This window comes from Apodemus sylvaticus, chromosome 1 (assembly GCF_947179515.1).
Source record: "Apodemus sylvaticus chromosome 1, mApoSyl1.1, whole genome shotgun sequence".
In the NCBI taxonomy this organism is placed as follows: Eukaryota; Metazoa; Chordata; class Mammalia; order Rodentia; family Muridae; genus Apodemus; species Apodemus sylvaticus.
Genome location: NC_067472.1, coordinates 91,055,754 through 91,344,111, shown reverse-complemented (window position 1 = coordinate 91,344,111; position 288,358 = coordinate 91,055,754). Strand labels below are relative to the sequence as shown.

General features: G+C 42.8%; 2 protein-coding genes, 1 non-coding gene and 2 pseudogenes across 3 annotated transcripts; 3 read left to right on the top strand and 2 right to left on the bottom strand.

Moving 5' to 3' along the window:
• The first annotated feature begins 13,838 nt into the window (after nt 1-13,838).
• LOC127680780 (26S proteasome non-ATPase regulatory subunit 12-like) lies at nt 13,839-15,195 on the top strand (annotated as a pseudogene).
• Nucleotides 15,196-39,902: 24,707 nt separating this feature from the next.
• On the bottom strand, nt 39,903-40,967 carry LOC127680706 (ATP-binding cassette sub-family F member 2-like; annotated as a pseudogene).
• Nucleotides 40,968-64,007: 23,040 nt separating this feature from the next.
• On the top strand, nt 64,008-68,172 carry Calcb (calcitonin related polypeptide beta). Its single transcript, XM_052200854.1, has 5 exons — nt 64,008-64,113; nt 65,138-65,233; nt 65,477-65,611; nt 66,820-67,004; nt 67,713-68,172. Exons 2-4 carry the CDS (start codon nt 65,145-65,147, stop codon nt 66,980-66,982), a joined length of 387 nt encoding a protein of 128 aa, XP_052056814.1. The 5' UTR covers nt 64,008-64,113; nt 65,138-65,144; the 3' UTR covers nt 66,983-67,004; nt 67,713-68,172.
• A 26,065-nt stretch (nt 68,173-94,237) lies between these two features.
• Insc (INSC spindle orientation adaptor protein) lies at nt 94,238-203,942 on the top strand. The gene is made up of 12 exons (XM_052200843.1): nt 94,238-94,329; nt 126,018-126,118; nt 146,764-147,109; nt 148,023-148,075; nt 149,718-149,841; nt 165,929-166,054; nt 182,646-182,817; nt 188,288-188,466; nt 195,722-195,788; nt 198,473-198,628; nt 199,870-199,946; nt 203,441-203,942. The coding sequence occupies exons 2-12, from the start codon at nt 126,063-126,065 to the stop codon at nt 203,567-203,569; spliced, it is 1,485 nt and encodes a 494-aa protein (XP_052056803.1). The 5' UTR covers nt 94,238-94,329; nt 126,018-126,062; the 3' UTR covers nt 203,570-203,942.
• Nucleotides 185,882-186,011, bottom strand: LOC127676559 (small nucleolar RNA SNORA17). Its single transcript, XR_007976028.1, has one exon. It is a non-coding gene; the product is annotated as a small nucleolar RNA SNORA17 (small nucleolar RNA).
• Nucleotides 203,943-288,358: the final 84,416 nt, after the last annotated feature.

Sequence of the window (288,358 nt, the reverse complement as noted above, 5' to 3'; positions counted from 1 at the left end):
ATGTACTTGTAAAGCATACTTAGTATGTTTGACATGTAGGGTTTTTTGTTGTTTTTTAGAAATATTTGAGTTTACATTTTTCATAACATCACTCATATCTTCTTTGCTCTGATTTCTTTGTTCATGAGAAATTAATGAGAAAAAAAAGTTGAAAATTTCAACTATAGTTTTGACTCTATTTTTACCTCTCAATATTGGATAATTTTAATTTGTATGTTTTATTTAAGTTTTATTTTATGTCTTTGACTGTTTTGCTTTTATTAATGTCTGTGTATTACAGGCATGCCTGGTGCCCTAGAGGCTAGAAAAAGGTGTCCAGGTACCTTGGAACTGGAGTTATAGGTGGTTGTGAGCCACCATGTGGGTGCTGGGATTGAACCCTGTCATCTGGGAGAGCAGCCAGTGCTATTAACTGTTAAACTGCCTCTCTACCCCACTTCTTTGTTTTTTAAGCTGTTATGTTAGCCTTTCATATTTTTTCCTTTTCCCCCTCTTTCTAAAACCTCAGTTGAAACTGCTTGAAACTGTCTCAGAGAGACTTAATGCTTTCAGGTTAATTTTTATTTTTTCCTCTGTATGTTCTAGTTTTATTTATTTATTTATTTATTTATTTATTTATTTGGTTTTTCAAGGCAGGGTTTCTCTGTGTAGTCCAGGCTGTCCTGGAACTCACTTTGTAGATCAGGCTAGCCTCGAACTGAGAGATCCACCTGCCTCTGCCTCCCAAGTGCTGGTATTAAAGGCATGCACCACCACTGCCTGGCTGTTATTTTTTTTATTTTTTATTTTTTCTATTCGATATATTCTTTATTTAAATTTCAAGTGATTTTCCCTTTCATGGATCCCCCCAACCCCGAAAGTCCCATAAGCCCTCTTCCCTCTCCCTGTTCCCCCATCCACCCCTTCCCTGGCATTCCCTTACACTGCTAAACTGAGCATTTCCAGGACCAGGGACCACTCCTTCCTTCTTCTTGGGCATCATTTGATATGTGAATTGTGTCTTGGGTATTCCAAGCTTCAAGGCTAATATCCATTTACCAGTGAGTACATACCATGAGTTCTCTTTTGAGACTGGGTTACCTCACTTAGGATGATGTTCTTCAGTTCCATTCATTTGTCTAAGAATTTCATGAATTCATTGTTTCTAATGGCTGAATAGTACTACATTGTGTGTATATACCACATTTTCTTTTTTTTTCTTTTTTTTTAATTTTTTTTATTCGATATAATTTATTTACATTTCAAATGATTTCCCCTTTTCTAGCCCCCCCACTCCCCGAAAGTCCCGTAAGCCCCCTTCTCTTCCCTGTCCTCCCTCCCACCCCTTCCCACTTCCCCGTTCTGGTTTTGCCGAATACTGTTTCACTGAGTCTTTCCAGAACCAGGGGCCACTCCTCCTTTCTTCTTGTATCTCATTTGATGTGTGGATTATGTTTTGGGTATTCCAGTTTTCTAGGTTAATAACCACTTATTAGTGAGTGCATACCATGATTCACCTTTTGAGTCTGGGTTACCTCACTTAGTATGATGTTCTCTAGCTCCATCCATTTGCCTAAGAATTTCATGAATTCATTGTTTCTAATGGCTGAATAGTACTCCATTGTGTAGATATACCACATTTTTTGCATCCACTCTTCTGTTGAGGGATACCTGGGTTCTTTCCAGCATCTGGCAATTATAAATAGGGCTGCTATGAACATAGTAGAGCATGTATCCTTATTACATGGTATATACCACATTTTCTGTATCTATTCCTCCGTTGAGGGACATCTGGGTTCTTTCTAGCTTCTGGCTATTATAAATAGGGCTGCTATGAACATAGTGCAGCGTGTATCCTTATTACATGCTGGGGAATCCTCTGGGTATATGCCCAGGAGTGGTATAGCGAGGTCCTCTGGGAGTATCATTCCCAGTTTTCTGAGGAATGTCCAGACTGATTTCCAGAGTGGTAGTACCAGCATGCAACCCCTCCAGCAGTGGAGGAGTGTTCCTCTTTCTCCACATCCTCGCCAGCACCTGTTTTCTCCTGAGTTTTTGATCTTAGCCATTCTGACTGGTGTGAGGTGAAATGTCAGGGTTGTTTTGATTTGCATTTCCCTGATGACTAATATCTGTTGAACATGTCTTTAGGTGTATCTCAGCCATTCAATATTCCTCAGGTGAAAATTCTTTGTTTAGCTCTGTACCCCATTTTTAAGGGGTACAGAGGATCTCTGGAGTTTACCTTCTTGAGTTATTTGTATATCTTGGATATAAGTCCTCTGTCAGATGTAGTGTTGGTAAAGATCTTTTCCCAATTTGTTGGTTTTCGTTTTGTCCTTTTGACAATTTCCTTTGCCTTACAGAAACTTTGTAGTTTTATGAGGTTCTATTTGTCAATTCTTGAACTTAAAGCATAAGCTATTGGTGTTCTGTTGAGGAAATTTTCCACTGCGCCCATGTCCTCAAGGGTCTTCCCTAGTTTCTTTTCTATTAGTTTCAGTGTGTCTGGTTTTATGTGAAGGGTCTTGATTGACTTGGACTTGAGCTTAGTACAAGGAGATAAGAATGGATCAATTTGCATTCTTTTGCATACTGACCTCCAGTTGAACCAGCACCATTTGTTGAAAAGGCTATCTTTTTTCCACTGGATGGTTGTAGCTCCTTTATCAAAGATCAAGTTACCATAATTCTGTGGGTGCATTTCTGGGTCTTCAATTCTATTCCATTGATCAACTTGCCTGTCACTGTACCAATACCGTGCATTTTTTTTAACACAATTGCTCTGTAGTACTGCTTGAGGTCCAGGATACTGATTCCCCAGAAGTTCTTTTACTGTTAAGAATAATGTTATCTATCCTGGGTTTTTTGTTATTCCTGATGAATTTGATAATTGCTCTTTTTAACTATGATGAATTGAGTTGGCATTTTGATGGGGATTGCATTGAATCTGTAGATTGCTTTTGGCAAAGATGGCCATTTTTACTATATTAATCCTGCCAATCCAAGAGCATGGAAGATTTTCCCATTTTCTGAGGTCTTCTTCAGATTCTTTCTACAAAGACTTGAAGTTCCTGTCATACAGATCTTTCACTTGTTTAGTTAGAGTCATACCAAGATACTTTATATTGGTTGTGACTATTGTGAAGGGTGTCATTTCCTAATTTCTTTCTCAGCCTGTTTATTCTTTGAATATAGGAAGTCTACTTTTTTTTGCTTGAGTTAATTTTATATCCAGCCACTTTGCTGAAGTTGTTTATCAGCTATAGGAGTTCTCTGATGGAGTTTTTTGGGTCGCTTAAGTATACTATCATATCATCTGCAAATAGTGATAGTTTGACTTCTTCCTTTCCAATTTGTATCCCTTTGACCTCCTTTTGTTATCTAATTGCTCTAGTTAGAACTTCAATTACTATAATGAATAAATATGAAGAGAGGTCAGCCTTGTCTAGTCCCTGATTTTAGTGGGATTGCTTCAAGTTTTTCTCCATTTAGTTTGATGTTGGCTACTGGTTTGCTGTTTATTGCTTTCATTATGTTTAGGTATGGGCCTTGAATTCCTGTTCTTTCCAAGACCTTTAACATAAAAAAGGATGCTGAATTTTATCAAATGCTTTCCCAACATCTAATGAAATGACCATGTGGTTTTTTTTTCTTTGACTTTGTTTATTTAATAGATTACATTGATGGATTTCCATATATTGAACTATCCCTGCATCCCTGGGATGAAGCCTACTAGGTCATGGTGAATGATTGTTTTGATGTGTTCTTGGATTCGGTTGGCAAGCATTTTTTGAGTATTTTTGCATTGATATTCATAAGGGAAATTCTTCTAAGGTTCTCCTTTTTTGTTGGATCTTTGTGTGGCTTTGGTATCAGCGAAATTGTGGCTTCATAGAATGAGCTGGGTAATGTTCCTTCGGTTTCTATTTTGTGGAATAGTTTGAAGAGTATTGGCATTAGGTCTCCTTTGAATGTTTGATAGAATTCTGCATTAAACCCATCTGGTCCTGTGCTTTTTTTGGTTGGGAGACTATCAATGACCACTTTTATTTCTTTAGGGGTTATGGGACCATTTAGGTGGTCTATCTGATCCTGATTAAATTTTGATAGTTGGTAACTGTCTAGGAAATTGTCCATTTCATCCAGATTTTCAGTTTTGTTGAGTATAGGCTTTTGTAGTAGGATATGATAATTTTTTTATTTCCTCAATTTCTGTTGTTATTTTACCCTTTTCATTTCTGATTTTGTTAATTTGGGTATTATCTCTGTGCCCTCTGGTTAGTCTGGCTAAAGGTTTATCTATCTTGTTGATTTTCTCAAAGAACCAGCTCCTACTTTTGTTGATTATTTGTATAGTTCTTTTTGTTTCAACTTGGTTGATTTCAGCCCTGAGTTTGATGATTTTCTGCCTTCTACTCCTCCTGGGTGTACCAGCTTCTTTTTGTTCTGAAGCTTTCAGGTGTTCCGTTAAACTGCTAGTGTATGCTCTCTCCAGCTTCTTTTTGTAGGCACACAGAATTATGAGTTTTCCTTTTAGCACTGCTTTCATTGTGTCCCATAAATTTGCATATGTTGTGCCTTCATTTTCATTAAATTCTAAAAAGTCTTTGATTTCTTTCCTTATTTCTTCCTTGACCAAGGCATCATTGAGTAGAGAATTGTTCAGCTTCCATGTGTATGTGGGCTTTTTGTTGCTATTGAAGGCCACCCTTATTTCATAGTGGTCTGATAGGATGTATGGAATTAGTTCGATTGTCTTATATCTGTTGGGGTCTGTTTTGTGACCAATTATATGGTCAATTTTGGAGAAAGTACCATGAGGTGCTGAGAAGGAGCTATATTCTTTTGATTTAGGATGGAATGATCTATAGATATCTATTAAGTCCATTTGGTCCAAAGCTTCTCTTAGTTTCACTGTGACTCACTGTGACTCACTCTTCTATAATTTTGTTGAAGACATTCACTGTGCCAGTAAATGTCTTCAACAAAATTATAGAAGAAAACTTCCCTAACCTAAAGAAAGAGATGCCCGTGAACATACAAGAAGCCTACAGAACTCCAAATAGATTTGACCAGAAAAGAAATTCATCCCGTCACATAATAATTAAAACACCAAATGTACTAAACAATGAAAGAATATTAAAAGCAGTAAGGGAAAAAAGTCAAGTAACATATAAAGGTAGACCCATCAGAATTACACAGGATTTCTCACCAGAGACTATGAAAGCCAGAAGAGCCTGGGCAGACATCATGCAGACCCTAAGGGAACACAAATGCCAACCCAAATTGCTCTGCCCAGCAAATCTTTCAATTACCATAAATGAAGAAACCAAGGTTTTTCATGACAAAAACAAATTTACACAGTATCTTTCCACAAATTCAGCCCTTCAAAGGATAATGAATGGAAAACACCAACAAAGGGAGGGAAACTACATATAAGAAAAAGCAAGAAATTAATCTCCTCAAAAAAAATAACCACACAAACATAAAAATTATATCAAAAACAGCAGGAAGCAACAATCACTATTCCTTAATATCTCTTACCATCAATGGTTTTTTTTTTTATTGTCTCCAAGTTCATTGACTTCAAAAATTTTGTATCTAATCTGATGTTAAATATACCTGGTCTAATTTTCACTTCTGATATTTTATTTCTCTTCCATAACAGCTCCATTTGATTTTATTTTAAAATATTCTATTTGTATCTTTTTATTGTACATTTTTCTTTCAATTCTTATGAACACTAAGCATATTTACAAAAGTGACCTATCCTTGTTACTAATTTCCTCAACTGTATCACTTCTGCAACCTTTTCTATGATATTATTTTTTGTTGGGTCCCTTTATTTTTATCTTTTCACATAAAGCAATTTTGTTTCAGTGTGAGACTCTGTGAACATTTTATGTTTAAGTGCTTGGATTCCTTACCAATCTTCGTGCCTGCACACTTGTTTGTGTGTGTGAATGCATATGTGTATACATGTGGCGCTCATAAAACAATTTCTTTGTTGGTTCTTTACTTCTACCTTGTTTGAGACAAGGCTTCTTTGTTATTTTTTTATCTTATAAGCCAGGCTAGGTGGCCTTGAGCTTCTGGGGACTCTCCTTTCTCTGCCCCACCCCCTGCACCTCCTCACCTGTAGATACATGCAGATTACAGACACTTGAGCTCACACACCTGCCTTTTTATGTGAGTTCTGGGGATTCACATTCAGGTCCCCGCGATCACGTGGCAAGTGGTCTCACCCTCTAAACCATCTTCCCAGCCCTGTATGTTTTTAAATGGTGTTAATTTTGTGCTAGCAAACAAATTACTTGATTCAGTCTGGTCTTTTCCAGGCATGTTTAGTGCTTGGAGCTTCTGGGGATGCGTACTAGTCAAAGATGCTCTTGAAGTGATAGCTTAGCTATTAGGTCTCTAATAAATTCCACGTGTCTTTAACAATATTCTTTTGTTCTGTTTGGGAGCAGCTTGAATAATCATTGCCCTGTTAAAGCCATGAATGTCTGGCTACTTCATTTATTCCTTTAGTGCTTTGGTTTTATTTTGAAGTAAGTGTTCTGGTTATTATAGTTGAATTTCTTTTCATTTTACTTGTTGTGGTTTAAAATTCTGAGCAAGCTTTTGGTTGGCTGACTTTATAGATTTAAAGTTCTTTTTTTGTTGAGGGGTTCTTGGATGTCATGTTTCAAAGTTCTTCATATTTCAACATATCTGCCATCTTTTTCACCTGAAAGGTAGACTAACACTAACACTCCTGGATCTCCTATTTTCTTTTTACATTTTATGGCCATTTTTCCTTTGTTTTCTGAACTTAATGCTACTTTTAGAACCTAGGGTGTCTAACTCAAATTGTATAATGATTTTATTTATAACTCACAGGCCTTATGGTGCATACATCTCAATTTCTAAGAATAGATGTATACATGCTCAATATTTATCTATGAGTGTTGTGAGAATTACTCTCTTGGGGGAATGAAAACAACATTTACCCACTCTTTATAAGTCTTCAACAACAAACCAAAATAAGATCTTACCAAAGTCAGCCTGGAGAATCAATGAGTTTATGGGGGAAAGATTATGAGGAACTCCTTATAGGAGTATGGAAAACTCCAAAGTAGACACACCAGAAAGTTTTCACTAAGCATGAACTCTGGCTTCCCACAGTCAGAGTTTCCAGTCCCTCCAGTTAACTTTCCAAGACTATATAGTCTAGCACTTCTTGGGACCATGAACCATATGCAATTAGGTCAGAATTGCAAGCAAATGGCTGAGAGGAATAGGAGGAAAAGCCAGAATCATAGTTGCTGGTCTAGCAACTCCCCCAACCCCAGCTTCTATGAAAATTGTCAACAGTCTACAGGCTCAATCCTAGTGGGACTCCTAACAGTGGACATGGGGTGTCTTTCTGATCCTTTTGCCTGCTCTTGGGACTCATTTTCTCCTGGGTTGCCTCATTCAGCCTTGATATGAAGGTTTGTGCCTAGCCTTGTTGTAACTTTTTATGCCATGTTCAACTGATATCCCTGGGAGGCCTGCTTTTATTTTTAAAGAGGATAATGGAGGAAAAGTGGATCTGGGGGAACAAGGAGCTTGACAGGGGACTGGGAGGAAGGGAGCTAGGGGAAACTGCAGTCAGAGTGTGATGTGTGTAGAGAAGAAGAAAAAAAGAAAGAAAACGGATTTTTTTCCTCACTTACTCTATACTGATTATAGTTTCCCTTCCTCCACTCCTGAGTTCCTTCCAGCTGCCTTCCTATCCTGATCAAATCCTTAATGTTGCTCACTATAAAACAAACAGGCTTCTAAGAGATCATAAATAAAAACATGTATAATAAGGTAAAACAAAGCTAACACATTGGAATTGAACGACAGCAAAAACAAAAAAGAGCCCAAGAGAAGGCATAAGAAACATATTTTTCAAGACCCTCTTACTAGAAGGCATAATCTGTGTACCGAGGGCCTGGTGTAGATCTGTGCAGGTCCTGTGCATATTGCTTGGATCTCTGAGTTCATATGCGCCTGCAGACTTAGGCTGGTCTTGTTTTCTTGGTGTTGTCCATCCCCTCTGGCTTTTATACTTTCCGTGATTCTCCTTTCCTGGAGTTTCCTGAGCCCCGAGGGGAGGGATTTGATGAAGACATCTGACTAGCACTGACTGTCTCAAGGTCTCCAACCCCCTGCACAACTGTCTCTGCATTTGATTTCATCTGTTTCCTGAAGATGTTGTGGTGATCTCCAACCATAAAATTATTTTCATTGCTACTGTTATGAATTATAATGTAAATAAAAGTCTGTGCTTCCCAATGGCTTCAGGTGCCTCTGTGAGTGGGTTGTTCCTCCTTCGGGATGAAGAGTCCCCAGTGATTATCTATGAGCATAGCACAATGTTATTCGGAAAGTTTTCCTACTTTTTAAAAATTTTATTGCTACTTTTTTTTTAATCTGAGGTTCCAGTGTTGGGTATAGGTTCCATCTTGTGGAGTGTGGAATGGGCCTTAGGTAAAATCAGATACTGGTTGGTTACTGAATGAACAAAGAAATAAAACAGGAAAGGACATGATTGAGCCTAGGTATGGTGAGGAGAAGAAAGTTTACTGTAGATTAAAGGGAGAGCATAGCCAGAGGCAGGGATATCTGAGAAAGATAGCCAGTTGGGGCTCTGTCTCCCTACTAGTTGGAAATTTCAGTTAGATCACCTTCAAATATTGTGTAAAACTCATTCATAACTTCACCCATCCATCCCTCACTATCTGTTCTATTAGCCTTTTCTAATTTCTCCCCTCTGGTCCCCTACTCTATGTCAGTGGATTCCAATGTGTGGGTTGAGATCCCCTTGGGAGGTCAAATAATCCTTTCACAGGGGTCACCTAAGACCATTGAAGAACACAGATATTTATTATTATGATTCATAACAGTAGCAAAATTACAGTTATTACAAAGTAGAAATGAAATTAATTTTATGGTTGGGGTCATGAACTGAATTAAAGGGTTGCAGCACTAGGAAGTTTAAGAACTGCTGCTCTATACTCTGTGGTTCTACTGACTGTAACTTGGTTGCCATTGACTTAAGAGCTAACATCTCTCTCTATGTATATAAATGAAAATGTACCAGATTTGCTTTCTGGGTCTATGATACCTCGCTCAGGATGACTGATTCCATTTCACTTTTTCTAATGGCTGAGTAATACTCCATCATGTAAATGTACCACATTAAAAACAAACAGACTATCCTTCTGTTGAGGGACATTGACGTTATTTTCAATTTCTGGCTATTGTGACTATAACAGCAATGAATGTGCTTGAGCAAGTGTCTCTGTGGCAGGATGAAGCATTCGGGAATATGTCCAAGGGTGTGAGAGCTGAATCTTGAGGTAGATTGAGTCCCATTTTCCTGAAGAATAACCACACTGATTTCCACAGTGATTCTATAAGTTTGTACTCTCACCAGAAATAGAAGAGTGTTCTTCCTGCACCACATCATTACCTTTCAGGGCCAGCCTCGACACAGGATCGGAGTCCTCAACTGGAAGCTCTCTCTCTCCGTCTCCCTCTCCCACCCATCTCTTGCAGCTTGAGGCTGCATCAACTGCATTCCCGTGTGCATTTTTCTTTTCTCAAACTCCCACAATCCTACGCTCCTCTGCGCATCCCCCTTTAACTCACACACGCCTCTCACACACCCCACACACAACACATGCACTCTCCTTTCATTCACACACACATTCTCCTCATACTCTCTTTCACACACTCCACAGTCTCTTCTCACATTCTCTCTTCACTCACTCTCCCCTTTAACTTGCCCCAGTCTTTTATTGATACTCCAAAAGCAGGTAGAAAAAATACATTGTACAATTATTGACAAGTGAAATTCAAAAGAATAACCACATCCTACAAAGAATCAAGAATTGCGATTGTTCCCCAAAGGTTCAAGCTCCCCTATTCCCAGACCTGTGGCCAAAATAATAATAATTGCAAATTTATCATTATTTAAACTTTAACTTTTAAATTATTATACTTCAGAACTCAGAGCCCCGAGGTAAGCTACTTGCATTTTCTTGTGAAGCTCTAATAATAAACAACATGGGCAACGGTGCCAGGCAGTGGCCAGAAAGAATCATGTCAACCCTTAACTTAGTAGTTTTCTGCTTCTGCACATTGCACACAATGACTCTTCTAAGAGTCCCAGTGTTTTGACTTAATTTTCCTAATACATAATTTTATTCATTCTGTACTTTTTTATCCATATATATCCAAAGAAGACCAGAAACTACTCTAAAATATTGTGTAAAACTCATTCATAACTTCAATAGTTTTTTTCCTCTCTGAATTAAAGTATCCTGTGTTTGCATTCCATCAATCCATTGTTCCTTAATCCCATGTTATGTCTCTCATACTGATGCTTTTTCCTGATTCCAGTAAATTCCTTCATTTTCTGGTAATGGATCCTGTATGACTCTAGCTGTACATGGCTCTGTTTCATTTTCTAATATTTCTAAACATAATTTCCTCAAACTTTCTTTGCAAGTCAACATTAATCTGCAACTACCATTGTGCAGTTATTACATTGTTTCCAAGATGAGCGTGCACAGCATGCACCTGGGCCATAGGGCTGTGCTGTGCTGTGCCCCTGTGCCTCAATTTTTAATTGTTTAAGAATCATTATATCAGGGAACATCTAGTTTCACAGAATTCACCAGAGCAGGAGAAAGAAATAGGAAAGACAGATTTAATAGAATAATTATGCACACCAAGGCCAACTAAAAAGTAGTCATACACAAATGAAATCTATACAGTCGTTGTACAGGGTTAAAGTTAGGAGAAATGGGAACAACTTTTTTTTTTTTTTACAAAGAGCTGCTGTGGGCTACTGAGATGTCTCCATCCTGGCCTACTGAGGGCAGTCCCTTATTTCTGATAGCCGGTCCCCCAGACAGTTGTATCTCCTACTTGCTTCTCAGGGTCCCAGACAACATCTTTTTTTATAAAACCGTTATCTTTAGGCATATGGATTTATATCTAGGCCTTTGATTCAATTTCATTGATCAACATGTCTATTTTTGAACCAATACCATGCTATTTTTATTACTATAGTCTTTAATACAAATTAAAATTCAGGATGGTGATACATCCTGCCATAATTTTATTATTCAGGATTGTTTTATCTACCCTGGATTTTTTATGAAGTTGAAAATTGTCACTTCAAGATTTGAGAAGAATTCTGTTGGGATTTCGATGGGTATTTCTTTGAATCCATAGATTGCTCTTGGTAGGATGGCCACTTTTACTATATTAATCCAACTGATCCAGGAGCATGGGTGGTCTTTCTATCTTCTGATATCTTCAATTTCTTTCTTCAATGTCTTAAAATGTTTATCATAAAAGTCTTTCACTTGCTTGGCTAGAGTTATCCTAAGATATTTCATATTATTGAAGGCTCTTGTGAAAGCTGTTGTTTGCCTGATTTCTTTCTCAGAACATTTGTCATTTGTATATAGGAAGGCTACTGTTACATGTGATTTAATTTTGTATCAGCTGCTTTACTGAAAGTATTTATTAGCTGTAGCATTTTATTCTCTGTAGAAGTTTTGCAGTGGAATTTTTCTGGTCCCTTGTGTATATTATCAAATCATCTGCAAATGAAGATACTTTGTCTTCTTCCTTTCCATTTGTATGCCTTGATTTCTTTTAGTTGGGAAGATTTTACTTGTAGGTCCCTATATTTGATCTTGTCTTTGTTGGTGGGTGTTTTGTTTCTTGCTTTATGTTACCCTTTCTGGCTTTTAGTAGAGTATTGTGGCTGAGTGTTTCCTAGTGGGATATTCTTCTGGGATCCCGATCTGTGTACAGGGTATAATGTGTTTCTAGGTGTCGGGAGCTGACATTTAGGAATGGAGATGAGCTGGGATCAGGGTGAGAGGTCCCATTCCAGAGAAGAGAAGAAGGTAGGGTGTTATATAAGGCTCTGCTTAGTCCCCTGGGATATGGGGGCGAAGTGATGAGAGGCTTCAGCAGGTGACCACCACAGATCTGGATATGAGACTGGGGCATTGGACCTGGAGAGATGGAGGGAAAGAGAGAAGGAGGGAAGGAGGGAGGGAGGGAGGGAGGGAGGGGTGAAGATCTATAGTAGGCCTACCTTAGTTGATGGTCAGAGTGCTCTACAGGTTCTTAGGGAATGGAGGCTGAGATAAAGTAATGAGTTGGGGTAAGGAAGCTTTGGGGAGTGGATCTGTGTGATCTACAGAAAATGGGGGCTGGAGCAGGGAGGGAGGTTGCAATAGGTGGTCCTGCTGTAGAGCTGGAGATGAGACTGGGGGATTAGTTTTGAAGAGCTGAGAGAGAGGTGAAGATCTATAGTTAGCTTGCCTGCTTTTCTGGCAGGAGTGGCCTGCAGGTTCCTGAGCCATGCCTGCTGGAGTTGTGGCCCGAGGTCCAGCAGGGAGCCCCAGGAAGAGTGGTTTGGAGGTAAAGACTGTGTGACCCACTGGAGATGAGGCAGGGAGGGAGGGAAGGCCGAGGCAGGCGTCTGCTGTAGAACTAGGGATGGGTCTGGGGACTGGGTCTGGATGAGCTGAGGAGAGAAGAGCTGCAGTCAGCCTACCTGCTTTCCTGGCCCATCTTCTTTTTAAAGGTGTATTTCTCCCTTGGTCGGAATGTTGGTATGCCATTGTTACCCTCTCTCTGAGAAAAATTTTCATTTTCTTCATAGTACACATCAAATGTGAGCTTCCGATCACAATCCGAAGAAAGAACTCTATCTTTGATCTAATTTTTCTTCTTCTCTCAAAAGTCTGTCACCGTTATCAAAACCTCTTTATTTTTAGTATTGAGAATTTCAGCCTTGTGAACTTGTTTGATGAATAAAAGCCAATTACTGTGCAACTTTCAAAGACTCTTAAGGAAAATGTAACTGCTTTACAAACTATACAGGTGATATGTCTTGCTTGCAGCATGGCTAACTGTATAAAGGTCATTGGGAAAATATTGATTTTCTCAGCTTGTCTGTTTGATCCTTTCTCTGAAAGCCCTCAGCAATTGTTAAATGACCACTGCAAAATCACTTAACTCAGGAGTGTTCTCAGAGATTCACAAACTGATCAAAAGGGCAAAATAGATGGATCAAACAAAAATCTAGAGTTTTTTTGTGGTCTTGTCTAATGACTAATGCTCATTTTATTCAGTCTTCCAAGTCTATCTTATACAAATTTCAAAAACTACTGTCTTCACCTTTTCCAGACACTTCATAGGCACACACACACACACACAATACAATATACACAACCACTCACACAAACACACACATATAATCACACAGACAATATTGCACATATGCACAACTACACACAATCACACACATACATGTAAACACATATTCACACACAATGCACACAATTACACACCCTTAAACACACACATATAATTATACACACACATATACATTCATACATACACGCAACATATCTCTATAGAACTATTCGACTACTTTTCATTTTGTGCACACTATCAATTATACAACATACATGTATAAGGAAAATACCTTTAAATGCTTTTAGAGATGTAATCTAGAGCTGATTGAAAAATGCTAACTTTTATCAGGTAGAAAATCAGTTTATTGGTATATATAAGAGCAGAGGGGAAATTTGCCCTTCATCCTTTCAACATTATCTGGAACAAACTGACAAATACACATAATTAGAAGAAAGGACATGAAGATAAAGTGATGTAAAAAAAAAAAAGTATGGTTTGGGTTCAAGTGACCGAGTCACTGGTGGCTGAACCTGGGGGACATCAGGGGACTCCTAGGCAGGGACGATGGCGGGCAGCGGCTTGGAACAGGCTGATGGGCACTGAAGATGGAGGTGGACTACAGCACCATGGTGGACCAGTACCTGGCTGAGTTCGAGAAGCTGGCCAAGTAAGGACGGCTTCAAGATGTCATCAAAACCCTTCTCTCTCTAGAAAGCAGGCCCAGACTGCCTTGCCATGGTGTCCACATCCTGCATCTCGGTTGCAGTGGTGAAAATGTGCTGTGAGACTAAAGAATGGGACTTACTTAATGAAAATATTATGCTTCTGTCAATGAGTCAGTTAAAACAAGCAGTTGCAAAAATGTTTCAGCAGTGCTGTACTTATGTGGAGGAGACCTGCTAGTCAGGCTGCTATTGACTGATTAATACTTTATGGATAATTACAGAAGGAAAGATTTGTGTTGAAATTGAGCATGCTCGGCTGACTAAGACCTTAGCAACTATAAAAGAGCAAAACAGTGATGTGAAAGAGGCTGCCTCCATCCTTCAAGAGCTATAGGTGGAAACCTATGAGTCCATGGAGAAAAAGGAGCAAGTGGAGTTTATTCTGGAGCAGATGAGCCTCTGCCTAGCTGTGAAGGATTGCATTTGCACACAGATCATCAGCAAAAATAAAATAAAATAAAATAAAATAAAATAAAATAAAATAAAATAAAATAAAATAAAATAATACCAAATTCTACCAAGAAGAAAACACAGAGAAATTAAAGTTGAAGTACTATAACTTAATGATTCAGTTGGGTCAGCATGAGGGGTCCTGTCAATCTGTAAGCATTACAGAGCCATATATGACACGCCCTGCATTCAGGCAGAATGTGACTAGTAGCAGCAGGCTCTGAAGAGAGTTAGTTGTTCTCTATGTGATCCTGGCTCCTTTGACAATGAGCAGTCAGATTTGGTTCACTGGATAAGTAGGGACAGGAAGCTGGAAGAAATTCCCAAATACAAGGATCTGCTGAAGCTTTTTTACCACAGTGGAGCTGGTGCGCTGGTCCACACTTGTTGAGGACTATGGGGTAGAGTGACGAGAGGGCTCCTCTGAGACCGAAGCAACTGACATTTTCAGCTCTAAAGAAGAAGGTGAAAAAAAAGGTAGAAAGACTTGAAGAATAGAGTTGTGGAGCACAACATCAGAATTATGTCCAAGTACTACACTCGGATAACAATGGAAAGGATAGTGCAGCGTCTGAATCTCTCTGTGGATGAGTGAGAGGCTTCCCTCTCGAATCTAGTCATTAACAAGACCATCTTTGCTCAAGTAGACAGGTTGGCTGGAGTTATCAACTTCCAGAGACCCAGGGATCCAAATAATTTATTAAATGGCTGTTCTCAGAAACTGAACTAGCTGATGTCTCTGGTTAGCAAAATGTCATGCCTCATAGCCAAGGAGGATCTACAATGATCTACAATGAGGGTCTGGATGCTTTTAGAAGACAAAAATTGGAGGTCATTAAAGAACAAAGGCTGTTTTCATGGTGTATATGTTGTTTTTATCTTACTCTCTGAACCTTTGTTCTAAAATTTTGAGATAGTAAATGTGTTTAAGCCCCTCTACCTTTTCTACTCCCTGGCTTCATGATAACTTGGCAAAACATTTCTCTAGTCTGAAGCCGGAGAAGTGTGTGTCATGGCTTTCCTTGAGTGGTTCATACTATTTGCTTCTATTCACCTGACAGTCACGTGACAGTCATAAAAAACAGGCCATGTGTCAGCTCCTGAAGTTGCCTCTGCTTAGAGGGGTGGCAATTAACTAGTGTTTATAAATGATTGTGCCATAAAGCCATTGATGACTTACAGAATAAAAAAAATAGACAATGCAAGGGGGAAAAAAAGTATGGTGTGGGGAGAATCGTAGAAGCGCGCTGCCAGTGCTGTTCAGAAGTTTATACGCATCGTTTCTATAAGGTAGAATTGGAAATGTTGACAGCTTTGAAAGGTATAGTAAATAATATCTAGTACACTGTAATTTGGATGGCTTTTAACGAAGTCTGTTTGGTAAGCACAGCATGGCAGAAGGACAAAGATGTGAGACAAAGTTAGTCCGGCTGGGTGGACATATTTTAATCTTCTAATCTGCAGAGTTTAGCTACTGAAAACTCAGAGAGAGGACCTGAGGTAATCATCTCTTCTTTGGCAGATCTAGACTGAAGCCAGATAAGGGACCTTCACAGAAATACTCTGCTCTAGAAGGATAAGAGGTAAAAAAGGACTTTGATTCTGAGGTCAGTTGGAAGGCCTCTCACCATCCCAAAGTACCTGGCTTGGGAGTGCTGTCATTCGAGCCTTAGAAAGTTCAAACTGCATAAAATGTTTGACAATACCACCCACACAGACAACTCATTGGGAAGAGTTTAGCATAGTTTACTCCATACCAGAATTTGTTTTGAAGCAAACCATCCTAAAAGCATGGTAAGTAAAAAGATACTGGATGGTAAGTTTCTTTTTAGGGTATAGGACTTTGGGGTTCCCAAAAGGTCTATTTGGAATTTTGGGTGCTAATACTGATAAAGCAAAGACTGCACTTAAAAATCTTTGGCAAGAGTCTGGAGAGGTAGCTCAGTGGTAAAAAGCACTGGCTATTCATCCAGAGGTTCTGAGTTCAATTCCCAGCACCCACATGGAGGCTCACAACCATGTGTAATGGGATCTGATGTTGTCTTCTGGTGTATAGCCATGCATGCAGACAAAACCCTAAAATATATGAGCAAAGAAATCTTTTAAAAAATTGGCAAAAATCTTTTTTGGCAAGTTAAATGGTTTTCAATAAAATTGAAAAGAAACCTTATCATCTTGTTATCTTATAGATTGCTAACAATTGGTTTTAAAGCCAAATTACTTCCTGGCATTTACTCAGAAGTAGACTAGAAAATCGTGATATTGCTATGACAAGATTTCTTCCATTTCATTCCCATTTTTTTATGTGAATGATGTTGCTTAGCTTTCATATTCATTAAAACAACTGCAAAAATAGCAATGGAACTGAAGCTGAGCATTTTTCATTTAGTAAGAAGTATTGCTCGTGGGCGGATGCTGGAACTGATTAAAAAACATTCAATCCATCATTTTCTTAAGAGATGTGCTTCCAGTAACAATTGACTCCTTATACTTATTTATCAAAATGTGTAACAAATTTATGATGTCTTAATCATTTCTATTAATAACTTTTGTAACAATTCACTTTAGAAAGAATATTTAGGGAGTATTATAGGTACAAGAAATAAAAAAAATACATTTATTTCTTTTTTTCAGAAGACAGTGAAACAAAATGAATAAAGACTCAGTCACAGAAAGAAATCCATTACAGTGAATATCAAGGGGGAAAGACAATGTAAACTTTTTGGCAAAGAAGAACCTTCCCTCTTATTTTTAATGGATTATGTCATTACTAAAGTGCTGTGCAATATAGATTACGGAGGCTGTATTTGAAAGAGTAATGTAGGAGCTTAGGCTATCCTGTGTGTATAATATTCTGTTAGTTCATATTTTATAACTCCTTAGACCTAGGAGAGATATTTGCTATGCCACCTGAAGGGTGAGTAAGCAGACCTGATCCCTGTCTGCCAACTCAGATTAGCCTCACTTAGTCTCTAGTATTAGATAACGAGGCTCACAGAGCACTGTGAGAGTTCAGTGAAGCAACAAAGACAAAGAAAGGTTGCAGCATGAATGTTGTCTTGATTGTCCTACTGCGCCAAGGTGGGATACTCAGCTGAGTTTCTTGGTTTGAGAAAGGTTGGCATGGGAACAGCTTTACCAGCAGTGAGGGGTAGTGGCAGAGGCAGCACTGAGCAGGGGTACAGGGAACAGGCAGAATCCCAAGAGATGACAGAATCTTGGGTGCTTCTTCATCTGGGTGAGTCCTGAGCAGGAAGCCAAGCACACCCTCACTCCTCTACATCTTTGTGCTTTGTATCAAATCAACGACAAACATTATGTAACTTAATTCAATCAACAGATCTGTTTTATTTATTTTTAATGTTTCTGTTTGTTTCAGAAACAAAGCCTATGAGAAGTTAAATACTTTGTCCCCAGGGAGGCAATCTAGTAAGTGAGATAAGAATCAAATCCAGGTATGATTGTCCCTAAACCCAGTGTTATCTGTGCTCAAAACTGTGAGCTTAATCTGACTGTACATGCTCCCTTTCAGGAAGGCTGTGTCAATTAGCTGGGTGGTGGTGGTGTATGCCTTTAATCCCAGCACTTGGAAGGCAGAGTTAGGTGGATTTCTGAGTTTGAGGTCAGCCTGGTGTACAGAGTGAGGTCCAGGACAGCCAGGGCTACATAGAGAAACCCTGTCTCGAAAAACCAAAAAAAAATAAAAAAATAAAAAAAAAATAAAAAAAAGACTGCTGATCTTGTAACCTAGGTTCTAGGAATGGTCCTTTAGGTGGGACTGGAGACTTCAAAAGCCCAGGGGCCAGCAGAACTCGTCCCACCTATTCGATCCCATAAGTGTTGGAATCTGGAGTTGGCTCCTGGGATGATGCCAATGTGCTTGTGCCTCTGCTGTCTGTCAGTTCTCAGGAGGAATGCAGCCTGAAACTTAGATAGGGTTTGGATAGCTGATATCTTGCTCCTTATACCAAAGTAAGTTCAGTATGTAGTCTCTGTGGGCAGGCTAATATGAAAGACAAGACAGTTCTGTTAAGTCAAGGTACTTGACCTATAGTCATTCTTGTAGGAAGACTTTGTTGGGAAAGCATTACAATGCACTGCAGTAGGCCCAGTGCCAAAGGTTAGTATAATAATGGGGAGGTGGTAATGGAAAGAGGCTTTCAACTCCGTACTTATAAGGCCTCCTTGGATAGATAAGAAATAAGAAATGCATCACATTATAAAGGAACACAGAAGTGATATCCCCCTGTCCCATCCCTCAATCTCTACCTGTTATAGGGTATGGCTGCCATACCCTGGCTTCTACCATGAGCTCAGGAGCTGGGCTGCCCTTCCAAAGGCTCTTCCCTATTTGACATAGACATTTTGGTTACCCACCACCCCTTTTTTGAACATCCTGACTCCTGCACCTGGTTCCCCTTTCCACTTCCCTCCATTTCCCTCCCTCTCTCCCTATGTGGCCCACCGAAGCCTGGTCATGACCACTCTGGACTCTCCCAAATGTGTCTACGTCTCACTGTGCTCTCCCACGTATCTGTAATACACTTTCTCCTCCATCATACCTAGGAGCAGCCACGTCTTTCATTTATTTACTTATTTGTTTGTTTATTTATTTAATTATTTTTATTTAAGCTCCATTTTAAGTAGAGGCAATGGGATTGGAAAGGAGGAATGAACATTTTTTTCCGAGCATGAATGCCTTTAGGATAACGAGTAGACACACTGGAAAAGAAGTGCAGCTTTGAAGGGGACTGCAACCCCATAAGATGAACATCAGTATCAACTAACTGGACCCCTCAGAGGTCTGCGCTTCCTGGCCTCAGTGGGAGCCAATGTGCTTGGTCCTGTGGAGGCTGGATGCCCCAAAGAAGGGGGATACTAGAGGGGTGAGGTAGGAGTTGGTGGATGTGGTGGATGGGGGAGCACCCTCTTAGAAGAGAAGGGGATTGGGTAGGGGACTTGTGGGGGTGGGGGACCAGGAAGGGACAACATTTGAAATGTAAATAAATAAAATAATTAATTAAAAAGCAAAGTGCAGCTTCAAAGACCAACCAGAGGGGTCAGTATTGGGAGATAAGGCCAGAAAGAGCCTTTTTTTTTTTTTTTTGAGTCTTGGTTGTCCTTAACAGGATTACAGCTAGAGGGTGACAGGACTAGAACTACAGTAAGTAGCTTTAGCTGTTTTGCGGTTACAAATGAATCAAAATGGATTAGTAGAATCAGCATGGGGCAGCAGGAAGTAGGTGCCCTACTGTAGTACCAGGGGACATGCCAGCCAACAATTCCTTAGCAAACACTACAACTACAAAACGGGGATTCTTCTGCTTTACTGAGAAGATGCCTTCAAAAGCTTGTTTACAAGAATGAGACATGCAGGCAGAGATGGGAAGAAACCAAACCAAAGGCAGATTCAGCTGAAGTGCACCCTGCTCAGCAGTGTGAATAGTAGCTATCCTTTTCTGGTCTTAAGGCAAGGGCACTAGTCTTTACATCCTGTATTGGTCAGTCCATGGCTCAGGGTTGCCAGTGAGAAATAGTTATGTGTGCCAGTGAGGAATTTGGAGACAAGACATCAAAGGTGTGTGCCCCTGAGGATGGGAGATGAAGTGGCTGATGAAGGCCAACCCTCTTCTCCAGGCAAGAAGCTCTCGATGATACATCTCTCTAGAGCACACAATGGGGCTAGACTGAGCCTACTGTCTAGCCGAGACATAATTACTTAGCTTTCTGTTTCTTCTTTCTGTAATGACTGACATGTATTCATTGCACAAAATGGTAGATTTCATATGGCAAGTTCATGTGTGTTCTTTGCTCATATTCACCCACCATTGCTGTCTTTTGGATTTCCAACCCTACCCTGCTGGCCTTCTTTTTCCAAATAGTGCCCCCTTTGCTTTCATGTCCTTCCTTCCTGTCCATCTTTCATCTTAGATTTTGTGAGAGGAGAGACGTTGTTCTCCTTGCTTTGCATTCTTGCCCTGCCCTGCCCTGCCCTGTGTCCTCACACCCATTTGCTTGGGGGAGTAACTTTCCCAATGTCATAGTTTAGGTAGTAAGTGCTTCCCCTGCTGCCCTACTAGGTGTTAAAACCTGGTCTCTGGCCTGTGTGCTGCTGGGTGGGTGGTAGAACCTAGTTAGAGGACTGTCCTTGCAACATCTCTTGAAGGGGAGGGGCCTGAGCTCCTTCCTGTTATGCCTGTATTTTGCTTTTTGGCCACCATGAGGTGAATAGTTCTGCCTCTACATGCTCCCTGCCCAGAAAGTTCTTTCTTACCACAGACTTCAAAACAACAAAACCACTGACCACAGACTGAAGTCCTGAAACTGGGAGTGGATGGTAAGTCTTTCTTCATAACTTAGTCAGTAGTTGGGTATTTTGTGATTGCTGATGTAAAGCTAGCACACCTATAACCCCCTGCCTCAGTTTCCAACTCTAGTACTCCTGACTTAAACCAAGAGAAGGGAGGAGATAATACTGAAGTTTGCCCTTTCTTAAATTGGTTTGGAGGGTAAGAAGATGTCAAGTTCATTTTGTTCTCCATCTTGGGAGAGACATACATTTATTATTTCTAAGACCCATAGGAAACAGAAAGGAAACGGGAGCGATCAGTTACAGATACACAGGCAGTAGACGAGCAGCCTGCCCAGGCTCACTGCTCTTTAACGTCTCAGGGCTACCCAGTCCTAGCTAGGGAGTCTCACAGGTGGGTGAGCAGCTTCTTCACTGGGTCTCCTGTTCCTCTTCTTGGTGTCAGTCCCTACAGCATCTCTTCACCATGGCAGAAGTGATACTGTAAAAATGCAGATCAGAGCACACTGCTTTCTATTTAAAAATTTCGGTCCACTTTGTGTTTGATTTTTCCATAATACTGACAATCTGTGTATCTTCCTTTGCTTCCTCTAGAATTCATGATGGTCAAAATCATGTGTGCCTTGTTTGCTGAAATATATACCCAGTACCTTGGCTCATGTTGGACTTATACTAAATGCTTAGTAAATGCACTGGTTGCAGCACATTTATAAGTAAATATAAGAAATATATAAGTGAATATGTACGTAAATATAAGAAGGGAAAATAACTTGTAGGCAATATTTTTGAACTCGGTAAAAACTTATGGATGGATGCCTCGGTAAAAATATGGGAAAAAATGGTGCTTATAGAACATGTGCAATAGTTGTTGACAAACTGACTTCATTTTGAAAAGCAGTGCTTTTGGGTGCTGGGTGGAAAATCCTGGGCCCAGTGGATATTGATTAGTACTGCTTCACACTCAGGTTCCTATTATTAAGTAAGCTTGAAGAACATTCTTATTGGAAATTAATGATGGTAAGGGTATATAAAGGTTGAAACAATTAAAGGAGAATTTAGTATTAATTTTGTTTGTAGAAAAGCAAACATTTGTGCAGTTATTTTCTTCTTCACTTTAAAAGCCTGCTCTGTACAATATTAGTTTATGGATTTCAAGTCTTCTGATGTGGATCAATTCTTGTCCTTGGCAATATCACGCTAAATGCATTTGCTCTTAGTCCGTGCAATGAAGCTGTAGAGAGGCAGAAGTGAGGAGGGAGTGCAGGGAGGTGACTTCTTGGAGTGCTGAAGCATGGGATTAAAACAGCTTTACCTAGTCTGGGTAGACCTGTTCTTCTCCTCTGCTGAGAAGATGTGCCCTCTAGTGGAAACAGGGAGAAAAGTGCCCTTCTTGCAACTGAGTCTGTGGCTGTGTTCAGCAGGAACCACTTGTGGGCATTTAATTTTCAGTTCCTATGTATTAAGTAGAATGAAAGTTTCTATTCCTCCTTTATCTCAACAACATTTCAGGTGTGCGGTAGCTGCATCTAGCTAGTGCCTAGTGTGTTGGAGAGCATAGTTGTAAAAACTGTTGATAAACAGCGTTCTTAGAAAGCTGTGCCACTGACCGAGTCAACTCACTGGCAGGCCTTATGTATTTCATCATAGTCATCAAAAATTTCAAAATTGCTAATATATATATATAGCATCATTCCTTTTACCAGGAAAATGTTATTAACTTTTGCTATGCTTTTGGCTATGGTTTGAATCTGTCCATGAAGTGTTCAGCTAGGAGTAGTGTGGTCCTCAGAGTTGCAATGTCAGGAGATGGTAGAACTGTTAAGAAATGGGGTGGAAAGAGAAGCAATTGGGTCATTTGAGGCGAGGGCTTCATTCTCTGAAGAGATAATGTTGGTCTCTCAGAGTGAATTGGGTGTCACAAGAAGTTGTTATTAAAACAGCAAGACAAGTCCTCCCTGGTTTTTGGCTTCTTTGTATCATCAACGTTTCATCTTGATGTATTTCTATCTCTGTGATGATATCTATCCTAAGATCCTCTCCAGAGGCTGAGTTGAGGTAACTCCGTCTAGGACTTTCACCCCCCCCCCTTTTTTTGACCATGAGGCAAACTAAATCTTTGTTTATAAAATTCCCAGCCTCCAGTATTTTGTTATGGCAATTGGAAGCAGACCAGTGTAACTCTAATTTTTCTTTTCTTAAAATATGCTTTCTTCCTAAATCGTTGTTGTATATGTAGGTGGTTGCCATAGCAATAAGAAGAGTGACTAATGTAACACCTAAACAAGACCGAACACGTATTTAAAATAGTGCCTTAAAGCAGTGTGTTTGTTTTTAGATATTGTGTCTTTATCTCCTTCTCCAGGGCTTTCAGCTTCCTCAGTGATAGCAAGGAGTAGAAAAAGAACTTAGGCTTCAACCTTATGCTATTTCTGGGAATCTAAGTTGTTCACTAGAGCAATTTGGAGTGTTTTATCATGTCTAATCTGTGTTACTTTTTCTGGACCAAACCTGGGTATCAGACAAGAAAACTAGGAAGGAGTCATTCTTATTTGCCTGATTCACACTGGCCATGATTATACAAGCAGATAAGATGCGGTAGGATCCTAGGCCAAGCCACTGCATCCGCTCAGATCTTTTGTCTATTGTTAAAATCATTCTTTTAAAAATCCCAGTCTCTTTCCTCTCCTGTGCTTCTTTCAATCTTATCTTAAATATACCTGTTTTCTAAACTAGAGAAATATTAATATCTCAGTCTTTTTCTTTGTTTTATAATTTTAATATTGAGTGTTTTGTTGGTGAGGACACATCTTTTGTGTGATTCTTGATTTGAATTATCTCTGCCCCGATATGCTTAAGATCAAGTTTTCTTCAGTACCAGTAAGCTTGGTTTTCTGTTGTATGTTTTGTCTGTAAAGAACTCGAGGTCTGCTAGTTTGAACAACTGGACTAAGCTTAGACCAGGAAAGCAGAGACTATCGTAGATAGTAGTCTCACCCCATGACAAAGCCTGAGCAACTGACTCTTTACCCAAGATAGATTCTCTTCCAACATCTGAAAATAGTTAAGCATAGAAGTCTGTCTTTGGAAGTGTGGGAGAATGGACTTCCTCATTAAGTGCTTGCTAAGGAAAAGATATCCTTTCCCAGATACCTGACTTTTGCTCAACCTTACCTTTGACTATTAAATTCTAAAACACTTATCTATATTGGCAGATAAGTCAGTTCTCCTGAGTGCGAATTGCATTAGTATGTTGCAGAGGTTGATTTAAAAGGTCCTGATTTTAAACACTTGTGTTTAGTTATGTTGAGTAGCTTTCTGTTATAAATACGCTGACTGTCTTAGTTAGGGGAAATAAAAATAACACCAAACTCTCAGTTTTGAAAGTTTTGAAATTCTCAGCTTAACTCAGTTCTGAATCTGCTTCTGGTTTTCATTGTATTGATCACCAGGGATTAGCTTGTACTCTGTCTATGACAAAGTATGTTGGGTCTAATGATATACCTGTAAGTGCCTTTAAATTTTTAGACAATTGGTAATCAGGGCAAGGAGCTGGGTGGATGTGTCAGGAAGTACAGCATTTCAGTGAGCTTCGAAAGAAGATTGAGGACAGAAAATTCTCCATCAACTACAAGCTTCAGAATCACAAAGACAAACACTGCACCTTTTCTCTTAGATACAGAACCCAGATGTAAAATTGTGTGTGTGTGCATGTGATACTTAAAATTATATGTGTAGGTCAAGAACCATGAGAAGGGACGAGATCTTAAGGAGAGGGGAGAGGATGGTAATGGATACAAATGATGAGAGGTTGGAAGGAGGAACTATCTGGGAGAAGGATGAGCCACCCAGTAGGGTCAGGACAAACAAGGGATGGCAGTGGGAGAGAGAAATGACTGCGAACAGAGCATAATGACACATACGTGTGACGGTGCCAAAATAAAATCCATGACTTTTTATGATGACCTAAAAGTTAAAAAAAACAATAATAAAGAATAATAAACTTCAAGAATCTCACTGTATTTCAAGGGAGAAACAAATTAAATTCTGTAGTAGAAAAAATTCATTTCCTGGTATTGGAATTGCTGCCACGTAGCTTTTTAAAATGGATTTTACTTTTAAAAAATGAGAAAGCCTTTTTGTTTGTTTCTAATGATGAAATAGGAAGAGTGGCGACCTGCACATTTGTCTCCGCCTAATAGCATTTACTGAAATACGGCAAAATAATAATGATAAACCAAGAAAAGTGAACTTCATTAATGCCAAAACTAGAGACGCTTTATCTCCAGAGTGCAAGCTCTGAGTGAAGGATGCCAAGGGCAGGCGGGCACCAGCTCTGCTGCTCATGGGCACAGCGGGCTGTGGAGAGTACAGTGGGTAGAGATGGTGCTGAAGAGTCCATTGGAGCTTCTGAAGCAGAGAAGCAAAGGTGCAAACTAAGGGGAGTGAAAGCACCTTTACTTGTGTTGGAATGGATGGAAATAAATTTTGTGACCAAATACTGTATTATGTTTGTCTGACCTAGCTTCCTATGCAGTAGAATCCATGTGAATCATGAGTATTGCAGCTATGGACCAGAAAGAACAGTATATACTCCCACGTGTACTAAGCATTTCAAGAAAAATGTCACTATTTAAAGAAGATTTTATGTTATATGGTAAAATGGCCTGAATAAAGGGATACTTCCATAGTATGGGACATAACAAAAAGTAGATGGTAATGAAAGATTTTCAACACACTTAGAAATAAAATTCCTGTGAGTTCAGTTTCCTAGACTATAGCTGTTTGTAGAACAGCTCCATGTGCTCCAACTCCGCCAAATGTAGAGGCAATGGGAAGAGAGAATATCTACCATAAGATTCACCTTTTGGGCAGTGGTGCTGGTCAGCATATAAATGATGCTTGAGTAAATCAGGAGTAGATTGAGAAGATTCATGAACCCCTTCTAACCTAGAACAAATATTGGATTTACACTAAGATATTAGTATGCAGGAAAATACTATGGGATGAAAGTCATATAAACATTTTGTAGTAGAAAGAATTAGGGACATGTTACTCAAACAATGGATGAAAACAGAGCTTTTATTTTTTGTATTTTTACTCTAGGAAACAAAAAATAATCAACTGTAATCATCTGGATTTTCAAGAAAATTAAATAAGCAGAGATTCAAATAGTGAATAGGGAAAAGCTATGAAGAACCAGAGAGAAAAGAATCATCTGAGACATAAACATTACAAAAATGTTTATTTCCCTGTTAAATATGCTTTTTATGTATGATAATATGCATGCCAATTATACCTATGTATATACCAAGTATAGTAAGACATATGGTTCTGAGACTTTATTAAATGCGATTGGATACAAAAGATCCATTCTTTTAATGCCTTTCAGGGAAAGGGCACCCGGTGAAGTTTTCATTCATTTGAATGAAACCTAGTCCACAAATTCATGAACATTCACGTGGTCTTCTGCTTCTTGCTACAATCTAGTGAAGAGTGGCATGGATTCTCTGCATTCTGGAGGACATTGCACTGGTTTCCTGCATTGCTGATCATGTTATTTTGACGTGATGAACCGGAAGCAAATTCTAGAGTTGAAGGTAAAATTCTACCAACCAACATCCAGGGATCTGCGATATCGGTGATTTTAAAAATCATCCAGTGATTTGGAACATGCTGGTATGTCTCTTCAAGATCAAGGCCAAATAATCGGACCTGGCACTGTATGTTAGTTACAGTTGGATATTTTCCTCAATCACTTCAGTTCAGAAATGCCACCATTATATGATTCTGGAGCCAGGGGAAAAATTAAGAGTGTACCTTTCATTGTCACACTTAGTGCCTCACTTGGAGAATTTGAGTTTCTTGTCCCAGTCACCTTAGGATTAGCAGGTCCTGAGTTGGGACCATTGCTTTCATCTGAAGCAAAGACAGGGTTCTATCTTAGGCCAGAGCTACTGTCTGATAGTTTTGTTACCTCTTGTCAGTATAACAAAGTAACTATGGTGTGGAATAGCTAACCCTGCTCCCACAAGGATGGATGCTGTGTAAGGAAAACAGGAGGAATAAAAATAAAATCACAGAGCACTCATTGCATAGCGCTCCCAACTCAGTCTTAACTTTGAAAAGACAACTGAAAAGACAATTGACACAGTAACCAGAGGCTCAGACCCCCTCAGTGATGACAGTTAGGGACACTATACTAGTAAACAATAATAACAAGCAGGTGTGATGGATGTGGGGGGAGGGGACCTGAAATAATAAGAAATAGGGTAGCCAGTGATAGCCTGGAGACCAACTGTAGCAGCAGAAATGCTGTTGTTTGAATCTGTGTCACTTCAAATTTCTCATATTGGAATTTGGGTTTTTAACATCCCCAAGGTGATAGTATGGCTGATCGCAAGCCCTGTAAGAAAGAAGTCAAGGATAACCCTGAACTTATGCTGCTGCCACTAATTCCTGAGTGCTGGATTTACAGGCGTGCACTGCTGCTACTCACTGTTGTATTTGGTGCTGGGGATTGAAACCAGGACTAAGTGCATGCTAGGAAAGTCCTCTGTCCACTGAGTGCCATTGCCTTGAAGAGGGAGAGCTCTGAGCAAAGAGACTGAGTGAGGGTTAAGGGTTCTAATCTAGTAAATAAGACTGCCTTTGATAAGAGAGGTTTTGGAGAACTTGGTCCTTCCATCTCTATTGCTGGGAGAGGACAGTGTTAGTCCTTTTATGATCTTCTGCCACATAAAGACGCATCAGGACATCTGAAGATTCAACAACAGTGCATTGCTTTGTGGGTAGAGGCCAGTACTCTCCAGACATGAAACCTGCTGGCATACTGATGTTGGACTTTCTATTCTCTAGAGATATGGGAAAGTAAATTATATTCTTTATAAAGTTATTCAGTCTGGGGTATTTGACCAGCTTAAGCAAATTAAAGCCGCCAAATTTATTCTTTTATTGTATAAAAGGACTAGAAAGCACATGCCATTGTCTGGCTTAGATTCAGTTTTGTTGTTATTCTGTAAAAGAATAACACTTGCCGTTGATTAGTGTCCATTCCAGGGAAGGGTAGAGCTCCTTTGAAAGGAAAAGACATGCATCACTATCAAAGAAAATAAGAATCCCATTAAATCATTCTCAGGGCTTCTCATTCTCCACAGTGACCTGTCTCTCTTGAATCTTCAACATCACCCTATAATACTAATCCTTTGATAGTTTTGCCATGTAGTTAACAATGGAGCTGATCATTTCTATTAAGAAAAATGTGGGAGAGTCCCAGAACCTTTATAAAGATAGCCTTTGTGTCCTAGTGACTGAGCAAGGAAACCACCCCCACCTCAGATGACTCTGGCCCTCCATTCTTACACACTGAATCATAAAGGGACATGGCTGGGTATGGATAATGCCAGCACACAAAAGAGACAGTATCATAGCCAGAGAGGGATTCATTAAAGATAAGGTGATTGAGTCTCAAAAGGGGGTGGAAATTGTGAGTCAGTGTCAGAACTATAACTAAGAGTTCCAAGTCTCTTTTTGCTGGCAAATGGGAAAGCCATTAATCTTTTATCAGTGCCTCTTTAACTCTCACACGGGTAGTTCACATTTCACTCTCTTCTAGGCAGAAGCATATACCACAATGATACTTTATCTCCTGCTTCTCACCATCTGCCCTTTTATCTTTCTTGCATTCATAAATTATTTATGATTTTGAATAGTTGCAATACTTGTTCCTGGTATTAGTGAGAATGCCTCTAATGCTTTATAATTAAGCATAACACTTTTATGAGTAGAAATTCTTTATCAACTTAGGAAACTTTTGCTCTTAACTGGCACAGTTCCTTTCCTTTTCTTGCTTGTTTGAGAAAGGATGGTTGATTTTTAAATAGAATATAGTAATTGTACAAACTAATTTCATAATGATGTTTTCATACACATATTAACGTACTTTGATTATATTTGTCCTCATAACGCTTCTCCCTGTCCTATCCCTTCCCTTCACCTGTTACACAGAAGCAATAGCACACCTTTACTTTTATGTCTTTTTCCCTCTAAAGTTTACATGTGAGAATAAGTGTACAATATTTCTCTTTATAGATCTAGCTTATTTTGCTTATCATGATGCACTCTGATTACATTTATTTTCCTACAAATGACAATTCTTCTTTGTGGATGAATAAAACACCACTGTGTGTGTGTCTATCACATGCTCACCCATCGTTGAATACCTAGACCTTCTTAAGACCAGAGCAGTGATAAACATCCATATGCAAATATCTCTTTGGTAAAAGTTGCCTTAGATTCTTTTGGATGCATATGCAGAAAGGCTGCAGGTGGACCATATGGTGTGCTCTTTCCTGGAAAAACTATTCCCCTTGTTCTCAGCATTCCTTAGTTGCCAGGCACTCTGTGTAAGGTTGAGGCCACATGGGCTCCCCATGCTCATACCTCTGTCCATTTTGACGTGTATATTGTTGTCCTTGTTCAACTCATGCCTAGGCAGCCATGTTGGTTGCATAGGTATGGCTTTTGACAGTACTAAGAGATGCAATCTCACAGCAAAATTCCTAAGTCTCTGGCTTTTACAATCTTTCCACCCCTTCTCTTTTGTGGAAACTTTAAAATGTGATGCTATCCAATTTATTTTCTGAGTTTTGGGAATCCTATTCAGAATATTCTTGCTTATGCTTATGTTTTGTATGTTTCCCCTGTCTTAAAGTATTTAGTCCATTCCAAGTTGATTTTTGTACATAGTGAAAGGCTTCAGTCTTCTATCTGTTGATATTGAGTTTTCCCAAAACTGTTTGTTAAAGACACTGTCTTTTATCCCAATGTATGTATTTAGTGTGCTTAGTAAGAATTGGATGGATGTAGATCTTTGGATTTATTGTGAGATCTTCAATTCTATTGTTTGGTGTTGGCTTTTGTGTCAATGCCATACTGTTTGTGTTACTATGTCTCTGTAATATAGTTTGGAACCATGTATTGTGACATCTCTGGCATACTCTTTTTGCTCAATTAATTATTTTGACTATTCAGGATATTTGTATTTTCATATGAGTTTTTGCATAGCTTTTCTACTTTTGTAAAGAATTCCATTAGAATTTTGATAAGTATTGCATTGAATCTATATATAACTTTTAAAGATATGTCCATTTTATTACACTAATTCTGCTGACCCACAAACATGGGAGAGAGGGCCTTTTATCTCTCTATGTCATCTCAAATTTTATGTATAGGTATTCTTTTTTTTTTTTTCCTGGTTTTTGGTTTTTGCGAGACAGGGTTTCTCTGTGTAGCCCTGGCTGTCCTGGAACTCACTCTGTAGACCAGGCTGGCCTCGAACTCAGAAATTCGCCTGCCTCTGCCTTCCAAGTGCTGCGATTAAAGGCATGTGCCACCACTGCCTGGCCTGTATAGATATTCTTTAATGGATTGATTTTAACTTTTTTTTTTTAGTGATTTTGTGGTTGTATAGAAAAGCTACAGATTTTTAAAAATAGTTTCGTATCCGGTTAACATGGATGCAAAATATTTGAAATATTTCAAATGTAGAAATATTTGTATCTAAGCATTTTCTAGTAGATTCTTTAAGTTCTTTTATGTGTAGGATACATCACTTGCAAACAGGATATTGTTACTTTTTAATTGCATTCATATCTTTTTCCTCTTCCACCTTCTTCTCCTCCTCTTCTTTCTTTTCTTCTTCTCTTCTTCTTCTTCTTCTTCTTCTTCTTCTTCTTCTTCTTCTTCTTCTTCTTCTTCTTCTTCTTCTTCTCCTCCTCCTCCTCCTCCTCCTCCTCCTCCTCCTCCTCCTCCTCCTCCTCCTCCTCCTCCTCTTCCTCCTCTTCTTGCTAAGGCAAGATTTCAAGAGCAAGAGTAGTGAGACCATAAACCCTTCTCTTATTCCTACTTTTGGATGAAATGCTTTCAGTTTTTCCCTATTCAGTGAAATATTGGCTATTGGCTTATTAAATATACTTATTATGTTGATTATGTGTTATGTTTTTATTTTTAAAATATTTACTTGTTTTTAAGCATTTGTGTGAAGGCATGTGTGTGAGTGTGAGTGTGTGTCTGTATGCACCACAGGTTCTTGTAAAGACAAGAAAAGGTTATGGATCTCTTGAAGCTGAAGTTAAGAGATGCTTGGGAGCTGCCACTAGTGCTGAAAACTGAACCAGCTCTTCTATAAAAGCAGCAAATTCTCTTAAATCTGCATCATTGCTCCAGCTCCAAGGAATGTTGTTTCTGTTTTTAGTTTCTTTGGTGCTATTCTTGTGAAGCACTACTGGATTTTGTCACAGTTTTTTTCTGGGTTTATTGAAATGATTTTATAGTTTTTGTTTTTAAAGCATTAATTTGCTCCATTAAATTTATTGGTTTGCATATGTTGAATTATCCTTGTATAACTGGTATTAAACCATCTTGTTCTTTGAGTGTGGTATTTTTGAGTGTTGTTGAGTTTTATTTTCAAGTATTTTCTTGAGAATTTTCTATATTGTCCACCAGATATTTGCCTATAGTTTTCTTTTGCTTTGGTATATCCTTATCTGGGTTAGTTATCAGGGTAATACTATCTTTACATAATGAAATAGGAAATCCTTTTTTATTCTGCAGAATAGTTGGAGAACTCTTGGTGCTAGTTCTTTGAGAGGTGTCAGAATTGAACAGTGAGTCCATCTGATCCTTGTGTATGATTTGTAGGGAGGATATTAGTGCTTCATTCTCGTTGGTCATTATATATCTTAGACTGTTATGTACCTTTGGTTCAAATTTTATTCAGTTTTGGTATGTCATGTTTTGAAAAGTTAACAATTTTTTCTAGATTTTAAAATCTATTGGAACGTAAATTTTCAAAATATTCCCTAGTGATCACCTAGGTTCTAATGGTTTCTATGATAATAATCTCTTTTCATCTCTAGTGTTTCCTTTGGGTTGCTTTGACTGAAGGTTTGTAAATGAAGACCTGCTGAGAAATGCTCAAGCAATGGCTATGTTCCTCCTAATTGTCTCTGCCACTCTTAAGAGTGTAGAAGGCAGTCAAATCAGAACAGTCTTTCCTGGATGAGTGGTGTCTGGCGCTGAGTAATTCCAATTCCTCTAGCCCTGTTGGTTCTTCTCTTCAACCACCTTGCTCATATTTACACACAGATAGTCTTTTATTCTTCTTAGATATTAAGTCCATTTCTAGGATGGTAGCTCCTCTGCTTTCTTGTGTAATGCAGCATGAATTTCCTAACCCAGAGATCTACCCAGGTCTGCATTCGGGTCCCAACTTGTTTCTGACCTCATAGAGACTCAGGATGGTTGTTTATTTATCTAACAATGAGGAGAAGTCCTTGAGGCCTGGAGACACTAAAGTGTAGGGGCTTCTTCTTTCCCCCCAGTGAACAAAAGTTCAGCATCCGCTTGCTACCTGGATTACAGATCCCACTTTAAAGTGTATTATTTCAGAGTTCTTGATTGTATATCTATGGAATTTACTGAAGCTTTCTTTCCTCCTCCACTTAGAATACACTGAGGCTGATTCTTCCCTCACCCTACTTTGTTATTACCTGATGTTGGTGTCCTTCATTTTTTACACATATAAAGTTCATACTCTCTTGATAGCACCTGGACTCTTTTCCACTATCTACTGTTTATTGACTGTTGCCTTTCTAGTAATCATATATTTTCTGTTTTGTTTCAGATTTCTGAAGATGAAGGAACATATTTAGCATTTTTAGTTTTTATATTTTATGATTTTTAAAATTAAAATTACTCCAGAGACCAATGGCCTAGATTTCAATTCTTATTCTATGATATATGCCAGTCATGTGGTCCTTGGGCCTTAATAAGTACTATGTAAGTACTTATTTTAGTAAGTACTATGTCCCTGTGGGGAATGCAATCATTGACCCAGTTGTAAGAATTAAATGAGTGGTACATATATAAACTGTGATACATATTATCCTCAGGGAATGTACGGTGTTACTATTGATTCTTATATGGTTACACATGTTTAAACACTGCATGGAATCATCTTTGAATCATCTCGGCTACTGGTTATTATACTTTGGACTATATAGATAGTAACAAAAATAATGTGTAAATTTCTTACCAAGTAATGTCACTTGCTTTTTATTTTTCTGAATAAAGTTAATAAACAAATAATCAAACAATAGCTAGAATAATTATAACCATGTTAAGTGTGTATAAGTTGAATGGAATGCCATCTCAAAATAAAAATATAGTCTTCTAAAATAAATACAAAAATGTTTTGAGGAATTTATTTTTAATTTTTCTTATTCTGCACTGAGTCGGGCAAAGAAGTGAGGGGCAGGTTTCGGAGCTCTGAGGGAGACACGCCTCTTACCTAATATGGAACTTGGTCTTCTCTAACAGCCCTCGTCGTCTTTGATAGAATGCTTCCAGAAGTAGGGTGCGTAATTTCTAAACAATGTGATTAAAATTATTCTTGAAATGAACTTTAAGATCTATAATTTGATTTTTTTATATTTTTTATTTACATTTCAAATGATTTCCCCTTTTCAGGCCCCCCACTCCCCGAAAGTCCCATAAGCCCCCTTCCCTCCCCCTGTTCTCCCATCCACCCCTTCCCACTTTCCTGTTCTGGTTTTACCCTATACTGCTACACTGAGTCTTTCCAGAACCAGGGGCCACTCCTCCGTTCTTCTTGTACCTCATTTGATGTGTGGATTATGTTTTGGGTATTCCAATTTTCTAGGCATAAAATTTCAAATCACAATTGCTTGGCCTGTCATGGGCAAGAAGCACAGTCTTCTAGACTAGACCTACTTCATTGTCTTCTTGTCCTGTACACTGTTTAGTGGCATTTGATTCCAGCATTTACCTGTATGGAATATATTCTAGTTTGTCATGCTTCTTAATTTGTAGACTTTCCTAATTTACAGCAGTGTCTGGGACTATATTGCGCTAGATAGTAAATTTTGATAAGAGTGTGGATGCAACGTGCAGTTATTCACACAGAAAAATAAGCTAGGTAAGGGAGAGCTGTGAGGTAGTTTACCTTATATTGAGATTGGTAGCAATTTAAAGGAGTTAGTGCTCTACAGGCTTTTGGCATGAAGCAGCACTGGCTGGAGTTCATGATTATTGTTTACTAACTATACTATTTGGATACATGCCTTGACCTTTCTGAGTCCCAATAAGATTTAAATAATTCAATTTACAAAAACTTTAGAATGATGACTGGCATGTAGTAAATGCTTAATTAATATTTCATGATGCTATTATTTTTATTATTCATTTTAGAGGACAACATTTTTACTGCAATTATTACTTGGATCTAGTCCGTCAGAAATCTATAATGTCTGGGAGTATTACTTAACTAAGATTATAGAATCATTAAAATGTGACCTGAAAATAACTGAGCTTATGCGGTGCAAAGGGAAACATAGCTGAATTCCAGGCACAGCAGAATAATTTTTATCTTAGTTCTAAGGTCAGGGTTTCAACCTCTTTCTCTGCACTTTCTACTTGCTCCTTGCTACAGAAGAAGGGGGGATTTAGGAGAACATGGCAGTGGCTAGTCTCCTTCCCTAGAATCTGGGTCACTGTGACAGGAAGTATACCTGTCTCCCTTCCTTCCTTAGGCTTCTGGCTAGGAAGGTGCAAGCACAGAGCAAGCATGCTTAACTCTGGTGGGAGGGGCCACCTGCCTTTCTGGGGTTTGGTTCCTTTATCTGCAGTGGGGCATGTCAATTCATCTTCAGTTTAGCCTCTGGTTTAAGTGATTCTATTCAATTATTTAACAAGGATGATTGGCATTTTTATGGTGTTGGAAATCAAACACAGGGCCTTCCATATGCATTCCTGGCAAGTTCTCTGTGCCTGAGCTGCGTCCCTCCCACTGATGATTGACACTTCGACTTATTTCTAGTGTTAATCTATAACCATGGCAACTGTAAAATGAAATTCTGATATTAATTTCCATTTCTTTGGCCATTGATTGAATTATTACTTTATTTATACATTAATATGTATACTTACCTTGGATATTTAATATTCAAATATTTACTGAGCACCTCCTGTGTGCCTTCTTTGGGCAATGAAATGATAACTAGTGCACATGAAATCTAGGGCAGAAATGTCAGACCATAAAATAATAAAAATAAATAAAACATCGATGTGTTTATAAATAGAAACTGTACACAGTGGTGAATGCTGCTGAGGGAAATGGTATAACAGTAGAGGCTGGCTGTATAAAACCTCCACTTTGTGCCAAACGTTGTTCAAAGAAAATATGTTAATTTTTAAAAGATTTTTACTTATTTATTTAAATGTGTGTGTGAGAGAGGGATAAAAAGAGACAGGGGTAAGTAAGCAAGTTGATTCTTTCCTATCACCTTGTGGGATCCAAGGATCGAACTCAGGTCATTGAGCTTGGTGGCAAGCACCTTTATTCCTTGAGTCATCTTGCCAACCCCGTAATTCTTATATCATTACTGGTACTCTACAATGCAGGTTCTTCACAAAAGCATGGGAATGGCTGGAAGGTTGCCAGATAGCTAGCCGTTGGCCAATCTAGCATCAAGCCAGGCAGTCTGACTCCAAAGTTCATAAATATAAAATATCAGATTGTACTACCTCTCAAAACATATTAACCATGGCTGCTTTTCCCCTGGCCTTTTCTTCCTTTTCTTTAAGGCATTACTTTTTAATCTGTTTATAGACCTGCTCAGAGTTCACTGGAGGCTGATATTTATCAGAGTTGTGCTTTTAAGGAACACTATTACCTTCATGCACTTTTCAAAGTATAATTCTGAATTGCTCCAGGAATGACCTATTTTTGTATTTTCTAGGACCTGTTGCTTCCTCTCCCTCTCTGACTGGACAGACTGTCACCTGTATGTGAGCAGCATTCTGGTTTTGCTCTAGTCTCACGGAACTGATTCTGCCCAGCTCCTGGTTGAGTGTCTATGACTGTGGCCACTAGGGGGTGTTCTAGTTATACCATTTCGCATCCACACTCAACACAGGAAATAGTTGAGTGGCAACTCAAACACTATGTATGGCTCCTTTTCCAAACAACAGCACATATAAATGCATTATTTCTAACAGATATGTAAACGATCACTATTTAGTACCTTATTTGATTAAGTATTAAAAATCAAAGTAAATAGTATGTTTTGATAGTCAATAATTTGTAAGCATTTAAAATATGTAGACGTAATCATAATATATGTAAGATAAAAATGATAGCAATGGCTTTAGTATGTTTCTGAAAGTGACAAAACTGTATTTTATAAGGAAAATTTAGTGAAAAATTAAAAGATTTTTCACTAATAACATTTTGCTACCAAATTCTGGAGGGTAACCAGGATCAGTGGCGATAGTTTATAATGTTTTGAAATCTTGATAGAATGTGGAGCTGTCAAGCTGGTAGTCACCTAGAAACAGCATCTCTACTGGCTAGCTTTTACAGTGTTGGAAAATCCTATGCATATGGCCAAAGGAGAAAAGTAAGCATCAGTCATGCTGAGCTGTGAACCCTGGGAGCTCCAATAATGGCTGGGTTGTCAAGACATGCCCGCTGGTGCAACAGTGTCGCAGACAGAGGGGTAGCCAAACTCTTTTCATTGGACACAAGGCCTGTCCTACAAGATAAAACCTATACCTGACACCATTACTGGGATGAGAACCCATTTTCTGGATAGAGCAGGGCAGCTGTGCATGTAAACACACAAGCAATTGTGACAACATGTACAAGACCTGTCAAACATAAATTAAAACAAATTTTAGCATGGAGAGGAGAGTTGGGTGTGAAGTTCTATCACTAGCTGAGGAGCTATTGGCAGTTTTTAGCTGATGGGAAAGGAAGAGTTCTGATAAGTTAATAATATTCCAGTGGGAGTTCATGTGTCCAAGAATATTTGGATATGCACAAAATGGTCCTGATGTGGAAAAGAGACACAAAATTAGGTAGGAAGGGAAGGGGGCATGGATCTTGGAAGAGCCGGGGGAGGGGAGGTAGATATAATCAAAACAATTATGGAATTCTCAATGAACTAACAAATTGAGAGCAAAAATATGTTCTTTCAACTATAAAAATAGGTGATAGGTATATGGATGGATAGATGTATAGATAGATACATGCATTGATGATGGATGGAGAAAGAGAGAGAGAGAGAGAGAGAGAGAGAGAGAGAGAGAGAGAGAGAGAGAGAGAGATGCTTCAAGGGCCAAATCTATCTGCTGCCTTTTCGTTTTTTTTTTTTTTTCTTTTTTTCTAATGCAGAGACACACAGAGAACAACATTTCTAAATTGAAGATCAGGTTTTCCTTCTATTTTTTTATTTTTTCTGCTGCCTTTTCTATATGGCCTGTTAACTAAGAATTCTTTATGTTTTTTTCTTACAACATATATTTTTAAAGATGTATTTATCTATTATATGTATATATACTGTAGCAGTCTTCCAACACACCAGAAGAGGGCGTCAGGTTTCATTACAGATGGTTGTGAGCCACCACCATGTGGTGGCTGGGATTTGGACTCAGGACCTTTGAAAGAGCAGTCAGTGCTCTTAACCACTGAGCCATCTCTCTAACCCTTACAACATATTTTTATCATATTATTTCTCCTTCCCAACTCATCCCAGATACTCTTTACCTCACTACTGACCAAGCCCTCTCAGTCAGTCAATGGGTTTTCCAGTGCAGGATTGAGGATTAAAAGGAAAAAAGACTATTAGACAACATTGCAGCATGACCCCAGTCAACTCTAAGACTGAAGATGGGTTTAATAATTTCCAATCCATTTTTATACCAATTTAATTACATGCAGGTATTAAGATCAATAGTAGCAGAATGAGGAACAAGCAAGACAGTAAATACAAAATTGTCAAGGCAATAAGCAAAGTCCTGTGATAGTTGTTTCCATGGGCTTTTCAGAATGACCAAAATCCCTGAGCCTACTTCCTTGTCCAAGCCTTATCTTGCCTGAAGCCTGCTTCTCTCGTTCCACCCTAAGATTAAAATTCCTGCCTTAACCTACTTCCCTATTATGCCCTAAAGTCAGATTTCTGCTTGAAGCCCTTGTCCTTAGTCAGAGTCAAGTTCTTGCCAGGCATCTCAGCACCCTAATAAGGCTCTCTACACACTACCAAACCAAATTCATTCACCCCCCTCTCTCTGCCCCTGTGGTGGTTTGAATAGATATGGCCCCCAGAGACTCGTGTGTTTGAATGCTTGGTTGGTCCATAGGAGTAACATCTAGCCTTGTTAGAGTAGATGTAGCCTTATTGGAGGAAGTGTGTCACTGTGGGGGACAGGTTTTGAGATCGATTGCCTATGCTCAAGCTACACTCAGTGAGGCACAGTCAGTCTCCTGGTTACCTTGGAATCAAGATGCAGAACTCTCAGCTCCTCCAGCACCATGCCTGCCTGTACTCTGTCATGTTTCCTGCCATGAAGATAAAAGACTAAACCTCTGAAACTATAAGCTATCTCAAATGTTTTCCTTTATAAGACTTGCCATGGTCATGGTGTCTCTTCACATCAATAAAACCGAAACTAAGACAGTCCCCAAAAGAAGAAATGATAATCAAAACAAACAAACAAAACCCCCGAATAAGAAAAAAACAAACAAAACAAAAAAGCTCACACACACATTAATAAAAAACATAAAACATAAAACAAAATCCTGGAGTTTATTTTGCATTGGTCAATTACTCATGGGCATGGGGCCTACCCTGGAGTAAGGCTGATCTACCCAGTGACACTGCATGAAGAAAACTGATTTTCCTTTTGTCAGCAGGTGGTGTAGGTTTCAGCAGGGAGTCAGAAAGGAATGGGAATGGGCTAGAAGCAAAGTGGAAGAGGTAGTGGGCAAGAGCCAGGGTGAACCTGGGTCTACACCAAGAGGCCAAATCCTGAAGTGATAGAGGTGGGCTTGGAGGAGGGGCTCAGGCAGGCTGAAGCAGGACTAATGGTATCATGGGAATGGAGGATGTGAAGGAGGCTAAAGGTTGCCTCCATGAGTCCCAACCCTGTGTGGTGGCTGTGGAACCTGGTAGAGAATGCCTCTCTCTTTTTATATTTTCAATGGCTAGAAAAATTCAGGTAAGAAATTTAGACACAAGGGTTAGGGGAGGACATTCTAGAAAAAAAAAATCAAGCAAGCAAATAAAAAACACAGTAGGACCCATCAACAGAGAAAAACCAAACATAAGAGTACATTTTGAGGCTAGGAGGATAAGGTCAAGTTAATTACATATATAGACACACAAAGAAGAAAAGTTAATAAAAATGACCAAAACTGCCAAGGAGTCTGGGGAATAGTCAAGACGATAAATGCAAGATTCCACGGAGTAAAAGAGAGAGGTGAGATAAAGTCACATTAGATTTATACAACAAACTTAGTAAAACTGTTGTTGTGATTTCCCCAAACCTAGAGAAACAGACATTTAAACACAAGAAGCATTTAGTCCCCAACAGTCATGAGCAGAGGACCTGTCCACAGCATGTCCTAGTCAAGGCGTCTACAACAGTGCAAAGAGACACTGCTGAAATCTGTAAGGGAAAAGCGCCATGGAGGTGGAAACAGCAGCGCGGCAGCACGTCTGTCACCAGCAGCAGAGAGGCATGTTTCAAACTAAAAGTAACTGACAACCAAGTTGTTAAAACTCATGAAGACTGGTTTAAGAAAAGCACAAGTTAAAGTAATTCATGACAACTAACTACAGAAAAGACTTTTTCTTGTCTGTAGCTTCCTCTTTCTTTATTGAACACTTGGTAGATGACACATAGATCTAATCTGTTAAATAATTATTAAAATACTAACCAGGACTAGGCCCTGGCCCATAGCTCCAAACCAGAAGCAATAAGAAACGGGGGTGATGCTCTGGCATATTTTTCCAACATCACTGAAAACCTTGAAATGAGGCTCTTGAATCCTTCCAGGGCCAGACCAGGGCTTGGACCCTTGTGTTAACCCAGGTACCCCTGGCTGCATCTTTTGGGGCAAGGTAAGCAGCAAGAGTCTGGAGGGAACAGCCAGCTGAGTTGAGACAGACAGACCCAAACAGAAGGAGAGTAGGAAACGGACAGGTTCTGTATAGCTGGAGCTATGATGCAGCTAAGGCAGGCTGAGGGGAGAGGCTGGGGGCAGTATTGCAGCAGTGCAGGAGTGCAGCCCCAGGGTCCTGTCCTGAGTGGCTGGTCAGGTGTCATCTGGCCGTCTCCAGGTCCCTCACAACCCTTTCTGTCAGTCCGGATGCCATCATTTTCTGTAGTGTTTTCTCTTTGCTTTGGGCCTGCCAGGCCAGTTTGGCACTGCCATGGCCAAACCTGGTAATATAGTTCTTCATGTGCACTTTCTGGTCCTGCTCCCAGTGAAACCTCATCATCTGGTTCTCCTCCAGCTCCAGCTGTGTCTTCACATACTAATCATGATTTCCCATGTAACACTTCAGTTTCTTGTTGTGCATGTGGATGATATTGGTACAGACTCCATTCAGGAAGTCCTGGGAATGGGACACAAGGACCAGGATGTGCTTGAAAGTCTTAAGTTCCTCTTCCAACCACAAGCAAGCATCCAGGTCCAGGTGGGTGGTAGACTCGTCCAGAAGCAGCATGAAAGGCTGAATAAAGAGGGCTCTAGCAAGAGCAACTCTCATTCACCAGTCACCACTGAAGTCTTTCAGCTTCTTGTCCTGCACGGCAGGTGTGAAACCCAATCCGTGTAAGGACCGTGAGGCCTCATCTTGGCCTTGTCAGCATCCAGCTTTCCCATGAGCTTCTCACACTCCGCATCCTCATGAGCTAACTGCTCAGCCTCTCTCTCCAGCACCGCCTGCTCGGTGTCCACCTTCATCACACACTCCAAGGGTGTTTTTTAGCTAGGAGGCATCTCGTGAGACAGGTGGTAGATGTCAGTGTGCTCAGGTATGGACACTTCACGTTTCCCAATAGCAGAGAGCAGCAAGGACTTCCCAATTCCATTTAAGCCAATGAGGCCATAGCACTGGCCTGAGTTTAATTCTAGTTTGGTGCCACTGAGCAGCTCTTGACCATGAAAGGTGAGGGAGAGGCTGAGAATGTGGGCGTCAGTACTGTTGGGGTGAGAAGCCAGGACTCCAGTGACAGCCACTGGCCTCCTCAATTTTCCCCTCTGTCTCCTGAGGTTCTGTGACAGCATCTCCATTTTCATCATGTCCCTCTCCGGGCCATTGTTGAGCTTTGGAAGCTTCCTTCTTTTTGGCTGCCTTTTTCTTGGCCAGGTTGGAAAGCATAGTGATGAGCCACAGGGGCAGTTACTGTTCTTTCAGGAGTGGGGCCTCACCACTTGTCCTCTGTCACAACTGACCACAGAAAAGACGTAGTGGAATACTATGCACAGAGGAAAAAGGAAGACAAAGGATTGAAAAAAAGCAAAAACAAAAACAAAAAGGCTAACAAGGGTGACAAATCTAGCCAAACTAACCAAAAGAATAACAGAGAATAACCAAATTAATAAAATTAGAGCTAAAATGGAATTGTTATTACAGATTCCCACGAGATATAAATCATAAGAGAGTGCTTTGGAAACCTATTTCAGCAAGTTGAAAATATAAAAGAAATGGATAAACTTCAAACCATGTATAACTACCAAAGTTAAAGCCAGAAAATATAAATAGGTTAAACAGACCCATAACAAGCAATGGCATTGATGCAGTAATTAAAAGCCTCCAGACAAAGAAACACCATAGATTCACGACTGACTTCTACCAAACATTTTTTTTATTCAATATATGTTTTATTTACATTTAAAATGACTTCCCCTTTTCTGGCTTCCCACTCCCCCAAAGTCCCATAAGCCCTCCTCCCTCCCCCTATCCCCCCATCCACCCCTTCCCACTTCCCTGTTCTGGTATTGCCCTATACTGCTACACTGAATTTTTCCATAACCAGGGGCCACTCCTCCGTTCTTCTTGGACATCATTTGATGTATGGATTATGTTTTGGATATTCCAATTTTCTAGGCTAATATCCACTTATTAGTGAGTGCATACCATGATTGATCTTTTGAGACTGGGTTACCTCACTTAGTATGATGTTCTCCAGCTCCATCCATTTGTCTAAGAATCTCATAAATTCATTGTTTCTAATGGCTGAATGGTACTCCATTGTGTATATATACCACATTTTTTGTATCCATTCCTCCATTGAGGTATACCTGGGTTCTTTCCAGCTTCTGGCTATCATAGATAGAGCTGCTATGAACATAGTGGAGCACGTATCCTTATTACATGCTGGGGAATCCTCTGGGTATATGCCCAGGAGTGGTATAGCAGGATCCTCTGGAAGTGATGTGCCCAGTTTTCTGAGGAACCACCAGATTTCCAGAGTGGTTGTACCAATTTGCCACCCACCAGCAGTGGAGGAGTGTTCCTCTTTCTCCACATCCTTGCCAACACCTGCTGTCTCCTGAGTTTTTAATCTTAGCCATTCTGACTGGTGTAAGATGAAATCTTAGGGTTGTTTTGATTTGCATTTCCCTAATGACTAATGATGTTGAACATTTTTTAAAATGTTTCTCAGCCATCTGAAGTTCTTCGGGTGAAAATTCTTTGTTTAGCTCTGTACCCCATTTTAATAGGGTTATTTGGTTCCCTGGGGTCTAACTTCTTGAGTTCTTTGTATATATTGGATATTAGCCCTCTATCGGATATAGGGTTGGGGAAGATCTTTTCCCAATTTGTTGGTTGCTGATAAGGAAGATCTAATCAGAAAGGCAAGAAACATCATCAAACTCATCCTTACAAGCTACCATTACCTTGATACCAAAACCAGTAACCAAAACAATTATAAAGGAGGGAAATTACAGTTCCTCCAGTGAACAGAGATGTAAACATTCTTAGTGAAATACTTGCAAACCACATCGGATAACGTGGCACAGGCCCTTTAACTCTCAAAGGGTAGAGTCAGGTGGGTCTCTCATGACTAGCCTGGTCTATATAATGAGCTCCAGGTCAGCCAGGGATACATAATAAGACCCTGATTAAAAGAAAACGGCAACAAAAAATACTGACAACCAAAGGTAGTAACGTATTAAGATTCTCATGCATGGACACTAGAGAAGTGGCTTAAGGGTTAAGAGCACTTGCTTCTTTCCCAGTTTCTAGTACCCATACTGCCTGGCTCAAAACTGCCTGTAACTTCAGTTCTAGGGACTGTGATACCCTTTTCTGGCCTTTATAGGTACTGAATTATGTATACACACACACACACACACACACACACACACACACACACACACACATTTAATCAATTGGCTTACATGATATGGGTTAGTGAATTCAACAGTGGCTATCTGCACATTAGATAGGGTAAAATCTTGTTAGCTGATCACTCTAAGGCTGGATGCATTAGAAGCCCCAATTGGGTGCCCAAGTCCTGAAGGTTTCCTGGGTTATTGGTGGTCTTTGGTCCATCTGAAAAGGCCAAAGAAGTTGTGTTCTGATGTCAGTGAAGGATGGTGGCAGCTGTGGCATCAGGATAGATGCAGTCATCAGCAAGGAGTGAAACAGTGGGAAGCCAAGCAGGCCAATTTTTCCATTGGACTACTTTAGGCTGCTGCTGAAAAGTGCTTCCTACTCTGAGGGAAGGTCTCTCCTACTCAGTTAATCCTTCCTGGGAATGCCCTCACAAGCCTACCCACAGGTATGTCTCTTAGTTGGTTCCAGATTCAGTCAAGCCATCAGTGTTTACCATCACAAATACCTATTACAGGGGCTTGCTTTGAACAGAAAAGTGAGACTGGTGCTTTGAATATGCTTGGCCCAGGGAGAAGCACTATTAGGAGGTGTAGCCTTGTTGGAGTAGATATGGAGGAAGTGTGTCACTGTGGGTGTGGGCTTTGAGATCCATGACCTAGCTGCCTCGAAGCCAGTCTTTTGGCTGCCTTCTGAACAGACTGGGACACTTGATCAGGAGAGGTGCTTTGATGTACCTGCAGAGTAGTGTGGGTGGGTACCACCTGGTTATAGTCTGCTGCGCTCTGAGATGCAGCTTGTAAGCTATCCAATCTTTCCTGGATCATCTGGCATTCTATGTACAATTGCCTATTATCAATGTTTTCTTTGTAAGTCTTATACTTTTTCCAGTCTATGTACTGATGGGAGTTGGCAGAATAGTGGTTGACAGACACAGGAGGAGAAACCAGAGCTTGAAATCTCATACTTGAAATTCCTTCTGAATGTCCTCTATAATTTCCAGATTTAAGTAAAATTCTAGAAGGTTCCAATGGCCTGGAGCCTGTGGTCTAATGAAGCAAATGAGCAATGGGAACTGTTGACTGTTTTGTGATTCTTGATACTGCTTTTAAGGAGGCCTACTCATTCACACCATACCTTTTTTCTTCAGTTCTATGTGAAGGACCTGAAGGGTTGTTTCTATTGGGTAGCAAGTCTACCACCTTCTCAGAAGGCACAGTGCCGGTCCACACACTTTCATTGCTGTGTTTCACTTTGCAGCATCTGTTGGTGATGGAGACACTTATATTTCCATCCTATAGGTCCTGCCAGGTTGCATCAGGACTGCTGTACTGGTCTGCTATTTGTTCAGTAATGAGTCAGGAGGGGATATTGCAACTGTCTGTGCTGAAGGAGTGGATGGCAACCAGGCATAGCAAAATGATGGCGGTTCAGGTGTGTTATGGGCATTGCCACTGTATGCTTTATTCCTTTTCAGGTAGGCATCTTGAGACTGTGCCCCTTAGTGAATGTCTTCATCCTTTGGCATAACACTGAGCTCCAGTGTGGTGCCACGGTTCTGAATGAGAACAGTTACTTGGGAATAGGTCTTTCCTATGACACGTTCTCCATTGACTTTTATATGTCTCCCACCTGTGCATAACCCAGCCTCAGAGGCTGATCCTCCTTCTTTCGCCTGTTTTACATATTTGGTATCCATCAGCTTCAATAAGTTCCTTTGCTCTCCTTCTCTGTTTCCATTTTCTTCTTCCTTATATGAAAATTGAATTGCAGAGTCTATGGGATTAAGCGATGATATATCTTAATGTAAAACTAAATCCTCTGTGGAGAAAGAGGAACACTCCTCCACTGATAGTGGGATTGCAAGATGGTACAACCACTTTGGAAATCAGTCTGGTGGTTCCTCAGAAAACTGGGCATGACACTTCCTGAGGACCCTGTTATACCACTCCTGGGCATATATCCAGAGCATTCTTCAGCATGCAATAAGGACGCATGCTCCACTATGTTCATAGCAGCCCTATTTGTAGTAGCCAGAAGCTGGAAAGAACCTAGGTGTCCTTCAATGGAGGAATGGATACAAAAAATGTGGTATATTTACACAATGGAGTACTATTCAGCCATTAGAAACAATGAATTCATGAAATTCTTAGACAAATGGATGGAGTTGGAGAACATCATACTAAGTGAGGTAACCCAGTCTCAAAAGATCAATCATGGTATGCACTCACTGATAAGTGGATATTAGCCTAGAAACTTTGAATACCCAAGACATAATCCACAAATTAAATGATGTCCAAAAAGAATGGAGGAGTGGCCCCTGGTTCTGGAAAGACTCAGTGCAAGAGTATAGGGGAATTCCAGAACAGGGAAGTGAGAAGGGGTAGATGGAGGAACAGGGGGAGGGCAGAGGGCTTATGGGACTTGCGGGGAGTGGGGACCCAGAAAAGGGGAAATCATTTGAAATGTAAATAAAAATATATCAATAAAAAAATGAAAAAAACCTAAATCCTCAAGATGTTCTCTTCATTTAGGCTGCTACATTCCTGAATAGTCTTGATCCATGCTAACATATTGTTTTTGTCTTCAAACCTGGAACAAGCACTCATAGTCAGATGTGGTAAGTTGGAACACATTACTCCACATGGTCTTACTATACAGGATGTCTATCAGGCAAGCATTGACACTGATCGGCTGATCTTCCTCTGATGTCATCATTTGTTCTCTTCTGTCTTCATACAAGTAAAGTGAATGACCCCTAAGGACAACATGTATCTGTTTCCATGGCCTAATACTGCTACCAACTCACTTGCCCCTATCAGTGACAAGTGGTTGGAACTGGAACCATCCTTCCTTGGCTGCATCACTGATGAACTTAGAGGAAGAATCCTTTCTGGATTGAGTCTTCTGATGACTTCTGGCTGTCTGCGATTTTGATTCCCTTTGGTTAGACATGTGCTTAAAGGATAATATTGCATCTTTTCTTTACAATCATCTAGTCCTTCATCATAGGATTTTAACCTATGAATTTGAGTTGTGCTGCCTGTCCATTCAGGCTTGGAGGTCCAACAGATTTTTGGTTATGGGAGAGCTGATATTGAATCAAAGGAGCAGAGATTGTGAGACTGGGAGGAATGGTTGCAATGAAGAGGATCTGGGAAGTAGAGGCTGAGATAACAACATAGGAATATATGCAATTTCATGAGCTCTAGGACTGGTGGGTTAATCTATAAAATGGAAGCCAAGGAATCACCAGGAAAATTTGTGCTTGAAGTCTTCCTCTCCTCCATTCTTCTTATATGTATCTCTCTGTGAGCACTGTTTGGAAGCCAGGAGGTGGTACTACTCCAACATCAGAGAAAAAAAAAATCAGCTGTCAGAGATCCTTTCTACCATTATTTCCTCTACCCCTTTCTGAGGCAGTTGCCAGAGTGGGCTTTTGGTACCAACTTCTGTCTTAGTTGGGGTTTTACTGCTGTGAAGAGACACCATGACCATGGCAACTCTTATAAAGGACAACATTTAATTGGGGCCAACTTACAGGTTTAGAGGTTCAGTCTATTATTATCAAGGTGGGAGCATGACAGTGTCCCTGTTCAGAGGCAGCTAGGAGAAGACTGACTTCCAGGCAGTTAGGATGAGGATCTCAAAGGCTACACCCACAGTAACGTACATCCTCCACATCTACTCCAACAAAACCACACCTTCTAATAGTGCCATTCCCTGAGCAGAGCATATTCAAACCACTATAGTGAAGAACATTTCCAAATGCCTGGTATATATTAGGATATGGAAAGAGTAAAACTTGCCACTGGTCTGTGAAAACAATCTCACATGTCAGATCTATCACAGGTACCTACAGACTCATCTAAGGCTGGGTCTTCTTGATGGACTTCTGTAGCACTGGTGATTTATAATGTGAAGCCCCTGAGAGTGGTGAGCTAAAAGAGCTTTCAGGCAATATATCCACCACAGGAATTTTAGTATGCTCTATGTTGTCCCAAACCTATTTAATGAGGGTTAGAGATGCTGTGTCATCAATCTGAATATAAGCATAAGCCTCTTTACAAAAACCCTGGAGACAAATTACAAATCATGACCTGTAGATGAACCTGGGGCATTTATGAGTCCTCTTGGATGAGTTCCAAGATGCCATTATAGAACTTGCATTTACTCATTGGTGGACTTAAGCATAACTGTGCCCCGAATTACTGTGCTGAGGAAAGGTGGTTAAGGATTAATCTGCTTGTTTCATACAGGCCAGCAAAGAACACTAAAATCACTCTGAGAGGGCAGGCATAACAATGAGTGTAATACTACTGCAGATGGTGTTTATCTTAGTCTACTTGGACTGTATAACAAAATATCCTAATAGACAACTTAAATTATAAAAGTTTATTTTTAGTGAATCCTGAAATTGAAACAACTGATTGAGATCCTGGGAGGGTGAGTCCCAGTCTGGGCATCTTCTCCTGACTTGTAGGCATACATCATCTTGCTATGGACTCACATCCACTGTTTGCCTCAGGACCCAGGGAGAGCTCTGATGCGTTTCCTTCTCATAAGGACACATAAATATCTTTATTGTGGATGTTCCCCTCATCAATGCTCCTAAACCTACTTATTTCCAAGAGTTCCATTCTGAAATACCAGCATATTACAGTTTTAATGTACAGATGAGGATGAGGATCCAAATATTCAATTCATAACCCTATTCAGAATATCAGAAGATGCAGGGAAGGGAATGTGGCCACAAATGCAAAAGACACATCAGTTTTTAACTGGATCGTTTATCCCTTTATTAAAAAAATGAGTTGATTTTCTCATGAAACCATCATTCCCTTCTCCAAAACACACCTAATTTAGTGTAAATGCAAGCTGAACATTGGGCTCTGAGAATTATTTCATAATTTATGCTGTTGTTCACACGTCACCTACTCATTACCAAATATTGTGATTTTGAATGAAAAATTGCTCTGCATTTTAGTCAGAGACCATAATTGTGAATCCAGAAATGGTTGCAGAAACCCACATTTGAAAACCCTAAGACTTGATAAATAGGGTTTTGTTTGTTTGTTTTTATCCATTCTCTCTGCATACTAGAAATCCATAGAGTTTAATCACCACCAACTCCTCTGGCTCAGACAGTCATGCTTCGTTCTTCTAGCTATGCCATTTTAAATATTTCTATTCCAAAACTGAATTTTGCTGCAGGTATAGTTTCTGTCTTTGTGGTAGAAGTTTCTCTGAATGAAACACACCAACTTTCCACAGACCTTTGTCCTGGGAACAGCTGTCTCTATGAATATTTCATTAGTGAGTGTTTACTTCTAACGCTCATTTTCCTTGTCTCTTAAACAACTGCATTATCCGCATTCTGAGTTTCTAGGCTTATTGTTTCCTCTTAGCAGATACCACTTTCTATTTCCTCCATGACCATATAGGCTAACATACAGGAGTTGTCTCTAAGTAGAGACAACAACTATGTCCTGCTCATGGGTTATATTTGATGTCACAACAATAGTAGTGATTTAGTAAATACTGAAATAGCAATGTCCATAAAGTACAAAAGCAAAGACCAGAACTCAGGAATATATCCACCCAAAAGACAAAACTTTGTGCCCTCCACATGACCTCAAGTTTCAAGAGGTTGACTTGAGCTCTAAGGCTCAGCTTGTTTTCTCCCTTCCTGGATATGCCAAGCTAAAGTTCTTTCTGAAACCAACCAAGTTGTCTGATGGTAATGACTCTTCTTTAAGGAACTATGGAGTTCTCTGGGTTCTTACAAATGTCTGCTAAATGTGATGTTCAAAGCTATATTCAAATAATTGACCCATGTGCTCATAGAGCCTTATGACATATCCTTTTCCTGCTTGAAGCTAATAACTCACTATCCTTTAGTTGTTTGTAATTTAATGTCCTTCTTACAGGCCAGATGTCTACCTATGGGGAGTGTGGATACAACCTACTGGTAGTATGCTCTCCTATGTGCTCTGAGAATTATTTCATAATTTATGCTGTTGTTCACATGTCGCCTACTCATTATCAAATATGCAAGGCTCTGAACTTGATCCCCAAAACTGCAAACTCAACAACCGAGATATCTACCTTTTGTCTATCAGGATTCTCTGACACCCCATAGCAGAACCTAAAGTTGTAGGAACAATAACCATGAATCCCTTAAGAAGGTCACTGGGAGTGAGAGGTATCAATACTCTGTCACATCTTAGCTGTATTTTTAGTTATCAAGGACATGGCACATGTTAATCTTTGGTGCTCTCCGGGGATTTAAACCATCCTCTCCTTAGGGCAGGCCATTTGGATCTGGGTACGGGTTTGGAGGTTTTTAGTTTGTCACACATTCAAAAATACTCTGTTGCTCTGAACCTATACTTAATAGATACATTTTATATTTAGTTTGTAGGGAAGAATGGGGCTAAGAGAAGATAAGATATGACTCTATGGGACTATATAGCCATTAGCTGACCTTTGGAAATTTGAAAGTAATTGTTTGATCTTTTATTTAAAGCCAGGGGATCCTGTATTATACCACCAGGATATTAAGCTTAGTTAATAACCTTAATACATTAATTTTTCTCAGTATTTTATGTGATTGAGCATCAGTTTATGAGACTCACCTCTTATTAGTAAGAATTAATATAATCACTAAAAACTATCAGTCCACCCTCATTTAGGTATTGTTTATTAACATTATTTGAGAATGTTCTTTTAAAATTTTTTTTCAGAAAATAGCTGCAAAAATGGGACAGTCAGGGCTCTGATATACAGAGAAAGCCTGTCTCAAAAACCAATAATAATAATAATAATAATAATAACAAAGTTCAGTACCTGCTAAGATACTTGGTAAATAAATAAATAAATAAATAGATTAAAAAGAAAATAAAAAAGGGGGGATTCTTCACAGATAAATCAATAAAATAAAATAAAAGATACTTAGTAAACTATGTACTAAATATGTTTATACATGCACTATCACACATGGGTAGTACTTACCTTAGGTGTATCCATAGTTATACAGGCATTCATTTAGCACTGAACTTAGGTAATAAATGGTGCTTTACATTGTTATTGTTATGTCATTAAAATTACTCCATTACAAAGAAGCTCTATTCCCTGGGAAACAGAACACTAAGTTGTAAGCTTCCTGTCCCACATGTTAAATGCATGTTACATTTACAAGCTCAGGGTTAAGGATGCTTTATTGGTAAATAGAAGAGTTGAGATTTGTCATAGAATTAGGAACAAGATTTTATAAAACATAAACAACCTCCTGACTGCATGCATAGTTATCTAAAATTTAGCCGTGAGCCCTCAGTTCTTAGGTTCTTTGGCATTTTGGGTGGGGAACGGGTTAGTTCTTTAATGATTATAAAATCTTCCTGCCTCTGTCTTGAAGTTACTGCTTGCTTTCCTTTAATTGTGAATCCAGAATGGTAGCATTATCTCAACATGCAGCATATTGCTTACTTCCTTCTCTTCTTCCTCCCTTCCCCTCCTCTGTGTCTTTTTTGTGCAGATACTCTATGTTGGACCTAGTGCCTGCCAGGTGAATGCTCTGCTACAGAGTTCCATGCACATCTGGTAGCACTATTTTTTAAAGTCTCATCTATCACCTTCAGGTTTTGAAATTGCCATGGTCATCTGATTACTTGCCAGCTCATCTACCACTGGGCTCTTAGAACTTTTCCTTGCGACCAATGATTGCCAATAATTACAATTGGGAACCAGCAGCACAGAATTTGTATATGACTAAAAACATAGTCCAAAATTTCCATGTTTTTCTTCATTGACTAGCTGCTTTTCTCTCAACTCTATCAAGTCAGAACTTGGTAGAACTTCAGGACTTGGTAGAAGTTGGTCAGAACTCTACCAACTCTATCAAGTCAGAACTCCAAAATTCTACATTTAACTATCCATATTGGGAGTGGAAAACTTATTCCCTCAATATATTGTTTGGATGTTGTAATGAGTTCTGTAATCTGTTACTTGAAATGCTTTAGTTTTAGGTGGATCCTGGCCTGGTGGATTCCTGATCCCTGTGTTTCTAACAGCTGACCATTTGGAGATTCATCATCTGAAGCAGTATCCTCTCTGACATTACAATGGACATCTCAGCTTTCTTTTGCCAACCTCTATATTTAGATTGGTTTCCCAGATCCTTCTGCAGAATTCCCCTATCCCAGAGGTTCCATTGGAAGCCTAACAGGATTATGAAAGAAAATGGGATGGGACAGATGTTTTAGGAGGAAAGGCCATCTATCATGTCTGAGAACATTTTTGCTTATGTCATTGGTCTGCAGAGTTGGCCCTGGCAACTGTTTAGAACAGGGCAATTTATATACAGCAACTTCCCAACTTTCGTTTTCAAAAAGAATTTATTTTTATCCCCAAAATATCCTTCAATTTACTTATCTAAGGAGCTCTGTTTCTCTGGCAGCTCTCCTCTGACTACATTAGTTGGAAACCTCTCTGAACACCTCTCCTTGGCTGCCAATCTGTCCAACTGACAGCATCGAAGAGATGACCTCTCTGGAAATAAGTGGAGGAATCTCTCAGGAATAACCAAAAATCATTTTTGAAATTACAGCCTTTTCCAACAACTTACCACTTTCCTTAGAGTATTCAACAAAGAGAAACAGCTATGTGGAAATCCCTCCTTGTGCTTTCCTTTTCAGAGCCTGCAAACCACCTCTATCTGAGATACATGGGACTTTGGGTAGAACAGTAGCTTAGAGATGTTGCCCTTGCACAGAAAGGTCCTGTCTTTAATATCCAGAGTAGGAAGTCTGTAGAATGTGAGCACAATGTAAAAGGATTTCACATTGCAGTATGAATGATGACAGTGTTTTTAATTGAGAAGAGCATTGCTGTACATGAGCCAAGAGATTCTTTCTGCAGTTGTTGGGAACCATTTCCTCTAAGTTTCATTCGGCAAGTCCATCATCAGGTGAGTGTCTCCTGGGCTGCCTGCCAGTTCTTGGATGGCTGAAACATTTGCCTGGGCTCCGGCTACTCACTGCACAGTGCTCTCTGAACAGAATCAGCCAGAGTGAGTCACACAGAAAACTGTTACCTCATTTTGTCCAATTCCATTGTGTAGGCTGAAGGTTGAGTTTAGCTGGAAGAGAAAAGTAGGGATCAGAGATGAGGTGACTAATTGAGGATCTCAATTATGAAACAATACATTAGAACATTAGAGGTATTTAAAAAGAAGGTAAGGTCAAGGCTGTGCCCTCTGCTGGACTTTGCCACATGGTACCTGTGAGTCACAGGCTAAACTGAGGCAGGTACAATGAGTTCAAGGGGGCTGTGGCAAGGATGTTTGAGTAAACAAACAGTCTGCACTGATAACTCATGTTGCCATCACCCATAGTGTGGTATGAAACTTCTTTATGCTTATTTTTCTACAAAGCTGTATCTCATAGAAGAATAAGAATGACCCTTGTTTTTGCTAAATGGAAAACTGTAACCTTTACAAATTCTTTTGCATATGCAAGCTAGAGCCTACCATTACCTTACAAAGAAGACTCAGCTCATCCCCTTTCTACTTTAGAGTCTGGGATTTTCCTTTTGTGTGTGCTGTCCTTGGTCCTGCCTGTTGCACTCAGATGAAACTCATTTATGTGTTTTCATCTGTCTTCAGACATTATCACCCAGCCTTTGTGCTGGGCACTGTTCTGGGTGACAAGGATACTCAAGAAGGTAGTTTACACATCCTACTGGAGGAACAAACTGCCTGTCAGGGATAACAGTGAAGATGGACAAATCCTGGAAAGGAATATTCTGATCTCATGAAGCTATTGAAGGTAATTTTTTACTGCTTCAGTAAAGGTCTTTTTAAGTGTCTGACAATGATTTCTAAGTTGATAACTAGCCGGGTGGTGGTGGTGCATACCTGTAATCCCAGGACTCTGGGAGGCAGAGGCAGGCAGATTTCTGAGTTCAAGGCCAGCCTGGTCTACAGAGTGAGTTCCAGGACAGCCAGGGCTATACAGAGAAACTCTGTCTTGAAAAAACCAAATCCAAAAAAACTAAAAAAAAAACAAAAAGTTGACAACTGACCTTCATTGACCAGTGATTAATCTCAGACACTAAAAGAGTGCTGGTGGTGTGTGGTGATGCCATGCATGTCATAGAAAAGGAGAATTGCAAACGAGAACAATTTAGGGCCAGGGCAATGATTAAGTGCAAAGGTTCTAGGGACAGAAATGACATGGTGGATGAGTTGAAGTACCCACAAAGCCAGTGTTGGTTTATGCATGAAGAGAGACAGGGATAGGAGGACTCCACAGATGGACAGGAACTGAAGTGTGTAGGTCTTAAAAGCTATGAGAAAGTCTATTTTTATCCTAACTGTGTAGAAAATTGTCAAAATGGAAGTTACTCCAAATAATGTGTACTTTTAATGATCCCTCTGAGATTAGTCAAAGCTAGGATACGAGTTAGGAGCCAAATGTGGTTGCATATGCAGAAGGTGGTGGCGGCTGTGGTGGTTTAAATAAAATTGGCCTCATAGGCTCGAATGTTTGAATGCTTTGTCATCTCATCGGGAAGTGGCACTATTTGAGAAGGATTAGAATGATTAGGAGGTGTGGCCTTGTTGGAGGAAGTAAGTCACTGGGGGATGGGCTTTGAGGTTTAAAAAGTCCATGTCAGGCCCTGTCTTCCTCCCCTCTCCACTGCAGATGAGGATGTAGTGCTCGGCTCCTGGTCCAGCACCTGCCTGCTTGCCGCCATCCTCCCACCATGATGATAATTGGACTAAACCTCCGAAACTGTAAGAAAGCTTCCAATTTCTTTCTTTCATAAGAGTTGCCAAAGTCATGGTGTCACTTCACAGCATTAGAACAGTGACTGAGACAGTGCCTTAGTCTCGGTCCCAAGTGGAGATGAGAGAAAAGTAAGAATTTGGAATGTGTTTGAGGACCGAGAAGAGTAGAGTCATTAGGGTCTCCTGTGTATATAGAGAAGAAAGAAAGGAAAATATCAGTTCTGTTATAAGATAGGAAGATGTTGGGAGCATATTTAGATAGAAAAATTCTTTTTAGTATATGTTTAAGATAATCATTAACCATCCAATGAAGCAATGTGTGGCATGTTCAATACACATCCAAAAGTATCTTATAGGCCTTTTTATGAAGGTTAGAAAAGTAAAAACCTATTTTTCCATGTTTTTTTTTTTTTATTCTGGCTAGAGTCATGGGTGAAAATGCAGGCTCCTAGTCAGAGGCATTCCTGGAGGAGGAGGGGAGCACTTGATGGTGGCAGTTATATCACAGGTTCTGCGTACCCAAAAGTCACTGAGGGCTGAAATTGCTTTAGATGATTCCAGAGAACTTCCGGTTACAGCATTTTCATAAAGAGGTTGGTTTCTCCTGAATGCATTATTCCTGGTTATATACCATCCAGACATGACTCCGGCCAGGAAACTGGCATAGTTTAAATGTGTCTCATACAAGATTCAGGTCTTGTCATTGAAAGGTATTACAAGGAAGAGTTACTAAGAGATAATTAGGTCATGATGTCTTTTTTAAAAAGTAGATTTATATCTTTCGTGTGTGTGTGTGTGTGTGTGTGTGTGTGTGTGTATGTATGTGTATACATGTGTGTGTGTGTGCGCGCCATGGTTTGAGTGTAGTGGTCAGAGGACAACCTACAAGAATTAGATTTTTCTTTCCACCCTATGGGTCCTAGAAGTCTAACTTAGGTTATTAGGCTTGAAGGCCTTTATCTGCTGAGCCATTTTGCTGGTCCAATGAGGGCTCTTTCTTTATTAGCAGGACTATATTTCTTGTAAAAGAGTCTTTCCAAAGTGATCATTTCTCTTGCTGTTCTTTCTCCTGCAGTCTGATGACTCAGTAAGATGGGTCATAAAAGGCCTTGCTTTTATGTTTCCAAGGCTCAGACATATGACCATTTTTGCTTCTTTTTAAATTTCTCATTCTCAGCTATTCTGACAAAATAGTACAACTAGAGCAGAGCACCACCCAATACCTTATACACAATCTTGTCCTATTTGAATTAGCTTAGAAGATTATGCTATATCGAACTAAATATCCAGATTAGTACAATGTTTTATAAATGTGTTGTGAAAGGCATGTATATGTGCCATGATCATCCATTCTTTTAGCAGTAATTGTACAAACCTAATTTTAATTCAAAGGAAAAAACCTTAATTTTACCCCAAAGAAGATAGTCCATTAAAGAAGATGCATATTAAGTAAACCCTTATCATTATCTTTCTTGGCCAAAAGGAAGACTTGTAAAATGGAAGGTTTGAGAAAATAGGGTCTATTCAGTAAGAAATAGTAGATTGATTCGTGAATACTAATAAATTAGGATTGGCATTCTGTCTTATATACTTTTCTATTGTTGTGATAAGATACCATGTCCAAAGCACCTTACAGAAGAGTTTATTTGGAGCTACAGCTAGTATCATGATCTTCATGGTGGGGTAAATGACAGCAGGCTACAGGCATGGCACTGGAGCAGTAGCTTAAGAGCTTGCATCTTAATTCACAAGGCAAAGAGAGCTAACTGGGAGTGGCATGAGTTTTTTGAAACCTCAAAACCCAACCCTAGTGACATACTTCCTCCAAGTAGTCCCACTAAATGGGGACCACATATTCAAATATATGAAGTTATGGGGTCTATTCTTATTTAAAGCATCACAGATACCATCCTGATTAAGTATTTGAACTGTATGTCCTTTCTATTTTTCTTGGCACCAAAGGCCTCTGAATAGACTTGATTTACTGTTGTGGAAGAATAGAAGGCCTTAATGCTTCTATGTATTTGCTTGTTGATCCAAGAGGTACTGAAGGGAACTGGGTCTAGGATTAAGAGGCCATATAAAGACCTTGACACCCAGGAGAAACCCCAGCAGCCTATCACAAGCCTAATGACTCATCTCTCACAATACATTATGGATGGAAACTTAATCCTTCCTATTTGTAGGGTGAGTCAGCCACAGCAAATGCATTGTTTGGTATTGTGAGCTGTGGAAGTCTGTCTTGGTGCTCTGCCAGTGTTTATGATTGCCACCCACAGCATGGCTCACCCTAAAAGCACCTAAACTACCTGTGCGGGGATTTTCTCTGGCCACAGAAGTTTGGTCACGTGGGATGGTTAAATATGTTGGGGCAGGAATTATTAGATGAATAATGTTTTCCATGGGTGAAGCAACTATGAGACATGTTTTTTACTATGGCCCAAGTGATGTACCGGGGATTAAGCACCAATACAGCAGTAATCTGTTCATCACTTCTCTGTGATGCCCTTCCTTCTCTTTCCTCACTTCCTTGTACCCTTATTGGGGCAACTTCCTATGCAAATGGTTTACCTCTAAATTCTTGCCTCAGGCTTTGCTTCTGGAGAAATGCAAAGCAAGACAATGACTAGCATTTATGGGGTACTTGCAGTTTGCCACATACTCTTGTAAGCGCTTTATACCTTACTTGATACCCATGTTAGTCTTATAAAACAGGCAATATTATTAGCCCTGTTTTATAAAGGAAGACCAAAAATTACAAAAAGTTTCAATAATTTGGCTACTTGCTATAATTTGACTACAAGGTAATCTCAACTTGTTATCTGAGTATTTAACTTTATTCAGTAGAAAAAATTACACTGCCCACTAAGCTAGCCACCATCTACATGCCACTACTTACCTTTAGATTCATTAACACCATATAAAATAAAAATATTTAGCCCTTCAATTACACTAGCAATGTGCTAAAGCCCCATGTTACTGTTGCCTACTGGATTGGATACAGAACACTTTCCTAGCTAAAGAAAGTTCTATTGGTGGCAGTTATAAAAGGTGCTATTTATCCCACAATTTGCCTGATACTTTGCTACTATTTAGGGGTCTTGATTGCATTCATTTTCTCTTCCAGTTAAAGAATTTAAAGGCAGGAAGAATCTTGAACTCAACAGGTAGCAGAAGAGCAATCTTAAACACAGAAGACAGAAGCAGATGGAATCATCAGTTAAAGAAAGGCTTTTATGGCGGTGAAGAAACACATATGCAGTAGGCACAGGAAAAAAAGAAGCAGAGGGGGAGATGTGGGCAGTTGAAATTCAGTCTCTTCCACAGGGCTCAGCATTTTTAAATCTTTGAAGTGTCTTCCTCCCCTAATTTAGGAATGGTTAGTTTGAAGAAAGATAGGATGGCTGATCAGGCCACAGTGCTTTGTAGGCTTGTCCTGTCAGGTATTGAACTTGTGTCTATCCATCAGTAGGAGACCTACATGAAGAGGTGGAGGAGGAGGAAGAGGAGGAGGAGGAGGAGGAGGAGGAGGAAAAGGGTGGAAGAGGAGGAGGAGGAAAAGGAGGAGAAGGAGGAGAAGAAGAAGGAGAAGGAGGAGGAGGAGGAGGAGGAGGAGGAGGAGGAGGAGGAGGAGGAGGAGGAGGAGGAGGAGAAGGAGAAGGAGAAGGAGAAGGAGAAGGAGAAGGAGAAGGAGAAGGAGAAGGAGAAGGAAGGAGAAGGAGAAGGAGAAGGAGAAGGAGAAGGAGAAGGAGAAGGAGAAGGAGAAGGAGAAGGAGAAGGAGAAGGAGAAGGAGAAGGAGAAGGAGAAGGAGAAGGAGAAGGAGAAGGAGAAGGAGAAGGAGAAGGAGAAGGAGAAGGAGAAGGAGAAGGAGAAGGAGAAGGAGAAGGAGAAGGAGAAGGAGAAGGAGAAGGAGAAGAAGAAGAAGAAGAAGAAGAAGAAGAAGAAGAAGAAGAAGAAGAAGAAGAAGAAGAAGAAGAAGAAGAAGAAGAAGAAGAAGAACCCACCAGGCCTTTGATTTAGCTGCCAGGCTGTTGTCTGAAGTGGGGAGGGTGAGGAAGAAGCAAGCCACCTTGGAGGTTTATCAAGTCACAGCCCCTCTGTCTGTCTGACTGCCTACTAGAGAGTCTAACTACTAGTCTTTTACATTAGCTTCCCAGAAACACTGAAAGAAGTAGTTGAAGTGCTTACTTCTTTAAAAGTCTCCTTCATATAACTCACAGTAGAGAAGGAGAGGAGATCAGACCATGGCAGTGGAATGGCTTCGCGCTAATAACCTAGAGCACTGAGGAGTCATTGCGAAGACTCTCAAGAGATTCTCTTATCTCTCCTCACGTTTGACTTGTTCTAATCACTTCTACTGAACAGGATTCTACTATTCTCTGGATAACACTGAATTAGTAAGTGAAATGCCAGCTAGACTGGAAATAGGGTTAGAGGCAGATATCCTGACAGTGACTAAAACAAACTGTTAAGATTCAAAAACACCATTTTGAGATTCTGTGAGGAAGGAACTGAATAGCCAGAAGTGATGGAGTGTTCTACGGCAGGGCAGTCAGCGGTGTTGGGATAAACAGGCTTGTTTACCCTGGTCAGGTCATAGCACTCTGTGAGGACCATTCCTTCTGTGGTGCCTGGGAATCATCCAGAGAACATTAAGAAGAAAGTGCCCATCTGCAAGGGCCTTTGCAAAGTGTTCCTCTAAAGTGTGTTTCAGCAACACTGGAAATTTACCTTGACAGAAACAATCAGTATTTGAGGTCATGGACTATTTTACTGTGATTAGCATGTCAAGGAAGTTTAAGGACCTGTATTTCTACCCTCTTTACATTGTGAAACAGTGTGGTCAGTCCAGACCGAGAGAGGGAGAAGTCACTTTGGGTCCTTACGAGTCTGAGCCAAGAAAAAATTTTAATAATCTCAGAGGAACTAACCTGAGTAATTTCTGATGTCACTCACTCGAGACTGTCCACTTCTCAGAATGCCCAGCCTGGGTCTGAGCCACTGTGCTTTGCTCATTCTCTGGCAGACACAGAGAAATCTAAAAATATTCTCCAGAAGGGAGCTCTGTTAGCTTGATGGTGACATCTTTATTTCTCTGGGCATGGGGAGAGGTGTGTGATGACCAGTAGGAATCAGCTGAAGTAGAGTGCACAGGGCTTGGAAGGCTCTGGGAAGAGTGTGCCTCTGCCATTAGGCTAGTTTTGTTACCTGGTTTGGCAAATGAAAGAACAATGTGCCCATTCTTGCTGTAGATCCTGTGCAGTAAGACATGAGGAAGGAAACACCTTAGAGAAACTCGGGCTTGAGGAAGTGTTTTCCTTCACTGGCAGTTACCCAATGAGAATCGCAAGCCCTGGGAATGGGGTGGAGGGGTGGGTAATGGTGCTTAGGGGGCACACACAGACTCTAAGTTTGTCTCATTTCTCCTGGGTTCTGGGTCCTAAAAATGACTGGAGGATCACCATAGCAAATGAGAGACTCCCAACTCTCTATTCTGACCTCCACCCTCCCGCTTCACACAAGAAATCAGAGGACTTCTCTTAAACAGTGATAAAGAATCCCAAATAGAATACTTTCAACAACTGATAGTTTATGGTTTTACCCAGTAACATGTCAAAGTCACCATCTGATAACTCTAAACTTCAGTTTAGAATTACCTCTAAGACGTGGCTTTCCCTCTTCAATTACCCTCATCTAGACAAAGCCCTCACAGGCATTTGTTACATACAAATAACTCTCCTGCTCTCACGGCTTAGGACTTTGTTGCCCCCTTTTACTCAGAGAAGACTCAGCAGAGAAGAAAGACTAGAAATGCAAGAATCACCCCTAAGGAAAGAAAAAGCAACCTATTTTCAATAGTCTCAGAGAGCTAGGGTACTCTGAATCTGTTTGCTTAAACCTATAAAAAGAAACATTAAGAGATAAATTAAGGCTCTTGAAAAATTAAAACTATGATTAAAAGAGTTTAAAAAGCATGCATTCAAACACCAGAAACCCCCCCTCCCCAAATTTGGGAAAGACAGGCAGGCAGGCAGGTAGACAGACAGATAGACACACACACACACACACACACACACACACACACACACACACACAGAGAGAGAGAGAGAGAGAGAGAGAGAGACAGACAGACAGACAGACAGACAGACAGAGACAGAGACAGAGAGAGAGAGACCGAGAGAGAGACCGAGAGAGAGACAGAGAGAAAGGGCAGGGACTTTAGATTGCAAGCATTCCATGAGTATATAGGCATAATGAAATGCATTAGAACACAAGTGAGGAGAGGGGATGGAGGGCTAGGATCATGTAACAATGACAGAAGGCTACCCTGGAAGCAGAGTGGGAATAGAGGATAGTAGAAAATGTTTTTGAAATGTGCAGTGAAAGTGATTTCTGACCTAGAATTTTTTTCAAAGAGCCACAGGTAACCCTTAATAGTGGGTAAGCTCCATCAACATGGAGGAGTGAAGAGATGGGAGGCAGACAGGATCCCAGGAAAGGAATAAACAAGGCAGAGAAAGAACCAGGTAAGTGGAAAGAGCCTGGCCAAGATGGTGCAACCAGACTGCACTGCCTGGCTACGCGAGAGTAGTATTTATATGGTGTCAATAATGCATATCTCAAATACTTATTTGACACAAAAATTATAATGAGAACATGTGGTTAGGGTAGGATGGTTTAGGTTTCAGGAATAGGGTGTGTTCAGAGCCGTGTTAAGTCCATCACTATAGTACAAGGCTGGCAGGACAGGCATTCTTCTTTTTTACTATGAATTCCTGTATCTAAGACAATGCCCTGCACATTGTACGTCCTCAACAAATGTACATTGATTGAAGGAAACCTGATATTCATTCTAGGAAATATTTTTAGAAAGTAGGTAGTTAAGATACTAGTTGTTTTTCCTGTTGCTATGATGAAAAACAGCTTAAGAGAAGAGGTTTGTTATTGCTTACAGTTTAATGGGAGTTCTCCCTCGTTCAAGGTGGGCATGGCTGCAGGAGCTCCAGGCAGCTGGTCACATTGCATACAGTGGAGAGAAAGGAGCATGCCCGTGCTGTGCACACCCACACTGTGCACACCCACGCTGTGCACACCCACACTGTGCACACCCACGCTGTGCTTGCTTTCTGCCCCCTTTGAGGACTGGGGACCATGCCTGAAATGGTGCAACCCACACTTGAGGTGACTTCCCCTCTTCAGTTACCCTAATCTAGAAAAACCCCTCACAGATAGATCAGGCATTTGTGATTTCATGGTGACTCTAAATCCCATCAAACTGACAGCAGAGACTAACCACCGCAGATGCATTTCCAAAACTTCCAAAGCCAGACAGCCCAAACTTATTTCTCTAAAAATTCAAGACAAGTCTTCCCAAAGTTTACAACTAATGGTGTGCAAAATATTTAAGCTGAGCATTAAAATATCGAAGAAAAAATTTAAAAGCCAGATAAGTTCCTAGGAAAGTATTCTTTATGCTAGTTAGGTTGGTGGGAGACAGTTTGAAACTCAGGTCAGTTCCAGGGAAATCAAGATGCAATTTCCTTCATTTAGAAAGCAAATTACTTTATTGACTTCTTTTCTTGTTCATTCACTAATATGATTCTAAGCTGGGTTGAGAGAAAGTGCCTTGTTTTGCTTTTCGAGCTGGTGGACTCTCCTGAGACGAGATGTCTCCTCTGGCACTTGATTCCAGAAAGCTCCACCGGTCAGTACAGCCATTCCTCTGCTTAAGTGAAAAGTGCAGTCTTTGGATCAGCAACGTGCGATTCCACAGAACGGCTCTAAATTGGGTCTACAACAGTCCTTAATTTGGCTGTAAATTCATTGTTGGATTCTAGGCCTCTGGAAGTGTTCGTTGGTTCACTGTTTCACTCTTTCTAGCTTCACCAGTTTGTTCTGTATATAACATGCACCATTCACAGGGTAAGGAAGGAAGGAATTTAAAAAAAAAGATCAACTAATTCTAGGTGCACAGAGAGGTAAAATAGCTGATCCTGTGGGGCCCCTAAGAAGATAACCAACTTGCTGGACTGGCTTGTGGGTCAGGGATGCTGGATGCCTTTACAGAAACGACTGCATATTCTATCCTAGTCAGTCAACACTAGACTGTGTGTTGAGCACATGCATAGCTGGGGTCTGTGCTCCTGGCTGCCCTCTGTCTGTCTTAAGACTTGTGGAAAGTCCCAGTGTTGCAGATCTTGTCTTTGGAGATGACATGGACCTCCCAGTGTGTACTCTCGAGGTTCCCAGACCTTATCACGGTTCCTGATATATCCCTCTGCTTGCTTCCCGTCTCCTCATGCATGTTACTGATGACTGGGTCAGGCTGGAAAGCTGGGCGTGGGGCTGTCTTCATCCCCCCTCTCCCTTTAATGATGGCCGAGTGCCCATGGATGCTGCCTGTAGTTACTGTACCACAGTTTTATCAGACCCCAAAGACAGTGACAGAAGTATGGGGATTGAGATACTCTTCACCTCATAGATTCATCTTTGCAGTCTACACCTACTTTCCAGATCCCAAATCCAGAAGAGGGACACAGATGTCACCCTATTATATTTGGAGAGAAGGCCCTCAAACAAAGGTCATTCCCATGATTCTCCTTCCATCCAGAAATGAACTAACAATCTGGATGGAGAGAGACCTTGCTTTCATGAAGAAAGTCCTTTAGAGAGTGTTTGTAGGGTGGGTGCCCTACCAATTACAAAATAATCATTACAAAGCCATCATATGCCTCTGCTGGGGGGTAACTTTGATCTACATCTAGCTTCCTGGGGAACTGCTTCCTATCCTCCTCACTGCATTGAGGACTGGAGGCCAGCTGGAGTTTCCCAGTTGGGGTTTTTTAATTCGGGGAGGGTGGTGTCATCTGCCCTTATGCCAACAACTTGGACCTGAATCAGAAAAGTGACTCAGAGGACCTGAGCAAACATACTGAGTTCCTTTCTGATTCTCAGAAACTGAAGTCCAGGTGTGGATCTCCACAAGCCAGAGGCATAGTTTTTCCCACACATTGCTAGAAGCCCCAGCAAGCGAGGCAATTGGGTAGTCCTTGTTCTGTAATCAAGCAATGAAGAGGGAAAGCCCGAACCCTTGGGAATGGGTGTCAGTTTACTTTCTAGTAACTCCGAGCAGAGCACAGGTATGTCTTCTCCACACACTTGATAACAGGGAGAATGGGCAATGTGGAAAACAGGAGTTCCTTTCCTTGGGTGTGCATTTATTGATGTCTGTGGTTGGGGTAGAGCAGTGATGTGCTTATTCTAGGGCACATAACTCATGCCTGTTTCTGAGAGCAGAAATGTGAGCTTATTTTTGGCCAGAGCTCAATTGATTTGGGTTAGTGCATGCACAGAGCCTTCTGCTAAAGGCAAGTGAACCACAGTATTCCTCAGTGACAGTGCGTTAACATGCAGCAGGCAACCGCCTTGCTGTCTGATGCTGGCTTCCATAAGCATCCAGCAGCTGAGTGAGTGTGGAAGTTCCCTGCTGGCCCCTGGGTTGCCATGTCTGCTCAGGTGGCATGTGCAGGACTTTGGGTCAGCTCTCAAGCTTGCAGAGTCCGGTGGTGGAGATGCAGGGGAGGGGAAGGGAGCCGCTCCCTGGGCACTAGTAGTGCCAGACTTGATGCTAGTCAAACCTGCCAGGGGTGCAGGGAAGTGCTTTAATCTATACTGCTGCGGCAGTGTGAGGTCTTGGATTTGAATGGGGGGAGGGGATGCAAAAAACCGTAGCGCAGGATTTGGAGGGTCTGGTACCGGGAGGAGAAAGTCCAGTTCCCTGTGCAGTCTGTTAGTCTGCTCCCAGTACTCTCTAGTTTCTACCCTTTTTAGGCGAGTGATGCGAAGCACTCACTGCTAGAATGTCCATTTGGGACAGGCGGGTCAGAAGTACCCTAATGGATCCTAGGACCGCTCCTTCCCTTGACAATCATCTTCCTGGATGTATCTATTGAAATCCTCTTAAACCAGGGAGTGCTGCTCGTCCTGCCTGGGAGTCCAGCCATGAGGCTCAGGCCCCTATTGAAGTGGGCGGAAAAAGGTTCAGGTTAAAGAGGTTGTGATGCCAAACTCCAGTTTGCTCACATTCTGGATGAATTCACCATCTCTGTATCCTTACCCCACCCCCACCCCCTCCCGTTCCTCAGCAATGACCTCAAAGACAGGGAGTGGACTGCTGCCTCCCTCCTGCAGAAGTGTAAGTAGCTGCAGCTATGACGTTATGGAGGCTCTCGGTCAGAGCTCTGATTGGTGGAGAGAGCTACTGCGGACCCCCCACACCCTCAGGATCAGAGAATAAGAGAGGAGGGCTCTGGGGACAAGACACTTACGCCCGCGTGTGCTCTTCTGGGGTGGACACTTCGCTCTTGCTATTCCAACACTCGGGCTGCCAGGTGAGAAACTAACTTCTCAATGCATACAGCTCTCTCTCCTTTAGTTTGTTTCCTTTTAATGTTGCTCTTTTTGATACAGTATTTCACACTGTAGTCCAAACTGGCCTGGCACTCACTATATGGCTCAGGTTGGTATCCTCTCAAACGCTCTAAAATCCTCCTTTCTCAGCATCCTAAGGATGCGGATTATAGGCGCAAGCCACCACATCACGCTCTATTTGGGTCTTTTTGCTGTCCGGGTTTCTTATCATTCCACATCCATTTCCACCTTCCTGCAGCTGGTGCTCTAGCCAGAAAGTACAGTCCTCACGTTTTCTCTTAACTAAAGTAAGTGGGACCCTTAGGACTACTCAGCAGCACTGGAAGCTGGGCGACCCTATCTAGGTGCGTCTGTGGCCCCCTCCTTGAGTACAGGTGGTCTTGCCGCACCCTAACCAGTCTGAGGCTGGGAGCTCCTTGGATCCGGGATTGGGGAGCACCGATCTTTTCTCTCGGGTGTTTCCAGTCTTTAGCCTCCTGGGGTTTTCAGCAAGCATCTGGGTCTCACCGCGGGGAGGAGTCCAGCACCAGCTGCTAAACTGCACGTCTGTGGTCCTGAGACAGCTTAGTTGGGACTTAAAAAAAAAAAAATCTCCCAACTCTGCAGATGGAGAGAGAGGGATTAGTTCCAAGTTACCTTTCCTCCCCAGGGCAACTGCTCAGAAAAGGTGGTTATAATAATTTCAACCGGTTAGAAGTCCTTCACAGCGTGACAGCAGGGAGCAGGGAGCTCTGGGTGGTTCTTGCTTTCTTCACAGATGTGAGCAAAAGGGGCTCGGCAGGTGTGTTCTCCTGCAAACTGGGGGCAAATGAGTGCCTGTAGCTCCTCCCTGTTCTTACACAAAGCAGAAAATGCAAACCACATCTACCCTCCCCCACTCTGCCCTATCAAGCCTGTCTTTGAGATCCTGTAGTGTGGTAGGAGAAGAACTAAAACCTGGGTCCCTTGTCCGGGAGCAATTGGACTATTCTTCTCTTTTTACAGAGACACTATGAACTTCTGGAAGTTCTGTCCTTTTCTGGCTCTCAGCAGCATATGGGTCCTGTGCCTGGCCCCCAGCCTCCAGGCAGCCCCTTTCAGGTAAACTGACCTCAATCGGGAGTGCAGTTTGGCTCCCCTCCTGCTGCCCCTGGGGTGTGTCAACTCTGTGGCTCTGTAGCCCTACTTGGTTATTTGTAATTCAGCGCCCTCATGTGGGCACTGGCCTAATGACCAGACCACTATGCCTCTAGGGAAGAAGCAAGGGCTGAGAAGCTTGGCTTCGGATTTGGGGAGGAGAAAGGCAGGGGATCAGAACCCACACTGGGTTTGCTGCCTCCACAGGTCAGCTTCAGGGAGCAGCCTAGACCTGGCCACCCTCAGCGACCAGGAAAAACACCTCTTTCTTGCTGCACTGATGCAGAACTATGAGCAGAAGGCTGGGAAGCTGGAACGGGAGCAGGAGACTGAGGGCTTCAGGTAAATCTCCTAATCTGGCTCTCACATATTCAGGAGGACCTATTCCAGAGAGGTAGAGAGACACTGGCCAGCAGTTTGAGGAACTAAGCTTGAGCCCCAGCCTTCATGGAAGACAGGTTCCAGTGTCACCAGAGGGGCTCATACTGGTTAGACACATTATATTGCTGTTTCTCCTGAAAACTCTTGGGAAAGGAAACAAGGAGATGCAGGAGGGAGTTGGATTGCACCGATGGGGGGACATGGCTGAACTGTCTGAGGCAGGACTGGGTAAGTGCGATGCCAGAGGATGAACAAGAATTGGAGGAAGCTTTCACAGCTTCCAACATTTGTTGCTCTTTCAACTGGCAAGGAGCCTTTGTTCCACACTTCCAAGGAAAGGCTGTAGGGGACAAGGGGTCTGGGACAGGTAGCACAGCATCTGAGGCAGGTCCTGCCTTCTCTGGTATAGTCTCCAGGCCTGAAACACCACGGCAAGGAAAGAACACAGCGGGTTGCTTGCAGAAGGTCCATTGGTTTGGCTTTGACGTGTCCAAGATGCTACTGGAGCTCTCTGAAGCCTTCCCGGTTCCCTCTCTTGGTCCTATTTTTGAATCTGTTGCATGTGCATTTCTCTGCACGCTGGCCACAGCAGCTTTAGTGTGTCTGAGAATGTCAGTGACTCAGAGTGGAAAGGGCAAGACCCAAAGTCAGAGGCAGTGTAGAAACCTTCTGGAACCTTTATGTAGCTGTTCATCACCTGCTCCTTGATACTGAAGTGAGCGCATCTAGAAGAATCAGAGTTGTAGTGATCACTGCTTTGGTCAACATCTGAGGCTTGTGAGTGGCCAGGGCCTAGGAAATAGCCTTAGTTTCAGGGGAGCTGGGCACAGGGCTTGAAAGGTTATGGGTCAATCTCTGTGATGCAGCTATGGCTTCAAGCATGCTAAGGATCAGCTAAGCCCTTCGGAGCCGATGCTATAAATGCTCTTCTTAGCTTCAGCAAGGGAAGACTTTTTTTTTTTTTCTTCCTATTTGGTGCTGGTTTGGGAAAGAGTTTTTGGCAAAGACTTTTAGGTCATTTCCCTGAACAGCTTCGATAAATGCACTTAGGAGAAATGCTTATGGTTAAGTGGTGTGTCGAAGGGCTACAGTTCTTGTGGAGTTCCCAGAGGGTAGGAACTCCCCAGATCTCACTGACAAGACTTCTCTTCTTCCATTCTGAATATCAGTGTCACTTCCCAGAAGAGATCCTGCAACACTGCCACCTGTGTGACCCATCGGCTGGCAGGCCTGCTGAGCAGATCAGGAGGTGTCGTGAAGGATAACTTTGTGCCCACCAATGTGGGCTCCAAAGCCTTTGGCCGCCGCCGCCGCAGAGACCTTCAGGCCTGAGTGAATCACCTGCAGGAAGAAGGTGATTTTGTACTCTGGATTGGGAGAGGAATGATTTGGGGGCTAAGATCCACATTAGGAAACCCACTGACTGTGGTAGAACCTTGGGGTCCTGTATATTTAATACTAGTTTTCTTCCTGAGGTAGTTGAGTTTCTTCTCAAACTAAGTTTGAAAAGGAAATCAGAAAGGCAGGAGAGGTTGCACAGAAGCAGTGCCTTGTTGCTGAGAAGAGAGAGAAACGCTGCCTAGATTTGGACAGGGAAGGGCTTGCAAACCTTACCCAGTGCCAAGCCCAGATTCGACAGGGCTCTACTTTTGGTTGGTGCTCCCCAGCTCAGACCAGAGGGCTATAAGCAAGTCACTACTGGAATCTTTAGTATCTTTCCTGCTTTTGAGACAGTCTCAAGTAGCCCAGGCTGGCTTCCTTTTCAGTATATAGAGGCCGGCTTTGAATCCAAGTGCTGAGATTGCACTGTGGGGTCTCCAGAACACCTAGCAGCACTTCCAGTGCTAACAGGGAGAGTGCCATAGGCCTCCTCCCACTTGTCTTCAAAAGTCATGGGTTCAGCTTAGTGGAGGAGCCATTTCTAAGGCAGCACTGTTAGGGATGATTGTAGCTACTCACGTATCTGTGTCCTTCCTCTTTCCCTTATTTTCATTCCTTCCCCCTCTTTTTTCTTCTCCTTTTGCCTTTTTTCCTTTCCCCCTTTTGTTTCTCTTTATCTCAGGTTACATAAAGTTGAACCCACCATGCCTATTAATATTTTATTAACAACAGCCTGATGAAAAGCCCCCATGGACGATGTGTATGTTTGCATCCTGATAGATAACGAGGGAAACTACCGTTGTTACTTGAGAGGAATGAAACCAAGTATCAATGAGTTAATTCTGTGTTTGTTTGCATCATTTTTATACTGAGTCTGTGGCCAGTCAAATATGATGGTGTCTCCCACTGGCATCTTTTGCAGGAAACCAAATAGGTTCTCTAAGAGCCATCCAGCTGATGGTATCAGCTCTCTTGAACCTTAGGGAGATGTGAAATCACTGCCTCTTGTAGCCACTGGGGACTCGTGGTAGAGAAGTTGCTGTGCCTTGATGTCTCAGAACATGACTATAAATTTATTTAAGGAAATGTCAAAATTGTACCATTTGTGAACTTCATCAAGATTAAAGCATATTTTGGATACATTTTTTTGAGTCCGTGGTGGTCCATTTCAACTTGTTTTCCTATGTAATAGTAGTGGTGGTAGTAGTAGTAGTAAATACTTTTGAGTGTTTAGTATTCTTTATTGTTCTAAGGAATTGTGATATACCTGTGAATTGCCTTAATCTTCATGACTAAGCCATAAGAAGATACTCACATTTGAGGAGATAAAGGCACAAAGAGGTGAGATTCAAGGTCACGTTAATAAACTGTGATAGATTTGTGATGGTGTTTAAGTACACAGTAGAAGCCACTGTGCCTTATGATTTTAACAATGCTTTTGAAAATTTCCAGATATCTATGAACCAACCTTTGGCTTTCCTGCCTGACACGGTAGACCCTTACATTCTGGAGAAACAAAAATTTAGGCATATAATGTCCTTATATAGTATAATGATGTCTCTTGTACCCCTTATTTGATTTCAAGAACAGTCAGTAATAGTGTTGCTACTCTACAGTCCTTCTCTTCTTCCAGCCAGTGTATTGCTGTATCAGCACATCTATAAAGGTGCATTTTTAAATGGCAAAGATGCTCAACATAACCAAAGATGCCATTTAACAAGGAAAATAAGTACATTCATTATTTATTAACTCTTTACTCTGACATATACAGCAATGGTTTAACCTTCCTTAGATCTTTATATATCCACATATAAGATCTTGGCTGATGCTGATACTGAGCCTTTGTATTGCTTCTGGTTCATACCTTAAGACCCATTTGATGTAGAGGTTCCTTTCCATCTGTTTACCTCTTACATCTAATTCTCAAGAGGGTGTAGATTACTGTGCAAGGATTTCCTCCATTGCTGTGGTGAAGTTGGCATGCAGTTTCTGTGAATTACTGGCAGATCTCAAGGGAATGATGTGGAAGAAGCTGATGAGGCCGGAGATGAAGATGACAGATCATGTAGGGCTCTATAAGGCATCTGAAAGATTTCAGATTTCTATTGGTTCTAGTTGGCAAAAAAAATATATTCGTCATTTTAACTGCAAGTATTTAATTTAGCAGTGGCAAAAATAGGTGTTAGAGTGCTGGAAAGGCCATGAACTACAGAGGTTGCCATCTATGATCTAGAGGAAGGAGAACCTCTGAGAGACTTGGAAGATTCTTAATCCACTGAGAAAGGAAGTTAGCAGACACCAGTCTCTCTTGGTTGGGTACTGGGATGATGCAAGACTGTTCTAAGAATGCAGATACAGATATCCCTTGGATGGGTGGGGGAGGAGGTGCATCCAGAATGTTCTAGGAATTTAGAAAAAACTAAACCAAGCAAGGAATTAGAAACAACCTCAATGCCAGAGTAAGTCAGTACGTGAGTGGTGTTGACAGAAACAGAAATTGAGATTGGAAGGAGCCAGATCCTTCTTGGGTTGGGCTTCTGAAGTTCTTTTAGGAACTCCAATTGAGAGTCTAACAGGGTCTAGCTGGCAAGATAAAATGTGTCTGGCAGAGTCCCAGCCCCAGGATCTCATTTCAGATGTGTAATTTCATATTTGCATATTGAAAAGTTCATTTATTTTGGTGTGTGTTCTGGGAGCAAGTCCTTGAGCCGTGGAGTCAGCACAATGAGGACATAAAACAATTATATCACTGGCCAAATCCTCCAGCTTCTCTTAGCGCCCAGTTGCTCCCTCAACCACCGTCTCTGCTGACCCAGATCCATGGGCTTGACTCCTCCTGAATGTCAAGTCAGTGGAATCAGTGTGAAGTCTTGAGTCTGGCTTCATTTTCTTCACAGAATGCATCTATGTCATAATATTTATCACTGAATTGCCAAGTTTTAAAACAATTGTTGATATGAACCCTAATCCATTTCCTTTCCCATTGAATGACACTTGGGATGCTTCTAGCTTCTGAGATTTGTGAGAAGAGGTATGGTAAACATTCATGAACAAGTTTGAATGTGATGATAAACAATGTGGGCTCAATGAAGATCTTATAAAGACATACCCCATTTTAATTATTAGAACTGATGAAATGCTAATTTTTAAGCAAAATGTATTTGCAGAGGGAGCTAAGGATCCTAAAATAAGTTTATTTTGGATTGTCCCAAAAGCTGTAAGTCCTGTGTATCCTTAGAGGTAAAGAAAACACACAGAGACCATGATGTGAAGGAGGAGACAGAAAGAGGAAAGGTAAGGAAATTAAGGGACCCACTGGGACTAGAAACTGGTATTAATAGAAGTTGTAAGGGTCCAGAAACCATTCACCCCAGTCCCTAGAAGGAGTACAGACCTTCTTATTACCTGCATCTTTAGACCTTTGGTCTCTAAAATGGAAAGAGAACAAATTGCTGTTGTTTTTCTGTTATTGTTCTGATTTTTGTCATTTGCTGGTTTTAGTGACTAGCTTGTGATGCCTTATTATGGAAATCCCAGGAAAACAACACATTAAACAGGTTTATTTTAGGTAAATACATGACAGTAGGATTTCCAGACTGTTTGGCTGGCATGTATTTAACTTAATTACATTAAGTAAATTGAGGAAATCCCAAAGTGTTAAATTGTTCTTCATTCTCACTAGCCACACATGGAAGTCCTGGTATTCTAAAATAGTTTTGTATATGACAATGGGTTTAATCTGAATTCACCAATCACTAAGGGTGTTTCCCCCCTGTGCTTACTTGACATTTGTTTATTATTTTTGTTGGAATTTTAGTTGACTTAGTTTACTGTTGATGAACTTTGAAATACATTAGATAAGTGCAAGATTTTTGTAAGATACACAAATATGCCTCTAATTTTTAAATTCTTTTTTTTCATTTTCTTAGTATATTTCGTAATTCATGAGCTATATTTCTTAGTATATTTTCATGGAAAGTTTTAAAATTTTTATGAAGTCTAACTTACTGATAGTTTTTAAATTTATGAATTTTACTTTGATTTTCCATCTAAGAACTCTTTGCCTAACCCAAGGTCATGATGTCATGATGACTTTGTATTTTTTCATAAAAAAAAATACAATTTTCTGTTTTATATTTAGGCCTATGATACTTTCCAGATTAGTTTTGGTATAGGATGGGAGATGTAGGGCAAAGATCTCTTTGACCCTTGTGCTTGTGAATGTGTGTCTCTGGGTCCCCAGCCTGGGCTACTTGATATCTCGCCACCACCGTGTGGCCATTGCACTTGTCACCCTCATCCTGGCATGAAAGCAGGAGTTCAGGCAGGTTATTCAACACTGATAATACTTTCCAAAATTATTTTGGATATTTTAGATAATTCCTGTTTGCTGATACATTTTGGAGTTAGCTTATAAGTTTCTATAAAACTTGTGAGACTTTGTGAATTCTGTGAGATTAGAAGATCAATGGAGGAAGAATTATCGTATTAGTAAGATTTAAGTTGATTAATTCATGAGCTATTTAGGACTTCAGTTTTTCCCATTAATAATTTTTTATCTTTGGTATGAAGATCTTGCTAGATTTGTAATTACTGTATTTTTGGTACTATGAAAATGGTACTTAGATCTATTTAAGTTTTCAGTTGTTTGTTGCTACTCTAGGACATTCTAAAAAACTGACCCTGAGTTCTATGACCCTGCAAAACTCACACATACATTGCATTAGGTTCTATTGTTGTTGGGTTTTTTTGTTTTTTGTTTTTTTTTTGTTTGTTTGTTTGTTTTTTGTTTTTTTTTTTTTTTTGCTATTTTTCTATACTTGTTCCTAGTAAAAGGTCAAGAAGTGATACACCCTTTGAGGTTCTGTGAGAAGTGACACACTCTGTGAGGTTCTGTGAGAAGTGACACTATGTGGAGTTCTGTGAGAAGTGACACTCTGAGGTTCTGTGAGAAGTGACACCCTGTGAGGTCCTGTGAGAAGTGACACTCTGTGAGGTTCTGTGAGAAGTGACACACTGTGAGGGTCCCTATAAGAAGTGACACTGTGAGGTTCTGTGAGAAATGACTCTGTGAGGTTCGGTGAGGAGTGACACACTCTATAAGGTTCTGTGAGAAGTGACACTTGTGAAGTTCTGTGAGAAGTGACACTCTGAGGTTCTGTAATAAGTGACACAACTGTGAGGGTTCCTATAAGAAGTGATATACTGTGAGGTTCTGTGAGAAGTGATACTCTACGAGGTTTTGTGAGAAGTGACAATCTGAGGTTCTGTGAGAACTGACACACTCTGTAAAGTTCTCTGAAAAGTGTCACTCTGTGAGGTTTTGTGAGGTAGCACACTGTGAGGCTCCCTATGAGAAGTGACATACTGTGAGGTTCTATGAGAAGTCACTCTGTGATGTTTCTGGGCACACACTTTCTGCTAGTTGAGTCACCTATTTTATTTTACTTTTTCTTTTAAGCTGACAGACTTCTTGGGAGGTTTCAAATCCCAGACAAAGCTGAGGTACCTACCTAACATATTAAAGCAGACCTGGTACCCAGTTCTAGAATCCTTCAGTCCCTGCCTGCTACCTTAAATTTCACACTTCAGAGCCTGGGCTGGCCTTCCCTCTGCTCCAGCTGCCCTCTCTCTCTAATCCAGCCTTTACCTTCCTGGCCTCTTGGTCTGCACCCAGCCCCCACCAATCGCCATCATCACATGTCTCAGTCTGGTCATGCGCACTCTGGACTCTCAGACGTCCCCGCCTCTGGCTGTGCTCTCTCCCTTTTAACTAAAATAAAACTTCTTCTCTCCCATACTTAGAAGCAGCAGTAGCCTTTCCTTATTTTCTTTTTCTTTTCCATTCATCTCTCATTTGTTTCTCTGAACCGAATATATTGCCTGGAACCTGTATCATCGTGCTCAATTAGAATGGTGAAAGTTGATATCCCATTCCTTCTTTGCAGTAGTTTAAAACATTTCTCTAAGTTCTTTAATACCATGCTCTTTAAAACATGACACCAAAAGTCCCCCTTCCTCACTCTTCTATTTAGTAAAGTCCTTCTAAGAAGTAAAATGTGGTAGAGGAAGAAAAGATGACGTGTGATATCCTAGTAGATGTAAGTATAGTGGCTTCTTCCTGTCTTTCTTTGATTACTGGCTCAGCTTGTGATGATATTTAAGCATCCTATAAGAGGTCTACATAGCAAGGGACTGAGGTTGCAATGAGGCTGCCAACAGATCCTCTAAAGTCAGGTCTAGATGGCTGCAGCCTCATGGCAGACCCAAAGCAAAGACCACCCAGCCAGGCGTCCCCAATCCCTGACCCACACAGACTGACAAGATTGTTTTCAGATCCAACATGTTGGAGTAATTTGTTACGTAGCAATAAACAATGCAGTCTATTATAATGTTAAAATAGTTACATAATTTTAGCTATTAGTTACATAATATTTAGGTCTATTAGTTGATCTTTTTGTCTATGGTGGGAGGTACAGGTACAAATTCATTCATTTTGCATGTGAATATCCATTTATCTCAGCAGATGCTATTGAAGGGATGCTTCTTTCCTAGACTGAAGTCTAGGAATGTCACTGAAAAATCAATAGAACATGGTTGTTCATCTTTATTTCTGTATTTTCAACTGTATCCTACTGTTAAAATATTTGTTGCTTATCAATAATGCACATATTTAAATATTGTAACTTTGTAACCTTGTTTTAAGCATTTGAATTGGGAAGTATGAGTTCTCCAACTTTCTTTTTTCAAGATATTCTTGGCTCTTCAGAATCCTCTCTGTTGTCATACTAATTGTAGAATCACTTTCCATATTTCTACAAAAGAAGAAGTAAAAATTTTGACAGGGATTCTCTTGCATCTATATGTCAGTTCAAGGATCACTTACATTATAAAGCATCGTATTTCTAATTTGTAAGCACAGTATTATTTTATGGTTTTTATTTATTTATTTTTGATCAGATTTTTTTTATTTACATTTCAAATATTTTTCCCTTTCCAAGTCTCCCCTTCGGAAATCCCCTATTCTGCCTCCCACTGCCTCTATGAGAGTGCTCCCCCACCCACCCACTCCTGTCCTCCCGCCCTGTCATTCCCCTATTCTAGATTTTTTAATTAAGAGTTTGGTTTGGATTTACTTTGTACCCACTGTCCTTGCTGGGTTTTGTGAACTTGACTTGAGTTAGAGTCTTTTAGGTAAAGGAGTCTCACTGAGAAAACGCCTCCTATCAGATTGCCTGTAGGACATATTCTTGGTTAGTGATTGATGTGAGAAGGCTTGTCTCAGTGGGAGGTTTCACTCAGGTTGTCCTGGGTTGTATAAGAACATGTGCTCCCTCCATGGCTTCTGTATCAACTCTTGTGTCCACATTCCTGCCTTGAATTCCTGCCCTGACTTCCTTCATGTTGGACTGTGATTGGAACATGCAAACTGAAATAAACCCTTTTCTTTCCAAACTGCTTTTGGTTAGAATATTATCAATGCAATAAGAAAATGAAGACACCTACAGGTCATGGTTTGGAGATCTGCCCCCTAGGTGGGGGTATCATTGGAACGTTTAAGAAGTGAGATCTGTAGGAAGTCCTTGGGTCATTAAAGTACCTGATTAGATAAAATAAGTATTTTCTCGTGGGAACCTGGTTAGTTTGTGCAAGAGAAAATTGCTATAAAAACCTGAGCAACTTCTGAGTTTCTCTTTTGTTTCCTAAACAGAATGTGATTTCTTGTTTCTGTTTTGCCATGGCTACCCACCATGGTGCTTAATGTTTGCTCTGATTGCTTATTACTTGTTTCTGGAGATACAATTCAACTTGTATAATGAGCGTGTTTTCTGCAGCCTTGATAAATGTGTTCATTTGCTCATTAGGATTTTCTGTATATAAGATAGAAGATAATGATGTCTACAAATGAAAGTAGTTTTAGTTCTCTCTAATTTGTTGGGATGCCTTTTATTTAGTTAGTTTTTCTCATTTCTTTCCTTGGCAAGAGTGTGTAGTAGAACACTGGGTAGAAATCACAGAAGTTAGCCCTCTTGCCTCCTTTCCTTTCTTAAGGAGGAAGCTTTGAATATTTCAGGTTAAGTGCAATATTGATTATACATTTTTCGTAGACACCCTTTGTAGTTTGGGAGGTTCTTTCTGGTTCTTAGTAACTTAGTGTTTTCATCTTGAATGAAAACTTAGTGAAATTCATCTTGGAATTTAGGAATTGTTTTCTGTATTGATTGGATCACGTGCTTTTCCATTTATTTTATTTATTATACTGATTTTAAACCATCACTAATTTGGTCATGATTTACAATACTTTCTACATTTTGCTGGATCCAGTTTATTGCTATTTTTGTTGATGGTTTGTTTCTGTGTTCTCATTTTAAACTGCCTATTGGCTGATTTTATTTAGTTTTATTTTTATCTAACTTTGAAATCTGATCTACCTTGGTCTTCCCCAAATGAATTTAGAGGGAGGTTCGCTGGGAGGTCAAGGAAGTTCTCATTCTCATTCATTCTCATGAATGGGGTTAGTGCCCTTATCAGGAAGACCCAGGCTAGACCCTTTCTCCCCTCCATTACGTAAGAACACAACACAAAGGTACAATTGGGAACAACACCGGCTCTCAGTCTCTGACACACCAGCCTAAAGATCAGTGCTGAGAAGTTGTTGCTTCCACACAGCCAGTTTAAGGTGATTTTGTTACAACCCAAACAGATCAGGTCAAAGGCACGATTGTCTGCTGGGTGAGCTCTCAATCACTGAGACATTTCTCTAGCCTACATGAAGTTTCTTTATAAACTAATGTACAAAATGCAAAATTGTATAGACTAATGGGATTCCGTGTGGTGTTTTAGTATAGCAATATATTGTATAATATTTAAATCTGGCTAAGCATACACTGGGCATTTCTTTACAATGAAAATATTCAGAACCCTTTTTGTTTAGGCTATTGAAATGTGCATTAGAATATTTAAAATGCTAAAACAACAACAGCAGCAGCAACAACAACTAAACACTGTCTTCTCTGAGCTCTCACCATTTAAGCCCCATCCAGGGGTCGGATTGCTCCGTGCTCTATGGTTTACCTTAGCTCTCCTTTGTGTCAGGTGCAGTATTTCTTATCTGGCTCGAGCCTCTACCAGGCAAAGACTGTTTCATTTGCCTCCCTGTCCTCCCATGCTTCGGGCTGTCTGTGGGGCTCTAGTCTATGTGAGCTGGGTTATAAAAACTGGCAGGAGTTTGCAGAAGCTTGCTTCATGACTTCCCAGGAATCCTCACAGCATTGGGCTGTCCAAACCAGTCTGTAGTTCCCTTGCTGGTCCCCACTCCTGCTGTCTCCTTGCCATTGGGTTCCAGATAAGGAAGGGTGTAAACCTCCGTTCAAGGTGTGTCACCTTCTCGTTCCTCAAATATTGGAGCTATGAGCCAAGTGCCTACATTTTTTTCCAAAGACTCATGAAAATGTTTGCATTTACCAAGAGTATTTTAATGGCTTCAAAAAATGGTAAAACAGTTATGCGAATGTTTACACAATCGTTGATTTCATTTAATCCAGATACTATGCGGCTGTGTAGAAATTATATTAAATGTAAGATATAGGTGGATTTTTTTAAAGACACAGGGAGAAGACTTTACAAAAATGGAAGTTTTGGGGTGGGTAGCATTTGAAAATAGCCTTCCTCCCCAATTGCAGTTTCTTTTCCACCAGGGGGCGCACCAGCACGCCTTCAGCTTGCTTTACCAGGATCCCCTCTTCCCTGTGGGGTCCCAGATTCAGCTCTAATTCTTCCTATGTCCCTTCCCAAAGGCAATTATCTCTTAAAGACACACAGAACTCTGAGGGCAGATGGGAATCTTTAGAGAAGGGGGAGGTTGGAAGGTTGCTGTTTTCTGGGAGGCTTTGCCCGAGAGGCCAGGGATAAGTAAAAAGGACAGTGGCACTGAGACTGCTCTGTGCAGTCTTGATTACCCCAAATGACAAAGGCTGGGGCAGGGGTGGAGCAGGGCAGATGTGGGTGCATGGGCCACGGATGGAGGCATACAGGAATGGGGTGCATCAGGAAAATGAACCAGTTCCCTACATTTTGACAGGACTTCTTGCCTCCTAAGTGTATCTTACTAAGGCTTACTATGTTAGAATGCTGTCTAAGTTCAGAGGAGACTTAGTGACCTCCTGGTTGGAGCTGGAGAGTGATTGAAGACAAAAATAGGGACATTTGTGGAAGAGTTAGTCTGGATTGAATGTAGAAGTACCACTGAAGCTTGCTTTTAGTAAAAAAAAATTAAAAATTTAAAAGTTTGGCTTTCTAATATAAAGTGATACATATATTTGATACACAAAATTGGAAAATTATAGGAAAGGAAAAAAGCTTTTGTTCTTTGGTTATCATATCACCTAGAGAAATCCACCATTACCAGTTTGGTATAATTGTTGGGGAAGATGTACATTGGTACAGCCACTACAAAATAGTGCAGGGATTCCTTAAAAAGATAAATACACTATCTCTCAGTAATCCAACTACTGTGTGCATTTCCAAAAGAGATGAAGCCAGTGTGTGGGAAGGATATTTGGCCCCTGCTCACTGCAGCTGCCCCTTTAGCAAAGCTAAGGAACACCTAAGTGTCATCAGTAGAGGAGACAACAAAGAGGTTCATATACACAAGGAATGCGATTCAGCCACAAAAGAGTGAGGTCCTGTTGCCAGCAATAGCATGGGTAAAGCTAGGGCACATGATACAAAATGAACAGACACACATAGACAGACAGGGGTCACATGACCCACTTATATGTGGAGTCTAAACAGCTGATCTCATGAAATCAGGAGCAGAACAGTGGCTGCCATCAAGGAAAAAGCTGGTTGAGGACGCAAAGTTATAGTCACACAGAAGGGTGAATTCTGCTGCCATTACACAGAGCAGGCAGAGTTGGCACTATCACTTTGTGTGTATGAATGAATGCCTTACCATAAAGAAATAATAAAAGCGCAAGCTGATGGATGTGCTGGTTACTATGATTTGGCATTACACATCAGTGAATGTATCAAAACATCAGATTGTTTTGCTAAATGGCATGCATTTGTACAATTATTCTTTTAATTTTACATAAAGAAAAATTTAATGAATTATCCTTGTAGCAGATAAGGGTATACAAGAAGATTTTTTAAAATATCTTATGTCGATATTTAACAAAAACTAGATCATATCAAAGCTACTCCTCTGAAATCTGCCTGTGATGGTGGCTTTCAATTGTCAACTGGACAGAGTCTACAATCACTGGAAAGCAGTGTTCTGGGAATGCCTGTGGGGATTATCTCATAGACGATGGAAAGACCTGCTCACTGTGGGTGGAGCCATTTCCTACCTAGGAGCCTGGATTGTGTTAGTGGAGAAGTGGCGGAGCTGCAGAGGTGTTCATCACTTTTTTCCCGTGACCTGTGGATGTGATGTGACCAGCTGCTGCCACCTCCTGCTGCGATCACATCCCACCCTAATGGATGATGCCCTTGAACTGTGAGCCAAAAGAAACCCTTGGTTGCTTAGTCCATCCAGCAATAGGAAAAGAACTGAAGACACTCCCCTTCCCAGTGTATATTTTTCTGTTCCATTTTGCGTTCTTCTAGTATTTCATTTTTAAAATTTCTTTTGCACTTTCTATTAAATGCATGGGCCAGTGTTAAGTTAATCAGTCCCTTAAACATATGAAAATTGTTTCCAAACATTCATAAAAATGCTGTAATAAATCATATGTGGAGCAAAATTCTTCCAAAATACTCATCTTTATTCCTTTAGGGAATATAATTGGGCACAATCTGGTATCTTCTTAATTTAATTTATATCTCCTGTGATACCAAGTCTTATCTTTCCTGGTAGTGGCACTGCCTTGTCAAATGACTTATAGGTAATGCACCATTTTGCATTCCTACTTGTGCAGTGTAGTTCTTGTCTGCTCCAGCTTCACCATTTAGATATGTGGTCACCTCCTGAATGAGTCTCAGAATGACCAGATCCAGGGAGAGAGAGAGAGAGCAACATAGGTAACACCCATCAGCAGCAGGCTCTCAGGTTTATACATGGGCAGGACAAGACTGGAGGGCAATGCCAGCTCAGCACAGAAGTACTTTCTTTTAGTCACATCTACTTAGGGTAGCACAGGGTCTCAGAAAGTGATAGTCAGCTTGTCCTTGGAAGTGTCCATCTTCAGAATGTGCTAGAAAAGGTTTCAGCATCTGCACCAAGGTCCTTCATGACAGAAGATAAACACACAGTCATATGATTATCTCATTTTAAATTTCTTGAGTCCAAGAGTCTTAATTAGGCCTTCAGTGCTGCCTGGAAATCACATTGTCATATTACATGCCTAAATCATTTGCTTTTCCACTTATGTCCATCTCCTGCTGTCTCCTCATCCCCAACCTCCTCCGTTACCCGTATTGCTTTCTATTTCACTGAGAGAAGAATATCCATCAGAGGAGATTCTCACAGATTTCCCCCAAATGCCCAGGGTTATCTGCATATGTGCTCTTCTTTCTATGAATGACATAGTGAATCTTCTGTGCTCCCAATGGTCTTTGCACCAGATCTTTCTCTATTACTGCCATGTGAGTACCCAAGGTCCAAGACTTTGCCCTAATCACAGTTGTACCGGAAATGATGTTCATAGAGCCAACCCTTTGTTACCTAACTCTTGCTAGGCTGAATGTCATTGAGTCACCGTGTTCTGAAGTCATCAGTTGCTTAGGAATGTTCTTACTCTTGGATGGTCTTAGCATTGTGGATTGAAACTTGTGTCTGTGAGTTTATGATGTATGCCCATGTGTGTATGTACGTATATGTTTGTATGTGCGGGTACAGGTACATATGTACCATGCTGCACATGTGGAAGACAGAGAACAAGATCAGGTGTTGACTCTTGCTTCGACCTTAGCTGAGCTTTGGTCTCTGTAGTGTGTAGCAGGCCAACTGGCCCCTGAGTTTGAGATTCCTCTGTCTCTACCTCCCATTTCACTGTAGGAGCATTAGGATTACAGAATATGCGACTTCACCTGGATCTCTATGAGTTCTGGGGACTTGAACTCAGGTCCTCACACTTGTGCAACAAATGCTGAACCATCTACCCAGGCCACTTCCACATTTTTATGGAGATTAGGTATGAGTAAATTCTGGAGGGTAGACCTTCAAACTATGGATAGTGCTAATTTCATAAAATCTACCCTTAAAAAAACCCTTCCTTTTTTCCTTCATTCTTTCTTTCCTTTTGCACAAACTCCTAGGCTGAATGTATTTTTCCTTTGGGAAAGATCCTCTCTGGTCAATCACCCATCCATTCTTAATAATGAATCATAAGGTTGGCATTATGGCTGTTGAAGTATTCAAATAGTCAGATTTTTCATCTCCCTGTCAAACTTTTCTGGATTCTCCCATTGTAGCTGTTGATATGCGCAGTAGTATAACCAGAGCTTCTGATCCCCTGCAGGACAGGCCCTTACCCATGAGCTATAAATCTGGGCCTCTCAAGACCATTATGGCAATTTTAGAAGCTTTCTGGAAGGTTGTGTGCTTTAGTTGAGTGATTTCAATGGAATGGAGACTGGGGATTTAGAGAGACTGGAGGTTCTGCTTTTTCTCTTGATTCTAGCTGTTAATAATTCGTGCTCTATATCCTCTCCCATAGCTTCCAACTCTAATCTATGTCTGAGGAGCTTGTCATTGGATCACATTAGCTAGACTCCCTTGCTCCTGCTTGGGTTCAGTTAACAGGACTGGAATGATTAGTTTTAATTGTGTCAATTGGATGCAACCTATATAGCCACTTGGGAAGAGAGTCTCACTGAGGGATTGTCTGTCAACATTGGGTTAAATGTCTTAAAAGCATGTCTTAAAAGGATTGTCTTAATTGTCTATGAAGTTCTTGACTGTGTAAGAACAAAGTTGGTTGAGTACTAAACATGCATGCATTCAGTTCTTTGCTCATGATTGGTTTTATTGTTTGTGCGCCTGGGGGAATCTACAGAGATCAGAAGGGTATTGGGAGTTCCTGGAGATGGAGTAAGGCAGTTGTGAGCTGCTTAGCATAGGTGCTAGGAATTAGACAATGAACTCTACTCCTCTGCAAGAACAGCAAACACATGCAACTTCTGGAACATTTTTCCAGCCCTCCTTTTCATTCTTGACTATGGGTATGATGTGAGTAGCTGTCTCAAGCTCGTGCTGCTGTGACTTCCCTGTGGTCTGGAATTGTAAGCTAAAATCAACCCTTTATTCCTTAAGCTACTTTTTGTTCAGATAGTTTATCAATAGTAATAAAAACAAAACTAGAATAGGGCACTAGTGGTATGGACTTACTAGGGGAGTATGTCAATAGAGAGTGAGCTTTGAGGTCTCAAAAGCCAATACCAGGCTTAGTGTCTCTCTCTGCCTGCTGTCTGCTGGATCAGGATGTAAAGCTCCCAGCTACTGCACCAGAGCCAAATCTGTCAGCCTGCTGTGATGATCATGGGCTCACACTCTAAAACTGTAAGCGATTTTCCAATTAAATGCTTTCTTTTGTAAGAGTTGCCCGGTCATGATGTCTCTTCAGAACAATAGGGCAGAAACTCAGAGTGGAACTATTGGGTCTAATGAAGGAAGAGTGCAAATGAACTTCCCAGAAAATGTCCTAAAGAACTGTGTCTTCTGTGTGGGTTTTCTGTGGCTTCCTTTTCTATTTGCATATTGTTCACCGATGATCGTAGCCCTCCTCTGCTCTACCGCATGGGGAAGATCCTTCCTCTGCCATGCTCGAATGATTTCATAGGTGTTTATTGGTTGTCTGTTGTATGTCAGAAGCTCGGGCCTCTGTGTTTGTACGGAAACCTGGGGAGACAGATAAGAATGAAACAAATAAATAAGGGCATCTCAAAGAGTAGTCAGTAGTGTCCGAAGAGTGACAGGTAGTGCTCACTACAGGGTGGGGACACAGTATGACCCGAGATCCTAATAGAGACCGAACTCTAGATTCATGAGTCAGAGAAATGGTTTGCTGTTTCAACACTACAAACAATGAGAAAAGTTGCTAGAGAATTCTGGACTGGGGAAGACAAGAAGAGTTCATTTTCTTTGTTAAAGGCTAACCCAGAACACCGTGGGGCTAATGGGGTTAGAGGTCAGAAGTGGAAGTGAGAAGCCAGACAAAGACCCTAAACAGGAGATTTAAGGTGATAGTGTGGGCCAGAATGGTGGCAACAAAGACCAGAAATAGTGGCAGGATGAGGGAGCCAGGTGAATGGTTGGGATATAGGAAATGGGGTTGTAAGGTAAAGAGGAATCAAAGATGATTAGGTCTTTGGTTTGTCTGTTGGATGCAGGGGGCAGTTTGACTCCAGTTCACTAATGGTGTCAGAGCCTCCCAACAGCCTATGCAGGGAATACTGCTCCCTGCTAGGCTCAGAGCTCCTGTACTGGCTCCTCGATGCCCACACTGATCAAGTGTCAGCAACTCAGGTCTCTGGGCTAGCCTTTGCCTCCTTATTCTGGCTAGCAACTACTGTTCTCACTGCCTTCACTTCAAATGTATGTTTTATAACCCTATCCTGCCCCCTTTTTCATTTTGTTGAAAATAGATTTTTTTCATAGAATAGATACTAAAAGCAGTTTCCCCTCCCTTGACTCCCCTTACCAATTCTTTCCCACCTTTTCCCCCATCAGAATGCAGCCTTTCTCTGTCTTTTGTTAGAAAACAAATAGGTATTTAAGGGATAATTCTAAAATATAATATATAATATGATATAATATAATATGACAAAACAAACTACTCAGATTAGGGCAAAACAAGGAGAAGGAAAAAGGCCAAAGAGAAACACCAGAAACATATGCATACACAGAGACACATACATTCGCACCCACAGGAATCCTGTAAAAACATAAAACAGAAAGCCACAATATATACACAAAGGATTTGTAGGGTTAAAAAAAAATGCCTTGACACAACATTATAAGATGCCATTGAGTTCATTTTCTGTTGACTGTCTATAGCAGGGCACGGGGAGTAGTTTGTTTCCCCAGTCAGACTGACTCCTTGGAGAAAACTAATTTTTTCATTTGCAAGTAGTTACCGATTGGAGCTAGCTTCTGGGTTAGGAACGAGGACATGCTCTGCAGGCCCTGTGTGCAGTGCCACTGTCCCTGTGAGTTCACATGTGTGCCAGCCCTGCTGTGCTTAGAGGGCCTTGTTTCCATGATGTCCTGTATTCCCTCTGGCTCGTACACCCTTCCTACTTCCTCTTCATGGGATTCCCTGAGCCCTGAGGAGAGGGATTGGATGGAGACATCCTCTTTAGGGCTGAGCATTCTGAGGCATTTCATTCTCTGCGTATCTGGCTGTGGGTCTCTGCATTTGTTCCCATCTGCTGCAAAAGGAGGCTTCTTGGATGATGGCTGAGCAAGGCACTGGTCTGTGCATGTAGCAAGCAGAATGTCATTAGGAGTCATTTTATTTCTATGTTCTAGATCCTTGGACTATGTAGTCTCAGGTTCTAGATCACCCAAACAGGACTGGATATAGATAGGTCCATCTTATGGAGCCGTCCTTAAACCAAATCAGATATTAGTTGGTTCCTCCTATAAGCTTTTCCTTTTGCCATTCTTAATTTGATTCTTTTTCTGCATGGGGGGGGGTCTGGTCTCCCCAACCTGACTTCTCAAGCCAGATACCTCCTTCTGCCCCTTTATTTCCCAAGTTCCCCTAGGTCTTCCTCATCAAGGAAATGCAAACTGACCCTACTTTGAAATTCTATTTCTCCCACTCAGGATGGCTGCCATCAAGAGAACAAACATCAAATGTTGGTGAGGCTGTGGGGGAGGGGGTAATGAGAGAATCAGGTAGCGTTAGTATGAGTGTCTAGTCTAGTCACATAGTCTATGGAAATCAGCATGGAGGTTCCTCTAAAAGCTAAAAATGGAACTGTAGCACAAGCAATGTAAGGCTATTTCAATTATCTTACAAATAAATGAGATTCGGTCTGGTTATTTTATTTGGCTTTGACAATTACTGGGGGTCACCCCTAATGTACTTTTCTAACTGCTGGTCTGGCTACCTCCCCAGCAGTGTACCCCAAATACTTGCTACTGCTCCTGGCCATGTGTCCATGGTCCATCTCTTCTCATGGTGGCTTCCCTGTCCTCTCCATTCCTCCCTTTTCCCATGCTCAACCCCTAACTCGACCTCTAATCCCTCCAGTAACTGGCTGTAGCCATTTTTATTTAAACAAGAGTTTTAAATTAAGGAACAAGCTTTGCACAACAAAGGCTGGTAAACTTAACAACTCACTCCTAGACCTTCATGTACAGAATTTAACATTAAAATACATAGCAACAGACCAAACCTTAGGAGGAACTAACACTTGGTCCAGCTGTCCCACTCCTTTTCATATACCCAAAGGAATCCCTGTCAGTACATGATAGAGACACCTACATGCACAACTTTTTTGCTTACTATTCATGATAGCCAGATTATGAAACTAGCCTAGGTGACCATGAAGAAAATATAATGTAAAGCCCAACCATCTCTGTTTTTGAGAAGAAGCTCCATTTTTCTGTGAGACTTGACCAGGGGCTAAATTCCAGTTCCAGAAAGAAAACCACAAAGTCCACTTGAGCAAACATCCTATGGCAACACCTCACCCCACCCCCTATCCCCCACCCCCTCCCCCCTTAGCAAGAGCTAGTCAGGCTACAACAGCAGGATCAAGGAACATACAGATGATTTAAGACATCCTACAGAGAATAGATAACCTAGCCATCTTGTTTGTCAGATGATTTTGCTCCCATGCTTGGTTCCTGCAGATTACCCCAGAAATGCAGTTTTAAAAATATTAACTTGCTGACCTGTATGGAAATTCCCCAAGCTTACTCTAACTACAATAAACAGATATGAGATAGACCTTTAACAAATCTAATTGTGAAAGTATTGCCAGCTCCGCATTAGAGAGAAGGAAGCAGTCTAGAGAACTTAACTTGCCCTTCCAAGATCCCAAAGTCAGTACATGGAAGATCAGTGACTCAGATCCCCATGCCCCTAGACTAGAGACTCTCACTTCTGACCCAATGCAATGGCGAGAGTGACAGTGGCTTGAGAGCTCATGATAAAGACCCTTGTGTGTTTACATTGGCTCCTCACTGGCCTTTGGGGTCCCTGTGACTTGGGCTTAACATGAGATACATATGTGCAATGGAGAATCATTCAGCCTTAAGAAGGAAAAAAAATCATGTCTTACACTGGAAAATCATAGAACTGTAGATCATCACCTTATGGAAAATAAGCCAGGCTTAGAAGTGCAAAACAAGGATTGTTTTCTCTTGTTTTCAAAATTTAGGGGGATAAAACACAGAAACTAAAAGGGAGACTATTGAGGGACAAGTATGGGGAGATAGAATGTGTAAGAAAGAATACCGGGTACAAATATGAACAAAATAAATGGCATTTGTGAATGAAAACGCCACAAAGACCAGTATTTTGCAATTTGTGTGCACCTATAGAAGTGTTAAATAAACAATCCAGACTCCCTCCACTCTTCCTACCTCTTCTTTTTTTTTTTCCATCAGCAAGTACATGTCCTCCCCTCCCTAGCAAACTTGGCATCTGTCCTGAAACATACAGAATCAGGCAGACCTAGATCTGAATCACTGATCTTCCATATACCGACTTTGTGATCTTGGAAGGGCAAGTTAACTTCTCTCAGACTGCTTCCTTCTCTCTAATGTGGAGCTAGTAAATACTTTCATAATTAGATTTTGTAAAGGTCTATCTCATATCTATTTCTATCTATCTATCTATCTATCTATCTATCTATCTATCTATCTATCTACCTACCTACCTACCTACCTATCATCTATCTACATATATACATACATACATACATACATACACATTCAATGAGCTCAAGTACAGAACGTGTATATTACAGATGGGTCTAGTCTACAGGAAAAAGATAGCACATGTCAGGATGTTGAATGTTGAAAGGACAATATAAACCCCATTTGTCTCCATTTAAGTACCAGGCCTAATTTAGAAAAGAAGGTCATAAGACACCAGCTCCAGGAAGAGACCATTAGTCCCAGAAACAAGGCCATAAACTCCCTCCAAAGAACAGCTTGGGGATAACTACAAATGGGGAACTATCCTACCTCAGCGTGGGTCATCGGTGCTGGGCAGCCCTATCTCATCCTATGGTTAAATAGTCATAGCATAGGAATGCAGACCACTGACCACCTATAAGCCCCTAGCATCAACCAATGAAATTTTAGATTACCTAATCCTTCTAGAGAGTTACCCCTGTTCCTTTTAAGAAGGCCTATGTGCCTTTGTCTGGGGTCACCATTTTGGAGAAAGGTTAACCCCCACATTGTTGTTTCTGCAGAATAAACATTCTTTATCTTTGTATACTAATGAGTCTGGGGTCTTCCTCCAGCAATTTTCAGACCCTTAAAGTTGTTATCTTTATTATTTTTCCTATCCCCAAGCAGACCTCATTAGTTCAGTTACATCATCCTACCTTTCCCATAGATAAGGGGAACCAAAGTAACTTCTAGAATCAGGACACCTGAAACTGCAGATCAAACAGAGCAAGTAAAGGACCAGCAAGATATACCTAGTTGTCCTTCACTGAGCATCAAGACAGATAGACGTAGCTCCTCTGCTCCTGGTGGCTAATGTGGTCTTGCTGTTTCCTGACAGGAGCTTTGGATTCGTGGCCACTGCCTGGCCTGTGGAATTTCCATGGGAACATGGGGTGAAAAGTCTAGAAAGGAAGGACTGGGCCTGGCTGTATGTGCTAGCCTTGCACTCCGCAGGGCTTTCTTCTCTGACCTGAACCATCTTTGATCTAGTATTTATGAAGTGGAAGCTACAGCCCCTCCTGCTACAGCAGAGTCCCTCAAAGTTTAGTGGGCATTGGAATTATCTGGAAGGCTCATTAAAGCACACCTTGACCCTCTAATCTGCAGACACAGACCAGTTAGTGAGAAGAAAAATCCAGGATGCCTGCCATTTTCGTTTTCCCTCCACTATGCCCTATCCTCAGACAAGACCAAAAGAGGAATTATCACTCAAGTATGCAACTCTGCGGTGGTGGTTTTCTAAGAGTGGCCTGCATTCCACCAGACAGGCAGATTCTCAGGCTTCCCTCCAGAGCTAAGGAGTCAGACACCCAAGGACCATCATCAGCCTAACCTTCCTGATCACACAAAGGGCCTGCCACAGTGACCTAGGCCAAGACATTTCCTCTCGCCAAGCCTCAGTTTCCCTATCTGTCAAATGGAGAATTTGAGATGGAATGTCTTTGTAGATCCTTGACTCTCAAAGTAAGTCTGCATCAAAATTGTATGGGATACTTAAAAACTGAGACCTGCAGGCCCCTTGTGGAGCCAGTAAGTGGTTAATAACAGGTTTCCTAAAGCATAACCGGGCAGAGTGAGACTTAGCAGTATTTGCCCAGGTCTGTGGTGTAAATAAATACTCCTACTAAGGCCAAGTTCAAGCTAAGAATGTGAAATCCTAGCAGGAGGTTAAGGCATGGGGACAAGGAGGGAAGGAGAAAGAGAAGAAGGGAGAGAGAAAGGGAGGGAAGAAGGGATCCCCAAAGAGAGAGGGGGAAGGACAGGGAGAGGGGAGAATGGGAGGGAGAGAACAGAAAGACTGAAAACCCATTACCACCAAGGCTCTCCATAACAAAGCAGTCTGGGAGAGGTGATTTCCTAGAGAAGGTGGACACTATGTAAATGACCCACTTAAAGGCTACCAAGCTTACAGAGCACCTGTTCTAGCTCCAAGGTCTTTTTTCTTTCTCAGGAGTATCCTTCCTTCCTTTCTTCCTCCTATCTTCCCTCCCTCTGTCCCACCCCCTCCTCCTTCCTTTCTTCCTTTCCCTCTTTTCTCCATAAACTGTCTCTATCTCTATCACTATCCATGGGACCCTATGAACCTGGTCCAGTTCCTTGCCTTGAGACACAAGAACCTAGAAATCTAAGCAGATGCTCTCTGGACTCAGATCTCTGCCTGTAAGAGAACTGCTGTCCTCCTTGGAAAGAGGAGTATGCGTGGGACTCCAGATCACCATCTCCCTGCTGACCCTGAAGTGAGGAGACCTAGGTTTCACATCCAGGATGGAGACTTTGGCAGATTGTCTCCCTCTCCCTTCTAATTAGATCACAGATTCTCACACTAGTGATGGAAGTTGGACAACATCTCCCTCTTGAGGAGGTGCGGAGCCAGGCTGGAGAGGTTGGTGGGCTTCTAGAACAACAAAGGCCCTTTAAAGGAAAACGCCCTCTGGTCAAGAGAGTAGCATCTTGGACCACAGTGCAGGCCAAGCATTCTAATTTGACAAGGTTAGTGACCTGGGTTCATCTCCGGCCATGCTGAGGAGTTGGGGGAATAATTATTCCTTTAATGGGATAGTAGGATAGCCGGCCACCGTCTTCCCTATGGCTGCCAGCTGCTATGCCGCAGTCCTCCTGCTATGTGGCAGTTCTTCATGCTAGCACCTCAAATGGCATAGTTTTTCCCCTCCATATCCATTATCCTCTGAAAAGCTGCTAAGATTTACAGATTGCCCACCCTGTCTTCTTTCTTTTAAACTCTAATAAAATTGTCTGGGGCTTCTGTTGAGTTCATTTTTAAATTCTTTTACTAATGAGAATACAAACCCCCAAATAGGATCTAGATTTCTTGGTGTCAGTGTGTCCATTCTGGCCTGTGTGGGACTGTCCATATGCACTTCTCCCTGTCCTCTGAGTACCTGTCCCTCCATCCTTCTAGATGTTGAGCAGTATCTCTGTGTGTGTTTCTCATGGATACAGGAGAGATCCAGGACTGGAGATGGCAAGTAACAGAATCCTGGTCCACATCTCCTCTCCGTGGGTGGGTAGAGCTGTCAGCTCAGCTGCTGCCACCATAACCTCCTGGTATCTCTGTCTTGAGTCCTGAAAGCCTGTCTGGTCCAAAACTGTCTCTATGCAATTTCCTCACCTTGATAAATTTCTCTCCACTGGTGGAAGACAGAGTAGAATATAGTATCTTTGTCATTGGGAATGTTGAAACATAGAGGGTATTAGAACCCAGAAAAAATCAAGCAGCAGTCAAAAGGGGTCGGGGGAAGAGGGTCACAGAAGCTGGCAAGGTGGTTGGATAAGGGAAAGAACTAACTGTCCTCAAGACTGGATTCTTGGGAGTTAGATTGAAAGTTTAGATTTGAACTGAATTGAGCCCTGACTTTCTCTTGTAATAGAAGGTTCTTAAGTGTAATCTCCAAATGAATTCTTTAAAAATGCAAATTCCTGGGCTGAGTCTTCCCGTCCCTGAGCCTGCTTTACTGTACTTCCTGATCTGATTGAAGGAGGTATTGTGATTTGAATGTGAAAGGTCCCCCACAGCCTCATGTATTTGAAAACTTGGGGTCTTGCTGCTTTGGAAGATTAGAACTCTTTAGAGGTGCAGCCCTCACTGAAAGAAGTAGGTTTCACAGGGTGGGCCTTGAGGTTTTATAACCTGGTCCCCCCTCATGTCAGTTCTCTTGCCAAGATGTGAGGAGGTGAGGAATACCAACTGCTGCCACCCTGGACCAGCTTCTGCCATGCTGTAAGCTCCCACCACAATGAACAGAGTCCTCTACTACACCTTCTGTGATTAGTTATTTCTTTACTGGTGAAATGAGCCAATTTAAGACAGATTAAGGCTCATACATACATACATAGGTAGGTTTATTGTCATGAGGAGGGGGCAAGAGGAAAGGGTGAAGAGAAAGGCAGAGCACACATAAGGACAGAGAGACCAAAATGTCTGGGTTATATAGGGAAGTGCCTGGGGGCGGGGGGGAAGGGCAGCCCAGCCTCTAGGAAGTTCAGGGTTGGGGGCAGGGTATGCCAGATTGGTACTGAGGGATCCTGGGAGGACCTGGCGGCCAGGTCTGTGCTGATATATAAAATAAGAACCTCAGCCCCTTGTCCTGGTGAAGCCAAATATACTGAGTCATAAACTGTGTCCCTTCAAACAGTGAGACAAAGCGGCCCACTCTCCCTTGAAATGCTCTTTAAGATATTTGGTCAGGGGCTGGAGAGATGGCTCAGTAGGTAAGAGCACCGACTGCTCTTCCGAAGGTCATGAGTTCAAATCCCAGCACCCACATGGTGGCTCACAACCATCTGTAAAGAGTTCTGACACCCTCTTCTGGTGTCTGAAGACAGCTACAGTGTACTTACATATAATAAATAAATAAATCTTTAAAAAAAAGATATTTGGTCAGAGTAACTAGACGAATGATATTGAAGGTTACAAATCCCTCAATCTGGGCTACCATGCAAAGTCATCCTCAGGCCTCCCTGGGCTTGATCTTTTGGAGATTGCTTGCGGGGGATGCATGTCTCTTGCCCAGCTTGTCGATGCTGTTAGTGGAGCAGGAAGGCTTCAGGCAGCGCCCACATTCCTGAGCTGGACTGATCTTGGCTTCTGCGCATGTCTTCTCCCAGCAATTCAGGCTTCTAATGGTTTCCCTGAATCACTGCTGAACCCTCTCTCTTCTTCATCATCTCTCTGGAGCATGGCTCTGTTTTGAATGACGCCGCTCCCTCCAGCCTCACCTAAGTCTGGAGAGCAGAACTCACACTGTTGGGCTTGGTAGCTCCGTGAGCAGCCCATGGGCGGTACTAGTACACTTATATTCTCCCAGGGCTCCTTGGCATGTGACTGAATTAGAAGGATGTGTAGGACTGGGCCTCCTCTTACAGAAAAGGCAGAAAACGTGGGGAAAGCTGGACCCAGAGTAAGCCTCGGTATTGGCTGTGGACCTGGCTGAGTAGATGGTAAACCTCAAGTCTTTCATCCATTTGGGAATCCATTCTGTTTGCAGATATAACATGTAAGCTAGTGGATGGAGGAGAGCTGCTTCAGGAGTAGAAAGACCTGGAGTTAGGCTGGAATAGACATCTGTGTGATGCGGTTCTGGACAAGATTCCCAGATCCCTAATTGCTTAGGTGCCATAAGGTATCTGTGATTATACTTAGGGTATGTGAGTCTCCTGTGCATCCTGTGGATTCCCATGAACATCTTTATGCCTTTATTTTAGTTATTTTTCCTTGTCATTGCCACCAAAAAAGAAACTTGGTAAGAAGCAGCTTAAGAGAAGAAATAGTTGGGCTCATGGTTTGAGGGTACCGTTTGCCTTGGTGGGGGGGGGGAGGCACTGAAGAGCAGGCAGAGTGGAGTTTCCTCATCCCTCAACTCTGAACCAGGAAGCAGAGAGCCAGAGTGATCAAACTAGCTAAATGTGGGGCTGGGCCGTAACCCACAGGTCCTGTCCTCAAACAACTTACTTCTCGGACTAGGCCCCACCCCTGACAGCTCCACAGCCTTCCAAAATAGCACCAAGGCTGGAGAACATATGCCTGTCCAAACACATGGCCCAGCGAGAGGTATGTCACATTGCAGCCACCACACCCTTTATATCGCCCGCTGTGAGGCGAGATGTACAATTCGACCACCTGACCCGCAGTGTTCCCTGCCTGTGTAGTGGAAATGACAGATGCAAAGTCACTAAGGTCTCAGAACGCAAAGAACATGTTCCTGTCTGCACAGCTCCTGGTACCGTGTGTAAGGATGGTCACTACATGCCTCACATGAGCAGTAGTCCCCTGCCTCGGTTTCTTTGTGTGTAAAATGGGAATGATACCGAACTTGTTGCTGGTAGGATGTTGAAGCATAGGTCTGGAGTACTATGTGAAATCTTAGTAACAAAAGTCCTGCTTTCCTTCAGTGCGTGGCTGTGTCTGGGGAAGATCTGGCTCTGTGACTGTCCCTGCCCACGTGTATGTGAACATTTGTATGTGCTTATATGGCCAGGCAGGCCCCCTTCTCTTCGGGCGGAGTCTGCTGCTGGCTCATGCCTGGGCTCCCCGAGCCAGCTAAAGCCTGCAAAGAGGATGGAATTTCCATTAAGAATTAAGCAGGGCAGTTCTGGGGAGCCAAGCAGACCGAGGCTAGGGGAGGAGGTACAGAGGAGGATACTCTAACTCTGAGCTCCTGGGGCAGCCTTGAAAGTCTGCTCATTAGCCTTTGCTTTGACTCTCAGGCCTTCTCAGGTCCGTGGCTCAGAAGAATGGGTGGAGAGAATATAGCTGCTCACAGGGGCCTCTGTAAGAATACCTGAATCACTACAGCCAAGGCCGTAACCATGAGGCGGCCCCCAGGGCATGGAGACTCCACCGGAGAAGGCCCAGGCAACTGGGGCTTATGGGGAGTCCAGGAGTCCAGGAGGCTGTGCTGTGTTGTAGGTATCTGGGAAGGGTGTGTGTGTGTATGTGTATGAATTTGTGTGTATACATATATAAGTATGCATTGGTGCATGCATGTGTCTGTATACGTATACACATGTATATATGTGTTATGTGTGTGTACTTATGTGTGCTCCTATGTACATGTGCATGTATGTATGCATGTTATACATAATATACAAATATGTGGGTGTATCTATGCATGCATGTATGTGTTTTGGGGTATGTATATGTACGTTTATATTTATGGGTATACATGTGTGTATACATATGTGCATATGTGTCTGTGTGTATATATGTTTGTGTATGCGTGGGTTATGTGTGTGTGATGTGCATGTGTGTATGTGTGTTGGGTTGAAGTTTCAACTACAAGTTCCTCCAGAGTACATGTAGCAAACCTTACTCTCAAATATAGGTACAAGATTAGACTCAGATTCAGAAATCAAAGCCCTCTGAGGCCTCTTGCTAACAGGGATGCTGCTTAAGATTCAAGCTCACTTCTAACATGCTGCAACCCATCTTAGCCTCCCTGGTTATTTCCCAAGCTTTCACACACCTTATGAGCAGGCAGACATGGTTATATGGGTGGAAAAAGCAAAACTCAGAGTAGTTGAGTGACTTGACTCAGATACAGCTGGAAGTAGGTAGCAGAGGAAGGACAGGAGAAAGGACAGCGTCTAGGTTATTTGAGTACCTCTTCACCAAAATGGAGAGACAATTCTGTGACCTGCCGGCTTGAGGAAGGTGTGATGCAATGTCAGCACCCAGTCAATGCTGGCCTAGAGGCTCCAGCCTTGTTCCAAGGAGGGAGACAGATCCTCAAATACTGGACTGAAGTCCTCTCACATAACTAGAGGCAAAGTCATGATGTTTGGATGGAAGCAGGCTGGAATTGAAACTTGGCTTTTCCTGGGAATGACCAAGCCACCTGCAGCCCCAAGCTCCTAGAAAGCCAAGGTGGATGATTTGCTGTCAAAGCTGTGGTATGCCCAAGGCCAGGCAGCAGCAGTGCCAGGCAGAGCCTGAAGCGAGGAGCAGGGCGGTGGAGCATCAAGAGCTGAGGACGTTGTACCGCGGAGGTGGTACTGAGCCTCCTCTCTCTGAACATGTAATGTAAGCAAACCTCCTGCCAGGGCCCCAGGTGGTGGAGAACTGTCTTTTCTTGGCAATCTACCAAGGTAGAGACTTTTCAGGCTCTGGGGATTCATGGCAGAGTGGAAGGCATTGGATGGAATGAACTAGAAGCTTCCTTTTGGTCTAAAAATGCAGCATTCCAGAACTTTTGGGCCTGGACCAGACTTCTGTGGGCTTAGCCATCTGACATGGAGGCCAGGGGTGAGGGTAAGGTGGCCCGGGTTTCTCGTCAACACCCCCTGTCATTTTTGGCAAGTCTGTGATTTGGAGGGTGACTTAAGTAGGTAACTGAATTTCCAAAGGGAAGCACCTGCAGTGGTCAAACCCCGTCTCATTCCCCGGGCTGTGCAGCGAGGCCGCTCCCCCCGCAGGGATGTAAATTGGGCCCAAATCTCTCCTTGTTTTCTTCCAGCTCCAGAAAACCTATCGTGGCAGCATAGTCCCTTCCCCACTCCAGATGTTGGCATGCAGGACACATGTGGGCGCCCTCGCCTGGCCGGCTCTGGAGCCTCCGGGTGATGGCCCAGCCCAGGGGTGAGCCGGGTCTCTAATTAGACCCGACCACGTTCTCATTCCAGAGCTCCCACAGATGACAGCGCGCGGTCTCCACCGTGGCCAGGGGCTCCGAAATAGCCCTCGCGCCCCGGCGGAGCCTTGCAGGCCACGGTGCCTGGCGCGGGACAAACCTTTGGCTGGGTGCGCGCCGCCAGGGAAGAGCCTGGGATTGGGGGTGGGGGAAGCGGCGGGGGCCGACGGCAGTGCAGTCCCCAGCGCCCCCGCGGCCACTTTGCGCCAAGCTTCTGGAGTTCCTGCTGCTGTGAGCTGTCACCCATCGCTGGACTCTGCACACAGTGTTTTTTGCCTTGTAAGATCAGAGTAAGTAAGCAGAGGGCATGGCTAGCTCCTTAGGCTGGATCCAGGGGCTGGGGCTGGAGCTGCTAGCACGGTGTGACTTCTAGGATAGCAGGTATGATTGTGTCAGTGTAAGTGTTTGTGAGTAGGAGTGGGTGTCAGTGGGAGGGAGTATGTGGAGCATGGGATGTCATCATGTGGAATTTTCTACCACGTGCGTGCCTGTGTGTGTGTGTGTGTGTGTGCGCGCGCGCGCGCATGTGTGTGTGTGTATATCTGTGTTCTGAAGCATGCCCGAAGGCGTGGCACACAGGTGGGTCTAGCGATGAGCGTGGAAATGAAGCCTCTATGTAGGGGAAAGGAAGGTGTCTAAACCTGCAGGATGCAGGTTGAAGTTGAGAGAGCAGTAACAGAGGGTGGGGATAAAGAGCAATAGATATCTGAACTCACACTTTCTGGGGTGACCTGACTTGTCCCCAGCTGTTGTCCTCAACTGGGATGTCTTGCTTGTAGGTCATGCAGATTTGGTTTCTCGGGGCTCTGGGCCACACTGGAGCGCAAACCTCTAATCCAATATCAGTGTGAATGGAATTCTGACTGATATTACTCCACAGGACTGGGGGTGGGACTCCGTTTTCATAACTAGAGAGACAGGGGACAGGGGACATTCAGTTAAATACACACACAGTGCAGCCACACTCCACACAGGTTGTACACCCATGACAAGTGGCATGTATTCAGTATGCACTCGTGTGGCGAGCCCACATAGCCTGGACTTGACCCTGACATGGCCTCTAACCTCACCCCCTTCTGCTTCTTGTATCCTTCATTGGTCATCTCTGAAAAATAGTTTCAGAAAACTGGTCTCAGTAGGGGAATATTTTCCACTGAGGGCTTTGGCTGGGGATTAAGACAGGAAGCCTTTGGTTATCTCATCTTATCTACACAAGGGTTGTCCATGTGGCCCAGCCATAAAGCACTCTTTGGCCTTAAGGTCTGGGTCTGAGACACAGCAGTTGTGCTTTTAGAGGTGAGATGGGCTAAGGGAGGATGTGAGTAAGCCTCAGCTTGCTCCCTTAGCCTCCTCCAGACTCAAGTTCATGGCTTCAGTCCATCCAGCTGCAGAAGAGCAGTGAGGCCGTGGGGCTGGGCTGGCGGTGGGATGCGGTGGGATGCAGAGCGGGACGGGACCCATTCCTTCTGTTCCTGGGCTTCAGTCACCCAGCCTCAGCTGCTGAGGGGCAGACTTTTCAACACCCCCTCACCTTCTGCAGTTATGTGGAGACCACCGAGGACACTAATAACAGTGCTTGGGACACTGAGTGCCCCCCCAAATGTTCAGGCTGGTACCTACATTTATGGTTATTATCCCATTGTGACTTCTAGATCTCTTCTGCCCCAGGCATCCTCCTCTTCATGGGTTTCTGTGATGTGTCCATGTTCATTGTGCTTCTTTGGCTGGGAAGTTAGGGAAGACAGTGTTTGTGAGTTGGCCTACAGACTGCCCTCCTGTCTGTTGAAAAGGGAAATGATCCAGCATCAATTGTAGCACTAGGGTATCTTTCCTTTGTTGCAGTTCTAGATCTAACCCGTAGAGGTGGCAAATAAGGGCTGTGAGGAGCTTAGCAGGCTTGCTGCAGAGACAAGGAAGTGCCTTCCCTTTGAACTCTGGTTTCCTAGTGCTCCATTCTACTACATTAAATCCACACATCAAATGAGATACAAGAAGAAAGCAGGAGTGGTCCCTGGTTCTGGAAAGACTCAGTGAAACAGTATTTGGCAAAACCAGAACGGGGAACTGGGAAGGGGTGGGAGGGAGGACAGGGGAAGAGAAGGGGGCTTACGGGACTTTCGGGGAGTGGGGGGGGGGGGCTAGAAAAGGGGAAATCATTTGAAATGTAAATAAATTATATCAAATAAAAAAAAAAGACAAAAAAAAATGCTGGAAAAGAAAAAAAAAAAAAAAAGAAGAGTCATCACTTGAGTTTGGCTTCTACTTTAATAACTTTATAGACTACATTTCTTTAATTGTAAACTCCCTTTTTCTTTATAGAAGAAATGATAATTAAAAAAAGATAAGCAGCAAGCAAGCATTTTGTTAGTCTCTGAAGATTGAAGCCACATTGTGTGGACTTTCTTTCTTTCTTTCTTTCTTTCTTTCTTTCTTTCTTTCTTTCTTTCTTTCTTTCCTTCCTTCCTTCCTTCCTTCCTTCCTTCCTTCCTTCCTTCCTTTCTTTCTTTCTTTCTTTCTTTCTTTCTTTCTTTCTTTCTTTCTTTCTTTCTTTCTTTCTTTCTTTCTTTCTTTCTTTCTTTCTTTTTTCTTTCCTCCTTTCTTTCTTTCTTTTCTTTTCTTTTCTTTTCTTTTCTTTTTCTTTTCTTTTTTTTTGACACATCCCAAGTTGGAAATATTTCATCTAATTTTTAATTCACATGTCTCAATTGTGACTTCTGTCCCTGAGCTCTGATTGGTAACTATGTCTTGGGCTTTTCTCCTTAGTGCCTGGTGGAGATAATGGTGATCTCTGTGCTGCTTCAGACAATGGAGATTGTCTGGAATGAATTGGGGCATTGATCAGCTCCCCTGCTCTGAGGGCTTCAGCTGTCAGCCCCTCTGTGTCTCAAAAGCCCTAGTGTGTGGGTGCCCTAAGGGATTTGATCCTTGCCCTGAACCTGGCCATGGCCCCATGACTGCCCCTTCCCCATGTGACCCTGCCTTGCCCAGGGCTTTACTAGGAAGACTGTGTCTCTTGGGTCTGAGCCCTGCTTCCCTCTGTGTGATTGAGGCCTTGTGGAGACAGAGCTTGGAATGAAGACTGTGGGAGTTCAGGCTATGCAGGGCACTCAGCTCATGACGGGTTATCTTGACTCCCTCCTCCCCTTGGTCTGAAGGTCACAGGATGATGTTGAGTGCCATCTCTCTCTACTGAAGGATCCCAAGTCTATCAGATAGAAAGACATTTGTTAGCTCTTACTGGTAGAGACCAGGGCAGTGCTGAGACTAGCACAAAGCTGGTGAAAGCCCCAATCTGTACTGAGAGGTTTGTTCTACATGTAGAGGCTGCTGTGTTTGGGAAAGACCCATGGCCAGGGCTAAGCTTGCACAGTTGGAGTGCCTAATGGTGGCCTTTTAAGCCCTGTGTGGGTGACTGCTTCTCCAGGCATGCTAATCCAACCATGTTGATGGCCATTGCTCATATTCAAGGCTAACTGTATGAGGAGAATTTCGCCACAGAAGAAGAAAACAGAAATACCCTGAGCCTGCTACTGGGTAAGGTTTAGTGGCTTTGGTCCTTTCTATACAAATGTAACCTCAAAAAGGACACTGCACCTCTGCTGAGCATTTGTTCTGGTTATGCTCTGTTGACTTCCCGACACTGAAACTTGACCTGGGAAGCAGGCTTCAAAACAGCAAGAGAGCATCGTACAGTATGTCAGAATGTTCAAGTGCAATTTCCCAGTTCTCTGGCTTTGGGTCTTTGAATCTTTTGCTTTGTGAAACCTCTTTGTCATCTTTTAAAATGAGTTCTTGCATTTTAGACACAAGAAAGTGGAAGTATAGCAAGATCAAATAAGCCCAAGGGTAGAGCCAGCTATCATCCCTTGCCAGGCCTGCCACTCTAGAGTCTGTGGTGGATGGCTACTGGCCACCAAGCGGAGCAGAGAACTGCCCCATTTGGAAGCCCTAAAGTAGGAAGAACTACCTCTTCAGGTAAACTAGGGGAGGTGCTAAGGGCTTGTCTCTCTCAGGTACCCGGAAGTTGTGGCTGAGCAGTCTCCCTGGCCTTCCCAAGTGGGGATAGTCACTCCCTGGGACACAGGTGTGCATGGTGAGAGAAGGCCTCAGAAGAGGTGAGGATCTCCCACCCAACATCATGGGGTGGGGCACATTGGGTTTCTGTGGTTTTATTCTTCCCTGGAATAATCTCTGTTCTTGGAATGTAGCCTCCACCAAAGCTCCAAGATCCAGCCAGTTCAAGCTCCCCTCCTCCAGCTCTAGGGACCCCCCCAGTGCCAAGCTCTGGGGTGTCCCAGATCCCCCTGAGGTTGTCTTTGGGCAGACAGGACTCTGCCAGGCGTGATGCAGTGTCTGTCGGCGTCAGCGGTTTGGCTGAGTAATTGTGTATAGTGTTCAGTTTGCATTGGAAAAAATGGAAGGCTAGTCTTACAAACCAAATATCTGGGTTTGGAAAGCCTGTGAAGTGTGGTCTGAGAGTGTGAGCTGCGTTGTGGGCCTGTATGCCCTGTTGGTTTAACAGATGCCATTGTGGGATAGAACATTTCATCCTGGTCATCATCCTAATGGAGTCAGAGGTGGCTAGCATACCCTGGAGCTGTGAGAAGAAAAGCACACAAGCCTTGTAGGCAGAAAGATGCCCAGTCTTAGTTTGCTGACCTGTAAAATGGATGTGTCTTATTACAGCAGGAATACTAGAGACAGGAAAGCTATTTGAAGCCTAGCATAAACATACCCTGAATAAACAAACCCTGAAAGACAATCTCCCTGCTTCCTGTCCCATCCACTTTCGCGAAAGAACATTGGACTGGCAAGAGAGGTGGATGCCAGTTCTCCTCAGCCTCTGAGCTTGCTGTGTTCTTACCGTCCCTGTACTTCCCCTTCCTTCTAGGAAACAAACAAACAAACAAACAAACATACAAAAAAGCAAGCCCTTTTTCCCTCGCCCCTCTGTGTGTTTTGAGGAAAATGAAGAACTCAGAGACAAATCTAGAAGTTTGGTTAATACTGAGTCACTATTTCATATCTGACATATTGAGACCCTTGTTATGCTAGAGTTCAGGTAAAACATGAATGAGATAGAGGGACAAAGGAGCATTGCAGTCACCAAGTCGCCATCTGAGCATGTGACATGACAGGCCCACACACCGAGGCTCATCTGCGGGTATGGTCCATACAGGCTGGGTCCTTTCCAGCTGTGGATATTGGAGTGGCCTTTCCAGAGATGGCACCTGTGCTGTGCACCCTGAAACCTAGTTAGTTTTAGTAAGTGAAGAGGAGGATGTTGTAGCAGAGAGACCAGTATGTGCTAAAGTGCTAGGCTGTGTGTGTGTGTGTGTGTGTCTGTGTCTGTGTGTGCAGGCATCTGTGTGCTTATGGGATGTCTTCCTCAAACTTTCCACATTCTTTGCTGAGTTGCTGAACCCAGTGCTTACCTATGTTGCTAGCCTAGCTAGTAAGATTGCCACAGGGATCCTGTCTCTGCCTCTTGAGCACTGATTACTACTGCGCTGTGGCCCCCATCTGGCTTTTATGTGCTAGAGATCCAAACCCTACACTTCCTGTCTGGATGGCAAGTGGTTAGCCTCTGAACCATCTCCCCAGCCCCACCCCAAGTGTTCCTTAGTGGTAAACTTGGGGGATTTTAGTGACTGTAACTGGGGAGGGTTCGGTAGTGATGGAGATGAGACAACAGACATTGCAGGGAGCTGGGAAAGGGCCTTGATGTTTACAGGCAAGGCACTGAACATTTTCAATGGTTTATATAGAAAGGTTGAAATCCTAGTTAGGAAATCTCTCTTTATTCATGGTTTGCAGCTGATTGCACAATATACCTTTTGTTTTCTTTTACACGGTTTCTCTTTCTTTCCAATAACATGAAAATAAATCCCACTCACTTATATCCTCACTTTTATTGCTTGTATAATGTATATCTCATAAATATGCTATCATAATATATCTTTTATTAAATGTGTAAACACATTTAAAAATTTTCATATTTCTTATTAATCTCAGAGTGAATTAGAGACATAAGGATTCTTCAGTGTATTTAGAGAAAGGTAGGCTCCTCTCTCAGTATAGTCTGTGTTGTGTCAGTCACCTTTCTTATTGCTGTGGCCTTCCCGACAAAAGCAACTTAAGGAACAGGAGAGAATTTTTGGCTTGTGCTTTGAGGGGGTGTTGTTTATTGGTGAAGACATGAGCGTGGTGGCAGAGAAGGTGGAGTGCTTGTTCTCACCTGAACAAGCTTCCTGCTTCCCCTTCATAGTCTGGGTGGTCTCTATTCTTCAGTTAAGCCTTTCTGGAAACATCTACAAAGACATGGCTAATTTCAGTTTCAGCACAGTTGACAATAAAGATCACAGCCTTGACATCACCTCTGTGACTATACCATCTTCCTCCTGGATCTCTAGTCTGTGGACACCACTAGCTGCCATGTCTCTTTAGTTTCCTCTCCTTCCTTTTTCTTGACCTTTTGGTTTTAAATGGTGCAGGTGGTCATTACATTGAATATCCTCTAATTTGGGTGTTTGGTATTCTGCATGGCTGGAGTTAGGCTTTATGTTTTGGGCAGGCAACTGTGTTCTCTAGAGTCTTCATTTCAGCAAGCCACAGAAAGGGACTTCTCTGGCTCCTGGTGACTGAGGCTGTCATTGTTCTCTTCAGGTAATGTTTGTCATTTCTATAGTGAAATTGCTGTTTTCTTCAGTTAATGAGTGACTTGTGGAGAGAGATTTTGAGAATATAGTCATACCATATTTGCCATCAAACTTACATTTATATATCAGTCATAATTTTCAACTTGTTATTTCTTTTATATTTATTTACTGTAATTCTACTATCAGATTACTCATTTTCTCCCTCCCTCAGTTCTTCCTTTTTTTCCATCACTAGGGTCTCCTATATTCTTAATTCATTAGATGATTCAAGTGTGGTATTTATTTTAGATTGATGGTCACATGATATCGGATTCAGTCACTGGGAAACTGTTATAAACTGGCTTTTGTTTCTTTTTAATTTGTCGCCATGATTCTCTGTTTCCTTATTATCTGATGTAGCAAGAGGTTAGAGTTCATTTTGATCTTTCCTTAGTCCAGCCTTGGAATTAGCTATTCATGAAGAGCCCAGGCTTCTTATATTGGGGCATGGCATTTAGAAACCCAATTGGAGGTGACCTGTGCCCTTGTTATTGGTGTATACACTCTCTGGGCAGAGCTAGGACATGCATGTCTATTGTCTTACACAGTGAACCAACACGGCATGCTGCTAAGTGTTTTGTAGAAGCAATAACTCTGTGAGCCTGATGTAACAGAGAGAGGATATGTTAGGGTGGGGGTAGTTCAGCGAGGGCCTCTTCAGGAGATGATAGCTCAAAAGACTTAAATGTGTAGAGAAGTTGGAAGGGGAGAGAATCAGGGGATTGTTTTAGTTGCACAGGGAATAATTACAGGGGTCTGAGCTGAGCCAGGATGGAGTAAAGGCAGAGTCAGCACTGCACAGTAATTGACGAATGTAGAAAGTGGCACAGATGCAGACAAGGGCTCTCCCAGGTTGAAGTCTTCAAGGCCTGCCAAAGACAACATATTCAGAGTGGAATTCCTGTCATGTCCCCCCTGCACTGTCAGTCTTAGGCACATGTGACACTCACCAGGTGTTTCAGATTTCACTGAATGACCTTTTGATGCCTACAGATGCACAAGCCAGAGAGGTGAAGCCAGCATCCTCATCGCCCCATACCTGTTGTGTTAGTGTGCATTGCTCCCCTAGTTCAAGGAACCACTCCAGACACCCGAGTGATTCAATCATGTCCATACTGGCTGTCCTCTACTTCATCCTCACAGAGCAACAAAAGGAGACTTCAGAACAAGTCTGGTCTTGTCATTTCTCTACTTCCAGCTGATTTTGAGATAAGATCAATTCCCATGTAAACCCTACAGGTCTCACCTGTCTGCCCCACCCTCATCTGCAAGGGTTGCTCCTCTGCCTAGAATATTCTTTTTTTTTTTTTTTTTTAATTTTTTTTATTCGATATAATTTATTTACATTTCAAATGATTTCCCCTTTTCTAGCCCCCCCACTCCCCGAAAGTCCCGTAAGCCCCCTTCTCTTCCCCTGTCCTCCCACCCACCCCTTCCCACTTCCCCGTTCTGGTTTTGCTGAATACTGTTTCACTGAGTCTTTCCAGAACCAGGGGCCACTCCTCCTTTCTTCTTGTACCTCATTTGATGTGTGGATTATGTTTTGGGTATTCCAGTTTTCTAGGTTAATATCCACTTATTAGTGAGTGCATACCATGATTCACCTTTTGAGTCTGGGTTATCTCACTGAGTATGATATTCTCTAGCTCCATCCATTTGCCTAAGAATTTCATGAATTCGTTGTTTCTAATGGCTGAATAGTACTCCATTGTGTAGATATACCACATTTTTTGCATCCACTCTTCTGTTGAGGGATACCTGGGTTCTTTCCAACATCTGGCAATTATAAATAGGGCTGCTATGAACATAGTAGAACATGTATCCTTATTACATGGTGGGGAGACTTCTGGGTATATGCCCAGGAGTGGTATAGCAGGATCTTCTGGAAGTGAGGTGCCCAGTTTTCGGAGGAACCGCCAGACTGATTTCCAGAGTGGTTGTACCAATTTGCAACCCCACCAGCAGTGGAGGAGTGTTCCTTTTTCTCCACACCCTCTCCAACACCTGCTGTCTCCTGAATTATTAATCTTAGCCATTCTGACTGGTGTAAGATGAAATCTTAGTGTTGTTTTGATTTGCATTTCCCTAATGACTAATGAAGTTGAGCATTTTTTAAGATGCTTCTCTGCCATCCGAAGTTCTTCAGGTGAGAATTCTTTGTTTAACTCTGTACCCCATTTTTTAATAGGGTTGTTTGGTTTTCTGGAGTCTAACTTCTTGAGTTCTTTATATATATTGGATATTAGCCCTCTATCTGATGTAGGATTGGTGAAGATCTTTTCCCAATTTGTTGGTTGCCGATCTGTCCTCTTGATGGTGTCCTTTGCCTTACAGAAACTCTGTAACCTTATGAGGTCCCATTTGTCAATTCTTGCTCTTAGAGCATATGCTATTGGTGTTCTGTTCAGAAACTTTCTCCCTGTACCGATGTCCTCAAGGGTCTTCCCCAGTTTCTTTTCTATTAGCTTCAGAGTGTCTGGCTTTATGTGGAGGTCCTTGATCCATTTGGAGTTGAGCTTAGTACAAGGAGACAAGGATGGATCAATTCGCATTCTTCTGCATGCTGACCTCCAGTTGAACCAGCACCATTTGTTGAAAAGGCTATCTTTTTTCCATTGGATGTTTTCAGCCTCTTTGTCGAGGATCAAGTGGCCATAGGTGTGTGGGTTCATTTCTGGATCTTCAATCCTGTTCCATTGATCCTCCTGTCTGTCACTGTACCAATACCATGCAGTTTTTAACACTATTGCTCTGTAGTATTGCTTGAGGTCAGGGATACTGATTCCCCCAGATTTTCTTTTGTTGCTGAGAATAGTTTTAGCTATCCGGGGTTTTTTGTTGTTCCAGATGAATTTGATAATTGCTCTTTCTAACTCTGTGAAGAATTGAGTTGGGATTTTGATGGGTATTGCATTGAATCTGTATAGTGCTTTAGGCAAAATGGCCATTTTAACTATATTGATTCTACCGATCCATGAGCATGGGAGGTTTTCCCATTTTTTGAGGTCTTCTTCCATTTCCTTCTTCAGAGTCTTGAAGTTCTTGTCATACAGATCTTTCACATGTTTGGTAAGAGTCACTCCAAGATACTTTATACTGTTTGAGGCTATTGTGAAGGGGGTCATTTCCCTAATTTCTTTCTCAGCCTGCTTATCCTTTGAGTATAGGAAGGCCACTGATTTGCTTGAGTTGATTTTATAACCTGCCACTTTGCTGAAGTTGTTTATCAGCTGTAGGAGCTCTCTAGTGGAGTTCTTTGGGTCACTTAGGTAGACGATCATGTCGTCTGCAAATAATGATAGTTTGACTTCTTCCTTTCCAATTTGTATCCCTTTGACCTCCTTATGTTGTCGAATTGCCCGAGCTAGTACCTCAAGTACAATATTGAAAAGATAAGGAGAAAGGGGGCAGCCTTGTCTGGTCCCTGATTTCAGTGGGATTGCTTCAAGTTTCTTTCCATTTAGTTTGATGCTGGCTACTGGTTTGCTGTATATTGCTTTTACTATGTTTAGGTATGGGCCTTGAATTCCTGTTCTCTCCAAGACTTTAAGCATGAAGGGATGCTGAATTTTGTCAAATGCTTTTTCAGCATCCAATGAAATGACCATGTGGTTTTGTTCTTTGAGTTTGTTTATGTAGTGGATTGTATTGATGGATTTCCGTATATTGAACCAACCCTGCATTCCCGGGATAAAGCCTACTTGATCATGGTGGATGATCGTTTTGATGTGTTCTTGGATTCGGTTGGCAAGAATTTTATTGAGTATTTTTGCATCGATGTTCATAAGGGAAATTGGTCTGAAGTTCTCTTTCTTTGTTGGATCTTTGTGTGGCTTTGGTATCAGCGTAATTGTGGCTTCGTAGAAGGAATTGGGTAGTGTTCCTTCTGTTTCTATTTTGTGGAATAGTTTGAAGAGTATTGGTGTTAACTCTTCTTTGAAGGTCTGGTAGAATTCTGCACTGAAGCCATCTGGTCCTGTGCTTTTTTTGGTTGGAAGACTTTCTATGACTCCTTCTATTTCTTTAGGCATTATGGGACTGTTTAGATGGTCTAGTTGGTCCTGATTTAATTTTGGTATCTGGTATCTGTCAAGGAAATTGTCCATTTCCTCCAGATTCTCCAGTTGTGTTGAGTACAGGCTCTTGTAGTAGGATCTGATGATTTTTTGGATTTCCTCAGTTTCCGTTGTTATATCTCCCTTTTCATTTCTAAGTTTGTTAATTTGGATACTTTCTCTGTGCCCTTTGGTCAGTCTGGCTAAGGGTTTATCTATCTTGTTGATTTTCTCAAAGAACCAGCTCCTGGTTTTGTTGATTTTTTGTATGGTTCTCTTTGTTTCTACTTGATTGATTTCAGCCCTGAGTTTGATGATTTCCTGCCTTCTACTCCTCCTGGACGAAGTAGCTTCTTTTTGTTCTAGGGCTTTCAGGTGTGTCATTAAGCTGGTAATGTATGCTCTCTCCATTTTCTTTTTGGAGGCACTCAGGGCTATGAGTTTTCCTCTTAGCACTGCTTTCATTGTGTCCCATAGATTTGGGTATGTTGTGTTTTCATTTTCATTGTGTTCTAAAAAGTCTTTAATTTCTTTCTTTATTTCTTCCTTGACCAAGGTATCATTGAGTAGAGTATTGTTAAGTTTCCACGTGTATGTGGGTTTTCTGTTGTTTCTGTTGCTATTGAAGACCACTTTTACTCCATAGTGATCAGATAGGAGGCATGGGATTAGTTCTATCTTCTTATATTTGTTGAGGTCTGTCTTGTGACCAATTATATGGTCGATTTTGGAGAAGGTACCATGAGGTGCTGAGAAAAAGGTATATTCTTTTGTTTTAGGATAGAATGTTCTATATATATCTGTTAAATCTAATTGGTCCAAAGCTTCAATTAGTTTCATTGTGTCCCTGTTTAGTTTCTGTTTTCCTGATCGGTCCATTGAGGAAAGTGCAGTGTTGAAGTCACCCACAATTATTGTGTTAGGTGCAATGTGTGCTTTTAGTTTTAATAAAGTTTCTTTTACGAAAGAGGGTGCTCTTGCATTTGGGGCATAGATGTTCAGGATTGACAGTTCTTCTTTTTGTATTTTTCCTTTGACCAGCAAGAAGTGTCCCTCAGGGTCTCTTTTGATGACTTTGGGTTGAAAGTCAATTTTATCTGATATTAAAATGGCTACTCCAGCTTGTTTCCTGAGACCATTTGCTTGTAAAATTGTCTTCCAGCCTTTTACTCTAAGGTAGTGTTTGTCTTTGACCCTGAGGTGTGTTTCCTGTAAGCAGCAAAATGTAGGGTCCTGTTTACGTATCCATTCAGTTAGTCTGTGTCTTTTTATTGGGGCATTAAGTCCATTGATGTTAAGAGATATTAAGGAATAGTGATTGTTACTTCCTATCATTTTTGACGTTATTTTTAAAATTTGTATGCTTAACTTCTTTTGGGTTTGATGAAAGGTTACTATCTTGCTTTTTCCAGGGTGAAGTTTCCCTCCTTGTATTGGTGTTGTCCTCCTATTATCCTTTTTAGGGCCAGGTTTGTGGATAGATATTGGGTAAACTTGGTTTTGTCATGAAATATCTTAGTTTCTCCATCTATGGTGATTGAGAGTTTTGCTGGATATAGTAGTTTTGGTTGGCATTTGTGTTCTCTTAGAGTCTGCATGAGATCTGCCCAGGACCTTCTAGCCTTCATAGTCTCAGGTGAAAAGTCTGCTGTGATTCTGATAGGTCTTCCTTTATATGTTACTTGGCCTTTTTCTCTTACTGCCTTTAGTATTCTTTCTTTGTTTACAACATTTGGTGTTTTGATTATTATGTGACGGGAAGTATTTCTGTTCTGGTCCAGTCTGTTTGCAGTTCTGTAGGCTTCTTGTATATTCATGGGCATCTCTCTCTTTAGGTTAGGGAAGTTTTCTTCCATAATTTTATTGAAGATATTTGCTGGCCCTTTAAGTTGTAAATCTTCACTCTCATCTATGCCTATAATCCTTAGGTTTGGTCTTCTCATTGTGTCCTGGATTTCCTGGATATTTTGGGTTACAAGCTTTTTGCATTTTGCATTTTCTTTAACTGTTGAGTCCATGGTTTCTATGGAATCTTCAGCATCTGAGATTCTTTCTTCTATCTCTTGTATTCTGTTGTTGATATTTGTATCTCTGTCCCCTGATTTCTTCCCAAGGCTTTCTATCTCCAAAGTTGTCTCCCTTTGAGTTTTCTTAGTTGTTTCTACTTCTGATTTTAGATCCTGGATGGTTTTGCTTAGCTCCTTCACTTGCATGTTTGTGTTTTCCTGTAATTCTTTAAGAGATTTTTGTGTTTCCTCTTTCATGAGCTCAGCCTGTTGACCAAAGTTCTCCTGTATTTCTTTAAGAGATTTTTGTGTTTCGTCTTTCATGACCTCAGCCTGTTGATCAAAGTTCTCCTGTATTTCTTTAAGTGTTTTTTGCATTTCCTCCTTGTTGGCTTTTGTATTCTCCTGGATTTCTTTCAATGATTTTTGTGTTTCCCTTGCAAGGGCTTCTAACTTTTGATCCATTTTCTCCTGAATTTCTTTAAGTGTCTCCTTCATGTGTTCCTGTACCAGCATCATGACCAGTGATTTTAAATCCAAATCTTGTTTTACTGGTGTGATGGGATATCCAGGACATGTTGGTAGAGGAGAATTGGGTTCAGATGTTGCCATATTGCCTTGATTTCTGTTAGTGACGTTCCTGCGTTTGCCTTTTGCCATCTAGTTCTCACTGGTGTTAGTTTTTCTTGTCAGTGCTGGACTCACCAGTGCAAGCTGCCCCTTCCCAGTTGGCCTCTGGTGCACAGCTTACCTCCTGCGCTGCTTGTAGACAGGGTGCTGCTGCCCAGGCTGTTCAGATCCCAAAGCAGGCACCCGAAGGCTCCCGCTGGGGCCCGCTGGATTCACTGGAGCACACTGACTTCTCCCAGCTGGCCGCCCGGAAACCCAGCTAGCCACTTGCAGGACTTGGATATGTGGTGCTGCCACCCAGGCTGATCTGGGCAGCAGAACTCCCAACCGGGTTGGTGCACACAAGGCTAGCCTAGCTGCTCAGGCCCTGAGTCTAGGCAAAAGCCTGGCAGGCCAATGTTGGTGCAAAGCTCCCCTCAGCTGTGGGTGTTAATTGGGTGTGTCAGGTGGCTAGGATGGTGGCATGCGCGAGTTCCCTGAGAGTGCTGGGAGAGTCTGCTGGGCTAACAACCTCCTGGCTGGGTCAGCACACAGATGGCCCAACGAGCAGCCCAGGGCCTGGGGGCAGTACAGGGCCTGACCCTCTGAGACCCCTGCTATGTCCTCCTTGGGCTATGCCTGTTAGCTGGTTTGGTTTTGCCTGCTAGGTCTCTCTGGCTTCCCGTAGTCAAAATGGCGGTGGTATGCAAACTGCCCCGGATAAACAACCTCCTGGCCGGGTTGGCACACAGATGGCCCACCGAGCAGCCCAGGGCCTGGGGGCAGTCCAGGGCCTGACCGTCTGAGACCCCTGCTATGTCCGCCTTGGGCTATGCCTGTTAGCCGGTTTGGTTTTGCCTGCTAGGTCTCTCTGGCTTCCCGTAGGCAAAATGGCGGTGGTACGCAAACGGCCCCGATAAACAACCTCCTGGCTGGGTCGGCACACAGATGGCCCACCGAGCAGCCCAGGACCTGGGGGCAGTCCAGGGCCTGACCGTCTGAGACCCCTGCTATGTCCGCCTTGGGCTATGCCTGTTAGCTGGTTTGGTTTTGCCTGCTAGGTCTCTCTGGCTTCCCGTAGGCAAAATGGCGGCGGTGCGCGCCGGCCCTGGCAAACAAGCTCCTGGCTGGGTCGGCACACAGATGGCCCGCCGAGCAGCCCAGGACCTGGGGGCAGTCCGGGGCCTGACCGTCTGAGACCCCTGCTATGTCCGCCTCGAGCTATGCCTGTTAGCCGGTTTGGTTTTGCCTGCTAGGTCTCCCTGGCTTTCCTTAGGCAAAACGGTGGTGGTGCGTGCCTGGGAGGAAAAAAACCTCCTGGCCGGGTTTGCACCCCGGTGGACCTCCGATCAGCCCAGGGCCTGGGTGCAGGCCAACGCCCGTCGGGCTTAGACCCCCGCGATGTTGGTCTCGGGTTATATTTGCGTACCTCAGTCTGATTTCTCTGGCGACCGAGAACCAATATGGAGCCCTGGTAACTGACTGGCGGGAGGCAGAGTTCTGATGTGTCTAGAATATTCTTTTCTTTCATCATCTGACAAATTTCCACTTCTCCCTCAGGTCAGTTCACTTTTCACATCCATGACTAGATCAAATCCTGTTTTATAAGTTTTAAGACACATTATACCTCCTTCAAGGCTTCACCCAGTAGGGATTCCTGTAATAATGAATACTTTTTTTTTTTTTTTAATTTATGGTACTCCATGCTATCTGGGTCATGCCACTTTTGTACGTTACTTTATCCTGGCTGGTAGACATTGCTGACACATGCATGCCACGGGGACATTCTGAGTGGACAGATGGCTGAGTGAGTGGATGAAGTGTCATGGAATGATCAGAAGTCGTTGACACTCTTTAACAGACAGAAAAGTTGAATGAAAATTTTATTTGAAGATGAAACAAAAACATTCATCGTGGACTGTGTACCATCTTTTGGGGCAGTGACTTAGACTATCACTCAGGAGTTTTGTAGAGATGGTGATCTAATTCCTGTATAATCTCGAGCGGCGCCTTGGAGCCAGCAGTCGACCTCCAGTGGTATCCCTGAGCGCTGGATCTCTGTTTTCCCCACCTCTGGTTTGTTGAGCTCATACAACATAGGAGTGGTGTGAAAGGTCGTTACCATGGAAGAATGGCTCCCTGGAGCAGCCTGAGTGAGTCTCCTGAGTGATTGTGAGGATCAGCCGCTGCCAGCATGCAACTCTCTGTAAACCCTAAGGGAATACAGAGAATGGGGCTTACAGACCCAGCCACCCCCACCCCTTACAAAGAAGTCAAGCACTAGAATAGGGCCATGTGGTCCCTCCGGCTCACTCATTCCTGCATTCCTCACTCTCCTGTCATTCATTAATCTGTTTTCTTTTGGTCACTTCCCCACCCACCCATCTGTCACCTACCCAGCCAGCCACAAACAAGAATGGATGTTGGATTTCTATGCAATACTCCAAGCTGAGGATCTCTTCCTCTCTTACACCATTTTAACCCATTGTCCTCTCAGCCCAGAGTCTCAGGTGAGGAGATATCAGGGGTGGGGGCACCATGCTGACTGGAAACTGTTGATTAATGTGGCAGCCTTTTCTCTGTCCTCTCTTTTCCTGCTGACCAGCTCTCTTTCCTCCCGCTCCCGGGTCCCATCTTGCTCTCCACTTTCCTGACCTCCCTTCCATGATAAGCTCAGAGAACAGGGTTCCTCAATGCCACAACTAAGTAGGCATTGCAGGGCTTTGCAGAGGAGGTCAGGGCTCAGGACCCAAAGAGTAAGACAAGCAGCCCCCTTTTGGGGCACCCTATCTTTATTTTCATTTTTTCTTCACTGATTGTTCTTCAGTCCTGTGGAATTTGTAGAGAGTCTAAAGGCATGGGGAGAGCAAACTTTAAAACACAGCATTTTGAAGCCAGGCAGTGGGAACCCTGGCCCGGCTTCTATAGATGCCACCATTTCTGTTTTCTGAGGATTGTCATTTACAAAGCTCTTCAAATGCATGTTGTCCATCTGGTGTCTCAGACCGGGTTGGAACTGAGCAGGAGAGGACAATAGCAGCCCCATCAGATAGCAACATCTTGGAACAATGCCCAGGGTGCCAAGGGTCTAAGTTACAGACTCCTTTACCCACTCAAATCTATTCAAGCATCTACTTAGCATCTGCTATGGGCTGTGCATTGCTCTAGACACTGGAGATAGCGAGAGTAGGCAAAAGCCAGTACCAAGTCCTTACAGGATTTGCTGTTTGGTTTGGGAGGACAGCTAGCAGGTCATGTGCAGGATGCAAACACAGTTCGCAGTGCTATGTAGAAATGTAAGAGAAGGTAAAGGGGATCCAAGAGCGGGAAAGGCTTGGATAAGCAGACACTTAAGCAGAACCAGCACTGTCTCAGCCTTTTGGTTAGGATCAGGCAGAGGCCTGGAGGGGGAAAGGCGTGGGCTATGTGAGCATTTCTAAGAGGAAATGCAAGGGGGAAGGCCCGAGGCATTTGTGAGGGAGGTCAGTAGGGAGAGAGTGAAGTGAGGAAAGAGTCCAAAGGAGGCCAGGCGTGGCAGCCGGATTCGGAAATTTCCTGCATGTTATTCATACAGCAGTCTGAGTGATGGTGATTTTCAGAAGGCTGAAGCAGAGTGCTGCCCTGCTTTGGCTGCTGGGAACAGAATAGATTGTGGAAGGGGGACCTAGGAAAGAGAGAAGATTTAGGAGCCTCTTTTAGAAACGTAAGGGACAGAGGTTGGTCTTCACTGAGCATCCATTCTTTCTATCCCATAGGATCTCTCCACCAGGCCTCATGGGGTCTCTAATTTTAATTCATTTTAATTATGTGTAAATATGTGTGTGCATGTGGGTAGGAGCGCGTGAGTATGGCAGCTGGAAGATGCCAGCCAGGATTCTGTCAAATCCTTTGGAGTGACAGATCCCTTGTGAGCTCCCTGATGTAGGTGCTGGGAACAAAACTGATACCCTTTAGAGGACCAACAAGTGTTCTCAATGACTGAGCCATCTCACCAGCCACAGGCCTGGTGGTTTCTAACACATGGGACACCATGCCAGATACTGGCTGTCGTGGGCATATCTTTGGGGAACTTTGGCCTTAACAGGAAAACAAAGTATGTTATAGGAGGTTACTGGACAGTTAGGAAGCCAGGCATTCTCAGCAAATCTAGCATAAATGGAGACAACACTGCAGTCTTACAGTAGCCCTGCTGTGTGGGTCAGACTGTTTCAAGTCATGGCCATGTTTATACCAGTATTGGCCCATAAAGTGGGCAGTTCAGTCCCCGACGGCAATAGGGCAGTATTCTTGAGGCTGGAACCTAAGGGAGTACCTGATGGTGGCACTAATAGATCTGGGGAGAGCTGGGGCCAGGGTCTGACAGCTGCAAGGAGGACGCAGAACTTAGATCTGCTTGGGGACAAGGGACTGACACAAGTATAGCAGGTTTCTAGGGTGTGAAGATTGTGTTTGAAGAGACTGACTCTGGCATTAGCTCAAGCAGGTTAGACTGGGGCTGGAAGCCAGCAAGACTGTGCCCTTGGGTGAGGACCCCTGGGGCATAGGTAGCAGGAATGCGGTTGGGACGGTCCATAGAGGTACAATAGCTGGGAATGCAGTGATATGGGTGCCCAAGGGGCTAAAAAGGTCAGTAGGAGAAATGAACATCCATCATTGGCATAAACCCTCCATGTCTCCTGTCACTTGAAGCCACCTTAGAACAAAGAACATAAAGTGGCCTGGATTCTGGGTGGAGCAGGACTGCAGTCTAATCTCTGGTCGTGAGTGATTTTCACAAGCGTCTGGTGTAGGAGGGCATTAGACTGCAGAGATATTAGGTCTGCAGTGGGCCCTCATCAGTCTCAACCTCTCTTACATAGGAGAAATTGGAGGCCTGGAGAAAAGGCATACATGGCCCTAAGCCATTAAATCTTGTGAAGGCTGTTAAGACTGGAGTCTGGGCCCTGGCAGCAGTAACAATCTAGACACTATCATCTATCCTCAATAGGCTGCAGTTAAAATAACAAATAACACTGCAAAGCTGAGGAAGACTGGGAAGAGGAAGGAACAAGGAGGGCCAGTGACCTTCCAAAGCCCATCTTCAGGGTTCTGGCCTAAGGTTTACATTTAGATAGAAGGAACCTGGTGGCATAACTAACTAGTCCTGGCCAAAGTGTGACCCTGTCCATTTTCTTTGCCTCAGCTCCAGTCTCTCTTGCGAAGTCAAATAACAAGTTGTCAGAATTGTGTAAGTTCTTCCTGGAGACAGCCTCTCCTGGCCAGCATCAGGCTCCAGTTCCTCCTTCTCAGCTCTTGGGCAAACTCTCACTTCTTGGAGACAGTTGTTCCATAGCCAAAGGGTGCAGCACACACATTTCTTTAGAGTGTGTGCATTCCCAACAGGATGTCTGCATATAGTGACCACACCCATGGCAAGAAAAAGCTAAGCACCTCATCGAACTCATGCTACTGAAATTAGTGTTCTTCACCTAATTATGCATATGCACATCTCTGGCAGTGAAAGAGGGAATCCTATAAAGACGGTAATTTATCCATCTTCATCTTTGGCATAACACTGAGACTTGAAGCAGAGAGGATGCTGTACTGTGTCTCTCTCTTGACCTTGACTAAGAGGGGCCTGAGACTGCTCTCAGAGATGGCTGACTAGAAAGTCCTGCTGTGGGTGGGACCAAGTGCATTCATGCGGTTTTCTTTAAGAACAACTTCTGACAGTTTTCTTTCACAGCCAGTTGCAAAGTCTCACTAGCTTTTGCTGTGAAGTTGTCTGGTATCATGACAAGAGGGGGAACAGCACAGGAAGACCCATGGCCTCCAGCAGGCACTTGGGGTGTGTGTGTGCAGAGGTGGGGCTTAGGTCTTTTGCTTAGCCTAGCCTAAGGCTTGGTCTCTGGGGACTGTACAGACTTGCTGATCTGTTTCCTTGAATTCTCAATGACCCCACAGACACTTCTTTATGAAGAGTCTAGAAGGCTTGCCATGGTCTTGGTGCTGGAGCTGGGCCTTGTTCCTTACCACTGTAGAAGAGGCCCCAGAAGCATACTCTGACTGTTTCTCTGACCCAGGCCAGCTGCACCACTGCTCTGGAGCAAAGGTGTGTTCAGGAGCAGCAATGAGGGCAGGCAGGAGCAACAGGGCAGGCAGGAGCAACAGGACAGCCGTCTGCCGCCCCAGTTCCATGCACTTTCTGCTTGTGGGTCGGGAGATGTATGAGTTTGAATCCATCACCCTGTTTCTTTATCACTGGTATGAATCAAGCTTTAATATTCTTTGGGTAAATCTTGAGACCATTATTCAACTTCCTAAATTCATTCTAGGATCAAAACTCCTTTGCATTTACTAGTTAAAAAAATCTTACCAATAGGAAAAGTCCCCTATTTTCAATATATTTTGGCTATGCATTTCAGATTCACGTTGTCAGAGTCTAAAGAAGAATCCTGTTGGGGATAATCTGGAATTCCTCTGAATCTATACAATAGATTTTTTTAATGGTGGGTTGGCGCTTAGCATTTGCAAGCTATCAGAATGATCTCTTGATTTATTTTGGCATTTCTTTTTCTTTTTCTTTTCTTTCTTTCTTTTTTAAATTTTATTTATTTATTTATTTATTTATTTATTTATTTATTGTTTTTTGAGACAGGGTTTCTCTGTATAGCCCTGGCTGTCCTTGAACTCACTCTGTAGACCAGGAGACTGGCCTTGAACTCAGAAATCTGTCTGTCTGTGCTTCCCAAGTGCTGGGATTAAAGGAGTACACCACCACTGCCCGGCTACCTTGGCATTTCTTAATATCTTTTAGTAGTGTTTCATAATTTTCCCAATTAAGGGCTTGCACAGAAGAGTTATTTTCATTTTCCTTATGTATTTTATTGTTCTTCTTGAAGGTCTTTCCTCCTCTGTGTCTGTGTGTCTGTGTCTGTGTCTGTGTGTCTGTGTCTGTCTGTGTCTGTCTCTCTCTGTCTCTGTCTCTCTCTCTTTCTCTCCTCCCCACCCCCTGACCTCATATACTGGTGATTGGGACTACACCTTTGTTGGCTTTTCGGGTGTCCCAAGGCTCAGGCCATTTGTGGAGGCGGGACTCAGGAGTTTTGACTGCACTTGCCCTACGCTGGCACCCGGTGGGTGTCAGGCTATGCAAAGTCACTGGACATAGCTCTGGGAATGGGATAGCACAGTCTGATGTCCCTGGGTAACTGCAGGAGCTCGTTTGGGGGTCCCTGAGCCTGTATGGAGGCTGGGGCATCTGATTCTCAGGCTCTTGGGCACCCCAGGACTGCTGGATGCTTCAGAGGAGCTGAGAATGGAGAGGAGGACCGCGAGCTGGATCTAGGGTGGGGGAGGGGCGTGAGGAGAATGAGGGGAGAGCTCCAGCCATCCTGCCTGGAGGAGAGTCCTTGACTTGGCTTGGTGGTCTCTGTGGCTGGGAGCACTGAGAGACCTACTGTGGGAAATTAGACAGGGCTCTTTAGGCAAAGGCTAATCCGCTCATCAGGTGGATCATGATGAAATAGGTGTTTATTGTCATGGTAAAGAGTGGGGATGAGTAAAACTATGAGGTTAAAAACCATTTGCAGGGAGAAGTGTCTGGAAGGGGAGTTTATTGGCTAAGTCTCCAGGCCTTGAGATACCTCATTAAAATGAAGATCTGTCTTGAGGCTACCTGACCAGTGGTCATGTCCTCTACTTGTGGAGGGGCTTGGCGCATTGCCCTTACATGACTCATGGCCACGGACCTATGGAAAGCTGTGGCCTTGTGCCAGGAGCCAGGGGTCCAGGAACTTGGTAAAAACACCTACTGTCCCTTGCAGGGCTGTCCCCTTCAGGGTCACTGGGGTTTCAAACCTTAGCTCAACCAGAAACCAGACTGCCCTTCATGATCCTACACACCTGAATTTTGTGTATTTGTCGACAACTTTCTAAGCTCCTTTATAACTTAGGAACAATTTATTTGTACACACTGTTGTGTTTTATACCTGGACAATGAGTAGCAAGCTCATTTTATATTCTCAGAAGAACTAGAAAGTTACCATTAAGATACATGGATTCATTGTCTGACCAGGGAATCAGGTTTACATATGTGTGGTTGTGTGAGTTGGCAAACAAAGCAGAGGTGAGTTTTAACCTCCACATCCTCTGTGGCCCTGTGCTACATAGTGACAATCTTGGTTCTGACATCTCGTGTATGGCTTTCTTTCTATCCCAGATCAGATTTCTAATGTAATAATGAATCTAAGTGGTGAAAGATTGGGCTTCTGTTCTCACAGGACCTGCTTTAATAGGTTAAGCATAGTATTCGTGGTGGTACTGCTTTCCCACAGAGGCACACTGATCTACCGACCAGCCTAAGTAAAGCCCCTTTTAGTCCTAGTTTGATCAAATTTTTCTTTTCTTAAGTTACTATTGAATTTTATCAATGTGATGTGGTATACGTGGTGTGTATGTGTGTGTGTGTGTGTGTGTAGGTACACACGCTTCTATACACACCCATGGATGCTTAACAGTTCTGTTCATTTAGTTTGTTTTTCTCTGGATGTGTTCAGCATGCTAACCATTGTGCAGTGGAATTTGCTTACCTTTGGGTTTTTCCAAAATCCTCTTTGTCTTTAGTGTTCTTTCATCTTTAAAATTTTCTAAGCTGCATGCACCTTTTGTATTTATTTTGCTTGATGCTCATAGTTATTTCTGGATTTGAAAGCGACTCTCTTTGAATGCTGCTTCACACTTGCTCTCTCTTACCTTCTTTGGAACAGTAACAAAATACTCCCTAGACTATGCCACTTTTTGCCCTTAACCTTAGTTTTTCTCATTTTAAAAAGTATGTCCTCTGAGCTGCATTTTGGATAATTCCTTTGTTCTATCATTTGACACACCATTACATCTTTTAATTCTTTGTGTTTCTTTCTTGGAGCTGCATGACTGTAATTTGTAGCCGTTGTTTCTTGAATCTGTTTCCAAGAACTCTATTTTGTTTCTTGGAATGAATTTTTCTAATTGAGCTCTGTCATCAATTCCCTAACAGGCCATGCACAGCCAACCCACAGATTCTATGGGGGTCATGCCACGGTGATTAATTCTCAGCTTTTATGGCTGACATTTTGCAGAGAGGCTTTATTTCACATTTTTCTATGCATTGAGTTTCTTCTCTTCTGGACTTGTATTTGATTCTTCCTCTTGGGGAATCTCTAGTCTTCAGTACCTGCCTCCCTTGCCCCACACAAAAGAAGCACATGCTCAATGGCTGCGACAGCTCACAGATGCTCTCAAAGGAAAACTCCCTTTGAAACCTCATCCTGTTTTGTCCTCTTCAGATTTATTTATTTATTTATTTATTTATTTATTTATTTATTTATGTGCCAGACCAGTGATACAGTTTTAAGGCCATTGTCAACTTCATTGGATTCAGAAGATTCTGGGAGCCACTTGTCTATGATGTATTTCCAAAGTGGTTTAATTGAGGAGTCAAGATTCACCCTGAATGTTGGTAGCAGCATCCTTTGGTCTAGGATCTGGGCCTAAATAAAAGGGGGAAGAAGGAGAAAGGCAGCTGAGTGCTTGCATTGGTTACTCTGCTTCCTGATTGTGCACACGTGAGCCTTGTCCCTGCGCAGCTGGGACCTCCTACCATGATGGCTGCACAGCCATGTGTGAGCCAAGGTCAACCTTTTAATTCCTGAAGTTGCTTTGTCATGGATTTTGTCACAGAAACAAGAGCAGTAACTGCTGCCTATAAATATCTTCATACTTAAAGCAGTTTTTATGGAGAACTATTTATACTATCTAATCTATCATTTTACTGGAATTAAAAACAAAGTGATAGTTTTCTGTGTAAGAAAGGGGTTTTAAAATAAATAGAAAGTAAGCTATTAAAGTAAGCTAGTTCTTTTTTCCTTTCTACCTCTCTGAAGTAGGGATAACAGCAGCACTGATTGTTTTAGATGTTTGGGGGTGTAAATATGCTTAGAAAACTTCTTGGCACATAGTTAAGTGACAAATATAACATTTTGTTGCATTTAAGATAGAATAAAATGAAAGAGACCCCACTGCTTCATAAAAAGTAAAGATGGCTCCAGTTGAACTATGACAAGCTACCATTGGTTAGAGTATGACAAAATGCATCCTGGAATTGCACAGCTGTAGCAATATTGGCTGTTACTGTGCATGGATTAGTGAGAGCAGAGTTGGCCATCTTGGAGACAGATTAAAAGTCTCAGAATGGATAGGACTTTACTTAGGTCCGCCCTCATGCTGATTAAGCTCCTACTCTGCTATAGGCACTGCTCATGTGTTGCTGTGACATGTGGCATGCTAGAAATAGTGATGTCTTGTTAATGCAGCATTCTACAGAGTTCTGATCTTCATGTTTGAGGTCTATGCAATTAACTTGAGTAGGCAGTTGCAGACAGTGTATCTGACAACCCCTTAAAAGGGAATTCTTTTTAAGGGTCCCCTTAAAGGATTCTTTAGCTATGCACATTAGAACAGTGTCAATAGCATGTTGAGAATGGTTGTGCATGTTCATACTCTGGCTTATTCTGTTTATAAACTCAGAATGAGTCAAGCCTCAGAGTTGGTTACGTTTTGTCTATGATTTCTTTTCACTAATGAGCTAGTGAGAACACTTTTACCATTGTGACTGAGCCAAGGTTCTGATTCAGAGTTACTTCTCTGTTGAATGTCCCATAATCCTTTGGTCACAAAGTGTGTGAGCGGGGATGGTAGTTGTTTCTTTAGGGCTAATGCTGCTAATCACAGAAATATCTTAGTGTTTGTGCTCATTCAAAACATGATTTTTGCCCTATGCTACTTTCTCCAAATATGAAGACTGTAATTATAATGTGCAAGAACCCCCCAACTTTGTATCTGGAGAGGTACTTCTTTTCTTCCAAGATGATCCCTGAATGAAGCATCCTCCAGAGGGGAGAAAGGACTGGCCTCATGTGGTAGAAGAAGGGAAGATCAGGATAGCAAACCCATTTTTGTGAACCTTTTATATAATAGTATTCATCCACTTTCGGGGATTTCTCTTTCACTATTATTTAGCTCCCTAGTCTCTACCTCCCAGTGCTAACACATTGGTTATTAGATTTCTATGCATCCTCATAGGAACTTGAATTTTCAAACAGTAGCAATTCCTGTGTACTAATTTTTCTTTATATTCAAATTTCCTTTGCTTCTTTCCAGTACATTTAATATAGTCTGCATTTTAACTGTTTGCAGGAGAGAGCAGATCTTTGACATCTTGGTAAGAAATTGGGCACATGGAGGGATGCCATGAAACTTCTCTTGTAGTATCTCACTTTGGAGTCAGGATAGATTCTTAGATTGTTATTAGTTTCTGAAGTGTCATATAGGCACTATGCTCTTAGGAAAATCTAATGACACAGATTGGCACCAGTCTGATTTTCCAGATGAAAAAAAAAATCCAAAGATCAGAGATGCTGAAGTGGAAGCAGTCATGGATTTCTGTGGCTTCTGTGTTCTGTGCTACCAGGGCCACATAGTAAACTCCAGTACAGAGGGTCTGGACAGGAAGTAGTCAGAGGCCTGACTTGTCCTGGTTGTTGGTGTTGTGTTATCATCCTTTCATGGACTAAGAAGAAAAACTGCATCCATGAAGATGTAAGATGTTGTAAATTCTCCTTCCTATGTCCTCCCTCTCAAGAGTATATAGACCTCTTCAACTTGGGTCTTCAGCATGACTCAGGGAGGAAAATAGCTTGCGCAGTGTGACCTCTGAATGTGATTTATGAAATAAGATGTATTCAGATTTTCATCACATTGGAGCTATTCAATTTTCTCTAATGACCTTTATTTGAGAGTTATGGCTACTCATGGCAGTTACAACCATTAAGTCATTAGCTTAGAACATGGTGACGGTTAATTTTAGCACCCTGGGATCTGGGCCCAGTGGGGAGGGTCTCTCTCTTCTGCAAATCAAAGATAAGCAGAATTTGAGCAGTTGGATATTTATATCAGGGAAAGTTAGAAAGTAAGAAGTAATCATTTAAAGTTTGAAGATGAAAAGACCTTTGAATACTGAGTTGGCAGAATGGCCTCTGGCTTCATTCTGCGTTTATGTCCTTTCTCCAAAAGAGGCATGACACAATCTTTATAGCAAGTATCCACTAATTATATATATACACACATACATGAATATATATGTATATATAATCATATATAATATATACACAATTCTCATTTTATACTACTTATGTATTTCATCTTAGAGAAAAATATAACCTGATGTCCAAGGTCACACACTAGTGAACGTGGAAGTCTAACCCCTTAATGTATATTCTTAGTCCACAGAGTTCTGGTAGGCGAGGCAAGCCACTTTGCAGGGAATATTCCACCTCAGGTCTCAGAGTTTAGGCAGTCAGTCCTCAGTTATAACCTTTGGCAAGAGTCCTTAGCTTAATTAAGTGCCAGGAACAATAGGCTCCTGTGAAGTTTCCAAAGCACAGGGAAGCTGGGTAGTCATTGCCCTGGAACCAGGGATGCTGTATTTCAAGACATACCATGGAGGTAGCCTTGGGTTTCCTGATCCTAAACAAGACATTTGGTGGAGGCCACATGGTGGTTTGCTTGGATGGGTGATGTCATTTAGAGAGTGGGTAGTATATAAACCAGGCATTGGGAAACATGGGTTCCAGTAGGGACATCTTGCCAGCAATGCAATGTTTCTTAGTTAGAATTACTCTTGATGTGATGAAATACCATGACCAAAAATAACTTGGGGAGGAGTCTATTTTACCTACAGTTACATGCAACAGTTCATTATCAAAAGCAGTGAGGGTAGGGATCTGGAAGCAGGAGCTGATGCAGAGGCCGTGGAAGGAGGACATGCTGCTCACTGTCTTGCTCCCTGTGGCTTGCTCGGCCTGATTTTTTAGTAGGCGATAGGACCACTAGCCCAGAGATGGTACCACTCACAACAGGCTGGGCCATCCCCATTGATCTTTAATTAAGAAATTGCCTTGTAGCTGGATCTTACTGAGGCATTTTCTCAATTGTGGCTCCCTCCTCTCTGATGACCAACTTGTGTCAAGTTAACATCAAACTAGCAAGCACATAGTGTTTTTCTCTTTCTGACTCTCTAGGGACTCATACACATCCCTGATCTAACTTATCTGATCTATCTCACTCCAAAGGACAGTATTCAATCAAGACCCTTGCATTTATTTTCCTGACTACTCTGCTTTCCTGTCCTTGATAACCTCAGCAAATAATAAGACAGGCATGGATATATCAGGTTTATAACTGGTCACCAAGGCTCTATTGGTTCTCTCATGCAGACACTAAGGACTCCGTTGGTCTTCCTACAGCTCTCTCATAGGCAAAGCCTTATTGGGATTTTCTAGAAGATAACAAGTAGTTTATGGAACATGTGTGCATGTCTGAAGCATAGCTGTGATCTTTAGCAATCTTGATCTTCTTCCCTATGAATCTGTCTTTCCATATGTGTATCACACAGGGCTATGGAGGCCTAGAGGGGGTAAGACTTGTTTTGTGAGTTCTGAGGTCTGTTCTGCCTCTTTCCTGTTTCTGTCACTTACCTGAAAAACAGAGATGACATAGTGCCTTAACTCAGGGAACTCAGGGACTGAGTGTACAGTGTTTAGAACAGTGTCTTGTAGCCATTAAGTTTTTCTCCCTCTCCTCTCTTCATGGTTATTGCTGTTATTACTGTGTCAAGGGGCTGGTCCCCTGGATTCCCATAAGTTCTAATATCCTAAGAGTATGATTTAAGATCCCTTAGGAAGACTGGATGAATTGTTATTCCTGATCATCACAGTCTCTGTCCTGACTGGTTTAAGATATAGTTTCATTGATAGAGTTTTTGTGGCCTTTTAGGTAAAGTCTTGAAGGTAGATGGATTCAGTTCATCAAGCAAAGGATTGGGACCCTGTGTGTATTTTGCTGAAGCTGTTCTTTGTCACACAGGGCTGAGGAAGCCTAGAGGGGGTAAGAGTTGTTTTGTGAATCCTGAGGTCTGTTCTGCCTGCTTCTTGGCCTCTGGGGCCTGACAGCTGTGAGGAGCCACCACAGCTTTCTCCAGGGAGCCAGAGCTTTCTATATTTCATGAGGCTCAGGCTGTTAGGCAGGGCCAGGTGGCAGCTTGCTTGGTTTCTTGCACCTCCCCTGGGAATGAGAGTCCTTGAAGTATCTGATTGCTGCAGGATGCCCGGCATCCTAGCTAGTGACTCAGGGATAGCTCTAATGACTGTTCCCATTCTTACCCCAGTTCTGAGGCCCCAAGTTCAGATGTCGTAGGAGATTCACTGTTACCTGAAAAGCTTTTCTCTATTCTTTCTTTTTCTTCCATGTTTATAGGACTCTAGTGTTCTCTCTGGAAGCTTCCATCATCTTCTGAATCAGGCCCTTAATGCTGTTCTTCCTTCCTGGAGTCCATCCATAGCTCTGAAGCTCCATTCTAACCATTCCACTTCCTTACCTAAACATCTACAGTGACTGATTGGTATTCTTTATGTATATCGTCTCATGAAAATTCATAATGGTAGGGTTATTTCTCAGATTTAGGAAGAAGGGGCATATGTTAAAGACCAAAGGAATGGTGTTTGTACATGGGTTATCTTAAAACCTTCAATATTACAAGATTCATGTTCTGCAGATGGCAAACAACTATGGAGGCACTAGAAAAGCCCTATTTGGTTCCTGAATGAAGTCATATTCTCTAAGAGACTTTTTAGCTCTAAAGAGCTAGAGACAGAAAGAGTAGATTGTAAAGATGGTTCCATCACTTTTAGCCTGTGCACTCTGAAGTCTTATCAAGATGGCTCCATCACCTGCAGCCCATGCACTCTGAAGTCTTGGAGAAAGAGGGACCAGAGCATAGCTGATAGTCCTCCTCCCCAAGCAGCCTCTTGACACTGCTTCTGGAACTGAGTGTTTTCCACAGTATTTACTGTCTCTTCCATGTGGTCAGTTGTACAGAACTCACCAGTTTAAACAATCCCAGCTGTGCTGTGAGATGTCCCGAGATTGCCCCATTAGACAAGAGCAGAAACACCCTTTGCTGCTGGTTCTAGTGGAACACTTTACTGTAAATAGTCTCAACTTCCTGCAGGAGATCAGTTACTTTAGTCAAGTGGAGATGAGCAAAATCTGCCTCTAATGGGAACTGGGAACAGAACTAAGCCACCTAAATTGATCTATTGAATTTAATTAAGCCAAAGATACTCAAGGCTTCAAGTCCTCATGAACAGACACTGATGGTGTGGGAGATACAGCGCCCAGGAGAACACAGTGACTGAAAGCATAAGACAGAATCCATGCAGCGATGCCGTAGGGGGTGGGCAGAGGAGTCCTCTTCCTGTTTATGTCTCCATGTGCCCTTTCCACCTCATCTACATTTCTCAGTTCCATTTCCTAAGAAAAAGGACACTCCCTCATTCAGCTACCCAAGCACAGTATCAGAGCCTTTTGCCTGTACTTAATCCTCAAAGAGCTTCTGGAGTAAGTATAATTGAGGAAGTCACAGAGGGGTGTTGATTTTCCAAAGTCACGTGACAATTAAGCAAAGTCAAGGTTTGAATTTATCACCCACTTTTAAAAACTCTCTTTCATAATTAGTAAGAAATAGGGTGTCCCTTTGTCTATTCTTGGTTTTCTGATAGACAATGTAGCTTTGGATTAGTCTTAACTCTGTGAACCTTTGCTCAGAGGATGGGCAGGACTTAGGGGAGTAGAATGCTGGAAATATGTAGGCATCAGAAGGAGGTGGAGAAATTGGTGGGGAAATTCTGTGAGAGCTGAATTCTGAGCATTCTCACTTCTAAAGCTAAAGGTGGCAGCCATACTTGATACTTTAGCTGGGGCTTTTAGTGAAGGCCTTTGAAGATGGGCATAACCTCTGGGTAATGGAGTCACACTTCTCATCATCTTCATGGGCTTAGCACCTGTCTTCCAGTCTCAGATGGGAATTTTAATGTGCAGTCTTCACTATACACTCCTCTCCTCTATAACACGATAATAATATACCATGAGTTAATCTTATATGAAACATTTGAAAGAACACCTGAAAAAACAGTTTATGCTCCATGAATATTAGCTATTAAAATTGTTATGGGATCTTCATGAACATCTAGGCTGAATGTCTGGCGTTTACTATCTAGTCTTTCAGATTGTCTTCCTCATGTGTTGTCATCCCCATGAGTGAAAGCTATGGTTCTACAGAGACCTCTGACTATGTGGTGGTCATTGTGTAGGGTCCTGTGTCTACTCCCACCCTGAAAATGAAGTCTTAAAATAGAGCCTCTGACTAGATTAATGATTGATAAGAACTTTAGATGTCCCCAGGGGACATCCCAGCCTGTTGAAAGACACAGGATGCAAGAGAACACCCTAACGAGGGCTTGTGGGCCACACCTGTATTACTGCTAGGGAGCTGTGAATGAAACACCAACTACTCCTGTCTGAAGACACACAGATAACGGATTAGAAATGGCTGCCAGAATATTGCAGTCTCCAAGCCATATTTCTGGAATCTTGCCAGAGAAAACCAAACATTTATCTGCAACTAGGTTTTTGCTCATAACTACTGTCCTTCCTTGGGGTCCCTCAGATTCAATGAAATCGGATCCAGGGCTTCTTCTAGTGTCCTATGGCCTCCTTTTTCTTGGCTTGCAGAACCCTTCAGTTTACACTGTAAAGGACCTTGATGCTTATCAATCATCTTCCTTCTAGTCTTCTAACCTACCATAGGCTTTAATTTCCTGTGGGTATGCATTTTGCCTCACCTCTGGGGTATCAGGCTCCTGGGACAACAACTCATTGCTCAGAGGAAGCCAAGCACATTCTAAGATAGGGGTCCTAACCCATGTTTCTCCAGGTGAGAAATGACAGCTGTGGTTCTCAAACTTCTGGGCACTCAGATGCTGGTAGGAACCACAAGGACTTGAGAATGGGGACTACCATCCTCCTCTGCATCCAGACACTACTGGGGACCTCGAGGATTTGGGAATGGGAGGGTAAGGGTCTGTAATGAGCCTGGGGCTCTGGCTTAGTTCTATACTATGTGACTGGTTGTCATGGTCTTCTTAGTGGGGTGTCAATGATCATGTGTCCAGGACAGGAATCTGATCAGGAGCTACTCTGAACATCTGTTGTTTTCAATTATGAGTTTTATTGGGGTTCTGAACTTTGCTACTGTCTCACCAGTTCTTCTGTCGGATGTCATAGTCCACCGCCCCACAATTCGCTCCTCAATGTGTTTGTTTGTTCTTGCTTCTTTTCTTCATGATAAAGACAGAAGTAAGATAGAAGACTCTCATGTTGTCATCTCATCACAATTGGATTTTACCCAGGGAAACTGGGTCTTTCCTTTGTATTTTCTCTGTGTTCTAGGGTCTTCTAGGGCCTCTTTGATGTAGAACATTATAGGCAAGTGCCAATACTCTTGGCTGCCCACTGGAATGAGATTGTAAAAGCATATCGCTGAAGACACTATCCATTTGGGTTATAAGACATTGAGAAATCAAGTTGGATCTGAACTGGAATTTCCTTCCTGCTGGTTAGCTTTCAAAGCATTGGAAGGTGCAATTCAAGCTGCTAAGGGAGAAGAAAATCATCACTGTTTCTATACAACTGTGCATGCATGAGGACCTGCCTGGTAAGATATATCTACCAGGGTAATAGAAATGCTATTAAAACACTAGTCATCCACTCTCTGCTTGCATTAGAGCCCACCTTACAGAGACAATGAAAAGGGAATATGGAGAAAGTTCACTATGGGGGGATGTCAGAGGAGATCAACAGCTGGGTAGGGAGGAGGACTGACCCTACAACATGTTACTGTGAGGTCCAAGGAAGCCAAGTGCACTCTCAGCTCCAGAACTGGAAGTCTCTAAACCAATCAGTTCTTTCCTCTGATATGCTATTGGCTGAATAGAACAGAGACTTTTATGTCTACTGACTTAGCAAACAAGAATAGATATGATCTTAGATGTAGGAAGTGAAGAGGTTGGCCAGACTGCAGGGAGTCCGTGATCTGGGACCCAGACAACTTTTCTCTGCACATCAGCTCTGTTCAGCAGTTAGCTCCTTTATGATTGTATAATGCTCTTATTGAAGTAGAAGTGAGTGATCTTCTGGGCCTAATAGGAGACTGTCTCTCTCACCTGGTAGTTATGCTTAGAGAAAGAAAGCCTTTATTAAGATCTACTCTGTCATGACTCAATGGCCTGAACTGGTCTTTAGGTCACATCCTGAGCTTTGTGCTTGCTGTTCAAGTGAAATGACGTCATTTAAAGAGGAATGCATTGGCTGCTTTTTAAGTATACACATATGTCCTGTACAATATTTGCTGGGTTGTGTGTCCCAATGTCAGTCATGCGCCAAAAGGGTAAATATTTGATAATAGGACAAAGGGAAAGATCATAGGGGGTTATAGTAAGCCAGGGATTTGGAAAGAAGGTCACATCTGAGTCCTGCCTTACCTGTGTGAGAATACCAGAGTGTGAATCAGCTCAGAAGAGGAGGAGGCTCAGTAGACCTTCTCTCTCACCTACTTTGGCTTCTTATAACCCAGATTTGAGAAGTGAAGACACTGTACCTCCTCTCTTAACAGACTCATCCTGGCCTGTCTTTTCAGGGTCCAGACCGCTGTGGGCAGGCTTTGCTGCAGATTGGAATTAACATGATGGCACTGCCTGGAAGCCGCCACCTGGATTCCATTCCTCTGCAAGAGCAGAGGTAAGTCATGCATCTTAGCCTACCCAGAAGAGAACTGGAGATCTGGTCCTTGGCAGGTACTAGTGGAAGATGTGGTCTCTGGGAAGTACTAGTTCCTTTGAATGGACTGGTGTGGGAAAAGTCAGGGAGGTGGTTAAGCAGTGTATGAAAACAGAAGGTTTGAGTGTGTTTAGACTGGAGGAGAAATATGGGGCCACCAGAAGTGCCTGCACACGCTGGAAAGTTCACACAGAGCTGCATGTTTGACTTGGCAGGCCATGGAGGTCTGAACCAGAGCGGGGGTAGAAGTTCAGGGTGCCAGATCTATGCCTGATGAACTGTTTCTATGACTGCCCCAATTGACTTGAAGACCTCATGTGCCTAGTTATTCTTTAGGCTTAGGCACTGGGACAGTTGGTGACTCTGACATGCATAGGCTTGGGCTCTAGAGGACCGTGTGATATGGTGGTCCAGACTTCTGATAGCTGGTCTAGCCTTGGATCCTTTATATACTCCCTCATCATAGGGACTTTGTCTTTAGCCCCATCAGCCAGAAATAATTAAAATACTGTTTGTTTTCTGATTTTTGAGACATTCTGATAGACTGTTTAAAGAAAGCATAATTCTGTTGAGTCCAGTGTTTTCTATTTTGTCATGTTTTGTTTTGTTTCATTTATATGTCACCTTTCCTGCTTCTGGACCTTTCCACCAGAGCTGCCAGCTGACTGACTTCACATTCATTTTCACACGATTCATTTGATTTTTAAGTAGATGTGTGTGTATGTGTGTGTGTGTGTGTGTGTGTGTACATACATGTGTGTGTGTTGTATACATAGATTTATTAGTAGATGATGGTTGATAGGTGGTACACAGAAAATAATTTGACTCTAAAATAAAAAGAATGAGCCAGGTGGTGGTGATGCACATTTTTCATCCTTTGGGAGGCAGAGGCAGGAGGATCTCTGAGTTCAAGGTCAGCCTAGTCTACAGAGTGAGTTCTAGGACAGCCAAGGCTACACAGGAAATCCTGTCTCAAAAACAAATAAAAGGAATGTATGCTAAACTCTCTAGTGAGGCAGAATCAATCCCTCTCTCTGAAGGCATGGTTGGCTCTCCTAAAGCCATCATTAGAAGAGGTGTAGAGATTTGCCACACAGTTCTTGCATGGTCCCTAGGACACAGAACGCCATTAGAAGTGTAACTTAAAGTTTTCCATACAGCCAGAAGCAGAAGACGAGAGGTCAAATTTTTGTTTGTAGTCTGTATGGTGAAACTCAGTCATGGTAAGACAAGGCTGTCAGGATGGGGCAGCCTTGTCTTGGGGTTGCTGAGAGATGGGGCTGCTTCAGCTTGGGATAGCCTGTGGCAAAGCTTTCCTGAGATGATCAAGAGTGCTCATCTATGGTATGTGGCTACCTGCATAGAGATGGGTCGTACTCCTCATTCACCATGTGGCTGGTGAAAATTCTGGAGCCCCATCTGTTCTCTGGTCCCTTCATGTTTAAGATGGGCATAATGACAGTACATACCAGGGTTGATGTAGGGCTAATCAGATTAATATATGCAAAATATCATAGCTATGTAAGAGGCCACTATTTAACAAATGTCTGCTGATGCCAGGATCACTCTGAGCAGGTGCTGTTATAGAATTCTTCTGGAATCCTCTCTTCTGACCCTCTGCCACGTTAGTGGATGACAGAAATTTAAACCTGAAACAGTTGATAAAGCCTTGGTAGAAAGGGTGCAGTCTGCCTGCTGCTGAGCTGACCATCCCTGCCCTGTGCGACAGGAAACTGGGCTGTGAAACACCAGCCTTTTTGGCAATGGTCTGAGCTGGTCAGACAAAGCCTGTGAGTGAAGAGGAGGCCAGACTGCCCCAGCTTGATTCTGGTCTCTGCCGCAACTGAACTTGGGTTACTTTATCTGTGAACTGTCAACAATTTATACTTATATCAGTGGGGTTTTTATGAGACTATAAATTCTGTGCGTGTATGTATCTATGTATCTCTGTCTCTCTGTGTCTCTCTCTGTATCTCTGTGTCTCCCTGTCTGTGTCTGTCTGTCTGTCTGTCTGTCTGTCTGTCTGTCTCTCTCTCTCTCTCTCACATGTGTGTGTGTGTGTGCGCACACACGCACACACACGTACATGCACACAAGGGATGTAAGGTAAAGCCTGCTCTTCAATTGGCTAGCTTCCTCAGATGAGGACTAGAATAAAGGGTAGGGTCGGATCTTGGTGGTATTTCTGCCTCTTTGGTTACACCCTGACCTTTCTTTTCCTCTCTCCAGCTTCCAATTCCCTGAGAAGTTTTAAGGGGAAGCAGAAGTCAGATTGCATGAACATGGATATAGTAATCTAGCTTGCCTTATCCAGTAGGTGCCTTTGGAACTCCAGGCCTTCCGACTGGGCATAAGATCTGTGACCTGTGCAATTGGTTACAGTGCTTTATTTCTGATGGGGTAATAAGTCAGTCCAAGAGACAGGGAGGCGTGTTTCCTTTTGCATATTCCTACCCTAGCATTGCAAAGCTAATTGAACATACTGGGTGATAACTGGGTGTGGTGACACATTCTTTTAATCACAAACTTGGGAGGCAGAGGCTGGTGGATCTCTGGGTTTGAGGCCAGCCTCATCTACAGAGCAAGTTCCAGGATATCCGGGATTACACAGAGAAACTCTGTCTTGAAATAAAAACACAAAAACTGAAACAGAAAGAAAAGAAATACTGGGAGATTAAACAAAACACTGGGCCTGGAGATCCATCACGTATGTTCTGGGCTCTACCTTGGGGATTTGCTCACAGAGCAAGCTAGTTCATTCTTACAGGATATTAGAAGTGCTTAGGTTGTTCAGTTGGCAGACTGAATACTAAATTGTTGGCAGACAGTAGCAGAGAGCATGGTTACATGCTGCAGAGGCCTCTCTAGTGGTGAACTGCACTATGGTCCTCACAGCTAGATAAAGGGCTGGTCTTAACCACAGCCCCTCACCTCATTGGCTTACATGCACAGCACTTTCTATGGCCTGTTACTGCTCATGGAGCTGTCACTGTGGCCTATGCAATCATTGTTATCTCCATGAAGCAGCCTTTGAGGTGGTGTTCAGAGTCCAGAAGAGATGTTGCGAGGCCCTGTGGAGGTCAATGTTTGTGAGAGGGAGAATGTTTAAGCTGGATTTCGATGTTGGCTCTGTGGTCGCAGTTCACCTCACCTCACAGGGAGCTTTGGAGTCAGAGAGGTTCATAGGTCCAAGAGAACTAGGACTTCAGGTTCTATCTTGCTCCGTCACTGGAGAGTCATACAGAAGCCAGTAGGCTGGGACAGCTCTTCTGCTTCACACCAGACAAAGTGAAGTTCAGGGAAAAGAGTAAAATGAAACTAAGGGTCAGAAGCCACCAGCCACTCTCCAACTAGAGTCTTCCCATTCTGACCAGCCAGAGAGATTTTCTGTCTACCGTGTGTGTTCAGCATGTCAGAACTCACAGCCCTGCTGCCTCAGTACAGCCCTGCGACCTCTTCTGTTTCAGAGTGCTGCCTGGTGAGAGAAGCATGCTTCGCTCACATAACTCTCTTCATCAGTTACTTCCTCATTACTGTGGCAAAATATGCAACTGTTGGTGGTCACCACAACACAAGGAACTGAAGGTTGCAGCACGTGGAAGGTTGAGAACCACTGCTCTAGGCCAGACAGGATGGCAAGCAGTAGCAACCATCCCATTCTATGAAATGCATTTTGTCCACAGTTTCTCTCTGAATAAAGGCAGTTCTAGGAGGGGCTCTGAGGACATGCACAGGTGGCTTCACAGCTGAAGATATCAGAAAGTGATGCCTCCAACAGCTCAGTAACAAGTCTCTCTATAAAGAAGAAGGATGGAAATGCTGATAAGTCTGCATTCCATGGGGAAACTGAGGCTTGAGAGGGGGCCAGAGCTGCTGAGTAATAGGACCAGGATGATCTTAGTGCTGCTCAGACTGAAACCGATCTGCTTTTCCAGTTTTCTTGGAGCAATATGTTACATACTCAACGATGCAAACAGTCCTGTGTTTATTAGCCTCCTGTGAAACTGTTATACACATATTTATTTATGGAATGTAGATCACAGACCATGTATGGTACAGTGTAGCTGAGGACTAGTAATGACCTTGTTGGATACGGTCCCTGCCAGTAAGAGACTCACACTCCATCCAGTGACTTCCCTTTAGTCTGATTGAGTTGGATTTGCAGCTCTTGGGACCTTTCACTGAGCATGTATCTCTTTGTCTTGAGAATTATGTTTAACCAGAAGTCTGAGATGTCCAAGGCTTGGGGTCCTCTGCAGCTGGTCATGAGCAGTCCTCTGGTTGTCCAGCTTACTATGGAGACCCAGTGGAGACCACTGTGGTCAGCCTGCCTCTGAGTCAGTAATGGCTTACAGATGTGCACTCCGCTCAGTGGCTGCTGGTCTGCTGCTGAGGATCATTTTCTGTGATTGTGGTGAAGAGTGAAGACTGTAATTGTCAATGGGATAATTGTACGTTTTTCTGTTGTTTAAGCCAAAAGGCAGACCAATCAAAGGTAGCATTAAGTTCCCTCCCTTCTCCCGTATCCCATGAGAAATCCACAACAACATGGTGTGTGACCTTGAAAAGGCAGACAGGAGTGATTCAGTAGTTATTTTTAAGATGAGGTTGAATATAAATTCCTGTATGCTTCTGGGAACTGGGGCTACAGAGGCATTGACTGTTGTTGCTTCATGTTCCCTCTAAGCTCATCCTTCCAATGCATGCCTGGGAAACTGAGGCTAGGAGCTGGTTCATCTTCAGGTGCCTCCCCCACTTTTGAGGAATCAATTCTTCCCTGGCTTATATATTGTAAGCTCATCTTCCCACCCTGCCTCCAGCAATTGTCTATGGCAGAGATCTGTTATAGAGAAATAATTTCTTTCTTTTTCTTCCTTTACTCAAGTGAGATTAAGAGTTTACTTGACAGGGACATGACACCTTATCCAATCATGAGTGTCTTCAGCACCCAAGACTAAATGGGTATCTATCTCATTTATATTGGTTCTCCTGACTATGATTGCAATGTATACTATTGGAGCTCAGGAAGTGGTTGTTGGATGAATAAGTGTTTACAACTGTTTAGTGGCCTGAGGAGATCCTAAGTGGGTATGAGCTTGTGCTGCAGGCATGAGAACCTTACTTAGAACCTTCATTACCCATATAAAATTCCAGGTATAGCCACATAGTGCCTGTAACCCCAGCATTGTGGTGTGTGTTGGGGGCAGAGGGCAACAGGAAGGTCCTGGGCTCTCCAGCCTATCTGAACAGCAATCTTTAGATCAGGTCATTGTGCTGTCTCAAGGCAATAAGGGGAAGAGTGATAAAGAAAGTCACCAGTTCTTGGTCAGCATCTGCACCCACGTGTGTGGGCACATGCAAGACTCTTGTGTAAATGTCCCCCATCCCAAATCCCCAGAAATGTTTAATGACTGAGCAAGCCATTCTCTAGGGAGCTTCAGGTAAGAGCAATTAAACATGCATAGCTGCTAAATGGGACTTGCTTCTTTTCCCGTGAACTTTTCTTTGGCCTTCAGCATGCTGGTCTTTCTTCTTCCTTCCCTTCCTCCTACCGTCTTTCCCTCTTCTCTTCTCTTCTCTTCTCTTCTTTTCTCCCCCCTCCCCATATTCTTCCCTCTTTCCATCCCTTCTTCCTCTCTTTCTTTTCTTCTTTCAAAAGAGTACTGTTTGGAGGAAAGGATGAGCTGTTGATCCTGAGACCTTGGCGTGGGAGCCAGAAGTTTAATTGTTGAAAGAGTCAGAGTAGAGAGAGATCCCTCCTTTATTTTTCATCTAAAAAAGAATGTTTCAGAAATAATCTTAGCCTTTGCTTTTAAGTCCATTAGAAAAGAGAACATCTATAATTTTCTCATCAAATACCCTGTGGGAAAGCACAGTGCATCAGGGAGCATGAGTTGAGAGCCAGAGGCAAGCCTTCCACCAACTTGCTGTGTGTCTTTGGGCAAACCTCCTCCAAGGTTCAATTGTTTTTATCCAAGAAATGAGAGATAGTGCAAACTCCCCAGAGGCTTTCCTAGATTTAATGTTCTGAGAGTATATAGTGCTGAATTTTGGATGGTTTTGTCTCTATTTGAACAAAATGATCTTTAGTGCCACAAACTGGGAAAGCAGTTCATTGACTAGCAGGAGGCCTGCTCAATTTCTCCTATGAGATGTTTAGTGGGGCTTAGCATCTTCCTTATAGCTGGGATGAAAGTGTAGAGTACACTAGTTTCACAGTCCTTTCAGCCTCTGGGATTGGGCTCTGTTTAGTTGTTTGGAACTCCTGGGTATGACTGGGTGCATGCAAATGAAGAACGTTTTGCCCTGATTTGTTGGAGTATAAAGCTGATAAAGCCACAGGCAAAAGCGTTCCAGTAGGCTTCTGAATTCTACCCAGTCATTTTCAAGCTTACCTCTACCCTCTGGCAATACTTGGCAACTCACCACCTCTGCAGTACATGACTTCATGCCTCTCCTTCCTGGCACATGATACTCCTTCTGTCTGGAGCTATCTTTTTCCAAATCCCACTGACTTGAGAGTGTGCTATACTGATAGGAGCCTTACAGGGATCCCATAGCTCTAGTCAAGCAGCCCTTTTCTTTTCTCCCATAATGCTCTGCTGACTGCCATATGATGTGTGTAGCACACACTTGGGGTGGAAGGAACATATCTGTATAATTAAAGGGTCCACCTTCCTGGAGCTCATACTCTGATATTGTCTTAGTTACTTTTCTGTTACTGTAATAAAACAGTGTGGCCAAGGCAACTTATAAAAGGAAGGGTTTATTTTGGGCTTATGATTCCATCAGAGGGATAGGGCCCATCATACCAGAGACAGCGTGGCAGCATGACGCAGACACGGTGGCTGGAGCTGGAGCTGGAAGCTGAGAGCTGATCCCTCACCCATCTTGAACCTCAAGCAGTGAAAAAAGAGCCTATGGGGGTGGACATTTTCACTTAAACCATCACAGGTATCTCCTCTGCAGAATCATAGAACACCTAGCCCCATGTGCATAGTAAATTCCACACACTGTTTCTTAGTGCTTTTTGTGTAGAAAAGCATTTATTTATAGAGAACCCACTTTGTACAGCAAGTAGGAAAGGGGGTGGGATCCAAATTCTAGACTTGGAAGGCTTTGAATTGAAAATTCCACTTGAAATATGAAGAAATTAAAATAAGCCAAGCAGAAAATAGGTATTAGCATTCCACTAACAATTGGCTCCTGAATTTTGGAGAATATTAACCACAGAACCAGAAGGATAAGCTAGGAATGAGGAACTTGTACCAGGAGCTGGAGGCTGGATACAGGTCTGCCAAGATGGGAATAGCATTCCCTTTGGTATGGAAAGGATAAGCCCTAAGGACTTTTCTCTGGTTCTGGACTTCAAAGATTGAAAGGAGAAATCCAAGATGGGGGCGAGGACAGTGAAGAGGTGGAGAGAGTCAAAGGCTTTCAGAATTCTGATGAAGTAACATTCTCAGTACTACTGTTGATGTAAATCCCTGAATTTCCTGCTCTGCTACAGAATCATCAGAGATATAGTATAATGGGACCAAGCCAGTCCTGAAGTCTAACATACCCCATTGCATCTCAGGAAGAACTAAGTGAAGGATTTGAGAAGTAATTAGCACACCATAGGCTGTAGATGGTCCCAAGGGCATCACTATGCAACATAACAATTTTGTGTAGTAAAAAGTTCTAGGAGTTGAACCATCAGTTGAATTGCTAGACCCTACCCAAGGGTACAGCATAATAAAGGAGATCAAGATTCTAGTATTATAGTTTCTGAGATTTGTTCCCATTTCTCTGTGTGACATGGGCCAAATCAATTTCAGCAATGGTAGTTTCAAAGGCCTGCTTTGAGGGTGGCAGTGGCGGGGGCAGGGGGAGTCTTAGACAAATTACACAATGCCCATAAATCCCCATTTCTATATCTGTAAGGTAGAATGGCCAACTCTGAACCCCAAACTATCTTAAAGGATGATATAATGAAAGGTGCTCTGTAATTGGCAATCGTTCATTTGTTGTGTGGGTAATCTATTCCCTCTGGCCTAGAGAAGTTCTGCAGAAATGTGTTAAGAATGACTTGCTTGGTTCTGGAGTTCCTTAAGATAAGTCCTGTACTTCCTCCAACCCCACCCTGCATACATTCCAGCCTAAGCAGCATCATCTGGACGGGAGTCTGGTGTGTGGAGAAGATTGTGGTTGCATCTGGAGTTGTGTTTGCAGTCTGTGAGACTCCAGAAGATCCAGATTTGGGGGCTTAGTCACTTCATTCTAGATATCTAGGAAAGCTTCTGTCTGAGGCATAGAGGAACAACACTGGGAACAGGATACCTTAGGGGACATGGAAGAACCCCTAGGAGCCCCAAACCCGAGACAACCCTTCACCTGCTCTCAGACACAGGAATGACCTTTATAGCATCAGGTCCAGCTTCCTGGATTTGGCAAAAACTGAATCTCAGTTCAGCTCAGTTCCTCTGGCTCTTCGAGCAGAGACCCCTACAGGCTCCTGACTGGTGATTTTCCACCATGAAGAAAAGTGACTCATTGCCAGGCCCTCTGCCTTGACCTCAATTTTCTTCTCCTCTGTGTGAGTAATAGGATCAGTTGTCTGTACTTGCAAAGGACAGATTTCAGGCATAGAGAGACGGCAGCTTAAAGTTCATGGCCGAGGACAGTTGAACCACGAGCAGTTAGGGTGGGCAAGGGCAGCAGGAGTCCCCACCACATAGACAGACTGCCCTGGTTAACTAGACATTTTATGTTGGGGTCAGTCAGCAAATCCAATAGAGAGGTGGGGCTCAGAGATTCAGAGAGCTAATGACAGAGCGTCAGGCAAGCTCTGCAATTATGGGATGTTTAGTGCTAACATCGTCCAAACCGTAATGAGCCACAGTCCTTAGACTCTGAAATTGAGGAGAGCAGTGCATTCTGTGGCGGCACAGTGACCAAGGCTGGGCATGGATGAGTTGATGCTGGGGCTGCGCTTGGGGGATGGGATGTGCTATCTTGCCTGATCTCTTCCCTGGATGACCCTGAGGACTCTCAGATGTATATCTCTGCAGGGCTTGGTTCTCCCACTCTGCAGTGGCCCATGGCCTCTACTTATGATACCTCCTCGCACTGCAACCAAACAAAATGAAAACTAGCTCTTGCTGAGCATTGTTTCCTGTCCCAAGAAGGGGAGCTTCAGCCACTGGGACCCAACATCCAGGGATCAATTTTGATCTTATGTCCCCCTATTTCCCTCCATGCCCAGACACTGTTGCTCAGGCTGTTTTGTCTCTTCTATCAGCACCATCTCTCAGGCAGCCTTTTGACTGGCATTTAACCCCACTTTTCTCCCCTCTTGACTTATTTCACCACATGTCCCTCCTCTGCCTGAAAACGCCATCAGTGACTCCAAATGTGCCCAGGGCTAAATCAAATTCCTAAACTTACTGCATTCAAGGTCTTTGATCAAGGGCCAGTCTCTGTCTCTTCCGACCCCTTCCTTACCGCGTCACAGGCCTCCTGCGTCAGCCAGCGCAGCTCCTGCTGTGTTTCTAATTTGGTCCTGTTGGCCTTTGAACATCATGTCCCCTCTGCATAGAAATCTTCTGTGTCTTGTCATTTTGGCCAGCTCCTCTCCTCTGAGAACAGGGTAAAAGCTATTTCCTTTGTGTAAATATTCCCAGTCTAGGTCAGGCTCCATCTCCCATGACCATGGGCTACCGGTTCACAGCTTCTTGATGACAGCCAGGCGTTTGAGGAAGCTAAGACTGTGGGCCCTGGAGGCTTGGGTTTGGGTGATGGCTCTGCTGTGTACTAACCATGTGTTTTCTCCTGGCAGAAGTTTCCTCATCTGGAAGTAGTAACAGCCCTTCTCTCACAGTGCTGTGGGCAGGATGAAAGGAGACAATGTAGACAGGGGCTTAGGGTCCCACCCAGTTGGCTTCTCACTGGATCTTAACACGTTGGCTACCTTTAGGGTCATTTCCAGATTTGACTATTGGTGTTGCCTCACCTGTTTGAGGTGTTAATGAGCTTTGTTAGGGTTAAGAGTTTCTCTTGCTCAGCTTTGGAGCCTCTGCTGGTATAAGGCTAGTAGTGTAGAGAAAACATCTGACTAGCTTGGGCTGACACACCCTGGCTAGGGGACTTGGTAGGATGGACAACTTCTCATAGTTGTACCTGGGGACCTGTTGGAAAACAGAGCCAGCTGTGTGACTCAAAGGAATAATTTTCTGCTCTTCAAGTCTTCCCATAACTGGGGGCAGGGAACTTGTGCCAGAGCCTGAGGCTCACATGGTGACTGAAGTGGGGATCCATTGGTTGGGTGGAGGGTAAGAACTGTTAGAAGCCTGGCCAGTGGGACAGTGGCTAAGGCCTCTAGAGACGGTACCTACTTTCTTTCTTGCCTTTCACAGAATGACACAGTGGTCTTAGGATGGCCACTGGCATGCTAGATCTGTGAGGACTCCTATATGGGCCATGCTGGTAAAAAAAAAAAAACCTTCTTTGAGGCAGGTAAGAGAACAGAGTGGGGAAGAGTAGTTCATCCCTGTTTAATGTTCATGTGGAGCTCCACGTGCTGTCCCGAAGGTGGAGCCTACGCACAGGGGAGCTGAACCTGAGCTCCTCTGTGTGTAGACATATTTGTAGTTTTTACTTGAGGACACTGCCCTGTTCTGCAGGGAATAACAGTTGTTCATAAGATCCTTTACTGTAGCATTTACGAACAGGGTTCTAGAATCTGAAGTGTGGGGTTCAGCAACTAACATGCATTGCAGCTTCTGAGCTGTGTGATGGTCTACTCAGCCTCACTAAGCTTCAGTTTCCAAATCTGCAAGAAATCCTTAGAGAAGCCCTTCCAGGGTCATGGCGGGTGGGTGGGGGGCTGATGTGATGATAATGAAGCCTGCTTCAATACATGCTGCGAGATCACTTATGGCCTTTTGTGTCCTACCCCCAGATTCTCAAAACCCTATGAAATATACATGTAGATTGACAGCTATAAGGGTTTGCTATTCTCATTCACAAGGTACTTAAGCTTAGTTCATATATACAGGGAATAGCTTCGGTGTGCTAGGCCCAGCAGCTGGGGTACGCATAAAGGGGTGAGCGCAGACAGGCTGGATCTGCTCAGGGTATAGCAGGATCTCTGAATGCTTATCTGCCATGACCCATTTTACCTGAAGAAATGTTTACTTGACCCCAAGTATATAGGCATATAAACTAGGCATATAAACAATTAAACATTTATTAGTTTATATAATTAGGAATACATTTATCTTAAAGCAACTCTTTTTGTGTACATACAATTTGATCAGGTAGAAAGACATATCTGTATGCGAAGGAGATTAGATATGCTGTTTCTTTTTGCATAAAAATTAAATTTTAGCTGAGTGTCTGACCTTGCAGAACATAGGGCAACTTCTGTTTTTAGAGCTGATTAGTATTTTGACTTTATAATTAAATAATTTTATCATTGTCAATGCTGAGAATACTCAGTACAAAATAACAGACTATGCATGTGCCATTTCAGAAACTTTTAAATAATTCCATCCTAAACCCAAGTCAAAATTAATGATTTTTTTATGAAGCACAAATTAGCAACTGGAGTAGCAATTTTAAAGTCAAGCATTCTAATACAATTCAAGGATATGCTAATTTTGTATTTACATGCAGAGGATGGTGGTAGGAAACTATTAACAGTCTGTGTTTTCTACAGTTGAACCACCAAGTCTTCCCAAGAGCAGAATACCATGTGCACAATCGAGGCACTGCAATTCTCTTACTGTAACAGGAATCTCACATCTGAGCAGAGGTGTCTCGGGCACTGTTCTGCAGTTAGGTGGTGTGATGACACCCACAGTGTAAAGTGTGCCTAGGTGTGTTCAGAACCAACTCTGTGGTAATGTCTCATGGTATAACAGGAGCTACTGCTGTCTGAGTATGTCTGAGGCATACCTCAGAATCACTACACTTTTGGTTTGGAGTTAATATTTGATCATCATGCATTTGGGAACTGTTTTGTGATGTAATCCCTTCTGAGGTGGCGACTCACAATGTAAAGATCTGGGATATAGTGGATAGATAGTTTACAAGGGTTTAAACAGTTGAGACAAGTGAGTGACAGACAGTGGGTTCTGTGGAGCATGCAGGCAGACATGGGCATATGAGACATGAACTCATCGGGAGGCTCCTTCAGAGGAGACAAGTCAGCCTGTGAGGAGAAGGTGTAGGCAAGAGATTGGGACTGAGAGGTTAGAAGGACTTGGGGACAGGAATTGGAAATGGGAAAGAAGGCGAGAGACTGAGGCCCAGAGCAGAAGCATCATGTGACATAGCCGTTAAGATGGGAAGTGCGTGGCTGGCATAGGCCGGGGCCCTTGGTCAGGTCTCCCTCCTGTTGTCTCTCAGACATATACAGCACCAACACACACATACCTTCACAGAGGTTATAAGGTCAGCCATGGGTTGGTTCAGTGGGTAAAGGTGCTTGCTGCCAAGCTTAACGACCAGAGTTTGATCCTTGGGATTCACATGGTAGAAGGAATAAATCACCTGCCGGGAGTTGTCTTGTGTGTTCCACATTTGTACATGTGAGTGCTCACACATGTAACAAACAAACAAACAAACAGCAAAGATAATTCATGAAGGAATTAATGAAAGCCAGGGAGTATCAATAACGTCTTTCAAGCTAAAGGCACCTAGAATGTCAGAGTTAACAAAGGAGGACTCTGAGTCATTAGAGAGGAAACAACTGTCAAAGGTGTATACTAGTTCATTATTCCGAAGCAGGTGCCTGGTTCATGTCCCTTAGCATCTCCAGCAGACTGGTGAGCCTTATGGCCTGGACACAATTTTTAGCTCTGTCACCAGCACGGTGTAGGAGCCTCTCTGAGTGAGGATAAGGGCTTCTATGAGTACAGGTCAGGGATCACATGGGCTGGGTATGCAGAAGGTGTTTGTAATGGCCACATTTCTAATCATTGGGATATAATGCCTGACAAGAGCAACTGAGGGAGGGATGCACTCCATTAGCTCACAGTTTGAGGGTGCCCACTGTAGTCTGGAAGCCATGGCAGCAGAGTTGGAGACAGCTGGTCACGTGACGTCTGCTGCAGTGTGAGGCGGGCATCACACTGTGCCTAGAGTCAGGAAGCAGAAAGAGAATTGCTGATGGTCCGCTCACCTTCACCTTTTTATTGATGCTGGGACTCCAGCTCCTAGAATGGTGCTGCCCTCAGTTAGGGCAACTCTTCTCCCCTCACTTAAGCTATTCTAGAAAATTCCTCAGAAACAAACCCAGATTTTGTTTTCTTATGGGAGTCTATATCTGTCAAGCTTATTAATATTTGTTATGAATTATCATAGTACTCAATAAGTAGTTTCTCTTAGAAACTGTGTTAGGTTCCAAAAGAAAAGGAAAGAAAAGAAAAGAAAAGAAGAGAAGAGAAGAGAAGAGAAGAGAAGAGAAGAGAAGAAAAGAAAAGAAAAGAAAAGAAAAGAAAAGAAAAGAAAAAAAAGTTAGATACCCCTAAAGTCTCCTATTTCTTGCGAGAGTACTGCAGGCTACAGGAGGATTGCCTCCTTGCAGTGTGCTATAAATTGCCCTCAGATCTTTGCACCCAGGTTGCTGGTGGGCACCACTTCCCTTTGCCAGGACTCCTGGAGTTATCCAGAATGTCGGATCCAATCTTTTACCACGTTATGCCAAGTAGTTTAATGAAAAGAAAATGTCATAGGGCATAGAAGGCAAATATTACATGGATAGGATTAATAAAAAACTTGGTAGTTTCTGGTTAATCTCGGGGTAAAAACTTAGCTTGGAGAAGATGGTTAATGTGTGGAGACAGGCGAGAGAAGGGTAGAGGAGACATTTACCAGGGAGTTTGTACAAGTCTTCCGAGGTGAAGAGAAGCTCACTAATGTTTCTAACAGTGTACAGATGCTTTCCTGGAGAGTGGGAAATCATGTTCTCTATTAGCTATTAAGCACTGCAGAGAGGTGAAGGCCTTCAGCTCACCTCTGCACTAGGGATGCTTAGGGATGCAGAATTCAAGTTTTGCCTGCCCAGTTCCTGGAGAGACTTATGCTGGTGCCACACAGCATGGAACTGGCCAGAAGAGCAGAGGCAGAGTGACCAACATGGTGGACTGCATAAGCAACACTAAGCTTGGGCGGCACCAGTGCCTGAAGCAGAAGATTTGGAAGTTAACCCCCCCTGCCACCACACTGTCAATTATTTATAAGTCATTGCATAAATTATTATGCTTAAGTTGGCTGTCTGGTAAACAGTGTATAGTTTTGCATCGTAGAGGTCAGACCATTCTAAATTAATCTAGGACTTGTTTTGATGAGAAAAGAGGGACAAAGGGTGAGGGAGACAGTCAGAAAGACAGAGTGACAGATTGAGAGAGAGAGAGAGAGAGAGAGAGAGAGAGAGAGAGAGAGAGAGAGAGAGAGAGAGAATAAATATGAATGAATGTATTAGAGTTTTCCAGGTTAAACCATTTGTATTATAGAGAGGCACATGGGCTGGGTGGTATGACAGTTCTAGGAGAATCTATTACACAGAACAAACTGCAAAGTGGTCATATAGCCTTAGAAGCCCCTGATCTGCTGGCCAACCCTTTCCTGAGCTCACATTCTACTTATCTTTCCCCGATACACTCCACTCTAGTTACCCTGTCTCCCTATTAGTTCCCTCCCGGGGCCTTTGCCTGGGTCCAGTCCTCTGTGGTGAGCACTCAGTCCCCATATTTTATCATGGCTAATCTCCTTGCCTCCTGAGAGAGTTTGCTCATGACTTCCAGTCTCAGGAAACTGTTCCATGACCACTCATTTAAAAAGGCACTGACCTTGTGCCTCACAAGATTCTTGATGGCCCTGAGTCTGCCTCACCTTTTCAGGAGAAATGGTCAGTTCTCAGAACACCACCCAGTTCTCATTTGTTCCGTTTTTATCATTTACTTCCTGCCTATCACATGCCTTCTCCATAAGGAGACTAATGTCGGTTGTTTTGTTTGCTGGCTTATCCCATTTCCTGGCTCATCACAGGCACTAAGTAAATGATGGTTCAGTCGAAGAATGAATGTGCAGATGGACTCTGTGAGGACACGTGGGACACACATCTGCATGTGTGGAATGAAATTCCATGGAGGGCAGTGAGAGACTGAACATCTTAAAAAACAGGAGCAGAAGGTCTGTTAGATGTCTGCTTCGATCTGAATCCAGCATTGGCTTCCAAGTAGCTTTCGACATGTGTTCTCCTGCTGCAGTCACAGATCAGAGTCTAGCCTTTGACTCTTCTCTCATTCACCACCTTTATTAACCTGTGTCAATGTCTTCATGATTTTATCGTCCTAATACTCTGCTTCACTGCTGAGGCTGGGACGCAGGGCCTCAGGCATGATAGGCAAGTGCCCCGCAGCAGTTATATGTATGAGTGTTTGCCTGACTGCATGTATGTGCACCACATGCATGCACTGTGTCCATGGAGTTCAAAGGGAGGCATCAGATTCCTGGGACTGGAGTTGCAGATGGCTGTGAGCTGCAGTGTACAACCAGGGAATGGCTCCTGGGTCCTCTGGAAGAGAAGCCAATGCTCTTAAGCACTAAGCTATTTCTCTGGCCCTCTTTTCTTAACTACTCTTGAAGGGTTTTCCAAGAACACTTTTCCAATGGGACCCCAGGATTCCTCCTTATCTATTTGAATCTTTATGGCTGAATGTAAAATCTTTGATTAACACCTCATTTCCTTGAGTATTTCATTGTGACTACTTTATATGTTGGTCCAAAAATATCTAATGTTTGCATAAATTTCTCTTCTTTATCAATAACTTGTTTTTTCTAGATGTACAAGGGGACTCTCCACAACCTCCCTTTTTCTTCCCTTCTTCTCAATTAGCTTTGTTAATCCTTACTATTTACTTCTATTTAAACAGTCTTATGAAGTCTCATCTCGCCTGGTACCTAGGTCATGGTGACTATGAATATCTAACTCTGTCACCCAAGTTGGCCTGGAACTCACAATATAGTCTGGGATGTCCTTGAACTTGAAGCAATCCTCCTGTTTCTGCTTCCTAAGTGCTGACATTATCACATAACGGATTGTTTCTTCCTTTTTTAAAAAATGTGGTTATATATGTACATTGACCATATGAAAATGTATCAAGCTCAATCTTGTGCTTTTATATGTACATGTGTTAAATTTCAATAACAATTTCAGCAAAAGGAAAATGAGCAGGAAGCTGTCTGTGCAGTATCTATCCTCACATGCCACTCATCATAGTTGCAAGCCTTGTTAATCTCAGATGAATGACAGTAGGCTACAGACCCAGGAAACTCTGGCTAACTGTCATAGGGTTTTACTGCTGTGAGCAGACACCATTTCCAAGACAACTCTTATAAGAACAACATTTAATTGGGGCTGCTTACAGGTTCAGCGGTTGAGTCCATTATCATCAAGACTGGAACATGGCAGCATCCAGGCAGGCATGGTACAGGAGGAGCTAAGAGTTCTACATCTGCATCTGAAGGCTGCTAGCAGAATACTGGCTTCCAGGCAGCTAGGATGAGGGTCTTAAAGCCCACACCCACAGACAATGATGCACCTACTCCAACAAGGCCACACCTTCTAATAGTGCCACTCCCTGTGCTGAGCATATACAAATCATAAAACTAATGCTTTTTTTTTTAATTATTGAGGAGGGAGACAGGGCATTGGAACCTAATCAGAGGGGCCTTAAGGCGTGGCTTCAGAGGGAGCAGAAGGTATAGAAGCCTCCTGAGATTCAGCTGCAGTAAATTTAAGGGTAAATCAGGAGTCCCCCACTAGACAACAGACCAGTGGGTTTGTCCCACAGCCCAAGCAGTGTCCCCCTTACCTTCTACTCCAAGGTTTTCTGAAGAAGCCCCCACTCCCAGCTCATTAGCCATGTCCCACAGCCTTCCTCCAGAGGGACTCATTACATATGGTGGGATAACCAGCACAGCTCAGGCTTTTGAGTGAGGAAGAAGCAAGGGAATGAACTTCATTCTGGGAGAAACGCCATTGTTTTAAAAACAACATTGCCCATAAGAAGACAGCTTTAGATGTATAGAAAGTTGCAGAGATAGTAGGATGGGCTTCTTCTGGCTTTGTGCCCAGGTTCCCTGATCATCCTAAGTTTTATTTGTCACATTAAGGAACCGTCATAGATTCATTGCTATTTAACTGAACTTCAGATGACATCTAGAGTTCCCCAGTTTGCCCACACATGTCACTGTTCTGTTTCAGGATTTCTCCCAGGACATCATCTTCTACATATTCAGCACCTCTCCTAAGTCTCCTCTGGCCTATGATGTTTGCTCCCATCTTTCTTGTTTCAATGACTTTGACAGTTTTAAGGGGGCAGAGCCATATTGTTTTGTAGTGTGATTCCCATCTTAGCTAGGGTTTCTTTTGCTGTGACAAAATACCACCGCCAAAAGCAACTAGGGGAGAAAATGGTTTCTTTCAGCTCATACTTTAATATTGTGTTATTAAAGGTAGTTAGGGCGGTAACTTGACACAGGAATCAGAAGGCAGGAGCTGAAGCAGAGGTCGTAGAGGAGGGTTGCTTACTGGCTTGTTCCTCATGGCTTGTTCAGATGTTACTTTTGTTTTTGTTTTGTTTTGTTTTTCATGCTCTGGACCACTTATCCTGAAGTGATACCACCCACAAAAGGCTGATCTCTCTCACTTCTGCAATCAAGAAAATGAACCACAGTTTCCCCCAAATTCCTATATGATGGGAGTTTTTTTTTCTCAACTGAGTGTCCCTGTTCTAAAAGCACTTTAGCTGTGTCAAGTTGACATAAAACTAGGCAGCACAAACCCATAATTAGGATTTATCTGATGCTTTTTCACCATGAGATTAAAATTATGTATTTTTAAGAACGAATACTATAGTGCTGATGTGCCCCACTTAACATACCGGATACATGCTATCAACATGATCTACCATTTGTGATGCTGACCTTGATCACCAGGCCATATAGTGTCAGTCTTCACCACAGAGTTACTTGTCTCTTTCCTTTTCTAGTCTTTTCTTTGGAACTGAGTCACTGAGCCCACACTCAAGTTCTGCCACCTTTATTTTTAATCAAGTGTATATGACATGAGACTGGAGACTGATAAAGGCACACACACACACACACACACCTCAGCACTGCGCAGGTTGGGAGATAGACCTACACACAGACACACACAGGAGAGCATCTAGTAATATAAACACCTAGAAGAATTCATAACCACAGACAGACATATATAGGCACCAACACGCACGTGCCAGAGAAATCAATAGTTTTGTCAATCTGTTTTTGCCATGAGACTGAGGAATTGATTGAGACTTTAATTTATACTGCTTCTAAAATCTGTCCTTCTCATCCTTACCATAGACTTTTAAATGGCAAGGACTGAGTGAGCCTTCTGTGTGTGTCGGAGATGAGGAGTTTGACCAGTGCTTGAGCACTGGGAATGGGCTTTCCATGATGGGTGTCAGCTTGGGGCATTCATGGCTCTAGTTCCCTGGCTCCCCCTTGCAGGCTGCATGGCGGTCCCGACACTTGTTATGATTTGGTTCCTAGATGGTCTCCAAAGGTTCCTTTGTTGAACACTTTGCTTCCAGCTGCTGGTGCTGCTGCTGAGAAGAGGAAGGAGAGATAGGGCCTTAGGGAAAGCAAGTGAGATTGCTGGGGGCCTGGGCCTTGAAAGAAGCTTTTATGCCTCACCACAGTCCTCGAGCAACAAAGTAACCATGGGCTGAAAGCTCTGACCCCATCAACAGAGCCAGTTCTTGCCTCCTTATAAATCACCTCCAGCCAGTCACACAGAGATGGCTAACACACCCTGACTGGCCAGGGCAAGTGTGTCTCCACTCAGAAAATCCAGTGCTCTTGCTCATGCTCATTATCAAGGACTATACAGAAAGAGGGCCCTGGCATGTGACTCTAAATGCTGTGATTTACCTCTTTTGTCTCCTCTAGTCTCCAGCCCTCTGTGATGTCCAGTCACCCTTCAACAGTGTGCCAGGGCTTTCAGTGTGAATGTCTGGATCCTACCCTAAAGATGTGGTGTCTGTTCTTTCTGCCTCCTCTCCTTTCCTGCTCTTCCAAATGCACAAATCTAATCTGAGGGACTGACTCATTGTCCCTTTGACTGGTCTGTCTCAAGCATACTTCCTCTGCCTCCTTGTGCAGAGTACCCTGTTCCACAGCCAACTCCTCTGAGAGTGCATTTCCTTATCTTTGTCTGCAAGGTCAGTTCCATCCTGCTCTCAATCCCCAGAGGGCCTTCACTCTCTGGGAGGGTGCTGATTAAAATCTGCTTAGAGACTCTCATGTGTTTCAGATGGAGTTCTGTAGCAAACAGGGATCAGAAATGACGCTTGGACCCTAGTGGTCCTGGAGTCCTCAAGAGCCAAGGTTCCATCCTCAGCATCTTGTGCAGGCAACAACTCTGCTTGCTATGACTCTATGCTTAGTTTGGCAGCACAGAGAGGGCATTGGATTAATACAGCTTAGTGCCAAAGCTTTGTCTTTCTGCCTGGGAGGTGTATTAAGTACATCAAAATAATTTGCTGTGACCAAATACCTGAGAAAAGTAACATATGGAAGAGTTTATCTTGGCTCGTGGTTTGAGAAGATTCAGTTCATTGGGTCGGCCTCGAAGCAGTGGCATGAAGGGGATAGTCACATTTGCATTCACACCAGAGCATGAAGGGGATAGTCACATTTGCATTCACACCAGAGCATGAAGGGGATAGTCACATTTGCATTCACACCAGAGCAGTGAGCAATGAATCCCCGGGCCGGGCTTCTCCATAGCTCACACACTGTGGGTTAAGGTTGTAATCTACTGTCCGGTCATGCTGGAAGATGGTGGTGAGGGCTCCTGCATCTTCTCACTCCTCACACATCTTCTTCAAGATCCCCAGAAGTTCCTTGTAAGTGGAAACCCAGTGTCTGCTTCCGCACAGTACCAGCACATCCATGACACTAAATACATTGCACTCATAATGTGTTCCATGTCTCATTAATGTCTGAAATTACTGAATAAATGGAGTTAATCTGGTTCATTATAAGCTTACATTCTCACTTTAGACAAACTGGAAGTTAGATGGAAGTCAAGAGACAGGAGGGAAAGGCTTTAATTCCAACACCCCCAAAGAACCCTTAGGCTTTCTACCTTTCCTTTGGACATTTTCTCTAGATTATCCTTTGTATGTCATTGTCTTCTTGTTTATGCTCTGCATATTGTTTTCTTGCTTCTTTGGGAAACTGTTTTCACCACTACCAACTTTCTGGAAGGTATTATTTAAAGAAAATGCACTCAATATGCCCATGTAGTTCTGCTACGGCTCACTTTATGCCACTTTTATTTGATACCATCTGTCAGGAGTCATGGCCTGCCATTCATTGGTCTGGTCACCTGCCCTCATCGTGCCCCTATCTTATTAGCTGTTGGGTGGTGATCACGAGAAATAATGGAGAGAATTGGAAAGATACTGCTTAGCTTAAACTGGTGACATTGGTGACCTGGGATGGGAAGTGTCAGGAAAAGGTGGGGTGTTGGCAATCACCCTGCCACTGTTCCCTGGTTGCAGGCTACACTTCATGCAGGTGGACTCAGTTCAGCGCTGGATGGAGGACCTGAAGCTCATGACCGAGTGTGAGTGCATGTGCGTCTTGCAGGCAAAGCCCATCAGCCTGGAGGAAGACACGCAAGGTGACCTTATCCTAGCAGGTGGTCCTGGCCCAGGAGATCCTCTACAGCTGCTCCTGAAGCGGGGCTGGGTCATCAGCACAGAGCTTCGGAGGATCGGGCAGAAGTTGGCCCAGGACCGCTGGGCACGTGTGCACAGCATGAGTGTGCGTCTGACGTGCCATGCACGCTCCATGGTCAGCGAATACAGCACCATCAGCAGGACAGTCTCACAGGAAATGGGCCAGGTCAGCCATGCTGGCATAGAGCTAGTCGGTGCTGGGTGTGGGAATGCCTTCCTGACTTCTGGAGTCTGACCCTTTCTGGCCAGTGGCCTCCCTTGTCTTGTAACAAAGTAGAGAAGGATGGTGAGGACATTTAATGAATATATACTTGTGCAAGGCATTGTGATGGCTGTTACAATTTTAATAAATATCTCATTTAACCCGTATACCCACTGTAAGCAGCCTGACAGTGGTTAAGTGTATTTTTAAAAAAAACCTGAGTTCAGACTGAATGGCTTCACTTGTTAGTCTACACTGTGTGATTTTGGCAAGTTACCTCTATGTCTCAGAGCTTATGGGTGAGTAGAGCAGCATTTATTCTGGGAGGGTGGCTGTGTAATAAATAACATGCAAAACATGTCAAGCAGTTGTCTGAACAGATTAGTGTTACAGTATCATGGCTGAGGAGATAGAGCCTTGACGCTGAGGTATTTGTCCCAAGTTAAGCAGAGAGTGAGGAAAGGAAGGTTTCCTGATTCCAACGTGCAGTAGAATCTCCCAAAGTCAAAAGTGAACCACTCAACTTTACCCTCCTCACTGTGATTTGTTTCTCTCTTTCTTTTTTCATCTTTCATATTAAACTTTTCCTTCCTTCATTGTGCAGGCAGTGTCTAATCATTCTTTAAACGCAGCTTAAATAGCTCTTCCTCCCAGAGGCTTCCCAGATCCCACCGTATAACTAATTGCATGCCAGGTTTTCTTAATCTCTCAGGGCTGTTGACCTTGACACCCTTGGCTACCCATGTGCTCTCATTTCTGTTTCCCCTCCACCTTCACGACCCAGAGTGCCGAGTGCAGCAGCTGGTCCTCAATGGAATCATGCTGATTTTTTATTTTTTTATTTTTTTATTTTTTTATTTTATTTTTTTTACCACAGGCAGAGAAGCTGCTCATGGAGAAATGTTCTGAGCTCTCTGCGGTCACGGAGAGGTAAGCGCACCCTGTGCTCTCTGCTTCACCAGCCAGCCTTCTGGTTCTGGAAGGGACTACTCTCTTCTCTGGGTGTCAGTGGTTGTGCTAGGTGGTGGTAGGCTGGAGTTCCTTTATCTGGGCATTTTCAAAAGCCTCAAAAGTTTATCTTGACATCAGTATAGTGATGCATGTCTGTAATTGCAGCACTTAGAAGGCAGAGGCAGGAGGATTGCTACAAGTCCAGCATGGTTTAATACATAATGAGTCCCAGTCCATCAAGGGCTGCATAATAAAACCAAAAACCGATGAGGTTTTTGTCCCCATGATCAAAGGCTAGGGAGGGCCTTGGGTGTTGGAGGAAAGTTATTTGAGGTAAGCTGATAATGGGGAAAGGTTTCTTTTCAGTTTGGAGAACTCCTTTGGACTAGTCTGAAGGCAAGAGCCAGGCAAGGTGAAATCTGAGCTCACACATCCACACATATGCACAGAGACAGAGCTGTCCACCGACACCCACTGTCTCTCACACAGCCACATAAACACACACTCCTCTGACCCCAGAAATCCACCCACAGCCCCTCCCCACTCTCCCACAGCATAAACATACAGGAGTTCGCACTCAGACGCACACATGCACACTCAGCCTCCTATTGACACGTCTTGAGTGTGAGTTGACAGGGTCCTTTACCCTTCGTGCCTCACGCCTGGAGTCTGGCATCGGTGGGAAGCCAGAGAGTCTGGTTCCTTTCTGAGTTAGAATATTCTCAGGTCATGGGGTGGACTTCAACTAATTCCTTCTGCTTTTCTTGTCTGTGAGAAAAAAAATTGGAAGCAGTTTTTTTATGTTTCATATTGTGGCAGCAATTCTTTGTTTTCCTTGTTATAAAATAAGTTTAATAAAAATAGAACCATATCACTTTTCTCCCTCAATGCCCTCTCATGCCCCCACTGTCAACTAATAGTCTTTTTTCTTTTGATCATTTTATTATGTATATACATACCTGTGTATATATGTATACATATGACACACACACACACACACACACACAACTTTCTGAATCTACTTTTTTCTATTTTGGTGGTGTTTGTATATAGTTTCAAAGCTGACCACTTTGGATTGAACAAACAATAAGAAGCAAGGCTAACTTTTCTTTCATAGTCAGTCATTGCCTGTGGGTCTTTGTCTGATATGCGATTCTCAAACTTTACCTTTTCCATGTTAATGTGTCCATTGGTATTGCTATTGTTTGAGCCTTTGTTATTCAAAGGTAACAATTCTTACATGCTCTATAGAAAGAGCACTACCTTGCTCTAAAGAGGTAACTGCCCGTCTACCCCAGGCACCACTGAGACCAGATTACTTGACCTTATTGATGGCCCACTATCCCAGGGAGAACCCACTGACTTTGCCACTCTCTAGTGATTGCACTTTCCAATAACAGGACAATATGATGAGTCCAGCACTTACTTTTCTATATACCAAAAGGCCAGGGGACAACCAGGCTGGCAGATTCCATCCCTGATTCTCTTGGGACCAGTGTCTTCCCTCTAGTCTGTTCCCACACACACAGCTTGCTTTGAGCAAGCCAGGTTTGCCCTAGCCACAGTTGTGGTCCAACCAAGTACCACTTCTAGTGACCCACTGCCCTGTTCTTCCTCCCAGGTGTCTCCAGGTAGAAAATGAGCATGTTCTGAAGTCAATGAAGGCCTGCGTGAGTGAGACCCTGAGCATGCTGGGCCAGCACTTTGGCCAGCTACTGGAGCTGGCCCTCACACGGGAAGTACAGGTCGGTGTGGGCTTGGGCTGGGAGACAGAGGACACTGTGGGATCAGCTTGGAGGGAGGGGCACCGAGTGATTCAACAAGACTGGGAGAAAATGCGAAGTGGCCTTTCTTGAGAGGACCCCTCTTCAGACCACCATTGTCCTTGCCAGCATCTATGTGGAGATTGTCAAGATTAAGTCAGTTTCCAGAACATCTAACCAACTCTGGAGTTTCCAGATGTGAGAACTGGAGCTCAGAGAGGAGAGAGATTTGGCCAAAGTCCCAGGGCTAGGTGGTGCCAGAGCCTGGGTTGTCTTTCAGCACTGTCTCAGTTTCCCGAATCTTCTCCACTGATCTGTTACTGACAGTGCACTCAGGGGTCCTGCTGATCTTGAAGAACTTGAACTGCTGGCCAAGCAAGGGGATAAGCCAATTTTTTAAGTCCTGGCCGCAGGGAGCCATAGAAAGGTCATCCTCTGCTTCTAGGCAGGCTCATACTTGATTCCAGAAAGAGGGTGTGGTGCAGCCTGTAGTCTGACAACAGATGTACCATAAACTGGTTCACAACAGAATCTGTGTGGAGGCCCTTAACATCTCTCCTCTCTGCTCCCTGTGTGATGCGTGAGGTGAAACTTTCCCAGGAATGAAAGTAAGAAGAAGTAAAGAGCAGGTGGACAGGCTGGGTTAAATTTACGTTATTTCCCTCTCCTGACTTTGTTATTCTTGATACCTCCCAATACAGCAGGCTCCATAAGGTTTTCATTATAAGAGCTATTTACATGTTATTTATAGTTCAGGAATACTGTGTCACATACTTACCATTCTTTCCCACTGCCAAATAAAAGCCTCCCATAAATAATAAAAGTCTGATTTTCTCCAAAATTGGTCTCTCCGATGAGCTCAGAGATTCTCCTCACCCTTTCCTGTGTGTATCCCATCTTGCATAGGGCCTGGTTCTCCCACAAGTCCTCCCTTGGTCCCTGTGCCTACTCCTGTGCCAGTGCAACTGATCCTGTATTCGTACCTTCAGCCACAGGAGGGTCCTCAAAGGCTATCTTCTTGTCCTTAGAATCAAAAACAAATGGAATGAGGGTCTCAAGGTTGCATCTGTGCTTTGGGGCTCTAAGGACATTGGGGCTCTCGGGTGCAGGTACTCTGAGATAGGCACTCTTATTAGTTAATGAATCAGTGTTATCAATGACATGGGGGAGCAAGGGTGTTCACTTTAGGGTTCATGCCGCAATATGAAACATTAAAACACATCTGTCAATGTTGGCAAGAAAATCTAGTGCTTGATGAACAGAAATATTGAAGTCTGAATAAGACTTAAAACCATATTGGTTTGAGAGAGGGAGAGTCCATATGATAAGTTCTCAGTGGCAGGGTGGGGGGAGGTTTCATCCAGTTTGTTTGCAAGCGGTGTATTTACTACTCATTGCTGTCAAAAATTCTGATAGGAGCAATTTGAGGAAAGAAGTTTGTTTTGACTTTACATTTGCAGGTGGGTCCAAGTCGGGGCAGCAGGGATGCGAGTGAGGTCATATCATATCTGCAGTGAGAATGCAGGAAGACAAATGCCAGTGCCCAGCTCAAGTCTCCTTATTTACTCTGGGATCCCAGCCCGCAGAATGGTGCCACTCACAGTTGAGTTTTCTTAGCTCAGTTGACTTACTCTAGAAACCACAAGCATGCCCACAGGTATGTCTCTCCTAGGTGATTCTAGAGCTCGTCTGGTTGAAAACCCAAATTAGCCAGGATAGGCAGTCTGCTTTCCTTCATGGCTACAGTCAAGGCTGTCTCCCCAGTAATGGAGAGAAGCTTTCAGGAAATGGACTGGTACAGGCTCATCCCAAACTTAACCGAAGTGCTCAGAAAGTTAGTACCTCAAACCCAGTGTTACCTCACTACTGCTTTGCACACCAAGAAGATGGAAACAGGTCAGTTCTCAGTCCCGAAGGCACAGACTCCATCATTTTGTCTTTAGATTTCTTCCCTAGGGCTTCCAGAGTACATTACAGCTGAGAAAAAAGAGAATACAGTCTTGCATGTGGCCTGGACAGGATGCCAGCCAGAGTATTTATTTTAGTTGTCTATAGCTACAAGCACATGTGAACATATACCTTTGAGGGAAATTGAGCCACTGAAGATTAATTATGCTACTGTATTTACCATATATGGGAGAAAAATGTCCCTGTGCTCACAGAAGGATATTTGAATATTTTTCTCCTTCTGCAAAGTCAGGACTTTGCAAGTACTTTACATGCATGTGCTTGGTGTGCATTCTTCAGCACCCTGCATTGTTACCCTTCATGTTTTACTCCCTGTGTGTGATGTGCTACCAGCACCCAGGTTGCATGGGCAGGACTCTTTCAGGTGACCTGAGCTGGTGATCTCTGAACCACATTAGACACACTGCTTTTCTCAGTTTCCTGACAGAGTCCCAGGAGACATGTAAGCACATAGCATTTTAAGTAAATCTATTTGTAGATCTTCAATTTTGATTTTTTCCCTCCCAGGAATGCATGTGGGTTTTTCTAGCACTTTTGTAACTTCTTAGAGGAAACATGCTTATCACACATTCCAGATCTCCTGTCCCCAAAATCCTGGGGTTGGGGATCAAGTAAAGAAGAAGTCTTTATCCAGGAACAATAAAGCCCTTGAGTCTCCATGATTAGTTCCAAAGGATTTTACACTTTTGTGTTGAGAAGTACGTTATAAATTGTCTGTTTTCTCCAGTGTGGGTGTTTCTGAAATCAGATAGATGGTAGAATGTATAATTGGGGGCGGGGGACTTGTGGGAATCTCTATCTTTTCTATTTTATTCTGGAATAGTGTATGGCTCTTGGATCAAAAGAAAAAGAAGAGTGTGAGGGTATATCAAGTCTTTAAAATGGTTGTTTTAGATGCCCTCATGCCTTCGAGAGGTGGCAGCTGTGCACTGCCATCTTGGCTGGTGGCCTTCTTACATTCTATAATAACATTCACAGTAATGTTTTATATATACATATATATATATATATGTGTGTGTATGTGTGTGTGTGTGTGTGTGTGTGTGTGTGTGTGTGTGTGTGTATAATCACTGATCAAAATTAGGGAGGAGGCATTTCTGAAGAATATATGCTTCTTCTAAAACTACATAGGCTTGGGCTGGGGAGATGGTTCAGTCAGTGCAAGCTACACACGTATGAGAACCATATTTGAGACTTAGTAGAAATCTCTAATTCCAGTGCTTGGGAGTGACGTCAAGCAGCTCCCTAAGGCTCGCTGGCTTGCCAGCCTCGCACAGTCTATGAGTGCCATGTTCAGTAGAAGAAGGGCCTGTTTCACAAGCTAAGTGGACAGCAATAGAGGAAGACACTCTCTATCAAACCTCTGGCACCAACACACTGATGAGTTACGCCCCCACAACACTGCAGATACAGTCTTTATAGTTGGTACCTAAGTATCTGTATTTTAGGGTTTCGGTTTTACTTTGAGACAGCGTGTGCTACAGCCCAAGCTGGCCTCAAATTATGTATCCAAGGACAACCTTGAATTTCTCAGCTGACTACCTAGGCTTGGATTATGCAGTTCTGAGGATCAAACCCAGAGCTTCATGTGTGCTAGGCAAGCACTCTAACAACTGAGCTACACCCCCAGACCTACATATTTATAGACTACAGATTCTTCTGTTGAACAACCAAGGACAACCTTAAACAACTTCTCTAGTGAGTGCAGGAAATTAGCAACACAAAGTATCCACTGCTATCTGTCATGCATACTCATTTGTAGGTTTGGATACGAAGGACATTATCCACGTCTTACTAATATGCCAAACTGGAATTATGAGGAAGGTAGACAGTGAACAGGGCAGGCAGAACAGGAAAATTAGAAATTATTAGACAAGACTTTAGTACTTTAAATAATAGATCTTGATTAATTTGCAAACAATGATAGAAAGTTTGTTTTGATTGAAACCCATTAGGCCTTCTAAAAATGAATTTATATAGCCTATCAATACATATCTGTTGTTAAAAATGCAAATATGTATGCAAAAGTATATGGAATAAAATCTCTCCCTTCATCAGTTAAAAAAATAAAATGGCTGTTTTAAGTACATACTTAAGTACATCCCCTTCAGCCACTTTTCATATTCATCCCTAGTCTGTGACACTGGCTGGAGAGAAGAGTGTCATGGAAGAGCCTAAGACCTAAATGATGCAGATTATTCTGCATGCAGTGGGTTCGGTTCTTAAACTTTTTCCAGATTTGATGTGCGCTATTTAAAAGAACAGTTAAAGTCTTTTTTGTCAAAATATTTATACTATAAATATATCTACTTAATATTTAAAATCATAAAATTAATTACTAGCAGCTGGACTAACTCCATTGATTAAATATAATACTATAATATATTTCAAATACCTATTCTATCAAGATATGCTTACGAAAGATTTGTAGTTACTAAATTTTTCCATGTTTACTAATTATTCTGATGGTAAAGAGCATGGTTTTGTTTGTGTCATTTAGAACCTTATAGTAAAGGTATATAAAATAAAATGTCAAACATCAGTGATAAGTATTGTAAAGGTGATTAATCACACACTTTAAAACTTAAGTTTAATACATTAAAGAAAATTTTGAGAGGAAAGTGCACTGGGGATATAAATTTAATGATGAGAAGTTATAAAAATGTCAAAGAAATATTTTTCACATATTTTTAAGTGGATGGTGATGTTAAGATGTTTTGATATTCAAATTACAATGATTACATCTGAGTGATACAGGGATTTTATTTTTGTGTCAATACATATCATGTATGGGAAATTATATAATACTATGCTGGAAAATTTTAGCTGTCAAATTAAAAATATGCAAAATTGTAGACACAATGTATATGTCAGGATGTTGCTGTCCTTACTTCCCACTAGAAGATTGCTTTGGACTTTGGTCACCTGCCGCCTCTGGAAGATTTCTTTCAGGTTTCTACTCTTGGGCATATCCCTGACACCTTTGGGCCATGAGGACTTACTCTGGATTCAGCCATTGCTCTCAGAACCATTTTCCCATACCTCTGGACAGTTCAGACTTGAGTAGTATTTATTTGGGCTACATCATTGTGTTGTAGTAGTGATCTGGGTCCCTGCTTCTCTCTCTTCCACTGATACACGAACACTTCCAAAGACTCCACCAAACTCTCCTTTTCATGCAGGATCTATATGGCCTTTGGATCTGGGCAGGTTTTCTTACATACTGTAGGTTTCTGGCACATTCTTTTGTGTATTGTTGTATTTTCCTTTGTTTCACATTTTTGCCTAGACTTAGGGATAGCTTCTTTTCTTGAAAGAAATGAAATCACCCACTTTCGGGTCTTCCAAAAGCCTCTGGTTCTCACATCTTATCTACACTTACCTTCTAAAATGGAGTATTGCCAGTCAAGAGATACTTCACCCCTGAGAAACAGTTACTGCAACTCTGGTTTTACTTGATACTTTTCCAGGTTTTGTTCATTGTGTCCAGTCTTTCTGTGCTATCCTTCCACCCCTGACGCTGAGTCATGATTTCTCCAGTCTGTTCCCTAGGACGAGCCATTCCTCATCGCAATTCCTAGAACTTTGATCTAGACATTTATCCATCTACCCTTTGTAGCATCCATGTTGATCTTTGTGGCATTTATCTATGTTTTATAAACTTGTTAAAACATAAAAACAAACCCAATGATAGTTTTCATGATCATAAGGGTTAAGTGATCTGGGTGGGGCTTAGCTGAGTGAGCCTCATGTTTCTCATTTTCTCAATAAGATGCTATGTAGCTGGGAGATAGTTTAATGAGCTCCAGGTAGCTTCTGTTCTGTGTATGTATAAGTCTCTTGTCAGTGGAGATTATAGACTGATTCTTCCAAAAGCTTTTCCAGGGTTCTCAAACTTGTTACATGCCACCCTGGGGTTCAGAAAGGACTATCTCAAGAAGCCTGGGTGGAAGGCTCAAGGCTTCTTATGACCTGGCCTTGGAATTCCTGGCATATCACATCTTCCAGGCACTGGCTTCTACTGGTCAAGCAAGGCATCAGGATTTAAGGGAAGAGCTTGCAGAGTGCAACCTTCTTTGGGAGGAAGAGATCAAGGTCTATCTTTATTCCACCTTGTCCTGTCAGGTCTGCTGGAGCCTGGTAACACTCCTTGGCTCATCTCATCCAACTACACACTTTCCATTTAAAGCTTCAGGAAAAGTCTCATAATCTTTTCCTGTTTTCTTCCTGGAAATACATTATAGCCAGTTCTGTTTCTCTCCCGACAGATTTCACTAGCTTTCAGTGGTTCTTTTTGCTTGAGATGCAATAGACACATGCTGTGCTTGCTAGTGTCTTATTTAGAGTGGGGAGACTTCACACATACTTGTTCCTCAGTGCCCTTTTCTCCTGATCTTAAAGCATTGTTATTTTTGTTGTTTCATGTCTATGCGGTCTGTATTTTAAGAAAGTATTTGTCACTCACCCTGCTGAGCCTATCTTGTTTTATTTTGTCTATAATCTTTGACCACTTTTCTTATGATTTTGAATGAAGTGTCTTTTTTTTTGGAATGTCTCCAATATCTCCATGATTTCCTAAAAAACAAAAATGAGGTCAAACAATCCCTCCAAAAATTGACTTTTAGAAATGTGTTAGTATGTATCAGTTACTAAGATAGGCAGGCCTTTCCTGAGGATAAAGAGAGGAATCTGATGATGCTCAGGAAAGCTGTGTTCACGTCTGACAAAGAGAAGGATCTTAGTAGCAGGAAAGACTTAGGGGATGAAAAAGAGAAGGCAGCATCAGTTGGGGGGAGACCTCCACACCACAGACATGCTAAGCTTGGCTGCACCCAGAACTCATGCAGGGGAACCATGGTTTCAGCAGGAACACAATGGAAGATCCTGGTACCAGCAGAGGGCTTGGGGTCAGTTCTCTGCCTCTTGTAGAGTTCTGGTGACTTCACTGATTGATAGAGGCTGATGCAAACCAGGAGTCAGTGAGTGCTGTTGATAGGACTGGATAACATACTTGCTTTGCCTTCTAGTTTTTCTGGTTTAAGGGAAGTCATGTGCACATTAATAATGGGACTATTGACCTCCAGAGTAGAAATGCAGAGTCTTAGGGAGTATCTGTCACTTTTTTTTGTGGCTGTGACAAAGTATCTGACAAAAGCAACTTTAAAGGGGCGGGAGGGTTGTTTTGGCTTACTGTTGACAGAGGGTTGTTGTCCATCATGATAGGGAAGGCACTGCAGCAGGAACATAAGGTCATATTGTGTCCTCAGTCAGGAAGCAGAGATCAATGCTGGTACACAGCTCACTTCTATTTATTCATTTTGGGACCCTGGCTCACGGCATGGTATCATCTACTTTCAGGATGGGCCTTCCCTCTTCAGTTAAACCTTTCTAGAAAGACTCTCCTAGATGTACCCACAGTGTGTTTCCATGGTGATGTAAAACCCAATAAGGCTAGCCACAAGGGTTGGCCATCACACTGGGGCCAAAGTCGGCTCCTAAGGACCACTTGTGCTTGACCTTGGTCAGTTAGTGAATTGAGAGCTGAATTAAAGACTGCCATTGTTCAGAGCTTCCTGGGTTCCACAGTTTTTGATCTGTTTTTCCAAATTTATGTTGGTAGGAAAGTATGCCTACAACCTTTCTTTGTACTTGAGATAAATCTGGGGTGTACTTGCTGTATATATGTGTATAGACATTAACATAAAATTATTCTCAGACTTAAATGGTCTAATATTAGCAGTTGATTGCAGAAGACATTGGGCTTGAATTGTTTAATTTAATGCTAATTTGCTTCAAGTGCAAACATTCATCAGGAACATTAGGTAATTATCATTTAGGTACAGGACCCCAACATATGAAATCTACATCTCCATTTAAGTGTGTATTCCATGTAGCTGCTCATGGAAACAGTAGGGAAGGAGCATAACCTGCATGCCCATTACAGAGGTCCATGCCGACAAATGCTAGCTAACAATTCTAGCTTCTGTTGACTTCCTTGTAGGAGATACCTACCAAATCTTAGAGAATAAAAATTTCTATTTTTAATGTAGTTCGCTTAAATACGCACTTAATCTAAGGCTATTCTATGCAGAGGATTAACATGCTGGGTGTGAAGAAGAAAAAAAGAGAGAAAGAACCAAATCTCTTAGTTTGAATCATCTTATAAGGGATAAAACCAAGTCCTAAGAAGTTTATCTCATTTTCTCAAGCCTACAAAATGATGACCACTAATGATGTTTTTACTTCACTATGGTAGTTCCTCCAGATGTTTTCTCTGTGCATATTGACAAGGTTGGGATAAAAGCATCTTCACCATGAGAGACAGATGCTGTTTATTCCAACACTGTATAGACAGGGAAACCGAGGCAAAGAAAGGCCAGAAAAGCCAGAAATCATCTGCTCCAGGGCACAGCACCACAAGTGGCAGAGCCAGGATTGGATGGAACTCAGGCATTTTAGTTTCAGAATCTGCTCTGAGCCAAATGCATTCTTGATTAGCAAAGAGAGCTAAAGTCGAGCTGAGAGTAGAGCCTGAATCTTCCTTCAGAGTCCTTTCTGCAACACTAGAATTATTTAAAAACATAGCCATTTTAATATTTAAATAAATAGTGTAGGTATTGCAGCACATGTCTACAAATTACTACTCAGAGACAGAGGCAGGAGGATTGTAGACAAGGGCAGCCTGACTTACATGAGACTGTTTCTATACATGCTTGTACAAACACATACACACATGCCTGCACACATATCTGGATAAACACACAGGCATACACACATGCACAAACACATATATACAGGTATACACACGTGTACACACACATGCATATGTACAAACAGAACCACTGAAAGGATACCTGAGATTTGCACCCACATTATGCAGATTTTGTCTTCTCATAGGAGGCCCAGGAAGTCAGGTCTCCATATCCACAGTTTCCAGGGGAAACTTGAACAACTGCATTCCTCAGTAGGTAAGAATAGGTGATAATCAATAAGTCAGATGTGCCAAAGCTAATGGTTGATTATGAAGTGATTTCAATTTGTAAGGCTTCTCTCCCCGAGAAATTAGCCAAACTCTTCTAGGAATGAATCATCTTCATATTTTATTTGTTAATGGCTTTTTTGGCTCTTCCTTAATTTTGTGGTCCTGTGTGCAATCCTCTTCACACACAGTAGAGTGTTTCATCTTTGGTGAGTATAAGTATTCATTACTCTTAGAGCTACCTACCTGTCAGTAGAATTCGGGTGTCACTATTTGCTATGGTTATATTCCAGTGCAAATGTCCCCAAGGTAGGGTCATGCTACTGGAGCATGCTTGTCTCAGCCCTTGACCCATCATCACCAACTGGAGTTCATCCCCATCTAACAGCCATCCAAAATGAGCAAATTCTTTGGCCATAGCTGTGGGCACTCCTTTGCTGTCACACCGATGTTTGTTTATTTCAACCATGGTTCCTGTTGTCACTGTGAACTTATAGCACAAACAACCGGTATTTGCCGAGGCCTCCAGGAGCCAGAGTAGAGTTCATTTGATCTCCGTGCACTGTTGGTTTGAAGTGATTCCTCATCTCTGATCTTTACAATGGAGCTCAGACCTCGCCTGCAGCTAGGGTCTTATTGCTCCCACAAGTAGGTAGGGCAGGACTATAGAGCCCACAGAAGCTGTTAGAAGCAAGGACCCACTGGTATTCCACTGAGAAACAAGAACAGATCTTAGGTGGAAATGAGTTAACCAGTTGATTTTTCTTTCCTTTTAGACACTTGTGAGAAAAATCGATACCTCAGACAATATCTACATCACAGAATCTACCACAGGGAACCTGTTCAGCCTGACCCAGGAGGGGGCTCCTTTGTGCCGCATCATAGCCAAGGTGAATGTCATGGCTACTACTCCCTTTAGGAGGCACTAGTTGAACTTTTACCTGAATGCATATGGTGGCATTGGTTCAAAGGAAGGGGAGGGGAGTATTTGGGCTGTCTTTCTCTCAGATTTTGTGATGGAGGGGTTTGACTTGAAGAGGTCACATGATATTGTGTAGAACAAGGATATTCTTCAAACTCTCAACTCCAGTTTGGTGATTAAACTCACACAGACTTATCTGAATTTCTTTTGGATTTCTCTTAAAAATTTGTTTTTCTCTTAAAAAATAAGTAGTAAATCTTGGCTGGCTCCAAACCTCCTTTCTGTGTACTAGAGCTGCTCATGTAGACAATGCTTCTACCTGCCTGCCTGCCCCAACCCCTGTGTTCCTCTTTCATGAAAACAGAAGAAGGCAGATGTGAGTTTGAATCTCAGCCAAAGGTAGTGTTTAACTTCCTGCTAGTTAGTCTCCTCAAAGGTCTGGAACTCACCCTGGGTAATGTCGATTCCAAGCATGCCCAGTGGGAAAAAGACCTGGGCAAGAATCACAGGCAGTTTTCATCCAGGCCCTGCTGTTTGCTTGTGTAAGAATGCTGGCCAGGCCCTGGGACCATCATCCCTACCTTGTGAACTGTGGGATTTTAAGACACATCCCTAATCCACTACAGTCTGGTCTTGCTGGTGGAAAAATAAGCCTGCAGTTCTCATTTTGTCAAACTCCAATCTGCACAGGCAGCTGCTGTAAACTGTTTGCCTTATATAGTCATTACTTCCTCCATTTCCTGACCTCCCCCACTCTTTTCCCAGCCACCCATACAACTCCAGGCTCCCAGTGTAGCCTGGACTTAACAGCCATGGCTGGAAGTTTTAGATATCTGTTCTGACACTTTGAGCCACGCCCTACCATAGCCTCTCTAAGCTGTGAGTCTTGATGAATATTAATGACAAAATCAACAAAACCCTATGCTGTTCTGGTTGTTCCTCCCGTGGAGGCTTCAGACTTGTACTTTTTACATAGTTATAGTATTTGGTCCACACACACCCACTGAGATGAGCATCGGTGGTCTGGTACACACAAAAACTCCAGGACTCACAGTATTTGAGCACTGTGCCCAGCTCATGCCTGAAACCAGATTTTCCTACCCATGTTTTCTGCATTTCAGAAAATTAACAGCTTAAAACTTAGAGGCTTTCCCTGACAAAGCAAAATCCCTGCTTCAACAACTCATCTGTCTCAATCATCATTTCTGCTTTCTCCTGGTGCATTGCATAATGAATGATTAATTATTCCTGGGTATGAGCCTGGTGAAAGTCAGGACTGGGAAACATTGGTGAGTGCTGGGGAGACATAGAGTCTGAGTTTTCTAAAGCTGAAACTGGTTACTGTGATGGTGATGTGGTGACCATGGTGGTGGTAGTGATAATGATGATGATGATGATGATGATGATAGATTTAGTGGATCAGTGTTAAAAAACAATATAGCATTTCTATAGCATTTACTATGTGCATGATAATATTCTGAGAGCTTGTTTAAATGTACTCAAAGCCCTGTGTAGAAGTCAGAGCCCACTCCTATTGCATAGGTGGGGACATGGGAACTGATAGAATTTGAACTAGGCTGTGCAGCATTAAAGGCAATATACCCCTGACTATTCTGAACTTTTCCCCAGCAGTGTGGCCCTCTCCTCTCCTCTCCTCTCCTCTCCTCTCCTCTCCTCTCCTCTCCTCTCCTCTCCTCTCCTCTCCCTCTCCTCCCCTCCCCTCCCCTCCCCTCCCCTCCCCTCCCCTCCTTTTCCTTCCACTCCTCCTTTTTCCTGTCTTCCTTCTCACCGTCTTCTCCCATGTCCTACTCCCTATGTCTCTATTCTTTTATTAGTGACATGGAGACTGTTGTACTTTTCCACTCGGTGTCCCATCTGATGGACAGACATCCTTAGATGTGTTAAGAGTTACAATTCCTACATTCTTTGTGTGTATACGTGTATTATGTGGTGTGTATGTGTGTGCATATGTGTAGGTCCACATGTCTGTGCAGCTACACATATAGGCAAATGCATTTGAAGGCTTGAGTTGATGTTGCCTGTCTTCCTTGATTGCCCTCCATCTTGTACATGGAGGCAGGCTCTCTCAGTACAGAACTCACTCACTTGGCTACTCTAGCTAGTTAGCTTGCCCTAGGAATCCCTTGTTTTTACCTCCGTGTGCTGGGATTGTAGGAGGATTCCTAAGACTACCTGGCATTTATCTGGGTGCTGGGGATCTGAACACTGGTCCTACAGTTGTGCACCAAGGGCTTTACACTGAGCCATCTCCCCAGACCCCATAATACACATCTTTAAAGGGAAGAAGCAGGTTTTCAGAAGGTCAGGGCTTATCTGAAGTCATGAGTTCAGAAGTCCATAGAGAACTGGAATTTTAACCAGGCCTTCTGATCCTAATCTTCACCTCAACTTTACAGTGTCTGGTCTTTGGGATGGAGCAGACTGAGGGTAGAAGTGTGGAGATTATGCAGGGCTGCCTTCCATCTTTTCAGTGTAGAAGATGGCAGGATGAGTTACAGTAGCAGAAGCCCATGTGGGAATCCGGTGCTGAGAACATCCTACCTCAGACACTCTGTAAGGAGCTATCATTGGAACCTATGTGACAGGTCCATTGTGGTTTTCCTCATAACACTTCTGGAACCCACTGTGAGCTCTGGGCCATTTCTATGTCTAAGCTGCTTGTAGTTGAACAGTCTGAAGTCTGTCCTGTCAGTATATCTCAACCCAGATACTCACGAATGAGCCCAGTCATCTTATGATGATGGTGGCAACCCTCTACCCTTCCTAAGCAGAGGACGCAAAACTCTACCGTGCTGTGTCACAGTCACCCCAGCTCCTCTGTGATTCCTTCCATCAACAGCCTACGCACCCTAGAGTAGTCCCTGCCAGCATCATAACAGCTCATCTAAGCTGTCTGAATAATTCATACTGTTATGCATCTGGGCTTAGAGCCCAGAGCTTTCTATAAAATTAAACAAGCCCAAGCCAACGGCGTGATCTGCTAGCTCAGGCGATCCCAGTGTTACCCCAGAATAAATGCTGCTGTCAGGTCCAGAATGGGGGGCTCTAAGGTTGCCCATGAGATATCATCTAACTCCTTGGTAGCTCTCCCTCCTGCTTCCCCCTTTCACATGCCCTATACCTTTACATACCTTTCATGAAGGGACACATCCACCTTCTGATCAGGAGGCCTTCTATAGCTTAACTCTCATGCCACTGTCCAGAGAGCTAGCACCAGGCCGTTCTCCCTGCATCACCTCAGCTGCTTTTCCTATGAAACAGTTACGTAGTGTTTTAGCCCAAACTAAGCAGATGTGGAGCCAGGACCTGAGACCTGCATCCTCTTAGCTGGGGTCTAGGGCTTTTTCTTTCTGTAACTGAAAATGATAGGGAGGGCTTTTTTTATTTTTTATTTTTTAACAGGCTTGGGAGAAGTCATAATGTGGACCCAATGCAAATTTAGAGCTCAGAGAGATTTGCTGGCCTCAGTGCCTTCTGAAGTAAAGGAGGCTGCCACAGTCTTCCTGGCTTTCGTCTTGGGTTCCTTAAGAAAAAACACAACACAACACAATCCAACACAACAAACAAAAACCAAGAACAAACCTCCAAAACCCCAATAATTTTACTAATTCTTTGAGAATTTTATAATGCAACACAATTATTTTGATTATATCCACTCTCAATCCCTACCTTTTCCAAGGCATCTATGATCCCCTCTCAACTCCATGTCCTTTATTTTTTTTAAATGTTTCTCAAAATAACCTCTTCATACCCTCATATATTTCTGAGTATGGAGCCATCTACTGGAACCTGTATTTCTCAGGAACCACGCCCTCAGGAAAACTGACTCTCCGTCCCCAGAAGCCATTCTCCACTGCCCTTGCTTCTCAGTCAGGAGTGGGAGCTTGACTAGCTTGATCTTGCACAGGTGTGGTGCAGACAACCAGAGCTGCCATAGGTCCTGAGGGTAGTGACCCTCTGATCTTAAGGAAAGGGTAGGATAGATCCCAACTGAGGCTGAGCTCTCCACAGAAACCTAGTCTTTGTACTCTGACAGGTTGTGAGTTTCTTTGTCCATTACACAAAGAAACTTCTCTGATGAAAACCAAGAGCTTCCTCTGGGTAGGAAGGAAGGTATACATTTAGAAGGCAGTCTAAGAAACGGTATCTATGTAGCAAAATAGTAGTAATAGGTTCATTCCGGGGAAGTGGTCTGGCTGTTTGTTGGGTGTTGGCTCCACTGCTCAGGCAGCTGGGCGGGTCACCTGCTTAATTCAGGAATTCATAGACCTGAAGGAACAATGAACTTCACCTTCACTCTGAGCACTCCACCTTAGGTGGAGCAGGATCCTGACTAGCACAGGAATCCATGCTCAACAAAGTCTGTCAGAGGAAGTTCATCTTGATCAATGTCGAGTTCCTACCAGGTGGCATGACACTTCAATATGGCTCTGTACACTGTAAGTTGATTGTGCTTTATTGACTGCCTAAGCAGGGTCCTTATGTAAAATGTACAGGTGTCCTATGGAAAATAAGAAAGCAGGACAAAGGATTAAAGATCAAGGAGTCAGAGGGGTGGGCATCTTTTCTCATGCTAGACATAGTTTCATTGTAATAATAACATGCATTTGAGGGGTTCTGTTTTGTGATTCTACAAACCATTCCCAGATGGAGGGGTTCCTGCTCTGGGCTCCAGGAACCTTGCCCCATGCCTTCTGTTTTCATTGCATCTCTGCCCATCTTTGTTCCTGATTTTAGAACTGTCTCCCTTCCCTGCCAAGCCACGAGTTCAGTATGGATTGGAACCAAGCCTGTGTCTGGCATATAATAAACTACTATATTTTAAATCTATGGATGTATTTTCCTAGCTCTTCCCCATCAAAGCAACTACCCCAGGAGGAAGCAGGAATAGGTAGGTTTGTAATCAGTGTTAGCTGATTATAAACCATCAGGAATTAGTAAATAACCACTTCCCTGAATTGGACCCATTCGTTTTGATCCCTATAGTGGTCAGAAGCAAAACCCTTAGAGCAAGTAGGGATCTTAGAGAAAGCCTCTGTTTGGAGTGGACAGGAGGGAGATCTAAGGTTATTTCAGTGCAGCCATGCTGGGGTATCCCGATCCTTGTTTCCCCTGAGGATGCGCAATCATTATCCTTTCAGCAAGTTATGGTTGCATACCCAGAATATTGAACAGAGATGGGTACATGGTAAGTATATTATCAAAAACCTGACAGGGCATAGTATTTTGGTGAACTTACCTTCTATAACATTTTGTTCAATTCTGGGAACAGGTGCTAGGATAGGTAGACTCAAGAGTGATGGGCAAGTTAAAAGTGACTATCTGAGGGCTTAGATCCCCTGCTCACTCAATGCCACCTCTATGTAACTTCTAGTCCTCAGAAAAGGGAGAGAGAGGAAATGACTCAGAGACAGATGATGGCTCCACTTTTGCTCAGGATTCACAAGGTAGTGTTGCCATTGTTCTGTGAGTGTTGTGGTGTGTTCCCTCTGTGGTCTATTGGTGTTATCACTCTGTTCTTGGAGGATGTCGTGATTACAGAATATTTCTTATGCCCATATTCCTTCTGGGATGCACACTACTGGTCTCCACAAGATGAGAGAAAAAATATTCCATTAGCAGTTCCAACCAAAGACAAAGACTCATGCTCAAGAGCTGCAGGAGTGTTCTGAAAATAGTTGTTTTCTTCTATAAGCAGGAGTAAGGGTGAAGTGGATGAAGGAGAATATAGGAGTTGCTTTCCCTATATGGCCTTCAGTGGCTCATTTGTCCATTGTATGATGAATAACAGACTTGATGTAAAATTCCTTTTCTCCCTGCCTTCCACAACAAAGGAAAAAGCAAGGAGAAGCATCATGGCTGATGGAATAGAAACGGGTGCTGAATTCTTGATTCTGTCCTTTTATCTGCTTTCGCCAGTTTACTAGACCTGTTCTGGTGGCTTCAGGCTGGCTCCTCTGAGGGCTGACCTGAAGGGTCTTGATTTGAAACTCTTCCGAAACATCTGTTGTTGGCCCCCAAACCATACTTTCAACTTGGACAATCAGGGATGGGAACTTCTCTGTTTAAATGTGTGTGAAGAGTGACCCAAAACATGTCTGCCAGATGAAGGATGTCAGTTATTATTGAGTCAATCTAGGGAAGATCATGAGGTAAGATCATTCTCTTCTTCTCCACAGGAAGGTGGGGTTGTAGCCCTCTTCAAGGTCTGCCGGCAGGACAACTTCCGGTGCTTGTACCCCCAGGCTCTCCGCACATTGGCCTCTATCTGCTGTGTAGAAGAGGGTGTCCATCAGCTGGAGAAGGTAAAGGTAGCTGACTTGTGGGCCGAAGTCTCTGAGCCATTTGGGTTTGGAGCCTGGTGTAGCCATCTGGTCCTCTTCCTATAACAAGTCTATCCTAATGTGCTTCTACCAGGCACTCTTCTGAAGGGACTATTATGGATGTTGACTGTGAAGTCTGAAGTGGAATGTGACTCGGGTGTCTAACTGGGAATGACAAGGTGTAATTGTCATCTCTGAATCTTGTTGCCTCTGTCTGCTAATATAGGTCTAGTCTTGGAAGCTTTTTGCCTCCACACAATTTAATCTAGTTCTAGAATGTTTTCAACTTCCGAGACTTGCTGCTGAATAAGCTTACCTTTTCTTGTTCTTTCTGGTCTCTGGCTAGCTGATTCAACTCAGCTGTTTTGGCTCAAAGTCCTCTCCAAGCTGACTGATTCAAGGTGGCTTCTCTCTGCCTCTGACTATTTGCTCTGCATGGTTTCAGACTAACTCTGGCAATCAGACCAACTTCTGGCTCCTTATTATTCTATGACCTATGACTCCTTCTGTCTTCACCTGTGTCTAGCTCGTTCTCTTTCTATAACTGTCCCTGTAAAACTGCCTCCTCTCTCCTTCCTTTCTTTTTTTCCTTTGATTCCTGTACTGCTCTCTTAAGCAGCTCCCCTTTCCTGTATCATCTTGTGAAGAGTTTGGCGTATCCTATTCTGACAAATCTTTCTGTTTTGTCACTTTGTCTGCCACTCCATTAGACATCACTTTCAAATATTGGTGCTTCTTTCCTCTACAAACTAGCTTTACCTTCATTGTGGATTAAAGGCGTGTGCTAAGGGTTGAGCCACACCACAACTAGAGCTTTTTCTTTTTCAGTAAATAACACAATTTCATGGTTCAGAGTGTGATCAAATAGCCAGCAACAGAAGGGGACACTAAGAATTTTCTAGGTGGGGTGACTGACCAAGAGTGTGTGAGACGAACAAGCCCTGGTAGGGAAGCTGGTAGAGAGTGATTTGAAATTTTGGGATGGTTGGTCATTTCATAGCAGAATGCCAGAGGAAGTGGATCCAGATCATTGGTGGATGAAAGTAGCAAGCCCAAGATACCACTTGGTCCATCGCTAGTCAGTTTTCCATCTTTGTGACAAAATACCTGAGAGCTTCAGCTTAAGGGATAAAAGGCTTGATTTGGTTCATAGTTCAGTCCCAGGTAGATGGGATCCATTATACTGGGTTTGTGCTAAGGAAATGCATCATAGTGGTTCACAGTGGTAGAGGAGATGTATAAGTTTGGTTACTATATTATTTATTATGTTGTGGTAGCCATGGAAAGATAGAGAGACAGAGACAGACAGACAGACAGACAGACATAGACACCTTTTGGCTTTTGCTTTCATTCCCTCTGAGTCTTGACCCATGGGATGGCACTACCCACACTGAAGTCTTCCCCATCAATTCCATGTGATAGACGCACCTAGACGTATGCTTTACTAACTTCCTAGATGTCAGCCTATCCAATTAAGTTGACAGTCAAGACTATCACAGGTGTCTATGTAAGCCTGATGAAGGTACCACCTTTTGCTCTGGATTCATAAGGTAGTATTGTCATCGGTCTCCATTCCATGACAGACTGACTGCACAGCTTGGGTAGGAGAACTAGAACCAACCCAAGGGTTTGCTGGACCAATGTATCACAGGAAGTATGGGGTCAAAAAAAGAATTTGATGCTCTGGAGGGCATAGGTGCTTCTGTGTCAGCCCAATCTGGGGCAATATATCGAATACCAGCTACTCTTAAAACCCTGCCCAGGCTGTGAATCTGGGCCTGCATATGGATCTGAGTACACTAGCCTAGAGGGTGGGGGAGCCTAAACTAATATCTGAGTGGTTTCCAACCCAATTTGAATATTCTTGTTGCTTGAAGCCCAGTGTGTCTCAGGATAGCTGTGGTGACTGTGGGATTCAGGGTGCTCTGTATCTGTTCTTGAGAATCTGTTTGGAGGAAGAACAGCTTTCCTTCCTTCACACCTGTGTCCTGTAGCCTGAGCCCATCTACCCAGCTGGCTCCAAGCTTTCCCCAGTTTCTTTGCTTAGGTCTGGACTCACAGGCAACCAGTCACCTGTCTTCCCACCCTGCCTCTTTCCAAATCCATCCCCATGAGCAGGCAGAGGAATAGGAAGTGCTCTTGGTTGAGGTGTTGGATGAATAGTGAGTCTGCATCTTTTATAGTTCAAGGGTGTGTCTCTGACTGGGGAAGCCTTTTGTGTAAGGCCACACAGCAAGATAGCAGAATGTTTTCTTCTCACTTGGTTAGAAGCTTTTGTACTTAGTGGAATGCTGAGAGCCCTAGATGGGAGGTAATAGGTTGAGGTTAATGGTGCCCATGCCTGGGTTCTGCTACTCAATGAGCAAACGGGCTTGGAGAAGAGAAGCTACTCACTTGGAGACTTGCAGATAAGGTAGTGGGAGAGCTCAAGTCAAATCCTAGGTCCCAAGACTAAGCCAGATATCATGTCTCTCCTTCCCTATGCACTGTCTGAATGTGGATGTATAAAGCGTTGTGTGTGTACTTGCTTGCATGCTGACGAGACAGACAAATTCAATGAAGGGAATGGCTAAGCTTATGTGATGCATAATTCACTGTTACGCCGGCTCCTGGAAATCTTACCCGAATAGTGACTAACAGCCAGACAAGGTCTGCTTCTCATCTTCTTTCATTCTGGATTGGTAGGGAGCATAGAGGAGTCAGCAAGGGCATGGAGATAACCAGACCTTCAAAGGAAGTCTGGTACTTGGCTTTTGCAAGCTTTGGGGGCAGCAGGAGGAAACCAAGGAAGAAACACAGCAGGGTACTAATCAGTGAGACTCAGTGTGTGCTGGAGCCTGGGCTACTCCGGTGCACACATGCCTTCAATATCACACCAATGACTTATGGACTGAGCACTGTAAACATCTTCTTCTTCTAGATGAGGAGCCAGAATAGTGGACAATTTTTGTGACTTGTCAAAAATCGCCTCCTTAGCAAGTGTTAGAGGCAGGATTTAAGCCTTGGTTCTAAAGCCACTCAGCAGCCCTGCCTTGCTTGCTTCGTGAATACTCCAAGAACACTAAAAATGTTACTGTGACTTAACACAGGTCCCCTGGCCCCGGCCCCAAAAGGAAAAGAAACGGTGGGCATTCCTCTCCTCCAAGTCAGATGGCTGAGGGTTGATAAAGTCCTGGTCTCCTTCAGCCACCCACTTTAAGTCACTCACTGCTGCCTCTTCCTTCTGACTGTCATTCTCCCCCTCTAATCCCACTTACTTGGCCCTTCATGCTGTCCAGTGCTCCCTCTCCAGACTTGTCCTTTCACCAAGTGTCTGTTGGGAAGACATCTCTTCAGTGTGGCTGGCTGAGCCCTGCAGATGTTGAGAGGCAGGCTCTCCTTAATCTCTGTGCTTGATTAAGTTTGGAGAACTCTCGAGTTACTTGGAATAACTTCCTGAGCCTCTTGGACACTTTCCTCATTTAAAAACACTGACATCTCATGGGACTATTGTATACACAGCACTGAGTGTACAGTGGGGCTGAATCACAGTTTTCACGATTGTGGGCAGGGCAGTATTAATGGTGAGGGCTTTGGGAGAGATTGGACTCTGGGAGGTTACTGTCTGTAGGAGGAAGTAGTGTGGCCTGTCTGAAATGGGGACTACAAAGGTTCCCTTGGAGCTAGGCTCAAGGTGTTGGTCAGGGAAGGTCACTCTAAAAAGGCCTAAAAGGTCTTCCCTGTAGAGATCTAGTTTACTTCAGCCACAGACTCCACTCTGTTTTAGTACCAGGATCGGTACACTTCCAGAAGTCGGCCATGCTTTTCCTGGTCCTTGGCAGATAGTCATGTCTGGCTCACTGGTCCCGTGCTAGGCTCGGGGTAGAAGGTGAGCAGCTTGCCCCAGAGGCCAAATGTGGAGAGCCCAGAAGTACAGATACAGTGGAGGTTGGCTTGTGACCTCACAGAGGCTCCCTCCTTTCAGAATTACTGGTGGAAGAGAACCAAAAAGCCATTGGAGACCTTGTCCCCGTGGTTGTGTAGAGGTGCGAGGGAAATAAGTCTTAGGCGATGCAAAGGGCCCGTGGCCATTGATCTGTGGGGCTTTGGGTCTCTGAGGGGCTCCTCGCTCAGTGAATCAGGGGAGCCCAGAGAGATGGTAGTGTTCTCAGGGCTACATTTGGGAGATGCCTGGAGAAAGATGACACACATCCCAGGATGGAGTGAGAGCAGATGCTCCCAACTCTATTACAGTTGACAGGTCAGAGCTGCTTGCCCGATACCACAGACTGGCATTGCCAAGAACTGCATGCTTTGTGGGGGGAAGGGGGAAGAAAGAGTCCCAAGGAGCTAGTTACTTCCCTCTGACTTTTGGAGTTGTCTTCTGTGCAACAATGTGGTCCTCCCTTGTCAGAGGGTAATTATACGTTGAGTCCCAGTGAGGGTAACTATATGTGGAATCTGTGCACGGGACATATGCTGCCTGTGTCTAGCTTTTTAGTCCTACAGGGTGGTCTAAGGAGGCTCCGCATTGCCCCTCAAAAAGACTAGGTGCCAAGGATTTTGCAATGGCCATAGGAGAGTTTTAGGTGTGACTAAAGTGAGGGCCAGGTACTGCTGGCTCCAAAAAAAAAAAAAAAAAAAAAATGAGACCAAAGGTCAGGACTAGTGCTTACTGAGCACATGGTCCAGAAGAGGAACTGGGTACCTACAGAACAGGTCTAAGACCATAAGAGGTTAGGAACTTCCTAAGCCAGTGCTCAGCCGACTTTAGCCAGCACTCAAGACAGTTCTAGAAATTTTCCTTTAGCCTTAGACAAGAGAAAGTCTCATTTTCCGAAGAACATTCTTTTGTTTCTACCCCATGACCCCCTTCTTTTATTTTTTTATTTTTATTTTTTGTGAGAAATAAGAAGTTAGTTTATTTTGTCCTGGAGCCAAAGGGAGAGTTTAATGAAAATCGATAAAGAAATTAAGGACGATCAGGGGAGGTAGAGGCGCTCAATATCAAGTCCAAGCAGAATGTCTCTGGGGTGTGGGTGGATGTAGGAAGGGAAGCCGCTGCTTACCTCGTACAGCAGCTCACCTTTCATGCTCTAGGATGCAGAGGAAATAGAGACGGGGAGGTCCAGGCAAAGACCCTGGGCGGGAAGAAGTGGGCTTGGTGGTGGTAGCGGTGGGGAGGGCTCCATTGCCTGCTTGTTAGGAGTCTCTCTCCGCTGTGCTCTGCTTGATGGGCGTGAGTCAGAAATAGTACATTTAAAAGAAATTAAGCAGTTTCTCCCATCCCTTTGCCTTTTTGAATCTTACAGTTGTTATTCAAGTAAGGCAGGGAGTGGTGGCCACCTCCCTTGAACAAAAGTTGAAGTTGAGGCGGACAAGGGTAGACAGTGGGAGGCACAGGGCCAAAGTGGGAGCCCTGTGCTTTCCCTCTCATCACATAGATCCCTCCTACCCTCCACAATTCAAAAGCCAGCCGCAAGAGTGGCCACAGTGTGTACAGTGTGTAGCCCCAGCACGAGGCAGCCGGCGACTTAGTTTGCTAGATCCAGTCCTGGTAAGCGAGGCTGTGGGGAGAGGGGGCTGTGGATGCCAGGTCTTTGATTTGACCCACAGACACCCTTCTCTTGATTAAGAGACAGGGTGCTCTGAAAACAGACCCCCCCCCCTCCAGATGCTGCCCTCTCCTCTTTGGGGCTCAAGTGCTGCTTCCACCAGGTATCTGACAATGACTTCAGCTGCCCTGGGAACAGGCTGGGACTGAACCAAGTGCTTCAGGGCCACAGTCAGCTGACTGGGGCAGGGCAGGGGAGGGGAAAACCGTGACCCAGTTTTCTCTGAAGGAGTGTGGCTCATTCCTTTCCCTTACAGTTTAACTTCCTATCTGTCTGGGGGTGGGGGTGAGAGGGGTGGGGGTGGGACGGGTGGGGGGGGGTGGGGGACGGGTGGGGGGGTGGGGGACGGGTGGGGGGAGGGGATGCAGGGGGAGGAGCAGAGAGGATTAAGGCTTGAAAAGGTGGAATCCAAGCCCCGCCCCCATCTCGTAAAAAAAAAAATCTATCATGTCGTCTGCAAATAATGATAGTTTGACTTCTTCCTTTCCAATTTGTATCCCTTTGACCTCTTTATGTTGTGGAATTGCCCGAGCTAGTACCTCAAGTACAATATTGAAAAGATAAGGAGAAAGGGGGCAGCCTTGTCTGGTCCCTGATTCAGTGGAATTGTTTCAAGTTTCTCTCCATTTAGTAAAAGCAAGGATTTTTACTAGGATTTCACTGACCGTGCGCCTGTACTGTCCCGAGAGCTAGCTGGGAGCTAGTTTCCCTGCCAATCAGTTCCAATCGGAATCTGAAAGGTTGGCGCTGCCTGGCAGTCTGCATACTTAAGTGAGTCACGTTGGGGCTCTGTGGGACATCATGAGCTGTGCAACAGCGGCCCCTGGTGGACAAGAGCTTCACTGGCAGCCCTGTCAAGCTGCTCAGGGCAGCATTTTCCTGGAACTGCTGTGGCAACTGGGCTCTGAGCCACAGCATCAGCAGTTAGGACCAGAAGATACATCCGGCGACATACAACGGGGGCAGTGGCTAAAATTCAAGACAACCAACGTTTCTCACAGGGATATCATCTTCTAGGTGAAAGATGCAGACAGACCTTGCAATCTATACTCCTAACCCATTGCAGAGGCTTCCCCAGAGGATCAGCTATGCATCTTTTATAATTAATTAACTACAAAATGCCACCATGTACATGCGGAGGTTAAAGGACAGGTTGGAAGAGTGAGTCCTCTTTTCTTCCATCATATGGGTTGAGGGGATTTAGCTCAAGTCATCAGGCTTGGCCTCTGGCTTTGCACTGTCTGTTGGCCACGGACACTCTCCTGCCTCCCAGGCTATGACGAGCATGCCCTTTGGGCTGGAGATGCTGTCCAGTTACATATGTAACCTTGCGCCCCTCCTTGCCCTTTTGAGGTAAAATGGGAATGATGCTCATCTGTGTGCTTTTGGTATAGACACCCGTGGCTCCTTGAACGGTGTAATCTCATGAGTGGCCTCTGTCTCTGCTGGACCATCTCAACGGATGCCTCACCTCTGCCCGTTGACTGTAGTTCAGAGTCAGCTCTGACCTCCTTTCCAATAGCTCTCTTGCCTCTTTGGCACTCTTACCCAGAGTGTTCTCTCTCTCTCTCTCTCTCTCTCTCTCTCTCTCTCTCTCTCTCCCTCTCTCTCTCTCCCACCAGCCATAGGGCTGAGGTGAGGCATAGACAGTCTTATTTGTAAAGCCTCTGCCAGCAGTTTCAGGGGCCTGTGTGAAGGAGTGGGGCAGGTCCTTCAGTGAAGAAAGAATGGCTAACATGTTTGACTATGTTTCTGTGGGATATGAGCTAAGTCCCATTGCATTAGGCTCATGCTTTGTGCCGTTCTCCTCTCTCTCTGCCTCCTCAGACCTCTGACTCAAATCACTGCATCTCCAAGCAGACAGAAGAAGCTGGTCCGGATGCACAGGCAGTGTGAGGCAGATGAGAAAAAGCACAAGCAGTTAAGGCTGGGGATGCTTCCTGGGTAGAGGCTGCCATGCTGGCATTAGCAGTGATGCCTGTTCTCTCTTGGCTACTGGTTCTCTAAAGAACCAGAAGGGCGTTTCCCAGTACCATTCAGTAAGTTTTCTGGTAGCATGTGGAGTATGAATGAGTCTTGTAAGATGCAATGTGATGTAGGAAAAGGAGAAGGTGTTGAGCTCTCTCAGCTGGGAATTCTGGTACCTGTCCCCTGGGTGTGTGTGTGGGGGGTGGGTGCTTCTGGGGAAGCCATTGAAGCAGAACTGGCAGCCTTTTGACCCCATGCCCTGCTTTGGAAAGCTCCCTTCCTTCTCTGTGTGGTGGTGATGAGGGGTGAGAAGACTCTGCTCTATGGATAAAATGTTACTAGTGTGTGCTTCCTCCAGAGGACTCAGAAAAGTAGAAAATTGTGTGTGAAGATGATGTTAGTTCTGGGGTGAAGAGGAGTTGTGCCTTAGGGGACATAACAAAGGGGAATTGACTGGGGGGTAGAGGTGATGCTTTTGGCTGCCAATGCTGGGCTGTCCTTTGGCTTTTTTTTTTTTTATTAGATATATTTTTTATTTACAATTCAAATGTTGTCCCCTTTCCTGGTTCACTCCCTCCCCAGAAAATCCCATAAGCCATCTCCTCTGTCCCTGTTCCCAATCAATACTCTCCCACTTCCCTATCTTGGTATTCCTCTACACTGTGGCATCAGCCTTCCCAGGACCAAGGGCCTCTCCCCTCCCTCTCTCCTCTGCTGCCTATGTGTCTGGAGTCATGGGTAACTCCATGTGTACTCTTTGGTTGATGGTTTTGTCTCTGGGAGCTCTGGGAGTACTGGGTGGCTCATATTGTTGTTCCTCCTATGGTGCTGCAAACCCCTTCAGCACCTTAGGTCCTTTCTCTAGCTCCTCCATTGGGGACCATAGGAGGCGAGCAGGGGACACAGGGCTTCTGTCAGCAAAAGAAAATGGGAGGCTGTGAGCATCTGTGAGCATCAGTGCAGATTGGGATGGAACCGACCCAGAAGGATGCCCTTCCTTCCACGTTCTGGTACTGACAGTGCAGAGCAAGTGGAAGTGGACCTGTTGACTCCCGCAGAGAGGAAAGGGCTGAGAGGAAAAAGAGGAGGCTCACAGGGGAAGGGAGACAGGGGGACAGAAAGACCCGCGGAGATGATGCATGTGTACAATTTCCAGAGCTGTGCTGGGACCTCTTCTTAGACCAGTTCAGAAGCTCAGACGAAGATGCTTATAGATTTATGAGGCAGTCCCCTGCCTCTGAATTACTCAGGCACAAATTCATCTTTCATTGTGAGTTTGAAGTTTGTTTCTCTGATGAGTAACAATTCAGAGCACTGTTTCATAACTTTGTTATCCATTTGGTTGTCTTGGTTTTTTGTTGAAATGTCAGTCTAAGATGTTTTTTCATTTAAAAATATTGGATCGTTTATCTTGCCTTATTAATTTATAAACTTTAAAATGCTTTCTAGGCACAAATCTCCTTTTTGATAGAGATAGCGAGAATAAATGTTGTCAGCCTGCGATTTTGCTTCATCATTCTCTTAATGCTTTCATTTGATAAATAGAAATTCTTGATTTTGTTAAGCTCCTATTTATTGATTTTCCTTTTTTTATAGTGAGTGCTGCTTCTGTCTATTTAAGAAATCCTTGCTTTCTCCAGAATGCTGAGGATATTCTCCTGTATTTTGTTTGACACTGCCCTTGTTTCGTTTCTGTTCTTGTGATAAAATGTGACAGAAAGCAATTTAGGGGAGAAAGAGTTTTTGAGTTGGCAGTTTTAGATTACAGTCTGTCACTGGGGGTTGGGCTGCCCCAGTGAAGGAGCTCTAAGCAGCTGGTGACATAATATCCTTAGTCCAGGGCAGAGAGTATTGAGTGTGTGGACCCTTGCTGGCTTGTCCTCAGCGGGTCTCCTCCTTTGTTATACTGCTGAGGAGACCCTGCCTAGGGATTGGGGCCACCTACATTGGGCCAGGTCTTCCTAAATCAGCTAACAATTAAGACAAATCTCCACAGACATGTCCCATAGGCCAATATGTCTAGAAAGTCCCTTATGGAGACTTTCTGGACATGCTGGGATGTGCGTGGTTGGCAAAGTTAACAGTTACAAGGAGGCTCACTGGTTAGCTAACGGCTACAGGGAGTCTCACTGGTTAGCTAACGGTTACAGGGAGGCTCACTGGTTAGCTAACGGCTACAGGGAGGCTCACTGGTTAGCTAACGATTACAGGGAGGCTCACTGGTTAGCTAACGGTTACAGGGAGGCTCACTGGTTAGCTAACGGCTACAGGGAGGCTCACTGGTTTGCTGCTCACATCTGACTTATCACTCATTTCTCTTGATGTGAAACCAAACGTTTTTAGTCAGTTGAGCCTAAACCATTTCTTGAAAAGACCATCCCCAAGTCAAAGTGATTCCTTTGTGTAAACAAAGTGATGGATATAGTCTGTCTGTTCTGTTAGTCTTTTTGGACTATCCTTTTACCAATAAAACACTGAGTACCCCAGTCTAAAAAACAAAACAAAACAAAAAACAAACAAACAAAAACCCCTTAAAAAAAACCCCCCAAAATACAAAAACAAAAAACAAACAAAACCTCGATATTGAGTTGTACAAGTACTGTCCGTTCTTAAGATGATATTGGCAAAATTTTATATTTCTATATTCATTTTATAACCAGCTTGTCGGAGTCTACAAAATACCTGCCAATACTTTAATTAAGAGTTCTTTATATTTCTTTATGTTTGGCATCTCAAACGATTAGAGACGTCTGATCAATGAACAGAATCCACCTTACTCCTTAGTGTAGGCTTTAAGGATTGACCCCTCATATACCTTTTAAATATTTATTCATAGCTATATTTTATGGTAATGTAAGTGGTACTTTCAATGACCATTTTTGAAGTCTTTCTGCTAATACACAGAAAATATACTTGATGTTGTATCCAGTGGCTGTGCTAAATCTGCTCATACGTTTTAGTAGAGTGTGGACTGCTTCACATTTTCCTGTGCATCTAAACCATATGCAAACGGCGGTATAAGGAATAGCAGGCTGGCTTCCTTTCAACTATTACTTATTTTCTTGTGTGATTGCATTGGTGAACACAGTGGGAGATGGAGATTCAGATGATGGATTGTCTTGCTGCCAAATTCAAAGGAAGGCTAATGTATCACTGATTAGTTCATTGCTGTGTATGATGTATCTTGAGGAAGTCAAGTTAGAAGGCAGAAACTCTCCAGATTTTAAAGGCTGTGTCAACTCTCTTGTACTACAATTATCCCAGGACACTGGTACTCAACCCAAGATGTCCATTAGACTTACATGAAGAACTTTTAAAAGAAGATAGGTCATTAAAATAAAAATTCAGTTGGTTAAATTGAAGATATAGACCAGGCTTGTCTCAAACTTAAGAGATCCACCTCCCTCTGCCTCCCAAGTGCTGGGATTAAAGGCATGAGCCACCATGTCCAACTAACATTATAATTTTTAATATTCTTCCAGATGATGGCACTGATCTTCTGATAATCACTGACCTAAGCCCTTTGGCTACAGCCCAGGTCCCATGGAAGTTTGTTGAAAACTTAGCATTTTCATATAGCACACGGCTATACACCGATGAAGGAACGGCAATTCCCACACATCTATTTGAAATGTGCTTTAAGGAAAATTCTCTGCTAACAAAGAGATTATTTTCTAGTTTTACTCCCGAGTGATTCAAGCCATGGTTGCTCTCCACTGAAGATGTATATCCCTTTCTATCTTCTTTCCTGTGCATCCTCCTCCCTCTGCCTTATCGGCTTTTCCCTCAGAGGGGCCACATAACCCCTGCTAACCACTCCTCTGTATTCTATTGTGATTTGATATTTGTGTTTATCTACTCGTATTTGAAATAACAGGAGAGGTGGAGGGGAGCCTGGATATGTTGGCTTAGAGGAGGGAGGATGCTGTTACCTTTTGAAGGCTTGTTTAGTTTCTGTGTATTTTTATTGAGTTGACATCTCTGCCATAAGTCTAAAATAAGTGCATCATTTTATAATGGTGGCCTTGGACCTCAGGCATTGCCGTGACTTTGTCCTAAACCTTGTCCCAACCTGGTTCATATTTTGCATTCTGCTTCTGACTCTCATGATATTCTACCTTGTCCTTAGCTTCTGTTTGTCTTTTTGTTTCTCTCCAACCAGAATTCAATTTTCCTTTTAACTGATTATATTCTAGAGGAACTTACCTGTTCTTCCTGGACCCAGGAACAGGATTCCAGTCTCCTTGGAGTTCTCATTTGTTTGAGTTTTCCTGTAGGTCTTAGATATCTGAGTAGCCAGAATCATGAAGTAGAATTAGCAGGCTTAGGAGCTGGCTGGGGTTGTGCATGCCTGCCTTGTGGCATGTGGGAGACTTGCATAGGATGAGTTTTAAGATTGAGGCTAGTGTATACTCAGCCAGGGGTGTGGGAGGAGAAGAAGGAAGAGGAGGGAAGGAGGAAAGAGACTCTGAAACTCTTGGTACTTTTTCTCATGGTCAAGTTTCATCACTTTTACACAATTCTTTGCTATAATACACTAGCTAGGTCCTCTGACATTCACTGAAAACTAAACACTAAACACAAAGCAAAAGCAAAACAAATGCTCCAGAACAAAATCAAGATGGCTGAGCAGTACCAGCCTTCTTGATGGACCTTCATATACAGCCTGTGTTCATTCAGTACTGTATGATGGCCACCTCTGACCTGTTTTTAAATTACTCATAAATCTAACACTGTTTCCTACACTTTGGGTGCCCCAGATGCCTGAGTTTCACATTCCTTCTACCCTCAGTGAGAGCCTCTGTGTGCCAGACTCTAGATCCATGAGCCCTGCTGTCCAGGTCCTACCCAGACCAACCTCATCCCCACATATGCACCCACCCACCCACACCCACCAGGCCCAGGCCCACCCCACTCCATGTAAGAGCTAATTATCTGTAAGTGCTTTCAGCAGCCATTTCCTTAGGAATGTGTAAGTGCTTTGATTAGAGGACTCTCTTGGCACCGACTTTATGACTAGCAATGGGAAACGGGCAATTAGGGGGCTGGAGACAGTCCTGAAATCGGACTAGTGTTTGAAGGAGTTGGCCTTAGGCAGGACTGCTCCTCAGCCTTTCACAGGAGCTAATCCGAATGACCTCCTCTGACCTGACCATTTCTCCAGCTCCTCCCCCTTTTTTTTCTCAAAGGCTCCATAGAGGGAGGCATGGGCCTGGAGATCAGAAACAAGGACCAGAGTTAATGTGCTGTCCTGTGTGACCTGAGCAAATTACCTTTATTCTCTGTGTGTTTCATCATTCTTTCCATACTTATAGTCTGGCTGTTAAATCCTCTGCTGGGTGTCAAGGACCTAGAGAGAATTCAGTGCATGTAACCTGGACAGACCATACCAAAGAGACATGCCGTGACTGTGATCAGATCACAGTAGTATGGCAGCTTCGAAGATAGAGATGGCCTCTGTCTGGGGACGTAGGTGACCTGACCTGGGTCTGAAACAGGAAGTGAGAGGGAAAGGAGGACAACACTTTAAGCAAATTAGCTTTGAGGCGCCATGGACCATCCATACCAATTATTTTTGGAAATAAACATAAAATAATCCAGTAGGGGCTTGGAAATATAGATTTGCATCTTGCAGGAAAAGGAGCAAGATTTATCTCTGGGTGTCACCAGAGTAAGACATCAAGGCCATGTGGACTTGAGTCCGATTTCCAATATGGCGCAGAGTGGCTACAGAAGCTGGGACTTAGCTGCCAAGGGGAAGAGGCTAAGAGAGAAAGTAGAGAGATGCTAGGAGCTGAGGAGAGCCAAGCGTTTGAAACGAACTGTGTCGTAGTCCTGGGAGAGGAAGCCAAGATGGAGAGAGGTCTCCGCAGCAGGAGTAAGGATTGCAGAAGGGCAAGGGAGAGTGAATGAGTTCTCTAGGCTTCTTATTCCCCCCACCTCTCCCTCAACACCAGCTTGTTTCTTGTTTCTGCCAGCCTGTGGGGCTACTGGGAGCTGGTAGAACCATTGAAAGGGAAGGATTAATGAAAGGAAGATAGGACATTGGACTCGCCCTTCAACAGGACACTGGAACCCTGGCTTTTCCTCTCTCTTTATCTGCTGCAAGGTGAATAGGCCTTGTCTGTAACATGCTCCCGTAAGTCACTGTGATGCCAGGAGCCTGAAGCAAAGAAGCCATCAGGGACACAAAGACACCAAAACCAGGAGCCCAGACAAACCCGTCTTCCTAGTGAGGCGATTTTCTCCAGTATTTTGTCCCAATGAAGGAGAGCTGACTGACTGACTGACGCATTACCCAGAGGCCTGAGGTTCTCACTTTTGGAGGAGACTGAAGAAAGGGACCTCAGAGGGAATCTCTGAGTCTCTGAGCCACACAGAATTGAGGAGAGGGCCTCCAGGATGCATCAGAAGAGAGCTAGGCCACAGGTGGGCCAAGATGGAATCATGGTATCACCATGTGACAGGCACTGCCCATGCAGTCTCTCATTGAATAATTGCAATATGCCGTTAAAGTTGATGTTTCAAATACCCATCTTATAAGAAAAAAGAAAACCATCAGACACTAGAATATCAGAGGAGGCTCCCAGCCTCCTCCTGTATATAATGCTATCCTTCTACTTGTGTTAATCTTCACTGTATCCTCAAGTTTTAGGCCAGATGTTACTTTCTGGCCTTTATTCCCCATCTCCTGAAAGCCCAGTACTTGTCAAGTATCAGGCAAAGTGAACTAGCTGGGGCCCCTGTGCTTGCAGAACAGGGGTTCAGGCACACATAGGATCAGACCACTGTGGGGTGCTAATGCTGGAGCAGTACAAAAGTTCTGTTGACCTTTTACCAAGCAGATTCCTGGCCTGAATCTGGTAGGGTATCTCAGAGGTTCTCTTTCAAGTAATCCACCGTTCATTTGATGCAGCCACAATCCCACTTGGAGAAACAATGTTCTTTTGGCATTAAAATATGATGAAGATGGCAGAAGTACTTGAACATGGGAGCCAGAGTGAGCCATTTCCCCAAGCTGGATTGTGTTAAGTCAAGGGAAGCTTCCAGAGGTAGTAGAGCATCCTTTGGGAAATCACTGCATGATGGTAATCTGTGAGATTCATTTCCTCCACCATAGGGCACTCTCTCACACTCTCCTGGGTCGGTGTTTCCATAACACTTGGTCTGTACTTATCAGGTCACAAACTCACTTCTGGCCCCAGGGAAGAGGGCCTCTTATTTGGGCCTTGGGTTTCCCTGTGTCCTGGGACCACCAACTCAGATGTGCTGAGCATCAGGGCTGCATACTTGCTTGAGTCTGACTGCTGTTTCAACTGAGTCAGAGACCAGGGTAGCAACAGTAACTATAGTCAAGACAAGTTTGAGGGCACCGGATCGATGGCGATATTTTCCCATTAGAGACCTCGGAGATTCTTAGCAACACTCTTGATTGATGCCCAGAGGAGGAAGGGGGATGTGAGTCAGTCAATCGAGAGGCTTCTTATGTTGGCAATAGAGCTGCTTCCTGTTTCTAGGCCTGCAGCTGCCCTGTAGGCTCAAACAGACCTCTCCAAAGGCCTATTAATAAAATACCTGGCCTGAGTCCAGTCCTGCCAGGGGCAGGCTGACTACTACTGTGTGTTCCTTTTATTAAGCACATCCAGGTGGGTTTTACTGTGGACTGTTCCCTGGGCTCTTGTTTCCACATTTGTCTCCTTTGAGTCTGAAATTGCCAATGGCTTTCACGGCTAATGGACCTCTCAGATCCCAAGAGCCATTTAAGAGGAGGTGCAGGACTGGGGGTGGTGGTGATTAATCAAATGAAGCTCTGGGGGCCACTAGAGCTAGTGACAAAACGTGGGGATACAGAGACAGGAGGCTTAAGTCAGTAGCAGATGTGGGGGGGCATCAGCCAGGGCAGCTTCTCGTTCATCCTTTGCCTCTACCACACCTCCAGTGCTGATCCTCAGCATCTTAGCTCCTGGAGGAGTAGCAGGGACACTGTGGCAAGATCCTGTCCCCTTCCTCTAAAGCCCGCCCACTGACTCCTGATGAAGGGTGGGTTTTAAGCTCAGGTGTGACCTCTCAGGAGGAAGTACTTTTCAGAATCCAGCTTGTTGAAATGCAGACCATTCAGTCCTAAGTGTATGAGTTTGAAAGTTAAGAATCTAGGTCAGGTAAACAGTCTTTTCTAAGTTTTCCTTTCTGTAACACGGGACTGTTTGATGCAGTGATACAATGACATATGCATTCTACTAAGTGTGAAACCTGGCACACTATAGGTACTTTAGATGCATCTCCTGTTACTGTGCCAAGAGCAGGTCTGGCTGTGGTAGGGCTGGGAAACAAGCTGTTTTGGTTTTTTTTTGGGGGGGGGGTTGTTGTTGTTATTGTTTTTTGTTTTTCTGGCGTATGTTTCCCACAAGACCTGTACCTCTTGATTGGGCAGAGAGAACAAGGCTTCCTTGGAAGCAGTGTGTTCGTTCTAAGAGAAACTAGTGGAGGACCAGAGCCGATAAGGAAGGCAGGGAGCACAGCGTGCTGCCAAGGCCAAGATGAGAGGAGGGAGCCCACACTTCTTGAACTCGTCTTCTGGATAAGGCGTCAACTGTTTTTACCGTCTGGTGACCTCCTGACACCCTGCTGGTGTCTGAGGGAATAGTGTCAGGGATGTGAAGTCACACAGCATAAAAGGTGGAGGGCGGCTTGGAGTTCAAGGTCAGAAGATCACTGAATAACCATTGTGTCTACTGTAGTTTGCAGTGATACCTGGCCAAGGCCAGCCCCTAGACACTGCTTGTTGTCTATCTAGGAAGCCTACCAGGGGTCACTTAGCTTCCCTGGGCTCAAAGCAGAGACAGCTTTGGGTCATTTGGGAAGGGGCTTGTCTCAGATTTTTCTCTGACCCCACATGGGGTGTGAGCTCTTCTTAGAAGAGTAAGAGGAGTTGGTTCTGTCTCATGACTGTCACAGGAAGTGACACTCTCCCTTTCAAAGCACACTAGGAAGTTCTTTCTCTCCATCTGCAGGTGGACGGTATCCTGTGCTTGACCGACATCTTGACTGATGACAGCCACTCGGAGGCCACTCGAGCTGAGGCTGCAGCTGTGGTAGCCCAGGTTACCTCCCCACATCTGTCCTTCACCCAGCACCTCACTAGCTTCCTGGAGAACATGGAGGAGATTGTGACAGCCCTTATCAGTGAGTTACCTTAGGTTGGGTGGGATACCTAGGTGAGGGCCTCAGCACGATTGCCTTCAAAAAGGACCTGGAAGGCCTACCCAGCTGCTTTGCCCAAACTCACAATCTGATAGTCACACTAGCTGACTGTTCATTATTGGTGGGTCAGAGGCAGCTTTAGGGAGCTCTGTGATCAAGAGCCTCCTATTGAAATGCAAGCAGCTCTTTAGCCACAGCTTGAAAACTTAGGGACGGTATGGCCTTTCAGAAGAAGTTCAGAGCCCAGGAATCAGGGACAAATAGGGACTCAAACTTTGACTTCAATAGACTTTATTCCTAAAAATTCAGTCATGGCACCTAATGACAGACCAGTACTAACTAGCACAAGTGACTTCCCAGAGAGAATGAGCTTGGCATAATGAGATGCAGGAAATCCCACCTTTTGGCCTTGCATCATGAGGTCACGAACACAGTGATTCTTTTTGGTCTCCCTATTCGACCTCTGTATGTTTGACATGAGAATTACAGTCAACTATCTAGAATATTCTCTTTCTCTAGCCTTTTCCTTTGCCAGACTGCAGAAACTAGGATTACTCGAGGTAGCAATGCTCAGGAAACCTGCCTGGTGAGTTTCCACTTCCATCCATACCTTTTTTACTGGCCATCTCGATCCTTCTTTTATTAAAACTAAATGAAAATTAATTAGGACAGGCTCTTGGAGTTGTCACAGCAGGACTGAGAATATCTGCTGTTTCCTGGAGTTACAGACAGTGTAGGGTGCTTAGACAGTAGTTGGAACAGCCAACCTTGGGTTCTGGCTTTCTACTTGTCCATCAGCAGTTACTGGCTGGCAACCCTGTGTGGGATTTTGTGGGATTCTACTACTTACTTACCAGGACATCTTGCAAATCTCACTTGACAACTTTTTTCTGATATACTGAGGAATTGTAACCTACATCTCTAAAGGGGCCTTCTGGTTCTAGGATTGTACTGTTGAGAAAACTTTGCAATTGGGAATTATCAGTTAAGTGGATATGGTTGATCCTGGTCACAGGGCCTGAGTCTCCCATGAGTAAGGTTTAGAGAAACTGGCATGCTGATATATTCATTGATTCAAAGTCAAGAAAAAATTCAACCCCTAGAGAATCCTGGCTAGAGGGAGCTCAGGAGACCACAAAGCCCATGCTTACTCTATTTGAAAGGTGGAGGTTCAGGAAAGGTGAGAAACTCAAGGATAGTGTTAGAATCCACCATGAGGGTTCTCAACCCAAGACTCCCACCTGGGTCTGGCAGGAAATAAATGACTTGAAGGGAGTCAGACGGAAAAAGTAAACAAGATGTCTGCAACCTGTATTAAGTTGATGAGCATGTACGGACAGACGTGGGTGAACAACAGTTGATTATTGTCTGGTAGGGAAGGCCAACATATTTTTTGTTTTATTTTAAAACTTCTATTCGTTCTTTGTGAATTTCATATCACACATCCTAATCCCACTCATCTCTCCCTCCCCTTGTACCCACCCTCCATCCTTGCAACCTCTCCACTAACAGAAACTGTTGTTGCAGAGGCTGTAGTGTGTCACAGTGTGTCCTACAGTATACCCTTTTGTCCACACTTTTTGCTTGCAAATAACCATTGCAGTGACTCATTGGTCTGGTTGGAGGCCTCTGGCTTCTGATACACTCTCAATACTGGAACTTCACTAGGTCTCCTCTTGGATAGCCTGTTGTTGACCTGTGTCATGGAGATCTTGTAGTTTTGGACTTGTAGGGCTGGCACTTTTATGCCCTCCAGCAGTTCATTGATGGGGTAGATGTTGGGGTGGGCCAACTCAAAGCCCTGAATCTGGGCCTGAGAGGTATCTGAGCTAGTCAGCAGGGAGCACTCCTGCTCTCTCACCCTCAGGAATCACTCACCAGAAACCTCTGCAATCAGGGCCTGCTCTACCTTGCTGCTTGTGCTAGGTGCAGGGCCCGCTCTCTTTAATGTTGCGGTTGGTGAGGGACAGGGGCAGTTTTCCCACTCTCATGATGCAGGGCCAGCTCTCCCACCTGCCTTTGGTGACAAGGGAGGAAGGAGGTGAGGAGAGTCTTTCTCATTTGTCTGTAATACTGCATCTCAGACAAGGGGCAGGACCCCTCTCCTGCTCTTATACCTCCAGGGCTAGCTCTCCTGCCTGCAGTAGGTGCCAAGGGGCAAGGGGAGGGGTGGCATTTCTCCCTTGCCCATACTGCCACAGGGCAGACAAGTGGCAGAGCCATTTCTCCCATGCTCACACTCCTGGGGCCAGCTCACCTGCATCCCTGCTATCAGGTTCAGATCTACTGTGCTGCCCAGATGAGCTGTAGGGCCTATTTTCCTAAGTGTGGCAGCAGGTGAGGGGCAGGGCTCTCCTGCTCTCATGACCCCAGGGTCAGGTCTCCCACCTGTCACAGGTGGTAAGGGAGTGGGGGAGGAGGGCATCTCCCTCATCCATGAGAGATGAGGGGCAGGGCCAGTTCTCCCATGCTCATACCCTCTGGTGCTGGGAGCTGGCTTACCCACAGCTCCCACTATGTGTAAGGGCCCACTCTCCTGAGTACTGACCCTGAACAAAGGTGGGGTTAGTTCATTTGCTCTCCTGACTCCAGGCCAGGCCTTCCATGATGACCAGATGAGGGGTGGAGCCAGTTCTGCACAGTCCTCAGACATCAACACATCCTGGGTGGCAGCCCAGATCATGGACTTCTGCCTGACCTTTTGGTGGTAACAGCCCCCAGCTGATGCAGATGTGTCCCCTCAGTGGCAACACAGGCCAGGACCCCACCACGGTTCCTGGCAGCCCCACTAGCTACTCACAACAGGCTGTTTTCACTACCCTTGAGTCTCCAAACTTATAGCAAACAGGGGTAATTTGGGGCATGGTCTTCCCTCTCGGAACTGCATGGCACTGGACTGGTGCCATTTTAGGCTAGTTCCCTATCCAGGTCCCATGGCTCTAGTCTCAGGTTCCCTCCTGCCCAGGCCCGCAGTTCCAGGTGGGGCCCTTCTAGTCTCTGCTTGTTCCCACCATTGTGGTCCTCTCTATCTCACTTTTTTTCAGGGTGTATTAGATTGCTAATCATTCAGATGTTCCTAGGTCAGAACACAGAATAGGCTTAGCCTCTCTCCTCTCTGCCACCTATTGACACACATGTGACACAGCAGCTACATCTGCAATGTCTCTAGGGGCAGGGAGATATTTTAATATAAGAACTAAATGCCAAATGGTGTAGAAACTCTCCATATAATGACTAATCCAAAGCATGTATGCTCCAAAAAACCTTTCACTGTCGTTACATACCCATTCCTGTTTCTTTGTTCAGACTCTATTTATCCCCAGAGAAGAAGAACCTTCTTATTTAACCCATCCCCAGGAAGATGCACTGTTCAGCCCACTCACAGAGTCAGCAGATGGGATATATCTTCTGGGCAGGATGCCAGTGTTCTGTTCTTTGGTGGGAAATAGCCCTCCAATTTCTTGCCATTCCCTGGAAACAGTTATAAGTGAGTCACTGGAATCTTCAATTTAATCTTCCTAACACATCCCAGGTGACTCAGACTGTAGTTCAAATAAATGTGCAGCAAAATTAAAAGGCACTTAGATGGCTGTGCTAATAATCAATGTGTCAGCATCAACAGCAAGTGCATGAGGGCTAGGGATACTCTTTGCCCCTAGGGACAAATCTAGCAGTAGAGTGGTCCCATACCAAAGCCTGTATATAGATATATAATCTAGGACAGAGTCAGATGCTCCCAGTGATTTTCCCGGTCAGGGGATGAGTGGAATATCCACTATAAGGATGTTACTAATCCATGATCCTTGTTCTAGATGGTGAGTTCTACATATTTGGTGGTCACATCTGGGCTGTTCTACGGGGAATGAAATACCTTAGAGGCAGGCATTACCTCCTCAATAGGACTGAAACCTATGTCTATGGGGCATCACAGAGAACGAGTCAAGGAGTTGAAATAATAGACAACCTGAAGTATAGAAAGAATGAGGATTTTGTAATAATATTGACATGGATTTATTCCTTACTGACTGTAAGATCTCAGCAGGTCACAACATCAGGTAGTTAGTTGACCAAGTCACAATAAAAATAGATTACTGTGCATATCAAACGACTAAGTGATGTGAAAATTAAAGCAGTCCCTGTCCCAGAGTAAATACTTAAGAAATAATATCTGTGGCTGCTCCTGTGAGATTCAGTTTTCATATCTGCACATAACCCTCTTTTCCTTAAAGATGGATCCGAATGCACAGGCACAACACAAAGAAGACTGTAGAGTTGAACTGATATTCTTGCCCATCCCACCTTAGGGGGAATCCACAGCTCCGTCCACAAAGATGCCAAGAAGTTCCAACTACAATGTCAGAACTCTGAAGTATAGACTATCATAGGGCCTTGCTCAACTCTGTCTCTGTCCTTTCTTCCTCTCCTGGTCTGTTTGCTGGAGTGTGGCCTTCCTTCCTCTGTCTTTGTAGAAGTGACACATTTTGTTACAAGTGGCACAGAACTTAATCTGACGCATCCTGACTGGTTGGAACTGAGACTTAGAAGTTAGGGCCATTGGGACAAGCAGAACCACGGACAGTGCCTCTTGAGGTGGGCATCCATTGCAGGTTCTGTGGTGGCCAAGGCACTGTGTTAGATGACGGAGGGATGGTCTCTGTCTTTCAAAGAGGCCTTAGCACTATTGCATATGGAAGGTGGGGACATTAGTTTAGTGCTGAGTTCTAACTGCTAGGACTGAAGAGAGAGCCCTGGCACCCAGGAGCTTGTGTAGTACTTTCTGAAGCCAGATGGTCTTTGACATCTGAGACCAAAAGGAGATACAGAAGGTGTCTGGAAGGCATAGTCTCTGCATTAACTCCAGCCTCTTCCTTCAGGCAAACTTAGCATCCTAGTGTGCATCACTGGAGAGATGTGAGCTCCTTCCTGCCTACACTACTTCTCTTATTTAGAACATGTCCTTCAGACATTTTCTTGACTAGCCCCTTCTCCTCTCTTAAGGTTTCATCATTACAGTCATGTTCTTAGAGACTTCTCCTATGTGACCCATAGGTCCCCACTGTAGCATTTGTCTCTTTTCTCTTCCTATTTATCAAAATTGGTCATTATTTATATCAACTCTCAAAGGTTTTCTTTCTCTTATCTGCTAGCAGAGAATATATATCACAAGGGCAGGGATGTGACCTGTTTGGTCCATCCTACCATCTCGTAACTCTAGGCACTTAGGATTCGCTCATTAAATGCTGTGGGTGAGCAGGAGTCACATACAAGGGCTCCAATTCCAGCTCTGCTACCTATGTAGATCCCATAGTTTCCCTCTTTAGTAACTAATTTGTTCATCTCTAAAACATTTCCAAGACTCCCACCCAAATGATCTCACAGAGACATTGTGGAGACTGGGGAGATCATGTGCACACACTTGACCTTAAACTGTTTCTTCCTGTTCACTATCCAGAACTGTGCCAAGAGGCCTCGTCAGGGGAAGTCTTCCTGCTGGCCTCTGCGGCCCTTGCCAATATCACCTTCTTTGACAAAATGGCCTGTGAGATGCTTCTGCAGTTGAATGCAATCCGTGTCCTCCTGGAAGCCTGTGGTGACAAGCAGAGAGTGGACACCCCTTATACTCGGGACCAGGTGAGAACCCAGGAAGGCCCAGATTTTGTAGTTTACTTCTTAGAGCTGGGCAAGCCCATAGATAGTCAGGGTGTGAACAGGTAGAGGTCATATTCACACAGACCTAACTAGTTGTCTGATTCATTGGCTTCAGAAAGGTGATGCCCAGTATCTATTGGAATCATAAGTGTTAGACATGGGTCTCTCTCTCTCTCTCTCTCTCTCTCTCTCTCTCTCTCTCTCTCTCTCTCTCTCACACACACACACACACACACATACACACATACACACATACACACATACTTCCTTTAGCTAGATGCCTCCACTTGTTGAGCCTCTCTCCCATGAGGCATGATTTCCGGTGCTTTTACCATCAAGTGCATCACCAAGGCTTGCTCTGGTCATGTCAGATGAGACCCAGTCATGACAATAAGAGCAAGCCTTTTGAAGGTAGGTGATACAGGTTCAGCAGATCCTTACTGTCAATGATAGTGTTACCTTGGGCAAGTTTTTCTTCATTTGTAAAATGTGTCTACATAATTGCAGAGTCAAGGCAGGAATCCGAAGAACTAGGGACTGCAGACTCTTGGTGTAGACTCTGTCACAAGGTTGCTGTAAAGTGAGTAGATGGCCCACTGCACACAGCACTAAGTGAGAACCTGTAGTCTGCAGTCTCCTCGTGTGAAGAATGGAATGTTGCTTTCTGTGTGAATGCCCCATGACTCTGCAGAGTTCCTAACCTGACTATGAGGATTGGCAGCTCCCCCTACACCGGCATGAAGTCTTACCAAAACGGTGAGAATGTGGTCACGTAGGAGGCAGATGAACACATCCCTGCATCTGATTCAGGAGTCTCTCCCCCTCCCCCTGTATGATCCAGGCACATCTCCCACTGTCCTCAGGATGGCTTCACCTTCTGCCCTGGCTCTGAGCAGCCACTTAGCTAGTGAGAGCATACCCATTAAAGAAACAAATGGCTCTTTGCTGTGGCAGAGGGAGGATGAAGGTGATCAGAGGGCTCTCTGTAATGAAGACAAAGAAGATGAATTGGGCTCCGAAGTGCTCACCGCCCCCTGAAATACTTAAGAAATTAAATGCCCAGTGAGGCTTCCGGTAATGAGCACGCCAGTGACGCCAATGCTGTGCAAAGCCTCCTGGTCTTGGCTATGTACTTAGCGCACCTCTGTTTGGACAGCGGGGACTCCTCTATCATCTAGGCAGGCCAAGTCCACTTAATTAGTCAAACCAAAGCCTCCCTGGCAAAGCCCATTCTGTGCTCACCCTTGGGGTATGTGCAGCTACAAACAGCTGTGGGCCTGGGGTCTTCCACTTACGTCTGGTAATCTAGAAAAAGATAGTACAGGTTACAACTGGATCAGAGGCTATGCTGTGCAGGGATCTCACCACAGACAGGACAGGGTGGGAAGGACACCTTTAAGGCCATGTATCACTAGTGTCAGTGACCTCTGAAGTGGAGGGGACTTACAACAGAAACAGGATGATAAGCCTTTCTGTGAATTGCTTTCAAAAAGGCAGTGTGCTGCCTACACTTCCCATAGAAATTTGTAGTTTGCTTGGCATTTTAGAATGTCCACATTTTGTACCATTTCTGGAACTTCTATATCAACACTGCTTATCGGGAATCCATTGATCAGAAATGCCAAATCCTGGGAATTATAATAGTGACTTGTATCTCAAAAGCCCTCCATAGTTTATAAATCTCTGCCACGTGTGTAAATATGAGTAGAAATAACATGTCTTGGGTTTAGGTACACTTTAGTTTGAATCCTGTCTCTCTCATCTCCTGGCTGTGTGTCCTTGTGTGTGTCTCTTAATCTCTCTAAGCCACAGATTTCTCATCTGTATAATGAAGAGAATAACATTTCTTCTCTCCTCTGGTCCTTATTTGATTAGATGGGGTGATATTCATAAAGCATTTAGAACCAAAGTGGGTACTGAGTAATGACTGGGGCAGGTGACTGAAATAGAATATATTGAGATGGGTCTACTTGGATATGTCTAATTTAGGGCAGGAATGGAGGGCCTGGAAATACAGCTAATGCAGTGGGGAATTTTGTAGGGTGTGGAGTAATGGATGACATGCATAGCATCAGGTTGTATGTGGACACATGTAAGATATATGTATACACACACATGTGTGTGTGTGCATGTATGCATGTGTATGTGTGTACGTGCACGCGCACATGCATGTGTGTGTGTATGGTTGAAAAGTACTATAAGCTGGAGCTGGGGAGATGTTTCAGGTGGCAAAATGCTCTTTACCCAAGTATGAGAACCTGATAAAATCTGTAGAACCCACAAAAAGGCAGAGCATGGAAATAAATACCTGCAGTCTCGGTGCTGAAAGGAGGCAAGTGGGGCCATGGAATTCGCTGGCCACTCATCCTAGCTCAGTTGGCAAGTTCTAGGTTCAGTACAGCAAACTCAATATACGCAACTGGGGAATGGTTAATCTCTGGCTTCCACAGGCATACAACCATTAGCACACAAATCATAAAAAAAAGAAGAAGTCTGGGCAGGGGCAGAAGAGAATTCCAGAGCTATGGTTGACATTGTTGACGAGCTTCTGATCAAAGAATAATGCCAATTATAGTTTTTGAATATTGACTTTTTTTCTATCTAAATTCTTGGGCAACAGAGAAGGATCCATGACTCACCAATAGATGTATCCAGGTGTTCTGTGACATAAGGTCTGTCAGGCCAGTGTATCTGTCTCTAACTGGGTGTTCTGGGCATACTTTGCATGCCATTTATGCATTATAATCTCTAGGGCTATCCTACAGTGCAGCAGGTGATGAGGGATGTTGGTAGAGTCAGGGTGTGGTCAGAGTGACTGCTGAGATTGCTAGGGATGTGACACAGCGTAAGCCATGTCTTCATGTCTGCCCGTGAGCAAGTATCTCCTGACTACTTGCTCTAGAGGAGTGCAGGGTAACCATTTTGTCTGTGTGTGCTGCTAGCACAAGACTCAGCCAGCCTACATCCTACCAACCCAGAACATGTATTGTTGAACTAGTGACATGGCAGATCCCCTGATGGTCTAGGTTAGTTAGCTATCTACTTCAATTCTCCTAAGGCCCCTGTAAGCTGAAAGAGAAATGATTTCAGAGCGCCACAGGAGCCACCAGTTTTTTTTTCTAGCCAGGAAGGCTCTGTTTTAGTTACTTTTCTATTGCCATGATTAAATCACCATGACCAAGACAACTTATAAAAGAAAGAGTTTATTGAGGTCTTGTGGTTTCAGAGGGACAGAGCCCATGACTATCATGGCAAGGAACACAGCTGCAGGCAGATGGGCAGGCATAGTGCTGGAGCAATATCTGAAATCTCAACTCACAAGCATGAGGCAGAGAGTTGAATGGGAATAGTATGGACTTTTGAAACTGTATAGCCCACCCCAGTGACATACTTCCTCCAACCCGGTCACACGTCCTATTCCTTATCAAACAGTTCCACCAACTGGGACCAAGTCTTCAAATACAGGAATGTGGGCTATTCTCATTTGAACTACCATAGAATTCTCCAAATATGAGGTCTTTTATTCCCTGGAGAGGATCTCTCATTCCCAGTAACTCTTGGTCACATCCGTGTTCAGCCCCCTAATGTGGCTGTCACATTGCTAGCGCTCCTTTAACAAATCATTCAAGGTCTGGGTCCTTCCAGGACTTGCCTCTTAGAAGTGTCTTATGTTTGTTTAACAAGTGTTCTGGGTGATTGACAACACACACTGAATGCTTATGATAATTTTATGACTTATATTTGATCTCCTGTGGTCTACCAAGTGAGGCTGCACAGAGATGCCCATTCCTGTTACCCCAGATCGATGAATAACTTCCTGTACATAGCAAAAGGGATTTTGCACAGTGATTAATTAAGGCTCTTAACCAAGGAGTGTTATCCAGGTGGGCCTAAAGTAATAACATAATTTTATGTGAGGAGGAAAGAGGAGCAGGGTCAGAGAAAATGGCTCAGGTTTCATTATTGAAAATTCTTTTTCTCTCATTTTAGGGTAATGAATATTTGTGGGCCTAGTGAAAAGAGTTAGATAGAAAAGTTCAGTTGAAGATGCAGTTCCCAAATTGAAGGTTCTCTAGGATATATAAAAATACAAATCTCCTGAGTTCAACTCCCAGCAACCACATGGTTACTCACAACCATCCTTAATGAGATCTGACGCCCTCTTCTGGGGTGTCTGAAGACAGCTACAGTGTACTTATATATAATAAATAAATAAATCTTTAAAAAAGAATTATTTATTGGTTTATTTATTCATTTATTAAAAGAAGTGGGGTGGACAAGTGTACAAGTGTGTGCAGATGCATGTACCTATGTGAAATTACAGAGTCTAGAAGAGGATGTCAGTCATCCTCTACAGCTTCCCATCTATTTCTTTTGAGGCAAGGTCTCTCCTTTAACCTGGGGCTTTCTTAACTTGGTACATGAGTGGTGGAGGTCAAGCCATGGCAGCACTAAACCATTTCTCCAGCCTCACAGTGTGCAGGTGAGAGAGAAAGGGGTGGGGGTGGGGCAAGTCCATGTCACACAGATTACAGTTCATTTGGTTTTCCCAAGAAGAAACCTAGGGTTAATGTGTGTGTGTGTGTGTGTGTGTGTGTGTGTGTGTGTGCATGTGAAAGAGACAGAGACAGAGACAGAGACAGAAAGACAGAGACATGGAAATATGATCTATTTAGGACCTCAGGCCCCTAGCACTGTAAGATAATTAAATTGTTTTGTTTTAAGCTACTAAATTTTCAGCAATCTGTTATAGCAGCACTAAGAAATATACACCATTTCATTAACCAAGCACAGAAGGCCGGGTAGCATTGCTAGAGTCATGTGGATAACAAGAGATGGTATCAGGACCCGATCCTACACTACATCTCACCCAAGGTATTTCTTGAGGCCAGTATTCTCTGTGCTCACCAGGTAATTACAAAGAGTCAGGAAGAACAGGCCTTCATTTTACAGCAATTGAATAACCCTGGGCCAAGAGAAACCATGAACCTGGAGCCTGCATTCTATATCCTCACAGCATTGCAAGGTTTTTTTTCAGCCAGGTAAACCAGTTGTCCTTAAAACTCTAGTGGGGAGGCTAACTGCTAGGTGAAAACACTGACTTCTTTTCCCTCTCCATCACAGTGCATACAAGTGTGTTTCAAATGGGAGACTCCAAGCAGGGTATAATTGGCATTTATTCAAATTGTGTTTAATTGACTACTTCATCTGCACCTCAGAAAACCACATGGGGTACAGGCTCTGTAAGGAGGAAGTAATTTTCATTAACAGGATCTAAATTAGTCCAACACAAAGACCTACCTGGTGCCTGTGACTCAGCTAATGATTGCCACATAATGAATGCTACAGACAAAGGTTTTATTTTCCTTCCTCTTTTCCTCTCTTCCTTCCTTTCTTCATGAATGCTCGGGTCAAACAAGAGTCTGTATTCGGAAATGCCTGTCTGGTGATGGGTGGGGCATGGGAGCCCCTGTGTGGCGGGAACAGTCCCTGTTTCTGCTGTTATTGGCAGCCCAGAGACATCAGAATGCCCTGTACTCTGACAGCTGTAGCCCTGCATGTCTCTCCTGTGACTGTACTTTATGGCTCTTTGGGAATTTTCCATTTGAGGACTGCGTCTACATCCCATTTCTTCTCTCTAACTTTCTCCTCTGAGCCCACAAACACTCCCTATCCTAAGAGAGGAGAAAAAGAATTTCCAATATATACCTACCACTTCTCTAATAAAACACTGGGCATGGCAGATGACTTCAGAATAAAGTTTTTGAGAGGCTTTCCTGCCTTCCCCCAATGTCTCTCTCCAGTTCTTGCTTATCCATGTAGTCACTGACCAGGTCTGAGTAGGAAGAGGATGATTCCCAGAGATATTGCCTCCACAGCCAGCACGTGTTTTGAGAGGGCAGAGGGATAGGTATTCTACTGGTGTGACAAGCTTTTTTTTTCTTGTTTAAGAGGGCTTTCAGATGTTTTATTAAGAAGAGTGATAAGTTATAATTAAACCAGTTAAATTCCATCTTTTCTGGCAAATGTTGCTTTACCATCCATTCTTAGGACTGAAGCCTCCTGTGTTGTCCTCTGCAGACTATCACTTGCCATCTCAGAAGCAGAGCATGGCTCCTGCTTAGACAATTTCATAGGCTTATGAAGAAGTTCTCTGGGGAGTGGGGAGAAATACTTTAGATCTTCCAATTAATTTCAACCATCATCAGTGCACGCTGTCTGTATCTGCAGAGACAGGCACGTTTGATACTGTATGGTTTCTTTTAGGAGCAATGTCAGGGCCATCTCTGATCATAGCACCACACTTCCATCCTTGACTGACATCTATCTATCTATCTATCTATCTATCTATCTATCTATCTATCTATCTATCTATCTATCTATCCATCCATCCATCCATCCATCCATCCATCCATCCATCCATCCATCTATCTATCTATCTATCTATCTATCTATCTATCTATCTATCTATCTATCTATCTATCTATCTAATTTTTGGTACCATTTATAGTCTGGCTCTCTTGTTGAAAATTCCTTAATCCATTTTTTAACATATTTATTTTATTTATGCTATGAGTTCACTGAGACCCTTTCATCGTGCCAGAGAACTGGAAAGTGTTACAGCCCAAGAGACTGTAAACTAAGGGTGGGTGTCCATAGAATGCCAGTGTTCTCTCATTAATGGCAGTGTCACTGTCAGTGTCAGTGGTGATCTGTAAGTGAAGCTTGTAGACCAAAGAAAAGTGTGGCTAAACTGAACCTCCTCATCAGCTTGCCCTCTGGCTTGAGCTCAGCCTTAATTCATTTCAGGTTAAAGGTCAGTATCGAGAAAGGAAATTGACATGGGGGAACCCAATCAAAGATCAAAGAGTCAGGAGACAAAGCCAGAACAGAAGAGAGAAAGAAAGCAAGCCTAGAATCCAAGGGGTTAGACTGAGGGTCCCTGCATTCAAATGACTGGACCTCAGCTTCATCCAGTGTGAGTCTGCTTTTTCCTGGGATCCTAAGTGATCATCCCAGAGCCACCCACTGATGAATGGGCATCAGTTACTGGGGCTTACATCTGGGAGGCAGCAGCCGACGAGAATAAAAGACAGTATCATGGAAGGCTAGGCAGATGTATATAGTAAGGATCCGGGCTGGACAGAAGCTCTGCAGCCCCCATATGACCTACCTGCAGAGAGTGCCATGGGAACCACGCATGTTTGTTTTATACTTTCTCAATTTCGTTTTCCAGATTGTAACCATCTTGGCAAACATGTCTGTGCTGGAGCAGTGTGCCTCTGACATCATTCAGGAGAATGGTATGTCTGGGAACGCTGCATGGATTATCAGGGTATATGCCTTTGGACTTGTATAAATCCTATGTGTAGATATATAAATACACATATGTTTATCTCTGTATGAACATTACATACACATACACACAAAGAGAGAGGGGGAGAGAGAGAAAGAGAGAGAGAGTGAGTGAGTGAGAGAGAGAGAGAGAGAGAGAGAGAGAGAGAGAGAGAATTCCGTGTGTAACTTGGTCAAAAGTGAAATGCTTATTTACCTTCACAGGCTTAAATTCTAGTGGGAATTTATATAGAAAATGAAGAAGATAATGCCAGGTAGGGATGGTGGCCTGGGGACAATAAAGCATCAAAGGAGGTACGGTTGTCCTAAAGTGGGGCAACATTGCTATTTAACTGCCCTATTGCATTTGGCCACCATGGAAAGCTAATGTGTGGGAAGAAGTGAGGGGGAGGGGGAGGAGAGTGCAGCAGAGTTGCCTCCAGCCCTCTCCGAGGGCATCTCCCTTCCAACTGGCCCTCTCTGTTCTACCTTGTGTGTTCCTGGTTAAGGGGAGGTAGAACTGGGCTTGTCAGCCTGAAGGCTGTTGTAAGCAGTCTCTGTCAAAAGACAAGGTGGCTGCCTTGTAGCTGGGAAGAGAGCTAGGTTGGCCAGGGATTCCTGTGACTGAAGAATAAGGGAGCAATTAGCAAGCAGTTGGAGACCAGAGACACTAATGAGAGACTGAGCTGGGAGGCTGGGTACCTCTGCTCTCCTGAAAGTCCCTTCCCCCCAGGCTGCCCTGCTGTCTTAACAAACATAAACTTCCCGGGGTCCCCAAGACTAATTGAAACACACCATTTTGTGTTAATTTCATGTGATTGAGTTAATAATGAGAAACTGTGCTGAGCCAGCTGAGGCCAAGAGGAGAGGCTGTGTGCTGTCACTCGTACTCTCCTTAGGCACTTGGAGTCTTGGCTCAAGTGGCCAATGACAGCAGGCTGCCACTTGCCTTGCCTTTGAGCTTGGGACAGCTGCCATCTGGAGAGTGCTCTGTGACTTACAAAGTGCTGTTGACTAACTCACCAAGTCCACAGGGGCAGGAACCTAACTGTGTGCCTGGCATTGTGCAGGACATTGAGGACATGGAGTTTAATAGGGCCCCACCTTTTTCCTAAAGGCTTTCCCTGACCAGAAGGAGGGCCTGCCTGGACTGAAGTGCTGGTGTATAAGATAGGCCATCTTAAAAAGTAGTCACAGGAGGAAAGAGGGTAGCAGATCGTGAGCACTGGAGCAATACCTGGTGGGCTCAAATTCTGACTCTGTTATCTACAAACAGAATGGGCTCTCTCTTTCTCCTCTGAAAAGTGGGAATATCAATGTTTACCCACAGGAGTGTGTGAGGATGACCATGAAAAGTCAGGAGAGTGTCTAATCCAGGAAGAGCCCTGCTCCAGGCCTACTTTCTCTTTTAGGAAACGTTGTGAGCCTCACAGGATTTCATGCAGAGAATGAAAGGCAGGGTTTGAGGGATCCGAATGATAGTGATGTGCCCAGAGGCCGCTAGAAGCCAGGTGACTCCTGGGTCTCTAAGGAAAAACCCTGTTAAATAGTTGGACTCTGAAAGCCCATTACTAAGTCACAGGTTGTAAGTATAGATGCCCTCAGGATCTAGACACATAATGAAATGGATAAAGTGGACAAGTATTAGACCAATCTCGTTAATAATAGTAAACTTAAGACAGGTATGTAGGTACATGCTTATAACCTCAGCATTCAGGAGGCTACAGTAGGTACAGAAATCAGAAATCTATTTTTTATGGAAATTAACAGCTCACATACATAATTCTTGAAGCAACACCATGAAGTAAACCCTATCTTTAGATCATGTCTAGTTTAAGTTCACAGCTGGCTGGTTGTGACTAGGATGTGGGTGGGGGGTTGGGGGTGGGGAGCAGCTGACACAGAAGACAGTCTTCTGCTGCAAACCTGTAGGATGGAAAGATATTTGAGAGTAAGAAGGAAAGAAGGAACATTCCCCACAGAAAGGGTGGGCAAAGGCAGGCTGATAGTGTGTGTGTGTGTGTGTGTGTGTGTGTGCACATGCACACGCACTTTATAGAACAATCAGGAGACAGATCTTGTTTAGGGAGGAGGTAGGAGGCCCCTGAGTGACTAAACAGGGCCTCACTCTGGCACTCCCACACTGTTCTCCAGCCTAAACCCAGACACCTCCTGCTATGAGACTCAGCACCTCTGACCTGTCTCAGATGCAACCCCATCAGGTGACAAGGAATAGTTATCTAAGTTCCACCTAGCAACTCCAAGCTTTGGGAAAGAGGCTTACCCCATTCTGGACCTTTAAGTAGAATTACCATGGTCATGCCTGTGAGACTGTTGGGATGTTTGAAGGGACTGTTTCTTTACTGTGCATATAACACAGCGTGAGACATACCATAAAATCCATATTGGTGGTTTTAAAAGTGGGGATGTCTTTCTAGATCTTTCCAGTTTAGTGACTTAGTGCCTAGAATCAGACACATCTCTATGAAGAAGGAAAGAGGTGACTATGTCCAACTGGCACCTCTGTTTGAGACTCCCCGTACCCGAAGCCTTTGTTTGAGCCCTGCATCCCTTGTCTAGCTAGCTCTGCCAGCAAAGCTCTACCCTGGGAGTAATTCTGCACTGTCCAAACCGTCTATTGCTTCTTGCCCAGGTGTCCAGTTCATCATGGGAATGCTGTCTGAGAAGCCAAGGTCTGGGACGCCTGCTGAAGTGGCAGCCTGTGAAAGAGTACAGCAGAAAGCTGCGGTGACCCTGGCCCGCCTCTGCCGAGACCCAGATGTGGCCCAGGAGGCTGTGCGGCTCAGCTGTGAGTGGTGCAGGCGGTGGCTGCTGTGGAATGGAAAGCTTGGGATGGATGTAGTGATCTCAGAGTGCTGTCAGAGGGCAAAGTATTAGGACTAACTGGGGTCAGCCCATCTTTGTGTGCTGGGAGATGCTGGGGTCGAAACCCCGGGCATAGACCCTAGTCTAAATTGCAACGAGAGATAAAAGTTGGCCAGAATAGTGGCTTACCTGCAGGCTCCTATTGTTCAGAACTTGATTATTCCCTTCACTTAGCTATTTATTCTTTTATTCACTTTTTTAACTCATTCTCCATCCATGGGTTTATTCTCTCAGTAATTCATTGACTCGTTATTTATCTATCTACTACTTGACTTACTTTTGATCAGAGCACTATTCTATCGATTATTATTAGCCTCCTATTTACCTGAACATTCCCAGAACCTCCATTTTATGCTAAGCTCTAGAGAAGTGGTCCTCAACCTGCAGACACCCTGCATAACAGACATTTACACTACCCCACTACAAGATTACAGTTACGAAGTAGCAATGAAATAGTTTTATGTTGGGGGGGGATCACCACAGCATGAGGAACTGTATTAAAAGTCACAGCATTAGGAAGGATGAGAACCACTGCCCAACAGGGGCACAATACCTGCCCTTGAGTGGTGACAGGAGAATGGTCTGCACATGAGAATTGGGAGGCTGATGCTCAAAGCATATCTGGTAGACTGAACAGGCCCTGCTTATCTGAGTGCATTGATGAATGTTCTAGCAAGGTCACACATCTTTGTGGCTTGTGGCAACATTTTCTCAGTAAATCTCTCAGAAATGTTAATGGGGTTTATCTTTTCCTGTACTTTTAGCTAAAGTATATTTCCTGACTGACATAGCCAATTGGGACAATGTAGGTGGGAGACCCCAGTGCATAGGCGTCAATGTTAAACATTGTACTCGTAAAACAGGAAGTGTGTACTCCAAGGGCCTTGCTCAGAGAAAATAGGCAACCTGCTTGCAGTATTTGGCCACCATCAGCCCTGGGCATTGCGTTGGCACCTGCGGGTTTGACTTCAACACTCTGCTCTTCTTGCCCTTGGGCAGGAAGTAGAAAGTCTCCTGGAAATATTCCTCCAGGTGGCTGAGCTTCTCCTCGGCGGACAGGGCGGATGGGAGCTAGCATGGACCATGGGTAAAGCTGGCCGGCACCTCCATTTTATCTGACCAGGTTTGTCTAATCCAGTTGTGATCTGCTTGTGTCTTGTACAGGTATGTCTCGCCTAATTGAGCTCTGCCGATCCCCCTCTGAGAGGAACAGTAGTGATGCTGTCCTGGTGGCCTGCCTGGTGAGTTCTCAGGCTGCCTTCAGCTCAACCCAGGGCATTAAGGAAGGTAGACTGAGGGTAGGACAGCTGGTTCTGCCACAGGTGGATAAGCCTAGATACCTCCCCATGTTTTTCCTTCTCATATTCAAATGGCAATGCTGATGTTCATCCCTATTAATGTGATGAAAGATGAGGATGGAGAAGCTGTTCTCCATCCAACAGCCACAACCCCAGTGACCTTTTAGGCTCTAGGGACTACCAACAGCAGATTGAAACCAGAGAGGTGACCTGGAGGGCTACTAGGGGCTAGTGTTGATATCATGAAGCCCCAGAACACAGGGGCCAGGACATGGACAGTTGTCTGTCCAATGTGAACAATTATGAGGAAGGTTTCTCCATTTACTCCCAGGAGGAAACTTCTGCCCAGCCCTCTGATGTAGATGTGACTACAGAGGGCATGGCAGACAGTGAGGTTACCTAACCGGATGCTAAGATCTCCTCCTTGAACCCAAGCAGGTGCATTCTAGGAATGTCACACTTCTTGGGACTAGGGACTCACCTTGAACTAACCTGCTCTAGCAGGTGGGCAGGGCATGCTCTGTTCACACGTATCTTCTTATGGGCTGTGATGAGCCACTGGACAGAGTGTCAGAACAGACTGAAGTTTGGGCTCATGGAGAAGCTGTCAGCTTGCAGAAGAGAATGCCAGATCTTTGGGCCTCAACAAACACATGGAAGAAGCAGTGGGTGGAGGGTTCCTTCAGGCTGAGTCATTGCAAAGTCTTCCTTTCATCCCATTCTTCACCAAGCTCAGCTCATTTTTGGGAGCTCCACATGGGCACTGTGCAGTTATAGAAGCAGCTGGTATTGCCATCAGCGGGCCTGTCCTGGCTGTACCTCCGTGAGCTATGTGTCGTTGAGTAGATCAAAGTGCTGTAACTCTTATCTAGTAAATATTTGCTGAGTGAATTATGTGCTGCTTCCTCTTCTAGGCTGTAGGGATATAATTGTGGAGAGAGTTGGGAAAAAGCTTTCCTGCTTTTATTCTGGAAACTTTGGGACACTTTTATCTCCTTTGTGCCTTTGAAAGTCTGGGGAAGGTTTTTGACCTTTTGACCTCTTCTATGACTTCTTTCTCGACAATTTCACGTGTGTGTGTGTGTGTGTGTGTGTGTGTGTGTGTGTGTGTGTGTAATGCATTTCAAGGAGATTCATCCCTTCTATCTCCCACCATCCACTCTGGATTCCTTGCTCCTAATAAGTTTCCCTCCCATCTTCTGAGTAATTTTTAAGTGCATAGAAAATTAATGTGGAGTTTTAAAAGGGCACCAATTACATTAAAATGACTATTTTATACTTATGCACATAACATATTAAAATGTGCTTGCTCATTGTAGTAAATACTATTTGGAGACACCTTCAACATCTTTTATGGGGTCTGCAGATGTCAGTGATTTCTGTTGAAGAACTGTGTCAGACGTCAGCAAGATCCCATTTGTTACAACATTGACAACCAAAGGAAATGCTGTTTGGAGAGGAGTTATTTTTAAAAAAAGAGAAATGAGGGAGAGAAGAGAGAAAACCTTTCTTCTCAGGCCTTCTTGGGTCTATTTTTCAGTCAAGCAAAGTGAGGAGAAATTTGTAGCTGACAAGCACATCATCATTGGCGTCCACTCCCTGATCTTCAGCGCTCTGGCAGCAGCAACTGACAGACTGAAGGGTTTGAGAGCTGAAGTCAAGGACGTAGGGAGCACTTGGGACACTGTAAGCTGCCTCCATTGCGAGGGCTTCTTGCTATTACTACTGCCATTCTTACTGCTTCTTGAGACAGTATATAGAAGTCTTGGCTGCCATTTTCAATCACTCTAAGAACTTTCAACTGGAAAGGGACTGCACATTTTCTGTGGACAGGGGGGTGGATGCTGAGGGGATCTCTTTCTAACTCATCCCCATGTGGATGCTGAGTGCATTCTCCTATGAGAGTTTGACTCATGATCTTTTTATCAGACATGAATGGAATTTTCCAATGTTCTTCACTAGTTACTCCACCTACTGTCCACTTACTGACCTTAGTGTGGCTCTGCCCTGGCACTGGGCCTGGAGGCCCCCTGCTCTTTCCAGGTCCTGTACAACTCTGACTGACAGCACTCTCTTCACCCACACCCCAAACAAACACCATCTTTACATCTCTGTTGTTCAGCCCTAGAGGCTCAGATCTAAGTTCCCACCTGATGATGTTTCCCAGAATCCCTCTGTGCTATAAAAGCAGGAAATACACAGTTAAGGAAATACCTTAGTTTCCCTGCTTGTCTTATGATATCATCTGAATCACTCATGGAGTAGACTCTTGAAATTTTCTGGAGGCTTGGGCCTTTTGAACAGACCATATTGTTTCTAGCCGTGCTCTTTCTTTTCCACTTTTTCAAAGCACTGGTCTCATTATATTAATGTAGAGAAGGATTTGTATCTCTCCCCTGATTCTAGAATGTTCTAAGGAAAAAACGCCTGTATTAACCTTTCTATTTTTATAAGATCTTTAGTTTTGCTCCTAGTTATTGTCTGACTTTGCACTTAGTTGACTTGTCCACATCCCCAGCCACTGATTCTGGTGGATGTCCATTGCTTAGTTCATTAAAGACTCCAAAATTGGGTGTAGGCCTCTGGGCAGCAAGGTGAGAGGTGCATGGTGCATGGCCAGGCAGATGGAATTGGGAGCCTCTTTCCTGTCCCAGGCCTTCTTTCTGGCCTCAAGGCTGTCCTCAGGTGGAGGGAGGACAATTGAATTATTATCTCTTGTGTTGAGGAAAGTGATAGCACAGATTGCCTTCAGCAAACAGATTGATTTTTCCAAAGTAAAGTAGCTGGCAGTAGGCAACTGTCTTCATTTAATACTTGAGCATCCAATGACTGACTGACTTGAGAACAAGGCTTGGGAGGGTGCATAGGAAGAGAGACTGATGGTTTCTTTGTTACGGTTACCAAGGATGGTTTTGCTGAGGTGGTGACAATAGATGAATACTTCTGACTAGGAAAGAACAGGAGCGCCATATTCCCCAGGATGTGTCAAAGTGAGTCCAGTGCTCTGTGGGGTGATCAGGTGAACCGTCTCATTGTGCTACCTCCAGCCCTCTCCAGTTCTCCCTCTTTTGACTTGGATTTCCCAGTCACAGCATCCTTGTCTACTTTGACTCCATGTTTCCCACTTCCTGTTTTATCCTTCCCATCCTTCCTTCTGTGAGGGACTTGCTTCATTGTTAGGTGAGTGAAGAACCCTGGTTTCTGTAAGTTACTCACATCATTGAGAGCAATAATTGGAGGTTTCTGGAAGTCTCTGGGAGGAAAACATTTTGAACTTGCATATATCACTACTTGACTAGATCCTTAAAAACAGATATTTAAAATAGTTTGCCAGAGTGATTTTTAAAAAGTATTATGGGACAAGTGTCAGGTAATCAGATCAAATTGCTTGGTTAGTGTATCACATTTCTCAAATGAATCTTTTCTTCTCTCCCCAGGCTGCCCTGCGTCGGTTGGCCGGGGTCTGCCCCGAAGGCCTTCAGGACTCTGACTTCCAGCAGCTGGTCCAACCGCGGCTTGTGGACTCCTTCTTGCTGTGTAGCAATATGGAGGAGAGTTTTGTGTAGTGAGCGTGGGAGAGAGAAGGCACACTGTGTGCACTTAACACGCTAGCTCTCCTTAGCTCCTTATTTATATGTAATTTATTTTTTACATGAAATAGAAACAGAAATCTTTATCAGTGAGTAGCTGGTCCTTGGGGATCCCCGCCCCCCTCTGACTTCTGTGGCTATTTAGGTGCAGAAGTTGAATTGTGTCAAGGCTAATACGAAAGGTTGTCACAGGTGACTCCCCTTCATGTTTCCTCTCTTCTCTGCATATATTCTTGCCTATTTAAAAAGGAAAACAAAACAAAAAAGCCCAACTTTGAACCAGGGCATTTCAATTGCCCAGCATTTTTTAAAAGTTAGTTTTACTCTTTTCAGAAATTTAAAGTGACTTTTGCAGTTAGAAAGACTGTAATGAAATGTTTTTCTTTAATAAATGAAATTGTGAAAAATATGTCCATCTTTATTTTCTGCTTGAATCGTGTCTTTAAACTCAGTTTTTGCTTCTCACGGTTTCATGTCACAGGCACTTCTCCATCTGTTTAAAGTTCAGAGAGAGTTGTCTTGTTTTTATAGGGATATTTAAAATGTGTTTTTGAATATACCCAAGCTTTTGTCCTTGCTTCTTTTGCCCCGGGAAACCCACGCCTCTGGGTAGAAGAATCCTGAACTGAGAGACGGTGCATGAATCCTTCACAGGAAGCTGCTGGGGGAGGAGGTGGTGCCTCAGTGGCCTAAGACTGAGAATTTCTTACCAGCTCTGTGTCCAGGGTCCTCATGCTCATAGATTGAAATTGGCCATGGTGACAGTATTCACACCACAGGAATAAGCCTCCCCCACCTCTTCAAAAAGCTATTCTTTCAATGACACCACTTAGTAGTATTTTGCATTTGTGAGACCTGAAAGTAGTTATGATCTCATTGAGCTCTGACATGGTGTGTGTGTGTGTGTGTGTGTGTGTGTGTGTGTGTCTCAGAGGATAACTTGTGGAAGTTGTTGTCTCAGAGGATAACTTGTAGAAGTTGTTTATCTTATTGTACCATGTGGATCCCAGGGTTCCAACTCAGGTCTTCAGGTTTGGTGCTAAGTTCCTTTACCCTCTGAGCCTTCATTCAGGTCCTGGGCCAGGACCTAACATCTCTTTTATTCCTGACAATAATCATATGGCCACTTATCACTGTTTGTGGATATATAATTATACATAATCATATTACTGGATCACTTGACTGAGGTCAGTAGCTAGAAGTTATGGTGGAATATGAATGTGACGACCTCTATAGCCAGAGACGTTGTTGCATAGACCCCTAGAATGACAGTAATGAGTAGTGGGACACTTGTTTGTCATTTACCAGGTCCAAACACTTGCTTTGAATCTTCTACATTAATTTATGAATACATTAATATTTACCCATATATTATTTATTTAGTTCTTTTCTAGTCAGGCAAGGTCACTTTACAGATGAGGAAATAGAGAAACTCTCTTTATGGTTGAGATAATTGAGCTCAGACACCAAGTACCTGGCTCTGAGTCCCTGTCCAAAGCTAGCACTCTTAGGACAAAGGTTTTTCATTTTTAAAGATTTTTTTATTTGTTTTATGTGTATAGCTATTTTGCCTCCATGAATGTCTGTGTACCATGTATGTGCAGTGCACATGGAGACCAGATAGATGTTCCAGAACTGTAGTTATAGATGGCTATTAGCCACCATGTGAGTGTACTGGATCCAGGTTCTGTGCCAGAAGAATAAGGGCTCTTAACCACTGAGCCATCTCTCCAGCCCTAGGAAGAAGCCTTTTGATGGATCTCGCTAAATTACATGAGATGGTTGTTTGGATGTCGGCACCTTTCACCATATAGCAAAACATGACTTGTTAATATCGTGGCTAGTCTCATCAGAACAACCTTTAATACCTTCCAATACCTGGAAGATACCATGCTTGAAAGCACAAATCATATCACTCAGAACAAATATTATCAGTTATCTTCTTTGGAAAGACAGCCACGCTTGGTTCATTCTTTTTGAAAAATGTCTTCCAGATGTCTCAATGTTAGCAGCCACAGTTTGCCTGTCAGTTAATCTTTTGAGTAGAAATAGTGGGGAACGTGACTAGACCACAATTCAGCCGTGTCTGCCTTCTCCTTGGTGGTGACTCCCTTTATATCTCAGTATGAAGTGGAAATGCTTAGAGTCTCTGGTTCTCATTTTTGTCAATAAGAATTCTAGAAACTAAAGCAGGACAGGCCAAAGGCTCTCAGTGTTTAATAAAATTAACATTTCCAAGTACTGCATTAAGACTATTCCTGAGTAAATTTTTTACTCAGACTTTGGAGGGTGTGGCAGAATTCAAAAAGGGGTGCCATTGGTACCACGGTCTTGAATCTTGAATGCATGGCGTCATCTACCATCACTGTGTCCCATGAGTAATGTCATCAAGTGGAAATACAAGGTAAATAAGTAAGTGCTTGGGGTTATGAAAATAGCTTTGACTTTGAGGCATTCCTAAAAGGATCTGGGGACCTCCCAGAGACTGTGGCCTCCACTTGGCACCATTGGTTTAGCTGAACTTTGTATTTAGTTATTAAGGAAACTGGAGCCTGTGTTGGCAAGAAGAAAGTGATTTTCTCCTAAACACACAGATTGAAAACTTGCTGTGTTGCAGGTCAAAGTTCTGCTCACTTTTCAGGCTAGTTGGTCAGTAAGACAAAAATAGCTGAGATGAAAGAAAAGGAGTAATAGGTATGTTAAAAATCTTTAATGTAACACATGTAATTGTGTATGAATATCAGGCAGAGTTGTGGATGCGGAATTTAATTCAGTTCAAATAAAGAAATCTAGGAAAAGACTACTTGGGGAGATATCAGTTCAGGAAACCACGGGAGGCTGTTAAGCCATTAACAGTAGACTGCTCTTAGCAACCTCAAGGAGAGGCTCACTTGAGATAACCGAGTTACCCTAGGCCAAGGGAGCAGTTGTGGGAATGACAGAGACTCAACCCCTGACTTGGCAGAGAGGCAGCAGAACAGATGCCTTCTCATATTCTGATCTCTCACTGGTGTCTCCTATTGTCTTGCCCTCTGCTTTGAGAGCTGGATGATGGACTATTCAGGAATCAGATCCTTGAGGAGAAAACAGGACAGAAGTCAGTGGAGAACAGACCTGGTTGTGTCAGAATCACTCAGCCATCATTCACCAGACAACTCCTCTAATCAGAATGAAGCATCCAGAACCAAAGATGTATCTCCTTTCCCTCCATTCCTTACCCTTCTGAGTCTACCTAGACAATTGCCAGTTATGATAGATAGCGCGGAGTCGTGAGTGAGTGTATAGGTTAGACACTGAACTCGAGGGAACATCAGCCCTAAATTTTGACTTCAAGGGAAAGAGTTCCAAAGGGAGAGCTAAAGAAAATATCCAAAAGTCAAAAAGAGCATTTCTGTCTTACTGGCTTTCTGCTTGGTTAATGAATGAAACCTGGGAGCAGTAGGGGTATAGGTTTAATTTTCAATATCAGTTGTGGTTTTGAGTGAGAAAGGGACTTTTATGACTGAGCAAGCTGGGCTTATTCAAAGGTACCAAGATACAAAAGCATCATGCATGTTCCACTGAAAGATACTTCATGAGAGATCCTGTCCTCAGGGAACCCAGTGTTGGCGTGTCTTGTCCTGACTATTAAACCTCAAAATAATTACTCTCTCTGTAGCAATGTCTTTGTGAAACACACATTCATAGTTTGGAGAGATGGTGTTATACATAAAGGAAGTTTTATTAGTAACTCAAAGAAGGAGGCAAAATAAGAAAGGGAGTTGGACACTGATTGGAAAACTCAGAATAAGACTTCACATGTCTTTAAAGGTCATTGTTATTCAGAAAGGTGATCTTTTGATTGAGAAAGTTGAAAATAGGAATGAGAGAAAGAAGTCAAGATCTAGGTAGACTAGATCTTTGAACTTGAGTTCAAATCCACAGGATGTGGAAAAATTACCCCCTCCCACCCCCCCACACACACAAGCACCTGGCAGGATGACATGACTGAGCCTTAACTGGTAAGGCCATCAGAGCCTCAGCAATTTTAAAGTGTCTTGGGCCATAGACCACTAGCTTGGATGATCAGTTTCTGGGCCCCTGGGAAGCCCTAGGTTGGAAGTCATAACAGAGGCAGAAAGTCTCCAGGCAGAAAAATGTTAACCTGAGACTCTGAAAAGAGGAGAAAGGAGGCAGCTGCTAGCTCAGTTGATCTGTTTAATTTTGTTCCAAAGAACTGGATTACTGTTTTATCTTCTCTGTCTACTTGAATGGCTTCAAAATCACTTAGAAAACACACCTCTGGGCGTATCTATGAGAACATTTTCCAGGGAGGTTTGACTGAGGAGAAATATACCTCTTGAGTGATGGCACAGCAGCCTATGGCCTGGAGTTCCAGACTGAATAAAAAGAATTGGCAGGCATGCGGTACATGTATACAGATGAGAGGGAAAGGGAGGGAGAGGGAGGGGGAGGGGGAAGATAAAGGAAGAGGGGGGAGAGGATGGGGGAGGGGGAGCTGAAAGCCAGTGTCTGTCTCTCTGTGCCTTGAGTCACTGTGACCAGCTTCCTCACAGCGCTGCCATTATGCCCTTCCTGCCTGGGACGCTGTACTCTCAAACCATGAGTCAAATAAATCCTTGTTCTTTTTGGTTGTTTGAGGTCCCAGCAACAAGTAAAACACCTGATGCTTCCATTTTCTGCATGCTACTAGTGCTTCAAGTCACACATTTGTGAGTCAGATCCAATTATAATGATTGCAGCTGAGGAGATTGATGCTCGGAGATGCTAAGAAGCACCGTAAGACTCCAAGTGCTGACTGTGATGGAACCCATGTCTGTGTGGCTTCAGAGGCCAATTACATAGAGAGCAGGAACTTAGTAGCAGTCGCTTTCTAGAAAGGCTTGAGGTCTTTCTAGAGCCATAGTCCTTTAGCAGATATACTGTGAAGGACTGCTGGTGGCTCAGGAAAGGAAAAGAAGTACAAGGAGGTGTTGGGGTTATTTTGTAGCCTGGGAGGTGGGGAGCAAGTGTCAGGTGGGTTCGTTGGCTGGAAAGCGGAGTGGTCTAAGCTGCATGCTGTCAGTCTGAATCCTGGTTCTATTGGCCACGGTGCAGGTCTCACTGTGCTTTGCTTTCCTCATCTGTAAGATGAGAACATATTACCCGAGCCATAGAGTTGAAGGCATAACTGAATGTTTCCATGATTGGAAAGTGAATAGAATAATGTCTAAGAACACGTTCTCAATAAATCTAGCCTAATTTCACCATTGCATCTGCCCTGGCCTCCTGATCCCACATATAGGAGGGCCCAGCCCATTGTGAGAGGTGCCACTCAGGTGCCAGTGCTCCTGGGTTCTATAAGAAAGCAGGCTGAGCAAGCCATAGAGAGCTGGACAGCAAAAGACACACTTCCATGGCCTCTGTGTCAGCTCCTGCTTCCAGATTCCTGCCCTGTTTGAGTTTCTGTCCTGACTGCAGTGATGGACTATGATATGGAAGAATAACCAAATAAACCCTTTTCTCCCCAGATTGCTTTGGTCATAGTGCTTCATCTCAGCAATAGAAACCCTAAGACAGCTGCCATGATTGGCATCAGCTCTGTATCAGCCTCTGTGCAGGCTCTGTATCATTAAATTCTGTAGAAGCTCTCAGCACATAGTATCGGAGAAACTACCAGTTGCCAAGAATACTCAACTAGTAATGGTAGGCAGGATTGGACCAAAGCTGATGATCACTGTCCTTGGCACACTTACATATTCATTGAGAAAATAATTTACATTCTAAGCTAATTAATACATATTTACTTATTCATAATCTTTATTTGTTGAAATTACTGAAGTAGGCATGAAAATTATTTCAGAGAGAAATAATGGGATTGGGAGTGAATATAACTTAATGAAAGCAGAAGCCTTTGATGACTACTGATTAATGCCAGAAAATCTCTAAATGACTTCTCTCTACTCCAACTTCAGTCAAAAGAGCAAATACAAGTCAAGGTGGATGGTGCAACTATTGTTTTCATCTTCAATGTGGTGAAGAATTGACAACGGATGTATTAATTTTCTTTCTTAGAATCTCTATGTAGGAATCAGTGGAAATTTCTATGTTCATAATCTTATTATCTCCTTCATGGTGACTTTTATTCAGATTTCTTACAGAGTTTGGGGGCTCCACATGATTGATTGGAGCAGAAATGAGGATATATATATATATATATATATATATATATATATATATATATATATTATATATATGAGAGAGAGTATGTACATGCACACATATACACATATATTTAATGAGATGGGGGAGACTCGTTTGATTTGAAACCTTCAAAGGAAACTGCAGAGTCCAACTGGAAGTCCATAGAAAAATCCATAAAATTCTGTGTGCTTATTTTAAATTCTGTCTTTATTCAGAAACAAGATTCTCTTCCCTTTATGGACACAGTAGCCTGGCATTTTCTTTCAGCATCATGGACTCTCTCCCTTCTAGCTTGAGAGGGAATCAGTCTCAGTGTAGGCAGAACATACCATTAAGTAAAACAACCACATTTCTCACTGTAAGGCGAGGCTTGGTGACTACAGGCAACAGCTGGGAATTGCCTTGTAGATGGGGGGGCGGTGGGGGATTCACTGGGCATTTGCCTTCAGGGAAGGTTGAATAAAGGTCAACTTCTGGAATATAAGCCCCACTCACTGCTCCCAGATGGGCTGTGCTTTCTCTGAGTCCACATATTCCTTGAGAAATGCAATGGCTAGGGCTGGGGAGTGGGGTGGATGGGGTGGGTGCTAATTCTAAGGGTGCTTGAAACTTTTATTCCTTAGATCTTAACAAGCTAAGACTTAGTAATGTACTTGCCTATGCCTCTGAAGCATTTCAGAGTCCACCTGGGGGAATCCATTTATATGGTATGTCTAGAGGACACATTACACAAACAGGTAACTCACAACTTCATCTCTATTTGACACTTTTATCTGAAGGGCCTTTGAGAGGATTTCCAAAGTTTGAGTAAGCTATTTTTATTTGTTTGCTTGTTTGAATGTCTGGCATATGTGTGGAGGATACACATGTACATAGGTTCATGGAGGCCAGATACTAATACTGGTTGTCTTCCTTTATCACTCATCATCACCAATTCAGCTTGACTGGCTGCACAAGTCTGAAGGATCCTCCGGTCTCTGCCTGTCCAGCACTAGCATTACAGGTGTGCATCTGCATGCCCAGTGTTTTCACAGAGCTTTGGGGATTTAGCTCTACTGCCTGAGCCATTTCCTCAGCTGGCTTTCCTTGCATATCTCCAGGGGTCGACCTATCTGTCAGCACCAAGGGCATGGATAAGGGACAGGTGTGTATACTAAGAAATGCTGGGACTGGGTACACTGGCTTTCTGATGGAAAAGCTACAGCGCCCTGAAACTCACTATATGTATTATACACAGTTGAACAGGGAGGTGAAATTGTTGCATACAGCTGAACAAGAGGGTGGGATCATTGCATACAGATAATTAAAAAGGCAGGGTTATTATTTACAGCTGAATAAGGAGGCAGGTTTAACTAATCTCCGTAGAAGCAGTCTCTGTAGGGAGCAATCTTCAGGCTGTAAACTGCCAGGGGAAGAAAGCACACACTCTCATCATTCACACTCAGACCAGAGGAGAGTTTTGCCATTCATCTCGGCCTCACTTAGGGAAGGCTTGGTCACTCGCATGGATCTAGGGCATTGGGGTCTTTGACATGGGCATGGGCATTCCCTACACTAGGCCTGAACAAGTTATTTTAATGGTCAGAGCATCAGGCAAAGAAAGTAGATATCTTCCCTGGATTCATTTCCAACATTCCTTTTAGCCTTCTATCTTGTTTCCTGGCATTTTCCTCAAGCATGGTGTCTTGGAGGGCCATGGAACTTTTTCCTGGGCTTTGCAGAGAGTGAAATTTGCATTGATGTTCTAAGGCCAAGTTGCTAGGGTTCAGAAAAGCAGAAGGAGCTCAGACTGGATGTCACAGCACCATCTAAGAAGTCATACTGGGTAATAGCATTGACATCTTTGCTGGTGATAACTTCCCGGGACACCTTGTATGTTCATCTATCCTGGGAGCTCTGTGACCTTGTGATTTTTCTATTAGTGTGCCCTTCCTTTATCTATGCCTTAGATGACCTTGCAAAGTCCTTGGACCTCTTACTTGACATGCCATGTTTTATGACTGTCTGGTTTACTTCATTTCCCTAGCTGTTAGGCACCATGACCAAAAACCATTGAGCAGCACAGACTGCAGACAAGCAGAGATGTCATGGGGCAAGTCTTTAGGAAGGTCTGGAAGAGACTGGCGGCTTGGTGTGACTCATGATCAAAAGAATGGGATAGTATAAAATTCACAAAGAATCAATAAAATGTTAAAAAGTAACACCCTTACCGTGTTAACCTCTTAAAACCATATGAAAAGACACTGAACAGTCTGGAAATACACACAGGGATGTTGAATATACTCAAATAAATGAGGCATGAGCCTTTACAACCAGGCATTGTTTAAATTTAGTGAGTGGAGAAAGAGGGTCAGAGAAACAGCCACAGTCTTCCAGTTATGTGAAATGATTCTTCAGATCATGAGGAAGCTATTATTAAACGTTACTTCCAAATCTCCATTCTCGTTTCCTGTACATTGGAAAAGTTAACACACCAATCCAGTATGAGTAAATAGAGATCTGCAAATAAAAGCAAAACACAAAAAACAACAAAAACATATCCACTTAGAAGAAACAAATAAAAAAAGAGTGAGATCAATTTCCTCCTTTAAGACCTTTTCAGAGGTCAAGGAAATGGGTTTTCCACCTACTCCCTAAAGGTTTAATCCTTTAGCTTGGGACATTCAGCTGATATTCCACAGACTCTTTCAAAACACCATACCTAAACCTATTCATCAGTTAATACCTCTTCCTTGTTTGATAGAATCTTGCAGTTGTGAAGTAGCTTTCTTCTTGCTACCTGGAACATCTTTAGTAAGTAAGAACTAACAAACACTGCAAGGTTGTAAAAAGCAGTTAGAGCCACAGTCTTAGCAAGGGCCAAAATCCGAGAGCTCCTGTGAACTACGCCAAAGATACATGCTTTTATTATTCCTGATTTGGTGCCATTTTGAACTGTGTAGTTATTTTACATTTCAGTAGAGAGAATAGATTGGTGGTGATAGATTCACATGATGAAATGCTATAAATGTGCTGGGAATGAGAGTGTTTCTCCAAAATATATTTTTGGTTAAAAAAGAGAAGGTTTTGAAAAATAGGCACAGTACAATGCTATTTATGCCAAAGTTGGAAATACATTATATTTTATAGTTCAGTTATTAGAAAATTACATATTATGAAAGCAGTAACACTTAGATGGTGATGTGGATTGGCTTTTATCCCCCTGAGATTCATATGATGAAATTTCTTAGAATGTGAGTTTAAGGTCATTGCAAATATAAGCAATTAATGTAAAATCCTATCACAGTTAGCTGGGCTTCTAATCAAATATGATAGGTACTTTATAAAATGAGGAAGTTTAGGCTTTCCTGTAAAGGGCATCATATAAAGTTGGACTTTTTGCTGCCCCAGCCAGAGCTTACATGGCAATAGCTGAGCTGGCTCTGGCCTCCTTAGGAAGCCCTTTTATTACTGTTTGTCTTTGTTTATGTGCAAGCTATGTGACAAGAGCAATGTAAGGAAGGAGGGTTTATTTTGGCTGACAATTTGAAGGTGCAGTCTATCATGATTGGACATTCACAGCTGCAAGAGTTTGAGGTAGCTGCCCCATTGTGGCTGCAGTCAGGAAGGAGAGATCGGTAAGTGTGCTTGCTTCACTTCACCTTTATGCTCAATTTCAGGTCCTCACCCCAATGAATGGTGCCACAGACATTTAGGGTAGGTCTTCCCACCTCAGCCCAAAGTAGATACCCCCTCACATACACCCCAGAGGCTTGTCTCCTAGGTGATTTTAGATCTCGATAAGTTGATGGTAGTAATCACCACAGCCCACAGCCCTGCCAGATAGCTTTATCTCAAACACTTTTTGAAATTTATTTATTTATTTACATTTTCTGGTTCCCCCTTGCAGAGTTCCTCCCCCATACCTTCTCCTCTTCGCCTCTGAGAGGGCACCTCCTCTGTACACCCCCCCCCAAGTCTCTGCATCAGGTGCATCAAGTCTCTGCAAGATTAGGTTCGTCCTCTCCCACTGAGGCCAGATATGGCAAGCCTCTGCTACATATGTCCGGGGGTGGGGGGGCTCAGCCCAGCCCATGTATGCTCTTTAGTTGGTGACGCAGTCTCTGGGTGTTCTCAGGGGTCCAGGTTAGTTGACACTACTGGTCTTCCCGTGGGGTTACAATCTCCTTGAGGGCCTAGCCTCCAGAAACATGGGATGATACATCCCCGTCCCTTAAGATACCCAGCTTACAGTGCTTTGTCATGTCACTTACAGAAAACAATTACAGGGATGATACATATTAACTTAAAGGCGATATCTGTACCATGCTGAGAAGGAGGGGGCTGGGACTAGGAAGGAGTATATAAGACTGCTTAATTAATAATAAAAGACTGTCAGCACCCATAGTAAAACCTTGCTGGTTATTAAATCTAAGTAGCAGGCATACAGACACTTGTTATATAGTCTTCATCATTTTCTTAATATACGAAGAATCCTAAAATTAATTTAAAAATTAAAGGCATATTGATATTAACATATCTATGACTGGTATGGCAATGCCACTTGCTAATTACAAAGTACCAAGTAATTTAAAACTCTGGCTATGGTGTCTGTCTATGACTGTCAAGTGACAGCATCCCAGGTGTCACTTGGTGACAAAAGGTGCAGAGAATCAACTCAGTGGGGCTGTGCAAAGGAAACCAGTCAACGGGCATCAGTAGATTTAGTTTTAAAGACAGACACTTTATTCACAGATCTCATCCCCTGATGTTCCTTTAACATGGAAACTGCATCTCTTATCCAGATTTGGGGTTGAGATGTAAGGTCAGAATTTTTACCAGTTAGAGGGACAGATTCTCATGCAAATGGCTGTTTCTGAAGCTAACTCTCAGATAGTATCTTTTCTAGGGCAGTGGATGATGTAATCTGATATGTTAATATGTAACCTAAAGAGGTTCACAAATTTCACACTGACATCTGCTGGACCCTCTGAATACTTCCTGCTCTATGTTAGAACCAGGGATTATGGAGCAGGATAACTCCCAGCAGCCCCCTCAAGAGCTCTCTGACCTGGGGCGGGTCTGACTGACATGCTGAGATAGGCAACTTGAAATCAAATTTAAGATCTTTTGCTCACTAAACACATTTAGCATAATACATCCATGGCAGAATGAGGCAGGACATCTAGGGTATAATTAACAATCACTATTCTATGACAGTCTCAGAAACACAAATGCCAATTTGCTTGTCAAATTCCAAAGAGAGAGGACGAGACCATGTGGTAACCACACAAAACAAAAGACCTTGTTTTCAGGACCAGGCTTAGCAATTGCTCTGTCCTTTGTGTAGGAAAAAGAAAAAGAAAAAGAAAAAAAAATCCTGTCATGTCTTGGTCCACTGGCCCCTAGATGCAAGTTCACTACCCAATTGTCTCTTTAGAATCATCTAATCCCACTTGCTTCTTTGGTTCCATAGGGGAATTTATAAAGACGTAAATATGGAGCCTTGAATCTGCATGGGGTAGTTTGGATGACTAAGATCCTTCAAATGCCTTCGGTTGAGGTGGGCTGGATACATGCCCACCCAAAGCTCTACTTGCCATTACAATTTATTGTTGCCTTAGAAAGACAAGAATGTGATTTTAAATCCTTAGTTAAAAGTGTGTGTGTGTGTGTGTGTGTGTGTGTGTGTGTTTAAAAACATCTGCCACATATGGGCAGGTGCCCTGGGAGGCCAGCAAAGGACATCAGATATCCTGGAGCTGGAGTTACATACTGTTGTTGTGAGTACTTCACCACAGTGGGAAGACTCCATTAACAAGCTTGTTGAAGTCTTTAGCACAACCTTGGTCTATGGGGCTGGAAATTTTTTGTTTTTGTTTTGTTTTTTCTCATAGACGGGAAACAGAGTAGTGTAGTGGTAGATCTGCCAAATCTGGGCATGTAGCTTGCATTCTAATTAATTGAGTTGTGATTTCTTTGATTGGGCTTTCTTGGATTGGAGAATTATCCCAACATCTTCCCTGTTCAAATTTGTCAGAAGCTTGCAAATTTGTTAGTTAATTCCAAGAATCAACTCATGGTTTTGCCTACACTTTCTATTTAATGTTTGTTTATAATTCATTAAAAATTATGACTTTGATATGGCCAAGATTTTTCAGGCATATATTATTTTTATTCTGTATCCTTATATTTTAGAAACATATCTCTGTAATCATAAAATCAACTTAAAAGTTAAACGTATCTGACTTTCTTTGAAATTAGAAATGAAATAAAGTCTTGTTCTGTTAAGCTAGAAGGTTCTATAAGTGTGCATTGGACCACAGACCCACAGAGAGCTCAGGCATTGTGTCATTATCAGCAATAGGGTATATTCATCAAGAACATAGGGACTGAGTCACAAAACTTTTAGATTATACAGAAAAATAAATATACTCAAAAGCTAGTTTAATTTTTTAGCTTTCTTTCCTTCTTTCTTTCTTTCTTTCTTTCTTTCTTCCTTCCTTCCTTCCTTCCTTCCTTCCTTCCTTCCTTCCTTCCTTCCTTCCTTCCTTCCTTCCTTTCTTTCTTTCTTTCTTTCTTTCTTTCTTTCTTTCTTTCTTTCTTTCTTTCTTTCTTTCTTTCTTTCTTTCTTTCTTTCTTTCTTTCCTTCTTTCTTTTTCTAGACCAAGAACATAACAATTTGTTGTATAAGTCATGACATTACTTGTGTATAACATATCTATATACAATTAACAAGGGAGCCATATCCCATGCTGACCCAAGGTGGGATGAAGAAGTTATTAAGACCATGGTTTCTCCGTGAAGCATCATTGGTGGTACTTTAAAGCTTTGTTTATGTAAAGAGCAGAAGAAAGGACCAGTGAGATGGCTCAGCAGGAAAAGGCGCTGGCCATCAAGCCTGATGACATTGGTTCCATGTAACGAAAGGAGAAAACAAGTCCTCTGATCACCACACATGCATTCCTGTGCACCTACACACAATAAATAAGTAAGTAAATAAATAAATAAATAAAATTTCTAAAAGAAAAGAGAAACCTCGCAATTTTACTTAATCATATCCAAATATGATAAAAAGCCTTCATGTTGACAATTCATCAGATAAGCATCATTGAGGCTCCAGTCAAATCTAATTAATGTTCAATAAGACAGGATCAAGGAAAGATCTATATGGTATCACTATGTATTTGGAAAATTTCCTTGATGTTTTTTGTCAGCTATGAGGGCAAGTGTGAGAACAGAATGATTCTATAGTGGCCATCTACTTGATTGGGTCTAGACTCAACTAAGATGTGTGTCTCTGAGCAGCTAGCTCTGTGGATGTAATTTTAGCCATGCTCACCAGAGAAGGCTAGACCCTCCCCCGAGGGAATGGCACAGTTCAGTGGCATCCCAGATGTCGTGAAGCTTGAGGGAAGAGCTGATGGGTTTGCCTGCCCACTGGCACGGCCACTGTTGCCACTATCCTTCAGTCACATCAGAACCAGCTCCTCTGGCTTTCCCACACAGACTGAAACTAGTCCCAGGAGCTCACAGGGGGATCCTCCGGGGCTTCAGCACCAGTTTGGGAGTACTGAGGTATCCAGCCTTGCAGACTGAGCTACTGCCAGGTTCTCAGCCTCTCCTGTCTGCTGATATCCACTGTTGGATTACTCAGGTCAGAGTCAGTTTAATGGATTGATTTGTAACACAGGCACACATAGACAGACAGACAGACAGGCACACACACACACACACACACACACACACACACACACACGCAAGGTGATGGTTCTGTTTTTCTATCCTTCTAGAGAATTCTGACTGAGACTGGTACCTGACTGATATAAACATGGTATTTTAGACTATGTTACTCGAGTATCATTTTTTTTTTTGGTTCTTCTAGACAGGGTTTCTCTGTATAGCCTGGTTGTCCTGGAACTCATTCCATAGACCAGGCTGGCCTTGAACTCAGAAATCTGCCTGCCTCTGCTTCCCAAGTGCTGGGATTAACGGCGTGTGCCACCACTGCCCAGCCTTGAGTATCATTCTTGAGGCTATACTTGGATACATAAGAGTTTCATTTCCCCCAGTATTTTATTGGAACAAAAGGCAGCCCTCATCTGTGTTCTGTACTAGTGTGGTGATTTGGGTAAAAATGGTTTGACTAAAAATGGGACCACAGGGAGTGGCACTACTACAGGGTGTAGGTTTGTTGGAGGAGGGGCATGACTGGGGGTGGCCTTTGAGGTCTCAGACCCTGAAGCCAGTTCTCTTCCTGCTGTCTGCTGATCCAATGCTGAGCTCTCAGCTCCCTCTCCAGCACCAAGGCTGTCTGTTATGCATCCCACCATGACAGTAATGGAGTAAACCTCTAAAACTATAAGCCAGCCCCAATGAAACGTTTGCCTTTATAAGAATTGCTGTGGTCATGGCCCATCACAGCAATAGAAACTTTCTAACTGAGACAACTAGATATATAAAGTGCAGAAGAGAGGTTCAAGCTAATCCAGCTTTAGTGAGAGACAATGCAGTCATTCACATGAAGTTCATGGTCAAAGAATGAAGCAGCCGTGAAGTGGCCATGGGTGTGTAAGAAAGCAGAGTCGGTAAGCCCTGCTGAGCAAGCCACTAAGCCTAACCCCTCCTTGGACTCTGCTTTAGTTCCTGCCTCCATGCTACTGCCCCTACTTCCCTAGGTGATGGAGTGTGACCTTATAGTCACAAGATGAAATAGACCCTTTCCTCCCCAAGTTGTTTTTGCTTATGGTATTTAGAACAGCAATAAAAGGCTAACTAGACACTTCTGTTTGTGAATATTGTGATTTGGGCTCCGTTGGTTTCTTGAATCTCTTTATTTTCACCAAGTTTGCGAAGATTTGTAATATTGTTTCTTTGAATAGTTTTATTTTTTGAGGAGTGCACTCATATTTTTTCTTTTCTTTTTAATTTTTTCCTTTTTTCTTTTTCTTTTATTTTATTAATTTTTCCATTTGTTTACATCTCAAATGATATCCCACTTCCCAGTTACCCTTCCACCAACCCCCAGTCCACACCTACCCTTCCCCCTGAGAGTGTTCTTCACCCACCCACACTCTCCCACCCCACCTCTCCAGCATCCCCTTACTCTGGAGCATCCAACCTCCCTCAGGACCAAGGGCCTCCCTTCTTGTTGCTGTCAGGCAAGGTCATCCTCTGCTACATTTGTATCTGGAGCCATGGATCCCTCCAGATACACTCATTGGTTGGTGGTCTAAACTTTGAGAGAACTCAATGGTCAGGCCAGCCTATGTTGTTGTTCCAATGGGGCTATAATCCCCAGCCCTTTCACCAGCTTCCCCTTCAGGTTCCCTGAGCTCAGTCTTTATGTTCTGATCACCGTCCTCTTTCCCTTCCTTCCTCCCATACCCCAACACCCTCCACCTGTCCCTCTCCTCCTCTGAGAGGGTAGAACTTCTCCAGTATCCCCCTACCCTGGCTTATCAGCAGGGGTAGACACATCCTTTCTCACTCTAGTCAGACAAGGTAGTGCAGCTAGAACAATGTACTCCACAGACAGGCACAGCTTTAGAGATAGCTCCCACTCCAGTTGTTCTGGACTCACATGAAGACCAAGCTGCACATCTGCTATATATGTGTGAGAAGGCCTAATTCCAGCCCATGAATATTCTTTGGTTGGTGGTTTCATCTCTGAGAACTCCCAAGAGTCCAGGTTAGTTGTCTTTGTTGGTCCTCCTGTGGAGCCTTTAGGACCCTCAATCCTGCCCCCAGTTCTTCTATAACAGTCTCCAAGTTCCATCCACCTTTGGCTGTGGATCTCTTTGTCTGAATCAACTGCTGGATGGAGGCTCTCAGAGGATAGCCATGCTAGGCTCCTGTCTGCAGATATAACAGACACTCATTCTTTTTTCATCCAAAGCACATGCATACTGGGCTGCCTAATAGTTTCCCACAGCTCATTCATACACTATTCAGTATTTTTTTCTGTCTTTGTTAAGATTGTGCTTTATTTTGGATAGTTTCTATTGTTATGTATTCAAGTTTATGTATGTCTTATGTTATATTATCAAATCTGCTGGTGGCCCCAACCAACAATACTCATCATAACCTAAGATTTACCTGTAGTTGCTTGATTTAGATACTATGACTTCCTATGTCCTGCCATCCCTTTACTTTCTCAATGACCTTTGCCTTCATGAACATACAGGATACCTCTACAGAAGTTATTTCTGTATCTTTATAAACTAATTCTGACATCTTATTACCTGTGCAATTTGGGAATCAGGTTCCATTGTGTGTGTGTGTGTGTGTGTGTGTGTGTGTGTGCATTTTCCCCTTAATTGTAGGTTGTCATGCTCCTTTTATTATTGCTTTGATACAAAAAAACCACTGTGGCTTTTACTTTCTTGAGTGTTGGATTATTTTTGTATTGTTGTAAACACCTTTTGATTTTTGTTATGTTTTGGTCCTAGTCTTTCAAGGCTGGCTTATAAACTTTCCCAGGGAGAACCAAAGTAGACTTTAGTTTGTGGCTACATTATCCCTGCTACTTTGGAATTGCTTTTCTGTGTAGTTACCATGTGGTATAATGAGTACCCGGTATCTTCACTCTAACCCCTGTGGAATCTTTCTTTCCCTAGCCCTGAGTGACTTGCTTATATGTTTATATTAAGCAATAATTAATGAAAATCTTGAAACAGACCTATTTTTCAAATCTCTACCCCATTTCCACTCTCTTAAAATCAAACCCTTTAATTCTGTGTGCTTTATACCCCCAGCTCAATTTTTTTACATCAGAGAGAGTACTAGGCTCTGCCTGTATCCCATCTCCTTATTCTGTGGCCTAAAAGAACTCATCAGCTAGTAACAAGTGACACTCAAAGGTGTCACTTTGTTTTTTTCTCTCCCAGAGAGTTTAATGTCTTGTTGGTGTCTAAAAACACTGAGTTATGTGCTTAGCCTGAGTTTTTTCCTTTACTTTTGATTTCCCCCTCCTATTGAAAATAGATTTTTTTCTCCCATAATATATACATTTATTATGGTTTCATCTCACTCTAATTCTCCCAGCCCATCCACCAATCAAAATCTACCTCCTTTCTGTTTCTCATTAGAAAACAAGTAGGCATCTAAGGGATCATAATATAACATGATATGATAGGATATGATATGATAATACAAAACTAATACATTGGAATAGGACAAAACAAGCAGATGAAAAGAACCCAGGAAAAAGCACACACACACACACACACACACACACACACACACACATACACACATACACACACACACACACATACCCCACCACCATCACCACCACCACCACCACCAACAACAACAACAACCACAACAACAATAAAACAGAGACATAGAGACCAATTTGTTCCTATATTCAGGAGTCCAATAAAAACACAAAACTGAAAACCATAATATATACACACAGGACCTGTAGGGTAAAAAGAAGAAAACATGCAGAAATAAAATAAAAATAAGATAAAATTTAAAAAAAGAAAGAAAAGCCCTCGCATGACATTGTGATACAAGGAACCTCCAAAGATGTTACTGAGTCCACTTTCTGTTGACCATCTATTTACTGCTGGGTATATGGCCTGCTCTTAAAGAGTTGTTTCTCCTTGGAGACTCCCTAGGAGAAAAACACATTTTCATTTGCAAGTGGTTGTCAATAGCCTGAGTTCTGACTGCTTAAGATGAGTGCAGCCCCAGTCCTTATTTAAGTCTTGGAGAAACCTAGGTAGGCACCCCAGTGATGCCAGAAGACAGACATTCAATGAATATAAACAAACAGATATAATCTGGAAACTCTGGCTGCTAGACTGTCTTCAACATACAGGACAACACACAGTGGTCATCTTCCTGATGCTAACCCAGGACTGGAATGAGGCTGCTCCTTTAAGAGAGATGCTCCTTGACTAGTAAAGACCATGAACTTGGTTCATGCTGAGCATCATTAGGTTCAGGAATCTGAAAATCAAAATGGCAGAAGTGAAAACTTCTAAAATAGCAACTTTTAAAAGTGATTTGGGGTATTTGCTGTCCTGTGGCCTTGGGGAGTGTCTATCTTTAGCATATAGAAGAGGTAGTACTGTAGAGATGGGAGTTGCTATGCCATTTAGAAATTAATCATTTAAGCCTCACACTATTCATTGTTCCACCAGGACTGGTGGATTAGCTCAGGTAACTTAGGGCAGACCCATATTGTATTTTAATTACAGAATTTTCAGGACAGTACTGTAACCCCAGCCTAGCCCTTTTGAAATGGTCATGGAGGCTGACATTTGTGTGATATCGAGTAGTCTATATACTATGGCAGCCTTTCTGATAACATCAGTTTCTAGAATGCTATTTAAATGTAAGGTTTACCCCAAGTATCTACAATGCTAACTTCAAATTGATACAGAAAATGCGACATTTGCTATTCATACAGATAAGTACAGGGTAATCTGCAATTTTTACATTTTTGCATTCATTTGAATCTGAATTCCTTATAATAAAATATGCCAATTAATTAACAGTCACTGCTTGTGAAACAATGATATTCCACTCAGTATGCCGGCAATTTTGTCTTCAAAGGTATATATGTATATATCATTAGCAGTCATTATTTCATCAGTATGGTAACACAGGTTTCTCCTTCCAGGTGCTCAGGTATTCAGAATACTCCATAATCCTTTTGGATTGGGTACTTTGATTAAATCTTTGTTTATTATATATTAAGCTAGCCTATTAAATGTTCAATTAGTCACAGTTATAGATTATTATGGCTCTGAGCTCCTTCAGAGACACTGCTAGTGCTGTTTGTAGTCTCTACACAATGGCTGTGGTCTCCCACTTGTTAGTTACCCACAGAGCAGTGCATTCAACATTGTCTTCTGTAGGCCTTTTGTCCTTTCTTAGCAGTGCTGAGCTGCCCTTTGTCTGTCTCCAGCTGATTGCAATTCCTAATGTCTTTTGCATTTTATTTTTTTTTCCCCTTTGGAGAATCCTAAAGAAATGTCTTCACTAGTAGCTAAGAGGACCTCATCGTGTACAGAAGGCTCTGGGTATATTGCCGTTTCCATGTTTGTTTGTTTGGTACTAGAAACTGAAGTCTGTTTCCCAGACAAACTCAGCAGGCACTCCGCCACTGAACACAGTACCATGGAACATTGCTCTCCACATGGGACAGTCGTACAGCAGGCTTTGATGGTAGCCTACTCTGTATTCTTGAGCCATGTTATTTTTTAATTACTCAGAAGCAAACTATTGACTAACCAGACACACAGCATTTTATGAATCATCAGGGTGAGTTTGTATAGTTAATCAACCTTGAGGTCTTGCAGAATGATGATCTTTAGATTTTCAGTGGTGTTTTTTTTTTTTTCCATGTGAAATTCTTCACAAACTTAGAGAATGGTGGCTTAGAGAAGTCCTTTTTATCTTGATACTTTTCTACCTCTGGGAGCATCTTGTTCTTGTTCTTATGGTCAACTTCATTTTAGTTGGTAACAATCCTTCCATCTAACTGCTTAGGCCTAAAGCTGAAGATTAATGCACAATTCTTCTTTTTTCTCATGGCCAAGGGGCCAATTAAACAACAAATCTACTCATCTTTAACTTCTATTTAAACATCAATTATAGTTTTGGAGATAATGTGTTTTTTGTTATTTTAAAAGAAAACTTGTTGTCTTTTTTTTACTGTATTCATTAGAAAATTTTGTAAGTGGCAACCCAAAACCTATGTACCTACAAACACTTGACTTTTGACAAAAAAGCCAAAACCATACAATGGAACAAAGAAAGCATCCTCAATAAATGGTGCTTGTTTAACTAGATGCGTGCATGTAAAAGAATGCAAATTAATTCATATTTATCCCACTGCACAAACTCAAGTCTAAGTGGATCAAAGACCTCAACACAAAACCATATGCACTAAATATAATAGAAGAGAAAGTGGGAAATATCCTTGAATGCATTGGTATTGGAGATAATTTCCTGAACAGAACACCAATGGTTCATACTCTGAGATCAACAACTGATAAATGGTACCTTATGAAACTGAAATGCTTCTGTAAGGCAAAGAACACTAACAATAGGGCAAAATTACAGCCTACAGAATGGGAAAAGATCTTCACTAACCCTATAATCAAAAAGAAAGCTGATATCCAAAATATATAGAGAACTCATAAAGTTAGATTCCAAGAAACCAAATAACTCAATTAAAAATTGGGCTACTGTACTAAACAGAGGAATCTCAAATAACCACAAAGCACTTGAAAAATGTCATCATGGAAGTGCAAATCAAAACCATCCTGAGATTCCATCTTATACCCATCAGAAAGGCTAATATCAAAAAACTCAAGTGACAGCACATGCTGGTGACAATGTGGACGGAGAAAGATGAACACTTCTCTATTGCTCATGGGATTGCAAACTTGTACAACCACTCTGGAAATCAATCTGGCAGTTTCTCAGAAAACTGGAAATAGTTCTACCTGAAGACCCAGCTATACCTCTTCTGCATATATCTTCATATATATTTTTTGCATATATCTTCATATATGCAAAAGATGTTCCACTACTCCACAAGGACACATGCTCCACTATGTTCATATCAGGTCTATTTGTAATTACCAGAAGCTGGAAACAACCCAGATATGTCTTAACTGAAGAGTGGATACAGAAAATATAGTACATTTTATACAATGGAAAACTAGTCAGCTACTAAAAACAAAAACATGAATCTTGTTGACAAATGGATGAAATTAGAAAATATTATCCTGAGTGAAATAACTCAGACCCAAAAGGTCATGTATGATATATACTCAGTCATAAGTGGATACTGGCCATGAAGTACAGAATGCCCATGATACACTCCATAACCCAAAGAAGCTAATCAAGAAGGAAGGCCCAAGTGAAGATGGCTGAATTTCACATAGAAGAAGGAATAAAATATTCTTAGGAGGCAGATGGAGGAAGGGAACTTGGTGGAAGAGGAGATGGGAGGAGAATGGGGGAGTCATGATCAGGCATTTTAATTAACACACACACACACACACACACACACACACACACACACACACACACACAATTTGATGATATTTGTCTTTAAATGGATCCAGTTGATTTATGTGTATATTGTAGCCATCCATTACTTTATTTTGTAATTTCTGAGTATCTTGTCTTTTATTTTTTTCTCTTAGTTCTTGCCTGTTTTCTAATTTAGTATTTTTGCCTTGTACTTTTATTTTAGTTATTATTACTCTAGAAATAAAGGATGTATGGTTAACAAATACAGCTCCAAAATTAAACAATAAATTTGCCACCTTTTTGAAAATTACAAGAATCCTAGGATATATCTTCAATCAATTCTTGCTGGAGAATCATTACTGGTTTTAATCCATATTCTTGTTTGCTTTATAATCTATTAGAGATTGATATTTTTTATAATCAAAATTTGCTAATATCCACACATTTACCTGTGTCTTTGCCCATTGTACCAACTTACACCTCACACATTCTGTTTCTATTAACTTTCTGTAGAGACAGTTTTGCTCAAGTTCATTATAAGACATGAGCAAGAATAAATACAGCACATAATATCTTTGTGTTGTCCAAACCTAAGGACTATCTGAGTGTCCATTCAATGGTGTGAGTATTGTAGCTTTTCATTTCACAGTAGGCATAGCCATTGTAGTCCTTCATTCAAGAGAGTGTGGTCAACATAGCCATTCATTCAGTAATAGGTAGGGCATTGTAACTGTTCATCAATAGCTGTGGGTGCACAGTTCATCGTAGTCCTTTAGTGGAAATTTATGAAAACACTGAAAAATGCATTGCAATTTTGCAAAGAAATGAATAAATTTTAATAATGCTGAGCAAAAAGTAAAGTCATAAATGCATGCAGTGTGATTTTTCCATTAATAGGAACTTGCAATACTGAGCACCATGTGGCTAAAATGATTAGGTCAAGAAGAGATTTTGTCTTAACCATCAGAATGATGCTGATTTCTGAGGGGAAATTCTGGAAGAGGGAAGGCTGGCTGTCTAACAGAGGCACACATAACACATATATTAATGAGTCTCTTTTAATTAAACTCCATGCATTGTGAGACTATGCTAGCATGCGGTGGCACCTGCATTCTCTCACCTCCTGACCCTTTTCTTTCCAGTTTTTAATGCCTTGAAGTTCAGCAGTGTCATGTGATTGGTTTAAGCCAGGGAGCTATAGAGGCATTGGGCAGACTTGGTAAGTGTTTATAGAATGACGTGTGTCATTATGGATCAAAGGTGAAAGAGCCGGTGTGTGTGTGACTCTTAGACTCCTCATGAAATGAAGGAGCTAGAAGAACAAAGTGTTATAGTCCAGGCAGGAAAGTATAGACCACCAAGCATATAAGGCCACGTTAGAGTCCTTCATTAGTTGGTGAGAAGCACAGGCCCTTGCCACAAAGAACTGAAGGCACTGGAGCTCAGCATTACAGTGTTTCTAAAGGCCAAAACCATGATGACATCATTGTCAGGCATAGGTTAGAGAGATTGTGTAGCATTTTTTTGGTTACACATGCAGTCTATATTTTGGTTGTACATCTGGGCCATGGTCAGGGCTACAATAAACAAACAAACAAATGAACAAAAACACTGTCTTGTAAAAACAAACAAACAAACAAACAAACAAAAAAACCCCAAAAGACTGGTATTGAAAATTTCATACAGTACAAACCAATCACATAGTACCACTTAGGACTTGGGTCTCAGCACATCATGATGACTGCTTTCCAAGTTCTCTAGCTTAATATTAATGACAATAAATATGCTTATCTGCTGTAGAGTTCAGAGATGGGTGATGGAGGCAAGATGGTGGCATTTATTGGAGTCAACCAGATGAGGTTTAACCAGGGGACCAACTGCTAACACTGGCCTGATTTGCTTCATTACTGAACTTGACCACACATGTAGGTCAGGGATCTCTAGTGATGTAAGGCCCTCCTTGGGGCTGGGGCCTTGTCTCTTGTATCTTTCTCTCCTCACCGGCCCAGGACCAGGTCTATGAGTTGTCCGATAGCACTTACTGAATAAAGTTCAGAAAGCCTCCCTATTTTTGACAGCTGACGCTGTTGATAGCTAGTATATCCACTCTGCCTTGTCCCACCTCACCATGTACCTTTGTCCTGGGGTTCTGACAAACAAGACTCAAGAGGACAGATTTCTAAGAAAAGCTGACTTCTCTAGCAGCAGGGCCTTGCCAGCCGGTGGAGTGTCATGCGAGACAGATTGCAGACGCTTCGCCTCCATGACCATCAGAATCAGAAATGCTTGCCTGCCAATCAGCATTACGGTGAGGAGCTGTGACATGACAGTTGTCTGACTTGTGTTAATATGTTCTAATCTTGCAAACTAATTTTCTTCCCCCACTTGGCCATCCCTGCATTGTGTTTGCTCTGCCAGGGCTGGCACTGTCCATCAATCTTAGTTAACGGCCCGCTCCCTCTGTCTTACAGCTGAGAATATCTGTGGTCCCCATGATGCGCCTCAAACCCTTTCTACAAAGCTTCCTCTGCAATCAGCCCTGTGAGAATGCGTTCATCTGGTTTCAAATAAAGATGCATACCCTTGTCTACGAGAGCTGACAAGATGGCCATTGTTGTCTGGAAATGGTTTTCAGAATGGCATTTGCGGGAGAAGCGGAGGCCCCAATGACATAAGAAATTCACTGCAGTCCCAGTTATTTAGGAATGGTGGTACATGTTGCATTGTAGGAGTCAGTCTCACTGAGTTCTCTTTAGACTTGCCTTTCCTATGGATGGGGTGGGAGGCATCAAGGCTGAATACTTTCCAAGCGATTTCTCGTCTCTGAAGTTTGACCGGTTCAATCTATCCTCCTACAACTGTTGACTCCCTAATAACAAGCCTTTTGTCTCTCTGTGAGTTGTTATTTTTAACACTTTGGGGGGATATGGGACTTATAAAACTGCAATGTTTGGGTAAAAGTTATAAATAATGTCTTCCTAGAAAAATATGCACTCACACAACTTATACTCAATTATATTTTATACACAGTTATGTTTTATACTCAGTTATGTTTTGTTTATAAGCCCTAAAGCCCACCTGAGCTCTGGGATGGAAAACTCATTTGACTTGCATTTTGGTTTAGTTTTTGTTGTTGTTGTTTTCTAACCCACATACTTACTTTACTTTTAAACTTGTAAGCCATCTTAAATACAGTTGATTTTTGCATTTATCTTAACTTTTTTCTTTTCTCTTTGAAATAATTAAAAATGGAGGAAGATATGAAGAAAAGACCAATGGATTTGGATAGCTACACTTCCCACAGTGGGATTGTTACTGCCCATTAGGCTTCCTCTCCTCTCCCTTCTCCTTCCTGTTTTACATCTTCCCACGCTCCTCTTCTTTCTTTCTTCCTTCCTTCCTTCCTTCCTTCCTTCCTTCCTTCCTTCCTTCCTTCCTTCCTTCCTTCCATCATATGTCCATCAGTCCTCCTTTGAAGCATTTAAAGACAAGTTGCAAAGGTCATTGGTGTACAGGTGGGCTATGGTTTAGCATAGATGCCTTTCTTTGCAGAGTTCTCAGGGAAAGGTGTTATTTATTTATTTATTTATTTATTTATTTATTTATTTATTTATTTTTGAGATTGTCTTAGCTTCAGGCACAGCCTCTCTTGTCTGTCTGTTATGGAATGGAGCTGTATGTAGATGACTCCCATTTATGAAATGCTACTGCACAGATTCCTTACAGGACACTGGATCTCTGGAGTTGCAGGAAGCCCAGACTTCCCCCTTTCATCCCTAGGGGAGGGTGGGACCACAGCAAACCTAATTGCATAGAAAGCAGGCCAGACTGGGGCTGCATTAGGAAAAGTGGTAAGGCATGTCAGGGAGGGAAAGGACAGCACATATCCACTAGAGGTAAGCGCTTAGGGGAGCCATGTCAGAAGGCATGATGAAAAATAACGTTTACTCCGCCCTTTGACGAAAGGGCACTTTGGGTATCCATGACAGGGTAACCAACTGGCATGAGCTGGCTTCAGTGTGGTTTAAGTATAGCAGTAGAGGATCAGTTCTCCTTTGGGCTCACCTGCACAAGTCATCTGTCTCTCTGCTGACTTGTCCCTCCCTGAAGCACTATCCCAGGAGCTCTTTAAGCCCCTGCGGGGTCTTCCTTGGAGGTTATGACTTTAAGTCTCTTAGAGCTGTTTTTTCGTTTTGAAGATGAGAATTAGAGGTTCCCTTTGCTCACATGACATTTGGAGAAAGATCTGGGGACTGGGTCAAGTATATAAAATAGCCTTGTCCTCCCCCGCCACACACACACCCCTGTTCTGTAATTCAAGTAGAGTTTGACCTAGTTACCTTTGCCTGGCTCCCTTTAACCAGATGCATCCCTAAGTTTTGAGAGCAAAACAGTACCTGTGATTTTCTTATGAGCCACAAGAGGGGGAAGTGTGAACACAAATGGAAAAGAAAATTAAAAAAAAAAAAAAAAAAACCCAACAACAACCTCTCTGGCAAAACCCAGCTGGCAAATGAGCATCTTTTCCGAGGCGTTGTACCCGCTGCCAGGTTGGCAGTTCCAATCTGTTATGTATCCCGGCTCTGTCTCTCTCTCTCTCTTTTCTCTGCCACTGTTCTTTCTCAGCCCCTCTCTCATTTTGTCTCTCACTGTCCCTCTGGAATTTCTCTGGGGAAAAAAGATGCAAATTTGTTCTGCTGCCTTTAGAACCAAAAATTAATGAACAATTCCTATGTGGAGTGGTGGGGACCAAGATCTGAGGGAGTTTTTAACTGTAATCTCAGTGTCAGCCGATGAGGGTGTTTTAGAAGCTCCACTCCTTTTCTTCATAAGAACAAAGCAGGAGCGGTCTCCTCATCCTCAGGTGAGCCCCCTGCTCCTCCCTGCCTGCCCCTGAGGTGGAAATGATTGATCAACATCACCATTTTGTAGACTAGTAAGCATGGGTACTGATATGTCCAAGGGTTAGGTCAACGTGACACAGCTAGTGTTAGAGCTGGCTTTGAACTGGGCACTCTAATTAGAGACTGTCTGCCCTTAAGGCCCTCTGTTGTCACATAATCTTGTCATCAGTGAATGTAAAATGTTCATGGGCAGGAGGGCATGGTCCTGATGCAGACCCTAGTGAGCAACTCAGATCGGCCATGTGCACAGCTTGTGGGAGCCGGTTTCAAAGGTAACTGTTGAGACTGGACACTTCTGCATGGAAGTGACAAAGGATGGAAATGAGTGATCAGAAGGTCAGTGTACTTAAGGAGGGGAGTTCAAATGGGCAACAAGGCCACCCAGAGCAGTGGCCAGGCCAATGGCTCGCAACTATTTGCAGGGATTTGGGACTTTTGTCTCTAGGATCTAGCGACTGTCTGAGGTTCTGTCCATTCAGAGCTTTGCTAAGCAGTAGGTGATCTCATGCTTATTTGAGCACATGCTTTCTGGTTAGGCCATGATCTTGGAAGTGGACTGGCCCATGGTCATTTTTATTTGTGTTCCTTTTGCCACTCCCCAGGATGTCTAGGGAAAGGCTCCATGCCCTAGGCTGTGGGAACTGCCCTATGTATCCATGATAGAATGTAGTGGGAACTACCCCGTGCATCGATGATAGAATGCATTTCACATGTCATTGCAGATCCTGCAGAGCTGACTTTTTCTTAGAGTTAACACTGTATTATCATGAACACAAAGCATATTACACATAGAGAATTTAGAAATTAAAGTCCAGAAAGATGGTCTTACAGCGAGTGTCTCACCACCCTGAAAAAAAACAGTGTTTACATTTTTTTCTTTATTTCCTGATCCTTATGTTCCCCTTCTCCTCACCTTTTCACACTTTTCTTAATGGTCTTCATGGGGATCCTTCCCGGAAGTGCTGTAAAGAAAAACATGTCACAGTCTGATGTTGGAGCTCCCCTCATTTCTAGTGCAAGTGTAGACTAAGGTATGACTTCTGGGCCTTCTCTACAATGTGGCCATGACTTGGGCCGAGAACACACTGTGTAGTATTTACACTTCATGATGCCATGGGAGAGGGAAGAGAACACCATGCCTAGAGCCTGAGGTGGGCCAGTTATTAAGCTGGATACTGTTCTTGGTATTCCTTTGTTGAAGAAAGAGCTGAGTCCCTATGGTGGTGGGGTGTAGTGGTCAGCACAGGGGGCATGGGTGACTGCTGCTCTCAGGGCAAACAGTTTCAGGAGAAAGAACAACTCCAGACAAGAATGGACAAATTGGTCTAGCCTTAGGCAAGGGTAGGGGTTGAAAGGAAAAAATTGATTTAAGGTAGGAGGATTAAATCTTAAGACTAAAAGGCAACCTAGAGTTGGGTGTCTGAAAAAGGTAAGCATGTAGCAGTGGTGTGTGTGGGGGGCAATATGATGACTATGGCATACTTAACCTTGCATATAGTAACAAAGAAGAATGGATTCACTTACTTTAAGTTCAATAACAGGGAATTAATCTGTAGTGATGTAAGTCAAGATAATACTTATCTCTGACACAAAGGATGGGAGGAGTATTATGGGTATGCAAAAATAGGTATAGAGTTTTTTTTTTTCTTTCTTTTTTTTTGTTTTTTTTTGTTGTTTTTTTTTGTTGTTGTTGTTGTTGTTGTTGTTGTTTTCGAGACAGGGTTTCTCTGTGTAGCCCTGGCTGTCCTGGAACTCACTCTGTAGACCAGGCTGGCCTCGAACTCAGAAATCCGCCTGCCTCTGCCTCCCAGAGTGCTGGGATTACAGGCGTGAGCCACCACCGCCCAGCTTGGTATAGAGTTTTATATAAAGTGCTACCAAATTGTATACTTAAATTAGAATACACATAATTTATTAGGTACTGAATAAATTATCCAAACCAAAGAAATATTCTGCTATGTAAGAATGTATGGTATGCCACTCAGCATGTTGGTCTATGGGCTGATGCTGCCCTGTAATCTGTAAGCAGGTGGATAGGTTGCTTTCTCCAGAATTCTCATTTATTCTTTAATAGGAAGTTTTGTTACAACATGCCAGTTGAATTTAACAACATGTGCTTGGTGACATTTCATTGGTCCAGGAGGTAGATGATGGCAGCTTAGATCCCAGCTTCTTATATTGTGGGCTATGTCCCATATGGGAGTGTCACACATTTGAATGCAAGTGTTACAAATATTTGGCACAGCCAAAGGTTTCTGAATGTTCAATGACAAAACACTAATTCAAAATCAAATGTGTAATGAATCCAAGGTGTTTCTAACAGTGATGTCGTGCCTTGGGTCTGAGAACACAGCATATATACTTAGCACTGAGCTGGCTGTCACAACATCCAATGCCAATGATAGCTGCCCCAGACACCTCAGCTCAGACTTGAGACTCATGTGTTTTATACACTGAGAAGCCTTCACTCTATATACCAAGTTTTCTAATAAAATCGTAATGGTCTAAATGCAGAAAACAAAGTCTTTTAATATTTTTCTGCCTTTATTCCTTACAATATAATTGTTAAATTAGTATGTATTGTGGCCGCATTATATTTAAATGCTTTCATATTAAAGGTACTGTTTCAATTGCTGATTTGAATTTCATTTTTTAAAATTGTCATTCAGTGGTTTTGACTTGGGATTTGGGCAGAACGTCTGGTAATTTTGAATGAAACTCACCATTCTGCCATTTTGAACCACATGCTTCTGCACAGAGGTGCTCTTAGCATTGATTATAAGATCAAAATATCTAACACCCTTAAAAAGCACTAGAAATGATCGAAATTTTGTGGTATCAAATATTAAGCCCTGGTTTAATCTCTATATAAAATAAACAAAGCACACCCATCTCATTAGGATATGGATTTATTGTCACCTTTAACTGATAGTAAAATGATATGTTTATCAAGGAATAGTTTTTAAGTGGATCTCTTTATGATCTGTGGCATATATATTTTATACCTATGGTTACATACGAATGTCTTTCACAAACAGGAGTGGTAAGTGTTGAATGTGTAAGAAGTCCAAACTTACACTATGAGGAGAGGGTAAGGCGCGAGGAATGCGGAGTGAGGGGTGCAATAACAGAGAGCTGTACAAGGTGTGGCTTTGTGGAGTTTCCAGACCATGAAGAATGGAGAGGGCTGCAGAGACCCAGCCGGTTAAGACCACTGGCTGCCCTTGCATAGGACCAGACTTCAGTTCCCAGCAGCCAAGTGAGGTTTCTCACAACTGCCTGTTACTCTAGCTCCAAGAGATCTGACTTCCTCTCCCAACTCACACAGGTACCTTTCCTCGCTTGTGTACACACACACAGTCACACACACAGCAATTTAAAAACAAAATATTAAATATTTTTTTCTTAAAAAAGAAATCAAGACTCTTTTCTTTTTTATTGTTATAAATATTCCCTGGCCTTAGCCTTTCTGTGACTATTTTAATAAAAGCTATTCACCCACTTTATATTAATGTATTGCTGGATCTAGGTGATTTCGTCTTCTCTTTTGTAAATGATGCTATAATAGAACTTCTTGCAAATGAATACTTGCAATTTTTGCTTCTTTCCTTTCATTAAACACACATAAATATAACTGACAACATTTTAGAACTTGTGGATACTTAAATAAGCAGTAGGTATTTTAAGCAAGAGGCAGCTGTAAGACTTCGCTGTGGAAGATCACTCAGGCTGCTAGATGTCAGCAGAGGTCAGAGAGGAGGCTGCTCTAAGAATCTCTGTGAGAGACCGAGAAATCTTAGGAGCTGAAAGTCGGCAGGCTCTAGTGATTTGACATGGGTGACAGATCTGCATCTGTGAGTGTTTCAGAGTAATTAGGTTAAGGAAGCAACACTCTTTCAAAATGGAAGCAGAGATTTAGCATACAATTATGTTCCCATTTCCCCAATTCCCATGTTGAATTTCCCACCATAATACCTTAGAATATGACTGTAGTTGGAGAGGTATCTTGAAATCTAATTCAGCATGATGAGTGTCCTTGTAAGAAGAGGTTCAGACATTGGCAACTACAGAGAGAAGACAGGACCAATGGTCATCTTGTAAGAGCAGCAATCAAGGCCCATTCGGGGAAACTTCTAGTCAGGAGAACAGAATTTCTGACCTGGGTGCAAAGCTAATATTCTAGGTGTGCTGGGTCCATCATCTGGCCTAGGGACCAGCCCTGGGGCTGTTTCACCTTAAGCCATGCTAAAGAGATAGGGCAAATAATTGTTACTCTAGTGAAATACTAACTTTTTCTTCCCAGAATTCCCTCCTTCCCAGTGAGGTCCTTACAAGGCAAGCAGCCATTGAAATTCAACTGAGTCTACCTACTACTTTTTGGAGTCAGATGCAAATTTTCCCTTTTCCTGTCTCTTTCTTTTGGGTGCTGGCCAAGACATGAGTCTGCTTTCTCTGAATCTTTGGACTCCCTAATTTTTTCTCTGACCCCCTTTTCTATCTATGTGGTTACCTGATGCTGTGTGGCAGATCTTACATCTGTAACTCAAATGGTGTGGTCTTTCTCCATCTCTCTTCCATTCTCCTCTGGGAAGCTGGCGAAATAGCAGCCTGCCTACCCTGGGATTTATTCTTTAAAAATTCTAATAAAAAGGTACTCAAGGTTCCATTTGAGTCCATTCTTAAATTCTTTAATTACGAGACTCAGAACTGGTGCAGGTGTGTGTGTGTGTGTGTGTGTGTGTGTGTGTGATTTGCCAGATATCAGTCTCATAGCCAAAAGGAGAGGCTGTCAAAGAAACCAAGCCCACCGGCCCCTCAGTCTCTCACTAGTCTTTGGCAACCTGTGTTACTTAAACCACCCAAGCGGACTGCTAGTAAAGCTTCCTTTAATAACTACTGGAAGACAAGCAGAAAGTGGGGAGAAGAGATTGTATGGGATGCCTTTAAAAATGAGTTTTGAATCTTCTATACTTTTTTCTTAGCCACTAATGAGTTTGTAATATTTCTGCAGTAAAAGAGCTCAGTGGTTTAATCAAACTCTGTTTACTAAAGATATAAAAATAGTACAACTAATCAAATCAAAATGGTGTTATCAAAGGAATTCCCATCAATTTTCTAACCATTTACTAGATAACTCTCTCATTTGATTAGCAACTTTTTTCTTTCTTTCCTTTTTTTCTTATGAGCAATTGATCTTTGTAAATTTTCCGTGTGTTCTCGAGGTTAAGTGTCTCAGCATATAATTATACTGCATTGTGTTTGTGAGCCTCTAGCAAGCTGCCCTCTATTCTTTGTGGACAATTTCAGCCTTGAGTTTGTTTACCTGTGATTATTAACACATTTAGATGCAACTGCAGAATTTTGATGCTTAATTTTGAGTTGATATATTGCAGTGCTTCAAGAAGAAATTAATGTAGACGATAAAATAATTTCTATAATTTTCAGGCACTTTAATAGGGTATGTCCAGGAACAGCAAAATGTTACAGGATCTTGTTCATGGAGACTAACTATTTGGAGATAAAAATTGGCATAAGCACACCTGCTAAAACAGTGCCTAAAACAGGAGCAGCTCGAAACACTAGCTGCTCTCAGATGAAACTGCTACACTGTGGAATGGTGACGTTGGGGCAATTTGGAGCTTGTCAGTCACCTGGGATTATGAGATAGGGCCCACAGGTTCTTGATGTTGTGAAAGAATGTGATTGTCCTTGAAGAAGCATAGTCTAACTCTTGAGATGCAAACATGGGCTGAGTTCATCAGGGAAATGCCTGTCTTCTCGGCTGAACTCTAATTGGATCCTGGTAACGAAAAACAGTGTCATCATTAAACACCCTGTCCTCCAGCTTCAGAATGTCTGTATAAGTTAAAGGCTATGAAGAGAGCTCAGGAGAGCTGTCCAGTTCCACCCATAACAATTATGCTCAGAGTGTCTTATCTTCCAGGTTCTGTCCCAGAGCAATCAGCTCTTCAGAAAGTTCATAGTAACCCCTTCATCTAAATCTCTAATGGTGTTCTCCAGAAGGAGAGGTGAGTGGCGTTTGGTAGAAAAGATAAATAGTTCTCCTCAAATAAATGAGAAACAGCTAAGACATCAGGCACGTCTGATCCCTCTTCTGAGACTCACACTGAGAACAGCATACTAAAAGTTTTATTGTAAAGACATTTACCAAGTAACTATTTCTAGGTAAAATATCCAGAAATATTTGAAAGAACATACTTAAGAAATTTCTAAGACTATAGCTTCTTTTAGTTCTGGAATTTCTGCTGCCCTGAATCCTCTTGGTAACTGTCAGGGTTACAGCTTACCTGATCTTTCTCTCGGTGTTCTTAGGTGCCCAGTTAAAGCAGCAAGTGTTTATTACATAAGCCAGACCTTTTAACCAAGACCCCAAGGGGATTCTTTGAGTTCTTTTCCGGTTAGGGGAGATTTTATTGTTTTAGATATTGATTGTAGCACATGCGTCACTGGCTGGGAATCTTAGGCTAAACGGAGATCTTGAGACTTTATGGAAATAGGATTCAATCGGGTCCCAGGGTGCATTACAGTTGGTTGGTTTTGCACTTGGGTTTATAAGGTAATTATAGTCCTACTGGTTTTATGCTCTCAGTAGATGATGGACAGAGGAACTGGCTCTCCTTTTTTTCCTGTCTGTCAGTTAATCTGCTGGAAGATAAATGGACACCTGCTTCTGTGCTGCGTGGAAGACTCTTCCTTACAACTATGTCGTTTAAAGCTGTGAATTGGCAGCTCTTCTCCTGTGGACATGGAGTTATTTCTTTTCCTCCCATTAGCTTTATCTTCAAGCTTAAATATGCTACTTATCTTGACTATATATCAAGGAGAAGAATGTTCTAGAAAAATCTCATATCTGGTCATAGTTATACTACATACTGCTTGAGGATATCACTTTTTGTTACGTTTCTCAAGTCTCAGCCCACTGCCTATTTCCTCATCGTTTTATATGCATACCTCCTGTCAGTAGCTGGGCAAGACAAATTTGAAGTCAATTTCATTGTGGTCAATAAAAGCTCTGAGGGAGAAGATACAGGACTGGAAACATGGAGAATTAATAATAGTGAAAATGTGGGTGGATGTGTTTCCTCCTCCTCAGCTCACACTTTTCAACTTTACTTCATTTACAAGACTGACTTGAGGCTCATAGTAAAAAGAAGAGAAGGCTAAGGCCCTTCCCCAAATGTCACAGGAAACCCCTCTTCCCCCCAACTCAGTGGGCTGGAACTTCCTTGTTCCAGGGCAGCGTGGTTCAGTTACAGTTCTGTGAAATGTGTGTTTAGGAGTTTCTATGGCTCACAGTATAATACTGTTCTAGGACATCATTGTCCCACATGTCCCGTGGGAGAAAAACACAGGAAGGAAATGTGGTTCCTTCTCCTGCAGTACTCTGTCTGAGCCACAATGGACAGAGGTACCCAAATAAGTGTACATGCAACCAAACCATAATGGTGGAAAGAAGAAAAATTTAGAGTATGGGACATGAATGAGGGGAGGGGTAAGGCATCCTCCTGGGGATGAGGTGTTAGAGTCAGCTGATGTGAAAAGGACATCGCTCAAAAGATGGTCAAAAAACAAGAGAAAACATGTATTAGTCCCGAGGCTGACTTAATTCATGGAATATTATTGACTCAAGCCATTGTCTTGTGAACTATGTTGCTGCATTTCTCTCAAATCTGAATAGAGCCTGTACATGCATACCAATCTTCCTTTTCCATACGCACTTCTCAGTTGTTGCCATAATTTATCTACTTGCATTGTGTTGCAACAAACTATGATGTGCAAGCATATGCGTGCTGGGTTGACCTGGAGTCCTGTGTGTAAGTACTCAGGGGTTATAGAGCCTTACAATGCGGAGAAGAATGAAATTAGAATCACACTCTTACTGAGTGCTTGGCACCAGGCAACAAGAGAAGAATATTGGTGCTTGGGCAGAGAAAGCATCGCAAGCCATGTCTTCACCCCAGACAAGAGATGGATGGAGAAGAAACTGGAAATGGGAAGCATCCACGAGAGGAAGGAGCTTCGGGTGTAGTAACCCACCTGGGAACTCAGCCCTCAGAAGAGGCAGTGGTACTTACGGGAAGATTTGTCCTCTTCCTTTGTTGTCTTGGGGTGAGGACTTTTGGAAGGAAGTGAGTGTCAGAGCTAGTTTCTTCTTTATTTACTTATTATGTTTTTATTAGTTCAATGTGTGTATGTGTTGTATGTCCTCACGTGTAACAGGCTTGCATTAGACGTGCACAGACATGCACATGGAGGCCAGAGGGAAAAAAAAGTCTTGTCTTCCTCTATTGCTCGATATCTTTAGTGTTTTAAGACTGGCTCTGTCACTGAACCTGAAGCTCACTACTTCAGCTTGGTTGGCTGGCCAGAAAATTCCCAAGTTTTGCTGCTCTTGGCCCCACGGTAACAGAGTTACAGGTGTACACAGCCAGGCCTGACTTCTTAATGTGTGTTCTGGGAATTTGAACTCATGTCTTTTTGCCAGGCCAGTATCTTAGAGAACCAAGGAAGGAGTAAAATGGCAAATCTTTGGGTGCCAGTGTTGATCTGTGGATAGCCTGGAGAAAGGAGCCCATAGAGCACAGGAGAAATGGGCAGCCTGAGCTCTGTCCCTCAGGCTTTACTTCTGGTTGCCAGGCTGTTTGGTTTGGCAGAGGCAGGGTAACTTAGCAAATCAGGCCAAAATGCCTCTGCCAGACATGAACTTTAATAGTCACCAGAGCCCAATAGCTGGGGAGAGTTTATATACATTCCCATACTTATTATACACAAGCCACGAAACTGTTTATTGAGGGGTTTTGTTTTTTCAATTAAAGCTGCAGGTGAAGCTGTGCCTACTCCATTATCTTGCTGAGTGAATTATGTCTCTCTCCATCTTTTTATAATGGGCCACAGTGGCCCTGGTCTTTTGCCTCAGGAGCAGTGGATTGTTCTGCTAGGAAAAAAGTGTCCAGCTTGGAAGAGGGCAGCCAGGCTGGGCCAGGCTGGGCCATGGATTGGCTGAGCTGATTCTGGAAGCTCAGCTCCCAGGCCCAAATTGGTTCCTAATCAAGTCTGAGCTAAGAGCCACTCACTGTCCTGGGTTGCCAATTTCCTTCTCTGAGAGAAAGAGCTGCTGGGAAGGATTCCGAGCTACAAATGGCTGAGCAATGGTTAAAGGCAAGAGCACAAGTCCTCTTCAGAGTCCATTAGGACTTGTCACCTGCTTCATTCCACAAGAGATTTGTCTTCGTGCCTCTCTGGGTTTCCTGTTGCCAAAGTCTCAGCCCGACTTTGGAGAACTCCAGGGTCTATTTGATGCCAGCTCTGCTGGTCAGTCCCTCCTGCATTCGAATACTTCAGAAGACTCATCCCATACATGGACCCAGAGATAACTTGGTGTGCAGACTCAGAAAGTTTTATAAGCCTCCAGTTTTCAGATCAAAGAAAACCTACATTGTAGAAGTTTGTGGAAAATCTGCATCTGGCTGATGAAGGAAAACAAATTCAGAGGAGTCTAGAAACCTGCCCAAGACACACAGCAGCTGGTTCAGTATGGAACTGGGCCCAGACTCCAAGACCCTGGCTACTGGACTGAGCGCTTTGTCTTTGATGCTCTTCATCCACAGCACTGGGCAGAGGTGCGGATTTCTCGGCACATGGTAAAATGGCTCCTCGTCTCGCTTCCAGGCTGGGGCCTGCAGTAGAGCCATGTGTTTGAGACTCATGGTGGCCTCTAGGAAGGGAGTTTGACTGATGGTCATGGCACATGGGTGTGGAGAGGAGTAAAGATATAGACATTGTTGCCAGGCAACTGATCCTGCACTTTTGCAGTTACCTAGGTGATGATGGAGCGAAGAGTGTCTACATAATGAGAGAGTATCCATTTCAGGACCCTCACCATGTCTGTTTCCTGTGTGTGTGTGTGTGTGTGTGTGTGTGTTGTGTGTGTGTGTGTGTTGTGGTGTGTGTGTGTGTGTGTGTGTGTGTGTGTGTTGTAGAGATGTTTCTACCTTCTTTGTGATATTTCTCTTGTGTTCACCTTGGTCCTCAGAGAAGCACCAGTTGTGCCCACCTGTGCCCAGCGACCAGTTTTCTTTCCTTTATCCTACCAGGAAATCTTGTAGATTTGTTTTCTCAAGCTTGCTTCAGCATGTGCTTTAGCATGTGCTTTAGCATGTGAGTGTGGGAAGACAAGGCCCACACAAGCATAAAATGACAGAGCATTTGTGGAGTTTCCTAGTAAGTTTCTAGAAACCTGCCCTACAATATCATATTCACTTCTGGCTCAGGCTGACTTACAAGCCTACAGTGTGTATCCCTTTCCCAAGACACGTCATTCAGTTGTACCATATTTGAAATGCTTTTTTTGGGTGTGTGCATGTGGCCATGAGAGTACGTGGTGGAAAAGAGTTAACTCTAAATTCAGGCATTTGCTGCTGTTGTCCAGAATCTTGTGGTGAGACATTACTAGAAAATCAATGTGATCCTCTTTATAAGTGACAAAAGTGTTGCTATTTCACTTTATACACAAAACCCCTGAGACATCATGAGGATAATTAACTTGTTCCAAGACAACCATGCAGCAAGGAACAAAGTCACCATGGCAGCCACAGTCGTCTGATCTGAAGATCTTGCTCTTGCATGCTGATCCACTTATGGTACAGATATTCTGGGATGACACGTATCCACACAGAACTCGTTGGGACGAGTTACAAACCTGGGGCACTGCAGCGTTTGAAACATTCTGAAGATGTTCATATTATTTGACCCAATCATCACTGTGTGAAGTAAAGGAGCATCGTCAGTTCCACCTGAAGCTGAAGGAGTTGACTTAGTGAGGTTAATGAGCAGCCAGCCCCAGGTCTCATCAGTAACTAATGGTAAATTCCAACCTGGCTTCTTTGTTATGTGATGCTTGGTTCAGATTTCCTTCTATTACACGATGCAGCTTTCAGCCTTGGCAAAACAGGCGCAAGCCATACGCTTCACCTAAAGTCCAATTTTAATTTTTGCTCTGAGTCTTTAAAAGAATTTTAGGGGCCATGGAGAAAGGCTCAAGGCTATATGGTCCTTGCCATTCGAATGTGAGGACTTGAGTTTGATCCGGAAAAACATGTTTTAAAAAGGCCAGGCATTAGTGGGAGGGGAGGTGCTTGGTCCTGTGGAGGTGTGATGCCCCAGAGAAGAGCGATGCTAGAAGGGTGAGGCAGGAGTGGGTGGGTAGATGGGTGGGGGAGCATCATCTTAGAGGCAAAGGGGAGGGAGAGGGAATGGGTGGTTTGAGGAGGGGAGACCGGGAAATGGGAAATTTTTTGAAATGTAAATAAATAAAATGTTTTAAGAAAAAGGCCAGACATGGTGACACCCACTGTATCCTAGCATGGAGAGATGCAGATTCCTGGGACACACCAGTCAGCTGGGCTAGTCCACTTAATGAACTCCAGGCCAGAGAGAGAACATGTCTCAAAAACAAGGTGGTCAGCTCTCCTGAGGACCAACACCTGAGACTCACTTACTCTTGTTTTCCATACTCATATTCATAAGCACACATGCACACACACATGCATGTACACATGTACACAGGAATTTGGGGTGTATGGCAATGAATCTATCTCACAGAAGAATTTACTAGAAAAAACAAAAGGTTTACTCTAGTATAAGACAATCGCTAAATCAGTCACGTCTCTGCTTCTTTCTGGGCCCTAATCTATCATGTAGAGGAAAGGAAGACAGAAAGAAAAATGAAGAGGAAAACCGGTAGACGTTGGGAAATGATTTAGGTATTCAGGGTCCTTGTTCCCAGGTTCCCATTTCTGCAAGCAGTGTTATCTTAGAAATATTTAAATTCACCATGCCCTCTGCACCAGCCAAGGTGGAGATACCTGGACTCACCTCACTTTTATTAATGACCTGGGGTGAAGCAGAAAGCTTACTCTTCAATTCTGAGTACAGTAGGAAAATATGTTAAAGAAAATGGCAAGTTCCAGAGATTCTGGGTGACTGATGTTAGTTGGTCCATATTGAGCTGTGTCTATTGTAGTATAGCAAGGTTGGCACTCAGTGGGCCCACAGATGCACCCCAGGAGCAGAGTCAGAACGCTCAATGACTGCTATGTCTGTATCCATTGGGATCCTGGGCAGTTCACATTGTCTTTTGTAAAGTCTACTTCCTATCTTTTCTTGTGACAAGGAATAAAACAGACCATATACAGTTGATTTATGAATTAAATTAACTGGGGTGACTGGTGTGAATATGCAAAATGGATGTTTAATGAGTATAGCCAATGAATGCTCTCTGACCACTAGGCTTGCTCTTGAGGAGCCAGTTCTCCGCTCTTTGTCAAAACTCCATGCAGTGAGTTTGGTTCAGCAATCCATCTGATTGTCCCCTTCTTTGCAAGTCTGTTTAGGGAATGAGGCTATTCTGTTTCCACCTCCCTAGTGGGATAGTGCCCAGCTTGCTTTCTGTAGGCAATGATGTGAAGACAATGTTAATAAATCAGTCCTGCCCTAGAGTGGCCATGGTTTATAATTTCCCATGACTTACAAAGCTCAGTCTCTATTACTCTTGATTGATATATATATATATATTTTAAAACCACTTCATTAATAGTGGTGCTTGGCTTCTGTCTTCTATTTCTAATAGAAATCTACTATTTTTCATGTGATTTTTTTTTTTTTTTTTTTTTTTGGCTAACTGAGAAAAGGCCACTGAAAGTATCTATGGATAATATGGGCAGAAAAATGTAAAATGTTTTCTAAACTAGTATCCATGACACAAAAGTAATGACTTTCTGTGCTTTATTTATTTATTTATTTGTTTATTTATTTATTTATTTGAATTTTCTTACTTACTCTTTCTCACCATGGCACCTGTTCATCTTGGGCATTTTGATCATATTCTAAGCTCATGTATTACTTTATTAGCACAAAAAAAGTGAGTTCAAGTTCAGGGAGAAATGTTAAGAGAGTTAATAACTGTAAAGGTCTGTACACTGTCCCTGACATATACATGGTTTTCTTAGGGCTCAGGCAAGAGGATCAACAGACTTAATGGGTAGAAATCAGTCTAGGGAAAACAGAAATGAGGTACAGATTATCTCTGGGGCATTCATCTCCCCACCTTTGTATTTCTGGATTTTCCACCTTTGTTACACCTGAGCCAGGTTCTACATATGTTCCCTACTTCTCTCCCATAGTTCTCCCACTGTTCCCTAGTTCTCAGGAAAGGCTCTGATGAATTTACTCATGATGGCATGTCAAGGATTCAAATTGTTTCAGATGATTCCTTTTGTTAGGATTTAAATAAATATGGAATATGCCCAAAGATATCACTGGTTTTAGGAAATCATGGAACCTTTAGAAGTGGATAATAGCTAGAGGGATCAGGCCACTTGAGTAGATCTTAGCCCCATTTCTGGCCTAAACTCTCTGTTGCTGATCTCTGAGATGCACACAAGTAGCCTCCATAGTACCTATGAATCACCATGAACTCCACTGGGCCTTTCCTGCCCTGATGGACGGTGTTGTCTCAACCATGAGGTTAATATATCCTTCCTCCCTTTAAGTGTCATGTTTTCAGCATTTTATCACAGTGACAAGAAAATTAACTATTTACAGGGTGAGGATTAAAATGGATCTGGAAGGTTTCCTTTTTAGGGAAACAAATCCCATTGAAATGTCAAGCCCAGTTAGGAATTTACATCTAAGAAAAGTAGGCAGAGTTGGGGAAAAGACTAAAAGTTACTGCACACATTTTTGCCCGCTGACTTGAGTAGTCCTGTGATGTATTAGCTCTTGGTAGACAAACGTGAAAGTCAGCTGCCCTAAACAAGATCAGATGCTGATGTCACTATTCAATGCCACTTAAAGGCTTCTGTAATGACATAGCTTCTGTAATGGCATAGACTACTCTTCTAGGCTTATCTTACTGATTTTATCTGGTATTTTGTGGCACTGTTCCTTGGAGCAAGTGTCTACTTCCTCCAAACAGGGAACTGATGTCAGAGGAAAGGAAGGGTCCCAAGGTTGGTGAACCAATGAGTCCTACTGGGGCTACTTAGGGAATACAGATGAGGGGTTACTTACAGAAGAAATGATCATAGATAGCTGCATCACCAAAGCCCATGCCAACATGGGTCATGGTTCCCAAAAGCTAAAACCCTGGAGCTCCTGGCTCAACTTACTGAAAGCTTGGCAGGTAGGACAGTGTCTTTCTCAGGTCGTCCAGGTGGCCTGAGCCTCTTTCAGGCATCTTATTATGTGTGAGAATGTCTCTCAGCAGTCTTTACTACTTACTTATGCTTGAGAAGGGAAGGGCCTAATATATCTGCTCAGTTTCAGGGACTTCCTGAAGCCTTTGAGCTATTTGGTTCTCTGCAGGAGCTTTCCTATAGGAAGGAATGCACCACCATCTCCCCATTAGCACATCATGCATTTTAAGAAACTTCTCTCTAAGGTGAGGTTAATCTTGAAGTAAATTGCTATTCAATACCTGACTACTACTAGAGTTTCCTTACTTGCCCGATAGAGCTTTACAAACACATCTCGTCTATAAGAAGTACTTATCTAACCATAGGTCTCCTAGACATTAGCTTTGAAGACATGGGGCCAATGGAGGCCTTTCTGTAGGGCTTTATCATGCAGCAATTAAATTAACTAATCTCAAGAAACCAGCACAGTAAATCCACTTCTGCAAACTTCTTGGGCTTAACAGGAACCTTTTTCAGGCTCTGTATCCTTTATTCCTGTATCAGATCTTGCTCTAGCAGGCTAAGCCAATATCCAATGGAATCTACAGTTATTTCTGCTAGCAGGCTCATTTTTGCTATGAGCTCTTGATGGAAACCTGGCAGTGAACTGTAACCAGGGTATGGCTGGCAAAACCTGGCCATTCCATCTGCACAGGCTGTTTGTGAAGGATGTGACAAACTGAGAGGGGCTCATCACTCTGGAGTGAGGAAAATGAATCAGACCTCTGCCTACCTTGTGACACGCTCCTGTTCTCTGTCTCTGTCTCTGTCTCTCAACTCTCTCAACTCTCTCACCTCTCTCTCCCTCCCTCCCTAACCCCACCTCCGTGCATTTGTGAGAGAGATATAGAATTTGTGTTACTTATCTATCACACGGGAATATCTACATTACAGACTTCCCAGGGTTTTTCTGAACATTGGCTAAGACCCTGGCCCAATGCTAAAATCATGGCTTCTGTCTCCTGGAAGGGTTGCAGACAGTCAGCTGACATGGCCGATGAAGAGTAGGACATGGAGAGTTTGACTACTTTTTCTCTGTAGCCTGTGAACCCATGCAGAAGAGCTTCTTGAGGAAGACTGCTCTGACTCCAGGTGAGACTTCCGAAGAGGAGACCCTTGGGCTGAGTATTAGGCCAGATTGTGGAAGGGAAATTGATAAGAATTACAACCGACAGGCCACAGACTTAAACATTTATTGACTCCCGCTAGCTGTGCATACATATTCCATTGCTGCACACATGTACTTTGATCTCTCACACACACCCCCTCAAGATGTCACAAATGCTTGAATGTTACACACACTCAACCAGTTACACAAACACACCCATGCAGATGCTTCTCATAATTTCTCAGACTTGCTTATGAATATAAGACTCCGGTGTCCCAGGCACTTGGGCACAGAGTTGACAGTCTAGTTCTGTCTTACTTTGCAGTGTCTTAAGTATTATTGCATACAGGAGATCAAGCCCACTTAAACTGGCTTAGCAAAGAGATTTGTTGGGAAAATTAAAGCTATGTCATTGAACTCTGGTGGGAATCACTGCCAGGTCCGCTAAGCAGCTCAGGGGCCTGGATTGGGACTTTTTTCTCTTTCTGGGAAGTAATGTAAGCATAGGTATGGTGACTTTTGTACTCTGCCTCTCCGAGTAGACAGGCCATCTTTATATTTCTCCTCTGGCCAGGCTTATTTTCTTTCTTTTTTGGGGGGAAGGAGTCATGGTTTGCATTCAGCTCACCACAGATGGTGGTATATGTTCACTTTCTCAATAGTGTCATAATGCCACACAGTTATCTCTAGCCTTAGGGGAGAGTCATGTAACACCCATTGGTCTTTCATCTCCGTACTCTTGATATCAACTTTATGTGGTTGTTTTTACCAAAAGACAAAAGTTTTCAACAACAACAACAACAAGTTAGAGAGAGACTTGATCACCCAAAAGAAAAATCAGGTCTATTGTTAATAGCACTCAAAGATAACCTCAGGGGCTGGAGACAAGCCTCAGCAGTAAAGACTGCTCACTGCTCCTCCAGAAGACCTGAATCTGGTTCCCAGCATCCACACTGGGTGGCTCATGGATACCTGGAACTCTAGATCCAAGGGATCCAATGTCCCTTTCTGGCCTCTGTGGACAACCACTCCCAAGCCCCATCCCATGCACACATGCACACACATGTAAATAAAAATAAGTCTTAACAAAATAAGATTACTTCAAGAAAAGTTTCTTTTTCTTCTATTCATTTTGTACGTGGTTATTTTTAGTATTGTATTTGTATAAATGAGGGTAATTTAGTAATACCATCTTTATGTCTTTCAAAGGAAAGTACCTTAAGACATCTCTAAGACTGCCTTTAAGCACGTGGTCTAAGGTGAACCAGTCAAGGGCTCTGAGACATGGTTTTGCCCTCCTTGCTCTCAGCAAGGTAATATAATTTTTGAAATAGATGAACGCTGGATTCTGCAGGCATCTTGCCTTTCACTGTCAAATGCCACCCGCATGCCCAGTATGCAGGTGCACCTTCTTTGGCTGGCTCTGGTCCCACACATTCAAGATGTAACCAGGGCTTTGTGCCTGAACTTGAGGGCCTCAGGGACACACTATAACTCTATGCCACATTTTGTATTTGTAGTTTTTCTGGGGGGAGAAACTCCAAAATTTTGCCAATTTCAGATGCTCATGATCTAGAAAATTCCAGAAGTATCTGGTCTGTCACCCCAGCCTATAGGGGCCTCTTTCTTCCTGATTCTCTGTCAGTTACAGTCAAGCCCTGCAGGGGAAGTGCAAGCAGCCAAAGAAATCAGCTTCTCCCTTCTCTCCAGTTTTGTTTTTTTTTTCTTTTGTTTTCATTTTTGAGTCTGATACACATTATTCTAAACTGTTAAAAGGGGTGAGAACCTTCCCACCCAGAAGAAAATGGAATTGGTATGCAAAGTAAGCCTGGTCTTGAATAATTAATTCTGATTTGCATGTTCAGATGAGTCTGAGAGCTGCCCTGGCAGTCAGAAGTGAATTCATATGCAAGGGAAAGGTGGGCAGTGTGCCCAGGCTGGGAGAAGCTGGCTTCCTGGGGAATCTCCACTGGCTTTCTTCTGCCTGCTTGAGCGGAGACTTGCCACCGAGGGAGAAGCATCTCACTTGTACTCACTTAACAAGTTAGCAACATGAAATACTATCTTGTGGTCAGTAGGGCTCAGATGTTTTGGAGCACTAGGATTTTAATCGTATCATTTATGGATTAAATGACTTTAACAAGTTACATAGCTTCTTTAAGTCTTGATTATGTCATCTGTAAAATGGGAGCAAATGGTAACATTGACAGCACAGAGTGATTGGAAGACCCAGAAGTTGTGAAGAACATAATACTGCTTTCCAGACTGACATGTACATTTCCATTGTACATGGAGCCAACAGCAGTTGTGGCTGTACATATAAGAGCTTCGTAACATCAAGCCAGCCAGAATTCCAGGGGGAATAGGGGAGGGGTTCAAGGAATCCCAGCCACAAATGAGGAGCTATTGGAAGTTGATGGCTATGGGGAGAGGAAAAGTCAATTTTGTTCAGAGATAAGACCCCTGGTAACTTGTCCATATTCCAGTGATGCTCCTGTCTGTGCACATACACTTAACGGACTCAGCGGATTGAAAAAGAGAGTGCATGAAATTAGGAGGGAGAAGTAGTGCAAAAAACTAGAGGGGATGGAGTAGGATAGATTTGTTTAAAATAATATTGTTATCGTGTATGAAATTATCAAAAAACAAAGCAAAACAACAGAAAGCAAAATAACTGTAACCCCAAAAAGAAAACAAGCAAAAGCAAATGAACTTGTCTGGTTCTCACATTCACAGAAGAAATGGTGATGGCTCTGTTGTAGTTCTCAACATCAGAACCATCATCTTCTCTACTTCCTCAAATTTAAGGATGAGGCTAGAGGCCATCCTCTGCCCCTCAGAGGTTGTTTAGGGCTACAGTACTACCTTATGATAGTGTTTTTGGACAATAGCAGCAATACCAGTAGTGATAAAAGACATTCTGAGTTCCACTCCTTTCTGTGTTATTTACTAAGTGTTTTGCAGATCTTGATGGTCCTGAAGGAGATGATTCACAGGAATCCTGGGCATTCTTGTACAGACAGAAAGGACCATGTGGCAGGATGGGACACTGTCTGGGACTTCTGACCAACAAAGGGTCAAGTCTGACCAGAGGTGTGCCATCCTGTTCTTCAGCTCCTCTTGAAGAGAGGGTCAGTCAAGCCATCCCAGTCTTTGACAACATCTGGCTGCATCATAGTCTGCAGGATTGAGACCTGTGTTGCCAGAGCTCATTGAGGAAACCTTTAACAGACTCTGGGGACATATTCTGATATACAATGCTTATCTTCTGTGCATCTACCACCAAATTGGGAGAGAGCCTCATGGAGGAAGGACTCAGTGATATGCCAGTGGGTAGCATCTAGAAGGAGAAATACTTTGAACCTTGTTTTTGTTCTGTAGAACAAGAAAACCCCTCACCAGTGATTTTCACCTTCCTAATGCTGTGATGCTTTAATACCATTCCTCATGTTGTAGTGAGCCCCAATCATAAAATCATTCTCATTGCTATTTTATAACTGTAATTTTCTATTGTTTTAAATCATAATGTAAATCTGTGTTTTCTTATTTGTCTTAGGCAACAGCTATGAGAGGGCTGCTCGCTCCCTAAAGGGGTAGCAACCCACAAGTAGAGAACCACTGTTTTACACAGATGGAATTCATCATCCTTGAGATAAGTTCTTGTCCATGGGGAGTTTTCACATCTCTGTGGATGTTGCAAAGAGGTTGGAGAGGAGAAACAAGATTCAGGAATCAGAAAGAGTAAGAACATAACCTCTCTCTTCCCCTAACAACTCAGTAGCACCCTGCCTCCATTTCTTCTGCTGCAAATGTGACTATTATACTCTGAAGGCTTTTGTTATGGCTTCTCTGAAACCACGAACACTCAATGGATATGAGTGAGTCCAGTTTGAATGGTTGAACTTTCTGGATGGGCAAAGCTAACTTTTTAAATATTTAAATCTTTTGAAAATATTGCAAGTCTTTATGTTCTTTTTTCCAGAGGCAGCCAAATGCTGCAAGTCTTGTCTTAGTGATTCAGAGTTAACATTATAGACTCCTGATCCTGTGCACTGAGGCCGTGGGCATGAGGGGAGAACAATTTGTCTTCATGAGGGATGGGTGAGGAATAGCTGCAGAGTAAGTTTCTGCCTTGCCACTTCTGCTGAGGCATCTGTGGGTTCGTCTTTTCTGCAGCAATTGAACTTGACTGTTCTTCTCTTCTGGAGGCCTGGGAAATGACATCTAAGGATGTTGTCAGTAAAATGAGCTTCCATGTGTACAGAGGTCTGGCTTCCTGTGGAGAGACTACATGGGCTAGGGACAGCTTTTTTGGTAGGCTTAAACCTTGCTTATTTCCTTCCTTGGACCTGGATGTGCTCTGGACATGTATAATACCAGGCATGGCCTAGCCCTAGACTGGAAAACAGATGGTGGATTCTTACAGCTCAGGCACAGCTTGTCTGGCAGATGGAGGTTTGGCTGAGCAGCAGTAACAAGTTCTTTACTTACCTCTGTCCTCTTCCTGTGCCCCTGCTCCTCCTTGTCCTCCTCTTCATCTTCCACCTACTTCTTCACTTCTTCTTCCTCCTCTTTCTTTCCTGCTCCTCTTCTTGTTCTCCTCCTTCCTCTCCTCCCCTTTCTGCTCCCCTTCTTCTTTCCTTCCCTGCCTCCTATTCCCTCCTTCCCCCCTTCTTCCTTTTCCCACTTCCTGTTCCTCTTCTTCCCCTTCTCTTCTTCTAGTTTCCCCTCCTCCTTTTTCTTCTTCTTTTCTTCCTCCCCCTTCCCTTCTTTCCGTCTCCTCTTTGCCTATCTTCTGCTGCTCCCCTCTCCCTCCTCTTCTTCCTTCTTCACTACACCAGTGTCAGAATTCATTCTTTGGTGTCTGTGCATGTGAGAACAACTCTGTGTGGCTGGGCTACACCTACACTAGAAGTTACTAGAGTTGGTTGATTTTTCTCTATCTAACACCCCCACTTCTAGAAGTTTACTTGGCAATCTGGGATTTGAAGAGTTCTTGGATACTGAGCATGTGCTCACCATTGGAGGATAAACCCATTCTCTACTTATAAGGACCAGTGACATTGATGGAGATGGGGAAGTCTGACTTAATAAACCTGGCTTAGATTTGCAACACTGGTGACAGACTTTCAGGTTCAAAGTTGTTGCCTTCAGCCTCCAAGAGCCACCTACAATTGTTTATTTAGCAACCCAGTAGAGGTGGTTTTTGTCTTGAGGCACTGCTAGAGAGGAGGGCACTGAGACCTGGGTATAGACAGATCCCTATGTACACACTTAGACATACATATAGATGCTGTGGAAAGTCCACCTGCCACGCACTCAGGTCTGTATATGCATAAAGGCACCTAACTGCACCTTCACTAGGTTTTTTTTCTTCACCCCAATAACTGTGCTTCTAGGCCCCAGTTAGATGCTATATCTTCTGAAGCATTCTATTTTAATGTCTCTTAATTTGTATTATCCATGGCAGTTTTACATGCCAACCCAGTCTCTTTTCTGTGTTAGCACTGTCCTAATAAACTGGGATTTGCAATGCACTGAAGAAGAGATCCCTGACCAAACTGTAGCTCCTTGAGCAAGAGATGCTTTTGAAGGTTTCATAACCTTTGTAACTCCTTGTTGTCTAGCACAGAACAGATGCTCAATACATAGTGATGAATGGATAGAAGATACAGTAAGAAATCCAAACCAACCTATAAAGTTACCATCCCATACCTATTCATAAATATATAGACGTATATGTAAATGTGATGTGTGTGCAGAGTGTCGTTCACTCAAGCATACCCATAGGCTAATACACATTCTTCCAAGCAGTTGAATGTACCCATACACAGCTCATTGGAGGACCATTATAAATATTCCACAAGCAAAATAAACACACGCACACACACACACACACACACACACACCCCTTACGCACCCACCTCTAGGAAGATAATTTCCTCTCTTGTGCTTACAACCTGTGTATGCAAATTGGATTTTCAGAACGTTTTAATCCTTTGTTGACATTTATTAAGACAAAACAGAGGTGGGCAGATACAGCTTCTTGGCTGGGTAGATGTGTCTCGCCTAGGATGTAATGTCAGAAACTGTTGATGCAGAATTAATACTCACTTTTACGAGTTTATCTTATGTCATAGAGTTGGAAAAAAAGCCTCAGTGTAAATATTCATCATATGGCTTAATTGGTTTGATGTACCGTAGCAACAAGCACGGTGCCAGACGCTTGCTACGGAGGCCTCCGCGTTGTTTCAAAGTCTTTATTATTATGACAGCAAAGTCTTGTTCATTAAAGTTTCACAATCCATTTTCATTAGGTTGAAGCTGAGTCTGTAAACGAACAGTTGCTCTGAAAAATCTAGCCCTCACAGCTCTCGCTGGGGAGGCAGCGCGTCTGTATTAATTATCAGAACGCTGGTGTCGATCGACGATGTTAATTGCACTGATGGCTCGTTATTTGGGGAATTGCCATGCATTTCATGCAGGGATAATAAAAATGAATTTTTAAACAAAGAGACTTAAAATAATATCAAATCTGCAGAGAATACCAACATCAAAGGCGTATCTCAAAGCTTTGAATTTTATCTTTGTGGTCCAAAATGTTAAAGAGGCGCCTGCAAGGCGGTTGGTTCAAGTTCGCAGTGAAGGAAAACAAAACAAGAGTTAATTAACTGTTATTACAAACCTTTTCAACTTTAATTTGACTTTCAAATATTAGCATTTATCTATGAACTGTGCTTCTGGGTTTGACAAATTAGTTTTCACAGAACAAGTTTAATTAGGCGTCATTGTGCTTTTATGTCAGTTTTCAGAGCTGCAGACAATGAACGGATTAACTTATTAAAAGTCATCTGTTTAAAAGACTTTGTCAAATGGCAAGGGGTGGGCACAGTTGCTTGGCTTTGCTAGGAGATGGGGAAATGATACTGCCACTGGGTGTCAGGGGGGCTTGGAGATAAGATGACAAGAGGGTTACCCTCTCTACCAGCTGAGCTCTGCTTTTTGTATACCGCTGCTTTTTCATGCCCTCTGGAGAGGAGAGGATCTGAGGTCATGGCCTCAACACAGTGTTTGGGAAATTTGAGTTCCAAAAGGTGCCATCTTGGGCTGGGGAGATGGTTCCGTCAACAAAGCACTTGTCTTGCAAGCCTGAAGGCCTGAGATCAATTCCTCAGAATCCATAAAAAATAGGTCTTGGAGTGGGGGAGCAGGCTTGCGATCCCAGGGCTGGGAGGCAGAGACAGGTGGGTCCCCAGGGCTTGCTGGTATGCCAGCCAGCTTAATTGGTGAACTTTGATTCTCAATGAGGATCCCTGTCTCTAAACAAGATGCATTGCATGACTCTTGAGGAATGACACCTGATGTTGACCTCTGGTCTACACACATACACACACACACACACACACACACACACACACACACACGCACACACACACTATACCATCTTGTAGAGAAAGTAATAAAGAATGTTTGTGATAATATTTAGAATTTTCAATTGACTGTATGGTATAGGCTAGGGTGCTCCAGGTCAGGGGTCAACAAACACTTTCTGTTTTTTTAATAAGGGATCATTCAGTCTATGTTTGAACCACTCAGTTTTTCCTTTGTTCTATAAAGGCAGCCATAGGTAAACAAAAGGGACTCGTGGTGTTCCAATCAAATTTTATTTACTAAAACAGGAGTCAGGGTTAGGCCTTGATCCATAGTTGGCTGGCCCTGGTTTTGTTGTTCTGGCAACACCAATGAGAATACAGTCAACAAAAGAGAACTGTAATTTCTCTACTGTCAAACATTTTCTGATCCTATCTAAAGATGTAGGGATGCAGAACACATGGTAATATACAGATGGCCTTTTACAAGAGTGTTGTGACTTAAGGTTATATTCTTATAGTGGGACTCTTACTTTACAGTTTTCCTATTTGGGCAAGAAGATTTATTCACTTTGATTTGTTAAATTGGCTCTATAAAGGTATGTTTGTTATAAAAGAGGGGGGGGGGTGGAGAGAGTGGTCTTCTACAGTTTCCAATATGATCTTTGATATGAACCAGAGATTTCTTACACAGACCCTGGAAGGTGAAGGGGACAGGACTGGAGCCATGACAGGAGCTTCTGACCACCTTTTCCATCACTTCCATAACCTTGAAGTTGCCGAGTGAGGCTCAGACCTTAGTTTTAGTTACTGGATGTGACAGCAGCTAGTCTGTACGAAGTGTGACACCTAGGCCCATCATCCCTGGGTAACTGTCAAGAGAAAGTTTTCCTACTTTCCTACTTTCCTGGCTAACCCACCCACCAATCTTTCTAAGAGCATGCCCTGTGCTGATGTCTACAGGTTTCTATGTCTTTCAAACTCTGGTCTCAGGTGTCATAGAAGCCAGGCACTGAAAATACCTAAGACCAACTCACAGTTCCTCCAGACCTTGCCAGATCTGGGATGTTGCTATTGGGACTTTCCTGGTCATCATTTGGCCATAAGAATGGGGCTAGTTCAGGAGAATGGGAAACATCATTGCAAACAGAATGGATAAAGCAATAGACAGTCATCAACTCTGTTCATGAGGGTTAAGGCCAGGCTTCCTTTTGGCTTCTAAATCTACGATTGCTACACCAATGTGCTCTGTAACCACCACCTAATGAAATAAAAATAATTTCATTATTTTCTTGTGACAATCTTTCAAACAGTCTCTTGGTCCCACTTTAGAGGTATGTAAACGGAGGCTTGGAGAAGTAAAGTAACTTAGATTGAAGATCTGGTAAGTTCCAAGTGTGACCTCCTGAGTACACTCTTTCCTGGTTTCCCACAGCTTGGAGCCTTGTCAGAGACATTCTAGCCCAGGGCTCTCTGGAGAAGCTGAGCCCCCAGGACACCCTCTTCTCCTTTCCTGGTTGGTCCTGAGCAAAACAATGACAGGCTGCTGCTTGCATGCAAACGGCATCCCTCCTCTCACTGCTGGAGCCCTGAGCAAGCACTTGTTGTTCATTTCTATAAATGTTAACATATCAGGATGTATTTTGACACGCTACTAAGATAAGTGCTAGAGCTGACAATAATAATGTATAATTTATGTCTCTCATATTACCTTCCCATCACTGTGCTTACATTATTACATAAATTAGTTTAATGTATCTGACATTCATCAGATAATTTAAGCATTTGTTCTTTTGTCTCGTCTCCTGCTCAGCAGGCTTCTAGGCTGGGGATCATGGTGCCATTTTTGGCACTGATTTGAGGGAACCCTGGAAAGTTATGGGAAGATTTTTGACACGCACAAAGATTTATTTGGGGGTGAGCAACTATGTCACAGGGTACAGATAGTCCAGGAAGAAGCCCTCAACTATCAGGTAGGTTGCAAAAATGGTCAGAGGTTCTCCTTACCCCAGTATGGTCATTTATTGACTTCTGAGATCCTCCCATCCAGAAGTGGAATCTCTTTTGAATCTTGGCTTGGCTGAGTGGTAGCTGTGGACAGAACAGCATTAGTAAATATATGCCTGGTGACTTGCTGTGATTGGAATATGCTATTACCATTATGAGAGTAAAATCTACTTAGCCTGCTGACTGACAATACTCAAGGCCCAGTTTTGTCTGGTTTGCTCCAGTTCACCTTCTTTGACCCCACTGGTACTTAGCTGACCTCACATGATACTCAGTGACTAGTCATGTGTGTGAGGTAGATCATCAACTGTTAAATGACTACAGCCACAAGAACAGCAGAGGTTAGCCGTGACCCCAGCCCGCATTCTGCATTCACAGAATACTGAGTTAAATGCATGATTTCTATTTCATGTTTTAGCACATTTGGGGGTGGTTTTGACACAATAGAATATGACAGACAGATGAAGCTGATTGACATGGAGTCTTTCTTATAGCTGTTAAAGAGGAGGAGGAGAAGAAGAAGGAGGAGAAGAAAAGAAGAAGAAGAAGAACAAGAACAAGAAGAACAAGAAGAAGAAAAGAAAGGAATATTTCTTAAGTTCCAACTACATACCTCTGTGGTAGTTTGATTACAAATGACCCCTATAGGCTTATATATTTGAATGTTTAGATTGAACATGATATCATACACCTTTAATCTCAGAATTTGGAAGTCAGAAACAGGAGGTCATTGTGAATTCATGGTCTTCCTTACCTAGGTAGTAAGTTCCAGGCCAGTATGGCTTATATATGAGACCTTATCTCAAGATAAGGAAGATATAGAGTCAAGATATTTAGATATTTTGCATAAGGTCGTAAACTAGTCAGTGTTAAATCCAGCATTCTAAATCAGGTCTATTTCTTAAACATGTTAGCTATGATCACTTATTGTGATATGTAAAAGGAAACCTGTTTAAACCGATGAATTTCATATGTGCATGCTTGTTTCAGGATAGGGGTATCTATGAAACAACTCCCAGAGATCGGTATAACTGTAGTCTGCATGGTATCTGCTATTCAAAGGCTTTTCCAGCTCTGTTACCTATTCTGTCATCCCTGCTTTGTGAAGTCAGTGATATCAGCCCCTTTCTAGATAAGGAAAGTGGTTTCAGCAGATCCAGGACTTGAATTTCAATCCCTTAACCTAACCAGAACCTATTCTCCTTACGGGTTATCTAGGGAAACCACTATGGCACTTAAAGTTGCAATGAGTCTCTACACTGACAGACATGAAAAGAGTGCTTGTGAGTGGGTCTCTGACCCAGGCCTCTGTATTTTCAGAGGTATAGTTCCTATCCACATAGGACTTGTCATCTGTCCAGGAGACAGCACCCTATGGTACATTGAACCTGGGTCTACCATTGCAGTGCCATTGTAAGACCAGTTCCTGCAATGCTAACCCATGTCCATTTAAATAAATCAACACGTCCATTTCCACAGGTGATGGCTGAGCTCCCTAGGGGCCCCATGGGATCCATCCAAAGTGATTCATTCTGTTTCTATGCTCATAAGTGTTAAGATGCAAAGATCTAAAAGTGAAACGGTCCAGCTTGGACAAGGATTTAGAGAAGATTGCAGAACTGGCAAACTGACATACATTTTCCTGGAGGGTTACTTATTTGGATTAGATACAAAATACTTAAGTTATTCATACAGTTCACCTTGGAATTCTAAGAAAATTACTTAGCATAAAAATATGTAAAAATTGCTTGTTATGGTTATTTTTATGACATTTAATTGAGAACAACTTCAGTGCCAATATTTTTCAAACAAAATATAATAAAAATCCTACAGTAGACTGGCACCCAGAGAATCAGAATGACGCCTATTGTAACATTGTGAAATATTATTAAAATTGAAAGATAGGTTATAAAAATCTGTATTATGGAATGAATTTACCATGTAAACAACATATTTATGGAAAATTCTGAAAGGCTATGTGTATAAAAACATTAGCAATGGTTATTCCTTGGAAATTGATTGGGAAATCAAATTATTTCTTATTTTCTTCTATATGTCTATATTTTCACTTTCTAAATTAGTGATATAATATTTGTGGCTTAAAAAAGGTTATGGAAGAGAGTAAACTTTACTGGGAAGTTTTAATAAAAATTGAGCAGCCTTTGTCTATTACATCTTGGATGTCTAATTTTAAATCAGTTAGAAAGATAGGTACAGGGCTGGAGAGATGGCTCAGTCATTAAGAGTACTTATTCTTGCAAAACACAGGAGTTCAATTCCCTACATTCACACTGTGGCTCAAAACATTCCTAACTCCAGTTCTGGGTTATCTTATGTCCTTTTCTAACCTCCATGGTTGCCAGGCATGCATATGGTACACATGCATACATGTAAACACGATACTCATACACATAAACAAATAAATTATTTTGAAAGTATAAAATTAGGCACAAAAACTTAACATGTGAACAGTGAACAGTGAAAGTTGTCATAAGGATTTGAAGACTGGTGCATCCTTCTTTGTAGCCTAGACCCAAACCCAACACTGCTTCTTTTTCATAGAACTTTCTCTCTGATTTTCATTCAAAGCAGATCTAATCAATGTTTAGTACAAAGAGAAAAGATCTTTGCATCAGATAGACACAACGGCTGGAATCCTACTGTTTCTGCTTGTGTGGTATCAAGGAATTCACCCACATCTCTGAACATGTTTCTTAATTATGGATGTATAACCCAACATTGAAAAGGTTAGCATACAGAGCCAAGCACAGTAGCTGCAGTTTAATTGATGTACAATAAATTATCATACTATTGTTTTAGAAGTATTAACTTATTAGGAACTGAGAAGGATATGAATTCCATGCCCTTATTTCTGATAGATTGACTCAGCAATAGGAACTGTATGTGGAGTCCCATGGGTGGTATGAGAATGCTGGTTAGCTGTTGTACCCACCATAACTGGTCACCTCCTTGGCAGTGCCACTTTACACAGGTTTCTATATACCTCCTAGGGCTCATTTCAAAGCATTCCCATTCCCAGGAGAGACATATTTCTCTTTGTAGATAGGTAAAGATTTTTGCTTTACAGATAGAATTAAGTGTATGGTTTAGCCTCATGTAAATGTATCTGAAACAAGAATGGGGCATGCTGCCAATCACAGATGCAATTGGTCACCGTGCTTTCACCTGCTGTGCCTTGGCATCTTGAGTTCTTTTCAGTGTGATCACTAGTACTAATTGGGGGTGCTCAATAAATGAAACCCATTATTACTTCTGGTTGAAAAACTGGATGTGGGAAGGAAAGAGCTAAAGGTACATTTATGCCAACCTCCTAATTTATTTCTTGGAGGTCCCTCTGGTGAGCTGTGCTATCCTCATGGAGTTGATGAAGTATTAAGGTCACACCGGGACTGCTGACAGTTTTCCCCCCATGTGTCTATATTGTTCACTTAGTATATTAATGAAGAGGAATTTGTGCAAAATTATTCAGAAACTATCTCCAGAATGGGCCAGAAAGGGTGCTGTAATGGATTAGTGATGTCTGCTGTGGTGTGGTATAGACTGGGCCAGGACTCCTTGTGTCAGTACGTTGTACTGTTGGATTGGATGGCTTTTGAATTTCTGTGGTTCAGCGTGAAGTGACTGGTTCAGGTGAGTTGCTGGTAAAGCTGGGAAATACTACCTGGGTCTTGGCTCTCTGACTGGGGCTTGTTCTGCAAAGACTCAAGTCCTAAGCCTCTGGACAGCAAGACTGCTCCCTCAGAGGGAATACAAGCTTTCCAGCAATGACAGCCATCGGTCTTTTCTTCCCTAGGGATTAGTTTCCGCTGCCTCAGTCCCCTCTGATTATGCCTCATCTTTATCCTTGGGTTCTTCAATTGGGGTCCTTCAGGCCTGTCTGGGGGTCTCTCTCTGTGACTTTCTTTAAAAGCTTAAGGGAAGAAGTGTTTAGACCCCAAATCCTTCCCCTTGGGGTAGAGTTTGGGAGTTGGGAGGCATTTCCCAGAGTAGGGCTTTGGCTAGGCAGGGGGTTCAGCTAAGAGCTGCAGGGAAGCAGCAGGGGTTCCTTAAATATGCAGAGGGAGCAGCTGCCTTTGATCTCTCCAGCCACAGAAGCAGCCCTCCCCTGCTGAGCTGGAGTGTGCATGTGTGCTTGAGGGTGGCATGTGCATGTGGGTTCATATGTAAATGAAGGTAGACCCAGCACTAAAGTGCTTTGAGCACGTGTATGCGTGTGTGCACCTACACATAAACCTCTATTAAAGTACACATGTGCACATATGTGTTCATGTCTGCAAAGATGCCTCCACCAGTATGCAGAAGTTAACGAGCATGAGTTTCATGCATACACTGTGGTTTGTTGAGCCAAATGTATGTTTGCACATCGATTTATCTGTAGCATTTCTATAGCATAATGGTATAACATTCCTAGAAGATTTCTTTGTGGGTACTCACAGCTCCTTTCTTTATTCTTAACACTACTGCTAGAGCCACCACAGAGGCACAATTGGATCCTGCCCAGTTAGTCAAGGTATAGGTTTGTTCTAGAATCTCTCAGCCAGTCGCATATGGCTAGGAAAAGACAGACTGTACTAGTCTAAATATTCATCCCTTCATCCCCACTGTTGGTATTAGACATGGCCAGATGATGTATTTGGCTGATGGGATGAGAACCCACAGACATATGTCATGCTCCACATTAGAGGACTTAAATGGTGTGCCACCTCTTCTCCTTTCTCTCTTCCCTGAGACTTTTTAACAGTTAATCCTGGGTCCCAGATAAGAAAGAATGAGACAAAGCCATATCTATCTCAAGATAAACATGTGATATAACAGTCTTTGGGCAAATAAGCCATGGAGGTTTTTAAACCTTTTGTCAATGCAGCATCACCAGCCTTGAGCTAGCTGAGACATGCGCACATCTTGATCAGCTCTGCTCTCCCTTGGCTTTTGCTATAGCAACCAGGAAATCACTTCTGGCAACTTGAGTTCTCACAACCTGTGGTTAGAAACAGAGGTGTACTGCTGTGTTCCCCTTACATGGAGAAAGGGCCCATTCCCACATTTGGCCATATAAAGGCTTTTTGTGTGAAGCTCCTGTGGAGCAAAATGAAAATCAGAGAAGCAGAACAAAAAGGGTGTTAAAGTTGGTAAAGGCCACAGCTCAGTTCAGTTGTTCCTCAGGCCAAGCTCTTTCCCTGCTTTATCCCACGTTCATTGTTCTTCATCTTGATTCTGTCAGGCATCAATAATCCTACTATGTAAAGCCTACTGAGTTGAATCTCTGCCGTGTGCATCAAGATTCTAATGTGATCTGAATGCTGTAGTATGCTCATACATGTGTGTATATTGTACTTCTTGTATGTGTTTGTGTACATCTATGTATATTTGTATCTGTGCTTCCATTTGTGTGATGTATATCTCTGTATAGCCATATATATTATATATGATATATACACGTATATGTATATATGTATACATACTATATATACATACACATATATACACTATATATATATGTATGCATGAGTATTTGTATATTACTGTGTATATGTTTATTATATAGGAGTATGAATATGACTTTTCCTGACATACAGTGGAAGAGCTTTCCTGCATATCCTTGTATAGCCAGTGACTGAGGGATAATGATATGGGAAGAAGGGATGTACTATAAATGGTAGAATTGTGCTACAGCATCTCCTGGCTGTAATTGAACTCAGGCAGGGTTGATTTTCAAACTTTTCTTCTTCATCAGATGACTGATGAAGGTTGCCCATAGGGTATATACCAATAAGGCTCTGTCCTTTGGTAGGGAAAAGAAAAGAAAGAGCCTAACCCCACTCTTTCATTCTCTGATGGTGATGGGCCTGTGGCTGGTTAGTCTTTAGGGAAACATTTTTGGAAAGATTACCTAGATAAATCTAGGGTCAGGTGGACAGATACCACTCCCTGTCATTGGCTAGAGCTCTGGGTCAAATGTCCTTTGTTTTAAAGGGGACTTTAAGTGGTAGGCTGTCTGCATTTGTTTTTGGTAGTTGTATGATCAGGTGGTGTGACAGAAACAGGAGACTTGATATCTGCCATTCGCACTTTATTGTCATGTGTTAGGAAAGCATTTTGAGTTAGTGAGGTGGAAAGATTGAAGAGACAGCAGTGAAGGGCAGTGGAGGTGAGAGAGCAATACAGAGAAGGCAAGTCTTATTCTTGCGGGTTTTCAATGTGAGAAACAGCGACTCATGAGTTCAAAAGGCCTAGAAAGCCCACTTGGTCCAATCACTACAATAACAACTACTTAATGTTAAGCTCTCTCATGTGGTCTTTCTTGGTGTCTGTTTCTATTCATGATGAACCAAAGGAAGGATTCCAACCCATGCTCAGCTTGGTGAGCACATGAGTTTACTGCAGTAACTTACAGAGTAAGTATGGGTAAAGGGTTACTCAAAGGAGTATAGGCAGCTAACAGGCAGTCACACCACTGAAGAGCCTCCCCCGCTCCCCGCCTTTATTCCCCCATTTGCTTGTTATTTATATATTCTCAAGGAGAGGAAGGGCCTCATTGAGCCAAGTGGACCTCACTGTAGGACTTGGATTTTTGTTTCTTAGTTGATTAAGTACAAAGTGACAATTATTCTGAGCTATGTTCTTTTTTTCTCAGCTGATTTACCAGGGAAAATTATACCTGGCCTGTGAGCTTTCCACATATGAAATACTCAGAGAAGTATTTCATTGAATGGAGAATCATAAAGGCTTGCCATGTTTCAGGTGCTTGCAGAAGATGTCCTTTTTATCCAAAATAGTGGTTCTTCACATAAAACTTCTCAAAACAAGATATATTGAATTGGGTTCTCAAGCGTGGGAAATCAACTGGATAAAGGATAGGGGGAAATGGCCATTTTAGAAAGAAGGGCAATATAACCCAGAATTTCAGAGTGAAATGGAGGAGATTAAGAATAGACCCACATTGAGATTTAGAACAGTAGACTCATCACAGTTCAACCAGTCAAGAGCCATGAGACCAAGTTTCCAACCTACTCCATGAGAGTTGCTGTGTAGGTCTTGCCTAGCAACACTGTAAGAAATGACCCCACTGGAGCCTTACAGGGAAAATCCAGGAGAATCTCTACCCCAGGGTATCCACAAAATAGAATGCAGGGTCAACAAAGATGGTTCTCAAGCCCTATGATTCCACAGTGTTGGCAGCTGTTCTTTAATTTACATGGGATCTCTTACCTTCTCCATCCATTTCTGCCTGTCACTTTGGCCCCTTCCCATTAGAATGAGAATGTCTGCTTTATATCTGGGTCACCATTGTACTTTGGAAACATGTTGGTTTTTGAGAACAACTTACCTTAGTATAACCCACCTTGAGTCTTCCTATGTGGTGGAAGGATATCTTTGGCTTAGATGTCAATGTTGATGCTGGAGTGAGAATCGTGCCAGAGTGAATGTATCTAGAGTATGAGAAGGCTGTGAACAAGATAGGCAGGGTTGAATGGAATTGTTTAACTGTCTCTGTATAGCTCATTTGTTGAAATGTAATTATAAATGTGATAGTATCCTGGAGTACTCTGTAGGAAATGATTAGGTCATAATTTCAGCCCGTACTGATGGGATTAGTGTTCATACAAAGGAAGCCACTGGCATAGTGTTTATGCCCTTCTCTCCCTTCCCATGAGAACTCCTAAAGAAGGTCCTATTTTTTAAACAGTCAGAAAGCCCTCACCAGATACCAAATCTGCTAGGATCTTAGTATCAGATATTTCATAGTGGTTAACAAATGATTTGTTTATAAGCTACCAAGTTTAGGGTGCTTTGTTATACCAGTTTAGCTAGAACCCAATCATAGAGCACCACCCAATTGCCAAGTCATTTGACTATTATACATTTTTTTGTTTCTAGGGAGAAAGAAAATGGATTTGGTCATCACGGGACCTTTTGTATTTGACATAGGATAGAAGGAAGAGATCATACTGGAGGACAGGAAGAGCACTTAGAAGAATTAATCAGAACAAGTACCAAGGTAATAGCTATGCCATAAAGCTTTTAAGTGCAAAATTGATAAGACAATTATCAAGCTCACAGGTTAAAGTCATGCAATCCCTCATGGGTTTGAGGAGTTCTTTGGAAGAATTGCCATGACACTGGAAGTACACGTCCTTCTGACTTTGTATTTGTCTTACTATACTTGTCCTGAAGATGACATTGTTTCTGCTGCTCTGTGAGTTTTGTTGTTGATGCAAAGTGACAAGGTTCTGTCTTTCTGAAGCCATCACTGAAGCATGAACAAAAAGTGAGAATTTGGGTACAAAGCTTTCTCAGAACTTTAAATGACATAGAAAATCCTCCCATAATAACTGGTGGGAAATATATCAAAGTCTGTGTGAGATGCTAGGGGTATAAGGGGAAATTCTGTTGTATGGATCCTGAGTGAGGGACATTTTTTATCAGAGAGTTTCAAGAAACACATGACTAATTATAGAACTCAGAGATGCCAAAACTCTTGAGATACAGGTACTTGATGTCTAGTGTCTTCTAGCAAGGCAAGTATGAGCATGTATTAAGACATTTAGCTGGGAGGCAACATTCTAATAGGTTCACTTAGAGTTTCCTTCAAACCCTGCCATTCAGTTGTGACCTAGCATATTGTAGAGGTTAACATGGCTTCGGAACCAGGTAGGCTAAGAGCTAGGTTCTATCCTTGTTTACTGTAATATTTAATAAGGGTAGGTAAATAAGATATGAACATGGAGTGTCTGACCCAGAAGTAATTTTTAGTAAGTAGTTAAATCATAGGATTTAACAATAAATGTATATTTGCTGAAGCTAGACTTCTTGGGTGTGAGTCCCATCTTACCCCTTTACTTTCACACTTAGGCACACTTAATCTGTTTGTTCCTCAACCTATTTATCCCTGAAACAGGTATCTTGGTATTATCTTGAATGGCTACTTATAAGGGGCAATACCACCAAAAGAGTGTGTGACATTGCCATATACAAGTTGTAAATATTTATATCTGTGGTGGTTTGAATGAGAAATGTCTCCCACAGGCTTATGTTTTGCTATTGATCCTCAGTTGGTGGCACTGTTTGTTGGCAGTGGTGGTGGCAGCAGTGGTGATAGTGATGGAGGGTTATGAACCTTTAGGCAGTGGAGTCTTGCCGGAAGAAGTAAATCACTGTGGGAGGGCTTATAGAGTTTCTAGTATTGCCTTCCTATTTCTGCTTCTTACATGTAGCCAGACATATGATTTCTAAGCCTCCTACTTCTGCTTCCATACCTCCCCTACCACATGGACTCACCTTCTGGAACTATAAGATCAAACAAATTCTTCCTTCCTCAAGTTGCTCATGGTAGTTCATCAGAGCAACAAAAAAGTAACTAATGCTCTATCCTCATTATAATATTATCATTTTACCTCATCACATGACCACCTATAGTTTTTGGTACAGTGACATCTCTTTTAAAGATCCACCAATCCAAGCATTTTTTTCTATGTGTGTTTGTCTCACTGATAGAGAATGAGAGAGAGAGAGAGAGAGAGACAGACAGACAGACAGACAGACAGACACAGAGATGGAGACAGAGATAGAAGAGACAGAAGAAACACACAAATACACAATATATACACTCAAACACACAGAGCCAGACAGAGAAACAGAGAAGTAGACTGAGAGACAGGGAAAGACAGGAGGAGTCAATGCCATATTTACATTGTGACATTAACACATGCATTTAAAAACAATGCTCCTATTTTGTTATACTCAATTGGCAACAGATATAAATTTGCAGGGAAAAAAATGCACAGCTACCGGAAAGGGCCATAAAGACTACTGGGATAAGAGAGTCAGGATCATTTATAGTTTGTCAAGACAAAAGTACTAATTCTTCTTTTTATTAAAAAAATTAATGCTTTGGATCCTTGTCCATCATTGATCATTACTTCTGTAACAGTCACTGCATGCCCACTATGTATGTGGTATGGTGTGGTGTGGTGTGGTGTGGTGTTTGTGTGTGTGTGTGTGTGTGTGTGTGTGTGTGTTGGGTGTGCACTAGTAAGATCTTAAGAGAATTTCTCATTTAGTCTTTACAACAATCTAGGATGTTGGTACAATTTAAATGGACTCTAAGAGATTGACTAACTTCAAGTCACTCAGTCAGCAATGGTGGCAAGACTACTGCCATGCCAGATGGTAGGGTAAGGTGTTTATAGCCATTGTCTTTTCTGATGAGTTGGTCCCCTGACTCATTGACTGCTGAAAAGATGTTCTATGGCCACACATGTCAAACACGAGGCAATACATCTCTGCAGTCAGGGCAGGAAGGCACATAAAGACCCTTTAGCATCTGTGACACATTGATTTGAATCTGAAAAGAAAGAAAGCTAAATTTAAAATGTACAAAATTGTATGATTTTAGGAATAAAGTTGTTAGTTGTTTTGCTGCACATAAGCATCATGTCAAAAAGTAAGGGACACTGTGATGTATGTCAGAGGACAGATAGGAAAAGAAGCCACTGACCAGAAAACTAAAAGAGTAAAAAATATATCACCCACAATTGTAAAGTCTTGGACTACTATGGCCACTTGGATAGGTCTGTGTCTACAGTTTCAGAAGTTTAAGTACATGTTTTTAACTGGAGGATGAGAGGGTTGATGTCAGGAACTCCCTTTCTGTCCAATGTGCCCCAGCGAGTACTCAAATAACTCCAATCAAAGTGTCCAAGGAGAGAAGCTGGGTACACACCACTTTTAACTAGGCTCTAGTTTGTCCCCAGCCCAAAGCTGTGTAGAGAAATTTTCTTCCTGTGTAGAAATAAAAAGCAGAACACAGTGCAGTATATAAATTCTAACAATGCACATGAAAGTGTAGTAAAAATGGAGTCAACTGCACACTGTCAAAGCTTTTCTCCAAACAGCTGCCTAACAGCATAGGACAATTTTTCCTACAATGTAGTAAAAACATAAAAAAAAAAGTGCCCCCACAATGCCGGCGATGCACGGCCGAATTCATTAACACGTTATTACCTTGGATATCATTGTAACAGAAAAAAAAAAAAAACCCTGTATGATGTAATTTGTCACTTTCCCCTCCCTATTTCCAGTTTTGTTACTGTGACACATGAAGACTTGGGTGCTTGCTAGTGTGTTGTGATCCCACATTTAATGATCTTAACAGGGATTTAGGAAGACATTGTTCGTTTCTCCTGCGCTATCCCTGAGAGAAGTGTTACATGAACAGCGAGACCCAATTATATTATAGTGTAATTTACAAAGGAGGAAAAAAAAGTTCTTTTCATGGCATGTTCCCCAAGGAGACTGGGAGTATGGCAGCAGTTTCTTGGCTCTGCTTTGCAACAATATAATTAGCTATAATCTGAGCATTTGCATATAGTACAGAGAGCAGGAATAATTCCCCCACATTCTCCACTCGCTGGCTTAGGATGCAGAATGTCTTTAAAAGACATTCACTCAGCTACACCTAATTTTACTTAGCACATTTGCATGTATGTTGTGGCTGATCATCACAAATGGAAATTCTCTCTCTCAATATGGAAGAGAAATGAGGAAATGTACCATAATGGAAGGTATATATATATATATATATATATATATATATATATATATATATATATATATATACAACATGAAGACTTTAATTGAGTGCTTTTTATGAACTCAGGACTGGGGTAGAACTCTGAAGCTTTTGAGCTAGAAGGTTGTGTTTTATTGTAAGGTTCAGCTTTGAATGGACTGATAGCTGGGATTATGCTTCATACTTTGGGGAGGTCAAGTTTCTTAGCACCATGGTATCGGGAGCCTTTAAGCATAGGTCTCTATTTCTATAGAGAAGAAAGATTGTATGAAATTGAGAAATGGAAAAAGAACTTGCTAGTTTGTTATTCCTTTCTTAACTGGCAATCAGGACTGATCATAAATCCAACAATTTCATTTCAGAAGTGTGGGTATGGCTCCAAGATATAAGACAAAGTATATTGGGGTCAAAACAACCTTTGAAAATCCCCTACTTTAACCCCCAAGAATGGGGTAAAGCCCTGTTGTGAATGACCTGTGAAACTAAGCAAGTTTGAGGGAGCAGTAGACTCAGGCAGTCTCTCAGTCTCCTTCAAGGGCATGCCTTAATAGAGAGTGGAATGCTTATCCTCTGTGCTGAATTTGGATGTAGAATGTCCCCCACAGGCTCATGTATTGGAGCACTTGGATCTCAGCAGGTGGTGCTGTTTTAGGAGTTTGCACAAACTTCAGGTTATAGAGATGATGGAGTACAGCAAGATTCATTGTTGAGACTCAATAGACCTATTTCACTTCTCGCCCCAGTTCTTGGTTTCTAGATTTTCTGACAGTGAGTAACTGTGACCAGAGGCTTCTATTAACATAAACCCTATTATGCTCTCCCAGCCATGATGGGCTGTATTCACTCAAACTGTGGGACAAAAGAAATCCTTCTCCTTTAAATTGTGACTGCAGGATATTTTATCACAGTGAAGAGAAAATGACTATTATGCCATCCATCATTAACTCTCTTTCTGGGTCTCTGTCTTCTCCTTTCTATTATAACAGCTATGGAGATTAAAGTAGTTCTTAAGCACTACATCTTTCTTATATTTTGAATACAAAAGTCCCCACAGCTTATTTGTTGAATTCTTGGTCTCTAGTCAGCAGGACTATTTGGGAGGAGTGGAAGCTTTAGTAAGTGGGGCCTAACTCAAGAAAGTAGGTGACTTGGGTGTGTCCTTCGGGATCAATATTGCTGTTCCTCCTTTATGTATCACTGTTTACTGCCTGCTATGAAGTGAGCTTCTAGATATAGCCCCAATACCATGGTATTATTCTTTCATCTTTGTTATAGACAAAATAGCTATAAGAGAAAGGATATAACAGACAAAGACATAAAGACAGCAGGCAGATAGACATAATAGAAAAGAGAAGACAGAGACCCGGGAAGAGAATTATGAATGCTCGACATAATAGCCACTTTAGTCTTCACTGTGACAAAATATCCTACAGACACAAAGTTGACTACAGGGTGAAAGCTATGAAACTGTGAGCCAAAAATAACTTTCTCCCCTGTACGTGTCTATTGTAAATACTTCGTCATAGAGATAGGAAGTCACCAAACAATGTTTTTGCACAGATCCCTCTTACAACATTAGCAATTTGGAGAGCAGTTAATCTGGGCTGCTCATGTCTCATATTTGGCTCATCTTCTCTGTGTAGGGTTGGGAATATGAAATCTGTACCTTTGGAATGGACTGTAGCAGACCAGCCATCATGTATGGGTTGAATACTGGGTACTTTGTATTTTTAGATAAAAGAGAATGGAGTCCAGCTCCTCGTTGCCATTGTGGATAGGAGCACATCTTTCTGGTTTTATATGCTGAAGGTTTAACTAGTGGTTAGGACTCAGAAAGTGACCTTATTAAGGATAAGGTTTCTACAGAGGTCATTAAATTAAAATTATGTCATTAAGGCAGGCCAGAATCCAATGTAAACCTTGTATATGATGGTTATTGGAATCCAAAGACAACTACAGAGGGGAGATAATGAGAAAAAAAAAGCACACAGATAGAAAGAAGCCATCTGTAAGCTCAGGAGAAAGACGTAGTATGACTACTCAATCACGTGTTGAAAACAATCAATCCTGCAACGCCTTTGCTTTGGTCCTTCGATCTTCTTAACTTTGAGACAATAAGTTGCTTCTGTATATGCTGTCCAGGCTAGGGTACTTTGTTAAGGCAGGGAGTGAAGTATATTCTGGCAAAAAAGAAGCTGATACCTTTATTCTATGCTTCCTGCTTGCCTATCAGACATGCCCGTAGTGCATCTGTAGGCATTTCCTGCCTTGTTTGGAATAGTTGCCCACTTAGTGTCAGAATTGTTTTTCCTATTTTAGAGTGGTGACTTCTTTTTGTGGAAGTTGTGAAAGTGATAAGGGAAAGGGAAAGGGACTCAGAAAGAGGAAGAAAGGGAAATACAGGGTATCATTTGTTGTGATTTGACTAGCAACACCTCAGTTATTTGCAGATTTAACTTGAAATAAATCTAACTAACCAAAACATTTCAAAGTAAAAGGGATTTTACATGGCTCTCATTCAAGTTCTCCAGTGGCTGCCTCCTCATGTTTTACCATATTTCCTTTATAATCTAAAAATATGCTCCTTTTTTCCCCCTGAACATGCCATTGTGCTTCCAGAGGATGAGACTATTTCTCCATTCAACTGTAATAAAGTGATTAAGATCAAGAAACGTAACATTGGTATAATGAATAGACACTGATGAAATTCCTCCAGTTACCTTAATAATATCTCTTTTAGCATCGTCCTCCTGCTCAGTTCAGATAATTCAAGACCATACTTAGTATTCTTATGTCTCTTCTACTTTTATCTGAAGGATTCTTTAGTTGGAGATGTTGATGTATTCTGTAGAAGGCAGTTGTCACCCCTATAGGCCAATCCTTATTTGGTATTCGATATTCCTTCTGATTAGAATCATGTGACTTTCTGGCAGGAAATCATTGAGGTCTTTGGTACCCTTCTTAGTGTGTCAGGCACTGCACTGTTTTAGAAGTTTCCTCTTCCACAAGTGCTCTATAGGGCAAACAAAAGCCAATACGTTGGTAGAGAACAGATAAGGATAGCTTTTGAGAGGAAAAAAAGTCTATGTGTTCATCTACTCCTTTGTCATTTATAGAAACATTCACAATTTTGAATATTAGTTTGTACTGTGAAGCATGTGTGCATGTGTGTGCTTGTGTGTATGTGCATGTGTGTGTACATGAATGTGTGTGTATGTGCGTGTGTGTACATGAATGTGTGTGTATGTGCATGTGTGTGTACATGCATGTGTGTGTGCATGTGCATGTGTGTGTACATGCATGTGTGTGTATGTGCATGCATGCATGTGCTAGTTTTTGCTTTGTTTCAATGCTTCTAGGCAATTGTTTAGTTGAGGAATCCTTGGAACTCACAACTCTTTTCAATGTAGTTTTGAATGATTCTCCCCTTAAATGCAAATACAGGAAAACAAACTGCAAGCATTCTCTCCCCTACGCTATTATATAAAGCAAGAAGCAGACAGTCTACTTAACTAAAAGGCATCATCATCTCCAAACTTCCATCTTAATAACTTTTCCTTTCCCATTTATTCTGTTCTCTATGAGCCTCTTTCAGCAGTGAAGGGATAACTAGATCTCAAGTTTTAAAGTGAAACCTGTGGGAAAGACATTCTGGTTAAAAATTTCTTCTTCATTAATATTTTGTGTTGTAAAGATTGGAAATGTGCTGCCAGTGTTGGATTTTAGCTGTGGAATCCATTTGTGGGATATTCAGGCTTGTGAAGAGGATAACGTGAACTGTGGTTTTCCGTATGTACTTTTCCATTTGGTATGGGGTACATGGATTATTGGAGTGTAAAGTGCTAGACTCTCAATGTCTCTGTCAAAGTCCAGATTGAAACTTAATCCTGTGGTGATAGACTAGGCAGTGATAATTTAATCTGACTGTGGTGTCTGGAATAGGACTTTTGGGAGATAATTAAGGTTGAATGAGGCCATAAGGGTGGAGTGTTAATCCAGTATAACTATGGCTTTATAAGAAAAGAAGGAGAGGCCTGAGGTGGAGTGTTCTGTGACGCCACGTGTCAATTCTGCATGGCCCTCACTAGCATGAACCTCACCAGATAAGGTTGCTTGGTCTTGAACTTTGTAGCCTTCAGAAGCATGGACTGAATAAATGTCACTATATAAATAACTTATTCTCTGGCACAGAAATCAGACTTAGAGGGTGCTCTTTTCTCCAGTGTGTTCAATTTGTGGGGTCTGGGACTGGAGATCCTGGGCTGATTGCCTGAGACCACAAGCAGTCTTAGGACTTATTTTCTCTTCTGTCCCTAAAACTATTATGATTTTCTGTACTCGGGACATGGTTCCACTGGTAAAATGTCTACAAGGCAAAGCACAAGGGCAGGAATTTGATCCCTAGAATCTACATGAAAGGAAATAATACTAATAAGTGGTCCTAAAGGCATAGTGGGTAGGCGATAGATGGGTCCCTGAAATATCCGACCTCTAATTAGCAAGTCTCTGAGGTTGGCTTCTGGCTTAGGCACACATACAATACAATACACACACACACACACACACACACATATACACATGCACACCATACACACACACACACACACACACACACACACACACACACACACACACACAACTATTAGGAACGTCTACAGTCATCAAATCTGTTCTATGGCACCCACCCCAAAGCAGGTGCCTGTACTTACTCTCAGGGTCTTTCCTGTTTCTTTCTTCATCTCTTGTGATGCACAAGAAAGGGCAAGCCATAGAGTAGTTGCTCTGTGTGAGTTTATGACACTGAGATCATTGCTACTCTGCTCTGGAGCAAATCAACACAGGGGTGGCTCTGCTATGGGAATGCTTGCAGGCTACTTTTCTGACAGCTTGACTTGGAGGACAGAGAGTCTTTTAAAGCACTGCTTTAAAGGACACCTTGAGTCTGAAATAGAGCAAATGACAAAGTGGTGAAGGAAGAGACACATAGCACATTTCTGGAGAAAGAGAGTGAACCCAATCCTGACAGGATTAGCAGGTTAATTAAGGAATCTGTCCTGATGAGGCTGGCACATCTTCAATTCCGACTGACATTAACTCCAGGCACAAGCTCCAATCTATCTTTTCCACCAGCTGCCATGGTGCTGAAATACTTATCCGACAAGTTGATCCCCAAGAACAGTCTAGATGTACGCTTTGTATCACAGGTAGAAGCCCACTTTAAGAAAGATGACATGTCAGCTTAAAGATCTACCCAGTCTAGGTAGTCTAATTAATAATTGGCCACCTAGTGATGGTCAATGGATAAAATGGAATAGGAGAAGAGGGTTTCGATAGAGTGAATGAACTTCTTCCTACTGTCTATCATGTGCTTGGCCCAGTATTGGACACATTGTACCACTTAGTTCCCTCATTGTGCTGGTTAGAAGCAGCTCCTGGGTTGTGGGGATGATCTGTGTTCAATACTGGAATCCCCATGCCATTTCTCTGTGAATCTGGGTAGCTTGCTTTTCATTCAACTGATTCTCAGTTACCTCATCAACCAAACAAAGAGAATAATTCCATTATGTTCACTTTTCAGAGATGCTGTAAGATGATACTACAAATTTGGTGGTTTAAAACAACAGAAATATATTTCCCTGTCATTCTGGAGACCAGCCATCCAGTAACGAGCTGCCATTGGCCTTAGGCTCCCTCCACAAGCTCTGGGGGGCGGGGGTGAGGGAGGGGAGAGACTCCTGCATTGTTTCTCCAAATTTCCATTCTCCCAGAGCAGTGATTCTTAACCTTTCTAATGCAATGACCCTTTAATAAGTTTCTCATGTTGTGGTGACACCCCTAACCATAAAATTATTTTCCTTGCCACTTCATAACTGTAATATTTCTACTGTTATGAATCATAATATAAATGTCTGGGTTTTCTTATAGTCTTAGGCAACATCTGTGAGAGGACTGTTTGACCCCTAAGGGGCTGCAACACACAGGTTGAGCACCATACTGCTCTAGACATTGTTTGTCTTTTGTCTGCATAATCTCAAACATCATCTCCTTCACAGGGCCTTCACCTGTATCCTCTAGTTTATTCCTCACAAGCAATTGAGATTGGACTTACAGACTCCCTGGGTCATTCAGACTGTTCTCATCTTGGGATCATTAAGTTGATTGCTGCAGAGAGAAGACTCTCTACACTATGCAATCTGAGATTCATGCACATGTTGAAATAGGCTCATTCAAGTTTGTCATTGTGCCCAAGGTTAAATGAGATTTCCAAGACACTGTGCTTTAGCCCATCACTGTGAAAACTGCTTTGCAGCCTCCAACCCAGATTCTGAGTCAGGTACCTCCAATGCAGACCTTCAGGCAAAGATATATGTAAACATTGGTTATTTGGAAAATGATCTGGAGTTCAGTAGATGATTGTGGAAATGAACAAAGAGAAGAGAGCAAGTAGTGGACATGATGTTGTAGTAAATGACTGAGCTCTGTGGGCTTAGGGACCACTCTCATTCACGCTGGGACCTTTGGCAATGTGGTGTATATAAAAACTCCATAATTCGGCCTACAATATGGGACGAGAACATTGAGGAATACCACATAGATGGCCTTCTACCAGTAAGCACATCTATGCTGACAAAAGTCTTGGGAAGCTGAGAGTGGGATGGGGGCACTGAAGTAAAAGATTGAAATGGACAGTGGAAGTCAACTCTGATTTTGGGACATCACTTGGGCAACTCTTAGAGATCTGATGAAGTTGTAGCTGCTCAGTGCTGGCCTAGACCTTTTAAATTAGATCCAGAGCACATGGTCTTTGATTTGTCCTCAGTGCTTATCTGCAGCTATTTCATGGACATCTGTATGACCAGAGGGCTCTCTACTCCCCTGGCATACTGTTCTATTGATACACAATACCAATGACTAAAAATAACCATAATTTTGTTCAAAATTTGACTCCTCAAGTCTCCTATATATGAGATCTAGTTCATTCCCAGGGTTGTCTTTGTCCTCAGAGGTACCTGTTTGCTTGTGTACTGTGTTTAGCTCTATAGCCCTCATTTGTCCTTGCCCTAAAGCTGTGGCTCTTTGGAGACACTATGTCCAGCTCCTGAAGGGCTCTTGTTTATAACTACCTAGGAAGTAACTTAAGTGGTTTTTACAATGAAATATAACTGAACCCTCAGGGGCAACTGGAACATATGGTGTGGTAAGAGGAGCATCAATTCAAGGGATGCTGAATAAGCACTTACTTTGTGTGTCAGCTCTGTGGCTGAGAGCATATTGGGAGAGTTGGGCAGAAAATGACCAACTATGATTCCCAGGTGAAAATCCTACAAGATCACTTTGTAAGGGCAGAGTGAGGTGCATGGCACATATCAAAGTCCAGAGACAACCTGTTCTGAACACAGCGATCTCAGAAAGTGAATTGGGAAGGCTCCTTCTAGGTAGTGTTTGAACTGAGCTTGGCTGGCTGGCTGGCTGGCTGGCTGTGTTTTAACCAATTTTCAAAGTAGCAGAAAGTAATCTGAGAATATAGGACTATAATTTGAAAGTGAAGGATGTCTGCTGTATTCAGAGAATTCTGATTTATTGCGATTTCCTCGAGTTTAGGGTAGGTATATGTGTGCTTTCATTTCATTAGTATTTATGGTAAGGGATCCACCTGGTTCACCCACAGAATTGTAGGGAAGCTTTCAGATGCTTTGTGTGTGTGTGGCTTAAGATTGAGCCTAGGGTCCTGTGCCTGCTAGACAAGAACACAACGACAGATCTATCTTTTCATTTTCAGAGTTGACTTCTTTTCATTTTAAGAGAGCATCTTACTAAATTGTCCAGGCTGGTTTTGAACTCCTACTGTAGCTTACAACTCATGGACTTGTGGCTCTTCTGTCTTAATCTTCCATGTAGCTGGAGTGACAGGCCTAGGCCACCAGGCTCAGCTTCAAGTGCTGTTTTCATAGGGAAGAGAAAGACTCAGTTTTATTTTAATTTTTAATGTGGCATTCTGATACCTCGTTGGCAAGGTTGTAATTGGGGTAACTGGGGACAGAAGGAAGGACTAAGTAAAATGTAGCTACAGATCTAAGACTTCTCCCTTCCTTTTACACTTTCCTTGACTGTGCGTCTGGGCTCACATTCAGACAGTCCTAGACTAGAAGAATGTGGACTGAGAGGTCTTTGCTCAAACTTATAGGCTGCCCTCCTCTGTGTGCTGGCTGCCTATGCTCTAGGCTAGGGATTCCTCATTTTTACCATTTGGACGTATATACAACTTGACAAAGAAGAGCTACTAAGGTTATATATTTAGGGGTTCTGGAGGACACAACACTCACTGATTCCTGAAGCCTAAAAGTTATTTAAAATAATGCCCTGGTGTATCTCTGAACTCTGTCTAACATGGATCCTATCCATAACATTCACGGGAAGAATGAATGACTGACTGACTGAACCATCTAACGAAGGAATAAATGATTAGATCCAAAGACTTAGAAAAGTCTAAGTCCAGGGTGGCCAGGCAACTGCTGAAAAGAGTCCTGGCTTTTGGGTCAGGCAGAGCTAGAGTTATGTCTCAGAGGCACTCCTCTTGGTGGTATCTATTTAAAACAGAGGCAGTAATACACGCCCTGCAAAGGCAGCAGGTGTGAGGATCAAAAGGAGACTGCAGATAAAGCTTCTAGAATGGTGCTGAGCACACAGTTTGCACCCAATATTTTTAGGCTCTGGCATGGCCCAAAGCCTCCCAGAGTGTCAGTGACAATCCCCTGACCTTTGAGAAGTTTTATGACCATAGGCAGCTTAGTCTATCTAGGGCAACTCTGGACACAACCTCACTAGACAGAGAAAGATGGATTGAATGACCCTGGGCTTTGTCCAATCCCCTTTGGGTCTTGAAACCAAGGATGTACTTCTGATCCTGACCATTGGGTGGCACCAGCCCATCAGCTTAGGTAACTAGATAGTGGCAGGCTAGGCCCCCTTGGCTATCCAGCAGGGGAGTTGGAAAGGGGACTGTGGGGTGGGATCAACAGAGTGGGAGGGGGAAGGAGCATCTTAGAGAGTCCAGGTGTTTGCGACTCTGCATGACTCTCTGGATGCTTTGTGTATGACTGAGAAGGGGGTGGGCTCTATAAACATAAGGTTCAGGAGGTGTGTGTGTGTGTGTGTGTGTGTGTGTGTGTGTGTGTGGTGTCTTTATTTCTCCCCTGTATATGTATAAGTAATCATTTGACCTAAATGAAATTGTTTGCCCCAAGGATAGTAATTTACAGCGGTGGGTAAAGTGAGTCTAGGGGACATGGGATTTCCAAGATGTTAAAGGCATTAAAACTTAATTGACTTCCTGATTTTACATGTGGGACAAACTGAGGCCAGAATGGGATTCTCACTGGTCTGGAGACCATGGTTCCCTAATCTTGTCTACCACAGTCTCTGCATTGAACAAGGAACTGGACCAACCAAACATGGCGGGTCACTTGGAGATGAGAATCTGGACCAAAGTGGGACCTGGAACACCTTGTTTAGCCTAAGCCACATGATCACCATGTCTTCTCTCCTTTGAATTTTATTCTTTCCATCTGGATTGTAGAGCTAGCACACATTGGCATTGCTGTGCCTTACAGGACAGCTGTCCTTGTTCTGGAGTCTATGATAGACAGGTATCAGCTGAGAACTGGAGTCTGGATTTCTGTTCTTCCTTCCTCCCCATGACACATTCCTGTTGTTACTGCTTCAGTTGTGTTATCCTGGAAAGTTTGCCTCCTCTGTAGCCAAGGCATCCAACTTCTGGCAGGTGGTGGGGTGATGTAGCAGATGTTTTCCCTTTTACTGAGTCCCTCCCAGGCAACTCTCTTCATTTTAATACAGACCATGAGACATGCTCCAGATCTGCTGAAGGCAGCAAAAATCCATGAACAGAGCTGGCCTTTAGTTCATAAACTTGACAAAGATCCGTTGGCATCCTTTATTTGGTTGATTTTGTCCAAGGTGCCAGGCTAGGTCATTAGAACTAAGGTCAGATTTCCTGGGCTTGTATATAGGCTCCTCCAACCTATGGCTGTCCTATGACCTCCAACTAATGTCATTACTCTTTAACCTTTCACTATTGATATTTCAAAACTGAACTGAGCCTAGTGCTCCCATAGGGGAAAGTTGGGATATTTAAGTGAATCAACACTTACAAAATATGCAAAATGAAGCTTCAATAGATTATTTCTTTATTCTTAGAACAATTCTGTACCAAACTATAAAAAAGGCTATTCCCACATTATGAACGAGGAAACTGAGACTCTGAGAGGTAATGGATAAAAATGATTCAGTGGGTCTCATTTGGGAACCCAATAGAGTCAGACTCTACATCAGATGTCTAAAAATCCTTTATTGTCTCATCACCAAGTGTAGATATTGGCATAGCTGCTTTAAAACAATCCAACAAAAGCAGAATCAAATATCATGTATTTACGTATAAATACCACATAGTTGGAGAGAGAGAGAAAATGAAAAAGCTTCAAAAAGCAGCTTTTTCCTAGACCCAGTGCCTTGGTCAAGCTCTGCATTTTCCTCAGATACTGAGAGTCCTGGAGGAGAAGAACCTGTCTTAGAAATCCTTTCTGTTCTCCTGAAGCCCTGTATTCCCAGAAGGGCGTCTCTGACTATCTTTTGTCATTTCGGACCCACCCCATATGGATAGTGGGACTATGTGGATTGTGCTGTGGATACCTCAGCTCAGTTCACAATCAGGGCCCCTTTGTAAGCTCTATGCCAGTGTATTATTGGTTTTATATAAAATATAATTATGAGCACTCATTATGGCTGAGTGGTAGCAGTTAGCATAGAAATTGTACAGTTAGCATGTTCTGTCTCAGGCCACTAATGAATGAACATGGAAGCCAGCAGGTTCCATCTGACCCAGGAAGAGGCCTCTAGGCAACTTCATTTCAGCTAGCACGATAAGGAGATGTTTTCTGGGTATCAACTTCCTTGCATCTTCTCTCATGATTCTTCTATTTGCGGAGGACATTCCAATCTAGCCTGAAAAAGAACATGCAGGGTCTTCAACCTGACCATTCATAAACCCCATCGCTTTGGGTTTTCTGCCTTGACGTATGAATAGTGTCAACTCCTACTCTGCCCTCATCTATCTTGGGACACCTTTGGATTTACAAGTGAAAATTTTTGTGCACTGCCTTTTGGAGACCCAGAAGACTCAGTTTATCTCAACTTGGGAAGAGCAAGTTGGGCAGATGGGAGGATAGCTAGAGTGGCCAATAGGAGGGCAGCTGAGTCTTGGAGAATGTCAGAGTGCACTAAACTAACACAAAGCAATTTAAGGGAAGAAGGGCTTATTCAGTTTAGAAGTCCAGACTATAGCTCATCATTGAGAGAAATGAAGGCGGGAATTTGATACAGCTGGTCACACTCACAGGGTAGGGAGAGTGAATGCATACATTGCTTGTCACTCAGCTTGATTTCTGTCTCTGCTCCCCACCCCCCCTTTTTTTTTTAACAGTTCAGGGATAATCCCAGGGGATGGCATGCTCAAAATGGGTGGGATTTCCCACCTTGATTATTCAATCATGACAACCCTCCCACAGGTCAACATGATCTAGACAATCCCTTAGACTCTCTTCTAGTCTGTCTCTTGATAACAATAGAAACTAACCTTCTCAGGAAGCCTTGCATCTGGGTGGAAGAAGGTAATTGGAGTTGCTGAACAGAAATACTGGGATCGGAAACCACTGCTCAACTGTTCAATAAGACGTCTACCAGAAAGTGAACCAAGTTTCCTTGCTTCTATTTGTTAAGAGGATAGTTTAATTCTTTCATCACATTTCAATAAATCAAGTGTGGGTGTGTGTGTTTTTGTGTGTGTGTGTGTGTGTGTGCCTGTGGTGTGAGTCTAGAGGTCAGAGGATAGCTTGCAGGGACTGATTTTCTTTTATGACTGTGTAGGTCCCAGGAATTGAACTCAGGTTCTCTGGTTTGGCCACAAGCATGCTAATACACTGAGCCATCTCACTGGCTCTCTATGTTTTCATTTTTTGCTACCTACCATTCATTCTTCACTGTGTTGCCAGAGGGTTCTCCTAAATTCTTCAACCATGCTAAATTCCCCTCTTGTTTACACTTCCCCAATCATTCCCCCACTATTCTAAAAATATAATACACAATGAAAGCACATCCCTTTATAGTGATATGAAAGGGACAGTCTCTCTTCTCCTCCTGTTCCCAAGCCATTATTGTCTTCCCATTATTTTACATCACCATCCAGTACATTGGTCTTGCTAACTAGACATCCTGCTACCTCTGGGAACACTGTCAAGCTTTCTCTAACCATGGTACCTTGCACCCTCTTTCCTCTCATCATGAAATGCTGTTCTCCCTGGAAGTCAGGAGCCATTTTCCCATTATTCCCCTGCTAGTTCTCACAAAACCTCAGGATTCTGGAAGTAGTGGGAGTGTGGTTGTTTTGTTTTAGAGTTGATTATGGGGCCCTGGGATGTGATGTGGTTGCCAGGATGCCTATATACTACATGTCACACAATTAAAGTTGTTTGCAGGCATGTATATCCAGAACAGTGGTGGAAAATAGAAGTTTGCCACTATGCATTTGGTTTCTTATAAAAGAGTATTATGGAGCTGGGCAGTGGTGGCACACGCCTGTAATCCCAGCACTTGGGAGGCAGAGGCAGGCAGATTTCTGAGTTGGAGGCCAACCTGGTCTACAAAGTGAGTTCCAGGACAGCCAGGGCTATGCAGAGAAACCATGTCTCAAAACAAACAAACAAACAAACAAACAAGCAAATAAAAAACAAAAAACCCAAAACCAACAACAACAAACAGTATTGAAAGGTAGCAATGTTAGCGTGTCCGCGTGTGCATGCGCGCGCGTGCGCGCACACACACACACACACACACACTAATGCACACACTTCCAGCTATATAGGAAAACACACGATTGTGAGTTCAAGGCAGCCTAGGCAACACAGCAAGATCCCATCTTAAACAAAACAAAAAACATATTTTATTAATATCTAGATAATAAAAGAGTGAAAATTGGCTCACGAACTCAGTGCTTCGACAGAATTAGCAGATGATGTGCTTGGCCTTTCTTGTAGGCTTCATCCATACAGAATGTTCACGAGCACGCTATCATTGTACTTGGAAAACTCCAATGAGAGCTTTATTGTATGAAAGTGCCAAGTGTTAGGGGAGGACTCATTGTGTTCTCCAGGTGTGTAACAAGGTTACTGCATTTCGAATCTGACCCTCAAATTTCAAGCTTTGGCATTTAAAAACCTTCTTACTGACAAACTTAGATTGATACCAAACTTGATGGTACACACCAGAGTCCCAGCCTCTGGGAGAGTATAAACTTGGGACATGGAGACACATCTGCCAGCATGGGGAGAAATTATTTAAGTAAGACAAAATAAAACATTAAAATGGGAATGATTAAAAAAATAATACTTTAAGAATCAAGATAAACGTATACTTCATGGGATGTTCTAGAACAGCGCCTGGGTTAGGGTGGGTGAGAAGAATCAGCTAGTATGATTGCTTGAAGGCAAAGTAATGGAGACTTTCTGTTGAATAATTATATGTGCTTATGTGAATTGAACAAAAAAATAGTTGGCTTCGCTGTGACATTTTCATTCATGTTAATAATGCTCCTCGACCATATTTAGTCACTCTGTTGCATACACCTTCATCCACTTCCCTGTACTGTACTATTACATTCTTAGTTTATTTCTAGAACAATCGGTTTCATTGTGACAGTTTCTTTCTTTTTTTAAAAAAAAGATTTATTTATTTATTTTATGTGTATGAGTACACTGTAGCCGTTTTCAGATTCACCAGAAGAGGGCATCAGATCCCATCACAGATGGTTGTGAGCCACCACATGGTTGCTGGGAATTGAACTCAGGAACTTCAGAAGAGCTCTCAGTGTTCTTAACTGCTGAGCCATCTCTCCAGCCTGCTTATTGTGACATTTTCATATGTAAATATGATTGTACTTTATCCACATTCACATTACTCTTTAATGTCCCCTTACCTCTTACTGATCCCCCGTTTCCATGGAAGAAACTTTGTCATATTTATGTACACACATATAAAATACATATTTAATCTAGATTACGTACATAAGCAAAATCTTTTTTTATCTCCTTTACACTTCCATTTTTTATCTTTCCTACTTTTAGACTCTATCTTCCCCACATACTTCCCCTCCTGCTTTCTCATAAGAGGAAACTATGTCTCTCTGTGTTAAAGGATGTCTATAGACATACTTTCAAGTTTTAAAGTATGTGCATAGACACACTTTAACATTTACATTTAACACACACATATGCATACATATATATTATATTTATTTAGATCTAGGTACTGTAATGAGAGACACGAAATATTTGTCTTTCTTATTTCTAGTTTATTTTGCTTAATAAATTGATGGATAGTTGTACCCATTTTTAATTTAAATTTTATTTATTATTGTTATTTTTTTACTTATTCATCTTATATTTCACTCACTGTCCTCCTCCTGTTCACCCTCTCCTACATTCCTCTCCTCTCCCCTTCCCCTTCTCCTCTGAGCAGGTATGGGCTCCCTGGGTATACCCCACTCTAGCACATCGAGTCTCTGTGACGCTAGGTGCATCCTTTCCCACTGAGGCCAGACAAGGCAGACAAGCTAGAAGAACATATTCCACATACAGGCAATAACTTTTGGGACAGCCCCTGCTCCAGTTGTTCAGAACCCACATGAAGACCAAGCTGCAATCTACTACATATGTGTGGAGAGCGTGGGTCCAGCCTGTGTATGTTAATTGGTTCTGTTGGTCTTCCTGTGGAGTTCCCATCCCCTTAGGGGCTGCAATCCTTCCTCCTATTCTTCTTTAAGAATCTACAAGCCCCATCCACTGTTTGACTGTGGATCTGCATCTGTCTGGGTCAACGGTTAGATGGAGTCTCTCAGAAGACAGCTGTGCTAGACTCCTGTCTGAAAGCATAACAGAGTATCATTAGCAGTATCAGGGATTGGTGCTTGCCCATGGGTTCTCAAGTTGGGCCTGTTATTGGTTGGCTGTTTCCTCAGTACATTTCTCCTCCATGCCCCATTATTGCATTTCTTGTAGACAGGATAATTTTTGGGTTGAAAGTTTTTGTGGGTTAGTTGTATCCATTTTTTACAGGTACCAATTTTATTCTTTTTTATCATTTAAAATTTTGCTTTACAGTTGTTTGTGTATGTAAATAAGAACATAACCTATGAGAGTCAGTTCTTTTCGTCTGGCATGTAGGTTCTAGGTATGAACTTGGGCCATCAGACTTGGCATCAATCTACCTGGCTGAGTCATCTCATTCTTGATAGTCCAATTTCATTCTTTTTAATGTAGCTTTGTTGAGAGAGATGCAGGTATTATGGGGACAATAGACTGCTGGAGGAGGACAAAGAGTGTTTGTTGCAGGATTTTCTGTCAAAGAGGGGAAATTGGGGGGAAGGTCCTTTCTCTGCTGTTGACTTGGTTATTTGTAAACTCTGGCTTTGGATACATTATCAAACTGTTCTGGGAAATAGGTATCATCTCACTGGGATGAGATCAATGTAATGACATAATTGAGGTGCTGGACTACAGTGGTTTGGAGGGAAATGGCAGAGCATCCTTGCTCTATGAGGGTACATTGTGATGCAATGCTGTCAGTGTGTGACATCCTGTCAGCCTACTTTAGGACTGCTTTAGCAGAAGAGAGATGCCCTTTCCAGGTAATGTGTTTTGGGGGAAATGCCTAATTTTTTTTCTAAGAGTCTAGGGAGCCTACACCATGAATGGCACCCAGCTCAGATGTTCCTGCAAGGTGAGCTGAGGTCTTGAGTTCCTATCACAGTTTGTCCACCTCTGCTGTTTCCTGCTTCCCTGTCTTCTGGTGTCTGAGCTCTTGTAAAGGAACATCTCTTGTTGTCTTTAGAAATGATGTTATTGCAGTTCTAGAGGTTGTAGGCCCAAGGCCAAGCAGTCAGCAGGCCGTTTTCTGGTGAGGTCCCTTTCCTGGTTGCCCAGTGGCAGCCTTCTGTCTGTACTTAGCATGGCCTTTCCTTGCCATATATGTAACAAGGATTCTGGCCATTCTTTTCTAGTTCTTATAAGAAGAGCAGTCTTGAGAGATTACAATTCTACTCATGTTTAACCTTAATTCCCTTCTTAAAGATCCTTTATCAACACAGATTAGAACCAAGGTTTTAGCTTCAGCATGTGAACTTTAGAGGGAACCAACACCATTCTACTTCACAGATATAGATTCTTGAATAATTTCCTCTCACCAGGTTTACCTCGGCCTCTTCCTTCCAGAGAGTCTGAGGTTTGCATTCTTCTAGGTTCTCTCTCTCTTTCTCGCTCCCTGTTTCTTTGTCTCTGTCTCTGTTTCTTTGTCTCTCTCTGTTCCTCTGTCAATCTCTCTCTCTCTCTCTCTCTCTCTCTCTCTCTCTCTCTGTCTGTGTGTGTGTTTGTGTTTATTTACATGTACATGGAATCCAGAGATCAATGTTAATGTCTTCCTCAGTTTCTCTCAACTTTATTTTGAGACTCGGTCTCCCCCTGAACCTGGAGCTCACCAATTTGGAGAGCGTAGACAGCAAGCAAACTCCAGGGTTCCTCCCTTCTCTGTCTTCCTAGATCTGGGACACAGATATGGACCATTGCCCTTAACCTTTACTTTTTCGTTGCCAATGGGTTTTAGCGAACTGACCTTCGTTCTCACGTTCTCATGCTTGTGTAGCATGCTCTTTACAGAAGGGGCTACTTCTTCAGTCTCTGTATCACTTGTGCATAGCATTCAAGAGATAGTACTCATTCAGTGAATGGGTCCTGCATGTATGGCTGCTTGGATCTGAGTTAGAGTGAATCACTCGGGGCTCCTGTTTGCTGAAGGCTAGAAAGAAAAATGTGCCCTTAGGGGCTTATGTTTAAGTGCATAGACATCAAGATTCTTGAGGGTTAAGAATCTTGACTGATTTCAACAAGGACTCCCCTGATCATTTTAGATCCCCTGCTAAGAATGTCTCTATTGCTGGAGAGATGACACAGGGGTGAAGATCACACAATTCCGCATGCACATGATGACTCACAACTGCCTGTATCTCCAGTTCCAGGTTGTCCAATGCCCTCTTATGGCCTCTACAGGTAGCTTCAGTAATGTGCACATACCTACATGTACATGCATACATATAGTTAAAAATAAACATTTTTTTAAACAAAGGAGAATGTCTCTAAAGGTTTGACTATCAGCTGCTATCTGTGTCAGAAGCTGTGTTGGCCCCTTGCTGAGGCATGTTCTGAGAAGCACTCTTGTCTTGTTAATCCCATTACATAAACAGAGAAACTGAGGCTTCCTGCATCAGTGCAAACATTGTCACCACTGAAAGTCCTATCATCCCATAGCCTCAGAATCCCTGAAAGGAGGGCATATCTTCTCTCCATCAGCAGATGCATCCTGCTTCCCTCTAGCTTCCAGGCCCCACCTCAGCTGCTATTTCCCAGAAGCCTTTGCAAGACTGAGGAAGCAACCTCTGGGGATATGGCTGACACTGGAAGTTAATGACTATCAGTTGAAACAAAACACTTGTTTACATGTTGCCATCATTAGAGGCTCCAGCCTTACCTCTGCTGGGCCTCCTGCCAGATGTTTGGAGGGGCTTTTCACAAGCTGTGCAGTTTACTAAATACAAAACACACTTATTAAGGCCTTTTAGTATTAGGCGGTGCAGCCCTGATAACCGGTAATTGAATTTCTTCATCTGGGAGATAAAGGACCAAGGCAACTCTCAGAATATGCTCAGCTGGGAACACAGATGGTTGCTAGAGACACGGAGCTCCTCTTCTTAAACTCTCTCTAAGGAGGGCAGCTTGGTTCAATGGTTCATCATGGCATGTGGCTCTGACAGACACTCCTGAAGCAATCAGGGGGGACTTCATGGGGAAAGTGGCTGAAGTTCTTGATGTTGAGATAAATGGAGATTCTGCAGGCAGAGAAAGGAATGAGGAAGACCACGTCATCCAGAGTTCCTCAAAAGAAGATAGACTATACTCTATAGTCAAAGATGTCCTGCCTCCTCTTCCTTCAGCATCCCCTCTCAACCTTTGCCCCATGCTGGCTGCTGTTTTCCAGAAGACTTTGAAAAGCTGAGAAACCAAAAGAATATACTCAAAAGCACAGAGGAAGAAGAAGTGAAGAGCAGAAAGCAACTCTCGCGACACTGAGGATCTCCTGCTCTGACTGCTTCCTCCCTGGACCAGTGGCTCCCAGTTGTAGCTGGACACCAGAATCCTCCAGAGGTTTAAAAAGTTACTTCTGCCCTGGATTTTCGTCTGCAACCTTACTCCAATATCAGCATATTAACAAAGTTTTTCCCACTGTTCTAACATACAGCACAAGTGAGGATGGACCTTGGCATCTCAATGAATTCCTGCCCTCTCAGACTCTGGACAAGTCCATTGGGGAGAAACTTTGGTCAAGTCTTAGATTCATTACCATGTGTGACTGCAATGTAAAGTGGGACTTTCTGAGTGTTCAGCCTTCAGGGCACACATTTCCCTTTGGGCTAGTGAGGCATATGAGGTGCCCCCTTTCCTGTCAGAATCTGTTAGGGAAAGAATCGTTTGCACAGGGAACTCCACTTTGACCAGGTCCAGCCTCCATCAGTCACAGCAGTAAACAAACACCAATAGGCCTGGCATCGTTATCCCCATCATTCCTACTGCTGACTTTTCGGCTGAAGGAAAAAAAAGGAATGGTGAATTATTCAAGATCGGGGAGATAGGATTTTGTAACTGAATTGTAAGATGGCTGAATAGGAAACTATAGTGGCCTATACATATTTTATTCCTATGTTTTCACTTTCTTACAGAAGATTTCAGTTTCGTTTCTCCCAAGCAAAACCCGCTCACTTTGACATTCCCCGGGTGTCTGTAGTATGAGGCAATAATTAAATATCAGGTGCATAAGTTGGTCTTTAATTTGACATGTGTGCTCCAGGCAATAACGGCACGCAGTGCCATGTGGGAGTGTAATTGCTAAGGAATAAAATCTTGTAGCGGGTGAGATCATTGTATCAGGTACGGCGTGACAGCTCATTTGATCATTATGCCCAGGCTAAAGAGTTTGCCTAATTAGTTTCCATTAAAACTCACCCTTTAATCAAGAGTTATTCTTGCATAAGGAATGTCACTCGGTCCAGATGAATGAACAATGGTTTTCCCCTTGTGATGGACTCTCGGCTGCCCCAGGATGCTATGTGTCTTTTCAAACAATCCACACCCGACCCTTAGCTGGGAACCCCAAGCTAGAATGGCTGGTCTAGATGGAAGGGAGGAAAGGCATTGGCAGGGAAAAGCTGGAGGTTGCCAATCTTGGTGGGTGAGTATTGCGAATGTTTGAGGCACCATGATCTGGAATTCCCTCAGTCTTCCATCTGTAGAGAAAACAGGGACCACATGGGAGAAGTGACTTGGTCACAGCTACACAGCAAGCACCACAGAACTCGTGCTGGGAGTCAGCACCTGAGGCTCTCAGTCAGGGCTTGCTCTTCTCATCATACCCCCAGTTCAATGACTCTCAAGCTTCTTAGGATGATGGCCTGGACTTTACCTGCTGACTTCTTCAGTGTTGGGCTTTAAGAGAGCAAGAGTGAGAGTGGTCACTGCAGAGTCAACTTTCAGTCTGGTCCTTTGCCTAGGCTCTACAGTCAATAGGATTTTCCATGGAGTCCAGACCCCATATCTTAATATCTATGTGACCTTGGGTAAGTCACTTAACATCTAAGATTTAGAATTTCATCAGTAATGTAGAAGTTGTGATGTCTACCCTGTGCATAAGAGACTCTGTTGGTTATCTGAAATTCAAGGTTCCTACTCTCGATTTTGAGTTTCTATCCTGAGGCAATCCTTACCCAATGTTATGTGGAGTGTTACTGTTACAACCCAATCACTATCCCCAAATGCACAGGCCCCTAAATACCAATGAGTCTCAGATTTCTGCCTTTAGGTTTGATCTTCTTACTTTTAATCTCATATGATTCATTGCCAAATGGATCATCCCTGATTCAGAACACTCACCTGATATAAACTCATAGCTCATCTATTCTCCATCCTTATTTACTTTCATCACCACCACCACCACCACCACCACCACCACCACCACCACCACCACCACCATCATCATCATCCATCATCATTTTTATGCTGGTGATCAAATGCAGACCCTTGAGCACTCTATCACTGAACTACACTCCCAGTTTTTTTGCTCCCAAATCTTTAAATGACCTTCAAATACTAAGATTTTCAAGCTTAGGATCTCAGAGCCACTCTTCCATGGGGAAATGAGAAGTGGGAAGTCCTGGTGTTGGGTTGGGCAGCTCCCTTACCCTATTAGAGTTTGGTTTGATTTTCTCATAGTTTGAGTGGAGGAAAAACATTCAAGCCCCTTTCTGACCTGATCCTTGCTTGCCTCTTACATTTTGACGATGCCCTTCACGTTGATCTTCACACAGTCTTTGCTCTTGACTGCACAGGCTGCACACTCAGAAGACATACTGCGTTTCTGCTCATCACTCTTTGGTTGAGGTATCATTTAATTTTTCTGTGTTTCCCATCCATTCTGCCCCTCCTGACCAATTCCCACCGTCTTTAATGGTATAGGTTGAATCCTTGCTCTGGTGACTTTAAAACCAAAAAGGCCCTCATAGACTCATATATTTGAATATTTAGTGTATTATCAGAGAGTGATATTCGAAAAGCTTAGGAGGTGCGGCCCTGTTGGAGGAAGCATGTCACTGGGAGATGGGCTTTGAGGTTTCAAAAAGCCAGTGCCAAGCTCAGAGTCTCTCTTCCTCCTTGTGGATCCAGACATACGACTCTCAGCTATTTCTCCAGCATGTCTGCCAGCATACTACCATCTTTGCCACCACAATAATAATCAAATAAGCCTCTAAAATTGTAAGCAAACCCCAGTTAAGTGCTTTTTTTTTTTTTTACAAGACTTGTGGTCCTGGTGTCTCTTCTGAGGAACAGAACAGTTAGTAGTGTACTTGTTTTTCTTTCTTTCTTTCTTTCTTTGATTTATTTGATTTATTTGATTTTTTTTTTAGTTTCCCAGAATTAAAGAGTGATCTTTTTCAACCTACATCCTTGGGCTCCTTGTTTTGCACAAGGTCTATTCTATCTTTCATATCACCTGGCTTCCTTTCATGTATTTGTCTATTATTTTCTCAGAACAATCTACTAGTTCATTAATTTGTTTTGCTTTAGTCAACTTCAGCTCGTAATTTATTCCACTGACTGTGTTGTTTACTTTGAGAATTTGTATTGTTTACATGTAATATTTCTACTTGGTATTGTTTGTTGATGCCTAATGCTTGCTTCAGATTACCAGTAATTCTCCCTGTATATCTTTAAAAGTGTATTTACTACACTTTATACCTCTGACTCTTCTGCTTCAGGTGTTCTTCATTTTCTTTCATCACAGCAACTGTATCTTCAGATCCATTGTTTAAAATGACACAATGTGTTCCTGAGCCTGTCAATCAAACACTTTGATACTGTATATTGAGGAGAAGGTCCAGGCCAGGTGTCTGTCCCAAGGAGAGAATGCGAGTATGACCCTGCTGAAACACTTTTTACCCTGTTGATCACCTGGGTCTAATAAACTGATCAACTAGGGAGGTAGGTGCCCCTTCTCTCCCTCACTGCTTAATGCTCTTACCTCCTTAAGTTCCTTGAGTGGCTGAAGAGGACAGCGGATCTCCCTGATAGAGGAGGGCATCCTTCAATCAAAAGTATACCACTAGCTGTGCTCTCCTGGAAGAACCCCCATAGATGTTCCCAAAGAGATGGGAGCATGAATCTCGGGGCAGAAATCCCAAGACCCTCATGGCCTATTTTTAGGGGGGAAGGGTTACTTTTAAATTTGTAGGTAGGAGGAAAGGGCATTCTCTCTGGGTTGTATTTTGTATGGGGGGGTGTAGGTGGAGTGTGAAAAGCTGAGAACAGAGAGCCTGTTTTCACCCTCACAGCCTGGCAGGGCTTGCTTGCCATACGTGTTGGCCTGGCTGAACTGGGAAAGGATGGGAATAGCTTGTCCAAGAGAAGGAGGAGGAGGAGGGGGAGTAAGAGGGTAAGGAAGAAGGGGAGGAAAAAGAGGAGGAGGTGGTGAAAGAACTCTAAAGCATCCATCCTAGCTCCTGGCTGGTTCTACATGGCCCACACAAATCTGTGCAAATACCCTTTCTCCTTGACACATGCCAGTCACAGACAGCATTCCCAAGAGGTTCACACTGTATTGTTCCTATTCTTGGTAACTTGCTTCTATGGGTTTTCCA

What these genes read in the sequence shown, in the direction of transcription:
- Calcb (XM_052200854.1), top strand. Translation starts at nt 65,145, where the DNA reads ATGAACTTCTGGAAGTTCTGTCCTTTTCTGGCTCTCAGCAGCATATGG. An exon ending in CTCCAGGCAGCCCCTTTCAG is followed by an intron (nt 65,234 to 65,476) that starts GTAAACTGACCT and finishes CTGCCTCCACAG; the next exon opens with GTCAGCTTCAGGGAGCAGCC. An exon ending in CAGGAGACTGAGGGCTTCAG is followed by an intron (nt 65,612 to 66,819) that starts GTAAATCTCCTA and finishes TCTGAATATCAG; the next exon opens with TGTCACTTCCCAGAAGAGAT.
- Insc (XM_052200843.1), top strand. Translation starts at nt 126,063, where the DNA reads ATGATGGCACTGCCTGGAAGCCGCCACCTGGATTCCATTCCTCTGCAA. An exon ending in TCTCACAGGAAATGGGCCAG is followed by an intron (nt 147,110 to 148,022) that starts GTCAGCCATGCT and finishes TTTTTACCACAG; the next exon opens with GCAGAGAAGCTGCTCATGGA. An exon ending in GATTGTGACAGCCCTTATCA is followed by an intron (nt 182,818 to 188,287) that starts GTGAGTTACCTT and finishes TTCACTATCCAG; the next exon opens with AACTGTGCCAAGAGGCCTCG.